Raw genomic sequence first — 288,358 nt, 5'->3', positions numbered from 1 at the left:
GAGTTTAGCTTCTGCTTTCCCTAGAAGCAAGGTCTATGTGTATACCTTGTAGGTGTAGTACAAAACTGAAACAATATTAGATAAATTCTCATTGCCATCTTGCTTATAGACTAATACACTTCTGTTACCCCAAAGAGATTAGATGGAGTAGTGACCTGTAAAGCTCTTGTTGTTTTCCTGAACATTCAACTTGCTTTTCTGAATTTCTGAATTATTTTTTTTCATTATTCAAAAAGGCTGTTTATTCATGTTTTACCAGTAAGGGAAGTTTCCATGATGAAGTACTCTGTTCATATGCATTCATCATCTGTATGGCCAGAGTAACTCCAGACGAAAGGATACTGTGGAGGAATAGTTCTTGAAAATGTGCAACTGAAGTAATCCACACTGAAGTGTTGTGGTTAGAGGTATCCTTGCAAACATCCACAGCACAACTAGGAGATGCTCACTAGGCTTCCAAAATCCTGTCTGGGCCTTTAGTGGGCTGAATATAAATCCTAAGTGAGTTCTCTAGAAGAGTCTCTTGTGACTGTTCCAGAGTCCCATCCAGGATACAGTAGAAGAAAAAAATATAGCCAAAGCCATAGCAAATGCTGCTATATCTGCCCAGTGCCGGCCTGGCCTGCTGTTTGAGTGGCAGCAGAGGGGAAAAGAAGATATATGGAGTATATTTGTTTTGTAGTGGCTGCTAACAAACAACTCTCCCATCAACCTTGCTGTGGCTCTGGTTCTGTAAGGCTGATGAGAAAATCCTTGGACTGTCATGAGAAAACAGAGAATTGCAGGGTTCCTTCCTTGTAGTTCAGGAGAATCCCCAAAGTTTTTGCACAGCTGGGTGTACATGCTGATCCTCTTTATCAACCTACTTGCTACACTACTGACGATGTTTTTAATGCTGTTAAATGTATAATGACGCACAAGCTATTGCAATCTAATTGCAAAACCCCCAAGCCACCAGAGTAAAACTCACATAATGCCTTATTTTACTTTCCAGGAGGCAAAAGTAACACCTGCATTACTTCCCTACTTTTTGTAAAGACAAGTTTTCTGCAAGCTTTTTTCAACAATGGCTGACAAACACTTATGCAAATAAGACCCATTTTGGGCTTGCTTTCTAGAAGCTTCCATTGTGTTTTCATTGATAATTGCTCTTGCAACAGTCCTGAAGGTTTTCCCTGGAAGGGAAGTTGGTAACTTCAAAACAGGAGGTGAGAGGGTTATGTTCAAGCAATGTTGTGTTTGATTTCAGTGAGTTTTTTTTCATAGTGTGATAAAAGCAGATATTGGAGACCACTCAGGGATGGACTCAACCCATGTGCCTGACTTGAGTGCTGGTGGCAGTAGTTAGGTCATCTGTGTTTCTTCCTTGACACAGCTGCAGTTCCTGCACTCCCTGTAATACTGCTTCTCATCTGTGTGTTACAAGCCTTGTCAAGAGGAGTGGGGAAACAGATGGGTCAGAAGTTGGCTCCCTTTAAGAAGTTGTTACCTGTGTCCATGGAGAGGGATTGGCAACACTACCAGTTATCTTCTGTCCTCACCACTTTGGTATTTAGGGTTCAGCTGTAATTTGAAGCTCAGCATGCACATATGAACATATGAGAACACGTACAGAAATTCCCATCACAGGCGTGTCCCTCATATGCCCCTCATATTCTGGTGGCGCTGTCATTTGACTTACAAAAGAGGGGGCCAGGAACAGCCCTTACCAGTAGAAGCTAAATTTTTCCTAGTGGGAACGACAACCTGAAAGAGATTATTTTGTAAACCATCTCTTCTCCAGTTAGAAGTTGTTCAGATCACTTCTCCCTCAAGGATTGTGCAATATTGAGAGTCCCTGTTGAACCAACAACTTGCCTGTGAGTGCCAGAAATGAGGGTAAACCTGTAAGTGAAATTTTTTGCAATGAGCCTTTGAGCATTCCCCTTGTGGGATTAAAAGACCAACACTTTAAACCCCTGGAATACCTTAGAGTGTTGTCTGTTGTGAACACCCTCAATCCTCCCATCCCAGTGGTTTCCAAAGACATTATAGGAAAGGGATCACAACCTCCCTTCAGTTCCTTCTGCTCATAAAATCCCTAAAATTCTGAAGTAAGTAGAGCTTGGATGTGGATTGTCTCATCTTGAGCCATTTTAATTATAGGTATCTTTCATTTCTTCTTGAGATGTTCCCTGTATTTTCCGTAGCAGAAGAGTTTAGCACACAGCAAAATCCTTTGGAAAGGGAGCTGCGTGCTGTATGTGAACAGTGCTATGAGTATTTCTAGGCAACTGGTGAAAAACAACTCAGTGAGACTAATAGTGACTAAAAGCACAGTTATTACTTCATGCAGCATTGGTGTAACAGGATAGGAGGAAGGCAGGCTTAAAGCATGTAGTGCATCTTCTGAGGCTTGAAAGAAGCAAGGCAAATCTGTGACCACCACATGTTTAAGAGAGTGGACATTGCAGGCATTACATTAGTAACTGTTGGAAGTGCAGCATGTGGGTGCTTGGTATTAACTTTAGTAGGAGAGAATGCAAATTTCCTATCTTTACCCTGATACAGGCAGTAAAGTCATGATATTATCAGAGGCAAACATAGTAAGAAATGTGTGCAAGAGTGCCTGGGAGAGGTTCCACAAAGGAAAACTATTTATGGATCTTTTTAGGTTTAAAAATTGGTACTGAAAGGGATTTATTTATTTATTTCCTGCTTGACTTTTACACCAAAAATAGATCTTCCCTATACCATAATGGTGTTGAAAACTAATTCATTTACTTGTCGTAGGAGGCAAGACGATAAAAACAGCCACATGGTCAGCAATGCAATATTTACTTGGAACTTTTACTATTCATTGGTGTTTGTTTTTGCAAATAACATTTAACTAGTGTGGCTCTTTGGAGAAAGAAATGCTTTGTTAAAGTACCAGTGCTGCATTCAAGTACATACCATTTCAAACCTGAAAAACATTCTCCAGGGAAAAAAAAAAAAAGATGATTAAATTTAATGATGACATTTATAACGTAAAAACCATGCAATTAAAAAATTCTTACCAAAAGCAAACATATCTGTCCTTAGACTTATTGGTTCACATATCTGAAGAAAGTAACAGTAACAAACTCTAGATTCAGTGTTTAAATAGTCCTTTGCAGGTGCAGAGAGACATATAGGGAGCTTTGTCAAACATAGCAATGCCTTCAGAACTGTTGGGTGAGGTGAGGGGCCTAACAACACACTAGCTGTGAGGAGCAATTCTCTGCTGAACTTACTATTCAGATTCCTAGTTGTGTAATGTGGTACTTGCTCATTTTGCTGGTTGGGTCAGGAGTCACTTGGAGCCGAGGAGCCTGATAAACATCTGCTTTTTCCAGGTTTGTGCTGGAAACAGATTGTCACCCTGAAGCCCCAACACCTGCTCTGCGCAGAGGAACAGTTGTGGCGCTTGCATGGTGCTAGAGCCTCTTAAAGGCATATTTCCCTAAGAAACAGTGGAGCCTGGCAGCCCGTGTGGTAGTAGAAGTATTTGGGTCAGGTTTGGAAAGGGAAGGTTGACTTCCAGTGATTTAATAGTAAACCTACTTCTCAGCTTTTTCTGTGCTTCCTAAAAAACTGAAGTATGCCTATAGTAAGATTGAATTGACTTGGCTTCTCTCCCCCCGCCTCCCCCCCCCATGTTTTTCAACAGAAAAAACTATTTTTTCTACAGAAAGAGCTCATGCAATCTGCTGGAAATGTGTCTTTCATCACAGATTCATAAAATTATTTAGGTTGGAAAGAGACTTGGGAGGGCATCTGGTCCATCTCCTCACTCAGAGCAGGGACAGCTTTGAACTTGGGTTCAAAGACCTGAGAAGGGAAATCAAGTGTTCTGGGGAGGAAAAACCTTAAATATGAGAGCTGCACCTGCAACAGTTTTTTTCTGTGTCTTGCCTAACTCTCAGCCCAGAGCGACTGAGCTGCTAGAGCATATCTGTTCTGACAAAACCTACCAGTAAGTTAATTGCAAAGGTCTGCTGTTGTAACTCTCTTTGCTAGTCCTCAAACAATTTCAAATTTATTATCTTGGCCTACTCTGGGTAATACAGAAAAATAGGTCCAAATATAATTTGAGGCTTCATTACAAACTGGAGTACTAATGACAGTCATGCAGGTATGGGACACATTACATATTTTACCTTTATTAAATGGTAATATTATTTTACATTGTGTGCTAAAACTTCGGGGGAACACACATCCACACCCACACACACCCCCGTAATTGCAGAGTAATATATCCAAATAAAAGAACAGATTATAACGCTACTAAAAATGACTCTCATTAATATTCGGATAATGTCCTGGGAAAAAATTGTTTATACCCTCCTTTAATTGAAAACGTCCATATGAAATACCCTAGAGCCTGAAATATCAGATTATTAATGATTGTCACAGGAGGATTTAAGCACATAATCGCCGCCTTTAATTTAATTTTAATGGGGAAAAGAAGAGCGTGCTGCAGATGCTGTCCGGCGGGAGAGACAGAGACCCGTCTTTCTGAGGGGAGCGTCCGAGGCACTCGTGATGTGCGAGGGGCTGAACCGCTCACTCAGGAGCGAAAGCCCTGAAGCAGTAGCACAGGGATTACTCCCCTGGCCGGCGCCGCCGAGGTAAGCCCGCCCGGCTCCCCGGCTCGGCGGGCGGTGTTCCCGCCGCGCTGAGGCGAGGAGGGCCGCCGGGGGTCCCGCCCGCCCCGCCGGGGACCGGCTCCGCGCGGGGAGGGGGCGGTTGGCGGCGAGGCGGCGACCGTTGGGGCGGTGACCGTTAGGCGGGAACCCCGGCCCGCCCGCTGAGGGGCCCCGCACGCCGCCCTTGCCGCGGGACGGGACAGGACGGGGCGGGGCGGGACGGGGCGGGGGAGACGGGACGGGGCGGGAGGGGACGGTGCCTCTCCTCCGCACCGCCGGGACAGCGACACCGAATCTCCCTGCTTGCTGCCGCCCCCGCCATGGCTCCCAGCTCCGAGAGGCTCTTCGACTCCCTGGGACACTTCGGCAGGTACCGGGGCAGCCCCGTCCCGTCCCGCTCCCGTGGGCTGCGGCCCGCTGCCCCCCGTGCTCGCGCACGGGGACGGACAGAGGGACTGCCACGCTCGCACTTACGCACCCCTACGCAGGGACTGGGGGACACCCACGCAGGCAGGGTATCACAGCTACCCCCACAGGGACTCGGGCGCACAGTGGGGCTGACACAGGGAGGCATCACTGTGCATCGCGTGTGCTCACGGCATTGCACGGATGTGGGGGGATTCACGCACACACACGCCTGCACAGACAGACACGCACACACAGGCACAGAGGAACTGAGACACACTCACAGACACTGCACTCCGGGATATAAACTCACACTACGCAGACAGGCACTGATGTGTGTACTCGTGGCACTCTCCACACCACCATATACAGTCTTCCACACCCGTGCCTATGCTTGCACACGCTATGCACACACATCTCCGTGTATGCCACGGTCACGTATGCAGCTGCACACTACCTGGTCACACATAGGCTCACACACCCGTAGGCACTGTGTGCATTCATACACTTAGGCACGCAGGCACACACGTTCATGTACGTGCACTCTTAGACACTTCGCGCATTTCTTGCACATGTGAGCGTGCACACACACGCACCCACACACACAGCCTCGCGCCCTGGGACAGCCTGGGCACTTCAGGGGTGATAGGAGGGTACAAGCAGTATGTATAGGAGTATTGCGTGACAGACAGGTGGTTTCTGCATAGGGGCACAGGCTTGTTGTGTGCGATAGATGGCGTGGTTTTACTGAGGTTGGGCTTGTTGCATGTGATTAAGTGTGTGGTAAATGGTGCGATGCATTGTGGCGAGTTTTCTTCGATGTGGTTTGTGGCTATGATGTGTGTGTATACAGCCCTACGTTTATTCAATGGGATACACAGATGTGTGCATGTATGCTTCTGTAGCTGTGGATGCAGGGCTGGTGTATGAGACTGCTTATAGCAGGTAATGGAGAAGAAACATTTGGCAAGGAAACGAAATTTTAAAAGATATGAATTAGAAGACTAAGAGGTACACATACTCATAGTGGATTCCGTCCTGTACTTTCATGATGTGCTGATCAGCGTGGATTTTGCAGGCGCATACTCCTCAGAGCAGATGTCTGGCATAGACCCATGGGTCACAATTTGGCTACAAGTTCAGGCTCTTGAATTGCAATGTTGCACTTTCTGGCTCAGTCACCAGTGGCCTAGCCCGCAATGTTGATCTCCTCTCTATCCGGGGCAGGCAGAAGCAGCATTTTGAACAAAGCCTGGGAGCTCCTTTTAATGGTGGAACTGCACACCTGAACTCTATAGCAGAATAAGCTCTTAATATCATGTGCAAGCAGTAGTGCTGGGTATCAATAGCCTCTGCAGATGGTTGGGATGGAAAGACTTTTTCTTTGCTTAATTGGGACCTATGCTTAAATTACATGTTTTGCTAAGTTGTGACTTACATGCGTAGCTATCTGAACAATATCTTGTTCGTTACCAGTTCAGGTCAGCAATGAAAATACCTTGTTCTGTGTGAACTAGGAGAGAAATCCGAGCAATGAGTTTATTTTGCTGGTGCTGTTGGTCTTCTGTCTTGTGAGCTCTTTGTGGAAAGCAGGCACTAGACACTGAATACTGAAATAACAGGAAAGCAGTTATTCCTAACTACCAAAGTATATTTCCTACTGGTGAACATTTGTCAATACTTTAGATAAAGTTTTCACAACTACTTCTAGCAATGAAAGGGAGAACAATTCTGCAGTGATAACCTCACATCTAGGGGCCAGATTATTTGAGATGCACTTCAATAGGGGTTGCTTTAGGTTTAGGACCTTTGAGATGAACTGCAGGCTACCAAAATTTGTGTAGTCGTATTAGACTCATGACTGTTAGAGAGTTCAAAGACCACATGCTAAAAACAAGTATAATAATATATATATAATAGTAGTGGTGGATGCATATATTTAAAATAGGTAGATGCACCTATTTAAAAAATGTGGTAAAAACCTCTTTTTAATCCCTTGATACTGCTAGATAAATTATCATACTTCGTATAAGAAGTTGTTCTTAACTGTAACTATGAAATTAGTTCTGATTAGTTTGTATTTATGCATCATCATGACACTGACAGATAATCGATCATTTCTTCAGTTCATGCAATTCTTATAAGGCCCCTATGACCTATGCACTACGTGTAGTTTCTATAGATTTTCCACAGTCAGATTCTGAGCAATCCAAGCATGGCTTTTGAGACAGTTTTGATTTTCTTAAAATTTGACAGATGCAGTAAAGAATGGCCAGCTGTTTTTGTGTGTATAAATATATACATGGAGAGAGTATGTATGCATTTTATGTAGATGTAATATACATAATAGATATAGCTATATAAATTATTCATATACAGATAATACAGAAACCTTTCACTTTTATTAAGATTGTGAATTTTGCAGAATTTACATTCACACAGATACTGACAATATTTTGCTTTCCATCGGACTGTCCTTCAGAAGTCTGAGTGATGCTATAGCTCTTACTGAGGTCTTGAGACATGCATGAACAGCCATAAAAATGTAATGGCTTCTGTTTCCTTTGCCATTAAAGGAAGACTTTATGCCTGTCTTTGAATTCGGGCATCTGTGGCCTATAAATTCAAGAGGGTTGTTTTAAACATTGCTCTTGAGTCTTTCCCTGCTCGCTATTGCGGAGGTGAATGAGACAAAATAGTCCTGTCCTCCTCAAGTGGCCTCACCTCTACTGAGCTGCCAGGCCTTAAAGCTCCCAATTTACTTGCATTGAGCTGCACACTTCTTCCGTGCAGCAGTTCCTGCATACTTCCTGCCAGACTGTTCCTGTGGGCTGTCCATCTCTGCCCCCTGCCCCTTCCCCAGCCCCTTCCTGCCCACCCACAGCAACTGCACAAACCTGCTCAGGGGCCCATCAGGTAAAGCGTTTATGGTCAGCCACTTGCCGTTGCTGTCAGGCCCCCATTTGGGGGAAGGGAGGCATGACTAACGGGCGTAAGGTTGGTAGCACAGCATGTGCACAGCAGGGAGGTGTGCCTTAGGAGCCAGCTGGCTGGCTCCAACTGCCCGCACATCTAGTTCCCAGGTAAACTAAAGGACTTTTAATAACTTTTGTGACATTAATCTACCAGCAGAACACAGAACTTACTTATCTGGTTGCTGGTGAGAAACACACTATGTATTTTGCAGCTCTGATCTACACCATGACAGGTGCTGAATGGAGACATGATCTAATCAGGAATAGCTGTCTAGAGAGAAATCTGGTAAGGTACCTCTTATCGTAAGTGTGCATGAGAGTAAGGATTTGATTTCCCAGCTGGGATGTCTCATAGCTATGAGATGCAATTTACATGGTACGTAGAGTTTTCCCTGTGATTTACAGTTTTCAATTCTGGGCTTATACTTTAGCTAAAAGCAGGTGGTGAAAATTGTCAGGGAGAGAGGGGAAGATTGGGTGTCACTGACACTATTTCCCAGTTTTGTAATGAAGTATTTCCAGAATCTTTTAAAAGATTGCTTACAAAGTTGAGTAAGTTATCCAGATTTTCAAATGTTGGGTTTGTAAAGAAAGTATTTGCTAGAAGTTTTACTACCTAATATGTTAACAATGACTGCTTTTTATCTTTACTGAAATGTTAGTGTATTTATTCAGTTTTTAACATCTTTACATTGTTATCTTATATGAACTTGTTGCCTGGTGAGGGGAGTTGCTACAGTTTGGACTTTGGAAGCAACGAATACAAGGATTAGCAATGGCTGCTATGAGGAGGAGAGAAGCAGGAAAGTCTGCCCATTTGTATAGGATGCTCACCTGTTGTAGCCAAACATGGATTTTAGTAGAGATTAATACACTGACCAACAGTTTCAAGATTTTCTGTTAATTTCCCTGGAACTTTTCTAGTGTTCATAAATAGACCAGAGGTTATACTTAGCTCGTAAAAAAAATGGCTTGACTTTTGTAGAGATTCTTTCAATGGAATTCTACAACTCAGAACCTGCTGGTCAGTGCCATAGTACCAATATCTGAACACTCAGTGCTAACACCATTTCTCTTCTCTGTACTTTGTAGGGCTCTTGGTTCACTTCTGAAGTACTACCCTAAATGGTCTGCCTTCTTTTCACATCTCAGAACTTTTCCAGGCTCCTATTTTCATGCTGATGCCCTTATCCTCTCCCTTGTTTCATCGCTCACAGCTCTCATGATCAGATTACATCTTCTGCAAATTGTGCGTACATGTAACTTCCAGGAATTCTTGGGTTTGTATCAAGTAACAAAGAGTCCCAAGTATCTCAAAGATCATGCTTACCACTTCTTTTCACAAAAGGAAAGTAAGAATACTTTCAAGCAATGATTTTTCAAACTCAAATATTATACAGATTTCTTGAAAGGTTCTTCCCCAACAAAAATCCATTTTTCAAGTAGAGAAGTGTACTTGCTGGACATGCAAAGAAATTGGTTTTCCTTTTCCAAGTTATTACGGAGAAACAGGCAATCATATTCAGCATTTGAACAGATGATTAGCTTTAACTTAGAAAATGGAAACATTACAAGCTTTTCTAAAATACTGGTACATCCTAGACAAATTAGGTTAAATTAGTACAACCTAGACAAAATTAATATTTTTAAACAATATAATGTGAATTTTTGTTTGAGCTTTGTTCAGCGTCTTTCCTGAAGATGAACAAAATACTGTGGTCTAGATATTGTTTTCAAAAAACTTTCCTTCTCCATATACTGGCTACCTTATACGGTGGAAAAGTTTATTACAACATATCTGTCATTCAGTTTTCAAAATGTATCAGTGGACAGCTGTATGTGTTTACTGGAATGTGCCAGACAGAAGTATCTCAAATCTAAGTCCTCTTTTGGCTCCTAGTCAGGGGTGGTGTTTGACAGAAATGCATGATAAATGTTCTTCAGCTTTATAACTATGCTATATTGCAACATCTGAATCAGCCTGTGCTCATTTTAGATGTTCATAGGATAAAATAAGTGGACTTGGCTACATTTCATTTTTTTGCCTTTTTTTGGGGGCCAGGGCATGTCTGGATATTTTGCAAGGAGTACTTGATCCCGTTGGTCGAATAGCATCATAGTATAGCCTTGGAGAAGCAAGACAGGCCGTGTGTTTTCACAGAGCAGACTCTAGCAGCTTAAACAAAGATCTCATTATCTATGGCTGACTAGGCCAAAGTAAAAATACTTTCAAGACTCAGAACCAAAGTTGTATGCTGGCAAGTGCTCCTGGATGATGGTGACAACACACTAGCAGTGTGGTCTGTAAGAGTTACTAACAGTATTTGCTGGGATCCAGGTCATCTCCGAGGCTGTCTAGTACAGGATCTGCATAAACAAAAGTGTGCTGCATGCATGCGCTGGCAACCTCACCCTGCCTGTTTCTGGATTGAAAAGTAGATTATAATAATACAAGTAGTTTAAAAAGTAGATTACAATAATAGAAGAATAACTAAATAAAAGCAGGATGAAATAGCACTTGTCCTATCCATTACTTCTCTAAGGCTAAAACCTGCAATAAAAGCAACACTGAAACTTAAAGCTAGTAAATCAATTACGATTTGTAAACCAGCTGCTGAGATTCAGACTGCACCTCTGAAATGTTGGCAACCCCCCAGGGTGGCTTTTAGACAAAGTTGTAGCACGGACATAGTTATGGCAGCATGAGGCAATTATCACACACATCAAGGAGCTGATATCATCTGTTTCATCCCCAAATATTATGGTAGGAATGAAAATTAAATACCTAAGGCACTGCACAGTGTGTTCCCTGTAATACAATGCCCGGGACTGGGATATCACTCCTATAAAAGCTTTGTCAATAATTTTCTCATAGTAGTCATGATTTTCAGCAGTACTAAGATATCTCAAAGTTGGGAAGGAAAGTTTTATAAAAGGGCTTAGTCATGGAACGTTTAGACAGTTTACTTCAGGAAGTTAAATGCTACAAGTAGAAAACAATGTTAAATTTAAAGACTTTTTCTAAGGCCCCAGAAGCCTTCAGCACATGCTATGAAAATTTCTGTGCTACCATTTTTCTATATACAACAAGAATGGAACTGAGATACATACACAGCTGACATTTCATTTAAGGCAGCTCGAAGCATGAAGCTATAGCAGCTGAGCAAGAACATGGGATTAGCAACTTCTCAGAAATATGGAAAAAGGAGCAAGACAGAGAAAATATCGGCTGAGGCAGCTATGACTCAGCTGCAAGGCCAAGACTGGGAAAAGTGTGATGATAACCTGTACAAGACAGAGATTTACAGGTACTAATAATGATGGTTGATCTGTCAGATTGTCTATATACTTGGAGAGAAATCTCAGCTGTCTCTGAAAAATACTGAAATTACCTAGAGACCTAATGTACCTTAATATCATGACAGCCAAACTATAATGCTCACCTCACTTGGAGCAAATGTTCTCTGAAAATCACACACAATGAAAATGTGGTTTGAGGAACCTAGAAGTACCATCCATTGGATCACAGACTGAATCTTTTCCTCAATAAAATGTTTTCATTAAGAGGTGAAGTTGGGTTTCCTCTTCCTATTATTTGGAGGCATTACTATTAGGCAGCAGCATCAGATGTGTAGGGTGCACGGGACTGCTTCCAGGCAGGTTTTGAATGTCTCCAGGGAAGGAGACTCCACAGCCTCAGGGGGCAACCAGTTCCATTGGTCTGTCACCCTCACAGTAAAGAAGTTTTTCCTCATGTTCAGGTGGAACTTCCTGTGTTCCAGCTTGCGACCATTGCCCCTTGTCCTGTCATTGGGCACCTCTGAAAAGAGTCAGTCCCATCCTCTTGACACCCACCCTTCAGATATTTATAAGTATTGGTGAAATCCCCCTTCAGTCTTCTCTTCTCCAGGTTGAACAAATCCAGGTCTCTCAGCCTTTCTTCATAAGAGAGATGCTCTAGTACCCTGATCATCTTGGTAGCTTTCTTCTGGACTCTCTCCGGTAGTTCCCTGTCTTTCTCAAACTGTGGCGCCCAGAACTGGACACAGTACTCCAGACGTGGCCTCACTAGGGCAGAGTAGAGGGGGAGGATAACCTCTCTTGACCTGCTGGCCACAGTCCTTTTAATGCATCCCAGGATACCATTGGCCTTCTTGGCCACAAGGGCACATTGCTGGCTCAGGGTCAGCTTGCTGTCCCCCAGCACTCTCAGGTCCTTCTCCACAGAGCCACTTTCCAGTAGTTCAGCCCCAGCCTGTACTGGTGCCTGGGGTTGTTTCTCCCCAAGTGCAGGACCTTACACTTGCTTTTGTTGAATTTTAGGTTCAACATTAAGTTCCCCTCTGCCCAACTCTCCAGCCTGTCCAGGTCTCGCTGAACGGCAGCACAGCCTTCTGGTCTGATACAAGTCAAATACAAAAGGTGGAAAATGAGCAATAATAGATAAGCAATATCCAAAAACATTGTTTGACACAGAGCTGTTGGATATATGCTGAAATTATACTGATGAGATCGCATTTCATTTAAATAATTTGTATTCATGGCTTATACTCCAGAACACATTATTAGTTGGATTTTTTTTCTGTATATTTGGAACTGGTGCCGGTCAGCAGAGCTGGGAAATATCATAAACTTGTTACAGCTCCACCCTTCTGAGAGAGATAATTCATGTTAGTCCCAGGGTCAGAGCAACTGGGACCTCATCTCATTTACACTTGTATTTTAGGCTCTTGGGAGAACTGTCATCCTTTGCAGGTCAGCGTAGCCAAACTCAGTTCTGTCTCACTTATTCACGGGGAATAGAGGGGACAGTTGGTACAAAAATAGATTTATGTAGAAGAATTCAGGTAGGTCTGAGCAGAATCCCACTGCTTTATTTGATTCTTGTAGAGAATGGAACCCATATATTGCTTGTAAATATTTATGTAAGGTTAGAAAACAGCATTATTCCAGATCATTCCCTTGTATGAACTATCATGTGAGAAAGACTCAAGGAAAAAACCTGACAGTACTGTGGAAGTAGTAGCAGGTAAAGGAGCATTACCTAATATATTTAGTAAGAGGTCAAAGTGCACTCTTAGCCTTGGAAACAGTCAAATCTGTTGTGTTTTTTTTTTTTCATTTAAATTACTTCCAATTTTAACAGTTAAAAGAGAAAGGTAGTAGAATCAATCATCTTCCTTGAATGGCAGGAAATGAAAAGGTTACTTTCCATTAAGAAATCAAGAGCAATATAGAATAACCTACTCTGTTGGTCATGAAAGAGACAAATAACCAATAAAACTAAAGAAAATATATTTTCTTTGGAAAGATCAATAACTCTGTTAAGATTTTGACTTGCCTTCTTTAGAGAGGCTGTAAAAAAGCTCTTTGTCTATTTTGAATCAAAGGCAGTATGTCAAATAACCAAGCTCTGTTAAATCAACTTTTGGCATTTCATACTGTTTTATATATTCTACAATGTGTAAATCTCTCAGAGGAGAGAAAACAGAAATATTTTTCTTGTCCTGTGAAGACACAAGTTAGCCAAACCAATTTCCAGGACTGAAACTGGAAGGAGATACAATTCAACAAAAATTGGTCAGAAGTTCATGACCAGGCTGCTATTCAAAACAAAACAAACTGAAAAGCTTTCCTGTGGGAATTAATCATTTAATAAGGCTTATTATGGGGCAGATTCCCATGACCATTTGGGGAGATCAGGTTGAAGACCTCCAAGCAAAGAGTGGGTTACAAATTTGCAGAGAAGAGGAACAGTTTCGAGGGAATGTGAGCTACGAACCTGCAAAAGAAGCTTAAAGTCCTCTTGTGCTCAATAACCTTCACAGAATCACAGAATCACAGGTTGGAAGGGACCTCAGGGATCATCTAGTCCAACCTTTCTAGGAAGAGCGCAGTCTAGACAAGATGGCCCAGCACCCTGTCCAGATGACTCTCGAAGGTGTCCAACGTGGCCGAGTCAACCACTTCCCTGGGGAGATTATTCCAATGGCTGACTGTCCTCACTGTGAAAACTTTTCCTCTGGTGTCCAATCGGAATCTCCCCAAGAGCAACTTGTGTCCATTCCCCCCTTGTCCTCTCCATGTGACTCCTTGTAAAAAGGGAGTCTCCACCTTCTTTTATGTGGGTTTAGAGATAATCTGCCTTGCCTTGGAGAAGATAGGCCTGTCAGGCTACTAACCTGGCTGAGAAGGAACACGGGTGGGACAGACTGGCTGACTTTGCAAGATCCTCTGAACAGCCCTAGCTGAGGAACTATTGGTGAATCGTCAGTGCAGACTCCTGAAGAGAGGAAGGAAGGACCTATGTCTTCCTCCTCTTTGGTGTCCTAACTGAGCTTTAACAAAGTCTGTGGAAGATACAAGCTATTCTGTTATACAAAGAGAGAAAAGCTGTTGGTGTGGAGGCTATTTTCCTTTGGAATGTAGAACACAGCTGCCAAATAAGGATGTACTTAAACAATTCATACATAAGGAAAAACAAGTTTAACAGAAGACAACACTTTGACTATACCAAACTGAACATTATATCAACTCCCTTTCTTCAAGTTGTAGAACTGTAGAATTACAACTTGCTGTATTGTCTTTGGCAGCGAAGACAACTCAGTTTCTGGCTGAAACTGAGTTGCCTTTCCTAAAGCCATGCTTTGATGTGTATGTTGACTTTGTCTCAAATTTTCAAAGGCACAGTATCATCTGACACAATTCCCTAAATGTAACATCTTGTTAAGTGGTTCTTTTTTATTAGTGAAATATTCCTAAAAAAGCTAGTAAGACAAAGGTGTCTGCTTCAGCTCTTCTGTTTTGCTCTTGATGAAGAGTCACTGTGGTTAAAGTCAGAATTAACAAAACAATATTTTAAGACTTGCAAATGGAGCCAAGGAGAGTAAAATTGTATCACCATTATCCAGGTAATACAATGCTTTTTGTAGCCCAAAGAAATGGACCAAATCTTATTCTAGACTGCAAAATTGATGCTATGGGTAAAATTATTGCTTATATGAAGGAAGAAGGAAACAATGGAGTAACCCAAGATTCCATGACATTTCTGTCAAATATTTACAGAAATGGTTTAAACATAATTTGATCCACAGAGTTAATACTCATTATTTCTAACTGAAAACTCAGAAGATACTAGTATGTGCAGTAATGGTTACAAACGTGCTAGGAGAGTGATGTCCAGTGTGCTTAAATTAATTAATTATACAGATTTCTTACTTGTTTTAACTTTTCTCATGAGAACTTTCAAAAACCTAGAAGAATGAGAGATTTTAGAACCATTTTCCAAGCATGGAGAAATTAAATTTCCAATATAGAAATTTAAAGCCATGGGTTGTATGCTTAGCAATAAGTGTGGCATGGCATGAAGAGAATTTATGTAGAATTCAGACTGAAAATGAGCTGTTGCGTTCAATTCTTCTTAGGTGTTGCTATGAATAGGAAACAAACAAACAAAAAAAGTTCCTAAGAAGCATCATTTAATTATGACAACAGTAAGGCTTAATTATTTTGCAAAATAGTCTTTGAAGAATAGATTGCTAGTTGCTTTGGAATTGACAGTTTTCACCACTGTAAAGTAGGTATTCAATCCATGTGTTTGTACCTTCAGCTATACCAAGTTTAGAGTTTTGCAATAGAGATATGTAAGTAGAATAACGAATTAGTAAGAATACAATTCATATGAAAACAGAGGATTTTTATTTCAGGACTATAGACAGGAAAAAGAAGAGATAAAATAAATGTAAGCTTCCATAGTTTAAACACAGTGCAATATGTCATCAAGGTAAACAGCGGAAAACATCTGATTTCCTAAATGGGGAAGGAAAAACGAAATCTAACAGTTTATACATGAAGTACTGCCTATGTCTATAATTAGATGGAATCTCAATAAAAACATTTAAATTCTATTAGACACTTTAAGGATTATGATGTCAAATGATTTGCTTACATAAGCTGATGGAAACACTACAGTGTGGAAGGGAATTAAATACCTAATTTGCATTTGTCCCCAAAAAGAAAACAAGTGTTATAAAAGATACTGGAATTGAGTTTTCCCTGTGAGAAGTAATGCTACTAATATATCATGCAGACAGAGTACATGCTAATTTTCTAAATGGTAGATCTTTATAAAAAATCTGCTCCTGGAATGTGTAGAGCCTGAAGTATTACTACTGTCTGAGCATAACCACTCTGCTGTGTTCAGCACTGATCCAAATAATTCCAAAACAAACCTAAATAACTTAAAAACTGCATGATTGTGTTATTTTTAAATTAAATTACCTGGTATATACTCTTGACATTAATAAAGCAGAAAGGACAAGTGGATAACTAGAATGAAATCGACTGACTCCATCTTTGCTATTGAAAAGTGATGGAATTGCTGTTGCAATCGCAGTCCATTTGTGCTTGTCAGCCTTGTTCCCATTGTGATTGCTGCTCCACTGGTAACTGCTGTAGCCCCACTTGAGGCCACGACCTCAAGTTCAAGGACTGCTTTTCTGATACCTGTATGGGTGCAAACGTACCAGAATTACAAGAATTTATTTCATATTGATTTTGATAATCAAGAAGAAAGCTGACCAGAAGAAGGTTAGAAATTATTGCGCACCATTTAATGTTTGACCATTATTTTCAATGATAGTTTTAAATTTCCACTTTTTTCTCCCTTTTATTGCTTTATTTCTACTAGTTATAAGATAGCTACTGTAAATATGTGAAGGAGAAAAACTGCAGTTTCTCCTCACAGTAAGCAAGTGAGATGTTTGGTTGGCATTTTCTACACAGGCAGGTCTTGTAGATCTCTCTCTTCACTAGATAATCCATTCGTAGCTTGATTCCTCCATGGCAGGTTACATAGCATTTATCTTCCTTGCACTTAAGAAGCCTAGAGTATGGTGCAAGAGTGAGCAGCCAACGTATTTTTCTTCTTGACTCTGGTGGATACATGCTGGGCTTGTCTTAAAGGGAAACATGCCTAAGTTTAATGTTACAATTGCTCAGAGAATCAGTTTTAGACAATTGTAAGAATGATTTGGTAAGTGTCTGCTGTTTGGTGACTGCATGTTGAGGCACACGTTGTCACCAGTGACGATATATTATTCCTGGGGCCTTCCTGATCTGTACAGGCTTTCTTATTCCTGTTGCATCCATGTTGTTGGTATGTTTAAACTCGAAATCAAACACAGCATCTTCTGCCTCCGAAAACAAATTCTGGAAATAACCATTTTGCTCATGTGGGCTGAGACCAAGTCTTAGTGTAGTTTAAACCAGCTTTAGGAGGCAAGGAAGTTTACTCTTGACACTGTAAGTCAAATAAGGCAGTGTCTGTTATATATTTAAGGCTGCTTCCAAATCTGCATCTCTGCACCATAGCAAAAATACTGCTCCTGAGTCTTATTCAGCTCCTTTCCTCTGAAAATATAAATGTGTAAGTGCATCACAGCTTTTTGGTTTAGAATGGAAAGAATGCTGAATGGCTTCTCTCACATTAAAAAAACCCAGGATGGAATACAGAGGTGAAAGTGGTTACTGAACACACATTCTTTCGGAAATAGTAAATATCTGGAAATTCCTTTCCACTGAAGCCATCCTATTGAGTGTACACTGCACAACAAAAACATTCTATGTTTTCTGATTACACAATTTGTTAACAAGGTGGTTGAAAAGGCAAACAGTAAAAATAGTTTTTGTAAAACCTGTGGAGTAGTACAAATCTTTTGCTAATCACAGTACAACCTCGTGACTCTATCCAACACTGAAAGGATTTTTAATGTTTTGTATTGGCTTTGGAGGAGTATAGTAATTTACCCTCTCCTCTCTTTGGTGGACAGACAAGGAAACAAATATTACGAAAAACATATTTTACTTAACATAAAATTAGTGTCTAACTAATGAGTTTTGTCCCATCTCTACAGTGCAATAACTGACAATGGTAGAAGTACTCCAAGGCTGGGGATTTATTCTCTAACATATGCAGCAATGACCACTTCAGATATTTTTGCCTGCCAGATGTACCACCTTTCAAATAGACCAGTGCAGACTGTTTGTATGAATGCAATACAACTTGAATCAAACTGCTCATCTGGCTTGGTTTAATCTTTTAAAATCATAATCTATTTTGAATTTTTTTTTTTAGTTAAATCAGTTTCCCAGATAAAATTCATAGCCGGTCCACATAAAAAGTACCAGTGCAGCTGAGGGTAGAGTGTACTATGTCTCAGGGGATGAACAAACTCTGGGAAAGGAGAAGGGAGGAAATACCTCACAGTGACAGTGTCACAGAGTATGTTGTGCCATGAGACTACAGCTAGAGCAACAGTGGTCTGAGACCTAGTTCATTATCTTTATGGAAGAATGTTTCTTCAATTCAGGTACTGGCATTATGATATTATCAGTTGCTTTTCTTCCTGGTGAAATCTTAAAACTTGTGTGGAAGAGTCTGAAAATGTAAAAGTCTTTTTTACTGTAAGCTGTAAATTGACAAAAAATAATAACTGGGGAGAAGTTTCACAGAAATATGTTAAGACTGAAACATTTTCATGTTGTGTCTTGCTCAAGCTTTTGTGGAGACAGTTTTATGCTCATTTGACTTCTGGCACTCATTAAGAGTCTCTATACTGGAGCAGTAACCTACAAAGTCTTCTTGACTTCTATATTTGACACCCCTGGCAAGAGTGACAAAATGTACTTGCCAAATAATTATCTCCCATGGCAAATCACTGAAGAGATGGAAAAACACTGCAAGAGACTATCATACCTTTCAGGACAGTCATCATGTTCACAGTTATTAAAAAAGCATGCTTTTCAAAAAGAAAAAAAATCTGTAAAAGATGCATTGAAAACTACTACTTGCAACAATTTGTGGTACATAATCTGATGTGTGTATGTGAAGATAACTGGCATATAAAATACCTTTGCCAAAAACTGCCTTTTTTTCAGATCAGTCCAGGAAAATAGGTCACAGACTTTGCTGAAAGAAGCCTTGCTTTCTTTCATGACTTTCAATAGCATTTATTGATACTGCAATGCTTTTTTCTTAGCGTTTTGATGCATGAACAGCAGTATCTCTTTATTCAGGGAAATCTAACTTTTAAAATGGAGTTTGGTGAGTTTACTAAAAAGATTATATTACATGTTTGCCTGCAATAGAGAGATTGAAGCTTAGTAATAAAAAGAGTTTCTTACCAGTCTGGTGTTCTTAAATTAAGAATTTGTGAAAAATGCTAATAATTTACAGTAGGCAGGAGGGACAGTATAGACTTTAACCTGTGCCTCAGGGTCACTGAAGTGTATGACCTGTATACATTCTGCCATGACCTCCTGCCCCAGCACAGCGTGCCGCAGGGGCTGCTCCAGGCTCCCCGAGCAGGAGCAGCTGTGTTCCCCCAGCACCAAGTCCTCCCACAAAGGCAGGAGAAGCTGCTCAGCTGTCTCGTGAGCACGGGCCAAGAAGCAGCCCCAGGGTTTTAAGATTGAGGAAGAGCATTGATACGGTCACAGCAAGAGAGCTGAGATAAAACTCATGCACCCAAATGTCCAAAGGGAGGGATCCCAGGCTAGAAATAGAGCAGGCAGCAGCTTCATGCTCCTTCTTGCTCAGCACTGTCTGCTGCCCCAACCTCTGTTCTAGCAAACCTGTGTCTACCATGATGCTGGGACTGGGTCTTTCTTTGTCCCTTTTCAATCTTCAGCTCTTCTGGCAAGTGAAGTTCAATGCATCTATAGTAGTCTCCCATCTCATGTATCATCCTCCCTACATACTTTTCATGCTTTCTAGATATTGTCATTAATGGCCTAATCATCTCCTTTTGATAACTATGCAAGTTAATCAATCTCCTGACTGCTGCGCAATTGGTCTTTCTAGAAGAAATGCGCTTCCTACCCACAGGAGATTCTTGGCCACTTTGTTGGGCTAGGTTGGAAAGTCCTAGGTTGGGCTTTTCAGTATAGCTGAAAAGTCATCAGTGGGGATGCTATTACAACACTAGTGTAGTCAGCAATGAATTTTGCCTTCACGGCAAAAGAGAGCTTTCAGGTTGGGATTTTTTTTGTGTGTGTTACATAAATACATATATACACACACAGAGGGAGGTTTAGCCAGCCCATTGTGGAATTTTACTGGAGAGAGCAGTACGTAGTTTTTACAGGCAGGGGAGCAGCCCATTAGTGTGCTGGCAAGGATGTGGGATTCCTTCAGCTACTGGTGCTGCCAAACACTTTCCTAGCTTCACACCATGCCTTATTCTTCCCTATTCCTGCTTCCCCTGCCTGCGCCACGGCTTTTTTTATTGAACAGTTAGAGGTTAAAAACTGTAGTGCAATCCATCCTGCAGGATTCTGCAACAACATGGCCATTTTGCTGTCAAAACATTTTTCTTATTTTTAAATTAATTTGTAAACAGCATAAATTATGTCTATTAATGTAAACATGGCATTCTGTTTCACTTGTGTTTGCTTAGCATAGGTGCTGCAAATTAGGTAAGAAAAGTGATGTTACAGAGTAGATTTCTTCCATCTTATTAAGTAGAACTGAATAAGATTTTCATAACATTGAAAATGGAAGAATATTTTTACAAGAATCAGTTATATCTAGTTCTAAGTTAAACCCTCGAAAGATGGGTGAAATATGGCATGACACAGATATTTCAAATAAATCCTTTATTGCTTTTTATACAGTGGAAACTGTTCAATAGGACACAAAGGAAAAATGATGAAAGAGTGACTGTAAGTTATATAGTTTTAGAAAGTAACTAGAGGGGGATAACTGATAATTCTGTACAACAAAGTGATAAAAGACAAGGAAGATTTATTCAAGGTTGCACAAGAATGTTTTATAAGCTGCTAATAGTCTTACACTGAAAAAGGGGACATTGAGATTAGACTAAGGAGAAACTTTCCATAAGAAAGATTTGACAGTGGAGTAGTCTGTCAAAATGGTTATTGAAGTACGATCACAAGAAGCATTCATGAAGAGATAAGATAAAACTCTCAAGGGAGCAGTTAGCACAGAGATGAGCTAGACCTGATCAAAATCATAAGCCGGGGTAGTGCTCTTGAACCTGATATTTGTTGTACTCTGAGAGCTAATTAAGAAACTCAAGGTGAATGGATGGGAGTTTGAAATTATTTAATTCTTCCTCTGTCTGGGAAATACCAACTGGGCTATCTGACACTGCAATTTCCTGATGCATAATGACAGACATTGCAGATCCTGGGGATTGTGGTTCCAGGTATGTGGCTTTTTATTAGATAGTAGAAGATGTAACTGCACAGCTTCTCAGGATTAAATTTGCTGATTTGCTAGAGGTCTTCTAATCCTGATTTCAGGCGTTCTGCATACTGCAACAATAGCCCAAGTTGTTAAATTTGGTCTTGCTTTGCTATTTTTAAAACGAGTTGTGTCTTTTGATGGAAACAGTTAAAATGAAACTAGAGAAGAGGAATTAAAAAATGTTGCTGACCATATTTGTCTGCATTAATAGGGGGACAAAGGTTACATTTCAGAATAATCTTTTCTTTTTTGTGGTCCAAGATAGTCCAAAGGCCTTTTCAGAGCTGTTTTAGTCTTGCTTTAGTTTATGGTTAGCTACTTCGTCCTCAAGAAGCTGTTCTCTTGAGAGGGGATTGATAGGCTTAAGGGATCCTGTGGTTGTGTTCCGTTTCTCTTGACCGTATGTCTCACAAGGTTTGTTGGGAAAGAGCAGCACAGCAGCTCTGTGAGTATTGCCTTGCTGAGCCTTCAAGAGGAAAGTGGAGCTAGCTTTTGAGCTACCATGGTGGGTTTAGCAATTTAGCCCTCTCCTCCGACTCCTGTGGAAAAGTCAGTAGAGCTGTTGTCAAGAGAAATAGGGATAAAAAGTCCTCCATGTGAACAGCAGTGATGCCATTGGAAAGATAGGATAGGCAACGGGGTTTACATTTACCAAGGAAAGAAACAAGAATCACAAGATAAAAGGCAGAGGAGAATGAGGTTGGTGAATGGAGTTGGGTTACACAAGAGAACTGTTTAACTGGAAAGGTTAATTGGACATTCAGACAATGCATCCAGCAAATTCTATTTAAATACTTTGGCTATAGATAGGTTAGAAATTCATTAGAAATTGGGATTATAGATGATTTAAAAGTCCTAGGCTAGGTACTGTTGCAACCTTTATTATGGGAATTCAAGGCTAGGTTAGATACATTTCAGAGAGGAGTGTTCGAGAGGTCGCATTTGTAATGGGGATTGCAATTGCTCTGACTTTTCCCACAAGACAGTTCAAGGCAATTGTTTTTTAGGCATCATTTCCTATAACTTCAGCAGAGATAGCCTCTGATCATTTTAAAAAAAGCTGCTTTTTGTTTCATGCTACCAAGGCCCAGCGCGTACTGCAGTAAGGTCGTATATATGGAAGCTCATCAAATGCTTCTTCAAATTTGTGCAATTGATTTGCCTTCAGGAAGTAAAAAGTGGAAGAGAAACTAAAGCTATTTTGTTTTTTTCTGAACAGATGTTGTACTGATTATGTGCATAATTTTAACATTTAGTTGAGGAAAAGACTCCTTATGCTTAGATTAACAGAAACTGCCTAGAATTTGCAGTCAGTGGTACCAGAATTCACTGCAAGTCTTTTGAAATTCAGAATACATGTGCAATTTATATACTAACATTTACTTGCATCTCAAGCATATTTTAAAAGCTGTTAAAATGCCAAAATTCAGGCTATGCATAAAACATTCTTTTACCATGTTTGCTTTATGATACAATCTTTAATGCATAACTGCACACCCTGTTTAAGCCAAAACCCAACCCCGTTTACAGCTATGTTTTTGTACAAAATATTTCACGCTGTTCAGATTGTATCTTCCTTTACATGTGTCTACATGTAATCTCTCTTTGTCTTTTGGAGGCAATAAAGAGAGATGGAATATAGATGGAATACAGTTACATAGATACAATTAGGTGAAATGAAGGGCGTAATGCCTTTGGTTTGTTTTATTTGATGTGCATATCTCTCTCCCTCAGAACCTGAGGTTGCAACATTTTAGTTTTTCTGACCAGTCCAGTAATCTAAGGTCTTATTTTGAGGGGATGTACTACACAGAAATCGAGAGTGGAATGTTGTTTCAAACTAAGTGCTTAAGTTTAGAATTGTTTCTTTTTAAATGGTCTTCTCTATGTACAGCTAAACACATGACTTAAAGCAGCATTTATTTCCTGACAATAGGTTACTTCTGCTGTGGATCTTTTCTCATCTTTGGTCTGTTGAAGGGCTTAGCTAATACTGAAGCAGCACGATATAACAAAACACTAGACACTCTAATGATGTCTCCATTTACTGATCCCAGCAAAATAATTATGTTGATTTTTTTCATGTGTAGAGATCTTTTCTTCAGTAAACTTTTTTGTTTCCCTTTACAGATTTCAAGCATGTGTTTATTTTGCATCTGCCTTTCAAGCTATGTCATGTGGTATCCATTACTTAGCATCTGTGTTCATGGCTGTTACTCCTAACTTTGTATGTGGGATCCCTGGAAATGTGAGTAGTGTTCTTTTCTACAACTCCTCTGAATCAAGTATAGAGAACATCTGGACACTATGGACATCAACAGAAAATTACATTGTAGTCCAGCTGGAAAATGGAGAAATTTGGGAACTTAACCAGTGCAGCAGGTCCAAACGAGAAGTCAGTTTGAATCTGGCATATGAATACAAAGGCAACAAGTCCATGTTTTCTTGTTCCGATGGATTTCTCTATGATGATACGAAGTGGAAGAGCACTGTCGTTACACAGTGGGATCTGGTCTGTAACCGAGAATGGCTTGCAAAATTAATCCAGCCTACATTCATGCTTGGAGTCTTGATTGGAGCAGTGATTTTTGGTGACATTGCTGACAGGTAAAGTGCCATCCTCTGAAAATTGGAGCTTCAGACTGCAGTAACACCATGCATATCTACCTGTTTTGTTGTTTTCATTCATTGTGTATTCATAGTTGTGTATTCATAGTTATGTATTCACAATTCAGGAGGTTTGGATATTGTTTTATTCACAGAGGTGTTTAACTCAATTTCTTTTGCTGATAGCAAGTATTAATTTTAAAATGTATTTGCAAATCATTTTCTTTTAGAATATTTTTCTACTTTATATCAGCCATTGTTCTAGGCCTTGATCCCTCAAATTTCCCTGTGCACGTAGTATTTGCTGCTAGATAATTTTTTTTTTAACAGGAATAGCAATAGTTAGTAGTAACAGCAACAGTAAAACCTGGGAGTAGGTTTTCACTTCGTTTTCTATGAGGAGAGGTTCCTCATAGAAACATAGATTTTTATTTCTGGATATGATAAACAGCTGAAGGGCTACTGGAAGGTTAAAAATAATGTATTTTAAAATCACATTTCCTAAGCTCTGTCATGAATACAGCTCTCTGGGGCTGAATCAAAGGCTCTGAGGACTTGGTGAGGCCCCACGTTCTTAAAGTAAGCACCCATACACTATTTTTACTTACTGTCCAATTGTAGTTTTTCCCTGAATGGATAGCTTAAATTTCAGTCTCTTGAAGGTTAGTCCAGATAGGAGGAATAATGGTTTTCAGTGACCTGTGCTGTAGTTTCACTCATTTACCAGCAGGTACAAAGTTCTGTTTGAGCACGAGGAGAGTAATTCTGTGGAGGGAGTTGACCCAAGCAGTCCCTTGCTCACGGCACCAAGGCTGTCTTTCAGCCTGCTCCCCTCTCACAGTTCCTCCTTGCATGGTATCTCAGATCATGCACTGAGATCCAGCAACAGAGCTCTGGACTCAGAAGCAATAGTGAGATCCAGGATGTACATCTGTATCCTCCTGCTTCTCTTGGTTTTCTCTCTCGATACAAATACACATATTCACACCTCAGGAGAATGCCCAGCCATGCCCCTCTATGCATATGGCAGTCAAATGCCTAAGCTGCATCGTACTTGGTTTTGTCTCAGGCAGTTTATGTGCCTATGCTTTGCTTTGAAGGCTGGTTTAGTGTTATTTATCTCCTTCTATAAAGGAGCTTGTTGACTAACACCTCTGTTAGGTGGAGGGTGACGTTTTATCCCACAGCTAACAGTATAAGCAGAAAAAGAAAACCAGGTGTGTTGTCATATGATTTTCCTTTATTAGCACAATGCTACAATGTGACAGTTACAACATGGGAATGCAAAAGTAAAGATGATCTTTTTTAATTTGGCTTTTAGAACACATGGAATCAATACTGTCTCCCAATGCAAGGCTTTTTAAAACCATATTTAACACAAAACCAGAATATAATGCCAACATTTGTTCTGAGTCCCTTTAAATCATTCATAGCTTTATTAATTAATATTCAGGAATGATTTATAAGGTTATGATCACATTGTTCTTATTTCCATTAATTCAAGCCACGGACAGCCAGTTAGGATAATACACACATTCTGAGTTATAGATTTACAACTGTAGATTTTACAGCTGAAAGTTATTATTTTCTGACACATCCTGGCTGGTGGGAAATAAGTTTGTTGGTTTCTCCCATTCCTAATTAGCAGATTTCCCAACAGAAGACCTCTGACAGCTAGGACTCGCTGGGATCTCTTCTGGCAGGGGTCAGAGACAATGCATGACTCCAGGTCAAGGTTTGAGAAAAATAAGAGTTATTTTAATGTAGTACCAAATACAGAGAAAAACTGACAAACGAGCCTGCACCCCTGAAAGTCCACAAACTCTCTGTCTAAATGTAATATCCACATATGAGAAAAGCTGTTTGCAGAGGAGTAGATAATAAGAGTCCAAGAGAATATTACCAGGGAAGAAAAATTATTCCATGCATTTAGTATTACAGAACATTTGTAGATAGACTGTAATGAATCCTCAGTAAGGTCTTGTATATCTACTGCAGAATTTTAGGTTTTCTCCTCAGATGAGCTTCTTATTGATAGCATCTGCTCACTTGTTTAGAGACAACTGGCTTTACTTGGTATATTTGCTCCCTGAGATATGGGAAGAAGATAAACAAATAGAAGTTCCTTTTTGCTAAATGCCATTCTTTTACACTGGAAATTACTATGTTGTTAATGGGAAGCTAGTATTTGACTTTTTTTTTTGCTGTTAGTGTACTAGCTTCCTGGATTTCTTTGTTTGTATATGCAAGCATGTGTGCTGTGATGCAATCAGAAAATTCAGGGGAATTATGTAATTGTCAGTATTAGAGAATTCAGCTTCAAATACTGGACAGAAATATCTTTTAGAAGTCTTTCATTACTATCTAAATTGGTTGTTAATTTGGCAAGAGATGGCATGTGTTATCACAGTTAACCTGTTAGAAATTATTAACTAGACAGTACTTACTATAAAATATCTGAAAAAGCAAGTCTTACCTGCTGTCCTCATAAATAAGACAGCGTAAATGTGCAGATTAGTTATGTAGATGTTAAACTTGAAACTGGAGGTGAGCATATGTAATCCCCACTTCTGCACATTGCTGCCAGCCAAGAATTGTGGAATGGAAGTTCTGTCCATAGGAGCTTCCTTTTTCTTGGAAGTTGGAATTACTGAAAAATTAATACAAGTAACTAAACCAGAGTTTCTGTGGTAAGTGGAAGTATTAAGTACAGTATTTTCAAAGTCCCTGCCAGATAGGCTTTCTGGAGTTGCAGGTGTATTTTAATAGAATGTTTGTGGTAATTCATAATTTTATTACTGCTGTGATTTTCAGACTGGGAAGACAGTGTGTTATATGGTTCACAAGTGCTGGTCAGTTTGTATTTGGCATCGCAGTGGCCTTCACGTTTGACTACTACAGTTTCATGATTGTGCGCTTTCTCCTTGCTATGGTAAGAAAGGATGTTCACCCTGGCTTTTTCTATGTGCCATTTCCTACCCCTTCTCAAGAAAACCTCCCTGTGGTTATTATTTCCTCCCCTATTTCATTATTCTAAAGCCCCCTCTGTTGCACTTATTTCAGCAGAGCAGGGAGAGTCTGAATGTTCTTGGACCACAGCACTTTTCCTCTTTGAATTAATAGAAAGCATCCGTATGAAGCAGTGTTTGGTACTTCCTCCATCCCAACCTCTGCTGGACTGGTAATTAAATACCAAGTGTGAGCAGCAAACTCTGGATTCTGTATTGCAGCTGCCATTGCATTTCTCCTTATTGTTATAAATTGAGTACATTTTTCTTAAAATAGTAGATCTATAATAAGTATGATTTTTATCTCAACCATTTTGAGTGATGGAGGAGAGGTGCACATTTTCTCTTTCATGCATCTCCTTGGTCTTTTAAGCTACATCTGGAATACTAAATACATAGGTACACATGTTTAGCACTTAGATGTTTATACTGTACTTAAGGGTATTCCAGTATATGTGTTTATGTGCATCTATACACATACTTTTATATATATGTGTATGATATATTAAAATATTTATACATAGTAACCAATTGTAAATTACTATTTTACATCCAAAAGTATATTTGTAGCCTTTCACTATATAATGCATAAAGAAATTAGACTGCTATCACAAGAAAAATTATATAACTTATTTAAGTAGGTTAGAAATTTGAAAATAAGCACATAATGTATTTTATTCCTGCTGACAGTGCATTAGTCAAGACAGGACCTCACACCTGGAGCTCCCTTTGCCTGATTAGAGCTCAAAAGGATTTCCTAGCAGGAAAAACTGCATGGGTGTTTCAGCCTTGAACAGTGAGGTCAACAGAACTCCCTTGGCTATTGATGCTAGGGGTAGTTTAGAAAAGCAAAAACCTCTGACCAGACCAATGCTGTAGGTTTTAACTGCCCACTGGGACTGAGTTGCGAGATGGAGGTCTAAAGCTGTAGCCCCGTGCCACTGAGATCAATGCAGCCTCCCTGCCGGGTTCAGTGGGTTCAGAATCAGAGATTATTAACTGGAATATCTTTAATCAGAAAATTGATTAATCCAAACAATATACTGGAATATTTTCTGGTCTAGATTTTCTAGCTGTGTTTTGAAAAGTTTTGAGATACCAGGAGTTTGACTGTTGCTAGAGAAATTCAAATATATCTATAGATATATATATTCAGTGAAGAAATACTATAATGCAGAACATACTAGTAGTTGCATCCACAAGGTAATGTATGAGAACCTATAATCATATATATGAGATTCTCTTCCAACATTGTAAAAATTTTATTTTATGAGATAATTTACAAGGGTGTGGAAGGTAATTCTCAGTAAATTTACAGGTCCCTGACATAAAGCCAAGGTCAAGATTTTCAGAAGTGGCAATTACTTCAGGGGACCTCATTTTTCTGAGCATCCAGTTTGCAATGTCATTAGGGGACCTGATTTTTGGACATGAAGGGCTTAGTGGCATCAGAAATTAGGCTTTTTCAGGTGTCTCTTGCTGGCTCATACCCACTATAGAGAAGCATCCAAAATCACTTCACCTTTTTAAATACAGTGTTTGGGCAGTCTGAAGGTTTGAGTGAACTTTGTCTCCAGATTATTTGTTTTCAGGGTTGCCTTCTTTTCTGTCAGTGTGGGACGTGCCAGTGTGTTGGGTATTAAGCGTACACAAATGTGGAACACTGATGGCTGTTTGTTTTTACTGCTGTTGCACAAGGAGAGGAGATACAAACCTTACTATTTTCTTTTTCTCTCTCCCACCCCCCCCAGGTTTCAAGTGGCTATCTGGTTGTGGCTTTTGTTTATGTGACTGAATTTGTTGGCATTAAAGCACGAACCTGGGCTTCTATGCATGTCCATGCTTTTTTTGCTATGGGAATTATGGTTGTGGCACTCGTGGGATTTTTGGTTCGGACCTGGTGGGTCTATCAGGTATTTCTCTCCATAGCGACTCTTCCCTTTGTCTTGTGCTGCTGGATGCTCCCAGAAACACCTTTTTGGCTCCTGTCAGAGGAAAGATATGAAGATGCACAAAAAGTAGTTAATATAATGGCAAGATGGAATAAAGTAAGCACTCCCTGCAAAGTTTCTGAACTGTGCTCTGTCCAACAAGATGATCTAGTCAGTGGCAGAACGGGTGACAATGACACATCCTCAACAAAGAAGCACAACATCTTAGACCTGTTTTGTAACTGGCACATTGCAAGAAGGACCATCACAGTCTGGCTGATCTGGTTCACTGGGAGCTTGGGGTACTACGTCTTTTCCCTAAGTTCTGTCAATCTAGGAGGCAATGAATATTTAAATCTCTTTCTCATAGGTAAATTTTTTTGTACTTTATTCTGTTTATGACATAAGTAGAACATAGCATTTAGAAATGTCTGTATATTGCACAGCAAATTTTTTTAACTTTGATCATTCAATTATGAACCTCGTTCAAAAAGTGTCTTGCTAACTCTTCATAAAGTTGACTAACACAGGAGTATCATTCACTCCAAATCTCACTGTTTTTGAAAAAAAAAATTTAAAATATTTTGGTGTACAAAATTCTTCTCCCTCTGTCTTCGTGATTGTAAAACCATATTCTGCTTGTCTCCTCTTTGCCCAACAAGCATATAGCAGAGCCACAAAAACACCAAGGGAAACAGGCCAGCAACACAAAATTTACATGGCTCTGTTAAAGACTCAAACTAGGAAAATGAGAGAAAAAAATATTCCTTTAATCACTTACAGTCATTATATATTTAGTCTGCTTGTTTAGAAAATAGTTTCATAATTCTTAGAAGCAAGAGTAATTTTCATTTTCTTGAAAGTATATTTTTAATCTAGTTGTATTACTCGATTTTGTCAGTCTGACTGTAATCTTCCTCTGGTATGTAAGTTGTTTATAAAGGCAGCTCAGTGCATTCAAGGTCTGATCCAAAGTTTGTTAAGATCAGTGGAAATATTCCATTGACTTCAGAAGACTCTAGGTCAGGCACACAGCGCTGAGCCAGCAAAAAATTAAATCATGCGCTTTGCTTTATGCAACTGAGTGCTTTCAGTAAAGTGAATGTGACTGTTCATGTACATAAGCATGAGAAGGAGCGGGGCACTCATGAATTCACTCTGTGTTGTCACATATTATAGCATATCAGTGGACTGACAGGTTGAAGAGTGGATGCTAGTATTGCACAGAAATGAAAATATTATGGTGGAGTACAGTGCATAAATCGCTGTATCCACTTCCTTCAAAAATATTTTAGCAGGCACTGAATAATTGCAAACTGCTTTTACCAACACAGGCCCAGAAGGTGGTTTCCTGATATTATAAGTGTGTTGACATACTAAAAGTGCTTAGTAAAGGAATGCAGCATATTTGTTCAGGACTGTATCTTATGTTCTTCCTTGATTTTATGTTGGACATAGTAGCATTCTTCTTGAGCAAGCTGGTTTAAAATATGCCTGAACTGGCTTTGGCTCAGTATAATTTGTCTAGGGGCAAATCATGTTTACACGGGGCTTGTGGACAGTCCTAGCCAAACACCAGTTCCTTTAGAGCTGCAGAAGTTTTTCTCTGGAAAGAGACATTAAGAAGAGATGATCTGAGTAAGAGCAGGATATCATAGGCAGCTGTCCTCTTTTTAATGGAGAAGAGAGAAAGCTGGAACTGTGCCCTCTGTATCTGTGGAGCTGACTCAGAAAACCAGTCCTGGAGAGACCTTGCTTGCCTTCTACATTGGGATGATTTGGGGCTGAAGCGGGGGGAGGTGCCTGTGGCTTTGGTTTTGTGTTCAGGTGGAAGCTGGCAATTCCTGAGAGGTGTATCGGTGTGACACCGGCAACATTCCTTGTGGGCGTATTTAAGCTGTTGATGTGAAAATACGTGAAGCAAAAAAGCAGCAAATGGAGAGTCATAAGTGCCAGTGTCATAAAAGCAGGACTGTGGCCTTGCTGTTTGCTGCACTTATCCACCCCAAAGAGAACTGGAGCTGCTCTGTGCTGTGAAACCCATTTCCCTTGTCCTTCTCCCTCCCCCACTACGATATTTTAGGCCATGCTTTCTGCCTTCTGTTGTCATTTCTGTTACCAAATGAACTAGCTCAATGCACTGGTTATCTCTAGATTTCGCTTACTTATTACCTCCTAGATTAAGTGAATCCCCATAAAGTTATAACATAGTTATAACATGAATATGTGTAATCATGACTTAAAATAATTTCATACTGACAGGTGCTGTGGAGTTGCCTTGCTATGTCATTGCTTGCATTGGGATGGAAAAACTCGGAAGGAGAAACACACTCATTCCGTTCCTTATTTTAAGTGCAGTGATCTGTGTTTTAATTATGTTCATCCCTCAGGTTAGTCACGCACCATTGAAAGTGTTCCTATAGTAGAAATTGATTTTAAAGGCCCTTAAGCCTGTAGATGCAGCTGATTTCTAAATCATATGGTTGATTAAAGGTTGTTTTTAAAATACGACTGCCAGTCTAAGTTAGATTTCTGTCTTTTCAGTACAGGTTTCACAGTTTCATTGCTGGAGTCACATGTAAAATATTCCCAAGGCTTCAGTGAACCAGGACTGGTAAAAAGTTATATGGACACTAGTTGCTTATTGAGACTGATTTTAAAAAAGCAAGCAATAAGTATTGCTTCTTGTTTAAAGAAGGGTCACAACTTTTGAGGGATTCAAATTAAGTCTGGAACAGTGTTGTTTTCTGGCGATTTATTTATTTGTGCTCTCTTTCAATAGGATTTCAATATATTAATTATCTTAGCAAATATGGCTGGAAAATTTTCAATAGGTGTGGCATTTGGCCTTATATATCTCTACACAGCAGAACTGTACCCAACAATTGTAAGGTAAGAACTTTCACCACTCACATATTTTTCATTATTTTGCTGTTATTTCCTTTTCATTATTATGCTCCTGGGCCAGATCCAGCAGCTCTTGACATTAGCAGCAGTGGTCTGAAAGACTTGGGGTGGGATGAGTTCCTTCGCTGCTTCAGAGTTGTCTAGTATTTGGCTGTATAATAAATTTTTATTTATTTTTTGTTTCCATGTGCATTCTTTTGTGTCACTGAGAACCTAGAAGAACAGTCAATACTTTCTTAAATGTTATTTATGCCTTTCTTGAAAGTCCTGGTTGTTCATCCTGTGGTCTCTGCTGAACGGTTGTTGTATTTTTAATCTTAATTATAGAAGCAGCTGAATTTCATTACAATATAAATTTACACTGGTGTAGCAATAGCTTCCTAGTACCATTGCATAAAGACACATATCATCCTACTAATGTTTTGAGTGTCTGTGCATTTGTGATTGTTTCCTTTCTCTGCCAGAATTCTTATCAAAATCCTTGTTTTATGTGTAGATCTCTTGCTGTTGGAAGTGGAAGCATGATGTGCCGTGCAGGAAGTGTGGTTGCTCCTTTCTGCGTATATCTGAGAAGCGTTTGGATTTTCATGCCACTTGTAAGTATTTATTTCAATGGTGAATGTTTCTGGTTTGAAAAGGCATATGTGTCACTTGTTTTCTCAGGAAACAAAAGCTGAACTTTTATTCTGAAAAGGAAATTGGATGAACCATTCTTGTTCTAAATCTTAAGACTCTCAGTAGCTTCATGTTGTTAAAAATATGCAGCTAAAGCAAAAGGGAGTCGCTCTGAGATGGTAACAGATTTGAGTCACTGAAATCTTCTGAAAAATTTTTATGATGGAAGAACTGCAAGGCTAGCAGTTCTTGACCATGGTCATGATTTACTCTTACCTTTTTCTGAAGGGCATAGCTCTTCCATTCTTGGAATTCACCACAGGTGGTGGTTTTTTTCTTTATAGTATTCCTTAATCTTTTCCATGGCTTCCCTGGGACATTGCATCTTTGGAATAGCTTTCCAAAAGATCAAGAATATCTTATGCTTACTGTACTGGGTCTTCACAGCTGTCCCGAAGTTCCTTTTTTTCATTTTTCAGTTACATGAACCGAACAAAACAACTCCTGAAATAGAAAAAGAGAAGCAAATGGTATATGAGGTTCATGGTGACTTTGACAAGCAACAGGACCTTGGATTCATTAAGCACATCCTCCTTTAGGTGACTCCAGGTCATGCTACCATTAGGTTTTGTCTTCTACCTCTGGTTGCCTCAAGAAAACAGAGGTGGAACCATTCCTTTGTGGACTTTGGGCATTTTGTCTGTATTATGTAACTTCAAATCGGTATTGGACAAAATATTTTACATATTTCCTGCTCACAAATGAATCACATTTCTTCATTAAATTTATGTTATGAGGCATTTGCTGCTTAGAAATCCTGCAGCCATTCAATCACTTTTTTACTCCTGAAGGATAATTTTTGCCCATATATGTAAAAACAGAAGGAATTACAAAGTTTATATTAAAGCTTTAATTAAAGAAGAGTTTATTTATTATTTTAAAATAGTTTGAGTTCTTTCAAAAACCCTTAGAATTCACTGTGACTAGCACACCAATGTTGTATGTAGATTACACGTGTAAGAAGGTGAAAAATGTAATGGGATGTGTCATTCGTCTAGATTCTGACTCTAATTTTGGTTACCACACTGGAATTCCCTGAAAAAGTGGCATTGTGTCTTTTGATTTTGCAACTATAAAATCTTCAATTATAGGTGCTGGAGATTGGTTTCAGAGAATTCTTGGGAACTTGTTTCATTATTTAAATTTATTACTTTCAGTTGTTTTGGATGAAAGTTAAGAGGATGAAGCAGACCACAAATTAATTTATTCCCTCAGGCTCCTAAAAATGTTTTCTTCCTTAATAATGGTCCCATACAAACCAAGATATCATCCCAGAAAAGATGAAGAAACATTTGCACAACAGAGTGGTCATGGGACAATATTCTTTTTCTGTTGTCAGTGTTTTGCCTTTAGTGGCTGAGATAAGCTTTATCTGTGTAGAAGTGCTGCAGTTAAACTACAGATGGGGAATGCTCAAACATGCTAGAAAGCAGTGCAAATGGCAATAAAAACAGAGGAATTATTTCAGCTATGAGTAACTGCCAGTGTACAAAAAGTGTCCAGAGTATTTGTAGAGTTGTGTAGTAGTTCACAATTAATGTGTTTTCATTATTAGCTCCTATTATAAAACATTTGTCAGTTTATTAAATAGGCTTGTCTTGAGTTGCAGCATAGCGTGCCAAGTCTCAGGTAACGTAAATGTTTTGGAATGGAAATGCAATGAAATGGATTACCTTTGTAAATAAGCTGTTACACACCATGTTGATCTGTTGTATACACCATACATTGTCAAGCAGTTACTATTGCTGTTTGCTTGACAGTCTGCCTCCCATACAGTTATGCCACCTGTAAGTAATGCAAGCATCTCATTTGAATGTCTATAAATCTTGAATAACTTGCCAAGTACGTTTTCATGCGACAACTTTCTAAAAAGCTTACAGTAAAGTGACTGCTCCATGTCTAACCTATTTCTGGTTCTCAGCTGTTAAGATTTATGTTACAGTATCCCTGTAACAGACTTGATTTTTCTCTCAGATAAACCATAAATTATAATTGAAAAAAAACAACCTCCACTGAGGTCAGTAAAGTTAAATGAATGCAAATCCTGTGTCTAACACTAGTGGATTTTCAGGACAAAATTTAACCTTTTTTTTTTTTGAAGTAGGAATTTTATAAATAAGATCACATTTTAGATTGGTTCAGCACCATCAGATGCAGATATAAATTTAAATAGCAGACTAGAATAATCATTTGTTCTCAGAAGTAAAAGTATTATTTTGTAGGGATATTTAATTCAAATTGTCTTTGTTCTAGAATAAATATATTAAGTCCTGGTCTTAGACCACTGTGAAATTAAAATTGTTGCACAAGGTAGGGAGGAAGGCATATGAAAAATGGTCATGAATCCTTTTTTGAAGTCAGTTACGGTAGCTGTTAGAAGCTGCTGCCTGTACTGAAGTGTTGGGAATACCCTGAGAGCTTGACTAAGCAGCAAGTCAGATTTGAAATTAAGGCCCTGAAAATGAATTTAAGCAGGTACTCCTGTGAAATTAACTTCAGTGGAGCTTAAACATACTTAAATACTTTGTACAACAGCACATTGTAATCCATAAGCATTTAACTCATTGACTATATCAGAAGAACTTTTTCTGATGCTGAATGATATATGGAAAATAATACATACATACAAAATGTACACATTTGTTATGAGCAAGCAAAGAGCTAAATTACATCAGGTGCCTCACAAAGAAGTGTGCCAAGATAAGACTGCAAATGACTTGCTTTGACTAAATGTAACTTCATTGGTAAGTGTGGTAGATGACATTTGAGAAGGCCTTTCGTTAATACACTGTGACTTAATTGTTTCCTATTGTGTCTTTCATAGGAAATAATGGAAAATGCTTGGTAGGGCCAGGGAGAAGGGAAACACACTGAGTTAGGCAGTGTGCAGCAGCTCTCACTTTGAAAAAAGAAAACTAACACGTGATGGAATAGAGTTAAGAGACCTGAGATGAAAAGGCAGGAGAGATGGTGGTGTGTACACTTACAGAATCATGAGAGTTTGCAGGGGAATACGAGGTAGGTTCAGTAGGAAGGAAAACATGAGAAGAATGCAAAGTATCTAAAAGACTAACCGAAACAGAGAAGATGCACGCTCAAAGCACACAGTGTTGCTTTAACCTTGATCTGCTGGGCATCAGTAGTGACCCTGCTCTCATAAACTCCAAATATATGGGTATCCTTAAGCTTCAATATCCTTAACAGCCCTCAATAGCCTCAGAAATAAACTTAGGACAGCCTAAAGAACGTGCATAAGAGAGGTTACCATGGAATAGCTGCCATGTGTCAATTCATCCTGTCTTACCATGGCAGAAAATCATGTTTTAATAGTGGAGAAGAGTTCTAACACTCAGAGGTGAGACTTTAATATTTTGGAATATATTTTTAAATATCACCCATGACACATATATGTATATATGCCTGCAATTATTTCCCTCAGTTTGTCACCTAGTGCCATTTCCTCTGGTCGCATTACTGCTAAGATATTTTTTTAATTTCTCATGGTAAGAGCGTTACTATTTTATTTTCACTGTAATTTGTATTCAGCAGTATTTTGCTTAATGTTTTATTTTGTCAGCCTCTATATTTAATGCAAGCACAAAAAGAGGAGTGTATGCAAAGGAGTGAATTCTGCTTCTCAGAAGAGTGCTTGAGACAAGCTGCCCTGTTCTTTTGGAGGTGGGGAGAAGGAAAAGCAGCAGGGTGCATTTTCACAAAAATAGCTCTGTTCAAGGTTAGGATGAAGAATTCCAATTTTAAAGCACCTTTCTGACTTGCAAGAAAGTCTGGCTTAGCTGCAGATGGTAGCTGGCCAGTTCTTATCTCAAGCTCTGTGTGAGAGACATAGGCATAGTAATTCCAAAGGCACTCTCTCACACTTGGAAAGAAAGTATGAACCAAACAGGACAGACCTGAGAATCAGCATAGGGTAAGATAAGGATAATACAGTATCAAAGCACACAGTCATAAAATGGAAAAACACCGAGGCCAGGCATGATGTATGCTCTGGAAGCATTTCTATCAAGAGAAATTTTGGTCATTTATAACCTGACATTGGAAGAATATCAGGGCTTTAATGCTGTTCTGTACTTCAAAGGAGTAAAGCGTGAATTGTCCTCACTAAACAAGGCACAGAAATGAAGGGAAAGAAAAGATACTCCTGGAGCATGTGTGTGCTTCTGGATCTACCCCACGTGATCCTGATCCTTGCACCACTCGTGCTGAAGTAAGCGGTTGTTACAGAACTGTGTACCCCATGGAGAAGTCCAAGATGTGATCCCAGGGCAAATGTCAGTGCAAATGCCTGCACCCCTAACAGATCTTTGAAACTGCAGTTTAGGAAAGAATTCCTGTTTAGGGCTAGCTCATTATCTGCTGAAGTGCTCTCCTGAGCAGGGATGTGCACTTCTATGGCTCCAGGCCAACAATCCATACTGAGAAATTCTGATCTGGCTGTGTGCAGGAGGAACAGGCACACAGGTACAGGGGGAATAGGTTCAGGAGCTGGAGTGCAAATTGAGATCACAGGTTGCAGGGTAATTGTAGCTCTATGAACATGCATGTAAAAATAAATGTATGCAAACCTAGAATCCGTTCTTAAATACATACCTGATAGTAGAAATATGAAATGAAGGATATGTATTGTTTTCTCAAACAGAATTATTCCTGCTTGCGCTGTATTGATCCCTTATGGAACAAAACACTTCACTTGCTCTTCATTAATTCTGCTGCATAATCTTTCATTTAAGCAACAAAAAGGCAGATCTTTTATACAGTCATTATTTAAGACTTATGGTCTTTGCTGTACATTACAGTTCCTTGTGCTTTGTTTTAAACGTACACTCAAGCAAGATCAGAGTTGCATAACTTAAAAGACATTTCTACCTTTACAGCTACTGTTTATTTCTTCTAGTTGCTTGTTGGAATCATGGCTCTTCTGAGTGCAATATTAACAATAATGCTTCCAGAAACACTGGGAAAACCATTGACTAATACTTTGATGGAAGCTACAGAAATGGGAAGAAACAAGAAAAGCTGTTCAGGAAAGATTCCTCCAGCACACAGTGGTGCGGCATTAGAAAAGATAGAGATGTTTGGTCAAGAAACAGTCAGCACTGAGAAATAAAGCACCAGCAAAATGGCTGTTCCCAGTTTCAATCATTATCTAATTTATAAGATATTTTTATTCAAGAAATGTGACTGTTCTATAATATTTGTGCCTTTTAATTTGTATCCAGTCTTGCCTTTTCAACAGAGCAAGTATATAAAACCGTTTCCACATGACTGAGGTACTGCAGAAAATTTGTTAAGATTTCTAGACCCTTTGTCAAACTTACACAGGCTTCAGAAAACCTATCTGAATTGCTGTGACCAGTTGGAATGATTACTCTAAATGTTGGAACCTACCTGAATACACATATGTAAAAACTATGCGAATTCTTTTCTTCACATTTTCTGCAGTTAGATTTGTAAACCCACCACAAAGTGCCCTGCTCTGTTGCAGCTGACAGTTACAGGCCTGAGACTTCAAAACATGGTAAATTCAAACAGTTATAATTCAGGAGAAAGCCTTAACATTGCATCAAGTCATATCAATAATTTCAAAGTCTAACTGATTATTTTTTCCAAATTTTTACTAGAAAAGGTACCATTGCTAACAAAGGAAAGTATTCTGTGGAACAGCTTTTGACTGAAAAAATAATACTAAGGTTGCAAAATGTGCAAATAGTTTGTATACTATTCATTCTGTTGAATGGTAAATGTATTTTCATTAGTGGTTTAGAAAAAATTGTTCACTGGATCTACTGCTGTCTTAGTAAGTTCTTCTTATTTTAGGTGAAACTAAAATGCCTGATGCCTTTGAAAGTCATATTCATTCCAGACCATTATTTCCATGCTCCCCTTCTCACTTCAGCTCAGATCTAGCATCAGATTCCACGTAACTTTCAAGTGCTACACCAGCAACTTTGCCAAATGCCTCCATCAAGGCCTTCACAGTCCTCAGTGGAGCAGAAGAAGTGGCAAATCAGTCTTATTGAGACTCTCTGCACAGAGGTAGGCTTAGTTATTAAGGAACATTTAGTAGACATGGTATCTACGCACCATTTTTCTTGTAAACCTGCTGTCTGTAGCTCATTTTTTTCCTTATACCACACAAAATCAGTTAGAAAAATATAATTTTAAAAATGGTTGCTGGACAGCACTGATCAATAGGAGAATTAACAGTTACTCTAGTAGTTTTAGTGAAAGTGTCAGTAAATGTCCCACTGTTGTCACACCTCATGTGTGCATCAACAATTTCTTGCTGGGGCAGTGATCATGCCTTATGACTGTGGACCACAGACAACTGATAGATAGGAATCCATCATCCTGGCTGCTATTTTTATGGATTTCTGTGCCACCTCCCCTTTTCAGTCTACCTACAGACCTGGGGGTTTCTTCCTTGCCAGAGGATCTGTATCCTCTTCTCTCGGTCACCCTTGCTTTGAGGGGCGTGGCACATGTCGAGGTTCAGACAGCCCTTTCTTGCCTGGGCTGCGTGAACCCTGTCATCCCTGGTTTGAAATCAGAGTTCTTCTCATCTTAGGCACCTACTCTCAAGCTAGCTGGTATGACCTCATCAAGACAAGTCTTCCCTTGTTTACTACTATGCCATGTACCCCAACATAAGACAGCTAGATTACTGTAGATAAATATTCTTTATACTGTAGAGTTTAATGGTCATATTTTTCAATTATATCTGCAGAGTCATATTAGTTTCAATGACTTCTGAAACCAGAATAATCATTTCTATCCCCTTATAAGAGGTTGTTTTGTTCACTGCACTGTCCTAGAGTGTCAAGTAGCATTTTGGTCCTGGCATTTGGACAAAATCATATCCTGTATGAGGACTAGCATGCTTCAAACCAAGCAAAAATCTGTAAGTTTTAAGTTCAAGGCGTTTCTGTGTGATAATTACATGGAAACCAGGAAGGGGTCTTTATGCTCCCTTCAGTTATGTGGGTGTCCCAGTATTTGCAGAGAAAACCTCAGAACAGAACTGCATATGGCTTCTGTTCAGATATATTAGTTCAGCAAAAGCATGTGCTTAACCTTACTCACGTGAGTAATCCCATCAGTATTTATAGAACGACTTGAATACATACTTCGATGACTGAAGATAGGATTACTCACATGCTGTGGCTTTTTATTTTGCTGAAGAGCAGACCTGGTATTCTTCCACTGCTTTCAGATCCCTCTCCACTTCCCAGAGGAGAACAACTCTCCTTAGCTGCAAGATCTGTTGCCAAACCATGCGTGCCCTGCCTTAAACAGTGTTTAACCATGCTAAAAAAGAAAATATCATGCAATAAACTGGTACTGTCTGACATTGCAGCCACCTCCCTGCCCCACAGAGCTCCAAGTAGTCGCCTTATTTTGGGGTTCTTTCTCAGTGATACTCCCTCTTTTATTAGGACAAGGTCCTATCTTAAAATTCTCAGTCTTGAGTGCTGGGAACAGTACAGTCTGTTTCTAACAAGATACTAAAGAACAATTAAAATGATTTTTTCTACTTCCTTACTTGCCTAATGACTGATTTGGGGGTTACCCTGCTACGACCAGTCCATTCACATTCTGTGTTCCTTTGACTGGATGGATCAGGACCTGGTCATCTGTAATCAGTATACATAAGGTAAAGAATGAAAAATAAAAAAGCAAAAACTTAAACAATCCTTAAGCTAAAACTTAATGATGATTCTAAAACACAATGTAGCTTGATGGCTTTTATCCCAAAAGCCAGCTGCTCCTGAAACTGAAGTCATTATTTGGTCTTTGATTCAAATGAGACCTAAATTTCCCTGAACTAATGATGTTACTTTTTCCCCCTGGAAATAAAAGGTTTATTGATCTATAGGTACTCCTTTTGTGATTTTATGCATGAATAGCTTAAAGGATGCCCTGAAGTATCCTGTTCTTTAACCTGAGGAAGCATATTACTGTAAAAAAGAAAATAGCATGTGCCTATATGTCTCTAGCATTTCTGTTTGCTTGTTTTTTCCACATGGGCAAAATATGTTTAACACTAGTCATACATTATAAATGTAGCACAGACAGGGTGAGTTGATTTCTTTCTCTTAAATATACATAGGTTATCTAAATCCTCTTGCAAAAGAGCACTGAGTTTGAGAACAAATGCTTCTGTTCCTGTGGGGCATATTTTCCTCTCATTGCTCAGAAAAAAATTCCTTTTCATAGTTTCTTATCTGAGTCGTTAAGTTCTTTTATGTTTGTATTTATCTTCTCTATCTTAATGCAAATTTATTGTGCTGATCAATGTCTCTGGAGTTACACAATGGTTTTGTGAGATACTGGATTAGAATTCTTATCTGTCTTAATTGCTGGTCACTATTGCACAATTACAAATGTCTTTGTCCTAAGTTTGGTATAATATTTTATTACACAGTCTTGCAGTTTGTTTAGGACATACTTTCTGGGTTAAATACTGGAATAAGAGCAATTATAATTAGTTTAATAATAACTAAAGAAAAATAGTAAGTAAATGTGTCTGATATTTTGAATCTGTATTTTAAAATAGATGTATTTTCTACTTTAATAACACACTTCAATTTCTTTGTGCAAGTTTCTATAGTTTAAACATCTATGTAGAAAAAAAGCTACCCAATCTACGTGCAGTCTGTGTCAAATGCTTTGGGTGATACCCTGCACGTCTGAACAAAGGAATTAATCCTGCCTGAAGGCTGAGGGGTTTTGTGTAACGGCTCTGTGGAAACAGAAAATGGTCTGACATCCCAGCTCTGGGATGGAGGAATCTGGCATTCTCCTGTATCTTTCACATCTTATTTTTACCAACTCCTTACGTGCAGTCACTTAGGAGGCCCCCATAGCGTTGGACTCAGCAGTATTCAAGGCCTGTGAGTGCCTTTAGCAAGGGCTTGCAAAACGCAAGGTCACTTGCACCATAGAGGCATGATGCCAGAAAGGCATTTGTGGCTGAACAAAGGAGTGCCCAGATTCACCCTATATACCCTTGTACAAACATATCTTAAAGATGCTTGTCTGAATCCCACACCAGATTCATTGGGGAGTAATTAAGCTCAAAAAAAAAAAAAAAGACAAGAAAAAAGGAAAAGATGAGTGTTGACAAAAGTAGTTTATTTGATGAGGAAAAATTGTAGTAAATGCAGTCAAACAGTATCTGCATTGTTACATCTCTCATGAAGAAAGGGTAGAGCACATCTAAGTACTGGTATCCTAATAATTTTGTACAAGATTCTATACCAGGTGGAGTGTGCATTTTCGTAACAGAGGAGAAGTATGTACTTATGGGAAGGAGTTTGCCTGGAATATGTGGGTTTAGTACAATGTATGTTAATGTTTTTTTACATGTGCATTTAATATCTGCAATTATGTGCAAGAATAAAGTAAAACACGTTATTTAACCTTTACACCTTTATGTAATTTAATGAACTCCTAACAATCACCAGCACTTCATTTGGTACATGCTCACTTGTACCAAACACCAGGCTGCCACTTCAGTGTTCCACGGAGATCCCTCCTGCAGGGAAACCCATGGGATTCCTTCTGCATGGCTTAGGCGGACACCTATCACCTGCGTGTCTTTTTCCCATTTGTGCCTGCAGGTGTAAACCAAGGTTTGGGTAATGTGTTAGCTGGTGACTATGACAAGATGTGCGTTAAAAATGTGACATGTTTTCCATTTCAGTTGCAGGAAGAATATGATTCTTTTTTGCCTTTTTTGTGTAAGCTGGCTGGGGCAGTAGTCCCTTGGACAAATGACAAAAATAACTGCAGATATTGTAGATTGGGTATGAGTTGATTAAAAAAGAGAGTAGTTTACTGTGGGAATGACAAAGCAATACAACTTGTAACCACTTGGTGTTCAGTGGATGTGAAAACTTATTGTAACTTCCTCATGCAGGAACTGGAGTGAGCAGACAGTGCAAGGAAAATGAGAACTGCAGCAATCTGTAGCCCTATTCTGTATGATTTGTCCTCTTAGGCCTTCTCAGGAACCTATTTATTTTCTTCTTCCCTTAAATCTCAAATTAGTGCACATTACTCAATTTTCCATCATGTTTTATTAATGTTGTGTTTTCTGATCAAGTTACACCCATCACTTGGCTTCATCATTTGTGTTTTAATGGCTTTTATGTCCTTGCCAGGTGATTCAGGTTCCTCCCTGAAAGTAACTATAGCGAACGGCTCAAATATTTATTTGCTAAATTTGAGAAATTTGAACCATCCCTGATATACTGATTTCAAAAGCACTGAGTTCAATCAAGCTCAGAAAAATCAAACCTAAAAAGTATATATCTCAAATGGGGAATTATCCTTTTTTTAATATGACTGATATACAAAAATGATTGCAGAGCAGTTTGTACACAAAAACAGCTCTTTCAAAGAAATTACTATCCTATGTTCATGAATTATCAGAAGTAATGGGGAATATCTCATTTAGTGACAAACCAACTCTTGTCTCTCTGCATTCCTGTCTAACACACAGACTTGGATACTGCTCGGGTGTTTGCTGCAGATGAGTAGAATCCAGCCATGGAGTGCTCAAAGGCATCCAGTTATTAACGTTGCCTCATAACCTTCCGTGTGGAGATGAACTGACTTACATAGGAAAAAAAACAGCACCAAGGGGTGATCCTTGTGAAGATTCTCTCAACAGTCTCATTGCCAGTGATGAGAATGAAAAGAGGTTTTGATTGAGGTGGTCAGAAACATAGCAAAAGAACCAGGGATAAATGTGCAACCTCTCAGTAAATATTTTCACAAAGCTTTTCAACAGGAATGTCAGTACTGCCGGTATCTTTCTCAAATTGAGAGAATTCCCCCAGGAGTAAGTAAATAACATGGGAAAACAGCAAAATGAGGAGCAGCTTAACCTCTTTGCTGAAGTGGTAACTTGCCATGGACATTGATGCTTGGCTTGATCTTTGAACTGGTTAAAGAAGTGGCAGAGAAGTGATCCATGCCATTCAAAAGATAAGAAACAGGTCAGCACTGCCGTGTTCACAGAGTTCATTTCTACTTATCGTTACTGCTCTGTTCAAGAGAGTACACAAAGCAAAGGACAAGCTGAGGTAAAGGGAAACACTTCTTAAGCACTGCTCGAGCTGGGCTGGTGGTGCGCTGGGATGCCACTGCCAGTCATTGTTCAGAAGCAGCTCTGAGTACCATCAGGGCTGTGTTTGTTTTACACCAGAAGCCTGGTGCTCTCTTCTTGAGTGACCACATCATGACTTGCACTCAGTCAGAGGATACAATAGCCACTATCACAGAGTTTGTCAGGAGTGTTGCCAAAATACAAATAGGTGAATGTTGCACTTGAAATGCTATTTAGCCAATTTTTTATATATATACACAAGCATCCAGGGCGTCTTTAGCAGTTGAGCTGTTATGCAGAACTTCTTGTCTGTCCTTGTGCTTCTTTGCCATCTTTCACAAGAGAGCATCAACATCTGTAGCAAAAAACTTGTATCTTGAAGGCCTCAATACAGAATGGAAGATCTTCAGTTACTCAGGGCTCTGAGGGTTAGACCAAAGAGGGTCTATTTTGTGCTGTTCATTTTAGGGAGGAGCAGAGGTAAGAAAAACAATGGTGGCACTAAGGAGTTGAAATTTCTTTCCCTTATAGCTGCCTGCATGGATGAACAAGCATTTGTGGTGGGACATCACACATCTAGATTAGACAGATGACAACGCAAGCTCTTTCTTCATCCTAAAATATGGCAAAGCATAGTGTGTTCACCCTTCCAAAATACTTTAGCCCATGGAAGAGTAAGAGTGTCTCAATGAAATTACTGTAAGTGTTGGTATCCCACACCGGCATGCATTTCCTGAGTCTCATTCTCAGGAAAGGACACACCTGGACTTCCCTGAAACATTCAGCCTTGCATAAACATCTGACACACAAAAGTTCGATCCAAATAATTGAAATTTGGCAAAGTTATAAGCAATGAGAAGTAGACTCTCCAGAGGAGAAATAGCATTTTAATCTTAGCTGGCATTGCAACCTCCGTTTATGTTCGAAGGAGATTTCCGTATCTGAAAGGCTCCTCTCCAAAGCTATTACAGATATCCTGCAATGACTTAAAATAGCATACATTTTACAATCAATACACTGAGCCCACCAACAATTTCATTTCCAAACAAGCAAATCTTCTCCGTTCCTCTGCCTCTTTCCCTGTCTTATTCAAACCACTCAGAAAAATCAAGCAATACTATAATTTTGCCAGAATTGTTCCTTGTTCCTTCACTGTTAAAGGAAGAAAACCCTAAAAATTATGCATCTAAAAAGGTCAGTGATTACATATGTGTAATATATCATGGCTTTAGTTTTACGTTTAAGAACACAGCTAGATGGGAAGGCAAGAACAGCTGTTTGCGTGCATGCTGTTGCTGTATGTCCAGGTGCCCTTTGGGTGGCTGCTGCCTGGTCTGTATTTAAACAGCTACAAAGGAAAGGCACCTATTTGCAAGATCCATGGCAAATGTTGTTCGACAGGACTGGAGGGGAACAGTCTGCAAACACTGTCCTGCTGAGCCTCTTCGGGGACAAATGCTCAAGCAGTCAAATATTAGCCAAAATGGCCTGCCAATGGCAAATGCCCTGGAGCCAAGAATCCCTGGTATACAGTTTCATCCTAGGGATCCTGCAGACAGGTCTGGTTTTGACAAACTTGTGTGTTTCTGCTGAAAAAGGTTAAATCAGACAGTCCCGCCTGGCTGTGCTTGTCAGGCATTTGTGGTTTAGCAGGGACTGGTTCTTCATTGACCTGTGATGACTGAAATGACGAGGCTCACAGACGTGCTGTGTTACTGCCATCCTGACTGCTAGCACGATTGCTCAAGCACTATGGCAATCTTAAGGCAGCTTCAGAAACATTCAGAACATAACTAATTGCTTGTAAGAGAAGAAAAAAGACAACATATTCTGCTCAGGACAGTGGGGCCCCATAAGCCTTCTCTCGAGCACACCAGGGAAATCTTCAAGGAAAAAAGTTATCATCAGGCGGTGAAGGGCACGGCTCCAGCAGCGCCAATGCCCGGCTGCCAGGCTGTCCTGGGAGACGTGCCAGCACTGGAGGCGGCCTTTGCCCAAGCACAAACAGCTTCTTCATTAGCAGAGGGACACTGAGCCAGGCACTCTGGGAGCAGCCTTGGGGAAGGGGAGCTGCCTGCAGCCCCTGCGCCCCCCCCCCCAGGCAACACGCTCCATCCTCTCCTCCTCTGCTTCCTGGGAGGGCGACTCTTCCAGGCAGGACCGGGGGCCTCCTCCTCCTCACCAGGTATTGCCTTCTCTCCCTGCTTGTTTTTTTTTTCAGACCGTACTTCTAGTCAAAGAGGGAAGTGTTAGAAGATGGAGCACTTTTGCTGCTGAGGGCTGGGGAAGGCACCCACAGGGGCTCTGTGGGGACCTAGCACTGCCCCAGGGGCTTTCCACGGGCCACAAACCAGGTCCTTAAGCTCAGGCAGGGAAGGGCAAGACCACACATAGAGGCGTCCGCGCAGTAAAATCGTGATGGGTGCCACAGCTGGTCCTGGCTTGAGCAGTGAGCCGCAGGGTTTGGCCGGTGGTGTGAGATCCCTGCTGTTGGGGGCGTGCTAAACCTCAGCTTCTCCCTGCTTTCCCCCTCGCCCCACACAGAGAGGGAACAAGCTCAACTACCCGTGCTCTGCGGGAAACGGGCAACGCGGACATCTCCAGTTTTGGAGAAAAGCAAGAGCATCACTCAGCATGTAGGTGCTGCTGGTGAAGGTTAACATTGTTGGTACATTACAGCACAGGTATAACTTGCCTGCCTTTAGGAGGTATTTCCTGTGCATGCATATGCAAACATCTATCTGAACAAGGAGCTGAGGCCTCCCTGGTAGCCTCAGGTCTCTGATGGTGGTTTAGAGACACCTGCTTTCAGGCAGTAATGCTGTATGTGCGTCCAGCAGAGAGGCTGGGGGGGTCCCAGGAGCCTCCAGCATCCCTTGTTCGGTGAAGAGAGCATCCTCACCTTCCTCCTGTGGCAGGCCCTGAATGTACATCTCACAGAGCAGCCCAAATGACTGAAAAGGGATCAGGCCAGAGTCAAAAGGTGAAAATCAGGGCTCCCTCCTCAGCAGACCCCCAGGAACAGATCAAGCTTCATCAGTGTCTGTAACTGCCTATAGCAAAAAGTCTGGCAAAACCCCGCTCTGGGGTCAGATGAAGGGAAGCAACACCAAGGTAACTTGTGAACTCGGGAAGCGAATAAACAGAAGAGTGGTCTGCAAAAAAAATGAAAGGAGAAAGCACTCCATGTCAGGCATGGATGGGGACAGTGGGTGAAGCCGCCCCGGTGGTAGGGGAGTCCCTCCAGGAGTCCAGAAAAGCCTTTGCTCCCTGTTACTGCAGGCTTCAGGCAATCAAAACAAAATACTCAGCACTTAGATATGGTGAAAGTTAGTTTTAAAAAAAAACCCACAGGATTTCAAATGTAACAGGTTTTGGTTTTCTTTAGTTACTTCCTGCTGATCCATTTTCTGGTCAACAGTTCAGCTGGACTTTTTGAACTGTTCATTTGGGCATGTAAATATGCTTAGTTTGGTAGGTCAGCCAGGTTGCAACACAAGCTAAGAGTGGCCAGCCTGCCAGGGAAGCGTGCTCATGGAGTTGGGCCATAAGGGGAAAAGGGTAGGGCGAGGGGCCATGCCTGTAACACGAAGATGCCGAAGCAATAGCGTTCATGCAGCTTTTCCAGCTGAGGGATGCCAGTTTCCCCAGGTCCATCGGCAGCCTGAGGGGTAGCCTGGAGGGACCACAGGCCAAGAGGCTATGGCTGCAGATGGCAGTGGGGGGGGGGTGGTGTTCCTGTGCATGTGTGTGCTGGGGACCAGTGTACTTATCTGTACTGATCACTTTATCCACTGCCAGGATGATGTTAAGACTGAGGGTTAGTGGTGATACACAACTATGCGAGGCAAGGAAGAATAAGGAATGGATCTAATTAAACTTGCCGTTTAGAGCCCTCTGCATCACATGAGGCTGACATTGTCTCCTCAGCTGTGGGAGTTGGGAGATTAAGTCATGTCACATCACAAAATATCTCAGTATCTTTAAAAATAATTTGTTCTGGTCTGGGAGGAGCAGGAGCATGGCAGGGGCATGAAGCCCACGTCAGGCAGCCCGTGTCCTCTTTGCTGGGAAATTACAGCTTCAGGTGGCTCTGTCTGGCTTCTGTCCCATTCTTCTGACACTAAGAAAGGACAGAGAGCTAAATGGTACCTGACACCCTTTGCCTCCTCCCCAACAGTTACTGCAACTGATTTGCCTTTTAAATGCTGATTTTTGCAAAAGCCTCAGCACAAGCCAGTCTGAGGAGACAGAAGTATTCCCCCGCTGGCACTAAGCTGGCCTGCCACATCAGCTAAGAATAGTTTCTCCTCCTATGCCCTCCCAGCAAGGTACAGGGCTCCCAGCAGAGGCAGGCTCACCCCCACTGGCCTGCCACGTCAGCTAAGAATAGTTTCTCCTCCTGTGCCCTCCCGGCAAGGCGCAGGCTCCCAGCTGAGGCAGGCTGTGCTCCAGCGCAGAGCCACAGGTGAGACTTGCACTCATAGCAGGGTCAGTGGATCTGCAAAGCCCAAGCTGTGCTTGCTCATATAAGCTGAGTGTAGCCTCTGCTTTGCACCCAGTTAATTTTTGGCACATTAGCACATTAAAGCTTGATGTGCTCCTCAATTGCAGCAGTAAGTGCTAGAAAAGCACCACGGTCGATGGGTGCCCATCATGGTCTCCCAAGCCATTCCTGCAGGCTCCAGCACTGCCAGCATCCCCTTTCCACCCTCACTGGCTTTTGCAACATTGGGATCAGTTGATATCAGACTGGCTTGTCTGCAAAAATCCCAACTGAATTGGGAAGACTTTTGAAACCTGAACCTCCACTGAGCCGCAGCTCCTCTTTCTTCCCCAGTGGCAGGGAGGTCAGTCACGAAATTCAATCTCCATCATGGTCCAAGGGCTCCAGCAAAAGAGCAGTGAGGGGCAACTGAGAGCACACCTCTGGCAGATGCATAATGTACCCGGCACATATGATCCAGCAGGACTGTGGTCATCTGGGGACTGCTGGGAGGCTCGCTGGCTGCACTGACAGCCACATGCAATGTCCACAGCTGCCAGAAGGTTTGGTAATAAAAATGTGTTTAGAGACCTTTCTCAGAATCAATTTTCATAACAAAAGTAATTTCAGCATTATTAAAGCTCCGCTCCCCTAATTCCTTGTTACTCTTTTTTAGTTTTCTTTTCTGTGTTTTCTTTTTTAATAACAATTACCAGTACAAAATACCCTGGAGACTATGGTAGAGAAGCATATGCTGTCCATGCTCTGACCCTCCACAGGCGTTCCCAGTGCAGGTGGCTGAGGCAGCCTGGGGTGATGGCAGAGCCAAAGACTGCAGGTCTCGTTCAAATCAGCATTGATTCAGATTGGGTTTGTGGGTGGCAGTGAGGCAGGCCAGCAGTTCTGGTTCAGGGTTCATCTTTACCCCTGTACTGGGTCCTCTTTCCCTGCTGTGCAAGCACTTTTATAGTCAGCTTGTGAAAGAAGATGTAATAATTAACAGGAAGAAACTTAAGTATCGCACTGAGAGGAATAAGAGGCATTGTACCAACCCTTGGCTGCAAGGCAGAAGGAATGCAATGATATGCAACAGTGTGTCTGGTCCTCTCTCCCTTCCTACACAGTAGGGATATCAAATTTTAAGTAGTAAAACCCCAGGGGTAAATGAGAAGCTGTGTGAAGAGTTAAAAGCAAGGATCTCATAAATAAACCTGACCTATCATAATCCCACACAGTCTGTCTTGCCTAAACTTACATCAAAGATGTCAAAAGCCACAGGAAGGTGGGAAATCAGCCCATCCTTACAACTGCAGGCACTGGTTTCCAGAAAAGGTTCTTGGAAAGAAATTAGTGAGACTGGATTTCACCAGTCAAGGAAGAATGAGTCCTGTAGGAGAAAGCAAGACCGTAAGGGAGCAAGACTAAATCAAGAGTGAATATTGGTAGATACTCCAGGAAAATGTAAGAGCCACAGGCAGAGTTGATTCTCGCCCTACACCCCCACTCAGCCTTCGGCAGTAACCCCCAGACAAGAGCCCGAGCCAGCAGGTGCACCCCAACTCACCTGTTTCAAAGCCACTGAAGGATTTATCACCTCTGAGGTTGTTCAGTTTCTTTCAGGCCCATTTAGATCCTGGCTTCAGGGACTTTGCACGGCGCTCCGAGAGGCATGGTTCAGTTGTGTGTCATGCCTCTGCCAGTGTGAAACCTGTTAGCTGGCCGTGGCCAGGCACACAGGCTGGCACCTCGCTGGGATGAGCAGCTGGGTGATAATCAAGCAGGAGCCATGTGCCACTCACCAGGGCAGGTGCCAAGCTCCGAAATTTGGCCAGGACAAGGCCAAAGATGCTGCACGTCCTGGATTAGCAACCAGCAGTTGAAGATGCTGAGGAGTGAAATGGAGATGCTCCAGGACATAAAGCAGGTTATGAAATGAGGCAGAATGAGGGAAATATACAGGCTTTGGGGGCAGTGAAGCTGGCTAGCTCCTGGGGACCACCGTGTGCTGCTGGGAGAGCATGGCACCCTCGGATGCCCATGAATCTGTTCAAGGTAGTGGGTCATGCTGGTGGGTACAGGAGCCACAGATAGGTTGGAGACCTCAGGTCACTAGGGACACAAAATCCCCCAGGGTACAGGTAGTTTCTCTTCCTATACTTCTCCTGCCAAGGCATCATGACGTAAACAATTTTTGGATGTGTGAGTGTAAACAGTGAGGCTGTACCCTGTGAAGCTATGCATTGTGTTTAATAGCTAAAATTCTTGTTTCCTAGGACAGAGCTAAGCAGGTAACCCAGTCGTGAGGGTCAGAGGGGGACCCCTGCACAGCAGGGGAACTAAGGTGCATGTTAAGATAAACATCTTCTGCAATGGACTGGACCCTTTGCTCTGTGTAACCAATTTGCCTCCTGTGTGATTCAATTCTGCTGCCCAGGCAGTGACAGACCTCATTGCTAGAGATGCTGGTCTTCAAACAGCCTTTTTGCTCATGGTGCCTAAAAGCTAATTTCACCGGAGCTCCAAAGGCTCTTTTGCCCCCAACGTGATAAAAAACCTGACGGGTGCCTCACTCTTTTAGGTTTTATTGAAAAAAATCTTCACTCCAGATTGCTACAGCGTGAACGCCAGTGCTGTATGAACAGATTGCTCTCTTGCCCTTCGATTCTGCGCTGAGGATGGGGTAGTGGCTGTTGAAACACTTATCAAAGCATATACCAAAGGCTACAAGGAATTTTTTAATTCTCACCCCAGTCTTGGTTCTCTGTGTGCAGCAGTTAGCCTTTGATTAGCTGCCCCAGGGGGCTTACGTTACATCTTGTGTGGGTATTTCATAGACCAACGAGGGTGTCCAGCAGATATATTGGTGACATGGGATATGTTATTTTCAAATGCATGTAGGTGTCTCTCTCCTCTGGCTCTGCACCGCAGACATGGCAGCACCCAAGGTTGCAGTGGTTGGTGCAGGAGTTATCGGCCTGTCCACAGCACTGTGCATCACAGAGACTTGCCCCAGCTGCTCCGTGACAGTCCTTTCAGACCAGTTCAGCCCCAACACAACGAGTGACATCGCAGCCGGGATGCTGATCCCTCACACCTACCCAGGTGCGTGCAACCCAGTGTGGTGTTGCCCATGGCACCACATGCAGCTGCGTGCCCGGGTGTGCAGTGATGCACAGAGGTTCAGGAAGAAAAGTGCCATGTTCTGCATTCCCCATCTGTTCTGTCTCCTTGGCACTGGCTTGTACGCTTCTCTTTGCATCTTCCCTCTCCACATGTTTGGTTGTGTTTACATGCAGGCACACCAATCCACATGCAGAAGCAGTGGTTCAAAGAGACCTTCACTTACCTTTTTGCTATCAGCAACTCAGCTGAGGCATCAGAGGCTGGCATTCACCTGGTCTCCGGGTAAGAACAGCCCCCCAGGGCAGCCTTTCGTATGCGTATGCAGTGTGCTGGAGCAGAGGGAGAGGTTTTCCTTGCTGGAGTTCAGGCATATTCCCTTCATGGAGTAGCTCTTATGACCATATTCCCAAGAATATGCATTGCAGCTGCTCAGATACTATGTATTTTCAAGCAAAATTCATTCATAGAGGGAGAAACCACTTAAAACTGGCCAGCACCAAATGTCTTTTAATAACTGATGTTTTCCATACTGTTATCCACCAGTTGCTTGCAGCAGGGGTAGTCTTCATAGGGATGGGACTGCAGGATCTTCCGGTTTCAGCCACTAGGTATAGGGATGCAACTGGCGTGTGTGTGCGTGTTGGGGGTGGTTTATGTTGCCCATTAGCTACACAGAAATTCACCTCTTGGGAGTGGTGAGGCTACGCACTCTGTAGCTTTTATGGGTGCCCAAAAAACGTGACCATGTGTGCAAGTGGCCCTACATGAAGATCCAGTCAGAGTGGCCACGGCCATGGTGGGGACACTGTGTGAGGGGACTTTGTACTTCTACAGCTGGAAGTTCATACAGTACAGCTGGAAGAACTCTCTCCAATTTAGTTGCCCCAGTGTGTCACCTGCAAGCTCGGCGGTGGCAGCCCCTCTGCCTGTCTGCCATGGTGGGTATTGCAGTGGCAGACAGCAATGCTTCCCTGTTGCTGTTAACCTTGCAGAGCTGTACTGATGGGCAGGAACAGATTCCTGGGTTCCTGGGTTTGTGCTAAGATTGCCATGACACATATCATGATAGAAAAATAGTGACTAAGTTTTGCAGCTTTTTCTCTATGTCCTTTTAGGTGGCAGGTCTTTAAAAACGCTCCCAAGGAAGAGTTACCTTTCTGGTCAGATGTCGTCCTGGGGTTTCGACCGATGTCTGAAGCAGAACTCCAAAAGTTTCCGCAGTACCGATTTGGTCAGGCCTTTACGACACTGAAATGTGACTGTCCACCCTACCTGCTGTGGCTGGAGAAAAGGTTGATTTTGCTGCAGGCTGGGCATGCAGAGACAAACCCAGGCAGAGGGACAGGGGGCAAGCTGGGGACTCCTTGAGAGCCTTAGGTTTGAACAAAACTGGAAAAGGGCTGTTTCTCACTGGGGAAAATGCAGCAAGCTCTTCCGTGGGGAGAAGCAGAAGAAATAAATACCCAATTTTTCCAAAATGTGAAAGTCCCCATTTATGCAATGTCCACCTTCTACCACTGTGGCTGTACAGTGAGGCTTAGAGTGGGAGTGCCTCTGGGCATAGCACCAACATAGCCACAGGGGCCACGTTTAGCCAGCCAGACCTTGAAGGTGCATCGGGAACATGCCGTGTCCTAAGAAAACGTGTGGGTAGCCCTCATTTGTCAAACTTCCCAAATAAATCCTTCTGTTCTTCAAGATACATCCAGCCCCTGGGAGAATAGGCATGTCTGGGAAGATGTCTAATCTGTGAAGACTTTGCACTTAAGAAGTAGCTGGACCAATTAATCTCAAATTTGGTCAACAATTGGAGTAATTTCTTAATCCAGGCAGGTGATAAAAGGTCAAATAGCATCATCTTGTAACAAACCTTTTGGAAATGTTTGCCTGCATAAGGTGGGTGATGCACTCACTCCAAGGAGTTGTGACTTCAGAGTTCAGGCCTGGATTGCCATGGAAGTTAGACAATTTGCCCATTTTCAAATTTCCAAGTTTCCCCAATATACATGGTTTTTGGAGAACCATAGGAGAGTCAGGATCTAAAAAGGTTCTGACACCTGGGATGTGCATTTAATCTATTTAAGTACCCCTCAAGTTGAGCTGTCTCAACTTGAGAGACTGCCAGCTGATTTGAGGTTACATAAAGAGACATGTACCGACACCATAGTACAAATTGCCAGCTCAGCCAGTTGCTTGGATGCATTTCATCTCACTGCAAAATGTGAAAAAACATTTCTTCTAGCAGCCAGCCAGGCTGGGAGTACTCCAGTGGCACCAGTGCCACGTGAGGTCTGTGCCGCCTCCTCAGTGCACATGCTCTGTCATGTTTCATTGCTTAACTGAATCGGAAATTTCTGCTGAAGCACAACTAAGTTGTTCAACCCATTTAATATCTGCCACGTGATTCTTGTCTCTCCTTATTCCTGTTATAGCCTTCTCATTTCTCAAAGGATGTAGTTGAGTGAGATGATCAAGCTCCTTTTCTTTCTCTTCTCTCTGGTGATGAGAAATGAGAACATATTAAACATGTAACTAATTCTCAAACCCCTAGTGACCTGAGCAGTATTTATAGACCATTCTCTTGGCAATCCATAAGGAAAATTGGTTTTGTGCCTACCTTACTGGTCCAAAAATGGACTTCAGAAATTTTTTCCTGCTTGCTTGCCTGAATTCAGGAGATTTCAGCAGGTTTTTTTACTGGTGTATTTTTATGCCATCATGGCAGAGTCCCAATAACAATGCTGATGAGCCCTCCCAGCAATTTGCCCAGCCAGACCTGCTGCACGAGACCTCCCCTCTTCTTCCCAGCTTGCCTCAATGTCCTGCTGCTTCCAAACCCCAGTCCCCAGAGCACCAGCTGTGCCCTGGATCCTCGGCTCACTCACCACTTTGTGGGGAACCACTGCCTTTATAGTGGGGCTGATCACTTTGCCAGCTGCCAGAATATTGTGAAGGATTTCCCACTTAGTACATTGTCACCACAGACCTCTCCTCACTTGCTCATGCTAAAGCCCCTACTCAGGACCCCCAGGAACTGGATCCAGCTGACAGCATAGAGTGACTCCATCTCAAGCCAATATTTTCCCATGGGGAAGGTCTTAAAGCTTCAGGCATGTTCAGGGTGAAATTTGGCTTGAAACTGAACACAAAGATGAACCTCAAGAAGGGGTGAATTTTGCTGAAGAGCAGACGGATGTATAGAGCTTTGAGCTGTCCTGGGTGACCCTTGGCTGCTGCTTTAGAAGGGTATGGGTCTCCTGGAGTTCCCATGCCACCTCTGCCCAGCCTGCAGGGACATCTTGGGTACCCCAGGGGTTCACATATGGCACTAGATGTCTAAGTGGCTCCTGGTATCAAGGAGGTGAGTTGGGAATCAATGTGATGGTGTTTAATAGGCACATTAAAAGGGATGCAGTACGATAGTGCTGTCACTAGCAGAAGTAAGTTGCGAATAAATGACATTTTCCAGCTTGCTTGAGCTGTTAAAGCTTGGTACCATTATAGAAATGAATCAGTGAGACCATGAGGACGTGACTAGGGTCTTACGGCCTAGGGTCTTATGCCAGACCCTTCTCTAATATTGATCAACTTGCTCTATCTTTTCCAGCCCAAACAAGCTAAAAAATAGCTTTGATCAGACCTAATCAGACAAATTGCAACAGAAACGCCATGGCATGTTCTTTGCTTTTTTTTGGTCCCATCTATGGTTTCGATCGGTATGTCAAAGGCCATCTATCTCAATTACTTAATGTGCATAATAATTACATGAGGGTTCAAGGGTTTCTTTTCTGCCTCACTTCTGGAGTCTTTCTGCAGGTTGAAAGCAACTGGCGTCCAGATGTACACCAGAAAAGTTGCAGACTTGTGGGAGCTGCACAGCGAATATAACATCGTTGTCAACTGCGCGGGCATTGGAGCCCACCGGCTGGTCGGGGACAAGAAGCTCTTCCCCATCAGGGGACAAGTACTCAAGGTTCATGCTCCTTGGGTGAAAAACTTCATCCGGGATGGGGATGGCTTAACTTACATCTATCCGGGGATACACAGGGTAACCCTAGGGGGAACCAGGGAAAAGGAGAGCTGGAGTCTCGCCCCTGACCCTGGCACTACCAAAGACATCTTTGACAGATGCTGCTCCCTTGAGCCCTCACTGTGGGGAGCTCAGGATATCAAGGTGAAGGTGGGCCTGAGGCCATCCAGGCAGTCTGTGAGATTGCAGAGAGAGGTCTTGAACCAAGGAGGACTTAAGCTCCTGGTGGTCCACAACTATGGGCACGGGGCAGGTGGCTTTTCAGTGCACAGGGGCACAGCCAAAGAGGCTGCTCACTTGGTGGGAGAGTGCATTGCTTCCCTGCAAGGCTCTTCATCTAGGGCCAAGCTTTGAATCCCAGAGGCTCCTTTTCCATTTACAACAGGCTAGTGTTGCACCTCCTAGTAGCAGCTTTGGACTTTTATTCCATTACTGGTTAGAGGGAACCATCCTGGAAAGGCATGATGTGTTGATCCAAGTATTAGTCCAGCTGTTCTTCTTCTCCATCTGGCATTGTTTCTGCCCTGGGCATTTCTCCTAGCCTCATGTTAAAGAGAATGCAAGATATGTAAATATTCTTCACATAACAGGGATCAGCTTGCTGCAGTATAATATAAATAACATCAATTTAGCATTTCTTCATCTGCGTCTAAAAGGTATTGCATGCGCTAGGTTCAGATTCAGTAAAAACTAGTTCTCTCCTCCTATACCAAATCTAATCTAGGATTGCCCTTGCTCCTGACATCTTGCTAACAAACTTCACCATTTTCCATACAATTTACAAGGAAAAGAAAACCCCACACAGTGCTGCATTACAGTGTTCCAGGTCAGCTCTTACAGAAAGTGATGTCAGGTCACTGCCATGCACAGTGACCAGGCAAGTGTGATTTTAAGAGCAGGCCTGTGATACTGATCACTGCATTTCTCATATTACACCTCAGGGAACTTAACACAAAGCTTCTGCAAGAGGAGGTTACCCCATATGAGCTACAGTTTTATGCATCTTTTCTCACACTTGTTTGCAAATCTCTTTTTTTTTTCTCTGAGCCCCCAGATTTTGCTCTCAGACACAGATAATTTTTTCCCCTCAATAGCAGCACTGACATGGCCCATGTTCTACAGAAGAGTATTTTTCAGGGTGAGCTTGAGAGTGCAAGCATCGCTCTTCTACTTTGCATCAGCACTGGCTTCTCTCCTTGCAACAGCTGATACAGTGGCAAACCAACAAGGATCTTAACACCAGCTCCAGTTTCATAAAAGGGAGAAGAGCCATTTAAGACTAGATAAACACTCTGAAGACAAATTTCTCTGTAGCTGGACATGAGTGAGCTCCTCTGCCATAAGGAAGCTGAGCCACCACAGCCCAGACCCTCACTCCATGGCAGAGATTGAGCTAGGCTTTACACTCCCCTCAGCAAGTCAAGCCCTTTGATGTAGCTGAGGATAGTCACTCCCCAAAATTGGAGCTTACTATCAAAGTACAGGTCTCACTGTTAGTGATTAAACAGCTCATTAGATCTTAAGTGGCTCATTAAAGAACATTAGCATCCACTTTTGTCTAGGTTTTTTGTCCTTACAGTTACAAAACAAATCAAAACCCTTCAAGAATTCATGATTAAAATGAACTGATAAATAAAGTTCTAATAATGGAGCAAAGATCATTTCTGTAGTATTTTCTTTCATAAACAAGGGGTTTTCTTTAATTTGGGATGACCTGATAGGACCAAGAAAGGCCACATTCAGACACGTCTGCCAACTCCTTTTGTTCTCAGGGGGGATGAGGACAGTTATCCTTCACAAGGGACAGCTGTCAGAAGAAGCATCACCAAATTAAATTGTAGGCCAATAAGTACCTAGGATCAGCCCAACCCAGCCCTGCCTTCAGCAGCCTTGCCCCCTTCTCCTCAGCTCTGAAGGCTAATTTTGCATTCCCCCCCAATCATTTGTCCTTTCCGGTGATACAAGAGGGCAGAGCTGCTGCTTTGGGCAGCAGTGTTGGCGTAGGGCTTGTCAAACTGCAGCTTTGCCCTCAGCTAACACAGAACATAAAAATACATGGAAAAAGAACATGAGAATGGGTTATTTTTTCTTAATATGGATTTTAATCTCAAAAAGTAACGATCAGTATAGTTTACGCTGCAGCAAGAAATGCTGCTAATGCTAATGGGTTATTCATAGCCCCATGAGAAACCAGAGCTCTGGTTGTGCACTTCTGCTGTGCAGGGTGGTGGGGTTTCTTCTAATTTACTTCTAAAAGTTTTCTGCTTGATAAAAATGTCAAAATAGGTTCAGCTGCAAGGCCCATCAGTCTGGTGTCCTAGCTCTGGCCACTGCCAGCAGTGGAGAGGGCCATTTCTAAGCCATTCCTGGCCCAGAGGCTTCCTCAGCTGAGGGGCAGCTTAGTATTTCATGGCCCCCAGATGACTTATCTTCCACACATTTGTCAACTTGCTTCTGAAACCATGTATGGTGTTTTTGTAGTCCCCAACATCTTGTGACAACAGGTCTGTAAAGGGAGACACTTCTTTGTCCAGGAGCAGAGGTCCTGGCTTTCATCTTTGTCTTCAACCTGGAAAAATCATTTGATGTCCCCTTCTTGCATCTTATGAGAAGTGGTGACTATTCTCCATGATCCTCTTGAATTTATAAAGCTGCACCATACTCCTTCTCGGTCTCTTCTTTCCCACCTCAAAGAATCTTGGTGTATGTAGCTGCTACCCACATCAAGTCATCCCATATCTTTGGTCTCCCTTGTTGTTCTTTATGCCTTTTCTGGGTTTAACATACCCTTTTCGAGATGGAGGGACCAGAACGGCACACAGTGCTTATGACAGGGGATGAATCTTGTATTTAATTGATTACACCTCTCTACCCTTCCTAATAATTTCTTGTATTAAATTGCTTTACAGTCACTAATAAACTTTAAACCAACATCTGAATAGAACTACCTAATTCCAAGATACCTGTCTGAATGGTACTAGCCGGTTCAGAGGCCATTGCTGAGGCTGGGTGGTGAGGGGTCTTCCTCCCAACTCAGCCATGTGTTTTTCTCTGCTGTTATCCACACTGAATTTCACATGCCATTACTTTGCCCAGGCTCATGAGATGTTTTTTGCAGCTCCTTGCAGGCAGTTTGCATTTTACCCCCTTGAATAACCTGGTACCACCAGCAGACCAAGCCACTTCACAATCTACTGCCTAACTGATGGGTATGTGGATTAGCACTGGCCCTACCACGGACCCCTCTAAGATGTCATTGGTGACTTCTCTCCACTGTGAAAAACAGATGATTTATTGTTACCTTGTGTCTCTATCCTACATGCAGCTGATGACTCATGAGAGGGTCCTCCCATGCCAGATTAGCTTCTTTATGAGCCCTTGGTAATAGACGTTACTAAAGGCTTTCCAGAAGCTGAGCAGATCATGCTGAGTGGATCACTCTAGCCTGCAGCCTCACTGTTTCTTCTGAAGCCATAAGAGGGTGGTGAAGCACAGCTTCATAGTGTCTCATTGCAAAGCTCTGGGGATTCTTCCCTCTTTGGCCATATCTGTTCTTGCAACTATTCCATTACTATGGCTTTTACTGTTTGCCTGCTACGGGTGTCAGATTTAGTGGTTTGCATTTCTCTAGATCCCTCACAGCACTTAAAAGCAAAGTGTCACGTGCCATCCTCTTTTTTTCTTTGGCTGTTTTAAGTAAAAGGTTATACACCAGCCCTAATAGTGCAACAATTTCCCATTAGCGCTCCTTAAAAACCCACAAGTGAGTAACATCTGCTTCTCATAAATTTGTTACTATCCCTTGTATCTATTTGTTCTAAAATCTCATCTAATGGCCCTTCAATCTGACGCAGCTTCTCTGCATTATCCCCTTAACAAATGGCTCTGCCGTGGGAATTCCACTAAGCTTTTCTGGACCAAATGCAGACACAAGTAATCTGTTTAGCTGTTGTGTTAGGGCTTGTTTTCTCTGAAACTCCTTTGCCACCCTGATTGCCTGCTCGCTGCATACCCCCGTCACCTGCAGACCCTCCAGCAGGTTCCTTGCTCCAGCTGGGGTAGAGGAAGCTTTTCGTCTTTAACAAGTTATTTCCTCAGAATCTTTTTTAGTCTGCCTTGCTGCTCCTGTTTTTAATTTGACAGAGGTCATGTCCTTTCCCATTTCCTCATTTGGATGGGAACTAATTCGGTTCTTTCCCATGTAATTTTAACCATGCTATTATAATGAATCAGTAATGATCTTTCTTCTGGAATGTCTCTGATATTTCAATACCCTTACGTAAAAATCAAGCATTTTAGTCCCATGTCTTATTTTTAGACTTATAGCAAATAGAAACAGGCACACATTTAGCCTGATTGCTCCAGCTCCTGTGCCCTGTTGAAACGGGCTTTATTTGTCTGGATTGTGCCTTGCCATTTCCTGCTCACTTGTAGTTATAATGATATCAGAATGGCACCTTTAAGGAGATGCCATCATGAACACCTGCTCCTCCCTGCCTGCTTGCTTCCCGCCCAGTCTCTAGCTTGAAATTCCTTTTTAAGTCTTACTCTTTCTCACAGAGTCTGTCTTCCCCACTAAGGTCAGGCCATACAAGGGCTAAGCATCCTACTCAGGAGCCTCAGCTTTTTGTTCCAGAAACTTTCAATTGCCAAGAATATGTCCAAATATTTTGTGAGTAATTGCACATCCTTCCCTCATTCTTCTCTCTAAGCATGGAAAATTTAAATATTCTAAAATATATCCATAGATACATAGTGATGCTGCCCTGTGCCAACTATACACCTACCCATAAAGGGGAGTCACAACGTTTTGATGCCTGCAAGCCCTCTTCCTGACACTGACCACTTGGCTTTTAGGCAGCAAAGATGTGGCCTGTGTTAACTCTCCAGCTCCAGCTGAAGCTGAGCTTGCAGCAGAGGAGTTTGCAAAACTCCATTTTCATTCTAAATCTGTCTGTGCTGTTGCGTTGGCTCCATAGTCTTCATCTGGAAATGCAGAGTAAGTATCAGGGAAACATTCACAAGAGGGAGAGGGTTAACTGGAAGTTCATTAAATATCCATGGCTTTCCGTGCTGATGAAAGCAGCCCTTAAAGAAAGACATAGCTGTCACCTGTGCAAAGCATTTTATCTTTGTGCTGTTCTTTAAGCCCATGTGTGTCCAGACAAAAGTTAACTGGACCATACTTGGGTATTTCCTCATTACCTGCACCTTCTGATCGATGTTGAATAGGCACTCCTGGCAGATGGCAACCGATCTGTCACACTCACAGGGAACTTCAAAGGCATAATTATGGCATAGAAAGGGAACGATTATATTTTGAGACATTTCTATCAATCCTTGCAACTGCAGACAGCACATGGGCTGTATGATGGATTTTAGAGCTTGAGCACAAAATAATAGTTTTCGGCAACAGGGAATTTTGTTGATTTTCTCCGCAGAAACAATGCCACAAAGACATATTGTCTTGCTATAGGCTTTTGCCTATATTTAAAACAAATTTGCCGAATTTCTGAAAAATACAGGAAAATTGGCATTCATAATTCATTGCAATTCTTTTCCAGTCGAATACTATTTGAGATAAACGTCAGTGTGATAGATTAAAATTCATTAGGAATAAATGTAGTAATTAGAGAGAACATCATGGCTGGGACAGAGATTTGTATTGTTTTCGTAGCTATCAAATAATTGTGTATGCTGTACGATGCTTTATTTTTATGCTGCTTTATTCCATATTCTTCCACCAGAGGGAGATGTTGGATAAAGCAGTTGCTGAAAGGAACCCACACACTCCACCTCATAGAGCAAATGCAGTGATGCTGAACTCAGTGGAAATGTGGGTGCCTGTCGGGCTCCCACATACCTATAGGGCTTGGAGGATTTGGGTGCTGCAACAGGGATTAAGAAAAAAACGTGAATCAGTTAGGGCCGTAAAATGTCATGGGGAGAGCTTAAAAAAAGTACATTGAGGAAACAGAAATGTGAAGGTAGCAGCATATCAGAAGCTGTTGTTAATAAAACTAAGGGATTATAATCCTAGCCAAAGGTTATATATGCTATAGCAGCATGTCCCAGAGCTTTTCCCCCACCAAACGGCTGGATGGAGGGGAAACCACTGTCTTGGGTAGCTAAGTGTCCCTGGTGCCTCATGTTCCGGGGACTTAGGGTCCCCCAGCCCCTTGAGCTGTGCCTGGGCTAGACATCCATGGCAGGGGGAGGTGTCCCTGCAGGGCTGCAGCCTGGTCCACGTGCCTGCTGCCTGGCCTGGCTCCCGGTGAGCCCACACACCACTCTGGGTGCGCAGGCGTTAGAAACTATCGCTGGTCTAAGGCTGATACAAAATGGTCTGTTTTCTTTTTGGAATTTCCCCCCACGTGTCTTTTTTTTTCATTGAAGAAGTCAAAGTTACATCTTTTGGAGAAGGAGAAGCAGACATGAGTCAAAAGTCAGCCTTATGAAGGAAGAGAGGGGCTAGGGAGAAAAGAAAGCAGAAACTTTAATGAAAGTGAACAACTTCATAGAAATCATTTTTCCGAATGTAAAAGAAGTTTTAAGGGAAAGTTTTTCCTTTTTTATTCCTCCTTTGAGACTGCCTTACACCACTGGCAGCAGTCAGCACCAGGAGAGCATTGTCCCACATTGCTTTCCTCCATTCCTATTCATGCCCATTACCTACCACGGGGACAATATATTTCTCACATTGTAAGAGGCATGTACCATGTGCACCATGTGCATCATGTGCATCATGTACATCATGTGCTGTGGTCCTGTCACTAACACCTCCTACCTTTTTATTCAAATTCTGCAAAGGCTCAGTTGACCAGCTGATATCCAAGCCTTAAATTAGCCTTTCCTTACATTTATGAACCAACAAGAGGAGGGGAGGCTTCTTTATTTTCTGTCTCACCAGAGGATCAAGCAACTAAGCCAGTTGTCGGGGTTTCTGAAGCACCTGCATGTGCACCTCCAGTCGGCATTTTGGCTGAAGTGAAGGTCTGGAAAACAACCTTTCCCTCAGGGAATGCACTAGAGTCACAGAGGGAGCCTCGTGCTTGCTTTCCTCCTCTACAAACTAGTGCAGGGTTGGGTGTCAAGGAGGTGAAGCCTCCGCATGCCTTGCAGCCTGGTGAGCTGAGTGGTGTCCTGGTACGTGGGACAGCTGGTCTCGAAGCATTCAAGGAACTGGACTTGGGATTCCCACATCCCGTATCGCTGAGACAGTGGCTACAAGAGCAAACCCACTTTTACGTGTGCTTTGAACAAAAAAGCTCCTTTCCATTTTTGAAAGAAAGGGGCTAAGGCACCTGAAGTCCAGGCAAAGACTCCAAGAAACAACCTGCTTCTCCACAGAGGTAAACTGCAAGTTAAAGACCTTGAGAAGCGCTGGCTACTCTGCTTCTGAAAACCCCTCAGTAAGCCTGGGTGGGCAAGGTCCGTGCCTTTTTTCCCATGCAGTGAGGGTATCTGCACAGTGTCAGCACCCCAGGAATAATCACAGGGTGAATTGCCACAGAGATCTGCAGCAGGATAACTGCCTGAAACAGAAGGATAAATAGCTTTTTCTGGCATTTAATGGACCTCTTAAGTGAACAGCGATAAACTCTATGAGAACAGATGTTTTCCCTCTTTTTGTCCTTTTACATCTCATCCATAATTATGCACTAAAATGTTCTTGTCTGGGTTGCTGAGAGCAATCTTGCTGCTGCTTGTCTTCACAGTGTTTGTCTTCAGCACAAAGATTGAGCAAAATACCCTTAATTCCTAAAGGCTCCCGTTGCTGTACATCAGTGATCATCTTTCCTTCACATTAAGCCTGAGGGAGGAGAGAGAAGTGGGAAAATTTGCCTCTTCCGGCTGCTGCTCTGCAGGTCCGAGGGCTGGAGCCTCTCCCTGCCTGTGCCGGTGCCCTGGGCTGCAGCCAGGAGGTTCCTCCACTCGCCTGGCTTCAGGCATTGACCCAGCTATGACTCAGAGCAGTTGCTTCTCCTTTGTTGTGTGTGGGAGGTAAGTGGCCTCTGAGACAGTCCTCCCTGCTCTATGCCATCCCTGCTACACTGCCCAGACTGCGGAGAGACGGCAGGGCAAGCTTTTCTTTGTAGCCACTGGCTTTGCCAGCTTTGCCACCAGGACAGTAGCAGGCATCACGCAGGCTCTGAAAAGATCCTTTATGCTTTGGGAAGCATGTACTTTACCTCCTGACAGAGTACAGAGAAATGACCTCGTTCCTGAAGAAATTCAATGCATTCTGGCAAAGGGATCTCCCCCTAACCAGGAGCCTGTAAGCGAGACAGGAACTGGAGCACAGCCACATGCATTAGCCTGGCCGAGCGTTCATCACCTGGAGTGATGCCTGGAGAGATGCCTGCATCTTCACCCACCCACTTCATCCTTCCCAGTGCATCTTTGAAGCATCTGGCTTGCCTCTGCTTTCCACGTCCACAGCTGAGGATGGAGGCAGGCATGCTGTGGGAAGACACATGCCAAAATGATGATCCCTGTGGTAACGCCTAACCTATATACAAACTCTCAGCTAAGGAGGTTATTCCACTTCGCATCGATATGAATATCTCTGTGTCACTGATGCTGCTCAACATGGCACTGAGGGCAAATTGCCTTGAAAGGAGCCCACGGAAAGAGCACTGAGTTTTATCCTCACCGTCTGGTCCCGGCCAGGCTGCTCAGCTGCAGGGGAGCTGTGGAATGTTTTTTGCTGTGGGCAAAGCCATTTCTTTCCTCCTCTTTAGGATTTTGTTTAAGACATTTAAAATGCAACCAGCTGGAGGAGAGGATTGGCTGACCGCATCGTACTGGTTCAGGAAAGCAACCTTTTTGTTACAGGTAAAGACAGTGATCCTGAATTCCGTGTCCTGCAAAAATGGGATGTTTTACAGACATGTGGGTGAGACCTTTACTAAAAGTGGATGCATATTATTAAATTGGCTTGCATACTGGTCCAGGACATTTTTGCACACCTCCTATCCTATGAAAGCTACTTTTCACCCATCAGGTCCGTCAAGGATGCTGCCAGACACTCCCAGCTTCTATTTTATCCTATTGCCTTTAATGAGGCACAAGCTGTACAGACACATGCCAGTATATCAAACAACATTGCAAGACAGACTGTAGAAAAAGTGCACAGCGCATTAATTCTGGGTCTTATTTTGGTTGTGAAACTGCTATCTGGAACATGTTGCTGCTGTTCTTCTCCCTAGCAGCTCTGGCATTCTGGCTTGCATCTCTTCTCCCCTTGGAGAGACCTTTTCCCCTGAGCACTTGCAGATGAAAGTCTCTCTTAGTGATCCAATTGTGACATCTGCTTGATGACTCCAGTGCTGTTGCCATCCCCTGTATAAATACTTTGGCATTTGTACTGTACTATGTAAACCCATTAAAAACATGTAATAAAAAGGCTTATGTAACTTCTTAAAGCCATCATTACTACTCCAGCTGTGGTGTTTCATAGCATTCTGAGCATTATAGATTAATCCCTTTGCCAAATTACATTTTTTAATGAAAGATATTAATCTTCAAGCTTAGAAGCATAAAAATGCCAGTAAAATTGATTGCGTCCAAAAAAAAGGGAGAAAGCTGAGTCCAGAGTAACAGCACGGTAATCTTTAAAACATACAGAAAATAGGATTTTGTAATAAAAACTCAGGGTAATTTTTAAGCAAAGCTGGACATCTGTCTGGGACTACAATATAGGTACAGGGGAAATACAGACAACAAGCTCTTATTGCAAAAATTTTTGTGCAATAGTACCTGAGCTGCATATAAGCTATCACTGCTTAATTCCCATAAACTGGAACATCTCTTTTAAAAAAATGGTGATCCATGTTTTCAGTTTTTATACCAGCATCTGTTCAATAAAATAGCCAGCCCTTACTTTAAACAAGGAGGCAGAACTTTACTTGTTCAGAACGATTAGACAACTTTGTAAAAGGCAGACCATAAAACCACTGTTGCTGGAGGCAATAATTGCATTTGTAGATACCACAAAGATTAGGGTTAAATAAATAAAGGCAAGGCCCAAAGATAGCAGAGAGCTGCAGAGCGTCTTCTGCTAAAGGGCCGTCTCATCCCTCTTCTCATTCCTGCAGTGAATGTGTGCGCACAGGTACAGGTATGTACGGGTGCAAATGCACAAGAGCATGACTCAGAGGTAAATCTTGATCTATAATCCCCTCTTCAGGACATTAATTATTGACTATCTCCTTCATCAAATACAGAGCACATGGCTAGGCTGTGGTGCTGGAATCTCTCCGTAGCTGGAGGGAAAAGAGAGCTTCTGCCCATGCCTCACATTGAGCTGCCAAACAGCAAGATTGATCTTGTGTTAAGCTGCCTAAATCGCCCACGAGCTTGAGGAGTGCTAATGGGAGACTGCCTGAACACTTTTTTTAGCTGTTATCTTCAAACCTACCAATGGCGAGTGGAGAAGTAGTTTTAATGATCCACACAGCTGAGCTTTTAGCCTTGACAGCTGTTCAGACACATATTTCTCAGCAGCGGCAAGTGAGTAATAGACCAATGCAACCAATTTACTTCTCCGTAGCTAACATCTAAGAGATAACAGAAAGAGCTTCTTTCTCTGAGTTTTCAGTGGGATTTAAGGCATGGGAAGGAGTAAGGGCTGTGCCTCCCTCGCGGAGCTGCTGGCTGCATGCAGGCTCCAGGGAGGCCTGTCACTTATGTGTAGAGAATTACTTCCAGGATTTCCAGCTGCAGTTTTAGGGAACTGAGGTGAGACCGGGCTTGCACTGAAGCCGTCACTGAGAAGTCACCCTGGGAGCTATAAACATTTCAACCCACGTTCCTCAGGGCTATGGCAGAACCTTGGCCCGTAAATGTGCAAGGCAATAAAACAGACCTGGACCAAAGCTCTGACTCCCATAGACTCAGGATCAGCAGCACACACACCTTTTGTGGGGAATGACACACCATGCTTCTCTTTATGGAGCCACTTCTCAAATGACCTTGTGGAAGTTTCTACACAAAACCTCTTTGTTTTGATGCGCACGGACCAACATCACTCCGGCTATTAAAGCATTAGCCAGGAGCATAGGAGGGAGGAGAGGGGAAAAAAGTCTTCCTTCTCAAGTGGCTTATACCAAATCCAGTGGGGTTGTTAAGCAGAGGTGAAAACAGCATTTTTATTCATTTACTCATTTTATAGGAGGAATCTTTGGCTTCCATTAATAGCCCTTGGAGAATCCAGGGAATTCCCAGTGGCGTTTTTCCTGCCTGCAGTTTAATTTTGCACGGAGATCTGGGCAGACATTTTGACTAACCGGAAGATAAACAGAAGCCTTGACAGTGGGTGGAGGCAGAAGTTGGGTGGTGGTAGGCAAGATGTTTGAACTGAAAATGGCCATAAGAGAGATCAGCATTAAAGAGCTGTTTCAAAAGAGAGATTTTGCTACCAACAACATCCCAGGCAAGATGTAATTTACAGGCAGCAGACAGCACCAAAGCAATGAACTTCAATGGATGTTAACTTTTTTCTTCCAGAGGTTTAGCACTGTGCTCTCACCATAGACAAATCTGTAAATGCAGGAGGAATTTACATTTTTAAAGACCTTTCCTGGAAAAATGAAGGGAAATGTAGAAATCTGTGGCACCTACATAAAAAGTAGATACAGTAGGACCAATGCCTGATTTTGGTTATTGGGGCATAAAGTTCACAGCTGTCAGTAGAATTTGGATGCTCAGAGTTGCTGTTTCGGTTACTCTTGTGTTACATGGCAGTACTTTGTGCTCTGTTGGATCCAACAAGATATATTTTCCTCTAACACTGTCTAACTAACTGGTTTGAGGAGAACAGGGAGGGGAGGTTATTTGCTACCTGATTCAAAGAGCGAGCATGTTTAGCAGAAGCTGTGAAACTTTGCAGAAGCTGTTTTTTCCAGCAATCTCCTCAAAAAGGTCCATCCTCGAGTTAAACTGGAGCTGCATGCATTACACTGCAATTTTGATTTGCTTTTCTTATTAACAGGCATTGCTCACATACCAGCGTCTTTGCAGCAAATTCCTGGGGGAAGAAATTAGTTTATAATTCACTTGTTTAAATGGAGAAGATGCTGGAGACATGAGAATGTGTCATAGTTTAACCCAGCCAGCAACTAAGCACCACACAGGTGCTTGCTCACCCTCCCTTACCCCGGTGGGATGGGGGAGAGAATTGGAAGGGTGAAAGTAAGGAAACTCAGTTGAGATAAGAACAGTTTAATAATTGAAATAAAATACAATAACAACAACAACAACAAGGGTAGTAAAAAGGAAAACAACAAAAAAGAGAGAGAAACAAATCCCAGCAAAAACAAATGATGCAACCACCCCCCAACCAACACCCAGCCTGTCCCTGAGCAGCAATCACTGCCCCACAGCCAACTCCCCCCAGTTAATATACCGATCATGCCATCATATGGTATGGGTGACCCAGTTTGGGTCAGCTGTCCTGGCTGTGCCCCCTCCCAGCTTCTCGCTGGAAAGGCATGAGAAGCTGAAAAGTCCTTGACTTAGTGTAAGCACTACTTGGCAACAACTAAAACATCAGTGTGTTCTCAACATTATTCTCATCCTAAATCCAAAACAGCACTATGCTAGCTACTAGGAAGAAAATTAACTCTATCCCAGCTGAAAGCAGGACAAAATGTTTAAGGTACTATCTTAATTCCAATTGGTTTTCATGCTAATCCAGATAAGATTTCTCATTGTTCCTGAGATTTTCTGAGATCCTTCTCTACCGCTGTTCCCTTTTTCTTTAGATTTAGAAACCCTCTGTTGTGTTTTAAACAAGCAGACTTACATTCAAAAGAGATGGGGAAGAAGCATGAGAAATTCAATCATTTGTTAAAATATAAAAGCAAAATGAAAACATTGAGTTAAATTCATGAACTCTTCTTTATTAAGATCACTCTTAGCATGCTCGCAAATTGGGGCTGATTGGCTTTCTACGAAAGGGAATGTCTCGTACAAGGTCAGCACTTACGGCTCAGCAATGACACGAAGAATGGCTGGATACAAGTATTTGAGCTTTCTGCTGAAGCTATATAATGAGAGAAGAATAACAAATGAACCTGCGATGCTAAAACCAAGAAAGAGGTTGTGGTTTTTATTCTGCTCAGTTAGACTTTTTTTTTATTTGAATATGCACTGTCCGAGCTTTTAGAAAAGCTTTGATTTCTCAAGTATTAAACTTCAAGAGAGAGTTTTAAAATGTATTTGGGCACTTTATACTTTTTGAGTCTTGCCCTTTATGCTCCTGCCTTCAAGATTTTCTCCATAACCATACCAACACAAACTTTTATTTTAATAGGACCTCCACAGGCCATTATTTGTTGACCAGATGCTGAGAGTTTAAAACAACTTTGGTGCTAAGAATTTTATGATATAATGATTTTGGCTAGCGGTATTGCAAGTCTTGTGTCTTGTCACATTTATCCCTGTATCTAGTGTACTTGATGTATGTCTAAACCTCTCTTCCCTGAGCAGTGGCGTTATTTCTGTCCTCCAGATGAACAACACCATTTCACATGGAGGAGCAAAGTGATGCACATGCAGCCCCGTGCCTGCTCAAGTGACACCATGCTGATGGACTCCAGGTGATGCCCACAGATGGAGCCAGGTGCCCGTCTCTTAAGCTGATGTTAGTTGTGGTTGTTGCAGTCACGGTCTCCCTCTGCCCTCATAAATGTGTTCTTCCCTTGCACTAGCACCAGCGCTTGTCTGATCTGCCCATGAGCCATCTAAGTAGGGTGGAAACAGAGGAAAAGCATGTGGTTGTCAGACAGGTCAGCTGCCAGAGCGAACTTGCTTCCCTGTGGCAAGCACCAGAGCCTGCCCAAGGAGGGACAGGGACCCCTGAGCAGGGGCAGGGACAGAAGTGCACAACTGTACTTCACCGGAGACATAAACCATGCAGAGGCTGTCCTGCCTTGGCTGTAGGCTGACCAAAAGACAGGGTGGTTCTGAAAAGGGTGTCCAGGTCTGTTAGGAAACTGCTCCAGACAGAATTTTCTTGAGTTAGTTTTCATCTGGGTCGTTGCCTTGGTTTGGCTTAGCTTAGAACAAAGGAGCTCCCCTCCTGCTACAGGAATGGCAGGCAGGACTGCCACTTACCCCCTTCCATGAGAAGCCTGCATTTAGGGTGGTTTAAAACAACAATGAAATTACTTTAACCTAATTTAGAAGAACAGTTTACCTAAAAAAAGAGGACAGCAATGTTTAAATGGCAGGGAGCATGCACCTGGCCTGCCAGTGCATCTGTGCTTGGAGCTACGCTCAAAATCCCACTTCTGCAGACAGATCACTGCTTCCTCCCTTATCTTCCTGCGTGCAGCTCCTCTCTTCTGCTGCCAGCGGGCCTGGTTGCTCAGCTGCTGGCAGGCTCTGCTTCTCACAGTGTTCCTCTGTGACCTGCTTCTCCCAGCAGCAGCCAGCTCCGGCTCTGCCCCAGGCTGTGAACAGACAGGAGAGGTCAGAGAGGAGCGGAGCAGGCTGCTGCTGGGGAGGGGACGGCAGGAAGGAGGAAGAAGCGGCTCAGTGCAGAAAGCCTCTCCCTTGCCAGCAGAAAAGCAGGGGCTCTGGAAGCACCGTACTGCATGTACATGCACTGTACTACACAACCTCTCTCCCCTACTCAGCAAAGAAACTGGGAGTAGCTGTGCATCCGTGTCCTGCACATCCCACCTGGGAACATATTTATTACTCATTGAGCTGCATGTGCTGCAAACTGGCTGCTATTGCCTTCCTCCCCATTCCCGCAGAGCTTGCCTCCAGCCACCGACACGTCTCCCCACCTGCAGTTCCTGCTTCAGAAAAATCCCACCAACGACGACCACCTACCTGCTCATCACTCAGCAATGGTTTAGTGTTATGGCTTAAGACCAAAGCTGGCCTGTGCACTTTATATTTCTGTGTAGCACGTCCCCATTGTGAGACAAAAGGCTCCATGTGCTCCCGCAGTGGTGAGTGGGATGCCTGTGCCCTGTGCTGCCTCTTGGCCCTGCTCAGCTCTCCCAGAGCCTTTCCTTCACGGGTGAAGCCAAGATGTGTCATGAAAATTCATAGCTGGCCTGTGCGGACCGAGGAGAGAGGCTAGGATGCAATGTATAGACTTAGAAGAGTTATTCATGTGCATGAGGTGTCCCAGCCAAATCAGGGCCCCCCAACTGTGATTTTACACAGGGTTCTCATACCCTTCAAACGTTCATGTCTAACACAATTTGACTAATCACTAACACCTACACTACTAATAATTAATCATAGTAAAACTTTGCAAAGCACCTCTATTTTTGCAGCATTCTTGCGGCTCGCCTATTGATCTAGACGCCCCTGGGGTCAGCCTTGCTAGAGTTGCTTCAGAGGGGCTGGGATGCTGGTGTTATCTTGGCTGTCCAGGGGTATCCTTTATCCTTCATGGACAGCTCTAAACTTTCAGGAAGCAAAGTCCTTATTTCCAGGGGTGGGCTGGGCTGTCCTTTAATATGTTTTACTTACGCATGAACAACTCCCAAGTCTCTGGTAAGATTCCTCTACCTTGTGACATTACAGTTCATAATGTCAACTAAAACATGTATATTGCCAAGCTAATTTGCTTCCACACTCTCACTTTTCCCACTCAGTGTGGGGCTGGGTGGGCACACAAGTGGCAGGCACACGTGGGACACTACACAGCCAGGACACTTGCAAGTACAAGGTCGCGCACCTGGGGAGGAACAACCCCAGGCACCAGTACAGGCTGGGGCTGAACTGCTGGAAAGTGGCTCTGTGGAGAAGGACCTGAGAGTGCTGGGGGACAGCAAGCTGACCCTGAGCCAGCAATGTGCCCTTGTGGCCAAGAAGGCCAACGGTATCCTGGGATTCATTAAAAGGAGAGTGGCCAGCAGGTCGAGAGAGGTTATCCTCCCCCTCTACTCTGCCCTAGTGAGGCCACGTCTGGAGTACTGTGTCCAGTTCTGGGCCCCACAGTTTGAGAAAGACAGGGAACTACTGGAGAGAGTCCAGAAGAAAGCTACCAAGATGATCAGGGTACTAGAGCATCTCTCTTATGAAGAAAGGCTGAGAGACCTGGATTTGTTCAACCTGGAGAAGAGAAGACTGAAGGGGGATTTCACCAATACTTATAAATATCTGAAGGGTGGGTGTCAAGAGGATGGACTGACTCTTTTCAGAGGTGCCCAATGACAGGACAAGGGGCAATGGTCGCAAGCTGGAACACAGGAAGTTCCACCTGAACATGAGGAAAAACTTCTTTCCTGTGAGGGTGGCAGGGCACTGGAGCAGGCTGCGCAGGGAGGTTGCAGAGTCTCTTTCCCTACAGACATTCAAAACCCGCCTGGACGCGTTCCAGTGCCCCCTGCTCTGGGTGTCCCTGCTCAAGCAGGGGGGTTGGACGAGATGATCTCCTGAGGTCCCTTCCAACTCCTGCCATTCTGTGACTGTGTGACACGCTCCGGCCCGGGCGCTGACCCAGTCCCCCCGGGCCGGCCGCAGGCAGACACCCTCGGCGCCCCGCAGCCCGCCGGGCCGGGGCCGGGGCCGGGGCCGGGGCCGGGGCCGGGGCCGGGGCCGGGGCCGGGGCCGGGGCACCCCGGCCCCTCCCCGGCCGGCCCCGCCCGGGGCGGGGTCTCCCAACTTTCGGCGGCGGCCGCGGGGCCCGGCCCGCCGGCAGCATGAGCCCTGCGGCGGGGCGGGGGGGCGGCAGCGGCGGGCAGGGCGAGCCCCCGCCGCCATGCCCAAGGAGCGGCCGCTCTGGCGGGGCCCGGCCTTTCGCCTCTGCCTGCTCTCGGCCGCGCTCTTCCTCTGCCTGCAGCTGGGCATGAGGCGATCCTGGTGCCCGGAGGAGAAGCCCCGGGCGCCGCCGGCGGCGGGGCGGGCGCTCCCCCCGGCCCGCGGCACGGAGCAGCAGCTCGGCGCGGTGGCGGCGGGGAGGCGGCGGGTCACCTACGTGCGGAGCGGCCGGCGGGGGAGCGCCGCGCCCGGCTGCTGCCCCCTGCAGCCCCCGGGTGGCCGCCGCAGGAAGGTAGGGCGGGCTGGGGGTGTGTGTGGGTGTGGTGGAAAGCGCCCGCCGTGCCGCGACAGGCGCGCCGGTGCGTCGCGACAGGCGCGGCGCCACGGCGTGCCCTCTCCCTCTGAGGTGGAGGTGAGGGTGACCGGGCTCCTGCGGCCCCCGCACCGCGCCGACCCGCTCGGGGCAGCTGGGGGACATCGGGCTGCAGGAGCCCTGCCCCGCAAGCGTGGCCTCCTCCCGTTGCCGAGGTGGGCCGGTGCCTTAGGTGACTGGAGGGCGTTGGTGTGATGAGGTGAGGGGGTGTGATGGTGCCTTCACAGTAAGACATCTCGTGGTCAAGAGGTCTTTTGGGCGATGCTGCTCAGCCGCAGTACAGGTGGGGTGTGCTGGTGGGGGGGCTGGACGAGCTCCAAGCTCCGGCTGGAAAGGTAACCTCGGCCCGGAGACACCGGACTTGCTCAGCAAGTTGAAACACCCCCAGCACGCCTGCGGAGGGTCCTTGGCCATTGGCATGCTTGGCGTCCCAGTGCCATTTCATTCGCTGAAGGCCAGGGAGAAATGCTTCTGAGACATTCTGCATGAGAATTAATGAGTTAGTTAATGAGTTGGTAAATGGACCTGTAATTAGGTTTAGATGTGGTAATGACTGTGAAGCCTTTCAGAGACATGAGGACCACCATTAGCATCTGGAGTTCAGCAAGAGTGGAGAGTGCCAGTGCTAACCTCTTCCCCCAGTTAGACCCATGCGCGACCAGTATCGGGATGCTGCCACCTTCAACAAGCTCCCTGCCGTCTTTGGTTTTGGCAGGTGCCGGTCTCTCGGAAACCGCTTTTAGATTCAACTGTTTATTCTGTTGAGTTTTCTTTGCAGGACAGAGTAGTTTGTCACCTATTTTGAGGCCCCGCTGTTGGGGTGCAGTGGTAATGGTCTGTACAGAGATGTGCAGATACTTAAAGAAGCTGGAATGACCGTGAAGAGGTGCAAATGGTAAAAGTAAATAACTATTTCTGATGTTTGCCTTGACAAGAATAAAACCACAGTTTTCTGTGGAATGGCTGAACCTTTTACTGTTCTTAAACTGAAGCTTTATCTGCTTTTGCTTGGACCTTCTCGATGAAGAGACCATTTGCTAACATCCAGACCACCATCTAAGCAGATGTCCTGGGATTACAGGGTCTCATTTGCAAATCTGCTTTCTTTTCTTTGCCTGTGCACACCTAGTAATTTATTTTTCACTTAAAGAGAAGATGGACAGTAAACTTCTGTATAGTTTCAATTTTAGATTCACCTCATCTTCCGTGGGGAGCTGAGATGGAAAAATAACACTGCTATTTTTGTCCCTGGTTTCCCAAAAGGTTTATAAAGAGAAATGAGATAATCTCTTAGTTCCTTCACCACTGCGGCAATAGTGAGGACAACATTGTCACATATTTCTTCAGCATAATGACTGTGCTGTGGTATTGATACTGTCTTGAGGCATCTAGATCTTGCTGTGCCAGTTTTTGTGATTTTTGGTGCCAGTGCCATATTACTTGGTATTCTCCTAAAGCCCAACATTTAAGTGATTGTAATTATGGAAGAATTTCACCATTCACAGGGCAAATAAAAATTGTAATCATGTGGATTCAGATAGTTTCTTGAAAACGTGCTAAGCATGGCCTCAAAAAACAGGAGGCAAAGTAAAGAATATCCTAATTTATTTCACAATTTTTGAGGAAATCCTAGTGGAGAAGTAGCATCAGGAGAGGCTGCTTTACGTGCTGGGGAACTGGCAGCACCTTGCGGTGTTGGTGAGCTCGAGGCTCTGGAAAGCCCACGGTATGTTTTGGTGCGTTTCCAGGTGAAGTGTGTGGAACATCACTGCTGTGGTTCGTGGTGTTGGGCACGTTGCTGCTGAGGTCTCATTTGAATCCCACTAATTAAGTCAAGCGAAAAATACTAGTAAATGTACGGGGTGGAGTTGTCAGGTTAAGTTTGAAGCCGTTAAGTGTCTGCCTTGTTCAGCTATTTGACTTGAACATGTTGCTTCAGGCTAAGAAAAATCTACCTAAAGTGAAGACAAGGCTTTGCGGATAGTGGGACTGAAATTCTGGGAATTACTAGTTTTGAAATAGAGTTGTTAAATAAAAATGTAGGGGGAAAAAGTGATGGGAAAATGCAAGTAGAAGTGGTCTGAGTACTGCCATGTTTCTTGTATAAGCGGTGATCATGCATGATGGCTACAATAAAAAAATGGGTGATTTAATTTTTTTTTTTTCAGGAAACATTGTATTTCACTTCAGGCTGCTTTAAGGCAAGATGGGGGCTCTTATAAGAAGAGGCTGCTTAAACTGGTGGTCTGTTGCTTCCACCAGCAGCTCTGGAGAGAGGCGGCAGTGTGCAACTGCTGACAGCATGGTGTGCTGGCGTGTGTGAATGCTGCCTGGGGAGAGGGACAGGCTCCTGGTGCAGATGATCTGTGCTGCTCCGGATCGGAGTGGCTTTTTGCTCTGGGTTTTATATGTTTTCATGTCTTCTGTCTGTCTGTAAACCATTGTCAGTCCATTTCTGAAGCCTGCAGAGGCTTTCAGGGCTGGGGTTTTTTTTCCCCCCTACTGCTGATTGTGGTGGTGGTGTTGGAGTATGTTGCAATATGTGAGCCATGGAGTATGCTGCGATATGTGAGCAGCAGGATGGCAGTAATGAAAAATCAGCGAGGCCAAACCTTGCTCTGTTTTTCCCTAGTGCCACTTGGTTATAACTCTGCTCATGCTTAAATCACTGAATTAATGCAGAAGACTGATGAACAGAGTGTTTCCATAGATCAAGTTGAATATCCTACTTTGTGGCCATATAAAAAATACCAAAATTGCAAAAAACATACAAGGAAATTATTTGAATCACTTTAAAGTTTCCTGCAGCAGAGTTGTGTTTTTCATTTCCCAAGCACAACTGCAGTCAGACAACCAACAGCACCAAAAGGGGAAAAAAAAAGACCCAGACAGGATGGGAGAGACGGAGACTTGCCCATAATGTCCCCGCCGTCTGCAGGAAACTGCCTGTGCTGTTGTGCGCTTTTCTTGACCGCTGGTAAATATCCGTCAGTGGAGAGAGTGACTGTGCGGCAGATGGGAGGGTTTGACCACCAAGGTTACAAGTGTCCGTTTGTGCCTTAAGCTGCATGCATAAAAAATGCTGACTGAAAGCAGCAGGGAATAAAGTAATTTAGCAATGTGACAGCTCTGGGAGCTGCCGGAGCTGCCAGAGCTGCCTGTTCTGGTGCCTTTGGGAGCTGTGTTGCTCCCGGTTGTTTTGCTCCCGGTGGAGCCTACCAAAGAGCAGATGCTGCCACTCTTGCTGGCAAATAACAAAAAAAATTAGGCATTGAGAACACATGACGGTCATCTGAAGAATGGGAAGAGTTACATGTTGTGCTGCAAATGCAAAGCAAATGGAAGTTTGCAATCCCATTTGTATTTCGGTGGGAGTGCTTACAACTGTGTTGCTGCTAATAAAATGCCCAACTATGTTTATAAACTGTGATTCTAAGCTGTCATTGTGTTAAGCGCTGGTCTGGTAACATGCAGCAGATAAAAACTCCAGCTACATGGAAACACACAAATTCTGCCACGTGTACCTGCTCTTGCAATAGCTGTTAGCGAGGTCTGTACCCACATAGCACTGCAGACACATCAGACGAGTTTGAGAATGTTATTGCGGGGTGTGATGGTAAAAAAATGATTTTGTTGTATCTGGAATTTGAAATAACAGCAAATTCTTATCACAAGGGTTGCAATAACAAGGTTATGTTGGCTCTTGTCCTCTGAAATGGGGAAGGAACCCTTTCCAAGAGTCTGGTTAAGAAAAGCTGGAGTCCTTTGCCTTCAGGGCAGATTTATTTCCGGGGGCGGGGGGGGGAGCTTTATATGGTTATGCATGAAAGAAAAAAGACTGATGTTAGTCTGGACGGGTGTTTTGAGTTCCTGCAGTTCCGCTTGCGGATGCAGCAAGCCCTGTGACTATGTCTCTCCTAAAAACCGAGGTTCAGGGTCTTGCTTTCTGCATGGGTGTAGCTGGGCTGTGCAGTGGGGGACTCCTGGAAGGCAGGCCTGGAGAAATGCTTGCGGCTGCTAGGCTGCAGTCACAGGTGTCTCTTCTGAAAGCATGCCTGCCAGGAGACAAGCAAATTACTAAATTTAGTTTGAATATTATAATATCAGCTGGAAAACACTTCACCTGTTGTGGCTGTCCAAAGGTGGGGAGTGCGGTACACTGGTGAAGTTAACCTGGCATTATTCTGCATGCTCTTTTATCCCCTACCTAGGGATATAAAAATGCTTGCCTTTAGTGGTTAAAACCTAAGAGTTAGATTTTGCTGCTGGGCCCATTTGTATTTTGTCTGGAATTATGACATATTTTGAAACATGAAGTATCATTGCCTAAAACAGAAAAATCTTGTGAGATTGTAGTTTTATAGGTGTATACATTTGTGTTTTGTTTCTTTGTAAATACAGACTAATTGTCTTTTGCTGTTGCTTGTTGAATTGGAGGTTTTGTTTTTCTTTGACTAGGAACTATTTCCAAGAGGTTACTGCTTCTCTGCAGCAATGGCTGATAACAGTCTTATCTTTGATGTAATTGAAAGCTGCAAATTATTTTGGAGTGATATGTTCAAAGTTATGTGGAATAACTGTTTGGCAGTTAATAATATGGCAGGTTCAAAATAATCTCTTGCAGTTTAGCATTACGTTATTGCTAAGATTTTACTTAAATTTGGTTTTTATTTTAAAAATGACAATGCTACGTACATTTATGTCAGTGATATGTAGGGCTTATGCAAAGAGTCCTTTTTAATTCTTCTACACCTCTGGTGGAAAAAAGTATCAGACATTTTCATTTCCTTTTTGTATGTATAGTGCTTTCAAGCTGACTTCACATCTTTAAAAATCTGGTAAACTTTGGGTGCTACTTGAATAGGAAGTTACTCTGCCTCTCGATGAGCGGGAGCCAAAATTGTTGGAGAAAACTTGGTTATTCTTAAGTCAAATGCATCTGTCTGTCTTTCCATATCCCGTTGTGTAATAGCTGGTCTGTTTTGGATTGAGACTTAACTTTTATAACAGTTTATTCATTATGTATGCCTGGAGCAATGTTTTAACATTACAGCAAAGTTTAACATGACAGGGCTTTGGAAGCTGTGAAGCAAGTCACATCAGGCTGCGTTTAAAGGAGCAGATTTGTCCAGGCTGAGCCAAAACAAGGGAGCTGCTGGGGCAGGAGCATGGGTCAAGGCAGCCTTTTGGATCTCCTGGTGAATTTAAATCCAGAGCTTGTTTCAGTCACCTCACCTGTGTACCAGACAGAACAAGCTTCACAGCATGCAGCACTGTTCTGTAAATGCTGCGTTGAGCAATAAATAGCATCCTAGCTTCAGTGAATGTGAGTTGCAGCTGTGGTTCTGTTGCAGAGGAGTGCAGTGCTGAAGAGCTGGATATCGGTTAGTCCTTTGAGTGTGCCTACTTCTGGGCACCTCCTTTAATAACAAGTAAGCAAACTGGAGAGAGTCTCAATGGGAGGGAAAAGGTGTTAAAAGGTGCAGGAGGGCAGGCCTGCAGGGACAGCTTGGCAGAACTGGTACTTGTTTTGAATTAGGGAACAGTAGGTTTTGAGAGGAATGTGCCAAGGCTCTTCAAACTAAAAAAAAATAATTTTTTTTAAGGGCATAAAGACCTATTGTTCCCTAGGTCCACTGCAAGAAGGACAAAAAGTAACTGGCTTAATTTTCAGGTGAGATATTAGGAAAATCTTTCAACTCTGTGGTTGAGTAAGCAGTGGAAAGACTCTGTAGAAAAATACGAACTTTGAGTATCCACACGGGGAAGGTCAGGTATCCTTACTTGTGCTTCAGAGCAGGGAGGTAGAGTCAGTCAACAACCTCCTGAGGTCCCTCTGTATTCATTTACCTGCTCTGCAATTACAGAAGCAGTCTGGCAGGTACCATGTGACTAGCCAAACTGGAATTTAGCCTGAACAATGATCTAAGGACAAGGTAATGAAAAGAGGTAATGGGATCTTTGAAGACTATAAGCAATCCTTGCCCTGGCTCAGTACCTCACTTGAGAGACCAGACCCCACTGTAATTGTCCTGTGATGATTTAGTGGACCCAGAGGAAGGAACGCTACTTGACAACTTTTTTCCCTCCAGCACTTGGAGGTCTCTTACCAAAGATAAACTGATCCGAAATTGCTTAGCTTGTAAGATTAGCACAGTGCAGGAGTTTATGCCTTCAGGCCATTAGTACCTGGGGAACAGCTGCGAGAGCCTTGGTTGGGTTTTGTTCAAATATTCAGGCTAATAGCACAGACTGAGAGAGGTTATTGTCTTTGGAAGAAAAGAATAAACTCCTATTCATAGAAGTTTTCAACAGCGGACAACCAAATCTGGGGAGCATCAGCCAGCTTTGCCAGTAAATGGTGGCAGCTGAGGCACCGAAGGTACCCAAGCATGGGAATCCTTCTCCAAGTAGCCAAGCAAGGGCAATACTGGGCTTTCAGTGTATTTTAACTGCAGGTGAAATGTGTTTATGGTAGACCGTAAGGAGGAGATGGTAATGTTTTTTCTAACAATGATGACACTTGTGAGTTTGTGAGGTAGATGATCACTCAGAATAACCTTGACTCTTACACACTTTTTATTACCTAAAGTAAGTTCTTCAAGAATTTTTGAGAAGCAGCTGGGGAATATTATCCTTCAGAAAGTCATTACAGCTTTATGAGACTTAATTATATCCAATAATATAAATTTCTTTCAAATACCTACTCAAGGCTTGCTTTCAGCATATAAAGATAGGGGAGTAATTTTTTCTAGATAGCTGTGCCACAGACAAAATGTTTTTCAGGGTATGCAAGCTTTCCTGTTTGACGATGTAACCCGGGGACTGAGGTGGTGGTTTCTTCTGCAGATGCCTTGCTCCATGAAGGCTGTTAGAGTTGTGCTACCTTTTTCTTGAACCAGGCTGGATGGTCCACGGGCATTGTACAAAACTTGAATCCTTTATGACTGTGGTAGCAGGTGCAGAAAAACCCATACCGATCCAGTCCCGTTTGCTGTCTTCAGCTCAAACTGTTGAACGGGACTGCTGCATGGGAAAGCGACTGATGCTGCCATCCTTCCCCACGTGGTGATGCTCAGAGAGTGGCTGAGCAGCTCTGGTCATGGCTCTATGTCCCACTAAAGGGCAGCAATTCAGTAAACACATCCTCTGCTGTAACCTCTTTCTTCACCCCTCCACGGTTCACTGTGTTTGGGGTAATGGATTATGTTGTCTCTTGGTGTACTGCTGGTTAGCAGCAGCAAACAAGCAGGGCTCCCCTTCACATGCTCTGTGTGTGCTCGGAGGAGGAAGGATGTCTTCTGCATGAAAGCAGCTGTCGAGCAGAAGGTGGGAGGAGGTGAGCACTGGTGTGAAAATCAGTTGTACAGCAAGTCACAGTCTTGTCATGGGAGAAGAGCAAGAGTCCCTGAAAGCTACAAATTTGACAGCCTTGAAGTCAATGAACACAGTTAGTACCAGAAATTCTTCTGTCACATTTCATGTTTTATATTAGAAATAATAGAAGTAAGGACAGTTTTGAACATGCAGCTCTTCTTGCTTAATCAGTTCTCAAGGCAGCCAAGCTTGCTTCATTTTTTTTCTAAAACTTCCTTCTTTGGAGAGGCCAGAGAGGCATTTGGGACAAGTAAAATTCTCCCAGAAAGCCTTTGGATTTTTCCTTTACATCTCTGACCTTTAGCTGCCTTCTTATGAGACAAATATTTAACTTCGTCACTAGTAAGGTTTTCATCCCACTTTGTTCAGTTAATTCACATCAACATTTACCCATCCAGCCAGGCAGTTAACAGAGGTGTGTATCTGCTTGAAGGCTGCACGGTAGGTGCTTGCATGCCAGACAATTCTCTCATGCCACTTTTACTGAGCCGTGGGCATAGGTCAGACTGAGGTGCAGCTGGTGGATCTTTGGTGTGAACCCAGAGCAAAACTCCAGGGGCCCATGACAAGGGATGTGGTACTGAAATCCAGCAGTGAAGAACAAAACTGTTCAACAGCTGCCTTGCAGACATATGGAGACAATGTGACAAGTGCATCATGTCTCTTGCAAAACAGGTGTAGAATTTGGAGGTTTAGACAGAGTTAGTGAGGGACCTCTGGTTCTCACACCAGAATTTTGGCTGGGTTGTGGTAGACTACGCTGTCCTCCTCCTGCAGCCTGGCAGTGATGGCTGTCACTCATAGCACAGCTTAGATAAAAGACTTAACGCATAGGTGAGTAAGTCCCTGTGAACCACTGCTAATCTTTGATGGCATCCGCAGCAGCCCCCTCTTATCGCTTGTTCTAATATTAACTTTGAGCTGTGTTTGTCTTGGACGGCCATTCAGCACTCCAGAGCTGTGTGTGGTGGATGCAAGTCACTTAAATCAACTCGAGTGTTTTCATAGCTAGCAGATGCACACCAAGATACTTTTGTGTATGATGAAATGTTGTCCAGAGCCCTTCTGCGCTGTGGAAGTCTAAGATCAAATGGCATTCAGTTCAGTGGAACAAGTAAAAGGGGCGGGGAATAGATTTGATTTCATTTTCTTTTGATTTGTGGTATAGCATGTTTATCCTGGAATCCGTAAGGTACATTACTTACCTCAATGTTGTTTATGTTAGTGTTACTGTATACAAAAGTGACAGAGTGACACGCTGTCCCATTTTGAGTTAGCAAATCTCTAAGGGTAGTAGAAACCATGTGCACAAATGGACTGATGTCTTGGGGAACTGATAGGTGAAAGCGATGATTTTGAACTCACTTTTATGGCAACAACTCGGTCACTTTAAGCAGGAGATGGTGGAAACAGTCCCAGCTGTTTATGCAGTACTAAGAGGAAGAGTTTGGATCTTCAATTGCGTGTGTTTTTCCCTGCCTGATCTGTCCTGTATTCAGTAGTCTTGCTTTTAAATGTGCTATCAGGCTCAGGTGCCATCAAGAAAGGTGCTGCCTGTGAGTTGCTCATGATTGAACTGCTATGGGAATGGGTAGATGGGGTGTCCTTGGGTGACTGCTGACTCCTTGAAGAGCACAAGTCCTGGGTCTGGCTCTAGGGGAACATCTTGGTGTGATTATTTTACTTTCTTTTTCATTTTTGCAACATTTAAAAACTAGCCCTACAGTTCATGTCCTCCTTGACACATGTATAAATACGATAAATAAACCTTTCCTTATGTCTTTGTGTAATGATAATCAAATGTAATAGTTTCAGCAGCTGTTGCCACATACACAAAAATCTTGCTTCTCACTGAAGTCTTCTCCATATGCTCTGCAGACAGGAACAAAACGGCTTTGCAGTGTTCTTTGAAAGTCGGTACCACAGAACCATTCTGGCTTTGCAAATCCCATCTGGGGGATTCTTGTGAGGAATGTCCCTCCTGCTGCCACCTCTCCCCATCGTGTGATGGGTGCTTCTCTTGTCTCTGGGATTATAGGACCAGGAGGACTTTTCAGTGAGCTGTTGGCTTCTGAAGTCTCTTAGGACTTTCAGGTCAAACCAACTGCTTCAGACTTTAGAGGGAAAACCTCTGGATTTACATGCTTGTTGCAGGAAGAGCTAACCAAGAGCTCATTTAACAAGTGACCCACTGAAGTTTACTTCGGGTTCCACTTTGATAGATTTCAGGTGCAGCTTCAGGTACATTGCTGTAGGTTTTTCTGGAAGTGACAAAATTCTGGGTTGTTTCCAGGACTGACCTTGTGCCTCCTGCAGACTGAAGGAATTGAGCCCTCTGCCCTTCTTGGGGCGTGGAAGACAAACTTTGTGAACTTAGCAAGGGCAGGCCTGCAAAGAGCCAGTTATGCAACTTGTCTCTTGGGGGTACTGATAAAATAGTGAATGCTCTGCATCCTTGCTATTGGTTTTGATGAGGGTATAAGTCGCTATTTTCAAATTTTTTTTGTGTGTTTGTGACAGGATGGTCTGCTGGGGAAAATTAACCTAGACAAAAAGTAAGCAAAGAAGCAAATATTGGTGAAGTGCCAGGGGTTGGACTTGGTTGGGAAATCCATACAGTTGAAAATGATGTTAGAACCTGCGAATATTAACATCGTAGAGTTGCTGTTGCTGCTTTAACGCCCCCTGCTTTGCCCCATCCATCCCCACCCCTCTTCCTCGTTCCTCTCCTAGCTGTTAGTATAGTCAGATAAGTAACTGGGAGCCTCAAAGTCAAGTGCCCTTTATTTAGCGCCCTCTTTCATATTTTACAAAGAGACAGTGTTTGAAATGCTAGGGGGAAGAGATGGTAATGTGTGTGGATATAGCATGTAATGTTAAATAATACTTGCCACTAAGAAGTCTAAAAATTCTAAGAATCAGTTTGAAATCCTTCCTGCTCCCTGCAGAGTTGACGGCACCAGTGGAGGGTTGAGATATATCCCAGAGATGAATGCTTCAGGGTAGGAGCTGCCTGAAAAAAACCCAAAGGAACAATAAAATTTGTTAATACTGATGTTGTGTCTCTTTTTGGGCTTTCCTCATGGTTGATCTGTGGCACTGAAACTTTCAAAGGAGTGACCTTTGTTTCATCTCAAATAGAGCAAAGCAAAGGCATCTTGTTCCTTTTCCCTCGCTCTTTTGAGAAAATAAACCAAGAACCAATTATGTGTCAGCTGGCTGCTGCTGAGCTGATATGTTTATTCTTAGATGTCTTGATTAATGGTTTGATCTTACAATTATTATTCATTATGAAATCTGTGGGAATTATGGGTACATCAGGAGCTCAGGATCAAACCAAGTAGCTGGTCAGTGCTGTATTCTGTAAAATGCTCAGAATTAATAATAAAACATTGGAAAATGTCCTTAACTAAAGAGGATGGTGCATATTTGCCCAAGCCCATCCTCCATGGGCTTATACTTGAGTCTGTACTTGTCTTGAATAAAATATACTTCAAAATCATGTGCTTTGAAATAAGCTTGATTTTCTTCTTTATAAATTGGAAAATAAATGTATCATCTTGTACTCAAAATCCTAACAATTTGTAAGCCAGCTCGTTTCCTTTCTAGACGTGGGGAACTAATTGCCCAACACACTGTTTTATTTTGCTTGGAAGAGTTTTACATAGCTCTAGACTGAGGACAGTAATCCATAACCATTTTAGAAATAAGAAAGAGGGTATGTTTGTAGACATTTAAAGCTAGTATACATTTAATTCTTTGGAGCTCCATTACCTTGTTTTATTAACTAGTGCTTGTAAGAAATAAGGAGTTGAAGAAGAAAAAAGTGAAATTTGGCTTTTTAAGTCTTTTGCTGTGCAGTAAAACCAGTATGATCAAGTGAACTGATGGTGGGTTGGAGGGACAGAAGCCCCTAGGTACCTGTTGTGAATATTTTCTAGCTTACCTCAGGTTTTATGCTATGGAATTTAAATACCTGTAGAAGTCACTCAGCCTTTTGGTTTACCCGTGGATAAGAATTAATGTTTACTTGCTTTATGATGGTATAGATGCCTAGTGACCAATACTGGCCTCTCCTGTTCCCTGGACACAGAATGTCCTCCTGGCCCTTGCCCAGGAGGGGCAGGGGAAGGGGTTTGCTCATGCTTCAGATCTCACTTTAGGTGGGAGGGTGTGGTGGGCCATTTCTGTTTAGACATGTGCACTCCACGTGGATGAGGGAGAAAGCTGCACAAGTGTGAAATGCTCTTATTTGTGTGGAAGCATTAAGTTTTACTTTAAAGCACCTTCTTTTTCCCCAGTTATTAGCCTCAGGCAGAGGCTGCTGAAGTCAGTGGATAGGCTGCCAGAGGCATCCCTATCTGTAAATCACAGAGTGCTGGAATATGCACAAAATAAACTCGGCTTATCTGGCTATCTGAGTATTTACTGATGAATTCTGTTTGTTGTATGCTGTGGTTTGAATAATGCAATGAAATCCATCTAGAGGAAAATAGCTTCCCCCCCCTATTGTGTGTATTATGACATCTCCCATATTTTCTCAACCAAAGCACTTTGTTTAAAGCAGTTTTGAATACAGGTTGAAACCATGGTCTTGCCTCTGCTTATCTAAAGTCGGAATTTGACAAGCAGTGACCAGTAGTTGCTGTATCTGTTTTTTGCTGTTAGCCTTAAGTGTTGGCAAAGGCATGCAGGCACTGGAAATAATTCAGCTGATTGAGTATTACACTGCTTAAGCAGTTTTGAGAATTTGCTTCCATGAATTTCAATCTGTTCTGGCTCCTGGTTTTATCTCCATCACGTATAAATTATCACGCTGTCAGCCTCTGGATAGCGCTGGAATGCTGCTGCCTGATTTATTTATTTTATTTTATTACCATAGCAAAGAAATCCCTCTTGCCTGTTTTTGAAGTCGTGTCTCTCTTAGCAGAGTAAAATCAAACTCTCTTTTAATAAATGTATATTTCTCCCTGATGTTGCTGGCATTTCCAACGGCAGAGCTGTCATTATTTAGTGATCTTTGAAGGTCTGGGGAGGGGTTTGTTCCCCGGTGCAACACTGCCCTTTCCTACCTCTGCAGCTCCCAGCTCCTTCGGTTGCAGTGGATTTATTCATCAGAGGTAGCAAGGGGTGGTAGTTATGCTATGTTAGTAATAAATCAGATGCAATGCTTTCCAAATTTTTAAGTACCTACAGATTAATATTTTGGCAAGTGTTCTGAAACAGATGCTTCCTGTAAGTCACAAACCTGCACCCAGGATGATGTACATTAGTTGCTGAAGCCCAGGTCTACTGGTGAATTTATGGGGGGTGGGGGGGTGTGTCCACAATGACTAATTTAAACCTGGTATGCTGTTTCCCAATACCCCTTTCCTATGGAAGTCGGGGTTTCGATTTTAATTCAATGGAGCATTAGTCACCTAAATTCCTGTACAGATCTGGCTGTGTCATGTTAGTTTTGGAAGGCAGTCTTTATTTTCCAAAGCCATTTCTTAGTGATACAAATTCTGTCACTTAAAGTCAGTGCCAAGCATCCTTTTTTTCTGTGTATGCTTTTCTTATGAGGCACTTGTTTGGGGGAAAAGATACAAAACTAAAAGTAAGGTTGGAGAGAGTTTGAGCATGGTGGGCTTTGCGTGTGAAATGCTGAACCTCCCAAGGCAGCAAAGTTGTTGGTGTTTTGCATTGAGGTTGCTGGTGTGGCTTGCCTTCAGGTTAAGCCAGCAGTTCCCCTGCAAGCGCTGTAATTTGTATGCATGTGGCTCCATTTCATACCATCAGATGGGAAATCAGAAGCAAAAGGAGCAGAAAATAAAACATGAATATTAACAAAAGGAGAGCAGAGGTGAAACTCATGCTGATTGCTGCCTTTCCAGGGGTTGTTATGTATGCATGTTCAGACTGATTTGCTCTACAATGGTAAAGACTCTTGATTTCAATTACCATGCAGTGCTCAAAGCTTTTCTAATGAGAATTGAAGTCAGAAAATTGTTTTCTTCATTTCAGTGTAAAACTTTGCATTCAAGATGTATTGCTTTTTTCCTTTACCCTGCTAAGCATAAGAGCTTTACTTACGGTGCAAACTGCAGCCTTGGGAAGCAACTGCTGATAAACTGCTCTCAAGCGAAGCCCTCTGGGTGATGCTCAGAGCTGCGTAAGTTGGTTCTCGCAGCAATTGCATTCTGCTCACAGATGGACAAATGTGTGCTGCACTGCAGAGGCTTGGAGGAGGTGATACACAGAGAGCAGGGAGCTAGGGGAGAGTTAAGTGCATCCTAGAAGTTCCCTCTTCAATAAAATAAAACACACATGTCCAGACATAGAAACATGTCTAGTTATTAAAATTCTTCATACATAAGTCATGTCAAACTCATTTAAATTGAAGGCACCCACTTATTAATGCAGAAAACACTCTCATCCCAGGACTGGTTTCCATAAGCAGGGTTTGGTCTGGTAGGTAGCCTTACTGCATGGAAGAGCCTGACTGTACGTTATGTTGCTTGCTCATCTTGGCACAAAGCTTTTGTTCCTCAGCCTAATGTTCCACCATCAGATCTTTGGATAAGATTATGGAGCAGCTCCTCCTGAAAGATATGTCAAAACCAACTGAAGACTGGGAGGTGGTTAGGGACAGCCAACGTGGCTTCACCAAGGGCAAGTTATGCCTGACTAATCTAGTGGCCCTGTACGACAGAGTGACTCCATCAGTGGACAAGGGAAAAGCTATGGGTGTCATCTATCTGGACTTCTATAAGGCCATTGATATTACTCCCCAGAACATTCTTACCTCTGAATTGGAGAGATATGTGTTTGATGGATAGACTGCTAGATGGATGAGGAATTGGGTGGATGGCTGCATCCAAAGAGTTATAGTCAATGGCTCAATGTCTAAGTGGAAACCAGTAACGAGTCGTGTCCCTCAAGGGTCTGTACTGGGACCAGCACTATTCACTTTGAGCAACCTGATCTAGTGGAAGATGTTCCCCATGGCAAGGGATTGGACTAGGTGATCTTTAAAGGTCCCTTTCAGCCCAAACCGTTCTGTGATTCTGTAGAACACTAGAGTTTTATAGTGCTGGAGTTTATGTGCAATGTTACAGGCTTGGGGAAGAGTGGCTGGAAAGCTGCCTGGTGGAGGAGAAGGACCTGGGGTGCTGGTTGACAGCCAGTTGAACATGAGCCAGCAGTGTGCCCAGGTGGCCAAGAAGGCCAACATCAACCTGGCTTGTATCAGGAACAGTGTGCCCACCAGGAACAAGGAAGTGATAGTGCCCCTGTACTTGGCACTGGTGAGGCCGCACCTCAAATACTGTGTTCAGTTTTGAGCCCTTCAGTGTAAGAAGGACATTGAGGTGCTGGAGCGTGTCCAGAGAAGGGCAACGAAGCTGGTGAAGGGCCTAGAGAGCAAGTCTTACGAGGAGTGGCTGATGGAACTGGTGGTGTTTAACCTGGAGAAGAGGAGGCTGAGGGGACACCTCATCGCTCTCTACAACTACCTGAAATGAAGTTGTGGTGAGGTGGGTGTTGGTTTCTTCTCCCAAGTTACTAGTGATAGGACGAGAGGAAGTGGCCTCAAGCTGCATCAGGGGAAGTTTATCTTGGATATTAGGAAAAATGTTTTTACTGAAAGAGTGGTCAGGCATTGGAACAGGCTGCCCAGAGAGGTGGTGGAGTCACCATCCCTGGAGGTGTTCAAAAAACATGTAGACGTGGCACTTGGGGACATGGTTTAGGAGGCATGGTGGTGTGGGGTTGACAGTTGAACTTGATGATCTTTAAGGTCTTTTCCAAGCTAAATGATTCTATGACTCTACGCTCTATGGGAGGGACTCCCTATACGGCCTGCTTGTTCCACTGCGCCAACCCAATGCATACAGAGGATGGAGCAATCTTGTGGTGGCTGGGTACAAAGAAGGCTCTGTGCTTGCCTGTGGTGTTGTCAGAGATGCCTCTGGTTTAGATAAACTTGGAAAAGTAAAAAAATGGGGAAACAGAAAGACATCCTGTATTAATATATTTTTTTAAAGTTCATTATGGATTTTGTGCCACATGTGAAAGTTTCACTGTCGGACTGGAAATTTTCAGTTTAGGTGGCTGCAAGACTAGGTGTCAGCAAGACTAGGTGTCAGCTATGTTTCTCTGTGGTACTCCCAGTGCCCGATGCCTCACAGGGAACCCAGTGCTTTTCTCTTAATACAGGCATGCACATGCAGAGCAGGAATGTATATAGTGATTTCTGCAATATGGTTTCTTAAGCAAAAACCTCACGTGTTTAAGAAAGCCAAACTACAAAGAAAAAATATAAAATAATAGTAATATAAAAGAAAAAAATGGAAACAAACAGTTCAGACATGTAGGGATGGGATAGCTATAAAAACAGCCACATTAGAAAGTAATTCACTTGGAGCTTTATATATGAGTCATAGTCTCTTTGTAAGCCTGTACTTTAAATTACAGCATACTGAGCCTGTGTGTGTCCCTGCTACTTCTAAATTAACAGTGTAGCATAGCATGTTGTTGTGAGTGTACCTCTTGTGAGCCTGCTGTATGATGCTGATTACATTTAGCTAAAGGGGACCATATGAATTGGCCTTTCTCAAGGAGATCTTTGCCAAGGCTGAGGCGTACTTGTTCTTTCCTATTGACACCTCCACTTTGAGGTGGAGTTTGTTTTACTTGTGCCATGTATTGCTGCTCCAAACATAAAACATTTGGAGTTACTCAACCTTGCTGAAGAATAGAGTGCAGTTATTGTTGCTCGAGGCTCACAACTAAAGAGTAGGCTCAGCCCTCTAAAATACAAGTTTTTCTGCAGCGTGGCATGCATGGTAGTCTGGTCTGGGGTTCCTCCTCTGTGATGTTGAATGTCTACAGTGTAGATGTTTCTGAGCCTATCCTCCGGGCTTCCTTTGCAGGTCATGGAGAGAAATGGGTGTTTCTAGTGCATGACTCATCTTACTTATTTTAGATGCCTACTCTATAGTGGGATGAATCATTTCCTTAAAGAGCCTGTCTGCCTCATCTGTCCTGCCAAATAACTTAGCTCCCCAGCCCACTGTGGGAGCTTGGTCCCTGGTTGTCCACACTGCAGGAATGTTTCTTCCCTCCTGGCTCTCCTGTGGAGTTGACCAGCTAATTGCTTCTGAAACTAAATGTGGGCGTTCATGAGAGATCCTTCGTTGCTGGAGCCACTCCGTGTCATCAGCGAGAGGAGCAGCGTGCCAGGTTTGGCTGCCTCCACACTCAGCAGCCCTCTCACCCGTCTCAGCAGGCTTTGCACTTGTGTGCCCCTTGTGAGGCATGCTGGCATGTCCCGTAAAGCCAGTACTTGGGTGGGCTACAACGCACTGCTTTCACTATTTAAGGTACATTTGAATTGGGGGAAGAAACAAAATTACAAGACCACTACAAAATAATATGATTAAGGCCACAGGTGCTCTAGAAGGAGCCCAAATAAAATGACATTCAAGCCCTGTAAATCATATCTAGGGACAATCTACTCTCACAAGGGTGAGCCTTCAGGAATGCAATCCAGTAAATACGTGTTTGCCTTGTAGATGTCTGCAATTTTGCAGTTTGAATCCCACCCATTGCATTTTAAGCCAATAAAGCCCCTGCAAAACTTCACCCATGAGCAAGCTGTGTTCCACTGTACCCTTCTACAAGGGGTTAGCGTAGTGATACACAGTACAGCCAGAATGGTTGGAGGTGAAGATGTGTACGTAATTTATTTCTATGGCTAGCAAATACTTATGTTTATGGATAGAGTTTATCGCCACAAGTGCTTTCCACTCACATTTGATCCTGCCTCAAATGTAAAAAATTATTGTTGCACAATTTCATCAGAGGATTTTATATTTTTCCCTTGATTAAGAAATCCGTGTATGTATTGACAAGTCTTTTGTTTCTTCGTTGGAAGCAACAGACTGCTTGGCGGGGCAATGGGATTCCCAATTTTTTGTTTATAAACATGGCTAATATGTGTCTGTATTTTAATAGACTGCTGAAAAGGAAGGAGACTGAAAGGAGGGAAAAAAACCATTTACAGAGTTAAAAAAGATAGAAGTATGGAAAAGTTACTAATTCCCTTTCAAATGTAAGCAGAAGGGAGGGGAGGGTTTGGGCTGTTTGAATTACTGCACTGAAACTAGGATTGATCTGGAAAGAATTTAATGATTTAGGTATTCAAGTTTATGCTAGGAAAGCCAGGAATTTTGCAAACCTACGATTTTACACCTGCTGGTTTGTGATCCCTTTACACATATTGATTTAAACTTAATATTATGATTTAAGATTTTTAGGACAAATTATACCCTGTGTATACTACAGATTATTAAGGGATTATTGGATGGATGACTGTCATAGATGGCTGATGAGGGAGAAATATCTAGAAAGAAATGGTCTCCAGAGGAAAGTCACTGCGGATGACTCTGGTCTGAAGGAAACATAGAATGGTTTGGGTTGGAAGGGACCTTAAAGATCATCTAGTTCCAACCCCCCTACCATGGGCAGGGACATCTTCCACTAGACAAGGTTGCTCAAAGCCCCATCTGACTTGGCCTTGAACACTTCCAGGGATTGGGGCATCCACAGCTTCTCTGAGCAACCTGTTCCAGTGCCTCATCACCCTGAGAGTGCAGAATTTCTTCCTTATATCTAATCTACCTCTACCCTCTTTCAGTTTAAAGCCATTACCCCTTGTCCTGTCATTACAGGGCCTTGTAAAAAGTACCTCTCCAGCTTTCCTGTAGCATTGCTGTCAAACAGGAGATGAGGTCTGATCTCAGTCACAAAAGTAGTATTTGTGTAGCACTTACAAATTTAAAGAACTATATAAAAGGTTGATCTCTTTTTTTTTTTTTTTTTTTAAGTGAAACTGCGTTATTAAGTCACTGGGCTTTTTATCTTCATAGTCATGTGTTTATTGATACATTTTGGAGACAGTGGAAAGGCAGTTTGTCATCTTTAAGATTTTAAGAACCTGAGAGAAAGCCACAGTAGCTCTTTGATATAGCACTCTGCTGAAGAACCACCTCATTCACGTGATTAATTATAGGGATCTTTTTTTTCCTTTCTCTTCCCTGTCAGCTCTCTGCAGAGGGAATTCTTGCTGAATGGTGCCACAATGGCCACTCTGCAATTCCCCTACTTAATGAGCTAGTTCTCACGCAAATAGATTTCAGAATAACAGCGTGGATGTTCAGGTGTCTGGGGGGTTTTTTGCCTGAAAATGATTGTCAGTCTTCATTTTCATTTCAGCTTTCAAGTGTGTTGAAACTGCAGCATTCCTGTCAATGCAAACGTTATTCAGCCATGTGAATTGTGACTCATTCTGAAAGATTACATGCATTTCCCTCCCTGGCGTGCACCTATCCTCCTGCTGTTAGCTGTTTGCAGGCTGCCTTCTGCCGTCAGCAGGTTAGGGGTATGTCCTGTTGCAGAGCTTGCTTGCTAGCTTGCTTCCAGCCTTCTGCTGTGCAGGGTATAGGACCCTAAGTCTGCTGTGGGCAGCAAGTTGCAGGGTGGGAAATGCCACTTATGTCTGCTTCTGGGTGGGGGGGAAATCTCAAATGTCCTTTTCAGCATCTCTTTACAGTAAAAAAGGAAAAAACCAAAACAAAAACCCAAAGAGCAAACCCTAAAGGAACAATGAACTTTATACAGATCTCCTGGCTCTCATTCACTCCAGACTATGTTTACTTAGGCTGCAAAAATATCAATTCATGATACCAGCTCAAGGCGTACTCCATCTGGTCTGGTGGTCCCCTTTAATCATCTTTCATTTCTAGCATTGCTGTGTCTTTTTCCTTCCTGTGTTCCTTTCTGGCATCAGAGGATCCCTGCTGTCACTGCACTGGCTCTTCTGGCGCTGCAGACCAGCCCGATGGTGGGGCTGTCCTCCCCGGTGGGGCTCAGCACCTTGTCTCTGATATGCCCCCATCCTCTCTGGTTAATTGCTAATCCTATATGCTTTCCAAGGCTTCGTTTGAAATAAGGTCCCGTGGGAATACTGAATGGGGCTTCTGTTTGTTTTGTTATTTTATTGAATGTCAACATGAACCTATGGAGGCGGGGGAAAAACGATCCTGTTCATTATGGAAGCTCAGTTAATTGGGGATGATTAAAGAGAAGCTTGATACTACCTGCCTAGCCATAGAAGTGAGTTGTGGCGCCTGAAGATAAAAAGCCATGAGGAATCAATCTTAATTCAGTACAACTTAACACCGTGCTTATATTTTTATCTTCTTGAGAGCAAGAGATAACACGTCTAAACTTCCCAGTGTTACAAAAACTGGCAGAATTTGGAGAAGGTGGCGCAGATGGGAGAGCAGAACCCCATTGCTCTGCAAGCACGTGTCTGAAAGACCTTTTCCTGTCCTGCTCTGTGTGGGAAGTGTTGCTGGAAAAGCTGACAGGATCCCTGGGGTTCAGAGCTGAGAGGCCTCACAGGGAGTGCAGAAAGCACCCACTAAAGCTACTTACCTGGGGCTATGAAAATGAGGAGTGGTGGGGCTACTGACAGCCACACAGATGTTTTTTTTCAGGAAAACAAAGAATTCAGGTGTATCTTGTCAGGCAGTTATGGGAGAGGAAGAGGAAGAGGACTTTTTACTCAAAGACTGCAAGAAGCGTGCTTTTCTATTAAATCTGGATTTTTAAAAAGGAAAGACATTGTTTGAAGAGGTTTCCTTTGATGATTAGTGCTTGCAATCCAAGTTCTTGTTTCAGTGGACATTCAAGTGGAGATATGTGACAAATAATTATTTCACTGTTTTCAGATGTTTTACTAGAGGATTTTGTTATTCAGATCTTGATTTTCTTCATGTGTTTCTGCAAGCCAGGGCTTACTTAGGTGACCTAGAATAACTGTTGACACGTGTCCTGGATGAAGTGCCGTTTGCTTCTGAATTACCTACATCTGCTTTCAAAGCTGATAATGATAAACCATAGTTAAATGTTCTTTCACTGTAGTTCAAACCCTACTTCATTCTGAAATGACTTTCATGTGCAGACAAGCCCATAGGAAACTCTTTGTTTGAAGTGAAATCTTAATTTATTAGCCCTTGCATTTTATGCTTGTACCAAGAAATGAATCCCATTCCTTTTAAGGTGTTTTTCTGTTTGCTTTGCAGACTGTAAGATGGCACATTGAACTTCAACCATGGGCAAGTCCAACTCCTTCCCTGAACTACGAGGCCTTGAGATTCCTGAAGTACATTAGCACTTCTCAGGTAGGTTTTTAATTTCAGTCTGCATTTAGAAAACAGTTGGCCTAGCACAGGCTGTTTCCTCTCAGATGAGGAATTAGCCTCACACCAAACTAGTTTCGAAACTGCTCTGTTTCTAAGGTTGGTTAGCCTAGCAGTGATGGTCAACATGAATGTAAAGGTCAAAGCACAGGGTAGAAAGAATGCGTTATTTCCTTTGTTTTTATTTCCAGATGGTTTCGTGTCCTGACAGGAGTACGATAGGACTGAAATTCCAGACATGGTTCCTTTCCCACTCTCTCTCTTTCTCACTCTGTTTCAGACACAGAAAAATACAGAGCAGTTTGGAGTGAGAGAACTGTGTATTCAACCACTCCACCTCTCAATAATAATGGGATAACCAGACCCATTTTAGCTAAAAAGGATGCACTTGAGGAGGTTCCCAGTAAAATGAGAACAAGGCATCAGTCCCTAACTTGGACAAGTTGTTCCAATGGTACCAGCAGAATCCTGATATTTTGAGGACAAAAATGATGACCTGGAAAATTAGTGTTTTTATATGCTTTTTCAAAGGTGACATTTCCAAGTCCAGATTGCATTGAGAAATACTTCCAGGGCTCAGCATATATGGAAGTTGGGCTGTCATGTCTTAATGGAGGCATCACTTTTACACAACAGCATTTATGCATGCATTTGCCGTAATAAAAAATGGAAAAGGTGCTGGATGCCCTCAGTTCTGAGAGGGCAGCTGCTTTTGGTACCCAGATCTATCAGCAATTGACCCCTAAATACAGATTTAATTGCACCATCTCCTACACTGGAGAACAGCAAAAAGCCTCAGGTGCTAAAGTTACTGAAATGTCATTCACATATGAAATTCTTTGTTAATGCAATGCTTTCAAGGCTGAGATGAGATTCATTTGAAACACATCTAAAAATATGCTGCTGTGCTGATGGTATGGTAACTGGGAGGGTAGCAGGGTGTTCACTTATCCTTCAGCTTGTGGGTACCCCTGGCTAAACGCTCATGAAAATGACTTCTCTGCCTGCACTCACGGCAGCACTGAGAGGGCAGGAGGCAAGATGATGCATGTGGAGACAGCAGGAGATGTGTGTAGAGCTGCTTGTTTTGTTGTGTGGAAGTTTAGGCTGTGGCAGGCATATTAAGCTGAAAATATCCTTTATCTTGGTGACTTAATAAACAGTGGCAGATGCTGCTAAACTCCACTAGTTGGGTCAAAGACTACAAGGACATCAATTAGCAGAGAGTTTATTGCTTCTGACACACTAATCAAGAAGTTTTATTCCCAGAGTAACAGACCCTGTGAGGGGGACAAGCATAAGTGAAAACAAAAAAAGGAGAGAAATCCTTGTTCCTGACCTGACAGATGTTACAGGATTAATAACTGACAGGATAACACCATGGTACCAGCACTTCTGGAAATGGGATCCTGCTTACGTAGATGAGGATGGGATCTGATTTTCCTTGTTTGCTGAGCAAGTGTCTACTAATTACTGTGCCTGAGTTCACCCTGCTGCCATTGGTGTCAAATGGCTCAAACTACTGGAGGAGGAAGATGCCATGTCAGCAGGGTCAAGGTGTGGCCAGAAAATGCTTTTCCAATGCTGGTATCTAATGATCAGAAAAACCATTTTACATGTGCTGTTGTTTGTGTGATCGTAGTGAACAGAAGCCCAAAACAGGACGTGAGCTCAGTGCATCAGGGTCTGTAAGTCTTGCAACAGACTGGTGATGGTGCTAAAGCTAGAGTTCAGGGTTTTGTATTTTTGATAGCAAGAGCTGTTAAGTAGCAAGAGCTATTAAAATTGCTCCAAATTCTGAGTGTTGTAATTGCTCATAATGCCATGAGTGAAGGAAGTGGCAGCATTGCAGAATCTTAGTTTTCTGTAGAGAACACATTATTCTTCTGTGTCTTAAAATTAGTGCTTGTTATTGCAATGCCATTTATTCCTTCGCTGTTACGTGACTGAAGAGAAATAGGTAATGGGGTGCAGTGCAAATCATTGCTTAAAACTTAGTGAATCCTGAAAGCAGCATGAAGAGATGCTATATTAGCTTTTATAATTTTTCATGGGAATTATGAGCTGAGAAGGAACAGGGAGGTGGTGATACCGCATGCAGCTCTTCAGATGCAATGCTCCAGGTAATGATACTTCAGAGCTTAAGCTTCTTAAAGAATGAGAGTTTTATTTGCTTGCTATAAGGCACATGGTGGAGAGTGCCTACCACAGCAAAGGCTGGGTTCCAGTTTTTACTCTTGTCCCTGTGTAAAATTGTTCCATTTCTGTGGTTATAGGTAGGGCCAGACCTGTGCTTTTTAGTTTGGCTACAGCCAAGAGCTGAGCTTGGGCAGTCTGCTGCAGAGGAGGGAAGGAGCAAGATAAGAACAGTCAGATTAAGACTGATACTTAACCTGGTTTTGCCTCTACTACTGTCCTTTCCACTTTTTTTATTGTTGCCTTTCTGGCAGTGCCAGCTTCCATCCCTGCACCCAGGGTTGATACTGGGTCCAAAGAACAACTTTTTGTCATGATGGCTCAGCTGAGTTCCTGGGCTCTTCTCAGTCTTTGCTTTCCTTTCTGCATGTTAGCAGCCTGTGCCCTGCAACCCCTGAATTTGGTGGCTGGGCTGCACATGGTTTGAAAAGCCTTTCAGCAACCAGCTGTAAGCTGATGGTGGTGCAGCATGGCACAGCCTCTCTTGGGCAGAAGTAGCCACAGCTTTGGTGCTTACTTCTGCTGTTACCTCCTTACCACTGCTACGGTGACAATCATACAAATTGCATTGGTTTCCATCGCCTGCTGTGCCCTGGATCCCAAATGCTGGAGAGGCTGCAGCACCCCCCTTCTCCATGCTTGCCTTTTCCAGAATTGGTCTGGAGGAAAAGGATAGTGCTGAATGGTGTGGCAGAGCATCACTCCAAGGTTTGAAAAACAAAACAAAACAAAACCAACACAACCAACCAAACAAAAAAAACTCCCAAAACTCCCCAAACCCAAACAAACCAAAAAAAGAAAAAAAACCCAAACCCATTTTAATGCTGAAGTAACTTGTTCTCAGGAAAATTGATTTTTGGCTATAGTACTAATGCTTAATTATTTGCTTTTCAAACTGCATTGCTCTCTGCGGGATTATGTAAGCCTTAAATTTCACCAAGCAGAACAGACAAACAAGGGAAAAAAATCATCACATCTCCATAGCTGTGTATCAGATCGACAATCAGATTTAATTGAAACCAATTAACATTTTTCTTCTTTCCACTCTTTCCCCAGAAGGCAAATTAAAAACAAATTAAAAGTCATGTCTTAAAATGAAACATCCTTTGATTTCAACAGATTTCATGTGAACACACGAACCTGAACAGCCTGAGAGGGTACTCTGAAACCGCAAAGAAGCCCTGGTCGATCTGTCTTGATGAGAGGTTCAGCCTCATTCATCGAATTAGAAGCAAGCAATGCCGTCTCTATTCCCTTGGGTAAGCGCTCTCTTTAAAAGACAGCAAATTGTTTCATGACACCTAGCTTCGAAAAGCCCTATAAAAGCAACACAGGCTGCAGCAAGGTTGTCTTTTAAGATACAGACTTTGTTCAGGTGTATTTGCTACATGTTGATGTGCTTCTGTAAACTCTGTTTTTAGGGAAAAACCTTTCACCATGAGGGTCTTTGTTTTCCTTTTGCTTTTCTAATATCAGTATGAAAACAAATTGTTTAATGGTGAGTAGTGAGTGGTAGTTCACATAGAGGAAGATGGGAATTAATGAGGTAAACTGAGAAGCCTACAGCATCTTCCCTGAGCAGAAATGACTTGCGTAATTGCCAGGTACTTCAGCAGGATTACTTATAAAACTTCATTAACTACTCCTGGGACAACATAGTACGTTTCCACATGAGAGTGTGTTTGCTAAACACTTCAGGGGTGACATGTGCCAAAGTGATGATAATAAAGGCAGTTGTGGCTTTATTTTAAAATGTTTGTAGTGTTTATGATGTTTATAGCACTTGAGATTGAAGTTTTCACTCTTCACAGAACAAGTGGTTTCACAGAGAGTAAAACCACAAGTGCAGCCTGCTTCCCTGCTAGTAAAACACTCTGCTTCCCAGGAGGACAAGGGAGATCAGTCTTCAGAGTTTGTCAGGCCACTGGCCTTTTGCATTACTCATCGGCACATAGGTGCATTAGGAGAATGATTGCTGTGATCTGGAGCTCGTTTCACAGAGATCGCCACATGGCTGCAGCCTAATAAAACAGTCTTTGCTGTCCTGGGAGCCAGCTTTAGGTTAGAGGTGTGCTGAAAGACTTCATCCTCATTGAACAAGCATAGTTTATTTCTGTGATTTTGCTGCTGTGGGTGGATAGCAAGGAACTGCATCTGGGTGGCATTTCTCAGTGATTAGCACATGGGAGTTAACACCAGCGATTAACATGAAGTGGATGCAGAGCGTACTGCAGCCAAAAGGGAATGTTTTCTATTAATTTGGGTGGGCTTATATTTGGATTGAGCTTATATTGAGCTGTAAAGACCAAAGTCCTCAGAAGGTGAGGAGCTCTCAGGTTTTGTTCAGCTGCATTGCTCTGTGGCAGAACAATAACATGCCCCTTAGAGACAGATCACACATATGGAGAGCAAACTCCTCTTGACTACTGTTGCTTCTGATTTTCTGAATGTTACTTGCAATTTATTTCAAATTATACCTGCCTGGTTTTAGTGCAAAATATAGGTTTATGTGGGTTGTGGTTTAACCCCAGCCAGCAATCAAGCACCGCACAGCTGCTTGCTCACTACCCCCTGGTGAGATGAGGGGCAGAGAATCAGAAGAGTAAAAGTGAGAAAACTCCTGGGTTGAGATAAAGACAGTTTAATAGGTAAAGCCAAAGCAATGCACGCAAGCAAAGCAAAACAAGGAATTCATTCACTACTGCCCATCTGCAGGCAGGTGTTCAGCCATCTCCAGGAATGCAGGGCTCCATCATGCGTAATGGTTACTTGGGAAGACAAAATGCCATCACCGTGAACATCCCCCCCCCTTCCTCCTTCTTCCCCCAGCTCTATATGCTGAGCATGACACCGTATGGTGTGGGATATCCCTTTGGTCAGCTGGGGGGGCCCAGCTGTGTCCCCTCCCAGCTAAAAAGTTCCCAGCAGACCATGGGAGGGTGAAAAAGTCCTTAACTAGTGTAAGCACTACTTAGCAACCACTAAAACATCTCTGCATTATCAACAGTTTTCAGCACAATCCAAACCAGAGCCCCATACTAGCTACTACAAAGAAAATTAACTCTATCCCAGCTGAAACCAGGACAACGTGCTTTTATTTTTTCTCAGTTTTTTATGTTCCTATGCAAGATAGGACAGATGCTGTGTTATCCCATGTGCTCAGGTCCAATCTTTACCTGCTTGACTGCAGTACTGGCTCATTGCCTGAGGCAGCTTCTAGTAGACAGTAGGGAGAGGCAGGCACATTCAGGCAGAAAATCAGCTAAGCTAAATAACATTCTGGAAATAGGTATAGCTTTCCTTTGATTAAAGAGGAAGTCTGCAATAATGTGGCTGCTGACTTTAGATGTCTTGGCAAAGTACTCTAAGTTCAGTGGAATTAATCTTGCCCTTCAGTTTACATGATCATTAATATTAGACTCGAGCTCTATATTAATAATGTTCCTCCTCCCTTTTGCTATGGACAAAGTGTGGGTTTAGAATGGTATTTTTATTGAATTGGCCAGTAGAAACAAATGCAGAGTTGATTTCATCTGTTCTAGGAAATGCAGATTTGGCACGAAGCTGACCAGCACGAAGATAACTTGCTAATGGTTTTGAACAAATCTGAGCTAGTGCATGTATACCACTGCTTTAGATGTTGGTGCTGTTCTGGGTGTGGTACAGGAAGCCCAAATGCCAGATTTTCTGTACTGATGGAACAGTAGGGCTTAGCAAAGGTTGAAGTTGATGTTGGCTCTCCCATCAATCATCAGATACACATGTGTAGTAAATACCCAACCATCACATGAAACAGCTGAAAAATAAAAGGGAAATATTTGAGGTTAAGGAGGAGCAGTCTTCAATCCTCCAGTTGGCTTTTGTAGCCCTTGGAGCTTGTTACTGCATAATTCTTCTATCAGACTCACTTCCTTTTAGCTTATGACAGGCAGAAAAGTAATTTTGTTCTAAGACAAAAATCCTCTCTAAACATTTTTGTTATCTCATACAGTTCATAAAGAACAAAGGGGGAGCAGCTGCTTGCAGTGAAGAACATTCTCTGTGGAGAGGATGGATGGAGGACAAATGTGAAAGTTCAGTGCGAGTGTTACTGGGAATCCTGAATTAAATCCATATATCATTAAAAATGGAAGAAAACATGCTGCTTAGGCTTTGCCTTCTTGAATGCTACAGAAGAGGTTATTTCTGAATGGGAGCGAGCAGTGTCTTAAACATCTGGAGATCTTTTTAGATTAGTATTAGTTGCTTCCACTACTGGGAGGCAGCAATGTTTTTGCTTGGGGGACAGAATTTCCCAGTATGATACATAATTGCAATATGCATTAGTGAGCTCTAGTTATTAGTGCTAAATCTGCTTAGATTAAGCTAAATCTGTTACAGACTCCACAGGCAGGCACTCAAGATGGGATAATATAAATGAATAGGATTACAGAAACTTACCAGTTGAAGTTTAGAGTGTCTTGCTGCAATACTGTATAAAAGCCCTTTCAGGTGGATCTTAAAGGGGCTTCAGGATCCAGGCAGGGGATGCTTCTCTTTTCTCAAGCTGTAGAGCTCGGTTATCTTCCTCTGAGAAGAAGGGGAGGAGGGGGAACACAGAAAAGAAAAGCTGGGCCTTGACATGCATGTTTTTACAGCTCTGTCCTGTGGTCCCTGTGGGAGCTGGAGTACCTGCAGTTATCAGGCTGGATCAGCTACAGGTGTCCACTAGAGCTGTGCTGGAGGAGACAAAGCAGCTTTTGTGCCACCTGCACGCTTGCTGCGCTTCAGGATGACGTGGGGGCCAGTGTGTTGGTTTGTTCCGTGCAAGCTGCAGCCCAGTGTTTATTCTGAGTGTGAGGCTCTGTGTACTGTGGCCCTCTGCGAACCCTGGGAACAGGGGACAGCCAAGGGACACTGCTCCCTGCTGTGCTGCGCTCTGTCCTGGGTCAGCATCCCTGCCCTGCTGCCAGCGGGGAGCAGTGCCAGCAAGCCCTTCCTTTCGACTTGCACGCAGGGCCTGTCTGCGGGGTGCTGTTCTGCTCCTTGAAAAGCCCGCCTCTACCCCTGCTGCAAGGGGCTGCTGACTCTGTAACCAAGCTGTCTTCACTTATACCGTAAAAATAAGTCTGTCTTTTTAGCTTTTTTTTTTTTATTTGCTGTTGCTGGAGGCAGCAGCTGCTCTCGCCTGATGGCGGGGAAGGGCCTCTCTAGTCTTCAGTGACCTCCACACCTTTCTTTTAAAATCATGGTCCCTTTTTAAGAAATGCAAAATCTTTCTTAGGAGCCCTCATTTGTTTACCTTTTTCATGCTGTGTTACTCTTTAGCATGATCACATGTGAGCCAGGAATTTTTCAAACCAGTTCTTTTGGAGATGACCTTATTTTCTCTCCTAAACATTTGTGATTGGTTAGATCTCTCTTCAGACATAAATTTGAGCTGTTAGCTAGAGTGCCAGAAGATGTATCAGCACCTTCTTCACCCTCATCTATTTTTAATTTTTTCTGTTTTGCACCACTGAACCTCCCTTTGCAGTCCAAATGAGTAGCAATCTGTTTGGAGGCAGCCTGAGGTTTGTCTACATCAAAAGCATCTGGCCCTGTGCATTGTACCAGCTGGTATTGTTAGAAGTGTGTCATGGACGCATGTGTTCATCCGTCTCTGGTAGGCTCGTCATTCTAAAGCTGTAACTGTCCCCAGCAATTCGCATGTTGTTAATTTTTAGCCAGCTTCTCATTCCTAAGGGATTACACTGATCTTTGTTCATCAGTGACCCTTCTGTAGAAAGCTACATGCAAACAAATATGTCGATTCACTTGGTTAACTTCTGAACTTTTTTCCTAATGTGTGTTGAATGTATTAAAAGAAAACTCCTCTCTTTTCCTCCTACGTGGCTGTATGGGCTGGAATCCTGTGAAACAGAGCTGTTCTTAAAAGCATGCTGGGCTGTGTTTGCAAACCCTGGCTTCTCCTACTTTCCCAGGATGCCCAAAGGGAAAGGTGGTTGAGGAGAAGACCTTCTAATGGGGCATAGTTACACTGTGCTTAGCCAGTACTGCAGCAAGTGTCATACTGTGTTAGTAACTTCCAAAACATACGCTCTTCCAGACATTGTTTCCCGAGTTGGATTCATTTTAGTTTACCAGTATGTCAGCCAGTATGAGAAGCAGGTGCTCTGACAGTACATCTAAGAGTACTGCCCTTTAATGGTTTATGTATGATAGATAGATGCCATGCTGTTAGTACACAGTGGATATTCTCAATTAGTAAGACTGGTTGAAGCGCTGATTTAAAAATCTTGGTTCTCTTCCCAGCACTACATGTGTGTATATCCAACAGCATAATTTTGATTAAGGTCTAGTGCATGATTTCAACAACATTTGGAAGAAGCACAGCTCTGCTACTGTTGTGAAGAGGTTATTTTTAAATTTGCTTTTTAAAATCCGTATCTTCCTGTGCACAGAGAAGGAGAGGCATTTGGTTTTTGTGTCTTGTCCGTTTTGGTGGCCATTGTGGTTCACCTTTGTAACACCAGATTATAGACACAGTGGGAAATATGCCCAATTTTTACAAAACAGTATTTTATAAACTTTGAATATATGTGCTTTTCTGCATATGGCTTGGTTATTGGAAGTTTGTGCAGTGGGGACTAAGGAAAGTATTGTAATCTTGTCAAGAAAAAGCAAATTGGAATATATAAATATTACATATAAAAATTTTTATAAATATAAATAAATACAAAATACAAACAGAGGAATAATGACAGCACAAAGGTTCTAGCATTTAATCTACTTTCTTATAAACGATGTCAACTTCTGAATTAAGAAAAAGCTCTTTGGGAAGGTTATCAGCCTGGCTGAAAGTGGTTTAGTTCTTGCCTTGAAAGGAGCCCTTCATTCTAATCATATGCAGTATATTGCACTGAGCTTGAATTTTCTGGTGAGGTTAGTTCATCCAATCCACTCCAGTAGTTTCATTCTATAAATGAAAAAATGCATTAAAAGTTTCCTAAGGACAATTATGAATGTGACATAGGGAAAAAACACATGTTCCTTTCAATTTCCTTTATCTAAGTACTTCAAATGTTCATCAGGTATTGTTGTAGACCCTCAGCTTTATTTCTGGGTATCTCATCAGAATTAGGGTTAGATTGTGCTCAGTGCTGTGGATGTATCCCAAGAAGGAGCACAACAGCTCTTCCGCTTTGCTTCAGAAACCAATAGGTTGGATTTTACTGTGAATCCTCAGTATGTCCTACTCACTAATAGTTCTTTTTGCAGCATTAATAAGTGTTTTTTTGTTTCGTAGGCTAGGCAATGATGACAACCAGTTTGAGATCAGCATGGCCAACAGTGGATGTGAGGTGCATCGCTTTGACCCCAGCATCAAGTCAGCACACATTCAGGAGGGTCGGCACCTCTGGTATCATCGCCTGTCTATTGACTGGAGGGATCCCAATCCGGCCATTGCTGCTCATAAACTACACAGCAACACGAAGAAGCTGGGCACCATATTGAACGAATTTGGACACCAGAAGGTAAGGACTTGGAGGTCAGGTTTCTGACTGCAGGACTGGGTGTTGGGAAAGCTGCAGAACTTCCTCCTTGCTGTCTCAGGAGTTCAGGCACTTTCCAAGTTAATGTCCTGACAATGGGTCTGTCTTCAGCAGTACTTGTAATGCATTTGTTGTAGGGCTGCCTTTTCTGTCTTGCTTTTTCTGTGTGCCGATAACAGTCACTTTGATTTTAAATCACTAGCCCTATACTAAATACTTTCCTCCTCCTTTTTCCTTCAACTAGCTGGTGACATTGGGTGTATTTTCAGTCCTGTGGAATTTCTGGTCTTCGCCTGAGTATGAGTGCTAAACCACTCATACAGCCAAGTTTATAAAGAGAAGAAAATATTTGCAACAATATTTAGAAGAGGTAATGGATGGCTTGTTTACATTTTCAAGGTCACTGGTCCTAATTACAGTCATCAACAACAAAAACATCCTGTTCTGAAATTGGCAGCAACCTTTGGTGGTGTTTTTTTTTTTTTCCTAACGTTTCCCAGTTTGTTTTTAAGGAGCTGTGAAGACATCAGAAATCTTCAAGTCTCAAATAACTTGCCAGAATACATTTGAGGAAGTTCCTTAGGTTGCTTTTAAGAGAGTTTTCCCTCAGAGGATATACAAGCATGAATTCAAATGCTAATATTCTTCATTGCCTGCAGCTAGTTCTGTTTGTCTTTGTTTTTTAAGAAGTAGGCAGCCTGAGCTAAGGAGGAGCTTTTCTGTAAGATTTACAAAGCAAGTAGTGTAATGTTTGTTCAGTTTGTTACAAAATGCAAGATGTCCTTTTCAGTTCACTTCTTGGTTTTCTTAGTATTTTCTTTTGGTTCAGCTCTACTGATTGGACCATTTTGAAGATAAGAGCAGAAAAAAGAAGCTTTTTCCTACTTCTTTGTCATACTGTAACTATACTAGGCTGTGCATTAGTAAAACATCTGGGGGAAAGAGAGATGGCTTTCCTTTGATGTGTGCCTTGCATTGATTGGTTTGATTTTAGAAGAATTAAGTCACAGAGCAAATGATTAATGACCTGTTCCAGAAGTGGTGTATGAGTCTTGTGATATACCAGACCTGCTGAGAACAGTCAGTTCTCAGGTTATCGTGGTAATACAGAGTGATTGTAAGACCTTCTGTGAATGGGAAGGGTATAGGTATGAATTCTGAGTATATAACTTTCTGGGCAGAAGTTATCTGACATGAAAGCAGCTGGCTGGCGGGCAGCCAAGGAACATAATGAACATGTAACACATGCAGTCAGGCTTTCTTCTAGCTGTGTACACATAGCATAGGATTTGGTTAAGTGTATTGGTGCATCATGAACAGTGTATACAGCCTCTTGTTCTATTAGCATTCAGGTAGCTTGCCTGTGCAAAACTATGGCATTGGTGAAGTCAGGAGCTGACTGGCAGTGAGGATAAAGCTGTTACACAATCTGCAATCTTCTGTTACTTCCTATTTGTGAAACACCTGAATGGGCTGACTCTCCTCACATTGTTCTGTTTAGTTTTCCTTTAATTTGGAAGGCAGCCTGAGAAGTTGTGTATTGCATAAAGACATGGATAAGCTCCAATTTGTGAAGAGGACATCAAAGTAAATACCATGACGCTCAGGTTTTCATTCTTCCAGTGAATGTAAGCGGAATGTTCCCTTGATTGAATAAATAAGTTAATACAAAACAGTTTCACAGAATATTTTTCCAAAGCACTTTTTTTCAATTAGAAAGTTAAAACACACTTTTCGTTCCATTCTTTTTAATTTTAAAAATCCTTCTGCCTACCCTCAAAGTATTTCCGTTCCCACTTCAAGGCAGGAATTCCAGGCAGCTGTATCCGAAGTTAATGTCTGGTTTTTTCCTTGCTTTTATTCTTTAAGATCTGGGACCTGATCAAAGACCCTCCAAGTGATTGAGACTATTTCCACTGATGAAGTCAGAGACTTTGGATTGGGCTGATGAAGAGAGGGCACACAAGGCTGATGTAGCCTTGGAAAGAAGACATGCAGTTTGCAGGTTTTGTGTGCAAGGGAATCAAAGAAGTTGGATGGGCTTGTTTACACTCTGGCTCGGATGAGAGCACACCTGCTATTCTGCAGTCAGTACTGGGACCTCACCCACAGAAAGGGGAAACCCATCCTGATATTATGGCAAGAAACACAAACAGGTTTTTCGTTTTAGAGTGGATTTGAGGAAGGATTAAAAGAACTTGATCTTTCTAATTTGCTATGTGGCGTAACAGTCCTCAGGTCTCTGGGGAGTGTAAATAGCCTGGAGGTAGAAGACTTATTTAGTACTATATTAGGATGAGACTGACAAAAGAAACATATAGTCAGAGTATTTTGGGGAACTGTTAGAGTGTGAAATCTTTTAAGCCCTGGAATAATCTCCAAAGGATGTAATGAGAGTCCTATTTTCTGGTACGAAAATATAAACTGAAAATCTACTGGTGTCTCCTCTAAGAGCAGCAGTGTTTTATCAGCCACAGGAAAAGATAAAGATGTAAAAATTGATCTTGCTTATCTTCCTTCCCCCCTGCCCCACTTCCAGGCTTTTTGCTGAATATGCACACTCTATGCACTGCTGCCGAACAGTGGAAAAAAGGGAGAAAGCCACTGATGAATGTACAAGATTTTCTTTCTTATTGCAGTGGAGTTCAACTTTGTGAAAGCTTTCACTTTCCTATTCTCTAACTACCTACTGGGGTGAGGATTCTACAGTGCTGGTGTTCCCAATGGATTAGGGATAGCTGGATGGGGAACTTCCTTCACACAGAGTTGCTGGGTAATTCAAGTCAGAAGGGATTTTGAGAAGCCTGTAGTTCAATCCCCTGCTCAAAGCAAGGCCAGCTGTGAAGTCAGACAAGGTTGTTCAAGGCTTTATCCACTCTGGTTTTGAAAACCAATGGGTTTTCTCCAAAATGGAGACTGCACAGATCCTCTGGGCCAGCTGTTCTCCTGCTTGACTGTCATCATGAAAAAGTTTCTCCTTATATCCAGTCTGAAAGCACCCAATTTCAGTTTATGCCTGTTGTCTCTTGTCCTGCTTCTATGCACTGCTGAAGAGCCTGTCTCCACTGTCTGGATGACCTCTTCATAGGCTCCACAGCCGATGTTAGTCCCCTGCACAAAGCCATCTCCTGCCTAGGTTGAACAGGCCCCATTCCCCTGCCTCTCCTTGCAGGGCAGGTGTTCCAGTCCCCAACCACCTTGGTGGCCCCCAGCTGAACTCACTTCAGTTTATCATTGTCTGTCTTGTGTTGTGGGGATCAAAACTGGTTGTAGGTACACTCTTACAAGTGCTGAGTACAGGGAGATAATCACATCCCTTGGTCTACAGGCCATGCTCCTGCTAATGCCTCCTGGGATGCTGTTGGCCGCCTTTGCACCATGGCCCCCAGGACCTTTCTGCAGAGCTGCTCCCCAGCCAGGCAGGCAGTCCCCAGCTTGTATTATTGCAGGGGGTCCTTTCTCCCCAGGTGCAGGACTTGGCATTTGTCCCTGTTGAATTTCATCAGGTTTCTGTCAGCCCATCCCTCCAGCCTGACTGGGTCCCTCTGGATGGCAGCTCTGCCCTTGAGTGTGTGTATGGACTGGTCCCACCAATTTGGTATCATCCACAAACATGGCAAGAGCATCATCTAACACCTCCTTTACATCAGGTAACTGATGCAGGGTACCTCTGCTTTATCAGGTGACTGATAAAGATGTTAAACAGGATGAATCCTGGTATAGGTGCTGTGGCACTCTACTTGTAACTGACCTCCCGGTAGAGTACAACTTGTTAACCTCTGCCCTCTGAGCCCAACCATCCAACTGGTTTCTTAATTATGTGATTGTCTGTTCACCCAGACTGTAATGTCCTGACTTAGATAAAAGGCTACTGTGGGAGACAGTGTCACATATATATCCCAGTGCTTTTCTAGACTAGTCACAACTGGTTCCATGGTCTTGCAAGGGGGTCATCCATCTGAATTTCAGTTACAAGGGGGCTAATTCAGCTGTCTAAATAAACCATTCACCTATTCCCAGCCTAGGTTAACATTGTCTATGGTATCAGCATCCTCCTCAGAAGGTTGCTATGTTCCATGTAGCCCAGATTTTAGTATGCAATAAAACTATAAGGGGAAGACCATATTGAAATGAAACTCCCTCCCACCACTCCAACATTACTCCCTCTACAAAAAGTTCTAACTCTTAACCAGAAATTCAAACCAAGCTACTACATATATTCTGTATTCCAAAGGTTATTCTATAAAGCAAAATTAAAAACCTTTGACAGAAAGGCCTGGAGCAGCAGAAGCAAGCAAGAGTTTGTTCGGTCCTGAATGGGCATGCATGAGTAAATTGTATATTTTTACAGACACAAACTCTTACTTAAGTAGTAGTTTTTCTCTTTCTGGAGCTCTGTAGGACAAATCTTGTGTGATGCCATCAGTAAATGCTGTGAATTTGCATTCCTTGGCAGTATAGCTCAGCAGTGGATGAGATGGTCTTTTTAAAAACAAAATAAGCTGGAAAGGAGCATCTGAGAATGCAAAGTAAAACCTTCATTTAATCGGGAAGTGCTCATAGGTGTAACTTTCAGGGGAAAGTAGAGTTGGGTTCAACTCCTCCCATTCAAGTCATCTTGAACAAATTGTGTAAGAGACCGAACTGTGTCATTGTTATGAAAAGAAATGCAAAGCAATCATTATGTCCTGATTTTGATTTGAAGGCTTTAATTTACACTGGCTCTTCTGAAGAGTTTTTTCTGTGACAACCTGACGAACAAGTGTCTGCTTCATTTTATTGAACAGGCTTAGATTTAGGGTTTCAAAAAGAAAAACCTCCTCCCTTTCACCTGTTGTTTAATATTCAACGCAACTTCAAAAACACTACACCCTGAAGCCGTTTTGATTAATAACCTCATCTCCTTCTAGGCAAGTAATTTATCACTTGCTCCTCTCCTAAAGCAGATACTGGAGAGTCTATTTTGTGCTGCACTTTCAGCTTTGTGAAGACTGGTGTGGAAGAGCAAAGATTAAAGAAAATTGATTTACCATTTTCATTTAAAATGAACTCTGGTGGTGGTACACAAATAAATATAAAATAAAAGCCCTGGGAAAACGGTATAACAACTTAGTTGTGCATGGAGATTTGAATAACAAACCAAAAAGTTAACTCTCCAGGTTGGGAAATGTTCATGTTCAAGGTTTGGAGCAACCAAATCCATGCCATTACTATTTACTATGCACAATGCAGGACTGCAGGGGCCAGAATAGTCTTTTGAATTCTTGATGCTGCCTAGACAAAATCATTTAACTTTGAATTATCCCTTGTAAGGGTAGACTTAGGTATTGCACAGGGGGCCTGGGGGTTAGTGGGAGTTATGTTTGCTGAGGGGCTGCTGTACCCAGGTTCAACATGTGGATGCTGCTGGTGTTTATAGACTCAGCTGCCATCTTAACTCACAGAGGTCCTCAGTACTGGCTGATGAGTGCCTGCAGACTGGTCTATGTCCTGATGTGGAAGCCTGAGCTCAGGATAAGAAGCCGGGAGCTCAGAAGACCTGGAGCTCTTGCAGGGAGATGAGTCCTTGTCACCATTCTGCTGCAGCCAGGTAACAGCCCCCTTCACCTTGCTGGAGGGGGAGGCACAAGTTCAGATCTGCACTCTGCTACATTTGGCTTAGCGTCAGAAAGCCCAAATGAGACCAGATCTCTTGAATTGCTGCATCATACAAATCATTAAGTTAATGTTTGGAGTTCTGTCTTGAAAAGGCTTAATTCTTTCTTTGCTTTATTATGCTTATTTGGGGCTTTTCCAGAATCTCAATTCTACAAGGAAAGAAACTGATTTTTAGCCTCATTATTTTCACATCCAAGTTTTCTTGTGCAATCAATGGTCTTTAGGCTTAAGTGGCCCTTTTCCTGGAGCTGTTATTTACCATCCAGATATATCTGTGAAGAACAGCCTTTGCTTTGGTAGCGTTATCATACCAGCCTCTCCTGGTCTCCAGCTCCTCCGACATGACAGATCTTGTATTTCCTATAACATCATATTAGTGTTTCGCTGTCCCGTCTGCATCTGGAGCATCAGCAATCAGTACTATACAGAAGTCCCAATGAGGTCTCTGGTAAGGCTCAGTCTGTGACTGCCTTATTCCCCTCCCTCCCCTAGAAATGTCTGCAGTGCCACCACTTGTCATCTCATTTGTGTTTATGTGGGCAAATCAGACTGTCTCTTGTTATATCAATATCTGCATGGCACAATAGAAAGAGTTTTGTCCCAGAGCACTCTTTTTTTTTTTTTTTTTCTAAGTGTAAGCGGCTGGTCCTGGCCAATTTGTAGTAGGAGTATCTCTGCACAGTGAAGTCCCACGTTAGCACTGGACCCTTTTGCACCAGGCAGATGTAATACCATAGCTGTAAGAGCTTATAGTCTACATAGATGACCTGCCAGGGGATGAAGGAGCATGGAACTCACCTCCATTAACTTATATTTCTATATTTGAGATAGCTGTTGAGGTCCTCATAAACTCGAGGCAAAAGGTTAAGGTGTGATTCATGTCATTCAAGGGTAGGTGTTCAAAACAGGCTGGATGGTGTGACCTGTACATCTCAAATTGCCCGTCAGAACTTACAGTTCTTCTCTGTGGTCTGTAAAGGGAGATTGGGCAACTGGTTTGTGTTTAGATGTCTAAGGCTGGATGAGGTGCATCCCATCTTGAGCGACTTGCCCACAAACTCAGCTCTGTGTGCAGCATCTTTCTGTTTCTGCTGAGTTGCTGTCTGTGCTCAGCATCTGTCTGACAAGTCCTGAGATAAGGACTTCAAAGTTCAGCAAACCTGCCTCACATGCCTGATTTCCATGCTGGTTGTGATGAAAAGGAGAGTGCCAGAGATGATAACGTTGGGCAAACTAGCCAGAAAATGTGAAGTAATTTTTTTTTAAGTCATCCCATTAAAGCAAAAGCTCAGAGTGCTGGAGAACATGTTATTCTGCAATAAGGATCTGCCTTTAGCTCTGTAATTTGATTTATGAGTTCTTATGAGATGTATTGCCCGTAACACATACATTCAGTCCCTCTGAGGTTATGTTTGTACATACTGGGTCAAATTCATTCTCTGTGTAGCACGACTGATTTCCTTGAAGTTATAGCAGAGCTGCAGTTTAACCACTAACCGTTGCTCTGTGTGAACCTTTTGTTTGGGGGTGCATCAGTGAGTTGGCAAATTTTACTCCATTTGTTGAAAAGGGGCAAACTGGTGCAGATGTTTCCCACTGCAGTTGGAAATGCTGCCTTTTGTGCCCTTGCAATGGTTGCCCCTGAGTAACCTACAAGCTCCTGACAGACAGTGTCTCTTTCCTGGATTGTATATATCTTTTAATTTTAGTGACAATGAAATCAAGTTGGTAATTGCTCTGTATTTGCTTAGTCAGCTGAGGCTGCTGCTGCATAAAGTATTTTAAATGTAACTAGATTGAAGAGCTTGGCTGCAAGGAGAAATGGGCTTGACAACCTCGTGTTTCTGGAAGCAAAGATCTTTGGACAGTGATTTACTGCTCACCACCTCTCCCACTCGCTGCGTCGTATGCAAGGAATGCCTCATACACATTCCATTACGGGGTTTTCTCCTGGTCTCTTACATCTCCTTTCACCTCATTTAAATTCCTTCTGCCAGGAGCAGTTCTCAAGATACTGTTAAGAATAGTGGTGTTTCTAGGGAGCGATCTGAAGGTGCTGTTTAGTATGCATTTGTCAGGCATGGAGTGTAGATCTTTTTAATGATACCGTTGGCTGAATGTGGTGCGATCCATAGCCTTTTCTTCCCCTAGGAAAAGGGCTAGTGCAATGCCTGAATTGTAATGAAAACATTTCACTGTTGAAACAGAACTTATGCAGGTAATCTTCAAAAAAAAAAAAAAAAAAAAAAGGCACTTTCAGAGCTGAATTATCTGCTGAAAATTAGAAAAGGAGGATTTTTTTTTTTAAGGTTTTATTTAATTTTTTTGTTGCCTTCGTTGTGGTTAAGACCCTTCAGAAAAAAGTCAGGTATTAAAAATCTGCTTTACCAGAGGGCTGCACAAGCTGCGTTTAATTCTCAGCACAGTTTGATGCACTGATATGCCATTCTACCTTCTTTTCGACAGCAGCAGCAGCATAACCACTATTTCAGTGTCAAACAGTTGCATTCAGGAGAGTCACAGCACTCGCTCCAGGCACGGTGGAGTCGTCATTGGTATGCTGCTGCTGTAAGAAGCCAGTCACTCCTGGTTCCCTCCTCCCACTGAAACGGGAGTTGGCCTGCGGAACCTGCCCTGCTTCACAAGGTGGTACCGGATGCAGGGCACCTGCTGAGCTCAGGCCTGTATTTGTGCTCCCCAGCTCCTGCTTAAGCCATTAACACTGGCTTAAGCACAGTAATTTGAGTCTGCACAGTTTTAATTTGGCCAAGGTGCTGAATATCTGTCTGCTCAGTGTGGTGGTCCATGACATGACACTGTTTTTACGAGAATTGAGAGCAACGTCCTCTCCATAAGCAACCTGGTCTTTCTCCACTACCGATCTTTCTCACAGTTTCCAGGGAGTAATTGACATTAACAAGCTCTTTAGATAAATGCCCTGTCCAGAGTGCTTAGGAGCTCTCTGAAAAAAATGTAATTTTCCCCCATGTTTGTCCCTAGTAGTTCATCCCTCCTCCTGTCACTGTTTACAAATTCATGTCATTGGAACTAGCTATCTCTTGTTTGAATGCTTTCACCTTAGTGTCTAGATCCTTTCTGGTCTCATTTTTGATCTGACAGCAGTTTAAGGTATCCCTCCATTCTCAAAAATTTGAAATTCAGAGGTCAAAGCCACAGCAGCTCTTCTTTCCCCACCTCGCTGCCCATCCCAAAGGGAATCTTATAGTTGTGCAAGCAGTTCAGGGTGTTCCTTATTCACGTTTTCAGGAACATGCAGTGAACGCACAGTTTTCTTCCTGCAAGCAATCAGCAGGGTAGACAGAGTTGAAGCAGAAGAGAGGCAGTTTGGCACCTTGGACCAGAAATGGAGTGAAACAAATAGATTCCCATGAAGGGGTGTAGTCTTAAAGGACGTTATTGCACTGCCTATTGCAGGTGGGAACCAGGTCCTCCACCAGATTTAATTGGAGCTACTCTGTTATACCAAGGCTGCATATTCTTACCCTGCAAGAGGTGTTCTTTAAGGTGTGGTGAACATTTTTTGAAGATGGGACTCTTAGCCCTTTCTTCAATTACTTACATATTGAATATTCCCATGGGCACTGTATTAATAAACAATAGCAGGTCTTGCAGCCAAAATGCTGTTTACTGTGTACAACCATTTTACAGTAGCCTAAGCCCCCTGTCCCGTGCACATGTGCTCACGCTCACAGGTCTTGCTCCTCAGGGCTCTGGGATCAATTGTGGCTTAACAATTTGCCCTCTAATGCAAACCTCCTGCACCCACTGCTCCTTCGTCCCCTTATGATGCTTTTGTTGTATTGCTGCTGGCTTTCACCTTTAGCGAGACCAGGATAATGTAGCTTAATGTGAGTGCGGAGTGGGTCCCGTTGTCCTTTCTTGGTGCTGGGGCAACACAAACAGACTGCAAATGTTTGTTCCCCTTTAATGAAGAGACTTGAGGGTCCCACGTACGGCTTTTATTCTTTTGAGTAAACATCCGTTCCCACAGGCATCCAGCAGCGTCTGGCAGAGAAGATCAAAAGAACAGAAATGAAAGGATTTTCCCCCACTTTGCGGGGGGAGCAGGCAGCAGGACATCTCCTGTGAGATTAGATGGCTGAATGCGCTCTTTGCAAAGCAACTCATGCGCTCGGCCAGGGCTGCGTGTGGAGCAGCTGCGCTTCCAGCCTGGGCTGTTGGCCACTCGTGGAATAAATGCAATATTTAAAATGTCTGTTTGCAGCACGGGCTTTGGTGAGCAGAGCTCTTGCTGATGATCAGACTGATAAATAATTTAAGATCAGGGTTTCTGCAGCTCCCTTGTGGGATTTTTCCCACTTGGGTTATCTAGCCATCAGATTGAGGGACATGGCGAGGGGATGCTGTTTTTATCTTTTTCTGTACAACAGAAGAGCCATTCAAACTGAAAGAGGTAATACAGTGCAAATGGGAGCTGGGGCACAGTATTTCTGAGCAGGTATGCATGCTTATGAGCTGCTGCCACTCTGAGCAGATGAGGAGGTCACTGTTTGGGGGCTCATGTCCTCATGGTGGCTCTTCACCTGGTTTCGTCTTAGGAAGCATAACTTTGAGTCCTCTGCTAGTGGTGAGGTCCCCATTGCCTGCTCTGGAGACTGGTGTCAGTTTAAAGAGATGGGGAACCAAGATCTTTGATGCCCAGGATTTTTGTATGGGGAAGGTCCTCTCCCTCAGCATTGCCTATGTGTAGTGCCGGCCTGTTCCTCGCTGAGGGCTTGTAGATCTTGTTCTCAGGGTCACTGTACAGGAACCTTGGTCTTGGTTGGGTAGCAAGCTACACAAGATGTTAAGCACAATACCTCTAGGTTTTAGGTCATTATAGTCTAATGCTAGCTAAACCCATCAAACCTGTCTGAAAGTCAATTCAGGCTTTGGGACATGTATTATTTTATGACCAGAAGGTAATTAATGAGTGAGCTGCCATCTCTGGCTGGTCCAGTGCCCAGCATGAGTTAAGATGGGAAGATGTCAAGAACTAATCCTACAGCGAAGAAAGATGTTCATGATGACAAGAAGGCCACAGGTGAAACCCTGCAGCCTCCTGGCCTAATGTGGCCAGGGAGAAAGGCTTTCAGGCCGTGCTGATCTCCTAAGTCAGGTGGTGGTTGTTTCTCCAGAGATTTTGTCCTCTGGTAAGGTGGCATTGAAGAATACCTCCTGTCACCTAAAAGGCCTCATCTTCTCTGCCTCTGCAGTTAAGCAAGTGGCATTGCTTAACTGGGCTGGACTGGAGGGGCAGGGGTGGGGGGCAGATGTCGCTCTTTCTGTAATGAGTCTTCAGAGAGAAATTGCTTCCAGATGTAGAGTGTGAGGGAAATGTCTCAGCATCAGAGACCAAGGGAAGAAGTGAGGAATAGAAGTGGCAGGTCGCCCCCACGCCTGGGCTCTGCAGCTGTGGGAGGGAGTCACGTGGTTTGTCCATGTGGGTCCTTGCTGGGAGCATGGGGCAGTATGGGTGAAGTGCCGTAGTGTTCCTGAGCACTCAGCTGAGATTGATGCCTCCTGCATGCACCGGGTGGGCTTTCTGGATGGGTATGTTTGTCTCTCTGGGGCTATTACTGCTTCTGGCAAGCTGTTGCTATACTGACAGTTGGCCGTGAGAGAAAGTTAATAAGTTTTCTTAATATGATTTTGAAACATTTTCTCCAGTTTAAGTGGTAAAAATAAAATGACTTAATATCCTGCCCCTGCTGTGTAACGCTTTCATGGAAGCACATCACCGAAACTGGGAGAAAAAAGGCTTCTCTGTCACTTGCAAGGCTGCAGAGGATCAGCAGTGAGAGCAGAGGAATGAAGCTTGTCTGCACCCACTGCTGGTTTTCTGCTTCTTTGATGTGTGTATTGGATGAGTGACTTCAACTGGCAGTTGCCCTTTACTGTAAAAAAAGACCAAAGACCATGTAAGCACCCAACCGCACCAATCTGGCTTTGTGGCTTTGATGCCTTAAGCAGATACTTGAAGATGTGCCTGATCTGTCACGTTGGGAGAAAATAATCTCAAATGACACATTTGTCCCAGAGTAATTTTGAAGCTGGCCGTACAGACCATCACAGAGGGAGGTGTAAATGTGAGTAGGAGGGAAGAGAGGTAATTTGAAGGAGAATTGCTGGTATTTGGAGCTGTACATCACTGACCAGTAGTGATTGACTTTTCCCTTGATTTTGGTATCCGTGTTTCTCAGACCGTGGCCACAGCAGTCCCAATCTCCTCACCGGGTGGCTCAGAGAGACCCAGGATTGTTCCTCTTCCCACTGATCATCGCAGGGAGCATAGGGAGAGGCAGTCACAAGCTGCTGGGAGTGTGATTTGCTGTTAGGCTATGTGGCATCCTGTCTGCCATCAATTACAGCCTCAGCTCAGAACAAAAGGGGATGAAAGGGACTCAACATCCAAGCCATCGCCTGCTGGTGAGGAGGGGCTGGATGCATTTTGAAAGGAAAGAAAGTAAGGGAAGTATCATGCTGAAAGGTTGCACGTGGGAAAAGAGGGAAGCTACATTTTAAAAAAGCACACTCAAGAAACCTGTTTGTTACCTGCAAAGTCATGTGCTACCAAATCTGAATTAAACAGCTTTTCCTAGAGTTTTGTCTGTTGAAAACAGAAAATTGTACTTGGGTGGAGAGGGGAAAAACTGACGCGTAAGCAAGCAGAGTTTGTCTTGCTGTACAGCTGATGTCAAAATAGTAACCCAGTATCAGGGAGCCAGAGCAGAGGGTTATTTCTCACAGCCTCAAATCCTGAGTGCAGCACTGTGGTTCAGGAGGACAGGCTGGTTCTGAGCTCTGCTCCTCTGCTTGAAAGCTGTAACCAGCTCTCCCTCCTTCCAGCTTACTAAAAGAGTAAGAGCTGCTCCCACAGAAATGCAGGGATCCTCCTTACCTGACCTGTACCGTGTTTGCTGTTTTTGCCTCTCCTGGCTGCAGCTTCCACATGCTGAGTTGGTGCTGGAAGTAATAAGCTAAATTGCTTCCTCCAGCTACTCACTCTCAATTGACTCTTCTCCACGGGGAGCTTTAAATGGTGCCCACGGGGCAGCGCAGAGCCTGAAATCCCCGTTAACCCTGGTAGTTCAAGGCAAACAGCTCTGATCTCTGCTTTAGGAAATTATGCAATTGTTGTAACAAGTCATTACCCTAAAAAGAAGAAATGAACCTTCATACAGTATGTGTTAACCTGCACTAACTAAACCACATTCTTTTTCAGCTGGTTTATATGCTTGGTTGCACATGAGGAAAGGCCTTTTTTTGTCTCCAAGTATAACTGGTACAATGCTGCAGTGCTTTTTCAAGGGAGCTAAACACTGATAAAATATTTTAAAAATTGCAGGTTTTTTACTTCTCTGTGATAACCTAGTTAGCTTGTGAAAGATAAGAGGATTTGTGGAAGATAAGAGGAACTTGCCTTGGTCTCTGGGTGCTCGAAACCAATGGGCAATCATCATCCATCCTTTACCTTCAGGCACTGTAGATCTTTGTCCTCCAGGGTTTACTCTCAGCAGCACACTCCAGCTGGGCTCCCAGGTGATTTAGAGCTCTGAGTTTATAGATTTGTCCACTAATCTGTTCACTGGCACTTTGAATCAAGGCATTTGGAAGGTGGTTGTGCATTTCTTACCGGTAGTGTGCAGCTTATCACTGAGGGTAAATATCTCCTGAGTGGTTTAATCATCACAAAACTTGTGTTCAGGGTTAGCAGGACAGTTGTTATTCCCTCAGATACTCTAACAGAAAGCTGTTTTGCTGTTCATATTTTACCCTATCTGTTGCATAAAATGGAGACTCTGGGGTGAGATGGATCCCTTGCCTGGAAGGCTGTCACAACAGTTGGTGGGTAGAGACAGGTACCTTCCTCCCTCTGGGTCTCTGAGCAGCACGGGGCACTACAGGTAACAAAGAGCCTCTGGTTTCTGTATGCAGCACACCCCCACTAGTGTTGTGTTTCTTTCCTGGTCATTTCAGCATGTGTTTAAGCAGTTATTGCAGTAACTCATTTTATCCTACCAAAACGTTGGTTAGCAGCCACTTTTCAGATAATTTTTGCAAATACAGCGCAGAGTGTGCGGAGTACCTGCTGAGCAGCCAGAGCAGCAGTTAGTGTTATGAGAGAAAAACAAACCAGCCTAGATGATGACTGGAGACATTACTATGGGAAAAAGATGTCCTACTGTTGCCATAAAGCAAAATCATGGGAAAACAAAAGCAAACACTTAGAAACATTCCCATCCTCCCCATCCCCCCCCTCCCCCCGCAAAAAAAGAAAAAAAAGGCTTTTGAATAATGTGTCTCCTTTCGAGGTTACAAAAGTCTCCCAAAGATAAAAATCTGTGATTTCTGAAGTGCAGCAGCACAGTCCTATGGCAAATGCACCCATGCGGAATCAAAACTACCTACAAAATTGCATTACAGGTAGAGCTGCAAGTCACTGTCTGAAAAATAAGTAACCTATTTAAATGTATAAAGGGAAACAAGTGAGCTCAGCCATGAAGTAGTTCTCAGCTGAAATGTCATGAGTAGCAGCATTTGCATTCAGCCTCCCCATGAACCCAAAGGAGCGCTATGCTAAACTGTTTCACTGACCCACGTATGGACAGGCTGACAGGCTCTTTGTTGCAGAGTCAAGTTAGGAAATACCAGAGCTAAGGTTGTCCGTGCAACCTTCCTCTCCACCCCCCATGCGGACATGCCACAATACGGAGTTTAATTCCATAATCCCTTGGTCATTTTCCACTGGCTCCCTGCCTCCCTCTGTGCGGAGGAGGCACAATGCTGCCTTAATGAGCAGACAGGCAGTGGCTTGGCTTGTCATTATTTGGTTTGTGACTGTGGACCTCATTCAAGTGCCACTCTCCAAGTCCTGCTCTGAAAATGTGGTGTTTTACAGCTTCTCCCATAAAAGTCTTGCAGTCCTTCACAGACACAACCCTTGTACCCTGCAGTGGGAGTTCAGTGGTTAATACCCTCGTTTTGCAGATGGAGACCAGAAACAGCAAACGTTTTAACATCTACTGGTTCTTGCCATCCCATGCCCGTCCATAGTGCTGGAGCACAGTCCCTGAGGAGGGCTGATGTGGTTGTGAGCACTTTGTACCTCAGCAGATCAGACCTCCAGTCAGAGAACAAGGGAAGGTAGATGTGGCCACCCCATTGGAAATGAGGATGTCACCAAGCTGCCTTGCACAGGGTCCTCAGATCTCAGTTCTACTCTCCAGGCTGGTCCACTTCTGATGCTTCACCATGTTTGCCTCTAATGACCTCTGTTTTCTCACTAGTAGCAGCATTATCCAGCCCAGGTCATAGTAAGACAGGTGCAAGTAACCATTACTCCCCTAGCCTTTATCCCATTCGGAGCAAGAACAGCCCAGGACCTGTTGCTCCTCTTGTCTCCCTTCTCTGGGTAATACAATTGCAGTTAGGAAGCACCGAGCCCTTCACCTTCCATTGGTTTCTGCCCTCTTTCAAAGACCCTTCTCAAAGCCGAGGAAGGAGAACACTCTCTATTGCTGGTGCTGTGCTCTGTGTGTACCTCATTACTAGAATTTCCTCCACCGCTACCTTCAGCCCTGCCTCTTAAATCTCTGCCCAAGCTCTCCATCATACTCCTTTTTCCAAATGTCTTTCACCCAAACTTCCAGTCTGAAGGTAACTTCTCCATCAGTCCCTGGTCCCAGCCTCTTCAACCTCTGTGCTTTTTGTCTTAATGTTTCTTCCCTCTGCTACCAGCCCTACCTGCCTCTGTCTGACCCTTAGGCAACCAGGGGCCACAGACTGCAGAGCTTTGGGCATCCAGGTGTGATCAGTGCTGGTCCTACAGGTCCAGGTAGGCTGAACAGACCTTTGCCGTGAAGCAAGAGCCCCTCTGTAGGAAGCCCACACAGTTACTGTCATTTATTTTTGACATATGGGGTTAACATTTGAAATTAATTAATTAACTCTTAAAACTTCATGTCCAGTGTCTTTTGACATTGTGGTTTTGATCCCTAACCTCAGGTTAGGGATGAGGAAGAATGTGGCAAGACAGCTGTATGAGGCATCCTTCCTCCTCTCAACTGCACCTACCTATGAAAGTGGACGCCCAAGTTATTTACAGCCCTGGCCCTGCTCTCTAGGCTTTAGATTGGTGAAGGGTCTTTATGCACATTTGTGGGTGAAGCTGAGGAACCAACAGCATTTCCCTTATCCAAGGCACAGTTGAAGAAGCAGCCATGCAAGATCCCCACACGGTCGTGGCAGCTCACCTCACCCAAACCTTGCCATGGCCCTGTGGTTTCTGGCTACGGCCCCTGCAAAGCAGAGTTCTGTTGTACAGGCAGGGTGCTCCCAGCACAACCCCTCCCCTGTGCCCCTGGGCAGAGGGGTCCACAAGCCAGGACCCCAGCCTGCATGGACAGGGCATGGCCTGACACCAGCAAGGCGTCCTGGGATGGCGCAGCTTAGGGAAGCAGTTGCCTTGGCGATCCTTTTACATCACCTGCCCAAATTTCTCTCCTGTACCTGCACAGGTGCCTTTTCTGACACTGCCTCAAGGATTAGGGTAGGCTGCTGAGAGAGCCTGGGGTTTTGGTTTGGGTTTTTTTTGTTTATTTTTTGTTTGTTTGGTTGGTGTTTTTTTTTGTACTATTCTTGACTCTATTTAGAGTCTTCAGTTTTCACTTCAAGTGCATCTTGAGCATGAGCAGACGGGCAGCAGCAGCAGCTCAGGTGGAACCAGCACAGGCAAACCCCACTTTCATGTGTGGGGAGTTTCCCCTGTTCAGCTCTGGGAAACATGGGCCCTTGAGCTCTGCAGCTAGTGAGCACTACTGCAGTCATCGTTTTCTATCAGGTGTGAAATTTTGATGAAATGCTCTTTTTTTAATTAAAGTATACAACTCCCTCCAGCTAATAACCAAGCAAAATCAGCAGTTGTGTTGGGCTGCGAGAAGTTGGTTTTCTGAATATCTGGTAACAAAATTAAATAATGGTCTAAAATTAAAACAGGTGCTTGTTTGTTAGTCGTATTTTTCCCTTCAAGCAACTTCATGGCTTCTTTCCTGCTATCCCTTTTTCTTTGGAGGAGCTGCCCTTAAAACCCTGCATAATTTTTCTTTGAACTGGTCCTCCTCACTCAGTGTCTATAGTGATGCCTGCAAAAGCTTCAGAGAGCAGCTTGGCTGTGGCTAGCTCGTGGCCTGAGCTGCTCATAGTATTCATTTCACTTTGGCCTTCTCTTGCGCTTGTGTGGGGCATGTAGCATCTGGCACGTAAGGCCCCTGCTCTACTGTGGTGCAAGTAATCACTGTTAGTCTGTTTTGTTCTCTTACAGGATTTTGTGATGGAGAAATAAGGAACAGTAATGCCTTAGTGTCTTTGCTTAGTGAGGTGGGTTTCTTTTTTCTGTAGCTTTGATGCCACCACAAGATTTGTGAAGGAACAATAACATGCTTTGATTGTAGGATCAGCTGCATTGGACACCTTGGGGTACAAAGCTTTTCAGTCCAGGAGTCAGAGGCAGGAGAGGGGCTGTGAACAGGCAAGCACGAAACTTCACCTACTGTCCATATTAGCCCTAGGATGTTCTGAGATTTTAAATCTTTTTTCTTAAAACACTACAGGAACTGTACATAAAAGCAATTACGTATATTATAAAATGGACAAGCCTGGCCTCAGGTGTTACAATAATTGCAAAGCCTCTCATTTTCATGTTTTCGTTGCAGATTGATGTCCTCAAAGCAGATGTGGAAAGCGCTGAGTGGAAAATTTTGGAAAACCTGATCCTAGAGGATGTTGTGGAGCAGATAGGACAGCTGGTTTTTGAGGTGCATATCCACTGGCCTGGGTTTGAGGTCAGTGGCAATGACAGCACCGTGGTCCGGTACTGGTACAGTCTGCTCCGAGAACTGGAGCTGAAGGACTTCAGGCTTTTCCATACCTACAAAGACTTATCAAAACCACAGATGTTTCTGAAAAAGGAAGCCTTCAATGCCAGTAGCTGTTACACACTGAGCTGGGTAAATACAAGGTGGAGATAGCAGAAAGGAATTTATGATGTGTGACTGTGAGCCATCTGGCCCCGTAGCGTTATTGAAGAGGACTTTGGCGTCACTGGCTAAAGTTGCTAAATATGCACACAGTGATTGCTAACAAAATGGACTGGCTTTTATTTTTATATGTTGTCAAAAGAACCGCACTAGAAGATACTTGGTGCAGGTCTGTGTAGCAATTTATTTGCCAGCAGGTACACTGTCTCAGAGAACAGAGGTTTCTGTAAAGGTTTGTCTGGGGTGGCTAACAGCGCAGCTTCCCAGGCTGCCCCGTGCCTGAGTGTGCCAGCACAGAGGGCATCCCTCTGGGGCTGCCCCAGGATGTTCTGCTCGCTGAGCTGCACCGGCCCCTGGGCAGCAGAGTGCTCGTGAGGAGGTGCCTTTCTCAAAATGGTCAAGTGTTACTTCTCTGTAAAGCGATTGTCTTTGATTTACACCTTCTTTACTTTTGCCTTGTTTCCTATGGAACAAATTTTAGGCAAGAACAGTATGTTCTCCAACCCACTGGCAAGTTTCAGCTAAATTCGTCAGAGGCAGAAATCACCACCAAATGAAGTTCTTAACCTGTTTCATTCAACAGCTTCTGCGTGCTCTGACTTTAGTTCTATTGAGTTCAGTGCTTATCACACAGGTGATGGTGGGACAGAGGGTCTCAGCTGTAGGAAAAGCTGCTGCCAGCACTCCTCCTCCTCACCCTCCAGAGGCTTCAGCCACAGAAGACAGAGCTTCCCTAGTTCCTCTGCTCAAAGAATGGCTTTGTTTAAATGACTCTTGCAATGGCTGTAGCAAATGGTTTTTTATCTAGCGAGATACTTATTTAAAAGAGCTGAAAGTGAAACCTGGTCTTTTTTGTTCATTTGTTCGGGGTTTTAGTTGAATGTTTTGCTGTGTGCCTTCTCCAGCACTGCGCCTGGACACCTGCTACCTCCTCAGCACCTCCCTGGCCCGGCTGCCTCTCCCCAGCATGAGCAGGCCAGACCCCAGGTCTGCACTGATGCTGGCAGATGTTGTGGCAGAGGCAGGTGCCGTGGTCTGCTGGGGCTCTGCTGGCTGGTGTGTCTGCAGTGCACTCCCAGGAGCCAGCCTTGGCCGTTCCCTGAGGACCTAAGGACCTGAAAAATATATAGCAGATTGGGTTTTTTTCTTCTCTTTCAAAGAATTTTGACATTAAACTTTGCATTAAAGTACAAGATGTTACCACTTCCATGTCTTTCGTGTATGGCTTTTGTAACTGCATTTGGTTTCTGACTTCTGCAGCGCTCAGTGTTCCTCCCTTTAGTGTGCTTCAGCCCAGTGTTGTGTTTCTAACCAGTCTCTTTCTGCCCCCGTGTTGTTCCTTCTCTTGTAATCCTGGCATTCCCCTCTCTCCTTTCACACCCTCCTTTCCTTTTTCACCCTCTCTGCTGCCTCAGCTCCCTCATCCCCTCCTTCCCAGAGCAGGGCCCTGCACTGGACCCAACATGCCCACAGGATCTCAGCAACCAGTCAGAGGGGAAAAAAAAAGGGTAGGAGGTCTTCCTTCCAGCCAGGCGAGTCAGCTTTCTCCGAGAGGCACTGCTTTGCCTCACCAGTGGATCAAGCCATTCCCCTCACCTTCCAGAGGCTTCTTCCCCAAGGAAGCATCTGCTTTTCTCCTCTCCTACCTCTCTGAGGGCTCCTGCTGCCCCAGGGTGGGCAGGGACTGCTCTCCCCAGCAGAAACTGCTTCAGCCCTTCAGGTCAGCTCCCATTCTTCCAGAAGAGGCCAGCAGGTGGGTGACCCTGCTGGGGTGACAGTCTTCCTCCCACTGCCCTTGCTCTGGGGCTGCGAGGGGTCACCTGCCCTGACCCTGGCGCCCACCTCCCTACCAGGACGTGCAAGGCCCCTCGTGGGGCTTGAAACCGCGGCAGCGAATCCAACTTTGAACATCCATGTTGGCCACAGAGGCCACAGACCTCGGCTGCTGTGGAAGAGGCAGAAAAAAAAAGGTCTGCCTGCTTCAGTGGTGAGGGACTAGGGTGGTGAGGGGCTGGTGGAAACGGGGGCAGGATTTAATCTCTTGAGGAAGCCAGCTCTGTGCCCTTTTGCGTTCAGGTTTGTATCAGTCTTCCAAATCACATCTGAAATTTTAACTTGTGGCTAAATGTCAAACCCTTTCTTTTTTAACAAGCGCATGCTGGTTTTTCAATCTACTGCCTCTCAGTCACGCTGACAGTGCCTTGCATTGTATGGGGTCTGCTTCACCATTTTATTTTCCTTTTAAAAACAAATCCATCTACTTCTTTAGTTACAGTTTAAGAGGACTTGACATGGGTTTCTGCACATCAAACACCCCATTTGGGGAAGAAAGTGGACGGTGCAGCGGGACCAGGACTACTGACCAGGTGATGATCCCAGGTGTGCCTGCGTTGGTAAATTAAGCAGTGGCAGGCAGCGCGCACAGGCGCTGGAAATGGCTATCTGGTTAATGAGATCCCTGGTACAATTTTGGCTCAGGCTATCTAGGACTCTCTGAGACAATTCCTAGGCACAGCTAGGGAGTTTAGCCCAAGCCAAGGACAGCTTGGATGCAGCCACCTTGTTTGGGAAGCTGAAAGAGCTTAGTAAATGAGCACGGTCGGGCTATCCTTGCCAGTTTGCCCCGAGGCTGGGGAATACCTCCTGGCACCGTTTGATTTCCTGGTATAAACATAGCTTCTGTTGCTGCTCCTGCACCTTTCGCCTGGGCCGGGGGGCAAGAGGATTTGCAGTCACCCAGAGCAGGGTGCTGTGGGGCCCACCACATCCTCAGCTCTGCGGCGCTCAAAATCAAGATGACATAGTGCTGCTGTGTTGGATTCCCCATGTCCAAGATGTTAGGCAAGGCACTTTGCACAGGGCCGAGCTACATGTTGCCGTCCCTGAGCCAGGTAATACACAACGCAAGGGAACCGTGACCTCTGAAAATGGGTGGGAAATGCGTTCTCTGTGACAGCCATGCTTGCTGCAAACCTTCCTACATTAAATACCGAGGTGGTTTGATGATGCAGGGCCATGAGGAGATTCTTGAAAATGCAGACGGTGCCAGGATTTCCTAAACCAGTATCCAGCTGGTTGGAATGATCCCGCCTACTGCACCGCAGAATGGCTCAGCTCCCGTTTTTCAAATAAGGGGGTGGCAAAAGCCCAGTTGTGAGTTCTCATTTATTAAAAAAGCATAAAAATATGGACTCTAGCACTGCACAGGTTTTTCCTCCTGATTAGTCTTACAGTAAGTAGCCTAGTGGCTTATTATCGTTTGTTTAAGAAACCAACAGATAGCGGTTAAAAAACAAATTGCAGGATTGCTTTCTGATGTTTAAATTCCAAGGGGATGTAGATCTTCCATCATTTATTGCCCTGAAGAAAAAATGGTGATGTATATGTAAATTATAGAAAAGGAGTGGAGGTCAATCCTGGTTCCTCTTTGCTTAAGTTATAGAGTTTAGTAAACCTCAGCTAATATCTTGCTCGGGATTGCCAGGAATAATTCAGGCTGTAGCAAATACATCTTCTGCAAGAAAAGGTTTCCAATAACTATGGTAATTTTTAAGGAAACCTTATCTCAGATACAGGATAGATAAAAGCCCTTTATCATTCTGGAGGCAGTTATGTGATATTATGGGAGAAAAATGAACAGCTCTTATTTTATGCAATCTCGGTGCCTTTCTACTTAGCATCTCTTAAAGCAGAGCTACAGCCTTCCTTTCTGAGGTCTTGCTTTCGTGCCGTTACCCCTTCTCTTTTATTGATCGCTTTTACCTAAAGGAGAGACTCAAATGAAGTCAGTTCCCATCTCCTAACGACTGCGCTGCCAGGTAGGCACGCAGGGGCACAAGCCAGCGCTGGCTGACCCTGCCGCAGCGGACAGGCTGGCACTGAGGGACGCCGGGTGGGCAAGTGTGTGTCCACCCACTGCCATGCCCAGGCACGACTGGCCCCTGCCTGCTGCAGGGTCCCAGCCGTACACCCTGCTCAGGCGGTATCACCAGCCTGTTACGGACAGTGCTGAGAGAAGGGCAGGGATCCAGGACTGCTGGTGTCCACAGGCTCTTGCTGCTTCAGCGCTGAAGAGCCACCAGCCATCCACCTGGCCCAGGTTTACTGCTACGTGCTGGCTCTCAACCACACCAGCTACTCAGGGGACATCCGCACACATCTGGCACTCGTGGCCGAGCCTGCCTTGCTCCTGTGGGATGGCTCCTTGCAGGGAGCATTGCAGTGCCCAGGAGCAGCCCGGGAGGAGCTGTTGGAGAGGCTGTGAAGCAGGTAAGGAACTTGCTGAGAGGATCTCCCTGCAGCGAGCCCCACAGTAACCGTGTGCCAGCATTGTACTCCACATCTCTTCCCAGATCAGCCCTGCACAGAAACTGCAGTAGCTGCTCCCTTCTTCAAGTGCACCATTAAAACCAGTGTGGCCAGGGCATTCTCCCATTATAGCCACAGCCTGGAGACTGATAACTACATGGCCATGCCAGGCAGGAAGAAAGGGCTGCTGACCTGTCCTGGCATTGCTAAAATATTCCTGAGTGAGCGTCTGACAGCGTCCAGCATCTCCTGCAGACAATGCAGTAAAGCTTTTTCCTTCTGGTTGGTCTGAGAGATGACTCACCAGAGACCTGCTGCGGGGCCCTGCCCTTGACAGCATCTGAGGAAGAAAGTGAGACTCATCCTTCAAACTCCTACTGCCAGGAGCAGCACAGCAAGGTGCCCAGACCAAATCAGGGCAGGGAGGGCGCACAGGGGCCAAATCATCCCATGTCATCAGGTGGCAGCTGGCAAATGTGCGTCTGTGGACTGACCTTCCAGCAACCTGCTCAGCAATGCGCTTGCACCAGAGTTCATTGCAGAAGAGTGGCCTGTCCCCTTTCCTAAGCTGTGTATCTATACTAAGCCATTGACCATGTGCTCCTGGCACCTTCTGCCACCCTGGATCTGCTCAGTGTCACTGTTACGGGTATTGGCCAGCTCCGCTCTCCCCCAAGGCTTCTGGCCCTCGGTCCCAAGGTGCATTGGGCATCTGCCCGCACTCCCTGCAGGCATCCGCATCAGCTCTCCAGAGCAGCCAGCCCATTGCCTCCAGCCTGGCACCGGGTGAAACCCAGCCCAGGAGCCTCCTTACCGCCCCACACCTCCGGTCATTCATGGTGGCCGCAACAGTGCCAACCCCAGCTTACGTGGACATAATGACCAGGTCTTGTTCCCAAAGTGGAGTTGTTATGGCATTAGTTTGCCACCCCCACCAGGAGATGTTTCAGCTGGGGCTAAAGTGGATCTTTGCAGAGATGACCTGTGTGTAGTGGCAGTGTTTCTCTTTCAGAGAATCACACAGTGATTTATAAATCACTCACATTTGTGAATCAGAATTTACAGGTGCTGCCTGTGACCTGGTAAAGATGAAGAGCAGTGACAGATTTGAATGCCCCAGACTCTCACAGTTAATACTGCAACATGGACTTTCCATAGAGAGCCCACGGCAGCACAGAAGGGGATGTGTTAGGACACTAATGCTCCTCCAGGGCAACCAGTCCGTTTCTGAATGCCACGCTGGCTTCCTTGGAGGTTCCAAAATTTGACCAAAGAAAGGTCTGATCTCCTACCCCACTCCAAAACCTGATGTTTATTGCATGCATGTCTGGCCCCAGGCTCTGAGCCCATCGGTGACTTGTGAAGGGTTGTTCTTCACGGGTGCCTCTCAACTGCGAAAGATCAAAGAAAACAAAGGGAACATATGTCTGGCCTTTCTTGGCAGATGCCAAGAAGACATATTATCCAGTAGCACACCTGAAGAAATAGCACTCGTTCTCTCTGGTGAATTATTCAACAGCTGAGACCATCTGGTTCATTCAAAAACTTTGATTTCATGAGCTTCATTAGCCGCTCCTTTGCCCTTGAAAAAATCCTCAGGGTTATTCAGTAGGAAATGACTCTTGATTCCTTTCTGCTTGTTAACACAATGTGACATTTAATTGCAGTCAGTAGAGACCTGGTTTAGTGCCGGTGGAAGTTCAGAGCTGACCTACATTCAGAGACATATTCACACTTGCCTCCCTCTGCTGGCTTTCAGGGGCAGCATCTGCAGAGCAAGCCCAGCACTTGAAGGGAACCACCAGTGATAACGAATGGCTCTCTTCCCTTAAATAGAAGTCCCTGGCCATGGTGTAGTTTGACCTGCCTGTTGTAAAGTGTTTCAGCTGGTTCAGAAAGAGACCTTTGCAGAGACAGCCCCGTGCTACACCCCTTATCCTGTTGGGCAGGGCCTCACACAAGGAGAAAAATGGGAGCCTGCTTTGCACTGCCTAGAAACAATGACTCGGTGAATACCAATGCAATGTCCCTTCACTTTCTGGTGGATTATCACCATGTATGTGCTTATTTTTCAGCAATTTCCTGAAAGAAAGTTCAGTGGTGTACAAAAACTTCTGTAAGTAATTAAAATGCTCCTGTGCCTCAGCCGGTATGTCCCCCACTATATTTGAAATTCCATTTCTGACTCAGAACCAAACGATGTGAATCCCACCTGTGCATCCACCTTCAGATATCTAGAGTGGAGCCACCACCCTGGGCACCACCACCCTCGCAGGGAGGTGAGGACAGGCACCTGACTGCTGGCAGACCTCTAACGCAGCAGCAGCAGGATCCTGGCAGTATCTGCACCTCTCTGCTGACACCAGCCAGGAGCAGCCATGATGCAGGGGCTGGGAATTCATCAAACCCCGTGCTGACCTCCCAAACTGACTTGCCAGGCAGGAGAGGCCTTCAATCACCTTCTTAATTTGTCTTCTTCTTTGCGAAGGGAAGGAAAACTGCCCCAAGACATAGGAGAATTCAGCATCTGAACACATATTATTCCATAATGTTATTCCACCTTTTTAATATTGGAGGAATTACAACAAAAAGAAAGAAAACCTGACTTGCCCCCGCCCCCCGTCCCAAGGTAATCCTAAGAGATCAGCACCATGGGAGGGAAAGAGAGGAGCTTGCTGCAGAGAAGCTGTTCTGACCAAACTCAACAAGGTTTTGAAAACTCTGGGGAATGGGGCTTACTTCTCTCCCCCGTAGATGTCTGGCCTGACAACTGACTTCATTCGGAGGCCGATTTCCCTCCTCATCTCCTGAGCAAGGAATATTGGAAGGGATCACATTTTACAGAGTATATATGGAGGACCTGAAGGAGCAAGGTCGTACATGGATGCGGATGCAAAATAAAACCAACTAGCCTGGGCGACCAAAGTCACAGCTGCCTGGGGAAATTAACCTGGTGCAAGCTAAGGTATGAAGTTAGAGCGTTACAGCTCTTCTAGCACAGGCCATTTTTGCATTTTTTTCTTTTTAAATGTTGCTTTGCAAGAGTTTAAACTCCACTGAAAAACCACTTATTCCGCAATTGAGGTGTTTAGCTGGTGAGTTAGAGCAAGACACCAGCTGTGGGGTAATTATGCTGGGAGAACTGGAAAGATTTGCAGCTCCCAGAACCATGTCCAGGTAACTGCCTGTGGTCTTGAAGCTCCATAAAGTTCCTATTACTGAAATGACTCCCTAGAGGCTTTCTTTTCGTGTCTTCCTTTCCCAAATCAGAGAAGGAGGCTCAGTCAGTCTTGACATCTTTCAGACTAACCAAAAATACCCAAGGCCTAAGGAGAACCTCTTCTTCTGAAGGACAAACCCAACCCATCTGCAATAAGGTTTCATTTTAGCAGCCTCCCAGTGGCATGAAGCCCCAGCAGGCTAAAAGGAGCCTCCGAAATGCTCAGTGCTTCAGCATTTAACACATTTTAAATGTTCTATCATACCACAAGACAACAAACAGGTCTGAGGTCAAACTTCCAGAGTACCTGGTGAGTTTAGCGGTCCATGCCCCACCGAAAGTCATTGCAACTTGTTTGTAAAAGCCTTAAATTCTGCAAGGAGCTCCTGTAAACATAACCCTGCCACAAGCAGTTTTCTCCGAGTGCTGCAAGACAGCTGTGGTGTATCTGGGTTTTTTTTAATCAGCAAGCCTGACAGAAAAGACATATTTTTCTGCAAGATATGAGACTTAAATTTTGAGCGTATGCTAGCGAAGTCAACCTACGGTAGCAAGTCTTAAGTAGTCTCCAGAGGAACAACCTCCCTGGAAACTGATTTTTCTGGTGTATAGGTTCGACTGTTTAAAGTCTTCCAAGCAAAACTCCCCTCCCTCCTCCGCTCTCCACATGTTCTCCCTCATGCAGGCTGCTTGTCATATGGAGTCTTCCCAGCAAATGGGAGCAGGATTTTGTAATGGCCAGCTGGTAGAAAGTACATTGTGTTACTGGGCTGCCAGATCCGCAAAGCTCACTGTTTAAATCAGCCTTTAAAGACCATGGTGCTGAATGATATATTGAACGTCTGCCTGTTGCTAAAAACTGGCTTTTTTATGAGACAATCTTGGACATTTCTGGATGTACAGTGACTTAGATATTTGTTCCTCGTAATGAGGGCAAAGACCGAGCAGCTCCATCTTACTGGGGACAGTTATATACTCTGTGCAAGACAGATGCCAAGACCATCTGCTGCAAGAACGACAGCCTTCTTACCAGCGCGTTGCATGAGGATGTGGGATATTTTCCCCTCCCGCATATGAAAAAAGTCCAAGAAAAAGATGGCACAAGGCCAAAGGAACTATCAAGTTTCCCAGGCAGAACTCCAAGAATGATGGAGATAGTTCACTTATCTGAACAAGCACCACTGTAAAAGTAATTGGTATTAATAAAAGTGGTAACATATTGGCACATCATTTCTGAAAATTACAGATGCATGATCAAGGGGAACAAAATTATGATGCTGTGACAGCAACCTGGAACTCCAGCTTGCACGTATTCCTTCCCGGCAGCGTGACACGCTTGCCTCCAGCCCTCCCAAGAAGCTCCTTTTGACTTGAATCACTTTGTTGCATTCTCTGACTAATGTTAGAGGAGAATAAATTGGGGGAACTTGAAACATGCTCTTCCCTTTTCTCCCAGTGCTGCCTTTTCCCTGGCTCCGTCTGCTCACACACCAAGTTCAGCCTAGGGGTCTCAGTCTAGACTTGTTCTGACCAACACTTGTAGCAGACTAATTTCTGGTGAAACATGAAATTGGGAAGATAAGAGAAGGACATGATTTGAGTTAATTAGCTGAGCAAGAAATCTTTTCCCAGGTGGCTTCTGGAAAGACAAGTCTAGACTCGCACGACAAACACACAGTCTATCCTCGTGCACAGCAAACTAGCTGACAATGTGAGCTTTGGAGTTTGCAACTCTCAAGCCGACGAGAGGGAATTATCCTCATAAAAATTTCCCCTGCAGGCTTCAATGCAGATGTGATAAATGCCACAAAAGATTAACACAGTGACCAGCTGTGAGGGGCAAAGGATTTTATCTGAAAGTTTCTAGGGGAATTTTGACTCTGGGCTTGTTGCAAATGCTTAATCCCAGTTCATCAACTCCAGCATAATTTATTGAGTCAACACTTATTTTTGTTCCCAAAGGCAACACTCAGTATATTACTACTAAAGTTTATACACTTATTTTTGTAGTTATATATACACTTGTGTGTGTAGATCTATATAGATATATATAAAGGTCTACCTGGTAGGTGACACATGGAAAAATGCAGTACCAATTACAGAGCCAAACATTCAGTGTATTATGATTTAAAGGCTTTTAAGCATTTGGGAAAGATGTTTCTGATATGGAAGCTCATATACAAATACTTCTCACAGGACTGTATCTGCTCTATTCCTCCTCTCCTCCCTAGTTCCCTGTACTTATAAGCTGTTAACAGTCAGGGCACTCTGCCACATATCCATTTAGGAAATGTATTTGAGGGAAAAAACCTGTTCTAAATCATTTCAGCCCACGTTCTCCTGAAGCGGCACCCGGGGCAGAGCACACACCAGAGCTCAACTCCCTGCTCAGAAGTCAAGTCTTCCCTGTGAAAAGAACCATGTCGGAAATTCACCCGCTGCGACATGGCAGCAGCTCACTCCCACCCGCACCCTGAAGAGCTGAGAAACAGGAACAGCCTCTTCTCTCCCTGCAGAGGGGACCATCCTCAGGACACACCGGACCACCGGCTCTCTCCTCTCCACTCCAGGCTCCACCGTTTCCTGCCCCAGTACTTGCATGGCAACAGCCAGTCACCACCAGTACGCTGTTTGTGAAAAGAGGGTGTGGAGTTTTTCAGGTACGCCAAGGCTACCGAGATGGGAAAGTAAACACAAACACGTAACCTCGGTGCAGCCACCTGACAGCATGAATGGACAGTGGAAAGACTCTCAAGCTCAGCTTTACAGAGTTGGTCTAAAACTGTGTTAACCTCCGTGTTCACTCCCAGAGGCCTGTCTTCAGCAAGCACTCTTCGGAAGAGCAGAACTGTCCTGTTAATCAAACAAAAAAACCCCAAACCAACAAAAACCCCACAAAACAACCAACCCATTTCCTTCTGTCTACACAAATTGAGATTCTTTGCATCTCATCTACAGAAGTGCCTCAGCTCCTATCCTGCTGTCAATTAAGGCAATTATTCCTTTGCTATTGTTTATAATTGATGAGGAGTGATTGGATTTATAGTAAGCAATATAGTGTAACTCAAAACTGTAATTAAAGACTGATCAATGGGATAAATTCCTTACACATTTTTATTTCCCTTATGTGCTCCAAAAAGAGAGTGGAGAGGGAGTTGAAAGGGTTTTTTTCTCCTTGGTTTCAGCGTGCACTAGTTTTGTATGAACAGTGCAAGAGAATGGGTTTATCTGAACACTGGTACAACTGCAAAATTAAAATAGCAAATGGTAAGAAATATTTTAAATGGACACTGCTCGGCAGAAGAATTAATGAAGCTAAGCAGATTTCTTATAAAAAGATTTATTAAAAATAAGTTCTTTAAAGAGAAAAAAGAGATGTGTATATACATTAAATTGTCAAAAAGTTTAGGGGGCTTATAATACAATGTATTCCAAACTGAATAAGAGACATTCACTTTTTTTTAATAATGTGTCATGCTTACTGGAACTTAACATCATCATATGGGAAGAGAAAAAAACAACACTTAACACAGTCGTTACAAGCAAAGTATTGAAATTGAGGAGTACTTGCAAAGATGAAACTCGCTGATCAGCATGATGCTATTGTTAAATAAAGACAGAAACCCAGAGTTTATTAATACAGCCTTCAGTTGATTCAGTTGATCTGATGACTGCTAGCTTCTGATTAGCTCTTCACTTCTGCTGTGAATTAACAGATCTTCACAAGTGGCTTTTTGTTCTATAAAAGTAGAAGTATTTTGGGAACAACCAAATACCACCCCAAACCAGGTATACAAACGCATCCTTTCCAGCTCTACCGTAGTAGATATCAAAGATTTCTTCTTAGGAAGAGAGTTACACAATTGCTGGTTTTCTCCTTTAACTCCCCACACCTCCGACAGCCAGAACCACAAAAATAGTTTTTCTTAAAATTGTTTTATTTTACAAGAGTGTTTTGCACAAACAGTGACGTGACAAACTAACACTTGATTCTGCATGCTTCAGACGACCTCAGCCTCTCATACCCAGAGGTCATATTTAGAACTACATCCTTTCAGTTGTGTCTTCTGAAGATTTCCCGTTTGTTAGTGCGTATATACAGCTAGCTGAGAACTGCAGTATTACAAATGTCTACCCATCCTTACAGCAGAATTCATTCTAATCTCAGATGTATGCAGGACTTACACCTTTGGATCTTCGTGGCTTCCTCTTTAGTCCCATAGTTTAATAAGACCATCCCAGCCGCATGTAATGACTTTAGATGTTTCGTGTGGATGCCACACTGCACCGATACAGACTTTATCATGTGCTTTTAATCTGCTGTAGAGTTTTGTGGTCTTCCAGTCCCAGATGTTAAGTTTTCCATCTGCATCTCCAGATATCACATAGCTATATTAACAGGATTAAAATAAAAGCTGTATCATGTGTGAAGACTGCTTCTATTACAATACTTCTACACTGAGCAATGGAAAAGAGCTTCACCTGTCTGACAGTCTGCAAACATACCTACCAAAGAATTAGCATTCATGCTGTGCTCTAAAGCGCACAAGTCCTGCAAGAAGGTGATTCATCAGCTGCGAAGTAAATGCGCTAAGCAATGGGATTATACCATACACTGTGTTCCTGGAACTGAAGAGAATGCATCAGCAAAAGAGAAAGTGCCAGAAGTTTTTTCTAAAATTTATAGACACTTCTCTCCACTTTTTCCTCCAGTTTTGCTGATGTTATTCTCCAGTTTTTACAGTAATGCATATCTTATGTACATAAAGTAGTAAATGTATCGGCGTATTACTAAGCAAATAGGATGAAAAGGATGGTTCTCTGAATAGTAAATGAGGATACCCACACCAGGCCTGCAAACTGGGCAAGTCCGAATCCCCGGGATTCCAGACAAGTACACAGTGTGGCAATAAACCCTGTGCTGTGGACCACGCACAAGAAGAGCCAGATGCAAGTCAGAAGTGGAAGTCTCCTGTGCTGCACCAGAGCTAGGGAAAACAAGGGGAGTCTCTAGATGGTTTACCAGCCGTGTATATCATCTTTGCAGAATAGGGAATCTGGACTACATGGACTGTCTTCTAAATGTTGCTCAGAGCAGCTGCTGAGTATAACTTTGTCCTGTCGAGTGACAAGAGCAAACCTTCCATTCTGCTGCTTGGCTAGAGAACTCTGTCTGGGGCTGAGTTAATAAGATGGCTGTGCAGCAATGAGTGCTGCAGAGGGTTCAAAAAGAAATGCAATGTCTGTGCCAGCAAGTTTTAAGATGAAGTTCATTCCCACAAAAACTTACCTCATGTCAGGTGAAAAATCCACTTGACAAGCATAGCCCGCTACCATGTGACCTTTGAAAATTTTCTTTTTGTTTAATCTGAATCTGTTCTGAGCTCCAAAAATCAGAATTTGGTTATCCATCGACTGGCAAGCCAACCACTTCCCTACAAATGCAATAAACAAAGGTGGCATCAGAGCACTGCATCTGAAGAAACAGACTTAACTGGAAAGTTTTAACAGATTTTTGTAACTTTTCTTGCACTGTCCTGACCCAGATTTTCATTCTCTATCAGGGTTCTAGGTAGCTGATATTGCTTCTGTCTGGTACAACTGTCAAGAGGCAAAACCTTATGTTTGACAGGCTTCAGGACACCTATTCCTACAAAATGCACTCAGGACTCTAGAAAAGCTCTGGCTGTTATAACAATGAGCTGCAATAACCCCACTGACTTACTGATAAATTCTTAAGCTACTGAGTAAGCTTGCTGGTGCACGTAATCAGTTAATCCAGATGAGGTGAAAACCCCCATCTAGCTGCAATATATTTGATTACCTGTTTTGTGGGTACTTTAAGATGGTCGCCTTTCGTTTTCTTTATGGGAAAAAACAGGTCTAAGGCAGACTCAGGAGTCTGAAAATCTTTATGAATTTTTGCAAATATTTAGTATTCTCTGTCCTAATGGAGTACAATTTAATAAAGATATTTTAGTGAAAGAAAAAAACCCAGGCTTTGTTAATCTTAACTCTATCTCATTTTGCGTCTTCACAGTGCATTAACTCCTGCCTGAGAATCCAGTGATGATGTGCTTCAGAACTCCACAGAACAGACACTTCTGTCCTGAACTCTGCATTTGGTCGCTGCCTTTCCAATGTTTTATGCAAACAATGATAACATAAAATGCGCTGACTTGACTGTAAATCTGACCATGCTTCCAGCTACTGGCTTGGAATCGGAGGATTTTCTTCAGCCTCCCAAAGAAACAAATCAAGTGTGTACCCCAAGCATGTTAATCTTCTCTTCTACTTTTTAAAAGGTCTGTTTCCTGCATTGCTCAAGAGGAAGATTTTAATTGATGAGATTCATAAATCAGTACCCCTAAGCAGAAAAGCTTCACATCTGTAAAATCTTCAATTTACTTTTCTTTAAAGGACTCATTTAACTCCAAAATGATGCATGATGTCTGGCTCTATCTGTATTCTGAAGGAACTTGTTTTGTGTGATATTGGGCTACTGTAGATCAAGATAATGTTAGTTAATGTGACAGGTGATGTCTTGAGCTGAAAAGATGATTACTTCATCCCTAACATCATTTACTATCTCATCTCAGAATTCAAATACTCAAATGCTGGCCAGCCAGAACTGGAAAAAGAATGAGAAACCCAGTATTTCAATGTGGAAGAATGAGATGAACTGAAAAACTGGGTCAGAATACAGCAAATTGTTCAATTTCAGAAACGGGCTGAAACAGGCCAGCTTGGGAAGCTAACATTTTTAAATGTAGCTACCTTTTTCTCTACGATCTTCCTTTTTATATTAGAAATACACTTCTGTAAGAATAAAATATTTACACTGCAAAGCAAATACAATTTGATGCTGATAGCTGGCTGAAAGCGTTAGCTGCCCAACAAGATGATCAGCCTCTACTCGGCATAATGGGACTGTTAACTGTAAATCTGGCAACACTTCAATGTTGACACTAAAGCCGTTTAATTTTGGCCAAAACAGATAACAGAGATTTTGTCCTGTTAGAAGGATTTTCACTGATTACCAGAAGCACTAAACCTTTATCTTCCTTCAACTTGATTCTAACTGAAGAACATAAACACCAGTAAAACATTAACATACAGAAACACTGAGATACTTTGGGATTTCTCTTATGCAAGGATTATTTGGGCTATATTCAGAACAGAAAGGAACAACATTAACAGGATCATGTACAACATCAGTTTCTGCTTTAACAGTGGCACCACAAGGACTGCTGAACTTGCTTAGTACTTTGCAGCCATCGTCAGTTCCCACCATTGTTTCTCTTAATATTTTAAATACAGCAAAGAGCACATTGTAGATCTATGAAAAGAAGAAGTCCTTCTGCCCTGTCTGGATGAAGGTCTAAATTTAAATTGATACAGTCATCCTGATATAACCCCCAATTTTGACATACTTGTTCTTCTTAAGACTTTTAAATCAAAACCAGATCCAATCCAATCTTGGAATAAATGCACACAACTGACTTGGCGGGGGGTGGGGTGGGGGTGTAGTGTGCGGTGGCACATGGCAATGTTACAGAGATATAAACGGCGAGACATGCTTACATAAACTAGGCCCAAGAAGGCAGTAAAGCGTTAACCTACCATTTGGGGACAAAGTCACGGCTGGCATCGAATGCATACTTGGCTCAGCTATGTACTTGAAGTCTACAGGAATGTCCCTGCAAAAGGAAGAAGTATGTGTTTTATGAAGACATGGAGATTTTCCAAAGGGCTGCCCCCAGTCAGCTGATTTACTCAGCCACTGAGTCACGGGGAGTGTATGGCGGTGTCCAAAGGAAGAAGGTGCAAAAGCTCAAAAATATTATGAATGCCCACCTAGACAGCTCCAGCTGTAGAGCTGTCTACATGATAAACTCTGGTAAAGTGAGTTTACCCCAAATGACCCAGAGTCTAAAGCAGAATCATAATATCGTAATTCCAATTGTTAAAAGTGTAACACAAAGTTACTCTATTTTCTCCAGTTTAGCTGCAGCTCTTACAAAAGTCTTATATATGTACCAGGAATAGACTGATATATGCTTGTGTCTTACTGGAATGCCTTACTGACTTGAATTTTGTTTTAACTAGAATATTTCCACCTTTTTTCCTTTTTTTTTAATGGAAAAGAAAACAGGATTGTCTGTCTCTCATCTCTCTGACAACGTCCTTGTCCTCCTGATCTCCCCAAATGGGATGCCAACCAATTCCAAATGTTTACAGCTGAACTGAACTGTGAACTCCTTGGTCTCGATTCCATACAGGACTGTGATCAGCGTATGTTAATAACACACACTGCCCTGTACAAAGGCATGTGGACCTAAGGAAATCACCAGTACAGTCTAATCCTTACTCTGCAGAACCGTCATTTGGTTTTGACTGTATAAATTGAATTACTAATGGACTGTGTATATTCACAGTATTCCTCATACCCTACACTAGAAGGCTGGTAAAGAGGGAAGTCATACATGTCTTTCTCATTAAGCAAAAGAAATATCCAGCAGAGAATAGATTTGATTAATGTATTCAGCAGAAAACACATGCAAAATGTTCTGTAGCAACATTAATTAATACAAAGCAGATGATTATGACTTCATTGTCTAATTCACCCAGGAGAAGAGCTGATGGGGCACTATCGGAGCAGAAAGCGTGGGTGGCTGCCTTGTACTCACTGACCAAGCCTTGCTGGATGGCGATACAGCTCACATTGGCAAGGTAATTACAATTCTATTTTATTGTAGAGTAAGTTATTTCCCATCATCTTGTGTTAAGCAACATGCACATGGGCAGCTCTGTTGTCAGGAAGCAACACAAACACTCCTGTGAGTTCAATGTTAAAATCATTTGCCCCTCTGCATAAGAAGGGCAACGCATTTAATACACTCTGTGGATAAGAGCACACGCAGGGATAACTGGCTTCCAAACGGGCAGACCTAAGACCACCGTTGGACAGTAGATCTCTAAAGGAATAACAAAAAGTCCACATAATCTCTGGGGCTGACCAACACGACAGCACAGGAAGCACAGCCCCCCAGGTGGCATCCTGCCCCAGCAGCTTCAAACGCAACCTGCAACAGGACCTGCAATAGGTCATCACTGCAGTAAGGCCAGACCCCAGTCATCCCCCAACATCCAGCACTTCCTCAGCCCGCTGGTCATCCGGAAGCCTCAATGCCAGGTAAAAGCAATCCCATTGGAAGCCCCATTAAAACAATTCTCATCACAAAAGATGCACTTCCAATGCTGAGTTGTACTGCAGTGAGAAATCTAAATGCAGCACAGGTTGTCCTGCCTTCTCTCCCTTTACAAATGAAGGCAGGCTCATTCATCTACTGGAATTTATTCAAGACAGCTCTGCTTTACGTTGAAACCTCTCAGACACACTTAGGAGCTGCAGGATATGCTGCATTAAACTATTAGGCAGAATAAACAGATACATTTATGTTTCTCATTTGCTTCCAGTCAGATTGCTAAATAAGTAATATCAGCCTGCTCCCTTAAGAAAATCTTTACAAAAAAATACCAAGAAAAATGCTGTCATGGTCGCCTGACCTCAGAACTCCTGTGATATTGTTTGTTCAAATTTTTAAATTTAAAGATCTTGAAGTCCTTTCCCCACTTCATAGCATTTTGGAGGCTGAAAAATTTTAAATATCAAAAGTAGTATCTGCTAACCAAGATTTAGAAACATGATACTCTGGGGTTCTAATACAGCTTCTGCCCCAGGCAGGGGAGATAAAAATCCTTTTAAAGAAAGAAGAAAAAACCCCAAACCTAACCCAGTCCAATTTTGGGATCTGCACATCACGAAGAGCTCTCTCAGGAGACTACCATACATCTCTACCAGGAACGATGGAGAGAAAAAGCCTGCTGAGGGGTACGGCTTTACAGAGATGACAAGCCTCCTAACCCTGTCAGGATAATAACTAAGCTACCAATATGCAGTTCTTGCTTTGCTAGCTGACTTGAAAGTAAAAGGAAATAAAGCCTCCAAGGTCAATTGCCCAAATCATTTCACTGTTTATTCAAGTAGGATCAGGCACATATGAAGCAAAGACAAAATAACATTTTGAATTTCTAGAAGAAAGAACACAGAATATGATACCCATGTCAACTTTAATATCACTGCTGTAATGATACATTCACATGAAATGCAAAAGCAGACCAAAATTTTAGAGTACTCCCATTAAGACTCCTAAAAAACCCATTTAATCAGCGAGAGCCTGTCCTCTACTTGCAGTCTGAACTTTGAGCAACCAACCAACTGCGATTCAGTGTACAGCACCGTGAAATCTATGCATGGGATGAACTCCTGGGGAAAGGAGATTTAAATTCTCGAGGGAGAACTTCCTCACTGTGATGAAGCCTAACATGGCATCCCATTACCAGCTCTGGCCAAGTCAAAGTGTTTACAAAACATACTACAAAATTCTTCTAGACAATTGAAACTAAGCAATTAGACCGGCTTTAATTACTGGCTTTTATGGCTCAGGTCATAATTACTTCTGCTTTGTTTCTGTAGGATACTGAGGAAATATTGTGCTGAAGAACATATGAAGAAACATGCCAAAAGGTGCAGTAACCAAATCACCCTAAGTTCCAAATAATTTTCGTTATGAACTTAGGAAAAAAGGATTTGAGGTGGAGAACAGAATAACTTGCCATGGAACTTTTCAAGCTCCAAAAGCTTCTGTACTGAATACATTAACTTAGTTTTAATACATTGTAAAAATCTGGATCCTGAAATTATAGAAAAAGGCCTACAGACTGATTAACATATATCATGGCAGGTTGTGAAGAAAGGTTTTCGAGTCATGCCTAGGAAAACAGCACTACAGTTGCTTTTTATAAAACCAGAAACAATCCCCGACAAATGTAGTATAGAATATGGCCTACAGTCGAGTTCCCTATTAACTGAACAAGAGAGCTCTTTCTTCAGCGTACAGCAAGCTCAGTACATTTTTCTTCAGAAGGAAAAAAAATTCTGCTACTGGAACAATCAGGTTGTGATGTTCCCATGCCAGAACCTTTTTGCCTTTCGTGTTCTTCCCTACAGAGTGACTAAATCCGCCCACTTTGTTATTTATTTCAGCCATCAACACAAAGCTCACAAAACAAGGGCAATCCGGTCTCAAGGAAATAACACTTTTGCGCAAGTGAGATCCTCCTCCCACTCGCCAGAGAGAAGACACTCCTTAGCAGATACAATATTGTAAAGATTTTTCTTTAAGGAGCTCAGTAAATACATGGATCTAATTACGAAATACTGAACAGAGGCTCTCCTGGCGTGACATATGGTGACAGCATTACATGTCTAGCCTAAGCCTGGGTTCCCAGACTTTGGTCATTACCACTGCTGCTACTGGCAGTGATAGCAGCCGATCACAGACATGCTGAGGGTTTTGCTGGCTGCTTGGGTAACGTTCAAATACCACAGATTGGAGCCTCTTGTCTAGGTTTTAAAAAAAACAACAACAACAACAAAAAAAAACCAACCCAAAAAGGCTAGGAAGGAACTGAGGAACTGATTAGTCACAGAGCTGTCGAACTAGCGTCCATATTGTGCAACAGCTTTGCATGTGTGAACAGCAAAATGAAATGGATACCTAAAGATTATTTCAAAAAGAAATTTGAAATCCTAGAGAAATCTTAAACATCCTAAGCTGAAAATCTTAGTACCTAGAACCCTGTGGAAAACATTTCAGATAGGAGAGATTTGGTTTCTGCCCAGATATGTTAAAAATTGGAAGCCATTTAAAATGTTTTTATGAGTTTTTCTTAGACAGACTTTCACTTTTCTATCATCTATTGTATTCATACTGTTGGTATCAATGATTGCCAAAAAGTCCAGACTACCAGAAAACCAGAGATGTTTTAGCTACACTAATCTAGCTATTTTATAATTGGGCCAAATATTATATAATACTATGCACATCCAAGTTCAAAGCTTTTCAAAACCAACACATACTAACGTAACAGAGCAGACAATTCTTTAAAAGGTTAATGTAAGGGCTCATACACTCTTGGGGAAAGGAGAGAGAACAGAGATCACTAATAGAGTGCAGTGTGCTTCAGGCTGACAGGGCTGTTTTATGCTTTCTTTGGGGGAGAAGGAAATCTGTGAAGTGTCTTGAGCATTAAGGCAGGATGGGTTGGTTAGTATTTAGCAACGCGACAGCAAGCAACTGCTTTTGAAGATTAAAATCTCTAGAGAAATTATTCTAAAAGATACAATATTAAGATAAATTATTAATAATTAATGCTAAAAATAAATACGGCCCAATGCCCATATAAAATCTGCACCAATAAAACAGAGGCTACTTAAGACATTTTACTTTGCATATAGAGATTTAGGTTTTGTAAGCTTTAAAAACAGTTTCAGATATTGCAGTATAGTAGGGCAGTAAGCTAGGGAGAGTAGTTCACTCTTAGACATTAAGCATGATTTCAAAGACACTGAAAGTATTATACTAAGATTTTGGAAGGGATATTTCCTTTCAGTGAACAAAAATGTTTAAGTACTATGACCCATACTAGACTGAGTGGCAGTATATGCAGGAGTTTGCAGAGCTGAGGTTTGCACAACTTCAACACTTTTCAGAAATTAGCAACAATAATAGCTGAGATTGTTCTGATTCTACTTTCTTGTGAAATGTTTTAGCTACTGCATATATAATTACATAACAATTGTTAGAAATTTAAATTCAGCTCTTCCTCAGCTAGCTAGAACTCACTACACTACAGTGTCCTATGTGCTACGTATACTTTTAAAAATAAACTCTTTTCTCAGTTTGCTTATAATATACTTCAAGTTAAAATTCAAATTTTTAAACTTACCATTCCCAGACTCTTAAACTCTTGTCATCAGATGTACTCACAAACCTTCTATTTTCATCCACAAACACAATGGTGTTGACAGCTCCCAAATGCCTATCATACTCCTGCACAATCTCACCACTTCGAATATCCCACTACAAATAAAAAAAGTCAGAATAAGACCTTGTTTTTTATTAAATATCTCGATTTTTAGAAGAAGAGATATTAAGCAGACATACCTGCACAATTTTCTTATCGGACATTCCTGCAACAAAGAGATTTTGTTTATCTTCGTCAGGATTGAACTTGACACAATAAGGAACCTTCCTGTTTGTGAATCTTGAAATGCATTGCCCTGCAACAGATAAGCCATTCACAGTGCATCAGTGGAAGTTCTATGGGCTGATTAGTTCTTTGCAGATATTGATAAGAAACACTTGTTTTAAAGCTCTTGATGGGATTAGAGGGTAGAATTTACCCTGCTCTTTGATTACACTTTCTTTCACATTTGCATGCACTCACCTGTATAAACATGTACACACACAAACTGTTCTGTACATTTACTACAGCTTTCCAAACAATATAACTGCTCAGTACCCTGTATATCATCAGGATATATCAAAGACATCAGGACTGGTCAGGATATCACAAGCTGACCACTACCTTTGCATAGCATCACCTCCTTCAGATCAGAGATCTTCTTGAAAAGAGACTTTAACTCCGGCAACAATTCCTCAATCCTAAGGCTAGGAAAGGATAACAGCAATTCAACTGCAAAACAAGCCACTGGCCTCTTCTCATAGCCTCAGCCATAAATACCCTGATTACATGCTATCCGTAACTTACAGGACCCTGTTTTAACCTGAAAGCTCAATACATTTTTCAGGTGTATTAATAGGTCTGGAGAATTTGACTTACACTTCTCTGGCTGTCACCTGTATGAGACTAGTGGCACTGCTAACCAAGAAAACTAGTGTGTTTTTCAAACAAGGAAATTTCCTGTCTTAGGAACAGACGAAAGTTTAAAAGAATATTGACAAAATGTATCCTGTATCTTTTTTAGCTTAATAAACTATTTGGAGCAGAATGTTACAGAGTGTCTCCCATGCAGTTCTGTGAGAGCATCAGACCTACCCTCCACCCCCCTATACCAGCAGCTCAATTTCCACCACCTTTTTTCATTTGGAATGCTCTTCAAGTTCAGGTTAACTGAAAGATCCAGTGAAGTCACTGTTCTAAATTAAGCATATTTAGGTCTAAAGTATGATTTCATTGCTTATTTTTTTATGCCTGTAAACATAAATGTGCAATTAACTGATTTGGTAAAATGTTGTCTTTTTGCTGAAAATTTTTCTAGCATTTCAAATAACTATCAAACTTCTCAAACAAGAAGGTATATAGGCAGTGTCAATTGCACCATTACAGATAACAACAAAACATTTAGGAAAAAAAGACTGTTTATCCTGTAATGAAAGCCTAAACACTGAACGACAAGAGGATGTTAAGAATAGTTGAAACAACCTGGCTGACTGATAACATGTCTTGATATTTACTATTAATTAAATGTAGTGCCAAAAACCAGCTTCTACAAATACAAGCCTACCTGTTTCAGTGTCCCAGAGTTTAAGATAGCGGTCATATGCAGCACTAAGAAACTGAGTGCCAGCATTATTAAAACAGATGTCTCGAACAGCTTTACTATGTCCTACAAGATAGAAAAAATGCAATAATAAACTTTCATCCATTCATGCTTGGAATGTTTTATTTTAAAAGATTATTCAAGTTAAATATTCCAGTCTTTAACAATGCAAAGAGAACAAGGAAATCACTTATTGAAGCTCTTCATGAGCACTAGTAAAGAATGATTCAAGTGTGAATGAAAAATTAGCTCCTAAAGAACAATCAGAATAAAACCCCAAAATCCCCACACCTCTAAAGCACTGGAGAGAGAAACAATAGCATTGCATCTGCCTACTGTGCATCTTTCATAAATTGATATACAAGCAGAACTTTAAGTACTGTTGGCTTCAAAGATTGTTCTGGTCACAGTTAAGAGCTGCAAGAGAAGGTTAAAACACTATAATAAAAGTCAACATCTAATGAAAATGAGACACAAACACTACAGGAGATACATTTGAAGGAGAAACATTTAAAATTAGAAATCAGGTACAAAATATGGGGAATATGAGATCAGAAAATTAAGAATGCTTTCATCTGGCGTTAACTTTGCTACCCCTCAAGCCTCAATACTTTTAGCTGATCACTGCATCAGATTGGTAGGAGACCTCTTTAGTTAAAATGCTGGCACAGTAACTTAAATTATAGCAAAATAGCAAGAGAATCTGGTTGATAATAAGGATCTTTTGACAAAAACAGTCAAACTGTTCAGAAAGAGCAGCCTATTGAGAGAGAACCTTTTCTAAGCCATCATCTTTGCCACACTGCTGTCACCAGAAATATTAGGTGAAAAAAAGACTTCTTTGTTGTTACTCAACATATTTCACTCAGCGTTCTAGAAATGTTCCCATTTCAAAAGGAAAATCAGCTGCCTTTGTTCTGCATTCAAGGCTGCTAAGAAGATTGTATTTCTGTCTCCCTCAGCTATCTGCTTTAAAAAGCACCTGTTACATGAACAAAGACAACACCTGAACCCCGCCCCCCCAAATTCCCATGCTTCTGCACTAGAAACTCAGCACAGAAGAGACCACGTATTTAAGGTGGGATGGATCATCAGACCATGAGATGCCCTCAGAGCATAAATACAGAGGGCTGCTGTTTTCAACATGAAGGCAGGGCAATTTAATGTCACAAGTTTGCCTTTGGAAAGGAGACTTGCATAAATTATTGATGGCTGCAGTACACTAATGTTTTGTTTCAAGGGTTGTAAGGTTATACATCAACATTAAATTGTTCGGAATAACAACAAAGGTTCACTAAAAACTTGCACCTTTTTCAATTCTTATGGCCAAGGTCATACTGAATACTATTTGCCTTGGATGCCCACAAGTCCTCTCTATGATAAATTACTAAGCTAACCTAAATCATATCCTTCCATGAAGGTGTTTTCAATATACATCAGTTAAAAAAAATAAAAGAGAGACTATTACCAATAAATGTTCGTAGACATCTTCGATCACCATATACTTCCCATAGCTGGGAAACAGAAAAGGGATGGGGAGAAAATATGTCAATTGTTAAACAGTAACGATGCTGAAATTAAGTGCAAACATACATGGCAACATCTTTTAAGCAATTAATTACAAACATATGACATCTACTGATTAATCACAACTATGTACCCAGGAATTCACAAGCAGGCTCTGTCACCTTTTTGTTAGCAAAACCCCCTTAAAAATAACTAAAAACCCCAAACCATAGTCCAACTTTAAAGCCCTGAGGATTTGCTAATAAAAGAAAAAAAAAAGCAAAACTAACACCTTTCTAATATGATGTTTGCTGGACAATCTCAAACTAATCTCAAATGAAATTAGTTCAAGACCACAAATGCTTCAGTAAAACTCTTCAGCAGAAACATATTGCTAGTTGTAAAATCTCTTCAGCAGAAACCTATTGTTAGTTGTAAAACTAGGCTTCACAGAAAACCAATTATTATAATAATAAAGGCAATAACCAGAGGAACTTGTGACTTTCTAAATGCTATTACTAAATGATTAACACTGTTCTAACACCCACAGTCTTGTGTATTATGCCTATCTTCATTCCAACTAATTTGTAATCTAAAAATCAAGTGAGCAAAATAAAACAACACAGCCAAAAGGTATTTGGTGGAACTACCAAATGTTTAGGTATTCTAAAATTCATTGTCTGTATTCAATGATGATATAAAATATATACATGAAAACAGAAGAATAACTCACCTTAATTTTGCAATCCATAGAGCAAGATAACAGTATATGCCCAGAGAGAGGAAACAATCTAACTGCACTGACACCCTGTAAATAAGGACAGAATTAAAGAGTAAGTGGAGCATCTAGATTTCCTCAGTTGATTTGCCCTCTTTTCTAAGGAAAAAGCTAAAGCTTATCTTCATAATCTTAAAATGAAATAACCTACTAACATTCCATTTTAGAAACAGCAATGCATTTTGAACAACTGTTACTGGCAACGAATTGATTCACCTCAGCAGCTGTATATACACCCTCCTTCAACACTCACATCATTACTGTGGTAAACACAGTAAAGAAATACAAATTGTGAGTTTGGGTGACTGTTTCTGTATAACAAGCATTTTCAGGAGCAGTAGGTGAAGTTTTGCACAAAAAAAATTTCTGGCCAGCTCCATTTCTTACTTGCACTACCAGTGACTTCGACCAAATGAACTTGGATTCCCTGGGCACAGCATCTTCCCATCTATCTGTATTTCAGGTACTCCTTGCAGAGGAAGTCCAAAGAACCACCAAGTACTCTTGGTTTGATACCCCTTCTTTCATTTCATGTCAATTACTCTATTCATATTGCATCCAGTTCGTCCCACCCCTGGTTGGAGTTGGGTGCTTCATCCTCCCTATTATTGTCTACTTATAGCCCCCAGCTTTTCTAGATTTGTCAGCCCATCTTTCTTTTGCTTCTCTCATTGATATCATTGTTCATCTCTCGTTTGAAGGAAAAAGCTATTTTATGCATCAGTCTGTTCTAATAGGGTAATAGGCAGAGGAGTGACTGGAGCTTTGGGAGGAGATGTTTTTCTGGAAAGCATTGATAGTTACAGCTACAAGCTCGTTGATGCAGCAATCATTGAAGAACAATTCAGAGCTGTGACTCAGCTAAAAAAGGGTAAAAGCTAAAAATGTCCTCTGTGTCCTCCTTTCTTCCATCTTTCAGATATCATTAAGGTGCTGTCCATTGCAGCACAGCATATTCCCTGAAGCAATACTGAAAATTAGAGACAAAAGAAGCAGCAAATGGAGTACAGGCTTCACAATCTTATCAGTGAAACACTTTTTTAATACCAAAATTATGTATATAGTTACAGGTGCTGGCACAAGAAGAAACTGTAAATATTAAGTAGCATCATCAAAGAAAACTCTTAAGAAGGCAGATGTCTCAAAAGGTAATAGCTGTATTTGGGAATCCTGTAATGCTGATGCATCGTAATCACAAAACCTATGTAACTTTTCATAAGTTTTATATGAAATAGCCCTTAATTACTTTTACTATTAAAAAAAAGCACATTTTCAGGGATCTCTAGAATTAGCCTTACTCTTATTCACATGGTAGTTTAGGAAATAACTTCAAATCCCACAGAAGCCACTGAATAATATTTATCCCTTTAAAGGAGATCAGGAAGTCACTACATTCATGAAAAAGTATATGCAGGTAAACAAGTGCATTTGAGCAGGCAAACACCTTGTGCAAACATGTAACGCAACAATTATATGCAAAATGTGGTAAAGACAAAAATACTCCTTTCTTCTACTGATACTTTAGTTTTATAAAGTTACTAGCTTCAGACACAAAGTGAAGTGGGTTTTTATGATGCACGCTCACAAACATGAACTCCTACCTTTGTATGTCCAGACCACACGTGGATTTGTTTCTTTGGAAGATAGCACTTCTCAGGTGGCACTGTAGAACGGAGATTAACTCCAACATCTTGAGGGACATGAAGATAAGATCTCCCCTGATAGTCATACATTTCCTTAACTGAAAAGGTAAACACAGAATTCTGAGAATCCAAGAGCCTGTATTTCGAGAGGTTATAATCTTTGAAAGGCTCAACCAGCCAGACACAATTCAGGTTTTTCTCAAGACAGCTGCTCTGCTGTGAAGTGTGTGTGTGTCGGATTAAAACTCACTTCATAGGACACAGATGTGGAATCTTATTTGACATCAGTCAAGCTTAAATTAAGTCATTTCAGCAAAGTCTGCTTGGAAACTGATAATCTGAACATTAAGACAATCTCCCCCCTACGCAACTTCAAACAGCAAGAAAGTTCCTCCGGCCAACAAGGGTTTGCTTACACTAATTCTACACTGATTATAATGTGCAACTCTAACCCTGGCATTTGCTTTCAAACCACATTCCAGCCAGCTCTGTTCTGTGTCAGTCACATCAACAGAATTACAAACCAGAGAAAAAAGGATCCATTTGGCCAGTGTGAACCAACAGTGGTCAGCAGTAGCCAACAGCTGGTCTTTAACTAGATTTAGGAAGTGACTGGACAGTCAGACATGCAGGGATGCGTTGTGCTTGGAAATGGGTATTTCAGCGTAGACACATGTTGGATAGCCATGACATGAAGCTGTGCACTGATTAAATTAATTTCTCAGTGTCTGGGATATTGTTATGGCAGTTTTGGTTGCACAAGTGACAAGCTGCACAGTATTGATGCTTACACGTCTACAAAATGGCATATTTCTGTGATGTTTGTGTTTGAGAAGATTAAAGTCATCTTGTATGGTCTTTCAATGCGAAACTTCAGGTAGAGACCACGAAAAGCTGGATACAAAGTAATTATTCTATAGGAGGTTCAATGGCTAAAATTTCAGGTTTGTTATGCTCGTCACTATTCAGTAAATATTGTCATGATCTACTACATATGAAGAGAATGAAGTAGTAATGTCAGCAAGGCATCTCTCCTAGCCACTCTTCTTTAATGCATATAAGAAAGGATGCTCCAGTTTGTGCGTCTGAGTCTGGCTGTAGAAAGTGGTAAACAAAGAGAGACTTGGTTTACCTAACTATCTGTGCCAAGCAATATAAAGCAGGACTGTTTTGCATGCAGAGTTGAAATAAGAGTTTCCAAAATTCACTTAATTTTACTCACCTACCAAATAATTTTATTTGAAGGTACCACATGCTATAGGCTTCCATAGGGTAATTATTTGATACACAATTATTCATAGTATGACAGAAAGAACATTTACATTAAGAACTGAGGAAGTATAAAGTCCAAGTGATTTTCTAAATTGTATGTAAGCCATAACTCAAAGCACTACCTGCTGATGAAAGTACTGACACATAAAACTGCAGTAATTCTGAAGCTGAAACTAAGCCAAACTCATAACTTTAAAATGTTTGTTCTGGAAAATAAGAAAGGCATATGTGCGTCCAGTACAATTAAAAAATAAATAAGTAAAACCAGTACCCTGAAAGATGACATTTCCACGCTGCTCTTCACAGTATGAAGTGGAAATAGTCCAAGTTTCTCTCTTTCCCTGTCCTTTATGCTTATGCATGTGAGTGCTATTATCTCCAATACAAAAACATCAAGGTGCCTCAGCAAAACTGCTGAGGCTGTCTGCCATCCTTACTAATTAACACAGCAGGCAAGAAAACACAGTGAGCAAGAAAATGAGAACAGAGGAAGATGCCATTACCATGTAATATAGTCTTCTCCTCTCCAGGTTTATCATCTTCCAGTTTTCCTCTCTTCTGCCTCTTAGCTGTTATTTCATCCAACTCCTTCTGTTCTTCCTGGAAAAATAAAACAAGACCTTGACTTTTAAAAATTCAGCATTCAGAATCACGTAACAAAACCCAGAACTGCGCTACTGTTTACTGACTATTAAGAACACATTTATTTGCTAAATGAGATTAGAAATATTTCTAAGCATCAGTAAAGATAATACCTTTATCAAAACCAGAATAATTTAAGAAGCTATGTAACACTAAAAAGAATTAAATACTATCTTTATATTCATAGACTACAGCTAAGCATCACTGACTGAACAAGAAGGATGTTTGTTGGTTGGAGAGTAGTTTTTGGGGCAGGGAGGTAATTGTTTTTCTGTTTGTTTTTTTCTTTTCTGTTTTAAACAAGTTTTACTTTTTCTTTTCAAGCTCCTTCTGTTTGTAAACATATTTTTACCAGACTCTACGCACTATACACAGATACCATTAATTTTATGTCCAAACAGTCTTGCAAATAACTGAATGCAAAATATTTGGAACACCTTATTTGGATATATCACCTGAAATGTTTCTATAACTCTAACGCATACCAGGGATCTTCTGCTTGGAAAAACTACTAGTGCAGCTGGATCTCTGTTAAAACTACTGCAATGTAATAATGGTATGTATCCGTTGTGTTAAAGTAGTACTTACTTCTGATGGTTTGGCTACTTCTTTTTCATCAATATACTTTGCCCATGGTCCCAGAAAACCATCAATATTAGATGCATCATTCTCCTTGAATTTCTTCCTTTTTTCAATTTTCCTTTGTCCTGTTTCAAATACTGTTAAACCTGCAGAAAGAAACAATGCACTGCCTAGCTGCTTACACAGAATACACCATCATAGATTACATCGTAGTCAGTTTAAAGGAAAAGAAACCACCACCACTCCTTCCAATACACACAACAAAATGGAAAAAGCATTCGAACAAAACTGGCCAAAGCATTGCTAACATTGTTAACTTTGGGCACTGCTAACTATGTACAGTAACAGAGGAACCAATTAAACTGTGTGTTATGGTTTGTTACAGTATTTAACCATGCATGTACCCATGCATTTTTAACAATAAGTCTGCAGACTGTATGAATACATCAATTTTCATACTTTAATTAGTGCAGTGTTTGAAAGAGTAGAGTCCTAACAATTGGCTTCTGATCTCCCTCACCTCTCTCAATTTCTTAAAAAAACCCCCCAAACCCCAAACCAAAATAAGACAAGTCTCCCAACACTCCAACCACAACTGGGTATTTTAATTTAGTAAAAAGTCTCATAGAATAGTTTGGGTTGGAAGGGACCTTTAGAGGTCATCCAGTCTGACCCCCCTGCAGTGAGCAGGGACATCTTCAACTAGGTGAGGTTGCTCAGAGCCCCATCCAGCCTGACCTCGAATGTTTCCAAGCATGGGGCACCCACAACCTCTCTGGCAAACCTGTTCCAATCTTTTACCACCCTCATTGTAAAAAATTGCTTCCTTCTATCTATTTTGAATCTACCCTTTTTTAGTTTAAAACCATTACCCCTTGTACTATTGCTACAAGCCCTATTAAAAAGTCTGTCCCCACTGACAACAGTCATCTACCTCCAACCACTATCTTGGTCTTTCACGTAGTGCTAGCTTTTCACAAATGCTGTGCCCTCAGAATTCCATTTGTCAAAACATTAAACAATATAGGTATAAGAGCAAAAAAATTTCAAAGATGTTGAAGTAATGGCTTAGGAGTTTTTCAAAAGGTTGTATATACAATTACATTCAGTTTTCAAACATTGTTCTCCCACAACATGAGTATTACTCATATAGTGCAAAGGAGCCAAAAAGAGTTTTGTAGAAGCAAGGGGAAACAGGCAACATAAAAATTGAAGTAATGCTCATATGAAGGAGTTGTACATTAATGACAGTTTTCTTAAAATAAATTACTAAAATTCCATAATGAAAAGGTTATTTTTTTGTTTTTGAAATTATTTAATCTTAGCCATTTCTGTGACATGTCTATAGCTGCTATACCAAAATAAGTCTATTTTCTTTATCTTACTTTGGAAGGAAAGAGTGAAATAACCTTTGATATATTCCATGGAAGAGGACACAGAAATAAAGAGCCTTTGTATACACAGATGAATAAGATGCTGGAAAATGACACGCAATGGAAAGCATTACTGTAAAGTTGACAAAGGTACAATTTTCCAATGCAAATATGTCACTTTGATACAAGATATTTAACACTCAAAGCATTAATTACAAACCCATGCCTCTGGTAGCCAATCCTCCCAGTGGCATGCTATGCCTTTACCATTTAGCAACCTTCCAACGGTTTTTCTTTTCCAAATAACCCAAATAGCTTAACTCTGCTAAGCAGAGATAACATGCAATTCCCAACAGAATGCTAGAGGTTGCGTACATAGTGATCAGTTTGCTACTGAGTAGCACAGTTAAGGTGATTAGCCCAACATAAAAGTATCCTAACGCAGACATACGATAATTTTAGCCAAGACAGAATTTAAGAGGACCAAAACCCTCTGTTTCAGATACACAGATCAATTCTGCTCATGTAATGGCACATGCTAGGTTCCAATTACAAATCCTAATTTGAAATTTGACATAATGATAGCCTGAAATATTTGCTACTTCAGGAAAACAAAGCCCCTCAGTATCTCTTCCCTCTCAAATTACAACTGCAAAACATCTTCATTTTTTGTGTCTTTGGACATGGGTAAGTCTTTCATAATTCCTTCCTTTGACAATACCTATTGCATTTCTTAGTGAAGAAGAAACAGAAAGTCATCAGTTGCAAGTAATTTATATGAGATTCAGAATTATTTACCTTGATTTTTTTCAGCTTCCTCTACAGAACCAATATATTTGGTAGCAACTTCAGGGCTATCTATAGAGGGATCTAATGCATAACCTAGAACAAGAGGAGGAATGAAATACTGTTATTTCAAGCCTTTTAGTTTTGTACAACTTTTATTACTCCCCCTCACCCCCACTCCATGACTTTTTTTTTTCCCCTTGGCTCTCGAGAAGCTAGAGATGAGGAAGGGTGGATACTTTGAAATCCTACACAGTTTTCACTTGACTTAAGTATTAAGATTACTATGAATTATTACCATGAGTATGCACTGCTGCCAGAATGCTTAATTTTGCACAGGATAGAGAAGCAAATAAATAGGCAGCAGTTAACATAGGACACAAAGGGAGAGTAGTCATAGGAAGCAAAGTCACAGAATCTTTCTGGTGGGAAGGGACCTCAGGGGGCCCCTGGCCTAACACTCTGCTCCAAGCGAGGTCAGCACTGAATTCACATGAGTTTGCTGAAATGCAAAAATTAGATTTTGAAATGCTATAGTAACCTCTTCTTGTTGTAACGTGGCATAAGGAAAAGACTAGCTTAAAATCTTATGTTAGTGACACGTCATTTTAAACAGATGCTGCTTTAGTTCAGGGCACTGTTCCTTGGCTTGCAAAGCCAGCAAGTCACACTGAAACCAGCCCAATCTGCTGTGCACAGACAGCCTTCTGGCTTCAGCAGCAGCCTGTGGCCCAGCAGCCCCCTGCCCACTACCTCCGCTGGGTCAGTTAGAGTGCTACTCATCTCTGGCAGTCCTGGGAATGACAGCAGCTGGAAGGAAGAGGACAGAGATGGGGAAAAATGAAAGCAAATGAAGTTTTTCTAGGACTTTGTGCATATTCTGTCTCCTCCAGCAGAAATTACTTCATGCTCCTCCTGCCAGAGTTGGGAAAGCTTGTTCCTTCAACTTGAAAGCAGTTGCTTTAACTAACGTAGATGGTATCAGAAGCAGCAGCAATGGCCTTTAATTTTTAAAAGAATTACGTATCTACATCTTCATTTCCTGATTATAGCTATTGAGTCTCATTTATAAAAACAAACCCCAAACCTGCTGCATTTACTCTAATAAATAATTTATGAAATGTCCCGGCATTTCATAGATATTCAGGATATTTACAATTTTTGATACTGAGGTTCTCATTTTAATATGTGTATCTTACAGTTTTTTTCTGTTTCTCCTGAAGTGGATACCATGATCTTACAAGAATAAGACAGACAAATAAATTCATCTAGTTTCCAAGGAACAGGTGCACTGAACAATTACTGACCACCATGGCTTTTTTTTTTTGGGAAAGACTGCACCCTGGTGGACATATCACCAATTTTTATTAAATATTATTCAAGTGACAAAATGTCCCTTGAAGACCCAAGGAGAATTTCTCCGTATCAGGAAGGAAAATAAAATAAAATAAAAAATAAATAAAACAATGAAGATATAAAACCATTGATAAAACTAATCACACATGCAAAATCAAAGAAAACCTAGAGCATACAATCTAATTCTTGTATTTTTGTTGATTCACAGAGACAATCATGAGCAGTGGGAGATTATCCAGTCCACCCCAGAGGCCAATGGCCCATAAAAGCACATAGGTGCATACAAGTTGAGAACCTATCAACATCATCCCAATAGATCATGTACCCAGCTATTTCTCAGAAAGCATACTGTCCTAGAAGATGGTCCAGCTCATTTCCTTTTAGATGCCAGGAAAAAAAAAAATATCTTGACATTAGTAGAACAACCATTCCAAGAACACAGCAAGTGTTCCCATACAAATGGAGCAATCCACCTGCACACCAACTCTTGGGCTTCAAACCTGGTAAGACCCAGTTGTGGAACAACATATGCCCAGATGCTCCACGAGTGCAATGTAAGGACAGAAATATATACCAGTGCCCTCTTATGAAATATGAAGTCCCACTATACCTAAACCAAACAACAACAACAAAAATTGTTCTAGCCTATTATTAGGATTTACTTCCATGGATAACCAAACTGAGCAGACACTGCAACTAGACTTTTGCTAATTTAACTGCCTGCTTTTATTAAGCCACTATTTCAGTGAGTTCTTTTCCATGCTATAAGGTTTCTGTTAACAGCAGAGAGATATTACTTTGGATTTACATCAAAATCAATACAGTGGTTTACTTGTCCTCCAACTGTATTGACAAAGTCTCTGGGACTCTATTTGCTCTGTGCTTGTAAAAGAGGGACAGTATTCTAATGAATAGGGCCCCTGGGCCAAGCACAGCTTCCCGTGGAAGCAGAGACTTCTTATAGCTGGGTTGAATTTGGTCCAGCATCATTCTCACAGAAAAGCTCTGAACAATTTCTACTTTCTAATGGATATGTGAAAGAGAATCTTTTCTTTCCGGCTGGGACTGCTAAACACAGCTGCAAAAGACAGCTTGCTTTTATCCTACTCAGCTGGTATGCCATATAATGTGCCCTGACTTCTACGTCTCCTTCGGTTTTTTTTAGGAGGTAGATATTTCATGCAACATTTTAGCAAGGAAAGGTACAACTCCACCTACATCCATAATTTCAGTGCACCTGAAAATGGTTAGTTAAATAATCAGACTTTGATGTGCATTCCAGAAAGACAGCTAATTAAAGTATGTTTACACCATACTGTGCAATGCAGCATACAGAGACCCAAGGTAGCTCCGGTATGCGGAAAAATACAGCTGGACTAACCCATTCTGACTGCACTGGCCTCTCTGCAGAATCAAAGTAATCAGAGAATAAAGTGCCTACAATTGTAAGGGATAATGGTGACTGTAGGTGTTGCATGTAACAGAGTAGATAAAAAAAAAATCAGAAGTGTTATTTTCAAGTCAGAGTCATTTTAAGCTCTTACTGATTAAGTAATCCTGTTATAACCAAGTTACTGAATACTCATAAGAACGTTGAGATTTATGGACAGAAGACTGTTTCTTATTAAAAAGGAGAAGGAGATTTTAAAATACTAAATGCTGCATGAATGAAGCAGTCCACTTCTAGGATGAGTACTGATGCTGAAATAGCTACAAAATTATTTTTCTACCATATTCATGAACAGTTTGTGTGCAGCATGTAAAAAATAATCTGTAAATCTACTTCACATGGAAAATTTATATCTGCCCACATAATTAAGGAAAGTATATTGCCTTTTTTTTTATTAACCAGTGCTCAAAAGGGAATTTTCCAGAAAAGAGACTGCTTCTGCTGAGGATACAGATAGAGAAGAATAAACAAGTGCTTGTATTTTAGGACTTCCTAATCTTTTCAGCCATGCTCCAAGGACTGCAACAAGGGTAGCGGCGTTGATACACTTAGCAACTCTATCTGATACTAATGAGGAGAAAAAAAAAAAAAAAAGAAAAAAGAAATCTGAGATTTGCTGCAAAGTTAAAACTATCTAAAACATGGAACAGCACTGGGAAGGCCTAATCTAGATTGGTGCGTTCAGTCTTAAGCAATGTATTTTAAAGAAAAATTTAGATAAATATTGAGAGTAACAAGAATGATAAAACATTGGGGGTGGGGGGAGGGCCTAGAAAAGACCGAAGGAGCATAATTGTCAGTCTGAAGAGAGACGAAGGACAGAAGGCAAAAAACTGATGAACCCAAAGGTAGTTTCAATATGTCAAACATTAGAGACAACAATGTCCCACGGCTAGATAGGGCTGCTGAAGGGAATATGAGAAATAGTTTAAATTTGCAGCACAGGAAGTTCAGGGTGGTATCAATAAAATCTCAACTATTACGCTCATTAAAAAAACCCTACAACTACAATATTTATGTAGATTTTAAAACCATGCAAAATAGCATAAAAATTGATGTGACCTCACAGCAATTCTGACTCAAGAGATCTGACTAGATCACTGGTTTCAAGCTGTTGTCTGTAGATATAGGACCTGCATATCCACTGACTCCTTCCTGGGGAGCCTGAAAGACATGAGAAGCAGGTTTGCCTTCACAATAACAAAGGTTCACAACCTATTGGGGGTCAGGAACAAAATGAAAGCTTAAGAATCCAGTGCGGGGGCGGGGAAGGGGGGCACAAGGATCATGGCTAGAGCAGTCTAAGATTTGGCTTTTCCTTTTGTGTATTATATGCCTGAACCACAATGATTTGTATCATAAAGAGTAAAGACAGCAGCAGATATCAGACTACTTCAGCATGCTGGTATCACAGAGACATTCTTGATAAAGAAGCTGAGGTCTGGTTATCTGTCAGAGATCAGAGGCTTGCATTTGGCATGCTCATCCTCAGTTTTCATGGACTAAGGGACAGTACAAAAGTGACTCAATTAAGCTATGGTATTTTTGAATTTGTATAAAATACATTCTAGAAGGGCAGCTTGTTCTCACGAGGTTGTTTACTGCAAAGAAGAGCTGCAGATCTTAACCCTATTGTGGAAAACATCTCCAGTGCCTGTGCCAACTTCACCTCTCAGAACTCCTGGAGTGAAGGGAACCTTACTGAGATGGGTAGGTATCATCTAGATTTAAAAGGCTGTTGGTACTGAGTAGAGCTTTTTGATGACCTCGGCACCAGGAAAGGTCATGGAGCAGATCATCTTGAATGCCATTACGCAGCACATGTGGGACAATCAGGGGATCAGGCTCAGCCAGCATGGGTTTATGAAAGGGAGGTCCTGCCTCACTAACCCGATCTCCTTCTATGATAAGGTGACCCACTTAGTGGATGACGCGAAGGCTGTGGACGTTGCCTACTTGGACTTTAGTAAGGCCTTTGACACTGTCTCCCACAGCATTCTCCTGGAGAAGCTGGCTGCTCAGGGCTTGGACAAGCGCACTCTGTGCTGGCTTAAAAACTGGCTGGACGGCCAAGCCCAGAGAGTGGTGGTGAATGGAGTCAAATCCAGTTGGTGGCCAGCCACTAGTGGTGTTCCCCAGGGCTCAGTGCTGGGACTGGTCCTGTTCAATATCTTCACTGATGATCTGGATGAGGGGATTGAGTGCATCCTCAGTAAGTTTGCAGATGACACCAAGCTGGGTGGAAGTGTTGATCTGCTGGAGGGCAGGAAGGCCCTACAGAGGGACCCGGACAGGCTGGATCGTTGGGCCAGAGCCAACGGTATGAGATTCAACAAGGCCAAGTGTCGACACTTGCACTTGGCTCACAACGACCCCATGCAATGCTACAGGCTTGGGGAGGAGTGGCTGGAAAGCTGCCTGGAGGAAAAGGACCTGGGGGTGTTGGTTGGCAGCTGACTGAACATGAGCCAGCAGTGTGCTCAGGTGGCCAAGAAGGCCAACGGCATCCTGGCTTGTATCAGGAATAGTGTGGCCAGCAGGAGCAGGGAGGTGATAGTGCCCCTGTACTCAGCACTGGTGAGGCCGCACCTCAAGTACTATGTTCAGTTTTGGGCCCCTCACTACAAGACATTGAGGTGCTGGAGCATGTCCAGAGAAGGGCAACGAAATTGGTGAAGGGTCTAGAGAACAAGTCTTATGAGGAGCAGCTGAGGGAGCTGGGGTTGTTTAGTCTGGAGAAGAGTAGGCTGAGGGGACACCTCATCGCTCTCTACAACTACCTGAAAGGAGGTTGTAGCGAGGCGGGGGTCGGTCTGTTCTCCCTAGTAACAAGCGATAGGATGAGAGGAAATGGCCTCAAGCTGCGCCAGGGGAAGTTTAGGTTGGACATTAGAAAAAGCTTCTTCACTGGAAGGGTTGTCAAACATTGGAACAGGCTGCCCAGGTAGGTGGTTGAGTCTCCATCCCCGGAGGTATTTAAAAGAAGGGTAGACGTGGTGCTTGAGGATATGGTTTAGTGGTGGACTTGGCAGTGTTAGGTTAGCGGTTGGACTCAATGATCTTAAGGGTCCTTTCCAACCTTAACGATTCTATGGTTCTATAATTCTATGATTTGGGGATAGTCAATAGTTAAAGTAAATAAAGAATTTGGAATGACATACAGTCTTAAAAAAGCTGTATCCTTAAGCAAAAGGTAGCACAGAAATCTGAAACCTCAGATAACAGGGATAGTAATAAGCACAGAATCCTATTTAAACTGAAGGCAGGGAAATATAAAACCCAAGCATGCATACAAAATGGCAGAGGCTAAAAATAATACACAGTGAAATTGGAATATCTTGTTTTAAATTAGTAAACTAATGAAATTGGTAGGACAATACTGACATAATTGGATAGAATACACTCTTTACTAGATAGGAAGAATACAGATATAAGATAGCCATACCAGTGGGGAAAGCCATGCTATTTGCTACAGAAAGCTTAAAGACAAATCAGATTAACAAGTTAATGGTGTTAACAAGCATTAAAGGATCCTTTGGATTGAAATTCCAGGTTTAAGTAGTGGTGAGTACAGTTGCCAGGACTCCCTTACTGACTGTTCAGCCAGAAGATGCAATAACCATGGAATGGTAACAGAGATTAAACAGGTGCTAAGGAAAGCAGTACAGTAATAATGACATACTATAGTCACCTCCTTGTAGCAGACTGTGCAAATCTTACACCAAGATGTGATGAAAACAGCGTTTTTACACAATGTACTTGTACCATGAAGCAGTCATGTTAGAGGCTCACATGAAAAAAAAGCCAATTGAGCAGTGCAAGATTATTTTAAGACATTTTTTCTAAGGATACACATTTTAACAATGACCATAATGCAGTAAAAGTAAACATTGTTGAGGAAGCAAAGAAAGCCATAAAATACTTTTACTATAATGTTCTCAATCTCAAAACAAGAGGGCTATATTAGGTAAAGAAGATTTTGAAAAGGAACAGAAAGTGAGCACCAAAGGGTAAAAGCCTTTTCCAAATGCAGGGACACTTCAAAGACACCATGTAAGAGAAAAAGAACTAATGCCTGCCAGCTATTAAAAGAAGACTTTAAAGAAACCAGAAGGAAGTGAGCACAGCTGAACAGTATGTAAAGAGAAACTATTAGAAATAAGGAGCTATTCTTCAAAGAGCCGAAGTTGCATCCAAATGTGGAAAATACAAAGAACCAAACTCTAGGAGACAAAGCAAACACTACAGTAAGGCAGCCTGCCGCCCAAGAAAACGAGGACCAAATCACATAATGTATAAAAACTAACACTTGTCCTTTGTCAAAATCTGCAGGGGCAGAAAGCATATGAGACAGCACGTAGGCCAACAGATGATCAAGGAATGAAAAGAGACCATCAGTGAGGTTTTTTTAAACACATGTTCATTATGGAGGAGCTTGGGTAGGCTCCTGTGCCAGCATCTTTCTTTATGGGAAATGTGACAAAATATCTACCTGAAAGTCAAATGTCAGGGGATTAAAGAGTCAAATAAATGTTACAAAACACCAGGGACCAGATGGTAGTCATCCAAGAGATCTAAAGCCGAACCACAGTGGAAAAACTCTTGCCTAATATTGCCTCAATATGATAGAAATGGAACCTATCAAATATGATGCCGACTTTCAAAAGATGCTTCAGAGATCTGGGGAACTACAGGTCAACCAGACAGACATCTGTATTGTTAGGAGCTTCAAGCAGTAGAAACTACAGTAAAGAAAACAACGAGTAGGCACTTGGATGAGCATTATAGCAGGCAACACAGCTTTCTGTACAGGTAAATTACACAATGACAAAACCTCCAGAATATTTCTGAGGTGACAATCATGTGACTCAGCAAAGCTTGGTTGATTATGGATACCTTTATGAAACTGAGACTATATGGTGCCTCAAAGACACTGTAAAAAACCCACAGGTCTTTACACAGGTAATTGATTAGAAGTTATTTAAACGCTGGTCAGTTTCCACAGCGCAGGAAAGTTGCTGGCAGATTCACGCTCAGGCCCATGTTGTTCAACATATTGATAAACGATCTGGGAAAAGGGCATAAGTAGCTTTTACAAAGTTACTCAAAGTCATAGAGAAAAATGCAATGTTAATAATTTTTAGAAACTGGAGGGAAAAAGCCTCTCACTTTATTAAGCTACAGAACAAATTCATGGTGAGATTACATGTTAAACGTTGTGTACAGCTTTGCTGTTCATCTTGGGAATGATATAGTGGAACTAGCAGAGACACGGAAGAGAAACAAGCAGAACTGTAGGCATGGATAGGCTGCAACAGAGGAACAAGAAGGTTGACCAGACCTTTTCAGGTGGGGAAAAAAGCAGACTGAACTGAAGTATGGCCAAGATCTATAAAATAAGGAATGACACAGAAATGGTGAATAAGAAATGACTGCTCATCGTGTCTTCCAGCACAAAAGACTAGGGGACATCAATTCAAAATAGAAGGCTGTTAAGTTTCACAAGTTCAAAACAGAGGTATCTCCTCACATGGTAAGCTCCAGAACTTCCTGCAATAGGTTACTCTGTACACAGAAAAATTATATGGGATCAAGAAGCAGCTGGACAAACTTATTAAAAACAAAACCCAGACAAAACCAACAAATTAACTGAAAATTAATTAATATAGGGACAATTCCCCTGGTTCAGAAAACGCATATTGATAAGAAGTATTCAGGTGTATCACAATTCATTTGCTTCTTTCTTCTGCTCCTCACTAGGTACCCATTGCTGCCCACCTACCTAAGAGGATAAAGGGCTGGAAGGACCCTCTGTCAGTGACAGCATGAATGTTCTGAGCTACCCAAGCATCACAAGGAAAAAGTACTTTCAACAGTAAATAATTACTGCAAGAGAAGTACATGACAAAGATTGTTTGCCAAAAAATACTTGGGTTTTGTTTATGATTAATGTATAGGCTTCTCACTGAATATGTATTAACTTTCAAGATGATATTTACAGCTGCCTTTTTTTTTTTTTTTTTGGTGGGGGGGGAAGACTCTGCAGCAGTTGAGCTGTTTTGGATACATGATCTCATTTACCACCCTCTCTGTCCTGCACCACACTTGTCCTTCATTTATAGTCACTGCTTACCCTACATGCTAGCCATTGCATATTTTTGACACCTCCTGCCTTAGCACAATGGTGCTAAACAGCCTAACAGAGGCCAGAGGTGTCAAGATCTGCAGCTTTTAATTTAGAGTTTTACTCTCTGTTCTTCCAATATGTTATAACTTAGTCATTAAAAACATTGTGACTTAGATTTACACCTAGCAATTATGCTTGCGTTTTTATACTTGGTCTTTTCTGAGAAGATGTTTATTACCTCCTTCCAAATGGAAAAGAGAATATTGACTTTTTTAATAGACAACTTTTTGACAACTTAAAGGAGTGCTGTTTTTAACAGACCTTCTAGTGAGCCAGGATATCTTGTTCATTTATTGCATTTTCCAGCTTGAACATCAGCTTCTCAGTGCTTGTGTTCTTGCAGTTTAAATTGCCTATCTCAGTCTTTTCATAGCTCCATTTTCACCGTACCCAGATCATTATCTATTGAACATTTCTAGAAAGCTGAATATGAGAGTTGCACAGTTGCCAATGTTATCAGTCTTAAAAACATATTCTTCTACTCTCTTGCAATACAGCTTTCAAGGCAGTTGCTGTACACTGATGATATAAACCAGTAGCAGGAGCTTTGAGTAGACTTACTAGTTCCATCTTCCCCCAAACTAAACTTCACAAACAAAAACCCCAAAAACTATATGACTACAGACCCTTTTTTTAAAATATCTATTTTACACACACAAAAAGGCACAACCCACACAATGCAACATTTAATTTCACAGAACAAAATCTAATCTGTCTATTCAGATCCTGAATAGGCTCCGACCTGCAGAATTCACGTGTGCATAAAGTCCTAATGAACTGGAGGGGACTCGTGCGTAGGGAGGTGATTTTGAGGTGTGACAGTTTTCAGGGAGTAGTATTTTGAATGTAAATACAAATAAAGAAAGATTCAAGTCTGTTGTGTAAAAAGTTGAATGTTGTGACACTAAGTTTACACAGTATCAGAACTTGCCTAATAGGCTGAACTTAAGGGATATAAAGTGATACTTCATCTGAAAACAAAGATTCATATTTGCAAGATAAGCACTTGCAGTCAAGTTTAAAACAGCAATGAAAGCTCACAATGAAACACAGAAGAAAAATTAACCACTGATATATAAATACACGGCAGTTTTGGTCTTTCAAATGTGTCCAAAAGAATGCTTAGAATTCATAGTCTTTCCATGTCCTCCCTATTAAAAAAACATACATAAAAAGCCTATTTGAAACTCAAGCCTCGCTAAAACTCAAATGTTTCATTTTTCAAATGCAACTATGTGCAAGTGAAAACGTTCTTCCAAGATAAGAAAGCAGCAACTATAAAGAGCACAGTATAGAGTTCTTTGGGTCTATCTTTACTAAGAATATTTTAGTAATGTATTCCCACTTTCTTCAAATCCTGTTCATTCAGCTTGTATCTAGAGGCAACCGCTGAAGAACCTGACAACTCAGTAAGGCTTCCTTTTGGTTTTGAGAGCGCTACTTTTGCTTAGAATCACATGAAAGAATCTATTTGCATAACAGATCTACAGTTATTTGTCTTACTAAAAGTGTGAAATTTTGATTTGTGTTTTCCACACAGATGCAACTAATGGCAGGATTAATTAAGAGGGGTTTGGTAGGAGGTCATACACTTCATTACAGTTTCAAAGGGAATTACAAAATGAGCTTTCCCAAATAAATACGCTCTCCAGCCATACAGATTCTCAAAAACCCTTTCCCATTTTAGTATGTCTGTTAAAAAGCAATTTACAAAACATGCAGTCCTATTAACTGTTCTATAGAGAACAACGTACTTTGTCCAACTTGTGCATAACAAAGGTGGAGATTAATTCCACTGTTAAGGACTTACCATAGGTTGCAAATGTTCTTCTTTGTTGTTCAAACATGAAATCATTGATGTGAGCTGGTTCTGCATATCCAGAAAGCATATTTCTAGGTGCAGCCATTTGTTGAGTCCTAAATGGGTTTTCTGGTCCAAACTACATCAACAAGGTTAAAAGAAAGTATATCAGAATTACTAATGTCTTATTTGTGTGTGTGTACTTTTTCAGGAAAAAACACCGCGGGGGGAAAAAAAGACTTGTCTTTCAAAAAAACTGTAATGCAAAAATCACTTCAACTTTATATTTCTTTATGACTACTGAATAATCTTCTTAGTCTAAGTACTATCTTAGTAGTTATTTTACACAGTAATCGCTTACACAGTTGCTCTGAACAGCTCATTTCATGATTGAACCTTCTAGCCTGTATTACTGGTACAGAGGAAAAATCAATATCAACCACTTGACACAAAACAGTGCCATTCAGTACGTGATCAGGACAAGCATTCAGAAGACAAAGCAACAGCATACTGTCCCTTGTAAGGGGAAAATATCAAGAAAGAGATAGCAGGTCCTACTAAACCTGTGTAGTTAATACAGAAATTACACAGCCAACAATACATTTGTGCATTTAAAAAGCAGCTGGGGACTTGATGTATTATTCCAGGAAATACACTTATGAAACCCTGCCTTGCTTTTCTTCTTGCAAGATGACAAATGCCAGTCTTCCCGACCATACCATGGTTAGGAAAAAGAACAGTGAATACAAACACATGCAATACAGTGAGACTAATATCAAACTAAATTTAATTGTAATCCCTACGCTTGTCAGCCATATTTGCAGACATCTGAGACTGTCCCACATTAGGCCTCCCTAACTAAAACACTTATATGAACTAACACTGTAGTAAGTTTAAATCAGTATTTTTGCTCACACACTTCATGGCTTTGGGATGATGCAAAATGCAAGCTTGCTATGAAAAGGCCAATTTATGTGGTTCCACAAAAGGTTTTTTAAACATAAAGCATAAGTAATGTAAAAATTTCAGATTGATGCAGCTGTTGTATACCTACAATGCTAACCCCTGGTCTAACAGGAGACAAACTGTACAAAGAAGTTAAATACTGAAAAAAGTTAAATGCCTGAACAGCTATTTTTATCTTTCAGATAGTTTGTCAGTTACAATAAAATAGGAAGTGGCACCAGGCAGGCCAAGTTCAGCCTAAAATGATTTTTCACTATACAAATTTAGCATAGCTTAAGTTACTAAAATACTTAACACTGATGTGAATAGCTATACTGAAAGTACTTGGTTTTAATTATAAATCCTCCTCTTAGAAGCCATACATCCACAAGACTCACTACCATTCATTTTGTTCTAAGTACAATCAGTAGCAAAAAAGTGAAAATAGTGAGAGACTACTTTAATGCAGTTCATGTTTTACGCAACACTTTTATAATGCTATTTTCCTAGCTTGATTTTTAATTTCCGTAGCTATAATTCTGATAAACACTTTAAGATTCTTCTTAGAACAGCTTTATGCAGAATATTAAAATTCAGGTGTTAAAAATACCAACACACCTGTGTAGAATGTTTTTTCAATTTGCCCAAACTAGATTCCAAAACACAGCAAGCATCCAAAGAAGGTATGTCTTATAAGAATTTCATACGAGATTTATAGAACATCTGCCCTTAAAGCCAAAGGCATTTCTGCTCTAGAGATCAATATTTTTTCTTACCTCAGGTGCAAACATGGTATCATAAGTGGGATTGTACTGAACTTCCTTGATAGCAGGATCAAGGTGGACTCCTGTTTCCACATCTTCCTGAAATAAAACAGACATATTAATACAGCATTCATTACATACAGACTTTTAAAACCATGACATTGCCCCATTTCAGACCAAATTAGTGCTGTAGTTCAAGTTGACACTGTGAGCACAATGAAAGGAGAAGAGTAGCTCAGCAGAAGTTTCTATTTTTAAAAAATATTGATTGCAAACCCAACATCTGGCCCTCACTGAGAAATTTGTCTAAGATACATGCGGAATTTTGTATGTGTACTACTACTTTTTTTTTTTTAAAGACTTCATGCACACACTTTAAAAACAGTAGCATGATTGGAGGCAAGCTGCTTTTTTTTTTAATCTTTGAGGATGTTTGAATACCAGACCTTGTAAAGAAGAGCCAATTAACATTGTCACCAATTGAATATAAAAGTGTGAAAACCAGAGTTATACAAAAGGTAGAAGGCAGAAGTGACAAGTAACTCTTTTGAGAGATGGGAAAATATATTAGACATCCACAAAAACCTATGTATAGCAATGAGTTTCAGAGAATCCAACGATCCCCTATCTCCAAGTTTTTACCAAAAGGTATAAACAGAATTCAGCCTCAGTATATAAACACATTTCCAAGCCTGTTGTGACAAAAATTTAACTTGATAGATGAAGGGACAAGAAAGAGGGGCTAACCAAAAGAATAACTTCTCTAGCAACTCAAAGGGAAAAACTCTGAAGGGCACATGCAGCTGAAGTAGAAGACAGATAAGATAGGAAAGAAAAAGGATGATTAGGTGGCAGTGCTCAAAAAGATCTGGTTTCAGAGAGCTCTACAAAGGCCCAATTACATTGATCCTAAATTGACACTACCTCCCCACACCCTTCAAGGGCTCATTTAATGGAGAACTTTATTTTGTGGTATTATTACTGGTATTGCTTCCTGCATCTTTATTCTAGTATAAATGCATTTGAAAGGGATTTACAATGAGCTAGTATATTGATAATATCCCTAGTAATTACACTGAAAAAGCTATCTTAGCATCAGTGTTTAATCAGCGCTCTTCTACCACAGGATCCAAAAGCATTTGCAACTCACAGAAGGAAGTGACACAATAGAGGATTGAATTTTAGCAGTCACTTCATTAATAGAAAATTACCTCAAACAAACTCAATCTTGCTTTGTATTATAGTATCTTGAAAGAGCAAAACGGCCTGTTCTTTACTTATTTAATATTGTTAGCTATTCTCTGACGTGCTGTGCCCAGAAGCTTTTTTTCTCCCCAATACAACAGCAGGTCAATTACAAACAAATTTGCTTAGGCATGCAAGACTTAGGTTTTAAAACCTGGCTTTCTAGAACACAGAAAAGCAAAACAGTACCTAAAGATCTTTGGCTTGTAACCTGACTATATTTGGTTTAAACTGCTCAGAAATAAAAAGTATCGTGATTTTTTTTTTTAAGAAAGAGAATGACATCAGCAATCCCTCAATTGTTCTACTAAGACCACTGTCTTAGCAGAATTGTTAAGTCCAACTAGAAAGTTTTACTCTCACTGTGTATCAATTATTTTAACAGGCAGGTCCAGCCGTTGCACTGCTCTTGCTTGAGCCCTCAGCGCTGCCAATTCTCAGCCTGACCTCATTTCTCTCATCACACGACCTTTCCAATTCACTGGGCTTGGATGACAACGGCTACCGGGACATTCACAGCCCTGACTTTCATACACTATGAACTTGCCTGGGAACAGCACAGCAGGCCTAATCCAGTCATTGAGCAACAACAACAGACCCCTGCCCCATCCCCTTCTAGAACAGGAGCACATCAAAACCGTTCCTAACCTGTACTACCTACAGACTTAGATTTCCCTTCATAGCTCCATGGCCTGAGGACATTTTCCATAGCCAATTTTTTCAAGTCACATCATACAGCTTGCTCTGCCAGCTAGACTTCGCATCTTATCCACCAACCTTATAATTTGAGAAAATAAAAATTAGTATCATTGATAATATGGCAAAATTTATCTGATCAAATGTCAGTGACATTTAACAGTGATCAGCTTACTTGAAGTTAAGACACAGGGTTTTTTTTCCTGCTCTTTAAACTGAAAAAGTGAGAAAAACCCAGTTTTGCAAAAATGCCAACAATTTTTCAGTCCTGCTGTTTTTCCTCCTCTTTTCTCCCTGATAAGTCCTATTACATGATGCTCAGTAATTGAGAAAAGAAACAGATTGTGCCATGAGAGCCGATCCTCTGCTGGACGATTATAGCAATTCTGGTTCTACTTCGCTGTTGATGGAACAGCGCTGAGTCACTTGGAAACCACACAATATGTTCACTCCTAGACCACCACAGGCATAGTCTTTCTGTGTGAAAACCACCGAGCCTTGAAATTGAAGCACATGTTATATTCCAGGAGCTACACTCCTCAAGACCTCCAGCCTTATTCATGCTTTCATATATTTGGGCATCAAATGATGATCTGTTAATATGCTGCGGAAGCACATAATGGTTATCTTTTCACTATGCCATCTCACTTTAAACTATGTAATAATTCGAGCATGTCTCAACTCCCCTCTTTACCTGCTCAGTATTTTAAAGAATCAAAATCTTGATACGAAAATATGTACTGACACAACATATTCTGAAACGTTAGTCTACAGCAAGAGTTTGACTTGCAGCAGACGAATTAATGTCTGGTCAACATCCAATGAATGCCATTTTGTACAGTATTACAAGCCTCTGGTAGGTTGCAGAAACACTAAAAACATTAACCTAGCCCATCAATCATTTCACAAATTGGTAAGCTATCTGCATTGGGGCATTTTGGCTTGGGGTTTTGGGTTTATTTTTGTGGTTTTTCTTTTTTTTTTTCTCTTTAATGAAAGAACTCATCAGCAACCTCTGCACATGGTGAAGATCACTGGGTACGACTGCACGCATCACCAGAAGACCATTTGAGCAGAACTCATCTTTCTAAAACCCAAAAAGCGAAAAAAGTAAACATACAGGTCTTACAACTCTTGCCCCCTTACGCTGGTAACAGCTGACAGAACTTAGCTGCATGCATTCTAGAGGCATTTCCTGTAGCTATGGCAAACAGGGAAGGGATCACAAGAGAAGCAGTCTGGTAGCCATGACTGAGATAAGGTAATCTAAGGGATCACATCCCTCTGCTGTGCTGTAGTTTTTCCTTTGGTCACACACGATGTGCCTTAATTTATCTAAAAGCATAAGGTGAGCAATTTATCATGCAGCTTATGTCCCAAGTGTTACACAAGTGGCTCTGCAGGATGGAAGACTATGAGTAGCTAGGCTGAAAGAAGAGGGCATCTGTGAATTTAACAGTTGGCTAAGTATTACTCTATGTCACTTCCCATTCAGAAAGGCATAGGAATCATAAAAAGTGGGGGTGTCAAGATGCTGTCAATTTAAACAGATGTAGTGCTCCTCTGCAGAGAGCTAAAAGTTCAGCTGTAGGACTGGCAGAGAAGCAGCTTGTGTTTGCTGCAACTCAGAATTAATATAAATATGGGCTTTATGGCATGCTGCAATATCATTAAAGGTGGTACACCCCATATAACGTGGAAAAGAAGAACTAGGGTTTTAGAAAGTTATGTTTTACTGAATATGCTTTCTTGGAAGACAGAATACAATGGAGCTACAAACTTCAGCTCTACATGTCACCTCTGCTTTTCTCAGCGCTGCTAACAAGAGCCCAACTAAAATACAGTGGCCACACTGGGCACCACAGGTAAGACTCGTGCTACTGAAAGGGGTCCAAAAGAGAAAATCAAGAATGATCAAAGGTCTAAGAAAATATGACCTGTATAGAAAAATTGAACAACCTAATTCAGCCTAAAAGAGATTCAGATTATATGACTTAGCAGAAATAAGGCCAGTCTAGCACTGAAATTACTCAGTCTATAGATCCACTGAAGTTTGGCAGACAGGTCAAATGAGTTTCTGTCCAGGCAGACACGGGTATCACTCTTGATGCAAGGCAAAAAAGCAGATGATATCTTATCACGGAACTACTTGGTGTGTTGGTTGGGGTTTTTTGTCTATTTATTTTTAAACTAGATGTGCTGTCTACTTACTTGCCATATCAGGTTGATTTACAGTTCAGGTATGATTTGATAAGGTAAAAAATACTTTGACACTTAGATACTATCCTTTTGCCTTTTTCATCCTACAACACAGCATCACACTATCATCAGAGAATGGTACTCAGGGTTGTACTCTGGGATATTAGCATTTCCTAAGGAATCTACCTTGAGACAGAAAGAAGCTTTTGGCACGAAGTGTAGGCAAGCAGGTGCTTCATTATAACTCCCTAGAGACCACAGAATGTCTAGCTCGTACCAAGGCTTGCTCCTTTAGTCCTACCATAAAGGCCCTCTGGCCAGGAAAGAGCACAGGAAACAGAAGGGATTTTATGCTATAAATACAGTAAATTAGATTAGCTTTCCTTCTTACGGATTCCTTAAACATACCACAGACCTGTTTTTCTTTGGAAAACCCCTACCTGAATGCCATAAACCAAAACTGTTACCATCTACAAAAAGTACTTGACTTACAGAATGCAAAATAGTTCAATAATTTAAAAAAAAAAAATCCAAAAAAAGGCTTGCTAGAAGTTTTATATGTATGCAAGACAAAAACATTTTTTAATTGAACACAGACAAAATCCCTGTAATAGGCATCAAAGCAAAACCTTAAATAAAAGAAACAAGCTGCAGCATGGACTGCAACACTGAGTGCTAATTCTGTTCCTTAGAAAAAATATAATGTTGCTTATGTTAAGGCAACTCACAAACCTTTTAATCCACAATATTTTTAGATTTCAGCCACATTCTGTAATCCCCACTGTGCCAATATGTGACTATCTGTAAGTTTAATGAGAACCATTTATCCATTCAGAAGCAGAATTTGACACTTAAATCTCAAGTGTTTGTCTAAACATGAAGTTTGTTAGAATAAAGCAAAGTTCAGAGTTTTCAAAGTTTCCTATTATGCAAGCAATGAGTTGTGATGTCTATGTGTTTTTTTTTCTGGACATTTTAGATAATAAACCTACAGTGTTCTATCCTCCCAGGTGAATTCATTACTAATTAGCTAACTAGCTAAAAAAGGGCAGGCTGCTTTGCATATGATTTATGTAGTTTTAATTATCCATTAAATTAAAATGGGGTAAATTAAGACCCTATCCCATGAGCCACAGAGGCTTAAGCAGTTTGTCACTTACCGATTCTTGCATAAACCTCTTGGGCTGTCAAATACTGAGTACTATCTCATTCTAAAGATTTTCAGATTTACTACCAAGAGATGAATGGCATTTACAGTGAAGTCCCAACATTAAGATTTTGTTCTTATCAGCTCTTAGTCATTCTACTCATTCATACACTCTTAACAGTAAATGTCCATCCCACTAACTTCAATAGAATAAAAATAAACCAGCAAGAAAAGCATGTGGTAAATGGTTTTGTTGAACTAGGTTAGATTCCCAGCATCCTGCAGGGTGACAAGTTCTAAATATCTATTCTCTACAAGGCATTTTGTGTCAAAAAAATCAGGAAAACTCACCATATAAAAGAAGCCAAAACATTCCTAACAAATAATACCTCACAAATCACTGATATTCATCACTGCTACAGAATGATCACACGCTGACTTTGCATCTCTTTCTCCATAGATGGGTAGGGATTAGGTTTTAAAAAACATTAAGAAATGTGACTGAAGTCTGTTTCTTCCCTTGACGTAGTATTTTTCTGGACACCTGCATAGTACTAAGGTAAACTAGATTCAACAGAGAAACAGACCTGAGACTTCCAATCCCTTCCCACGTTAAAGCCAACACAAAACCTCCAGCCCCTGCACTGGGCCAGGACAGCCTAGCTGACTGCAACCCAGTTGAGTCACCTCTCCTCAAAACCAGTGAACGAGATACTGTAGGTAAATATTGTAAAATCTGCTCCCATCCAAGTCTCACCATGAACTGATGATCAAACAGTACATGCTCTCACCAAAAGCAAAGCTTATAGCTACATTTCCTGTCAAATTGATTTCTTCACAGAATGTGCAATTTCCTGATTTTCTTCCAGTGAATTCAACAGTGAAGGCAGATACTTTGTGAGCAATCTTAGGGTGATTTTCTCATATCAGCAGAAGCTGTAAGAAAACTAATTATAATTGGTTTAGCAATGTCTAGCAAAATATAACTTAGAAAGAATCCTAAAATAAGAGGTTTAGAGCAAAAAAAAAAAACCGGAAACTGCTATATTATAGGACTTGAAACACATGCTGACACCTACTTTCAAATCAAAGCCAGCATTATTAAAGCACTGAACAAACATTCATAATGCTGTTAAGGACTTAATGCTGTGTTAAGGACCAAGTAAATGAGCATCTGTATTTGACTTTTTCAGTTTATGTTCTTAATTAGCCTAATTCACTCCACACATAAAAGCCACCACTAACAAACACACCTTACTTAGCCAGTTTCTGGATACCTAACAGCACAGGAGCTCTGGATCATTAGACTTCCATTACTTAAACATATTCTGGGTTTCTTCTCACTGTGTTAACCACAGTTAATCAGTTCACAATCGTAGTCAACTAATCAATTGCTTTAAGAGCCTAGGACACGAAGAGCCAGCCTAGCCCAGTATCATGGGCACTGCCGTCCTGGGGAAGAGATCTCTATGACCAATTAATAACTGGTGCCTCAAATTCTTCACAGGTTCTTATCTCAGAATAACCAGAGTCAATGCAACTGTCCTGGAGCTACCCATCCTGCAGTAAGATGCTCTTACAGAGCAGAAAGGCCTAAGGCATTACTTCAGGTGGGCTCTGGTTCTCCTTGAAGTAGGCTGGACCAACAGACAAGTGCCGCTGCCTGTGTGAGGCCTGACTAGGAGCCGAAAGCATGGGTGTTCCTGTATGGGAGCCTCCCTTCCTCTGGAAGCCACATATGTGGCTCATAGAAAACACCACAGAGGCAAAAAGGTCATACCTACTATTGGTTTTAACTGCCTTAAATATAACCATGAAGCTGATTAAGGCAAAAAAAAATCCATAGAAAACCAGTAGCAAAGCACCAGGGTGGCACGTGCTTAGCCAGTGCAGCTACTAGAGTCAGATGGAACAGATGAGCTATGCTTCATGAAGATATGCTCCTACCGTGACTGGAGGCACCTACTATATCTTAGAGACAAAAATGAGAACAGCACTTTATTTTTCCCAAACAGAAAACACAATCACCAGCAGGAAGCTGAGAAGAGCTGCATCTATATCAATAAATCAATGATTCCACAAATCCTTGCAGAAGTCACAGGACCTGACTTTCCTCTGAATGAAAGTCCACTCACGGTGGAATGAATGAGTAGAAGTACTGAACCCGCACTCTGACGGTGCAAGTGCCGAGGACACCACAAAACTATTCTATATGTCCTGCCCCTTGCGATGGACCACTGCTCCTAATAGTAAGCTATAAGTTAGCTTATAGCTGCTGTACTGGAAAAGGCAGTGAGTATTTAACCCCCTCTCCATGCTGTTTAATGATCTGGTAGGTCTCTGTCATACTTTTCACCTCAGTCGTCTTCATTTTTGGCCTCCTCAGTGATTCCTCATACAGAAGTAGGACCCTTCTTCAGCCCTGCTGCCCTTCTCTGAACTTTTTGCAGTTATAAGGTATCCTTTTCTGGATGAAGGGACCAGAAGTGCACACTTTCTTCCCTTGGTGTCTTCTCTCAGGTACTGTAATGTTATCGGCACTTCAGTGGTGCTGAAAATAGTAGTAGAAACACGCACTTTCATCTAGTCAGCTTTCCAACTTAAAATTAAAGTAGAAGTGTTACTGGATTGAAGTAACCAATAACTATAACTCAATGATACTTATAATAAGTAATTTAAGAACAAGATCAGCAATACCCTGAACTTTAGAAGGGCAGATTTTGGATTGTTAAGGAGTCTGATTAACAGAGTCCCTTGGGAGGCAGTCCTGAAGGGCAAAGGAGTCCAGGAAGGCTGGATGTTATTAAAGAAGGAAATCTCAAAGGTGCAGGAGCAGGCTGTCCCCATAAGCTGTAAGCTGAGCAGGCGGGGCAGAAGACCAGCTTGGCTGAACAGGGAGCTTTGGCTGGAACTCAAGAAAAAAGGAGAACTTACTGCCTTTGGAAGAAGGGGCAGGTGACTCAGGAGGACTACAAGGATGTTGCGAGGTTATGCAGGGAAAAAATTACAAAGTTGAAGGCCCAGTTGGAACTTAAACTGGCCACCACCATTAAAGACAACAAAAAATGTTTTTCATAAATGTTTCAGTGACAAAAAGAGGGCCAGGGAGAATCTCCCTCCTTTGTTGGATGCGGAAGGTAACCTTGCCACGAAAGATGAGAAGGCTGAGGTACTTAATGCTTTCTTTGCCTCAGTCTTTAACAGTCAGACTGGTCATCCTTGGGGTTGTCAGGCCCCTGTGCTGGGAGACAGAGATAGTATGCAGAATGAACTCCCAGTTGTTGAAGAGGTGGCAGTCACCAACCTGCTCCTTCACCTGGATGTTCACAAGTCCATGGGGCCGGCTGGGATCCACCCAACCAGAGGAGCTCGCCAAGCTACTCTCCATCATTTATCAGCAGTCCTGGTCAACCGGGGAGGTCCCAGATGACTTGAAACTAGTGAATGAGATGCCCCTCTACAAGAAGGGTCGGAAGGACGATCCATGGAACTACAGGCCTGTCAGCATGACCTCGGTGCCAGGAAAGGTCATGGAGCAGATCATCTTGAATGCCATTACGCAGCACATGTGGGACAATCAGGGGATCAGGCTCAGCCAGCATGGGTTTATGAAAGGGAGGTCCTGCCTCACTAACCTGATCTCCTTCTATGATAAGGTGACCCGCTTAGTGGATGACGCGAAGGCTGTGGACGTTGCCTACTTGGACTTTAGTAAGGCCTTTGACACTGTCTCCCACAGCATTCTCCTGGAGAAGCTGGCTGCTCAGGGCTTGGACAAGCGCACTCTGTGCTGGCTTAAAAACTGGCTGGACGGCCAAGCCCAGAGAGTGGTGGTGAATGGAGTCAAATCCAGTTGGTGGCCAGCCACTAGTGGTGTTCCCCAGGGCTCAGTGCTGGGACTGGTCCTGTTCAATATCTTCACTGATGATCTGGATGAGGGGATTGAGTGCATCCTCAGTAAGTTTGCAGATGATACCAAGCTGGGTGGAAGTGTTGATCTGCTGGAGGGCAGGAAGGCCCTACAGAGGGACCTGGACAGGCTGGATCGTTGGGCCAGAGCCAACGGTATGAGATTCAACAAGGCCAAGTGTCGACACTTGCACTTGGCTCACAACGACCCCATGCAATGCTACAGGCTTGGGGAGGAGTGGCTGGAAAGCTGCCTGGAGGAAAAGGACCTGGGGGTGTTGGTTGGCAGCTGACTGAACATGAGCCAGCAGTGTGCTCAGGTGGCCAAGAAGGCCAACGGCATCCTGGCTTGTATCAGGAATAGTGTGGCCAGCAGGAGCAGGGAGGTCATAGTGCCCCTGTACTCAGCACTGGTGAGGCCGCACCTCAAGTACTGTGTTCAGTTTTGGGCCCCTCACTACAAGACATTGAGGTGCTGGAGCGTGTCCAGAGAAGGGCAACGAAATTGGTGAAGGGTCTAGAGAACAAGTCTTACGAGGAGCAGCTGAGGGAGCTGGGGTTGTTTAGTCTGGAGAAGAGTAGGCTGAGGGGACACCTCATCGCTCTCTACAACTACCTGAAAGGAGGTTGTAGCGAGGTGGGGGTTGGTCTGTTCTCCCTAGTAACAAGGGATAGGATGAGAGGAAATGGCCTCAAGCTGCGCCAGGGGAAGTTTAGGTTGGACATTAGAAAAAGCTTCTTCACCGGAAGGGTTGTCAAACATTGGAACAGGCTGCCCAGGGAGATGGTTGAGTCTCCATCCCTGGAGGTATTTAAAAGAAGGGTAGACGTGGTGCTTGAGGATATGGTTTAGTGGTGGACTTGGCAGTGTTAGGTTAGCGGTTGGACTCAATGATCTTAAGGGTCCTTTCCAACCTTAACGATTCTATGGTTCTAATAGGCCTATTTTAACAGGTGGACTTTAAGAGGAGGGTTTAACAGAAGCCGTCCCCTCAAACTTTTAAAAGAAAGTTACAAGTCATTAGTACAGTTTTCAGATATAGAAAAACTATTTTCAGAAAAATATGCTTTTATATGCCTATGATGTAATTTGAGGCAAGAACTCATCAGATTTCTGTAGAATAAAGAAATACATCTTGGAGTAACTGGGCTGGCTATACTTGATATGAACATTTAAGTAACAACAAAACACCCAACTATAGCTGAGTGTGCTAACAATTATGCTTTTCTATCAAAGGGAGTGAGGAACCTACTCCTCTTTAAAGTACATGTAAGTCTAACATCTGTGCAAATTAACAGGCCAAACTTCTGAACCAGAAATAGGGACAATGATTAGAACTAGGATGCAGAACACCAACCAGTTAAGATTTATATTCTCAACTGCCAAAAATGCACTTGTGTGCAGCTGTCATTTATATTTGTTTTATGACTAACCCTTCTAGCCTCCCTTCTTACCACCACCTTTTCTTATCCATTCCTGGTCCCTTGTGTAATACATATCCATGCACTTAGGAGTACTTGATTCTTACTCATGTCAAAACAACATTTGCTCAAGTGAAGTGATACTAATGAACTGTAACTCTGCTTTCCTCCTCACTCAGCTTGCTGGTTTTCCAACTCTGTACTTCAAGAATTCTTGTGACCTACACTCAAACATCATGTCTTTTATATTTGTTCAGTAAGGGCTTTCTAATCCTGAAAAATTAGGGTAAATTCCTGAGGGGGTGACTGGGAAGCTTCCACCACTGACTGGTGGGACACTATCATTTTTAGACATGGAAGGTGTTGCGAGTGTGTTGTCTGAGACCAGCACTTCTTTCTTGAACCATAAAAGACTGAATAGAAAGCCTGATGCCAGTCTACAAGGATATGATCTGTTACTCCTCAAAGAAGGTTGTGGTTCTAAAAGAAGCTCCAGTATGCTGTGTATTCAGAAAGCATCAGCTTGAAGTCATTGATCTTTTCAGTTATATGCATCTCATCTGTGATCGCAAATAAAAACGACAGACAACATTTTAATGAAACATCTTGATACTCAGAAACCTCACTTCCTTTTTATCTTGGTTAACAGAATGCCTGCTGCAGAGACAGCCCTAGATGTACCGCTGGATACCCCTTTCAGGGCACAGCCTGGCAAACAGCTTTGAATGGAACATGCTACTGACACCTAACTCTCCTCCAGCTGCTTGATTCTACTCTGGCACTGCTGTGCTGGCACAGCATTTGCGCAGATCAGGGAATGGATCAAAGGACAAATAACTCCACCAGAATTATTTTTTTAAAAATTCAGATCAGGTACTTGATGTCAGTCACCAAGTGACTGTATAAACCTTTGTGCTAGCATGGCAAAGGGAAAACAGCTACAGCTTTAAGAGTGGTGAAGAGCACAGCCAATGCTACTTGCCACTTATCATCATTCACACTCAGAAGATATTATGGATGTTACTTAGCATTCCTTTCAAAGCCTGTATGTGACAGTCTGCCAGAGGCTGCAGTTCAAGTTAGATATTTCTAAGACTCTGAGGGATGAGAATGCACATCTAGTCAGTACATACAATATAACATGCACATGCAAATATGATCAGTTGCGATAGCATGTGATTAACTAATGACACGAAAGTGAAAGACTCCATCCACCCCTTTGTCACAAAGTAGGAAACTTTTCAAAACAATTGGAAGCAACACAATGCTACAGTGACAATCATCACGGTGAGATGCCTCCTCTTCATTAGAAATTAGTTGCTTATATTTAAAATCTCAAAACCAAACCAACATCCTCCTCTCCCTCTTTCTGGAATCACAAAAGTGAACCAATATGATACCAAACTTAGAAAACTAAGTTTCCCAAGCAAGACTGGAACGAAAACAGGAGCACCGACCAGCTTTCAGGCTGCTCTTCAGAACAGGATTCAGCTGCGCTCCACCTGCCAAGTACCGATTTCGCCCCACCACCACCCGGGCAAGCCACACACAAAAACAAACACGGGGGAGCGCAAGGCAAGAGTATCTGAGGAACTCCAAGCAGGGCACGGCTTTGAGACGGAGATAGCACGCTACAGTAAGCTCAGCCGCCGCAGCGAGACCCACCGGCCGAGCTGCCCGACAGACGCCCTCCCTCCCCAGCCCGGGCCCCCGCACCGCACCGGGGGGCAGGGCAAGGCCGGTCGGTGGAAACGTTCCCGCGCCGGCCCCGCCCCCGCCCGCCCCCGTTTCGCCCCACTTCCGCGGCCCAGCGCTGCCCATGGGCCGTCCCCAGCGGCGGCGGCGGCGGGCGCGGCGGGCCACGGCCCCGAGGGTGGCGGAGGGACGCCTCTACCTTCACGGCTACTTCCGGGGCCGCGTCGACGGGCAGGGCCGGGGGGGCGGCGGGCGGGGGGCGCAGGTGCAGCACGGCGTCGCGGGTGGCGAGCACGGCGGCGCCCTGGGAGCCAGCCTCGGCCTCGGGCTCCGAGTCGGGCTCCGAGTCGGAGCCGCCGTAGGAGGCGAGCGCGGCGATAGCCGCCGACATCTTGGCGCGGGGGACGACGGGACGGGCAGGTCCTGGCAGCTCCGCGGGGCTGGCCGCCTGCCTTCCCCCGCAGAACGAGCGGGGTGGGGCTGCGCTCTGAAAGGTAGCTCATTAAAACGGAAAGTACGCTCTGAGGGATCCGCTGCGGTGTGCTGCGGGATGGACAGGCGTTTGAAGGGGGAAGTCATCTCCCTTCGCTGTTCTTGGTGCTTAACCTTTCAGGACTCCCGGGTTGGACTACAAGCTCCGGCATGCAACGGGCTCTGCGGGGCGGCCGCTGCCGTCCTGTCGCCGTGGGAGGAGTTTTATTGCGCCGGTCTTGCCGGGGGGACGAGCGGGAGGGGGAACTTCCCGCTGTCCGGTCCCGGGGAACGCGCGCCGGCCGGTGACAGGGGCTGCCTATCCGCGCCCAGCCCGTTACAGCCTGTGACGGGCGCTTGGGCCATCTCCCCCGCTCTTGCCTGCACGCCACGTAATGGCAGGGGAAAACACGCAACAGAGGCTGGGCGCGATAGCTCCCGGGCGCCCGCCACCCCCCGCACGCAAGGGGTTTTCGCCGCCTCTTCGGTAGGGAGGCGGTGGCAGCTGAGCCGGGCTGTGCCGGTCCCGCCGCTCCGCCGGCGCTCGCTCAACCCCCAGCTCCCACCGCCCCGGCCCGGGGGCGGACAGTGCCCTGGGGAGCCCTGCCCCCTCCCGCTGATTGGCCGTCAGCAGCCGGCTTTGTGTACGTCACAATGGCGGGCCCCGCCCCGCCCGTGACCGGGAAAGGGAGCCGGCGGGCCGGACCGTACCACCTGCCGCCCGCGGGGTGGGGAGGGGTGGGTTCCCTTCGCCTCCCCTCCCTCAAGTCGCGGGGTTGGGGGGCGGTGGCGGCGCATGGACCAGCCCGAGCATCGGGCGCGGGGGGGCCGGGTCCGGCCGCCGGGTAAACAGCCCTGCCTCCCGCCCGCCCGCCCGCCTCGGCGCGCCGAGAGGCCCCTCCTCCCGCACACACACGCGCTGTCCTGTCTCTATTGTGAAGCCTTCGGGGGAGCTCCGCGCCGCCGCACGCGCCCCCGCCGCCTACCCCCGGCCCGGAGCCGCCGGTCGGCTGGCGGCGGCGGCGCGCGCGCGGAATGGCCGGCGCCGTTTGAAGTTCCAGCGCCCCAACGGCTGCGGGGGCAGCGCGAGGCGGAGGCGGAGGGAGGGGCTGAGGCGAGCGGCGTGAAGGTGCGAGGCGAGGGGAGGCGGAGAACGGGAGCCGGGCCGGCAAGTAAGTGCCCCCGCACCCTTTCCTCGCGGCCCCGGGGCGGGCGGGACTGGGCACCCTCCCTTCCCCGCCGCGCCCCCGCTCCCCGTCGGTCCCTGCCCCACAAAGGGACCGGCCCCCGCCAGGTGTCGGCCCCCTCCCCTTTGTCCCTGCCCTTGCGGGGGGTGGCGGCGGCGGAGGGAGGGAAGGAAAGAGGGGGGAAGCACGTCGCGGCCGCCGAGCCCCTCTCCCCCGTCTCTCCGCCGTCCCCGCTCGCAGGGGCAGGAGGGGGGCGTGTTGTGAGGCGGAGGAGCGGAGGGGGCCGCGCGTGTGCCGGAGCGCGGCGGCTCGGCTCTGCTCTCTCTCCACCGCCCAGACCGCTCGCCCCGTGTGCCCGTAGCCGGCGGGGGCGGCGGGATCGCCCGGCGGGGAAGGTGGGGCCGTGTGGGGCTGGGGTCAGCGGGGCGGGGGGCGGTGGGGGTGACGTCAGCCGCCGCCAGGTGCGAGCGGCGGGCTGAGGTGTGAGGTGGGGTGTGAGGTGTGAGGCGCTCTCCCTTCCCCTCCCTTCCCTCCCTCCTTCCCTCCCTCCCTCCCAGCCGGTCGCCGCCGCCGCGGCGTCGGGGTGACTGGGGCTCGGGGAGGGCGGCGGTGGGGACGGGCGGCGGGTTTGCCCCTCGCAGGCCCGGGGATTCGATCCGATCCGACCCGACTGACGGCGGATCTCCCCGCGGAAACGCTGCTACCATTGTGAGGCCGGCTGGGAGCGGGAGAAGCACGTATGTTCCAACTTCTCCCGCCAGCAAAACGCCTTCTTCTGCGCCCGCTTCACCCGCCGACAGAATAAATAGAAAAAGTACAGAGCGCTGAAGGGCTAGCTTTAATGCCAGGTACATGCATGGCGCGTGCTTGCACCTGGAGCAGTACATTGCCATGACTTCCTTTCGTGCTGCATGTGCTTTCAGCATTAAAGTGAACATACAGTGACATCTAATTGTGACACAGTGGCATTTAATCTGATTAAATGCTCTAGTTGGATTTTCCACCCTTTTCAGTGGTCTCAGTTTTAATCAAATACCTTAGCAGGAGATAGAACTTGGATTCTGTTTGAAAAAATGATAGCATAAACGTAAGGGCAAATAGAAAGTGTTCACAGCACGGAGCGGAGCAAGACGCTGCATTTAGATTGGTTTTATTAGATATGGGCATGCCTCTTTGTATGCTAGAATCAGGATTTTAGGTAAAAGTCCCACATTTTCAACACTGAGACCTTTCTTTTGTTTACATCTCCAACTGCTGAGATATACTAGCTTTTCATATGGTAATGAGTTGATTTTTTTTCTCTTGAATATATGGATGATGAGTCTTTAAGTAAGGAAAGCTATATGACGTTTCACATGAATCACTGCTTACTAATATCAAAAGTGGATCTTCCACTGCAGTCAATGTGTTTATCGGCTGTAATTATTAACTGATTCCATATGACTGCATTCCTTTTTTCTCTTGGCATGCAGATGCTGGGTGTTGTCTGGAGTTGAAAGGTGTGCTCCCTGAAAAGTGAAAGATTTCAAGATCTATTTGTGCAACCAGTCTGTAATATTTTACCTGGAGAATTGTGTGGAAAATTATTAAACTAATTCTGCTTTGTTTCCTTGAATCTGAAATGTTTAATTGACAAAGCTGTGGTAGTTTACCGAAGTATGTTCAGCTACGTTGTGCCCAAGCATCCTAGATCGCTTGCCAGTAAAATTTAGTCATCTGGGATTCTAGATGTTTTCATTGTAGAACCTATGAAAACCACTTACTGGTTTAAATTAGTTGCCTTTCAGGTACTATCAGGCTAGTGTATAAGCAAGCACACAAGAAGGCATTTAGGGAAACACCATCTGAAGTTTCTCTTTGCTTAAATTGTAGCAAAGATTAATTTCTAGTGAGCATGCAGATGCCATTTTTGAATATGAAATACTGACTTTACTACGCTTTAAAACTGTAGGCAGGTAATATACATGGTTATCTAAAATCTGGTTTTATTGGAAAAGCTGAGGAATTGCTTATCATCACTCATCATTTGTGTCAAGCCAGTATATTAACACATAGTGGCTATTAACGGAATATTTGTGAATTCAAGAAGGGGTGTTTTGGTATAAAACAAATCAAGAGAGTGAAACAGCTTTCAAAAAACCTCTTCTCATTGATTATCATATGCTGTAAGTATGTTCTGTTTTAATCAGGTTCCAGAAAACTTATTATGTTATGCATTGGATGCTGCTGGTTCTGAGGGCAGACTGGAGTAGTGGGTGGAAGGTGATTTGGGTTACTTGGCTCTTTCCATCCAGCTTTTTCATCTGCTGTTTTTCCTAGCAGTCACTTTGTCTCTCTTCCTTTGATTTCTCCGAAGGATGATAAAGATGTCTAGCTTTGTACAGCACTTTTGTGTATAAAAAGGGCCTTTTGGCATCTGTTTGTTAGTACTCCCGGTGGTGGGTGAATACTATACCAAGTAATACCAGGTCTTCCTTTTTTCCCTCAGGTGAAGGAGGAAGAAGTGTTTTGAAAGAGTAGTTCCTTGAGCAGTAGAAGCCTGGCTTCTTACCCTTTTTTTCCCCTTTATTAAAAAAAAAAATCTCACAGATGATTGTAAGCTCTAAAGGATACCCCTCCCCCCCGCCTGTTTGAAACATTTACAGCCTCATCCTTTTGTGGATCATCTAATGTCTAATAAGGTCTTAATGCATACTGCAGCCTTTCCCTTGGTCAGGACACTGATAGCATCTTGATTTCATGAACTTAGCATTTTCTTAGGCAATTATCTTTGAGACCTCTACCCTTCCGTCAAACGTGATTGAATTCAGCCAGCCAGTTTCCAAGGGGGGGAATGCTCTGTCCCCCCCTTACCCCCCCCAACACTTCCTGCATGAGACTAATTTCCTTAAAAAGCTGGGGTAGATTATATTAAGTTTTAACTGAACATTTCACATTTTTTCCTTCACGTCGGGCTTTTCTTCCCCATAGTAGATAATGAAATATGTTTCCCTGTGCTTTCAGTTTGTTTTATCCTACTTTTTTCTCCCTTTACTTGCTCTTTCATAGTTCTGTTTTGTTGCTTTCCGTGATGGATGTGCTTTATCTCATACCCTGTGTTTTCTGTTGGTTTTTCTTCCCCACAGAAGATGATGCATATAGTCCCTCTTGTTCTATTTTTCTATGTATTTTTTTTAACACTCTCAAACTGCTATCAACCCACTTGCATATACACTTGCTTCTCATCCACCAAGATCTGTAAGTCTGCAGTTTGGAGGAAAGGAAAGAAAAAAAAGCCAGATACTTGTGAGACAGGATTGAACTAAAATATGAGGCTCTATTGTCTGTGGTAAATAAAGAGTTTGAAAGAAAATGAGGGGTTTTTTTTCCTTTGTTCCTATGCTTTTGGCTGCTGCGAAAAGGTATCCTGATGGAAGTCTTATCAGGTTACTGTCACTGCATTTGGATTGGGCCTTTTTATAACCTTCTGCTTGTGTGTCTGATGCGTCTTAATGTATTCTATTTAATTTAACTGTTTGGAGAAGAAGGCACCTTTTATAACTCATGCTCTGCCTTTTTTTACCACCTTGGAGCCTCTGACTGCTGCAAGGATGATAATACCTCTTTTCCAGTTTTTGTTTTTTTGGACTATGTCCCAGATTCTCAAAGATATCAAGGCGCCAGATTGCAATAGGAGTTCTGTGTTCCAGTACATCTGTGAATCGGTCTCTTAAGTTTTTTGGGAGGGATCTTGAGGTTGTCTGACACAGATTACAGGCTATATATTTCATGTTTACAAGACATGGTTTCAGAGAAGAAAAGATATCGGATAAGACCGGAGCAAATTAGACTGTCATACTTATTTCAAATGACTTCGCAAACAAAATAATTTTTTCTGTAGACCCACCTCCTCCCTAGAGGTCATAAGCTGTGTAGCCTCTTCAAACCACTCAAGTGCTTATATAGTGCTGTGACCTGCATCTTGTAACACAAGTTGAACAAAGAATGTGTCAGAGGCAGAAAAACATTAATTATAGACTTCCAGGAAACTAAACTAATTAGCATAATTAGAAATTCTCATCTTTAATATTGGGTTTCTTAATTCTCTGAAAAATGTTTTTAAATCAGTTAAAAGGCAGAAAATGTCATCAAAAGTGTATACAATTCTAAAATGTTTATCAATATGGGAGCTTATATATTTTTGGGGGGTGGGAAGCTGAATTGAATGCTAGCTTACTTATGCTAGTGTGTTGGTGTAATAAATTACCTTATACACACAAAGAACTGCAGAATAACAAAGGTAGTTATATTTAAAAAAAACACTTAATGAAGAGCAGAAATAATGGATAGTTTCAAATGAGTTTATTCCTTGCTGTTGATTGACTTTTTAGTTAGATGCTATGGTTGCAACACAGATTTAGTCTTCTGGCAGCAGACTCCATACAGAAGTAGGTTATTATGAATGCCATAACTGCCTGACACCTAAAACTGATTAGAAAACATGAATCTATTCTAAAGCCAGGTGGGTTTTTCTGGCATCTAATAAAAGGCATTAAATTCTGTTGAAGCATTTCTTATAGCTAGGGCATTTGTACTGTTTTTTTCCCCTTTTTTCCCTGCTCTGTGGTAAGCTGCATTTGTTTACTGGGAGTGTTAATAGAGTGTCTGTTCTCTATCTGGCTCTTGTTTTCATAGATTTGGAGAACTGGAGTCCAGTTTGGTAGAAATTGGTCAACAGATTTTAAGTTACTGAAGGAGAACTTCCAACAAATACTCTGCAAATGATCTCATAAACTCTGTTTGCATAGGAAATGGGTCTCAAAATTGTTGGGTGCCCTTAAAGAAAAAACATACACATGTAATTCTCATCACTTACACTCGCAAAGACTGATGGTAGACTCAGTAGTACTAACTAGTATTACTAATGTAGTTAGTACTGCTTCTGCAAAGACAGTGGTGCCTCACTAATCTACTAGGGTTTCTGATTGCAGTAATAGCATAGCAGATTAAACTTTAATATAGTTCTAATTTACATATACTTTTTAAAGGTGTAATTGAAGGTTCCACACACCAGGCTATTAAACAAAGAAGCCACAATGTGAGAGGTAAAATATTTTAATGGGATACACAAATCTCTGAGAGGAAATAACAGAAATAAATGTTAAGTTATAGGAGGCTTAATGTTTTGTCTTAAGTCAGGAGCTGTTCAGTATTTTCAGTTAGTCATCTGTAGAATTAGATTTATAAAGTAGCGGTGTTTACTGAGGATTCAAAACTGTTCAGTCAAATTCAGGAGTAGTGGAAAGGTCATCTGAGAAGTCTAAGCAAGCTGTGTGAAAGGATAGCAGGATGACAGGTAAAACTGATTGTTGGTATATGCGAAACTGCGTGTTTTGGAGGCAGAAAATAAGATACCATTTATGTCTTAGAAGTTCCTAAATTAACAGAATAGAACAAGAATGCAACTTTGCAGTTTGCTGAAGTATCGTTATCCAATTTGTATCTGTAATCAGAAGTGGGGTAAAAAGCATAGAGAAGGAAGTGTCAGTCTATACAAATTCCTTAATTCTTACCTGCTATTCAAAGTGTTATTAACTGTCAAATAGTTTAAAAAAGATAAATCACAGTGTTGTAGAGAGTTCAATATGAAGGATATAGCAGAGTCTTTTCAAGGGACTGAAGAGATTAGAATCATTTACCCAAGGAAATGAAATGCAGATCAAACAAGTGAGGAGTGGGAAGTGATAAAATAGATGTGAATTTACGCTCTCCTATAGCAGATGTAAAAAAAAAAAACAAAAAAAAAAACTGCATTCAGTAAAGGATAATTTATTGAAGCCATACTTTTTTTGCAAGGAAAGGGGAACTGAGAATTTTTCTCTGCTTCCCCCCCATGTACCTGTATTTCTCTCTATGTATATATGTATCCATCCGTCTGTCATTCAGTGTTAGATTATTTCTCTTGAATACACACAACCAGCTTAAATTCCTTGCTTTATTTGCTTCAAACCAATAATTTGAACTTTGTTCTTTCTCATCAGAGATGACTGCTCAAATAAATTAATACTTATTGGAGTGAGGTATTCTCAGTCTTCTATAGCTGAAAATAATTTTGTAATTTCTGGGCTTTGGGGTAATTTTTTGGCTGTTTGATGTAATGAATAGTTTTACACAAAATTAAACAGTCCAAATCGGGTGATAATGGGAGAAACTCTTACATCAATATGTTGAATATGGAAATGGCTTGTAGCGTGGGGATGGCCAGTTTGAACGCAAACCGTGGATGAAAATTGATGTTTGAAGAGAAGCCATCAAAGGCCAATCCAGCAAGCTTAGAGTGGAGGTATATGGCAAAGGAGCATGAGGGTCCTTTTCAGGGGTGGAATCTTCTTTCAGATTAACCCTTTTATTTAGTATCAGCACTGTATAATAGACACATACATTTTGGAAAATTGGAAGAGTTATTGACACTGAGGTACTTTATGGGTGGTACTTATGCTAAATAATGTATTCCGGTAGCTCGTCCAGCAGCACCCAGTTGCTCTGTCTAAAGTAACAGCTATGGAGTAGCCAAAATCAAAGCTGCCAGCTATATTTATACAACATGATACTCCTCATGGTTTGAGGGTCCAGAATCTTTTACCTTCAGGCACATTCAGGATGGTGACATGGGTTCAGATAGATTGTCTTGCCGGATCAGCTATACCAGATAAGCAGGGTCACTATTGAAGAGCCATTGCTGGTAGCTCAGAGCAGTTTTCCACAAAAGATTCTCATTATAATAAAACAAAACAGTACCGTCCACAGTGATTTTTGGCACAGACCTTCAAGTAAATTAAAAAAAAAAAGGAAAAGAACAAGTTGTTTATAACTTGATAATATGTGTGAACTTAAGTAGTTCAACCAGCTCTTGTAAAAATGGTGTGCAGAGTCAGCTTTTCAGTAAAAAAAACAAGAAATGCTTAACTTGTTAAATCTTGTTCAGCCACTAGCCACTGAATGTGTGTGCAGAAATGCTTAGAGAGGTCTTTTACATTCAGCTGGCTCTGCCTTTTTGTTCATATTAAAGGAGAAGGCTGTGATTGACAAACTTTTCCAAATGTGGCTCCATGTGCAGTTGTGAAACTTACCAGTCTTGAGAACACAACCAAAAACACAGGTTGAGTTTGTCTTAGGTGCACTTTCCTTGGAAGCCTCTCCACAGGAACAAGGGCTTTACAAAAATTGTGTCATTTGTGGGAGAGAACTCTCACTTCTGTGCCTCCCAGCTACCTGGTGTGGCAAATGTCAGTCTCTGCTGGTAATACAAGACAGTGATATTTATTACATCTTAATACTCTGAGCAACCTTTGCTAGTTGATCCTTTTTTGGACAGCCTTAAATGTTCTGTTATATGGTCTTCATAGCAGGAGAAAAAAAATATCTTAGAAATAATTCAGGAGAAGCTATAGGTGGCATAGGCTGCTGTAGAGGTGAGAATGAAAGTTTCTGGCATTGCAGTCTGATCTGAATTTCTGTTGAGAAGGACCAGGAGTGCTGGTGGACAGCAAGCTGGCCATGAGCCAGCAATGTGCCCTTGTGGCCAAGAAGGCCAATGATATCCTGGGGTGCACTAAAAGGAGCATGGCCAGCAGATTGGGGGAGGTTATCCTCACCCTCTACTCTGCCCTAGTGAGACCGCAGTTGGAGTACTCTGTCTAGTTTTGGGCCCCCCAGTTTAAGGACAGGGAACTGCTTGAGCAAGTCCAGAGGAGAGCTACAAATATGATCAGGGGACTGGAGCATCTCCCTTATGAGGAAAGGCTGAGAGACCTGGATTTCTTCATCCTGGAGAAGACTGAGGGGGGATCTCATCAATGCTTATAACTGTCTAAAGGGAGGGTATCAGGACAATGGGACTAGACACTTTTCAATAGTGCCCAATAACAGGACAAGGAGCAACGGGCACAAGATGGAACACAGAAGTTCCAGCTAACATGAGCAAAAACTTCTTTCCTGTCAAGGTGCCAGAGCAGTGGAACATGCTGTGCAGAGTGGTTGTGGAGCCTCCTTCCCTGGAGACATTCAAAACCCACCTGGACGCATTCCTGTGCCCCCTGCCCAAGCAGGGGGGTTGGATGAGATGATCCCCAGAGGTCCCTTCCAACCCCTGCCATTCTGTGATTCTGCGCTGTTATGAAAATACATTAAAAAATGATACGAGCAGCGTTTGGTGTTGCAGAGATCTACACTGCAGCTGAAAAATGGCATTATATGGCAGAATACATATGCATATCATATACAGAATGAACTGATGTAATTCCATAGTCTAGTGCACTCTGGAAATTTCAGATGTGGCAACTCACTTGAAACAATGCTGTCTGCATCCCCAGGCAAAAATGTATTCTGTGGCTCTAGCTAGCATGAGTGGTCTATTAAAAAAAAATGTGGGTTGCAAAGGAGTTAACAGTTTTTGTTTCCCGTGGGAATGAACTTGAAGCAAATCTACCTTCAGCAAGTTCCATGATACAGGGAAAGGTTCTGTAAAATTCAGTCCAAAAAGTATATACCTTCTACCAACTATGATGTTTCCAGTAATGGAAGTCAGATATTGGGGGTTGTCTGTGAGCTAGCCTATCTAGCTAGACTTTTATCCCTTCTGCTTCTGTTAGGAAGATTTTCTTTCCTTGTCTAGGAAATACAAAGTTTGATTAATAGGAAGAAAGATTTTTGTTTATACGATTATTTCTCTTCGGAGGAGAATTGGACTTCTCTTCCATACCCGTGGCTACTGTGCTGATAAACACCGTACTTCATTCCAGAATGACAAATGTACATGTCTTTGAGGTCTGTATAGGTTTGTATTCCTCCTGTACAGTCATCTGGCTGATCTGCAGGAAAGTTCAGAGTGGGGCTTCATTGCTCTTGAAACCCCAGGACCATCCCTTTGAGTGTCTGTTGATTTGTTTAGTACAGCATAGCATGTTATATTTGGAATGACCTTCTTGTGGTGGATCAGTGTGGCCCAATGGTGGGACATCTTGATGGATGTATATACTTTAGTGGCCTAAAATTTTTCTTAACTCTGAGCTTCTGACAGCAACTGAACATGCTCTTTGCCTAGACGTTAAGAGCGTTCCTGTGGAAAACAGCCACTTAATGACTAGTGTTGTCCTAAAGTGATACTTGGTAAGAGGTTTCATGTAGAATAATCTCTTGGTAGAGAAAAATCCCTGTTACTTTGAAAGCTTCAGACTCTTGTCCAGTCACATAAAATAGTCCCTTAATTCTATCTGGGAATACGTTGACAAGCAAAGCCATTTGTGTATAGAAACAGTCTAAATGGGTCGTCTTCTGTGCCTGAGTGTTTTCAGAAATGTAAGCACTTTCCCATAGCTCAGTGCTTGCATGTGGGGCATTGGCTGCCAAAACTGATTTTTGAGCATGAATGTAGCATCCAATCCTTTTTATGTGGTAAGAAGCAAATGTTTCAGTTTTTCAGAATCCCAAACCATATGCTTGTTGGAGATATTCTAGTCCATCCTTGATTATAATGAGCTTCTTTACTCACAGTTTAGTAATTTTTCCTTTGAAACCTTCTGTATCATTAGAAGAAAGAATCTTTTTAGAAAAAAGATTAACTTCATTAAGCAAAGAGATAAGGATACGATTTTAAAATGGAGTCAGCTGGAAAAGAAAACAGTAAGAACTGTATGATGCAGTCATAAAACATGTTGATCTCTTCTGGTTATTGGTTAGTTTTTGTTCAGAAGCATGTTAGCTAGAGAGAGCTAAGGACTCTGCTTGATGGTGACCTTCTAGAAGGCTGAGAAAGACTTTGAAGGACAGATTCTTCTCTACCTGTTTTATGCCTCATTTTTCAGGAATTCATAAGCTCGCATTGCAGTACTTTCAAACATGCACTGTAAGAGTTTTTAATCTTGGTTTCCTACCTTCCTCAGAAGTCTGACTTGCAACATAAGGCTTTCCACGTGTTGGTTTTTTTTTTCACTTGCAACTTGCCTATACATCATTTTTGCAGGTTAGCAGTTTATGTTAATTTTCAAGATATTACTGTCCATTTAGATCCCAAGACTCATCTGATAGCCTTATTTTTTGAGTACTCAGCTATGTCTCTGCTTGAGTTGCAGACAAAATGATAGATGGTTTGATTCCATGTTGGAACACGAGCAACCCTTTGGACATTGTTGTTGAAAGGCTTCTGGAGAAACCCGATTCACCTGTACTTGGGAACAGTACTTTGATTCAAAAGATATACTAAAGAAAAAATATATATTGTGTCAGGACCTTATTTCTGTAAGACTGTAGGAATGATGAAATATCTGGAGTATTATAGAAGAAAAATGCATGTTTAGTGCTCAGAATTATAGCCCTTTAAAAAGTGCAGACATTTTAGGATGCCTAGAACAGACAATGAAATATTTGAATATAATTATAATAATCCTGTTGTTGTTCAAATTGGTGGGGTGTTTTTCTAACTTTCTTAAGGAGAATTTATAACTGGTACATGGTGGTCTCATTGCAGTGCATGTATTAATTTTGGCTAGAATTATGCAAGCTTTGGAGATAAGATTTAATAAGTGATGTGCAGATCTATTTAAAAACTACAAAATTGTAACTTAATTCCTAGATTTAATCGAATAAAATGATGTTAATTACTGATATGTAATAATTTTTCTTTTGTTACAAATGGTGAGTTTTGTTCTATAGATGTAATTATAATCGAGTGCTTCAAAATCACTTGTTATTCAAAGTTAGTGACGGTTTATAGTGAAAATGAAATATATTGTCATTATTACATATTTAGAAAGTAAAAGTATTGCTAATACTGTTTGTTATTGTGCAGCTGTTAGGATTTTAAGAATATATTCTTTAATTAAGGGATACCCTAGGGAGAGAAATTTGTCTATTAAATATACTTGGCTAGTGCATGAATTGGGCAGATGGGTGAATGGCATCCAGTTTGTCTCTGGTACAAGGGCAATATGAGCCAAAATTTAATATTTTCAGTGGATGTGCTTACGCATTGTAAAACTTATGATCAGAACTAGTGTTAATACTACCACAGATAAGCAAGGAGTAAATGGATCTGAATGTGTATTAGCTTCTTCTATTATATTGTTTAACTCTTCTGTAAAGCAATCACTTGTGTTCCAAACTTTCTGTGTCAAAAGTACAAACTTGAGTCATAGTCTTGAAAAGTCTTGAGTTTAAATTTTTCTTGAACCTGCATTTGTTTGTGTATTGAGCTTATTATGGAAGTGTATTTTGAAGAATATCAACATGAAAACTTATGTAGAAAAGCATGGCCTTTAACAAGCCCCACCCCCCTACATACACTGTTATTTCTTCTTCAATTTTTGTGCGTCAATTTTATGACAAGTTGTGTTTTGATGAAGTCAGAATTAGGTCATGGTACAGGACTCATGCTTAATAATTTTAGTGTTCTGCTTCTGCTGGGATGCCACTTTCGGGCCTTCCTAAAGATTCAAAAGCTAGTGCTCCAAAATCTCAGGCAAATAGTATGTATTATATGGGGAAAATAATTCTTGGTAAGTTTGATTAGCACTGGGGAAATTAATGTACTGAATCTTTAGTACAACCAGCAATATTAAGAAGATACTTTACTTGTCATTAAAAATTAGGAAGTTGCCCGTATTGAGTATGAAAACCAACCTAAAGCTCAGTAATTTAGAATTCATACATCCCATTAAATAGCTATAATTTGTCATGTATTAGTAGAAAATAATAAGAATTTTTGTCCTGTTTAATACACAGTGTGTTTCATTCCCTCTGCTGCAGCTTGGATCTTTGTTGGAAAGTTGCGAAATGAAATGAATGCCTGTCAGCTTAGTTGTGACTTAGGTACATTCTCCTCTCTTCTGTGTAACATGCATGAACATGAAAGGAGAGAAACAGTGGTTTGGCCTTGTTTTAGTGCTAATTGAGATACAGTGTGTCCAGTGTATGAGACTTTGGGATAGAAAACAAAAACTACGGCAATCTTGTTTTTCAAGAAGAAAGTGGTGCATTGCTTGGGAACTGCAGCTGAATGTTACTGGTGGTAGACCTTTCTGTTTAACAAAGGTGTCAGCTGCTAGCTGCTTTGGACTATGGCTAAAAATTGTCAGGCAAATCATCAGTCCTTGATGTTTTGTCTGGTTTAGTATCTACCTACTTTTTTCTAACAAACAAAGTGAAAATAACAATGTCAAACTTCCCGAGAACATACATTTCTTTTGTTTGGTTTTTAAGGATGTTGTCTGTGTTCTGAGTTTGTAACATTTTTTTTTTTAATTGTAAAACTAGAGAATTTTAGAAAGTTATTAAATGAAATACAGAAAGGCTCTCTGGAGGATTGCATTGTGTGTCCTACTGCTGAGTCATAAAATAATGCTTGCTTTTTTCTGCTATTGTGAGACTTGAATTGTTTTGTGGTTAATGGAATGACTGTAAAGGGAAGGTGAATAGTTTTCTAATTTTTGTTTGTCTACAGTGTCTCTTCAATATATGTATTCTACACATGGGAAGTAGGAGATATGCTTTTGAACTCCCAGAAAGCCAAGGAAGATGTTTCTGCTTTGTAGGGGACAGACCTAATATCAAAGATGGGCACCCCCTCTCCTGGCCACTTTTGGTGAGAGAAAATAAGGACATCTGCTTCATTCTTTGAAGGATTGAATGTGCACAGCTGTGTTCATTGTTACTGGATAAAGAAGCTTGCCTATAGGTTTAAATCTGACATGAAATCTAGAAAAGGGGTGGAATATAAAATTTGCCTGTCTTTACTGTCATCCATAGATTTTTAGATTATACCCTCTCCACATCATACCATATGTGGGTAGTCTAGAAGTTTACATGAGGATTCTTCTATGAAAGGCAGTCCATACTGCCATGGGCATAGGATGGGGCTGAGGCAGCACTGGCCCATTTCCAGACACCGTAAGGGATAGCTGTCTAGGTAGACGTACCATAAATGTTTTATTAGATCTAGGCTTTAATAGTATGATCAAATTTTACCAATTGGTATGTAATGCAAAGTTGATTGACACAACTTGTAAATAAAAGCAAGTTGGGTTTTTCAAATGTGAGGATAAAGCTGTCTATGCAATACTGAAAAAATGTGTCTTTTAAATGAAAGCAGACACACTTGTACCTGTGGAACTGGAGTCATAGTGTCTCTTTCTCAGTGCATTTCTTAGAAGAATGAATGCCTGAAAACAAACACTGGTATGTGTTTTTTTGTTTGGTGTGTTTGGGTTTTTTTTGTTTTGGGGGCTTTGGGGTGGTTTTTTTTTGTTTGTTTGTTTGTTTTTTGGGGTTTGTTTTAATACCTTCCCTACTCCTGATATTTCAGTATTGAGCAAAGTTTTTAGATGCATTTTGGGTAATTTAAGTTTGTTTTACAGCATATTAGCAATCTTGAATGCTGTTTGGGGACATACAATAAAAATGAAGCTGACCAGTAATTGGTAGGGAAAAAAGAATTGTTAGAATTTGGGATCATGTTTCATGTGTGATTACAATCTTCTCCGCTCCCTCACCCAAACTCTAGTCTTAGGAAGATAATTTTTTTTCCTGGACGTGTGAAGTCTAAAGTCGCACCATTTTCCTCTCAATCTTCTAAATATGGCACCTCCATAAGTGCTGATTTACTATCAGCTTTTTTATTGCAATGGAGCATGAATTTATGAAAGTGATCTATTTCTATACACAACAGAGAAACTTCGAGCAGAAAAATCAACACCTATCAGTATTGTTCCACCATTTTCAGTGCCTGATATCCTTTATCTCTTCTCCCTGAATCTGGTGGTGTGCTGCAAACCTCTGCTGCTGTGAGGCAGCTAATAAGAATGTAAATAGAACTTTTTCTTAAGCTAACAGTTTTCAAACCTTTTTCCTAGAAGCTGCTGAGCTTCTTTTTACTGCTGTTTGGGAAGCACCAGCTTGGTTTGTCTACCCCTGCTCTGTTGTACCTCTGTACATACCCACAGAACACGTCTGAGAATGAGGAATGCAGAGAGGCAATAGGTTCACTGTCTTCCTTCAGTGGAGAAAGGAAGGTACCAAAAGCTGTTGCTTTTCTAAAGGGCAGTGGTGAGCTTCCCTTAGAGAATGCCAGCTAATGCCTTTCTCCTCACCTCAGAGATTTGCCATCCTTGCTCTGTCACACCTACCCAAAATGGCCCCAGAGAGAGCCATATCTGTAAGGGGTCACCCCTTACAGTATGCTTCCGTCCAACATTAAAAGCCCCTCAGACTGACAGCTGCTGTCATGGAGAAAGAGATCTCTGCAGGTGTTGTGTGACTGCAGCTTTTTAAGACCAGCAGAACCTTTAGTCACTTTAATGTTCTGTTGTGACATACATATAATGGATATTTCATGGAATTCATAAGCTACTCTTTGTCAGAACATTCTGAACTTCAGGTATTAGAAATTAATTGAAGTGAACATTTCACTTCAGCCTTTGCCGACCTCTGCAATCCACGCTACTGCTTGGGATAGTAGTTGTATTCACTCGGCCATTAAACAACTTCGAAAGCTCTACCCTCTGATCTCAAGAGTGTAGTTTTGTTAATGGGCTTTTTTTGAAGGTGGCCATAAAAGAAAGATGACAGTTACTGTCAGAAGTATTAAGAAGTAGTGTGCGATGTGAACAGGCTGGTTTAACTCACTCCTAAATATAATTCTTCTAGATTCTTCTAAAAGTAACTCTACTCTAAACAATAAAAATTGACATAACTTGACAGCATGTTTTAGCAGAGATTTGACAAAACATTGATTTATGCTTTTTGAGCTTTTAAGTTAAAAATATAAGGAAACAACAATTTAAACTCTTCTTTGTAGATGATGTTGCTATATTACACTGTCCTTGTCTGGTGTTTGTGTCACATGAACATTACAAATAAGCATTTCATTTGTCTTCTGATTTTTTCCCCCTCGTCTCATCATTCTCTTCTCCTCCTCTTTTCTACAAAATTGCAATGTTTTACTTGCTGAGGTAGTATATAGTTTGAGCAAGAGACAGCATGCTCAGTTTGGGAATAAGTTACTGTTCACAGTTGTTGCCTTTCTGTTTCTTCCTAAGTGAACTGGTAACTAAAACGCTTTGTTCTCTTCCTGTGGAGAGGTAAGTCTTCTCTGCATGATAACGCAAGATGATCACATGCAGGACTTGTTTTAATGTGCAGATAACATACACAAGGCTAGGCAAGTAAATGTATTACAAACTCTTACAGCAGGTGTCAAGCTCTACTTACTTACATTGGTGGGTCACTTTCATGTGAGTATGTGGAAGGCTTAATAATTTTAACAGCTTAATGAGTTATAAATTAAAGATATTGCTTGGATTTTTTTTCTAATTGTTATAAATTGTAATTCATAGTTTTCTTTCCGTCCTTATTCTAGTTGTGACGCTTATGACTTTTTCAAATATTTTAAAGGTAGGAGTTCTAATAAGATGTGTTTATTCTGTGCTTACTTTCATAAGCATGAGTTCCTTACTATGTGCCTAAGCAAAAAACTGTTTAACAGCAGTTGAATTTTAAACTGAAAGCTAGAAATTTGTAGTAAGATTAAGAGGATAGCAAAGGAATAATGTTTTGACCAGTAAACTATGGGCTGTAAAGGCTATAAACATTTTGTTTTATTTGTAATAACTGGTATAATTTAAAGATCTTGGGATATGAAGAGAAGGTAAAAATTTACTGTTAGAATTTTGAATTCCTTATGTCACATATTAAAAAATTAATGTTTTAAATGACTCACAACTCTTACACATGTGGGGGTTTGGGGGGATGTTTTTACATCATGCTATGTAAAGCTTGCTCAGGAGAGAAGTTTTTAACTAACTTGATGCATTTGTGTATACCTAGGACTTGGGAAAATGCCTTTCTAACCAAAACTTTGCAGGTACTGTTGAAAATTTTTGCTTGTGCGTTCATTGTAATTCTAGGCAGAACTCTATTTAGTGAGAACAAAATAAAGTCATAATCCTGAGGAGATTTTTTTTTTTATTGTAACACTTTATTAAAATAAAGAAACATGCACAAGTTCAGAGAAACCAGTCATCTTTAGTTGATAGTTGATGTCTGTGCAAAATTCTAAAGGATTTCTGTGTGATTGTTCACAACTGTGATAAATAAAAATTATCATGTAACAGCTCATAGCATTTGTAGTTGCTATAATGAAAGCCAAACAGAATTCTTAGAGCTTCTCTGTTCTCTTCAAAGCCTGGGCAGCAGTGTTACTAAGGAAGAAAAATGTTTTATTTCATCCTATTATTGTCTCAATACTGGAAGAAACCAATAACTAGAAATGAGGTTTAACAGGTGAAAAAGAGGATGTGGAAAAGTAGAGGAAATTACTAGCATGAACAGTGAGCAGTTCCAGGATCATGTGCAGCAGTTATGTTCTGAAACAAATTTGCTCAGGCTCTCAGCTGAGTCTTAAAAATTCTGCCACCAAATTAAAGGAAACCTCGAGCATTGTTGTTGTTTGCAATAATAGTCTCGTTTCTGGATATTGCTAAATCACCGTTACAACACATAATTTATGTGAGCATCTCAGGAAACAATTTTTATCAAAATAAAATATATTCTTGAAATCTACTAAGATGGTGTACAAAATAAGCTCTTCACTCACAATTTGTTTTACCCTTATGTGTCAGTTGTCATGTTCAAATGAAATCTTGCCTGTCTTTGGATAAACTTGTGCTTTTTACAAAGAATACCTAAATGCAGCCTAATATTTGCTTGCTTGCCAGTGTAGTTGTTTTTTTCCCTTGGTAGTTATTAGAAAATTTCAAAGTGGAAAGTCAGACCCTAAACCTTGCCATATTCCGTTTCTTTCCAATTATAGAATATGGATACAGCAGTTTTGTCATAAGATGAAAAAATTGGCTTTAAGGGCCTCTTGTGCTATCCCAACCATATAGCTTTCTAGCATAGGAGGGCTGTGGGTAGGGATGGGATGGGGATACTTTGAAGTTCTTTTCCCAGGCCTGCTATGATATGTCTTTGGGTAGAAAATGGATGACTACGAAAGAAGGAAAAAACAAAGTAAGAGGCAAGTGAAAACTTGTAGCTAAAAAACAACCACCCCCCCTCTCTTTCACCTAAAAGGCTGAAAGAACACAGACTAGTCAGTTCAATCATGCTTCAAATCCATTTATTTGACATTTGGTTTTATTTTCAAATAGTGTTTTATCTATTTAACTTCTGTGTCTCCTTAGAGAAGAGCTTAACCTGACAAATGATGAGAAGGGGAATATGACCACTCTCATACTTAGTTTGTCCTATTTACATCAAGAAGACAACAGTTTTGAAAACATTTTCAATGTTTTCAAATTTGTCAACATTAAAAACAATTCTTGAAACAAGAAACTCCTGTTGTGGTCAGTCTTCCATGTGTGCAAAACAGGAAGATTTTTAGTTCTTTTCAGCATGGGATGAGAGTGATTATTTTCATAGTTGTGTGTGATCACATCCTGGTGTGATGGAGCTGCAAGATGTATGGATGAGTGGGATCAATAAATGGCATTATCTGTGAAGGCACAGAAGTTAATCCCCACGATAAGGTGGGTAAAGCAGTGCAGCAGGACACTGTAAGGAGGAGTTAGATGGAATAGAAAAAAAAGAAGAATTTGTGATTTTATTTTTTTTCCAAATACTTGCTGAGTTTGATGGGCACTGGAGGCTTCTGTGTGATTTTTCTCCTTTAGGAAAATTCACTTTAAAAACTGCCCATTTTTCTCTTAAATTATTTAAAGCCCTGAACCTTTTGAAACAGGTAGTAATATTCTCAAGGTTTTCTTTATTGAATGTTGATAGGGAGCTTTATATATATGCATGCACACACACTATACACTGGGAAGAGTTGAAGTTAATGAGGGTGGAGAAGGATTAAAGGATATAAGATGTACTAGGAGGAGGAAGGAGGAAGTGAATCTGGGAGCTGGAAAAAGGAGAAAAGAAGATAAATCTGGTGTGTAGATAAACAATTTAGGAAAATATAAAAGGTGAAGGAGCTTTGGAAGAAAGCTCTAACGTGCTGATATGTACATTTGAGAAGAAATAGAGAGCACCAGTAAGGGAAAGGAAGACACCTTCTGGGAAACAAAATTCTGTCCACAAATATAATTGGTGGAAAATGTGACTGAAAACAGAAGGTGGAGGGAGAAAAGTAACCAGAGAAAGATAACAAAAATACTAAGGATATAGAAGATCAAAGTGCATATCCATCTTATATCAGGCTCATTTAAGAAAAGAAAACCACCTGAATTTACAGTCTTACATAAATATGAGGGAGGAGGAGGACTATGGGATACAAAACTAGGTTAAACTGCACCTTGAGATTAGAAACCCTATGCAGATCTGAAAGGTGTGTAGGTATTAGTAGAGCTTTTTTATAGGCCATATTTTTTTTTTTTTCAGAGGAACATCTAGACAGACTAATGCCTTGTTCACCATTGTCACTCATCCTATAATCTTAGAGTATCAGGTTTTCGTCTTGCCTTCTGGCAGATGCTTTGCTCAAAGCAACACAAGATTTTGTGGAGCCAGTTATTTTAAGTGTGGCTATGAGGCTTCAGTGCCTTATGTTGTGCTTGGCTGAACAAGCTAACAATCTGCACGAGGCCTCAGCAACGCCTGTTTTTCAGAACATTATACAATCTGAAACTTCATTACTAACTTAGGCTAATACCATGTTGTATAAAATCCTTGCACTGTTGACATTGAACTTCAGGCAGGAACCCTGTCTCTGTGTCTCTTCTGTGTCTGTTTTGAAAAGGTATGGATTTTATATGGGTGTAATATTTTCAGTAGGCTCAGTGAATTTCAGAAATGTGCCTGTAAGAATGTAGATTGTCAAGAAATTGTGATGGTACTGATTTTGTTAGGCAGCCCCTGCTGATGGTTCTTGCATTCATGTCACCCTGCAGTTGTAAAGTCTTGCAGTAAGTGGGATTGGGTACTCATCCAAGGTCTTTTTGGTTTTGTTTGCTGGATTATGTTTCACTTGGATTAATTTTCTGGTTTTCTCGGGCAGTTTTACCTGCATGGTGGGGGTAGAAAGGTAGGGGAAGAAACTGCAGGGATTGCTGTCTATGCTGCTTAAAAAGTGGTTATCGTATTATTACCTAAGTATTCATTGCAGATTTATGCAAAACTTTTCCAAGAATTCTCTTCAAATCTGTTTGTGCACTTGTGAAATCAAGGGTGCTTTGCAACTGATTTCAACAGAATCAGGCTCATGAAGAGCCTGAAGAAGTAGACTGGGGAAGCTGGGTGACTGGAGGGAATTAATGAGGTTTCTCTTTCAAGACATAAGTCATCTTTTCCATTTTCATCACAGTATGCTTAGTTTTAAACTAGCAGAGTAAGGAAATAAGACATCTATGTAGGTTTGGAATTGGACTTTCGGGCAGTTGGACTTTTGTCAGAGATAATTATGATGAGTATTCTACCCAGTTATAACATTCCTTCTAAAATCATAGCTGTAAACGGTCCTTATTCTTCTTATACTCAGGCTTGTTTTCAGAAGACAATAGTTCTGGCAAATATGTTAATCCAAGCTGGAGACGCCCTGTTCTGTGAATCCCTTAAATTAACTTCTTAATTGTAAGTGTGACATTATGGATGGGGAAGCTTTATTAATGAACTTGGGGATGAGGGAGTTTGGAATAAAATAGGCAATAAGGGTGACAGTTGAAATGAGATTTTTATGCTGTCAGTTCCATAAGGCAGTAGAAAGAGATTGTTCTAAAATCAAATAAGCAGTTTGCATGCATGAGTTAGTTATCAGTAATCTGACGCCATGTCAAACAGACTTCTGTAATAGTTTATTTTTCCAGAAGAATGAAATACATAGTTTATATTAAAAAGTTAAAGTAATATGCGTGTGTGAATGTGTGAAGTTTGTTTTGCATTACATTCTTCTCACAAAATGATCCTTTAACATAGCATCAGGGCTGGTTTAGTTCAGACCATTTCTTTATATGTTTATATGCTTCAGGTGAAAGGACATGTTTTATTTTAGTGGTAATTCCAAACTTCCTTTGTGTTCCATTTTTTAATTGAATACAACTACTTTAAGGGGAGCTAGTCCTACAAGCCTTAGGCAGTTATCATAACACTAAGAAAATTAGGTTTGTTTTTCTATATCTGCCTCCACCTATTCTTTTAATCCCTTAGCAGTTTTAAAGTCTGTTCATAAAATAAACCCATAGATGCGATGACTAGGGACCTCACTTTAAGTAGTCCAGACTTCCTGCTCAACTCAGAACTGTGGCCGGCACTAATCCAGGCCAAGTACCTTTGTCTGGGTGAGTCTTGAACACCTGTGAAGATGGAGCTTCCACAGCCTTCTCTATGACTAGTTCTAGGCCTGCACCACCCTCCTGTGGAGGAATTTTCTCTAGAAGTCCAGTGTGAGCCTTCTGAGTGGTAATTTACGGCCATTCACTTTTAACTGTCTGCTGCTGCCAATAAGAATTTGACTCCACTGTGTTTGTAACTCCCGTCCAGTAGTTGTCATTTGCATTTATTAAATTCTTCCTGAGTCCTTTTGGCTGAAATGGTCTAGTGTACCTGGTCTTCTTGGAGGCTGTGAGTTCTCAGACCCTTACCATATGGGGGGATGCCCTCCAGTTTCCTAATAGTCTTTTTAAAATGGGAACCCCAAAACCAGTATTCTAGGTATTGCCTTACTAGTGCTGAGTTAGAGGGGATGGTAACTTTTCTTGTTCTGTTTGTTCTTGTTTCTGACTTTTTTTCTTCCTAATATAGCCCAGTGTGCCGTTTGCTTTATTTGTGATGAAAAGCATTGTTGACTTGGCTTCAGCTTAGGGTCCATTGTAACCCTCAGGCCCTTCTCGGCAGGGCTGCCACTCGGCCAGTCAGTTGTCAGCCTGTGTGGAGCAACTTCACCTCCTTGCCCTTACTGAACTTCAGAGTTTCAGATGACTCCTCAGGTTTCTCCATGTCCCTCTTTTTACTGTTATGCAATGAATTTAAGGGGGGGTGTGGGGGTTGATTTGGTTTGGGTTTTTTACCATGTCAAAATGGGATCAGAGCTAGATATTATGTACAGCTATGCTTACAATCTGTGGTAATCTAAAGACGACTCAGGAATCAATGACAAGTCAAAGTGAAAAATGGCACTGAAAATCTTGATGGCCCAGTCCCCAAAAAAGGGCTTTTTCAGATATTTATCTTAGAGAAAAAGGCCAAATTTCCAAACTTGTAAATTGAAGTGAAAAGGAACACTTCTATTTTAATTTTTGTCTTTATAGGGATGAGAAGTTACTGCTACTGGACAGTTGTGTAGTGGCTTGCCTGAAATTTCTTAGTAGTAAGACTAGCAGTGGTTATACGGTCACTTTAACATGGTGTTGGTCTCTGTTGGTCTTCAAGGCTGTCATCGCAGTAGGCCGTCCATCCATATACTACATGTGTTTCATCTGTTTTACAGATTAAGAAATACCTCCTTTTTGGGGATGTATATGCCAGCAGCTTTCAAAGGAGGAAAAATGGACAGATATTTCAAAAATAATGGTACAGTCACATCATGAGTACCTGCAGTAAAACCTGCTGTCAAAACTTGTATTTCAAATTCAGTTATTGACATACTTTGTTTTGATTAATATAGTTAATATTGGGATTCTTTCTACATAAATTATGTGTTCAACTCTTTCTTATCACTTCTATATTTAAATATTTCTTTTGAAGGTATAATTTGAACAGGAAGTGGAGGAACGAGGTCTGATATGTTTGTGTGTGAAGGAATTCTGTTTTGTTAATCTGTTCATTAAAATTTTAGAAGAAAAAAACTTGAAAGTTTTTCTGACAACCTAATCTAGTAGTTTGTTTTTTTTAATATTGAAGCTGAAATTAAAAGCATCTGTCATAATGATGAGGACAAATAAAGAAAATATTCCTCACAGAGTTGTTATTACAGGCTAATGTTCATCTACTAATAGTATAGTTAATAGCAAATAATTTGAATAGCGAGTGCGCAGAAAGCCAATGTGACTGAGATGAATGCAAGGGTAGATACTAAGATGTGCACAGACATAACTTCCCTGTCATTCTGATGGTTTTGTTACTGTTTTACCAATTAAGACTGCAAGATTAAGACCTGAAGTGCTTATATTCAGTAGACACACGACAAACACTGGTAGTGGCAATGCAAGCCTCCTGCCCACATACCAAATGCTATTACTTGCTTTAAATTTATATTTAACATAGTTACTTTAAGGATATGGAGGGAAGCTGGGTGTTCCTTTCCTTCTCCAAACTCAAAGGTTATTTTCCACTTCATTTTATTTTTTTAAATTGAAAGTGCAGAGATATGGGTGGTCTCCAGCATTCTGAAAAACTGTCTGAATTTGTAGTGCATGTAAATTGGAAGACGGAGGCCTGTTGTGATTTCTCTGCGCTTCTACTTAAAACCCACAATCAATTTTAGGTCTCTGTGTGCTTTGGTACAGTAGTAGCATGCTTCTGATTTCTGGGCAGGGGGCATTTTTGATTGATGCTGAAGGTTGGTTTTGTTCAGTTGTTTTTCGCAGCTGGAAATGTAGCATCCATGAGTGTGAAGTCTCAGAATGGAGTGCTGAATTCCCAATATGCTAGTAGATTTCAAACAGAGAGCCCCAGGTGGAGTTACTTATCCATCTTTTGTTTGTCTTACCTATTAATTTGCCAGGAGCTGGCTAATTTGGGCAAAATTGTAATCCCTGTAGGTATCATGACAATCCAGATAATAGTGACTCTAGAAATAGGTTGTAGGACATTGTGTTCTGTGCATTTCCTCGCTTTTACTGCAAGGCAAATAAATGTGTATTCTTCTGCTTACAATTAGTACACCTGCTACGGTGCAGGACCTTTCCTCAACACTATTGGTCTGTGACAGGAGCATTATTATAACTGCATTTTTTCAGTCAGAAGAGCAGTAGGAGGAATAATGCATTTAAATATACCAAACCATATTTAATTTGTTGCTTAGCAGCCAAAGCAAATTATGGAAATCTCTGAGACAGAACAAATATTGCTATAGTAAAGGGATTTCAGATCAGTTTGTCCATTTTTGTTGTTATTTCATATGACACCAAAGTTCACAGTTTGGGAGAGGGAAGTGTCCTTTCCCAGTTATTGATGTTGTCATTAGCTGAAACCATTTTGATGAAACCTGAAAGTGCATCAGGAGAAAAGCAAAAGTGAGTATTAAAACAAAGGGCGGGGGGGCAAGAAAAGAGGCAAAAAAGAGAAATTACTCTGCCTTTTGATATCTCACCAGTTGAGCACTTTAATTAGGTACATAGATGATAAAATGTAACATATATCCCCAGATTGGATGTTTAGGGAATTCCCTGGATGCCAATCTAATTTACAAGTTTTTTCGCCATGTAAGTTCAAGTATATGGAGAATATACTAGTCTTTGCTATTTTGAAGATACAGCTGATTCAGTTTCACATTGTGCATAGGGGAAGCTATGATATGTGTGAAATTTTAATAATTTGGTCTTAATTTAGTTTTACTGTGTGTACTTGGATGCAAAGGATAGTAATTACCACAGCAGCAGCAAACAAAAGCTTTGAGCACATGCAATTCTTTCCATGTTTTTTCTGTCTCCAATATCTTGCGCAGAAAGGAATTACTATGAATTGATGTTTGGGGGTTGAGGATGTGGAACATAAAATCTATTTAAAGATGAAAGTACCTCCAGATTGATTCAACAGTAAGATACATATACAAATACACGTAGAATAAACGTGGTTTTTTTTTTTTTTAAAAAAAAGAAACTTTAATATACAGGTAGGCATTAAGGTGTATGCAAACAGAGCCAAACTGCTCCAGGTTGAGTGAGGAGCCGACTGAGCTGAGCAGAGGATGTTCATATGTGCCTAACGCAAAATTACGTGAAGGGCTGCTATAGCCATAGAAAAAACACCAGAGCTCATGCAGGAGGACAGAGATTGAGAAATACTTTTTTTTCCTTTTGGGTACAGTGCAGCCTAATGGCCTTTCCTGTGCTCTGTGATCCCAGGCAGCAGGCAGTGCTGGTAGGGCTTATCAGGCCAGCTAACAGCATCTGAATTTGAGGTCTTGGAGCATGAAGGAAGCAGCTCTGCAGTACCTGAGAGCTGGGCAATGTAATGGGAGGTGTGCATGTATGTGTGAATAGAGGAAATTCCTAAGCTGAAAGCATGAAATGGACTAATTTTGAGTCAGTGTTTTGTTGATCGTGATGCTGTTGCTGTCATGAGTTGTTCTTCATAGAAGCTTTGAAACCTTTTAGAAAGAAAAATCCTTTTGTTTGGAAGCTTGATGTATGCTCATCTCCTTGTTACCCAGCACACAGGCCACAGTTCGTTTTCTTTCATTGACAGTAAGGAAATAGAAGCTGAAGTTCTCAGGCAATAACCACAACTGTGATTTTTGACTTTTGCCTCCTCTAACTCTCTGGGCTTTTTTCTTTAAATTTCTTTTGGTATAAAGATAGTGTTCATCCTTCTTCTCAAGTTTCTCATTCTGGTTTAAATGACTAATCATTATGTGTGGGCAGCATCATTTTGAGGGTAGCTTTTGATGCATAAGCAACTCCTGCAGAGAGATGCTGGATATTTATGGAAGTTTTGGTTTTCTGTTTTTGTTTTTTTTTTTTTTTAAATGAGCAGAATCTTAACATAGAGAAGGAAATACTTTTCAAAATAAGATATAGAAAATGTTAGCAACTTTTATATCATAGTTATTTTGTAAAGCAAAACCCAAACATAGTGCAACCTGAATGTTTAGTTTCTTTACTATGAAATATTTCTGCAGTTCATATGGTCTTCCAAGAATTTATGCAGCATCATTTGTTTAAAGGTATTTATGTACTTCAAGGCTTAATTAATCTCAAAATTATTATTTTTCATTTTTTGGCATTCAGAATTTTATTTCAAAATTTAATTTTAGACAGTTGCAAAATTCCAGGTTACAGAACAGTGCTGACATAAATGTTATATTTCTCAGAAGATACTTGGATACTAAAGCTGAAATTTGGCAACCTAGTTTAGTTGTAATTGAGGGAAGGGGCTCTTACTATGTTGCGTTTATGGGTTTTCTTGGTTTGGTTTGGTTTTTCTCTAGACAGAAACAGGTTTTGTTATTATAGTCTACAGTTTCAATGGCAAGGAAGACTGAAAAGCATGCAGGGAGCATCACTTGGTGTTTCACTGATGAAATTCCAAGGTAATTTTACCAGTTAACAGTTGACATCTAACAGACTGTTTGCTTATTGATAGAAGCCTTAAGGGAGGTAGTCTACAAATTAGCAATGAGATTGTCAGAAGTGATCCCTTTCTGTGAGGTAGTACAGTTTTTAGTTTGAATTGTAAGACAAATTCCTTTAGCTGTACAGGACCTCTGTTTTTCTCAAAATTCACCATAGACAGGCTTTTCTCCTGGTCTTCCATATAAGCCATATAGCTTCAACTAAAGTCATTTAGGGGATATTTCTCACAGGCACCTTCTTGTCATATGCTTACTTTTAGGACACATGTGATCTGTATATTTCTGACAGGACCAGTGCTTATTGCACATGTGCAGTACAGCAAAAGCATCAACATAGATTCCTGCTTGCGTCTATTGGAAAAGTGGCATCCAGAAATGGCACTACAACAATTTATGTAGTGCACTCCCAACCAAATTCTTTCCTGAGGACCGTCAAAAATATGTTGATGATGAGTTAGGCAGCTGCAGTCTGTTTCTGTCTTCTTGTTCTTCTGGAGTCTCTACTCTGTTGTAGGACTGAATGTGCATCTCTCACAGGGAGGAAGTGAAAGACAGGTGTCAGTAAGGAGCAGACTGCAGCTACAGATCAGTTTGGTTCATCTGCAGCCCCCTTCCCCCTATGTGTTTGAAAGGTCCTAAGTAAAGACTCTGGACTTCATGTTAACTGAATTGGGAAGGCAGGTTGCATGTGTATCTTGAGGTATGTCATTCAGGAAATAGTGGTGCTCCAGAGAGGCTGAAAGTATTCTGGTGGTTGTGGTTTTCTCTCAGTGTTTGGATCTAACCAACCATGTACTAGATTTGTTGAGTTGAAAATGATTTGGCAATAACAGCATTGAATCTTGTTTACTAGCCTGTGAGCTTCTGGTCAGGGCAGACGCTTGGGATTTGTAGGGTTTTCGTGTGCTCGTGCTGGTAGCTGGGATATAAATTTGTGAGGAATTGTTTTATCTTGATTTGCGTTGAAACGCATTTGAGGATTACGTCATTTTGCAGGATTGGATCGTTAATCTTTATTGCTAAGTTTCTTCATTTATGAACTTGAATAGCATCTATATCCCTGATGCAGATAGAGCAAATTTGTCTGTCTGCCTACATTTATATTCTCAGAGTAATAATTTCTAAGCAAGCAGAAGATACCATGGTGGTTGATATTAGTCAGAGCTGCAAAGCTGTGGTTGTAGCAAACGTGAAATTGTGTAGTTTGTGCAGAGAGCTTTTGTGCTTATAGAAAAAAAAGTGCACGTTTTGTATGTTTTGTGAGCTGAGGTAATTTTTTTTTTCTCCCTAACGCATAGCTGAAGTTTACTTGAAATTACCAAAGATAGATCTCCTTCCTGCCACTTCTCTGGGTAAATTAATTTTAATTGCTTTTCAGGAATGTAAAAAATTTACTGAAGGCTTTCTCTGGAATTACAAAGAATGCAGTACACTTGCTTGGCCTATGCACTTTTAACAGTAGTCATTCAATGAGCATTAGGTTAGCATTATGATGCCATTAGAAGTCTCTGAACATTGTAGTAAATTAAGATGTTCATTTTCAGGTCAATAAAAGTTTCTCGAAATTTGGCAGATTTGTTTTTTCTTATATAATCATTTAGATTCCTTTTTAAAATAATTTTATTTAATACTTGGATATAAATAAGAATACTACAGTCACATTTAGTGTCTTCAAACATGAACACTTTTCCAGCATTCTTGGTACTCTGCTGTGTGAAACTGCTGTATACATTTAGATTAGGAAGACCACCATATTATGATATGATAGATCATATGATACACGGAATAGCTGAGATTGAAAGGGGGAACTCTGGAAGTCATCTGGTTGAAACCCCCTGCTCAAACAGGGCCACCTAGAGACGGTTGCCCAGGAGATGGCTTTTGAAGATCTCCAAGGATGGGGACTCAACCACCTCTCTGGGCAACCTGTGCCAGTGTTTGGTCACCATCACAGCAAAAAAATTGTTTCCTGATGTTCAGAGGGAACCTCCTGTGTTTCATTGCCTCTGGTCCTCGCACTGGGCACCACTGAGAAGAGCCTGGCTCCATCCTTGTTGCAGCCTCCCTTCAGGTATCCATATACATTGGTAAGACTGCCCCTGAGTCTTCTCTTCTCCAGGCTGACGGGACCCAGCTCTCTTGGCCTTTCGTCATACGTGAGGTGCTCTGCACTTCTCCTTGTTGAACTTCATGAGGTTCCATAATCTGTTCTTTAACCTTGTATATCTAATATAATGCTTTGTCCACAAAATCTTGTGTATTCTTCATCTGTTTTTCCATCCAAATTTTCAATGTGTAAATGGAGATGACTTTCTGAATCCATTTATGTTCTTTAATTGAGCAGTCTTAAAATTGAAGGAAGAAAAAAATTGTCCTTTCTGCATTGTGGCTATATTTCTGTTACAGTTGTGAAAAAGCTAATGCAGATGTGTTACAAGTGATTCAGAAAGCATGAGTAGCAGTTTGGACGTTATAAATACAATTATGGATACAGATGTTGAACTTTTAAATAAATGAAAAGAGAGAAATTAAGCCTAAAAAGAGCCCAGCATCTTAATGTATTGCTTTGTTGAAAGTTCTTTTCAACAAAAAGTTGAGCTCTTTAAGTTAATAATTTTATATTTATTTTAAATCTTTATTTTTTAAATGGAAGTCTTAAAAATTGGCAGTAATGGTTGACCTTCCTTTTTAGAGAGCAGACATTTAATGTTTTTTATTGTTATATGTTCTTTTAAATTTTAATGAATTTATTATTGGTGTCTGTATAAAGAACACCTACTGAAAAGGGTACTTACTAGAAAGGGGCAGTTCCTGAAATAAGAGAAACATGAAAAATTAAAACAAATACATTGGTTTATGGAAACAGTTCTGTAACGTGGTACAGTCTGCCCTTTCTCCACCCCCTAGATGTGAAGAGGTAGAGTTTGGCCCATGCTGAAAGAACAGGATTTGCAACTTTTAGTAGTTGTCTTAGGCCTGGAGGCCTAGATACAACAGCAAAAATTCTTATGAGGGAGCCCAATGCTTTCTTGTCACATGATGCCCTTAACAATCTGAAGGTATTCAGGGGAAAAAGGGAGAGCTGTCATAACATCAGGAATCTTCTGATATAATTTGAATTTACCAGCTCCGAATTTTTATCTTGGAATTTATAAAAAATATAATTCCATTGAGTCATATATTAGAACTCTATTACATCTCCTTCTTCTGCTATTTCTTCTCACCTGATCTTTTAACCTGTCATCTCAGATTTTTTTCTTGCTCTTGTTGTCAGCATCTCTTTCATCATCTCATGTCATTCTTTTCTTTGAGATATCATTATTCTCTCCAGTGAGACAACATCTACAACTTTGCATGTGTATATGTTGAAGTATCACCTCTGTGAATCTATCTATTTCTGAAGTAATTGATCAGATTTTCTTGTATTGGTACTGGGTTTATGTGGCAAGGTTTTGGTAGTGGTGGGGCTTCAGGGGTGGCTTCTGTGAGAAGGCACCAGGAGTCTTCCCCATGTCAGACAGTTTCAGCCAGCTCCAAGATGGGCTCCTTCATTTCCTGTCACATTTTAAGGTTTTTTGGAACAAGGAGTAGGCTACTTGTAAGTACCAGGTGAAAATGAAAGGATATGTAACATTGTAAGGTGAGATAGGGTAGTGAGACACTGGAACAGGTTGCCCCGAGAAGTTGTGGTTGCTTCATCCCTGGAAGTGTTCAGAGTCAGGCTGGATGGGGATTTGAGCAACCCAGTCCGGAAAAAGATGTCCCTGCCCATGGCAGGAGGTTGGACTAGATGATCTTTAAAGGTTCCTTCCATCCCAAGCCATTCTATGATTCTAAGAATCAGTGAGGTTTATGGTAGATATACACAAGAGAAGAAATGGAGAAAGTCTAAGTATGTTTGTTGACTCAAGGATCTTATTTTAATCTTACGTTAGAAAATGCAGATAAGAGTTTTTAATTTTTTGCAGTGAGAACTAATAAAAGTTATAAACTAGCCTCTGAATATATTGTACTGACTAAAATGCTGTAGTATAGTTACAAAGAAGACACTGAATTTAATAATACTGCCTGATGTTAAAATATTAAAAACATGAAACTTTTAAAAAGCATTCTTTAATAACATTCAACCAGTTGCCGTATTCCTACTGGGCATATGCATTATTGTAGGCGTATTGAGCTTTGCAAATATGAATATAAGAATCAAGTGTATATTAATTTAACACAGCACTTGGTGCTTGAATGTTTTATGTTCAGAAAGAAAATAGCTCCAAGATTACGTTAAAATAAGTCTCTATTTTTTCTAAAAATACATAAAATAAAGATATGTGTGTGTTTTATGTGTCTGTTGGGTTTTTTTGTATTTTTTTCCTGAGCAGTGAGGAGAATAGGGAGGGACAGTGAGCACTTGCAGAGAAATAAAAACCGTACTCCAAAACCAAGAAGTTCCCTAGAAGTCTCTCTACTCTTTCAGCCCCCTGCAACTGAAGAAATGTTAATTTAAGAACCTTGCCTTTTACTACCTAACAAGACCATTGAGGTATCTGGAGTCAGTAGTGCTAGAGGCTTTAAAGTCACTGCCTTTAACTGGGTCAGGGAAACAATTGGTGGATTTGTAGAGAGAACAAAAGCTATATTATGATCACCTCACAATAAAATTTATGTAGAAGTAGATGCAGTTCTGTTAGTTCCTGTCTTTTGGTCTAGTGCCAACTGTACATGTAAACAGAGAAACCACCTGATCATGTTTACACATCTGTCCAGCAGGCTGTAACAATTCATTAAAGAACAGACACTAGAAAAAAAATCCAGAGATCATGTGATTTGTTTATTACAATATATAAAACTATTTCTGTTCTGTACTCAAGCATATGATAAAGTACCTGTGACTTCTAATGATGGTTATTGTTTGCATTTTATTTAATAGATGGAAAGAAATCATAATCCTAGAGCTCAGCCAAATTCCTCAGAGTTAGTTCTTAATATTTTATTTTTGTTTCTTCACCGTGATTCAAACACACTTCAATATGTCTGCTTCAAAAGATCATGAAAAAATGTTTGATTGTCTTAACAAAATATATAAAACAAAGAGGAGTTGCTGATACACAAGGTGTTTGTGCTGCTGTTCAGACGGACCTGGACAAGCTGACAGGAACCTCATGAAGTTCCGCAAAAAGAAGTGCAAAATCCTGCGCCTGAGGAGGAACAACCCCAGGCACCAGTAGCTGCTGGGGGCAGACTGCTTAGAAAAAAGCTTGGCAGAAAAGGAGCTGGGGGCGCTGGCTGAACATGAGCCAGCAAGGTGCTGTTGCAGCAAAGGAGGACAACAGTGTCTTGGAGCTGCCTTAAGCAGAGGGTCACAAGTGAGTCAAGGGAAGTGATCATTCCCCTCTACTCAGCAATAGCAGGACCACATGTGGAGTGCTGAGTCCAGTTGTGGGTTCCCCAGTACAGAAGAGACAAGGACATACTGGACTGAAAGGCCACAAAAATGATTAAATGATTGGAGGATCTGTAACACCGGGAGAGTCTCAGTGAGCTGGGGTTGTTTAGCCTAGAGAAAAGAAGGCTCAGGGGAATCTCATCAATGTGTATAAATGCCTGACAGAAGGCAGTAAAGAAGATGGAGCCAGGCTCTTTTCAGCAGTGCCCAGTGACATGACAAGAGGTATTGGGCACAAACTGAAACACAGGGAATTCCATTTAAACATAAAAAAGTTTTTCTCTGTCGGTCTGGTCAGATACTGGAACAGGTTGTCCAGACATTGAGGACTTTCTGTCTGTGGAGGTACTCAAAACATACCTGGACAAGGCCTGGAGCAACTGTTCTAGCTGACCCTGCTTTGAGAAGGGGATTCATCTAGACGGTCTTCAGAGCCCTTTTGAATTGTATTGGTTCTGTGACTTATTGGCCAAATTTCTTCTGACTTGCTTTTCTACTGAACTGAGTTTTATGACTTCAAACGTGGACTTTTTTTAAACTTTCTGGAAACATTCTAGGAGGGTAGTGCAGCACTGGAACGGGTTGCTTTAGAGAGGTTGTAGAGTCTTCATCCTTTCAGGCTTCTAGACCATGATGAATCAAAGCCAAGGCTGACCTGGTTTAGTGCTGGCAATAATCCTCATTTGAGCAAGAAGTTGCCTAGATGACCTCCAGAGGTCCCTCCAACCAAATGTCTCTGTGATTTCTGTGTCTCCCTACGAACTTCAGATCCACGTGTTTATCAGACTTGATTTAGAAAGTGAGTAAGGATTCTTGCAAATCAGTGTGAATGGGATCAGTATGGTGAATTGATCCAAGCAGCTTAACCCCCGAAGCTGCAGTGTTTTGAGGGGCTGTCATTAGGCATGCAGTGACCTACCTTCTATCCCTGCTGTTCGGAATTTCTGCAACTGAGGGTTCCTGCCACACTGCACATGCACAAACAACTTAATCTGTTGTGCCTGCAGGTGTTGTAACACAGAGACAGGGCAGCAAAAAAAATTAAAATGTTTCTGTTTAAAAAGAAGCCCAAGTTTATCAGGGTGCTTGCAAACCAGCTGTGAAAGGTCTGTGGTCAACACCTCTGAAGTTACTATGTTTTCTTCTAGATCAGTACTGTTTTCTGTTTGTGAAACAAGTGTAAGTTTATGAAACAAAAGTATCTAAGTTCCACTGCTGTCTCATTTCCTCTGCAATAACATGGAGAGGTGGTCATTGGGGTGAGGATAGTTTGCCTCTATGCTGATCCATTTTGATGACTCTCCACAGTAAATGAACCGTATTGAATAATCAAATCCTTTCATGTTAGGTGCTAGCTAGCTTTTGCTTTAGCTAGGGTGACATTGGCATATAGCCAATAGATAATGGTAAATTTTCATGGCTTTTCATACCTGTGCTAGTTACAGCCTGTGGGCTTGTTTTGATTGTTTTTAATGCTCAGTATCAAATGGAAGACTGTCCTCACTGTTCTGTATTCTCTCCTTCTCCTCCATTAGGAAATGGGCAGGAGGTGGGGGAGGAGAGGAGGAATGAGGTAACACTGCAAACTGTGTTGCAGCATAGGCTGTTTCAGGTTGTGTGTATCCTATGAGAGATGTTTTGGACATAACACCGTGCAGCAAATGAAATTATGCTTACTTCACTGAGTGATCTAGTTGCGTAGTTGTGCAAATGCTTGCACATAGGTCTAAATTTACTTACTCTTCTGTAATAAGTGTATCATCAGTATATGTGGTTTTGAAGTAAAAGACATAAGAAATGTTTTTTATATTTACAGTTAATTATAGCTAAGTGTACTTTAGTTTCAGACTATTATTCTCAGTGGCTTGATTGGAAACTTGGAAAGCAGGGTTTGTATGTCTTAGCAGGTATTCCTCTAAATATAGTAAATCATTCTATCTGCCCATTTTCTGTATTTTATGCAATGGAGTAACAGTTGTTCAGATATATTTGAAATATCAGAAGTTTTGTAGAATTCTGACAGGTTATGTAAATTCAAGACTTACTGCCCCCCAAGTCTGTGCAAAGAATTTAGTAGTTAGTCATGTTTTTATTTCTGCAGACAAAAAAGGTATCATAAAGTATATTCAGTACAATAAAGATGGAATAAAAGTACTTTAGTAAATGTAACTTTAGGCAGTTTACATTGTACACAATGTTTGTAAAGGTTGTCAGGCTAGTTTAAACAGATACAGGGCATGGAAAAAAATTGAGTGGTTTAGAAAGTTAAGATCTATGTATATACACAGAAAATGTTGCTAGTAGGAAAGCAACAGGTGTCTTTAAAAATTGATCCCGTTTTCTTCTCCACTTTTTGTATTAGACCTAATGTTGGCTGCAGAAGCTCTGACAACAGATCACAGATCTAAGCCTCTTTTCTGTTCCTTTGGCACTCTGGGTGAGGTAATGCATTCTCTTCACCCAGCAACGTGTAGCTTTTTGGTGACTGGAAGAAGGAACAGTCAGAGATCCAAGCTGCCAAAACAGAATTGAAATGCAGAGGAGAGACAGTTACTTAACTGAAAAAAAAAAGAAAAAGGGGGGGGGGAATACATGAAGAAATAAGATGAAGAGAGAAATGCTTCCGCTCTAGTATAAGGATATGGACAAAGGACAATTAAATAGTTTTATCTCAGATAAATATTTCATTCTCAAGACAGATGAACCACAAGCTGTTGGATTAACAAAACAAAACAAACCAACCACCAGTAAATAACACCCCTTTTCTCTCATCGTTGTCTATCCCCATGAAAGGTGTCTCCAATACTTCTCATTCTAACCATGGGTTATATAACCCTTAAAAATGAAAAGAAAAAACAAACCCCAACATCCCGAACTGTTGTTTGAAAAGATTGTAAATATTTTCTCTCCCTTTTGATAATATCAAATGAAATACTTAGATACTGTTTTGACATCATCTGGGGCCATAAAGAAAGGAAACTTACCTATGTGATTGAAAACATAGGTTATGCTCTAGTAAAAGTACTGTCACTTTCATCTTCATCAAGTATAGTAACGGAGGAGTCAGGACACTAACTTTTAAATCAGTGTTGTCTGAGTTATTTTGAAAATCAGCAAATTAGTTGCATAGCTGAAGACCTGAAGTGGGCAAAATTGCATGTACAAGGAAACTATTGTTTTGAGTTGCACAAAGCACTTCAGTTGCATTTATATGCAATAGTAGGATTAGAAGGCAGAGGAAGAGTAGGACTTACATACTTCAGCACAACAAAATGTGAACGGTTGTATGTAATTTACATGCAGATATGTTCTTTTTATCAGTTTTTCAAAACAGACAAATATGGAAATAGAGAATTTTTAAATGTCCCTGTACTGACAAGGTTTAAGGTTTTTAAGGGGAGGTAACCTGCTATGAAAAAGCGGAACTCCTGAGTAGTCCAAAGGTTATAGTAGTCCTTCTGATTTTTATACTCACAAAACAGTAGAAACAATTAATGAAAGACCATTGTGCTCAGTCTGAATTAGCTATTTAATTCTAGGTGAATGTCTGGATTTTTAGTTGATTGAAAAAACTTAGAGAAGCATAATGATTTGAAATACATGGATTTTGTCTTTATTTACAGAGGCATGTTTTATTTGTGGGTCGGTTTTGTTTTTCTATCAGTTCTGATTTTCAATTTATTGTGCTCAAAGACTGGAAAAAGAAGGGAGAGATGAGCATCTGGGAGCTATGCATAGTACGCAGAAGATGGCATTGTTCCCTGTAAGAAATACCCATGATTCAGTCTGGACCACTTGTGGAAAAAATGGCATACTTCTGTTTGATCTTGCTTCTGGTGCTTTAATAAAATTATGGTTTTTGTACGGACTCACTGAGGCATAATGGCCAAGGGGCAATGGGCATAAATTGGAACACAGGAAGTTCCACCTGAATAAGAAAAAACTTACTACTTTACTGTGAGGGTGGCAGGGCACCGGAACAGGCTGCCCAGAGAGGTTGTGGAGTCTCTTTCTCTGGAAACATTCAAAACCCACCTGGACGCGTTCCTGTGCCCCCTGCTCTGGGTGTCCCTGCTCAAGCAGGGGGCTTGGATGAGATGATCTCCAGAGGTCCCTTCCAACCCCTGCCATTCTGTGGTTCTGTGAAAGAAGTGAGGATGGTCCATTAAGCACATCCCATCCTCCCAACCGTACAGTATTTTATTGGAGGAGGGAAAAAAAAAAACCCAAACCAAACCAAATTAAAAAAAAACACAAAAAATAAACCCCAATAGATTTGAGACTGAACATGTGATGTAATTACACATTCTGGCTGTTCTATGATTTTACTAGGTCCTATCACTATGCATTCAAGTAATCATTAAAATGGTCACAGTATTAATAGACTTCACAATTATGGGATTCTGTCTTTGACTTTTGATTTTTCTAAGGTAATTGTATTACAACTGAACAGCCTTTTCCTTAGTTTCTACAGAAAAGATGAAATGGACTGGGATTTTTCAGTTTGGAAAAAAGTAATTCAAATCTTGAAGACTGCAAATGAGAAGCTGCTTTTTCAAGTAGGTTATTGTACAGTGTAATGAAATTATGATGCAGATGTTTTAAAACAAGGGAGTAGGTTTTCACATAATGCTTAAGTTTTGACATTAATTGCTTTTGGATGTGTGTGCTGACAGTGTGATTTGTCCTAAGCCTCAGGAAAATTATCGGGTAAATACCCAGTTAGGAATTGCTAATGTGGATACAATTTATGATTTAGGGAATACCAAAATTGCTGGTGGTGAAAAGTTGCTAAGCTGTGTAATGGAGGTATGTTTTTACTTGCACTGTTCTTAGAGGGCTTTCTTAGACATTTGTAAGTAGCCACTCTCAGAAACAGGATCCTGAGCTGGGTATTTTGAGAGCCTATGACTGTTTTTCTTAAAATAATGGATAGAAATGTTCTGCACAACAGATAGTGATATTAAAAAGCTTGTATAAGCTTTTTTTTAAAACAAACAAACCAACCAACCAACCACCAACCAAAACCCAAACAAAAAACCTACCGCCACACAAAATTTTGAAAACCCCCAACCAACCTCCCTGTGGAGGCTTGTCATAATTGTGATAAAATACAGCAAAAATGCAAACTACTTGTCCTGCAGATAGAAGGTAAAAATTAAATAGAGACAATGAGCTCTACCTAGGAACTCTGGACCCCTGAATGTAATTTCCTTTCCCCCCCTCCCCCTTTTTTGTTAACCAGAACAAACCCCTTAGTTATTAATGCCTTGTATGTACAAAATAAGGTCTGTGTCCATCTTGACCACGGTATTCTTTTTTTTTAATTCCTTCTGTCTTTAATAAATTTATATCCGTTTGACTTTTGGTCTTATTCCTACAAATTATTTTGACTGACTAGAACTACAAAAGCATTCTTTTTTGATCAGTTTGTAGGATTGAGATTTCCACGGGCTTTGGGATAGGGAATGTGTGATCTCTTATTTCTAACTGAGAGGCTTCCTTTCAGACATTGTAGCAGAGCATGAGGTTTTATTTTAATATGACAGTTGGGATCTCATGCATTCTTTTTCTTTTATATTTAAATAATACCCGAGTTAGCTGTCTGATGTCTTCAGCTCTCCTTTGCTAAAGGAGAGCAGGAAGAAAAAGGTAAGTAATCATCTACAAAGGTGCCAAGAGCAAAATGCCAATTCAGCTTTTATTCTGTGGAATACATCTCCCATATTTTTATGTGACGTGGTAAATGTGTCTTATTTCATAGACTGGGTTTAAAAAATTGTACATTATACATTTTTATTTCATGATGATTTTCATCATTACTTTGTCTTAATAGAATTGAGCTGATAACCTTGCCGTAGACTAGTTTGAGGTCTGTATTGCAACACTGAATAATTGCATTACATAACAACTTCAAAAAAGGTACATACAGCCTTCACATCTTTTATTCTTTGCAAGGTATGTCCTGTGGTAAGCTTATTACTCTAATTGAGTTTTTTAAAGTAGTAGTTTTAACAGCAATTTTATATCTGCTAATTTAACTATGATATTTTAAACTTTTTTAAAAAACCCCTACATTTCCTTGGCTTTGTGAAAAATATGATGTAATCATTTTACATGCTTTTAATCTGGCTGCTTGGCATGATCACAGTCATCTCATAACACTAAGGACTCTATGTACATATTTATGACTACAGTTCTGGTGTGTATGCCTTTTTAAATTTTGTTTAGCAGAATTGGCATCGAGGCTATGAAACAATCTGTGAGGCTACCCTCCAAGTTATGCCAGTAAACACTGATGTCTTAGAAAAATTTTATCTAGGCATGCATATCAGTAACAAAACAGAGTAACTGGGGTGCGACATTGATGATGGTGCCTTCTACTGATGGGAATACCTTTCAAAGAGAAGGAAGCATTACTTTTCCCAAGCCTTTTCATTTCCAGGTTTAGAAAGAGTAGTGTTTCCTTTTCTTCACAAATTCTTATCTTTGTTTGTTTTCAAGATTACCTATATACAACTCAGTTATTTAGGATTGGCTTGTAATGGTGTTTTATCTTGGTAACATCACCCAAGGAAAGGATGAAATGGCCTTTTATAGTTAGATACGTTATGATCTACATGGAAGAAGAAGAATTAAACATGGATCTTTTGCTGTTAGTTCATCTGTATACAACTAATTAATGTAGGGTGACTGACCTTGATATATTGGTTTTCAGAATCCACATTTTAAGATATTGTTTCCCAAGCTGTTATTTGGGGGGTTGTTTTTTTGTTGTTGTTGTTTTGGGGTTTTTTTGTTTGTTTGCCTTTTTTTTTTTTTAATGAGTACATCATGGGCAATGGAAACCATGATCTAAAACTTCAGCTCTGTGTTGGACTGCCTACAGCTCTCAAGAACGGAAGGTACTGTAAGAGTTACATGTACCATTAACAGGGACTCCCTGTTCTTGAAGAGACTCCTTCCCCTAGAGGCAGGTTGAAGAGCACCCTGCAAAACTGAGGGTGAGAAACATTGTTTGTGTTGAAAAAAACCATTATCATCACTAGTTCACTATGTATTCTGTTTTTGGTATTAGCTGATAATCAGAGGTATATGCCTGAGTCCAGAATTTCTGTAAAACTCTGTCCAAATACATATGTCGCCCAGGGTTGTTGGAATGGTTTAATTTAGGATTCTGAATTTGTCTGAAGTAAGGATAAATTCACTTTTTGTGTTATCCATGCAGTCATGCTGTGCTCTCAGTTGTTCACAGATCTGACCAAGTGCTGCTTTCGTAGTGCTAAATTAACTATCAGTTCTTTTGCAGACTGCATCCCTTGGATCTCTCTTCTAGGGAGGTAGAACTTCATAATTTTCCCTTTATTTCTTCCTTAGAGTCAGCTGGCATTTCTTTGCCAGAACTATTCGTAAAGTTGCTCCACAAAAGGCTCCCAGGATGCTTGTGGAATGGGTAACATCACTTCCTAAACAAATGTTAACTTTATCCTTGCAAACAGCTTATCAGATGCAAATATTTATTCCTTTTTCATTGATCTAGTAGATATGCAATGAATATTTAAGAGAGGTTCATTCCACAGTGCTGCTTTCACTGCTAATGCTTATTAAAGAGAAACTGCATTTTTTAAAGCATTTGAAAAGAACTTTCAGATTTTTTTCAGGCAAGAGGATTAAGCCAGATTTACTTTCACAGGATATACCTGTGGAAGTCACAAATAAAAAATATTCTCTCCATGCCTCGATGATTTACACTTACTTGGTGGTTGGTTTTTTTTTCAAATCTACTACTATCTCCAAGAAATGGTCTTAATAGATGGAGTGACAAAAGTGAATGGTAGAGGCCATTTTTACTTCCTAATAGTAAACAGTGTTGCACTCACCTGTAGAAAACCTTCTAACCACTAACAGAGCTGCACTTTGGGAAGTAAATTGAAGAATAATTTGTGGTTTGCTTGTTTTGGAGTTTGTGGTTTTGTTCTTTTAATAATTCAAATGTAGACATAATGCTCTAGAAATTTGTGTAAGTGTAGGTGGCAAAAAATTGACCAAGACAACTTGCAAAACTATCTTGTATGTTAAGGGCTCCAATTCACAAGCATATTACCATGTTGTAACAGGAAACCTATCCTAGAGCTGGTTTTGGTTGTGTGTGTGTGTACCCTTGCACCTGTATGCTTATATGTATTCAGTGTTACAGAACTGGAAAATGCCCTACAGTTGTAATGCAACAGCTTTTATTAACCTGCAGTAATTTATTTTCATAAGCTTTAAAAATTTCTTTATGGTGTAAAGTTGCTTTTGCCTTTTGATAGTAAGCACCATTGATTTCCCTTCATGAGGAGGAAGAGGGATGGAAGAAATGTTTTTATATGCAGCTGTACATACAATACATGTACAACCTTGACGTAAGATAGAAGTAGCCACAGAAACTGTCAGAATCCTTGAAAGCATATGATTTTATTGAGATATGCCTTACAGTGGGATAATCCACTATGGCAGGGGGGGATTAGAAAATATTTTAAAATAAATGGTGCTTTAAAACTTAAGAGACTGTGCTTGATTGAGCACAGGTATATAAAAATGCGTGTGTTCATCATATGTTAAAAGAGTATTAAAGCATGGTGCTGAAGAAATTACTGACATATCCTATCATCACTGCATTGCACATATATTTAATTATCATGGCAAATGACAGCTAGTTTTTGAGGTGATAAAGAGATATGTCTTTTATACTTGAAATGTTTCCTGAACTAGAAAAATATCATCTTTCCAGGCAAAGCATTAATTTTGAGGTTGTTAATGTAGAGTAACAGTAATGTTAGGAAAAAAAAAAAATGTTAAGAAAAATACATATAAAATATCTAACTTAATTAAATTCACAGAATCAAAGGACGAATTTCCAGAAACACAGAGATGTGTGAAGTGCTGCTTAAGAGATGAAGAGCTGTGCAGAGCCAAGCCAAAATGGAGGAAACAAATCTTATACTCCATCTATGGCATTGGCAAAGAATAAGGACAGGAAAGGCATGTACACAGCTATTCTTTTCTACAATACCTTCTGAGCTTTGAGTTTGCGTGGGATTCAGATTTCTAAAGTCAAGAGAGTGATCTGAATAACTGAAAAATCTATATTACTATCACCAGTGTGAAAACTTTGAAGACTGTGCTGAGCCCAGGTTTGGAGGTGCAGCACACTTAGGTGTTCAAGTCCCAGCAAAGGCTGTTTAGAAACCATGGGTGGACATTTTTATTACTGTATTCTTCCAGTAATGCAAACCAGGAGGAATAAGCTGAGCACATTTGATGCACATAGACAGTAGGGAGTTAAGCCCAAACGACAGCTCTTTTTTCTTTGCCAGATTTCAGAAACGTAAAGGGTACCAATGCCTGTATCCCCATGCATAAGACATTCTCCTAGAAAATGAGAGGGATGGAGCTGAATAGATGGGGAATTTCTGCTTAGTGGATCAGTGTTTCCCCTTAGTGCTTTAGTTCCTGGGCTGTTGTGTGAGAAATGGGCAATAACATCAATTAATCCAGTTGTCTGGATACAGATAATATGGCTGAGAAAACTAAATGTGGGAAATGTTTAATGTAATTTGAGGTGCTTACTTCAAGTGTAGCTTAGGTATCTAAATCTATAAAAGAGGTAAAATTTCAGAAATACATTTCTCTTGCACATTTTGTTTTGGTGGTTGTAGGTATTTTCTCTACTCAGGGTACTGAATATTGCAAATACTATTTTTCTATACCTAAGGCGGTACATACAGTATATAGACAAAGAAGGTGCTTAATGGAGCCTGTGAATTCAATCCTTAGAGCCAGCTGCCTGATTTCTTATGCTCTGGCCTTTAGTGCTGAGTCTTATTTTGGCTCTGACCCTTGGATACACTTCAACAAGAGCAATTAAAACTGGTACAGTTAATTCAGTGAAATCACATTTGTTGTTTTTGATAGTTCTGTATACAGAGAATAAAAGATTCCATTTTTCAGTTGTATAAAAAATTTCATTTTAAACATTCTGAAAGCAGCCTTATCTTTGATTCCTCATGAGGGTATCTTTAATAGAAAAGAAACACAAGCAATGAAAAAAATTTAAAAGGTTTTCAGTGCACAGTATATTACAAAATGGACAGTCCGCATGTAAAGAAAACTTTCCAGGTGCAATTTGCATGCATAGTCATACAGAACTGTGCTGCTTGTCATGCTCATGTTAATGATATTCACTATTCAGTTTCTGTAAAAACACTTCATTATAGTCCATCAAAACCCTCTCTATAATTTGTTGTCAAATACCTACCTAAAAAGGCATAGGTGATACTAATCCCAGTGTTTGTGTCTATGTTCTTCTGTCTCTTATTTTCTTGTCTCCTGTTGTAAGTCTCTTGGAGATACTAGTCTTAATCAGTACACAGAAAGTGGGAAGATGTTGATGAAATCTGTAGACAAGACAGTGAAAAGCATCATTAAATAGTGAAAGATGATATTACAGAGGAAAGACTGAATAATTCTGAAGACTGAATTGATTAGGGTGAAATGTAATAGAAAGGGCAAATGTCAAAAAAAGCATTTTTACACCTACCAGTAGATGTGAATTCTGTAAAAGGCACATTTGATCTTAGGCTGTATTAGATGAAGTATTCCTGAAATAGAAATAAAATAGTGCCATTTTACAAAGCACTGGAAAGACCCAATGTAAAATTTTGTATTCAGGAATGATATATTATTATTGTAATACATGCAGCTAAGGACTAGAAGAGTGATTTATTTGATATACAGTGTTAAAGTTTAAAGGAGTTGTGACCTTCCCCTCCCCACCCCCCGTAAGAACATCAGAGGGTAAACGCTAAAGGAAGGGTTGCTTAAGATCAATGATGGTTCTCGCAAAAGAACAAACATCTGTAAGGTGGGGCATGAATACCTTAGATTGGAAATTGGAAGGAGTGTTTAACCATATAGAGTTGTGTGGTTCTGAAATAGCTTTCAATTAAAGTTTTATCTTTTATAGCCCTGCAGTAGGTATCAAATTAACTTGGTTAAAGAAAAATTGTACGACAGGAACATTCAAGGCACCTGTCTCAAGTGGACTGGACTTTCATAGCATATAACAGGAATTTTATGTAATGATGTACCTAATGGAGCAATCCAATGAAAAAATAAAGAGAAAAATACAGCCATGAGATGACCAATGAATGTGCTACAGTAATATACAGAGAGTATTTAGAAATTATCATTCTCTTGATAAAAGATGAGAATAAATATATGTTTTTTAAAAAGGAAGTAAAAAAAGGAAAATACCTAAAATCCAGAGGAAATGTTATTTCAAATAAATGATTATAGAGAAACTATTTACTGTACTAGTAATCTTACCTAACTTTCATAGGTTCAGCAAGTAAATTGCAAGAGGGGTTTGGGCTTCTAAATGCAGGAACTTCTGCATGAACATGAGTTCAAGGACAGCGGAATGCAATTTGAGTGCTTATCTTTTAAGTATTTATGTTTATGTAAGGTATTAGATACAATTGTACCCTCTTATCTCAGTCTTTATAATGTGAATTGTTTGTTAGTAGTTTGCAGAAAATGTTGCACCCAAATAGCTAACCAAATAATGAATTCTGCACCAAACTATAATTCTCACTTCAACAGTAGCCACCAGCAGATGCCTAGAGAAGAATAAGAACAACATTAGCCCCTAGGATACTTCCTAATATTCCTTCAGCTTCTGAGCATTTTCATCTTGAAGGTTTTGTAAAATTTTGGGGGTTTAGGTACTTGCAGTGAGTCTCCCTCACAAGTGCATGTCTGATTTTCCCTTGACCTCAACATATGAGCTTCTTGCGTTCAGTGTCCCCAGCACAGAGTCCAGGGGGCTGCCACTCATTGCCTGAAGTCCTGCCATATTCGCTGTGAACCTGGCTCCTCCTACCTTTATGTTTGTTTTATTGGAAGAAACCATGTATACTTAGTCTCTAAGGTGTTGCTACTCAAGATTTTATAGATCCTGTCATTGCAGCTCCCAAACTCATGTTTTTTTTGCAAACGGAAGGGTGCCAATCTATTGAGCATTCCTTGTATGGGGCAGTTCATACTGTAGGTTGTTCTTACCCTCTCAGAACCCTTTCTACTTCTACTGTGTCCTCTGTTGAGAGGAACAGGCAAAAAGCTTCATGTAATATTTAAAGTATGGAACAAACATAAGTTTATAGAATTATATAAAATGACCTTTTCCTGGTTTAATACTCTTTCCTTTCCTAATATTTCCTCATTTTCATAGTGCTTCTTGAATTTCTGATTTGTTTGTTTTTTTAGTATGGGCAAGCACTGAGCTGATGATTTCATGGAATTATCCAGCATAACCCCACTCTTCTGCTCCTTAGTGTTACTGGTCTACTGAGAGCCTTTTGTTTTATATATGAAGCTAGGATTAGTTTTCCATACATGTATCGTTTTACATGAATCTAAATTGAATTTCACCAGCCATTTTATCACCTGATCACTCATACTGATAAGGTGTTTTTGCTGTTCTCTAAGGCAGTCATCCTTACTACCTTGAATAAGTATGTGCCATCAGTACGTTTTCTCACCTCACAGACGTACTGCCATCCCTTTCTCCTTCTCTCTTGCCATGTTACTTATGCATGTGTTAAACAGGACAGTTCCCAATACAGCCCCCTGTGCAAGTCAATTTCCTCCATTGTGAGAGCTGAGTCTGAACTCTTGTCTTCTGGTTCCTCTATTTTAATCAGTTATTTTTCCCTACCACAACCTTTGCTTTTATGTCTTGGCAGCTTAGTTTCCTGGAAAGCCTTTAGTGAGGAATTTTGTTTAAAGCCTTTCTAAAAAAGTGAGTAGGCTGTGTGAGCAGGATCACCCTTGGGCACTAGGTTGTAACCCGTGCAGAGAACTTCAGCAGGTTTGTAAGGTGGGACTTGCCTCTACAGAAGCTTCGTTGGCTCTTCACTGATGGATTGTATTCAGTGAGATGTCCACTAATTCTGTCCTTTATTGTACTTTGCATTATCAAATCTCAGGCTTACCCAAATGCATTCCCCAGAATGTTTTGTTTCCTAACTCTGGCATTGCATTTGTCCGCTCCAGTGTTTAGGTACCATAGAAGTTGTAGTCACTTGACTACTTGATCCTGTGTTTCATTAGAACCATTGGGTGAATACCATGGCGCTAAGGCAATATGTTAGTTTGTCTGCTTGCACCGTAGCTTCTTCCATAGTTACTTTCATTTTAAACTGAACCTCTACTTAGTGACTTAATGACTTAGTTGTTTAGTCAGCTGATTACACTGTACCCTGTACCAGCATTTGCTTTAGCAAGTTGTGTAGTCTGGCACTGCACTTCCGATAATGATATGATACAATATCCTTCAGTAGTCCCTACTTGTGCCTGTGAGGATTCAGTTGTTTTAGGAGCCCCTTCTGGCCTGTTTAACAGTCATCCTCATCTTGATATACCTCCACTTTCTGAAGATTAGCATAACTGTGGCAATTGTGCTTGGCTTTTGTTGCTCATGCAGTGATACCAGTTTTAAGTACATTATAGTTACTGCTTCAGTGGCACTTTCACTGTGATGTCTTGGACTGGCTCTGTGCGTTCCTCAGTGTAAGCATGTCATGGGTTCTATTTCCTGGTTTGTGATGCTAACCATGAAACAACCTCTGATGTAAACAATCAGTGGGATCTAAAAAATGTCATAGTTATGGTGTTTTTCCATCTACATAATGTCTAATGCAATTTAATGTTCTGCTTTTGCTACACCTCTGATGTCTATTAGCAGGTGATGCCTCTTGTTGTGATTGGTGTCACTATCATGGTTGGGCAGGTAGCAGTATGCAGCAAAACTTTATTTCCATCTGAAATTTATATTCATGCAGCTTGTCTGCTAGTCACTGAAATGGTAGTTTGTTACTTAGATTTTACTTTAAACTCCCTTTTTAATACATAGTTCTGTTGTACGCCTAGCACAGTTTACCATTACCTGTATATTTTGTGTCCCTAGGCTTCCCTTCACAAAGTTTCCAATATACCTGGTATATTAATGCTTTTATTTAGGACAAGAAATTGATCTAAAATATTCCTTTGAATTTTCAGTTCCTATCGTAATGCTAAAGTATAAATAATGTATGCTGTGTTACTCATGCATTCCATAAATATTGAGACATAGGCGCTAATAATTTGATAAAATTAAGCATTTAAAATGTAGTTTAAAATGTAATTGTGTATAAAATGAAAGTTAGAAAAGAAGAAATGTCACGGAAAAGAACAAAGATTAAATGTTTCAAGTGCTGTGCACTGAAAGTGTGAGCTGCATAGTACATGCTGTTAATGCAGAAATGATGGTGATGTAGAAATATGCAAATGTGTACTTTTTCCAGCTCTTTTGTTGGAAGCCCAGAATAATAAAATGGAACAAATAGCTGAACAGATCAGCCAGAATAGTAACATTAGAATTATATAATTCACAGAACATTTTTGTGTTAAATGTATAACACACTCGTTTTAAGGGGAGAATAACTTGTTTTGTTAAAAAAACAAATCAAATGGCATTTGCTCTTAACTAGAAAAAAAAAAAACCCAACCAAGTCACACAATCAGCATTTCCTCCTTCTGATCTCTAGTATTAGGTGAGTCTGGTACCAGTAGGTCAGGATTCCACAGTTATTTGGGACTTGTCCTCTAAAGCTAAGTAAGATCTTCAGGGCAGGAGTAATGTCTGTATTCAGCATCTAGCACTAAATTGAGTCTCAACATGATCCCACAGTAAAAATAATAATAAGCACAAAAAGAAAACCTTTGCAATTTTCATGATCACTTCATTACCCTTTGTTCTATGTGTTCTACGAGAACCCATGCAAATCATTTGGCCTTTTTTTTGGATTAATTTTATCTAAATTTAACACCCTGAACAATTTAGAATTATCCTAGCAGGATTTGCAGAGAGTGTTCTCTACCTGCACAGATTTAGTATATGGTATTTTGAAGCAGTTAACCATGCATGAACTAAGAATGCCTGGTGAAAGTTTTTTAATCTGTGCCTCAGAAGACTTTTCAGCTGATCTGTGGAATTTACTGAATACTTAGGATTAACCATCCTTGTTTCAGTAAACAAGCTCCAGGAAGCTTGCAGTTTAAATAATGTGAGTAACGTAAGTAAGTACTGTCTGTGCTCCCCTCTTTGCCTCCGAAATTCATTGTTTGAAATTCAGCAACCCTTCAGAGCTGTGAAATGAAGTCCTTCCGTTTTCTTTATATTTCTGTATTGCCAGAAGGAATTAAAAATAGAAGTATGAATGCAGAAAATAAGCTGCTAAAATATGTAACAAACTGTTTCAAGACTTTCTAATTGTCTTATTTTATATACATGTTCCATTAATGCATGAGGAAGTCTTCCATAGCACATAGGAACAAGCAGTTACTTCATGCTTAATTTATATAGCGTCTTGAGTCTATTTTAATACTAAAAAAGTGAAACGCTCTCTTTAACACAGAAATGTGGCAAATGTATTATGCACCTAGCCAAAGATGATAGTTTAAAACATATTGAAACTGAATATAGTGTTTATATAGTTTCTGGTAACACTTTAGCTTGAATTTCTCAGAACAATTATACAGCTTTAACACTTGCCCTTAGTTTTCCTGTGAAATTTGCCATTCTTTTCTCTTCAGCAGGAAAATATAAGTGAAGAATCCAGCAGTATTACCAGTTGAAGTTAAGAATTACATTTTTGTGTGTGTACAATATTTGTAATTATTGAAATATGCTGCCCAGGTAGTGCATATGTTTATTTTAAAAATAATTTGGTTAATGCAAAATTTAATATTTTTTGTTAACGTACTGATTTCTCTGCTTTGAATTGTTTTAATTAATCCCTGAAAAATACTTGGAATGTTTCTACCACCATTTCTTATTACTTTGAATTGGCCCCATTACAATTACAAGAACTATCAGGGCCTTCGCTAGGGGAGAGAGCCTCGAGGTGGATTAGCAGACTAATACACTTCTGCTTATTTTCTCCCCTCCCTCATGAGGTTCTTTATTTGGAAATTACTAGGAATCTTTCTTCTCTCTGTGTGCATTTCAGGGGTTATTACAGACTCGTCCGAACTCCGCAGTTTAAGATGCCGTTGCAGTAATGGCAGGAGAGCTGCTGGGTGATAGGGTTGTTCATTACAATGTCAGGAGGAGAACCAAGGACCTTGCTGCTGGGACAGCAGTGCCAGACTGTGTTAGCATGTTCAGTCAGATGTAAGCACATTCCAACTTTACAGGATACTGTGTAGCGCATAATTATGCTTGGCGATAGTCTCTTTCTCTCCCCATTTCAGTTTACAGAGGTGAATAAAATGCATCTTGGTATGGAGTATGATGATTATATGCAGCTCTCTACAGTGCTGTTTTAAAAACATTCACCTTTAAAGTGATAAATCAGAGAGCATCTGATTGTTGTCTGAATGCTGGTAATTGAGGGTGGTGCACAACTAGAAACTGGTACTAACCTTGGAACCTTGCATGTAGGAAGCAGCCTCAAAAACAGAGCTTGTGTTGTTAAAAGTTCAGAAATCCTCACCACAGGAAGACAGGCTCAGTTTATTCATCCAGTTGCCTTTCTTTTCAGGCAGGTGTTCTCTTCCAGGCTAAGATTAGTATTTCCATGTAAGAGGTGTTTAAGAGGTATAGTAGTAGGTGAAGGCAAACATGTTTTCTATAAATAGTCATCCCCGCTGCCCTGAGGTTATTGCACTGACATAGAAGAGACTCAGCATAACTGAGTTTTAGTCTGTGACTAAAAACATAATTCCATTGTTTTCACTGCACACTTTCACCCCTGTGTAGCTGTTCTGATACTGGCAATTGTGGATAAAGTTGTTGGAGCGATGGAGTTTTATCATTATGCACTTGGTTAATTGTCTGTTTCTGCACAGGTCACTGAAAAGAATCACTTAGTAGTTATTGCCAGCCAGTCCCAGTCTAACCTGGATTTCAATTGAGAGGTAGAGGACTTGGGGATCGTTTACCCATTCCACAAGCCATCCAGTGATCTAACTGAGAAATGACTTTGGCTTGGGTTAACAGCAGAACTGCTCAAATTCTGTCATATTTAGCTTGGACTTACGTATATTTTTTTTCTTAAGCTGTTGAATAAAAACATAATATTTTGGTATAAACTGTATTTCTTACTTAAGAAAGGGATAAAGGACTGTAGATTTGCTATCATTTTGGCAGTTACCTGGAGTCAGTACAAGTCCTGGAGTAGCTGACATTTATGCTCCCGACATAGATGACTGAGGCTCTTGATAAACGAATTCTGTTGGAGTTTGTTGAGGAGGTTTAAGGTGCAGCTCTCTGCTGTCTGTCCCACATATCTGATGCCCCTTTGCAAGGGTGGGACATTTGTCTGCTTTTTACCTGTTCTCGGCTCAGTATATCAGCAGACACCACTGACAGCTTGAGTTAAATTTGCCAGAGCTTATGTGATTGAAGCTTTGAGACAGGCAGAAAACCAAGGTACATTTTTCTGGGGGTTCGATCGTATTCTAGATGAGCTATTTTTGCTGTGAGGACTCTCTCCCCCCCCTTCTTTTCTCCTGTGTTTGACCAGTATTTTTATTTGGGACAAATAAGATTTATTCCCAGGTATAATGAAAGATACTTGCTCTCAAATATGCAAGTGACTTATGATTTTTGTGAAACATTGCAACAACTTTCTTGGGGAGTTTGCCAGACTTTCTGAGACATCTGTGGATGTTTTTAAGGACAGGTTAACCAATCATTTGCTAGCAATAACTTGCATATAATTGATCCTTCCTTAGAATGGAAGAACGGACTGTAGAGGACATGGAACTTTCCCTGCTCTTGTACGCAGCTTTATGATTCTTAAAGCCTTTTAAAAAACTCCCACAGGAGCACTCTTGGTATTTGCTCAGTGTGGATTGCTGCAGCCTTCAGTCTCCTGAGCACTTGGATGGGTTCAACACAGAGACAGCTATTCCAGAATGACCTCTGCAGGGTGGCAGGCTGAAAAGAAGAGCACTTTGGCAGAAGGTGCCTTTGCTGCCTCCCTCCCCCTCAGAAAGCCTGCAGGGGCTAGGAAGCAAATGGAGACAGGAGAGATGCTCTGTTGAACATGGCTGGTTAAAGAGCCCAACCTTCAAGTTGGGAGCTCTCCAAAGTGTCTCAAAGCAGCAGGAAATTCTCCCAGCTGTCCCAAGGGGAGCCTCCTTTGGGAAGCCCTGGCAGAGCTTCTCGTGCTTTCTGCAGTGGTGTGTCTTTATCTTGCAGGAGGTACCAGGCCTTCCTGAAGTGGAGATGGAGCCTCTGGGTAAGAGTGCTTTCTTGCCAAGGAACTCACTCTGTGTATCTATCTTAGCAGGCTTCGTGGTCTTTGCACTCACCTTGCATCCAGGGGTGCCCAATATCATATTTTCAGTACTAATTCAGCAATCCTGACTGGAAGCTGAAAGGGGATTTTTAAAATTGTTGTTCTCATCTACAGTTATGTTTAGAAGAACAGGTGATCTTTAGGCAAGTTGGAAGTGGCAGGCAGGAAGCTGGGGCCTCTTGAAGACATGAATATATCAGTCTCATGCAAACTTCTGAGAACTGTGGAAACTTATTTTCTCCACATTCTGCTTATTCAATATTGGCTATTAGAAATCACTTTAAAAAATTACAGTGATTGAAATTTTAGACTTAAATGAAACATTCTTAGCAAAGTACCTTCAAAGTGCAGCAATCTACTTTTGTACTGAGAAAAGCCAGTTCCTAAAGCTTTTTCGTTTCAATTCAATTGCTACTGTGCTGTTGTGTTGACTGGGTCTACAAAGAACAAGAACCTCCTCTTCTTATCCTTGGTCTCAAAGTTAACAGTTGAACAGCTTTAACTGTTGTATCATCACGTGGTTATTTTTCTACTTATGTGACAAGATGCTTCTCTTTCTTCATTAAGTAGTAATATTTTTGAGTTAAAGCAATAGTAAATAATTTCTCTGTAGGAAATAATTAGGGCTTGGTAAACTTATAGTCTTCAGTATGAATGACTATGACTACAGGTGCTGGACAATCACTTTCAGCCTTTTTATTTATGGATAAGGTTGTCTAAATACTTACACAATGATAATTTAATGGTGTTACTGTAAAGTCTTGTACAAGATTGCTTTTTGATATTTTTTTCTTCCTTTCCTCTTACAATAGCATAATTTTTTCCCTGTAGTCATGCCTGATATAAACTGGGTATTGGAAGAAGATGCTTTGGACTCGTGATGTAGCTTAATAACAAAACAGGAGGGTTTTCTTTTTCCTGTTGTTTTCCTTTTAGTTAATTTCTGTCTAGTTAGTTCCCTGGAGGAAAGTGGGTTCAGTGTATGATTGGGATATAAATTTTGAAACATCTCCTTTCTTGTTGCTTTAATTCTTGGATTACTGTGCCCCTCCCTCCCCCTGACTCACATACATTGGAATGGATCATCTCAACACTAATAGGATAACTCCAAGCATGTAGGAGTTGCCATGTGAGTTAAACGTTAGTTCGTCTAAACATGTACATGGCAAGGATCATCTCAGTACTAATAGAATAACTCCAAGCACGTAGGAGTTCCCATGTGAGTTAAATATTAATTATCTAAGCTGGTACCAGTCTTCAGTTATAGCCAGGGACTTAAACTGGAAAAGAAAATATAGACATGACATAACCACAAGAGGTTTATTTATAACTGTTTGCATATGGCTTTTTTTTTCCCCGGAAAATTAGCATGTGCATGTATTCCATAATTTGAGATGCTCTGTTGTTTGTTCCACTTTTTGCATGCATGTAGTTCAAAGCAGAAGTTCTGGTATTGGTGCAAAAAATTTAGGAGCATTTCTACAACCTGTGCACTGCAGTGAGCCAGAGTTGGTAATTTTGTTAATCTTTCCAGTCATTGTTTCAGTTGTGAATGCTGGTAGTGTTTTTCCCCACATGAGAGTCTAGCCCTTTGGCAAAACTACTAAACTGAGGTTATAGATTATAAAAACACAGATGAAGTTGGCATGGTTTTTGAGAAATGTGCAGAAATCATATATGCCACACCAAGTTTTCTTTTTTAAATCTCATCTTTGGAACCTTTCACTGTTTCTCTAAATAAACATAAAAATATGCGTGTGTTTAGTGAATAAACAGCAGTATCAGTTTTGTCACCAATGTAGTATTCTCTCTTGCTTACTGTTGCAAAGTATCTCCAGACTACTAGTAGGAACTTATCTACTCTATTAAGTGCATAACCATGTCTATTTCCTTTTGTGGTATTGATCTGGAAGTAAAGCAAATGGCATTTGGTGGCTGCTTTAGCTTTTACTTGTTGCTGTCAGTAGCATTATTTTCTTTGGGATTGCACTAAAGGTAGGGGTTTTTTTGAACAAGCTTTTTACTTTCCTTCTTCGTTATTTGATAAAGCCTTTTGATAAAGGTTTTGATTGAAGATCTTGCAGAAGAGACAAGCAGTTGTTTTTTCATTGCCTCTGTCATTGTGGTACATAGGGTAAGGCAAGGATTTTATTTACAGCTTGTATTTCTTACATTTCTGTTTTCCCCAATAAATAGATCTTCAGCTTCTTTTTAGATTATTTCAAATCAGTTGCTAAGAATTTTAGTGGTATAAAATTATTCTGTGCTATCTTACTGAAATCAACAATTTACTGTAGAGGAGTATTATTTTAATTAATTTCATTTTGTTAGTTTTTACTGACAAAGAGACAGACACTTATCTGAATTTGCCTGATTAATATTCCCATTAAGCTGTGTATGAATGTGTCCAATTTACGTGAATGTTTCTGAAACTTTTCTGGAGATGCTAGTCACAGTGATGCCTTTATACTCTCATCTGCCTATGTCTCTTAAGAGACAGTTTAGGTAGGAGTTGTGTTTTAAAGAGGAATAAAACTTCTCATTTTGTTTTTAATAGTCTCCTGGAATTGATTAGTGGAATTCTCCCACCTCTGATACAATACATGAAGTAATATTTGCATAGGCATTTACCTTTCCCTTTCAAAAACAGGCTGTGGATATGCTGCAGTTCTCAAGGCTGGAGATGTGTTTATCTTCAGTAGCACGCTTGAGGGTAGTGTCAGCCCTTGTACACACAATGCAGAGACTGCTCTGCTCCTCTTCACTCCTTTCAACTGTCTGTCCAGGTCAGATCTTCAAATGCTTATCTACAGTGCCAGAATAATTTGTAGGCTTTTGGGGGATCCTGCTTACTTTTTTGCTTTTTTTTTAGTTGCATTCTCTTCTGTGGTGTAATTTTTATTGTTTGTTTGTTGGTCCCTGTATGTTTGGTTATGGACCTTCTACTCATGGTATGGTTTTCTTCAGGGTTCACCCATTTCCTTTAAGAAGTTGGATTCTTATTGTTGCGGAGTAATCTTCAGCTAAGCCTGTGAGCTTCAAAATTTGGACATTGAGTGGCTGCTACATTTCATTACATTTCCATGTCTGCACTATGTCTTTGGCAAATGCAGATGTTTTGAGCCAGGTGCAGGTGAAGGGTTCAAGGAGATGCTCTTAATGTAATCTTCTGAGAAAATCCATTGTTTTGGGCTTGGATCCTAGACCTAACTGTTCAAAGTCCTCTCACTTCAGCCAGACTTTTCATCAAGGACAAATAAGACTGCTTCTGACTGTGATACCACTGTGCATTTCAGGGACAAGTTCTGAACCAAGCTGTTTCTGTCAATACTTCAGCTATTTTCTACTAGGTATGATGGCTTTGCTTTCCTCGTTCCTTAAAAAACTGCTCTAAGACTTGTTAACTTGCAGAGAGGCAGAGAGGCATGGCAGGAAGTTTCCTCATTTCTAAAAATTTTGATTGACACCCTCATATACAAGGCAAATGGGGGAAAACTTTGGGTTACTCTTGCTCAGTGGGTATAGGTCATCCTTCTGGTAGCCCTGTTACTTAGTCTAAAGTTCTTAGTATTACATCTCGGTGCTTTACAGACCTTGATGCCATAATATACTTGCCATACCTAGAGCCACTTTCTTGGTTGCTCATACTTTTTCCAGTTCAGTAGTTACCCAGAGTTGAGAGAGTTGCTTTTCTGCTGAGACTTCAAAGCTTCTGTAGCATACTCTGAAGAATGCTGCAGGTTGGTTGTCTCAGATGTCTGTAAATCAGAGCTGTAGAGTATGTGTCATTCCCTGGTGGTACTAGAGCAAGGACACTAGAAGAACTTCTGTAGCTACCCAAATCCCTAGTCTGCTCCTGAAATGACGTTTGTTTTCAACCCTCTCGAAATCTTTGGCCTAAGCAGATGTCACGGTGTGAAGGAAATCTTACGGCATAAGACTGCAGCACCACAGGAGTGATTCCACCCAGTGAGTGAGCTCAAATGACAATGTTCTGTTCTTGCATGGGTAAGAACTGCTGTAAGCGAAGACTCACCCTTCGTAAAATTCTTTGGCTTCACATATAACTCAAAGTCAATCAGTTCTCAGCAATACTTGAATTGGGAGGTCAGGGGATTCCTTCCCAAATGCTGTTTTTGTCTGCTTGCTGTCCTTCACCTTCTTTTTCTGTCACCAAAAGCGTGATCAACACTAAGCACAAAAATTGTCTGCTGCATAATAAATTTTCTCTAACACAAGGTCTACTTTTTAGAGACATAACTCTGGAGCTACTCCCCACAATAAACATCACTTGATTTTGCCGTCAAGTTTTTGGCATTGTCATTTGTCATTCAGTTTTTTTGTATGGAAGGTATTTAGTTGGGTGCTGCTTTACCTTTCTTTTTAAGAATTCAGTGGCTACCTTGGCATCCTTTTTGGAGTCTTTCCTCTGGTTCTAAGCGGAATTTTTCTGAATGTTTTCTTCAACCTCCTAAGTTTCAAAGGCATATTAAGACTTTGCAACCCTCAGTGGAGGAGAGAGCAATTCCACTGCAGCAGATAGTTTTTGTGGCTTGGCGTTCATTGCATCTCAGACATCACCTTGTATCTTTGCTTAGGAGATGCTTCCGCTTAGTTCTAACTTCTTCCTGACACCTTTTTTTTGAGATCAGATCTGAAGCAGTTACAACTTGAAAGGAAGTACTCAACATCATTCTGTTCAGTAACCCCTACATCTAGTCTGATTCCCTAGCAGCCCTTAGCCTTACCATCTCCATCTCTTTTCAGTTACTTTTTTTTTTTTTAAACAAAAGACTGAAATAACAAGAAGCTACTTTTCTAACCAGAGGGAGATGGAATTAATTCTTCCCATCTCAAGAAAAGAATTTACTGCAATTATTTTCTCATGCCAAAGAGAAAGAGATCTTGGATCAGAGAAGAATGGATGCCTGTCTTTGCTGATTCAAGATAACTTGCAAGACATGATGATACTGTCTCTTCAGTAGAGATATTGGCCCACATCTCTTGGTTTTCAGGACACTTACTTCTATAACCTCTGTCCAGCACAGCACACCTTGCACTCTGTAGTGATCTGGCCATTATCGTTGTGTGCCGTTGAAGCTGTTATGTTCTTGCGCATGAAGTATCCCTTTAGCGGTGTAAAAAGGAGATGTTTTCTCTTTATTAGTTAAAGGCTCCGTGCAAATCACTTTAGGATATTAGTAAATATAAAAAGTCTCTACTAACCCATATGCAAACCCCTGGAGAATAGCAGAACCATTCTGGACTTGGTGTTCACCTGTGCTTACCTTCTTCAAGGTGTGATCTGTACAATGGGTTTTTCCTAGTGTTTCCCTACATCCTCTTCCCATACACTGATGAGCTCCTTAGGTATTCTGGGCCATACAGCACCCTGCCCCTATGCTGAATTCTGTGCTAAATTCCACATCTACTCCTTTTCAGACATGTCTCCGGATTATGTGGATTCCTGACCAGTATTTCATTGGCGTACTAGTTACAGTCTCCTGGACAGTCTTCTCATCTGTAAGTTAAAAAACCCCTCCTGAATCAATATCTGAAAAACACTTCTTGACTTGAACTAAATTCTGTGTGATAATCAAGGTATTCTGAACCTCCTTGACTATGCAACTTGTCCTTCCATCAGAAAGTTTTAAATATCTTAAATTTAATTATAATATATCTATATTTTTATTTATATAAATATATATTTATGTATTTATAATATATAATACATATATATTTTATTCAATTATATTTTATAATATATTTTAGGACAGAAGTCAGAAGGGCAGAGTACAGCTGGAGAGGCAGAATTTTCTAAGGAAAATGAGCAATGAAGAACACTTTTAGGATGGGAAAAAACTAATATTAATCATAAATGGAATTGGTATAAATTCCATAAATGGAATTGGCATATTGTCTCCTGCCATCTAAGGAATGAATTGTTCTTAAATTTAATATCAGGGGCAAGGATTTAACTAGATTTAAGGTGGAGCTTGATGAGTTTTGTTCATGAATAGGATTATAAAGCGTTGTCCTCTGCATTGCATAGGATTAGATTGGTGGTTTAAGGATGACATATCCTACCCAAATTGCAATTTAGCCACTCACAACATATACCTCTCAGATAGTCAAATCTATTTCTTTTCTAAGACTGCTTAACTCTATGTGTATAAATACATTAGGCTCCTCCCTGCCTAGCTGAGACATTTAACTGGAGTCACCCACGCATGCTTAGAGGTGCTTAATTTGTCTAGATGTCTGGGCAGCCTCCTAAATTCTCTGTCATTCCCAGGAGAAGCTTGAAAAAGTGAGCTGGGTACTAGTTCTATGACTGATTTAATCTCATGTGAGAGTGGTCATTGCTGTCCCTGACTGATAGAGCATTCAGCTGGTTATGCCATATTAGAGCACTGAGAAATATGGGTGCAGCACTCAAGCTAGGTAATTTAAGCCTATGTCTTCCACCTTCTAGGGGAGGAGGGGCTAGGCAGTAGAGGAAAAATGCCTTTCAAGTAACAAGAACATTAAACTAGAAGGGTGCATATCTAATTTTCTAATCAATAATTCTGGAGACCGTTTTATCTAATGACAATATATATATTTTTTTAAATGCATACTTATATTTTCTGGGATTAAGATCTGGAAATTGAGTTCTGCCACTTGCAGCTAATATCCCAGTTTCTGGATAAGTTTTGGCTTCCTTGTTTGTTTGCTCAGTTTCAAGTGCTTTCACACAAAATGTTCTGTGGCTTAATGCTTTTGATTACTACAATAAGGGAGGCATGAATTAATTTCTCTTAATCTGGCTTCCATCATTTAATCAGTCTTTCCATTTCTCAAGTGAGTTCTCCAAACAGCAGGTGGTTGTTCAGGAGGGAAGAACCATCCTTCCTTTGGTGCCTATACTTCAAAGAGAGTAGATAGAATTAATCCAAAGTACATGGAGGTTTCCATACATCCTTGGTAGGAAAAAAAAAAAGTAAATTAACTGGATGGCTCTTTACCTGTGATTTCCATGCATTCTGTGGAAACACGAATGTTTAGCTAGGTGCAGTGATTTTCCACTGCTGTCCTCAGAGACTGCTAAAGTGACTATGTTGTTGTCTTCCCAACCACGCCCATTTCCTCCCTTTTTCCACCCTTGAAACTAACATTTTGATGACAGCACCAATATTTGATAATTAGAATTTTTTACAGTTTTATTCCAATACTGTGTCCTAAATTCTCAGAATATTTATACTTAACATAGCTTAAAAGCGGAAGGAATTGCTGAAATTATTGAATTCCTTGGTTCTTACGTTACCTACCTCTGAGGCAAACAGGTATCTTTATTACTTGATAATGATATGCACTAGTTCTAAGTCTGGCAACTCCAAGCTATCTTTTCAGAGCTCCCTGTAGAGAAAGCTAAAGATAATCTATTTCTCTGTCTCTTTCAATCATTATCTCCCCTTTGCTAAATACTTGTAAGATAGCAGGAGCCAACTTCATTAACGCCCTTACTAAGTCTGCCCTTCCTCTTGGCTGGCTGGGCTAATCTTTTTGTTGTATTGTAGAGAATAAACAGATTCACCTTCTTTTCTTTTCATGTCTGCAGTCCCTCGACTCCCTCAAAGAAGCCAGCAGAGATCTGTGTTTACTCAGTGCTTCCCTATCACAGAAGTTATGATGTTTGTCACATGTAACCCTCCTGAGGGCCATGGATGTTCCCTGGAGACTGAAAACTCCTTATTTTCCCCAATAAATAAGTACTTGCAGCTTTTTTCATCATAGCTATTTAATAATGTTGATGCCGTAAGCCTTGTAGGTGTATCTTTACCTCTTTTTTTGCCTCTTTATTAAGAAGTCTGATGTAAGAGGAATGCACAACTGAAAACAATCTTTTGACCCTGTGAAGATAAGTTTCCTTGCAAAGCTTCCAAATATGAATAGTTTGTCTCCGGTTGAAACTAAGTTGGCATCTCCAGTCAGTGACTGTAGTTTTCATTTCCATTGATGTTGTATTTCCAAGCCCAAATCAGAAAGCACAAGAATGTGTGCATTTCAAAATGTTCTTATTTTGTGTTTGTGCCTCCAGTTATTTAAGCTAGTAACTTTAAATAATTTGTTGTTTGAAGCATGGCACAAAGCCAAGTTATTTTAGAAATCAAGTTTCCAAACCTGGGGTCAAGAAAAGGAAGTGAATGCAGTCATTCTGTCTGTCTGTGATTCCTATTTCATCTCAATAATTTCTAAACTGCTGTCTGATTTGAGCCAAATTTCATAGGGGAACTGATATATGAAAGGTTGCTAAACTCCTGCACATATTATGGATATCTATGTCTTTATGGATGTTATGGGCAATGGAAAGGTGACGGTATTAGTTTACATGTAAATAGATACAGGAAACCAGAGAGGAAAGGCATCTTACGGATACCCCAATTGTGGGAACAGCTTTAGTTAAAGCTGATGATCAACCATGACACAAAAGCCTTGAGAGAACTAGCTTTAATTAGTTCCAGTGTTCACAAAAAAAACAATAATTCATTTTCTCTGCAATATTTATTCCTTTCCTGGCAAGAATATTTCTCAAACTCAGACATGGACAGTGACAGTAAATGCTGGCTAGAATTAATTTTAGTATTTAAATTTAGGGAAAAAAATACATATGGAAATATGAGGTCTTTAAATGCTGCTTATGAAATTATGAGGAAGTTTAATATTGTCTGGAAAATATGTTTTTCCTTATATGTTACGGTGTTTAAACTATGGCTTGCAGAAGTTATGAAATATTAGAAATAAGTTATTAAGATATAACAGGTTTAAAAACTTTCATGCAGGTAATCTCTACTTGCTACATAAATTTGCTGAATGAATACTGATTGTTTTGTAGGCCAAAGGATGCAGCCTTATTTATTTTTCATCAGAGTGTTATAACAGAAGGGCAAGTAGAGTCACATTTCTTGTTGATAAATATTGGCATGAGTAGTTTCTTCAATTTTTCTGTAAAAGAGTATTTATTCTTTGAAAGTCATATAAATTAGGCTAATAGAAAAAGCTTCCCATCGCAACTTCTAAATGTGGTCCTACAAAGAATCTCATTTAACTTCAGAATAGCTACTTAAAGGACCAAGAGTTTGAGAGTCTGGACCTCAGACCTCAACCTTCAAAGGACATCCAAATTAGAAACTTAATCAGGGGGAAAAAAAGCCTAACTTGCAAAATTGAATTTATGCAGGTGCAAATTTAGAGTAGGTGATAGCACCAAATAACGGTATAACTGAAAGAATTCATAGAAACATAGAATTATTTGGTTTCAAAGGGACCTCTAAAGATCACCTACTCCAAGCCCCCTGCCATGGGGCACATCTTGCACTAGGTCAGGTTGCTCAGAGCCCTGTCCAACCTGACCTTGGACACTTCCAATGATGGGTCATCTTTACCTTCTCTGGGCAACCTACTCCAGTGTCTCACCACTTTCATAGTAAAGAATTTCCAAATGCTGTTTTCACTTTTGGATACCACATTGCTAGAATAATGCTGATAAATTAGATAGTACTTGATTAAGAGTAATAAACGTTACTGGAATTAGTGACGCTTCAAAATTTTTCCTCCTAAATAAAACCAAAAATGTATAACTTGGTAGAATTGCTAGCAAAGAGAGGGTATGACATCTATAAATAGCTGAAAGTTAAAAATAACAAGAAATAAGAATTAATATGTGTAATCTGAAATTGCAGGGGAACAAAATTAAGAGGGAAATAGGGACAATTAACACATTTTCCTGTGTATGAGATGTAGTTGGTTGTAAGAGTTTACCCAAGAAATTACTGAAAACCCCCTACCTAAAATGATGAAAATTGAATGGGAAAAATACTGGAAAAATTATTGTCCCAAACAGCACTGCACTGGGTAGGAAAAAGGCACATCTGAGTCCTCCAGTCTTTACTTAGCAAATCTTTTATTCACTTCAGTGGGGACTTTCACTTCACATCCTGAGTGAAAGATGAAATGATCAGTTTCTAGCCTTCAACAATATAAATCATCAGTGTTTCTGGACTGTTGAATATTTAATAACATTTCTGTTCAAAAGTAAACAACTTCTCTGTGAATGTTAATCCATTTTTCCTGCAGCATGTCTGTTCAAACATGTTAAGTAGCATAAATGGCAGTAGACAGGGCAAAATGTTGTTTATGCACATTCACATTTTTTGCAACAAATCCTCTTCTAAGGAATTTTATTGTTCACAGGAGGGAAAAATTAATCTACAAAGAAGCTCAGACACTAATAATAAGATGATTATTACACATCTGTACATCCAGCTTGATGGTATATCTTAATTCTTACTTCAGAACCGTGAAAAAGAAAATAAAACCCAACAATCTGTTGTTCATGGGTTTGGTATCAGAGCATGGAATGCATTTAGGCATTTGGTGTCATAGCATAAACGGCAATGTAAATTTCATTTTTTAAATGCATGGCTTATCTCTGGCTCCTGCAGCACTAGCAGCACTTCTTCAATTCTCTAGTAATGTTTTGAGCATGAAAAGCTTCTGATAGTCATTGTTGACACCTGCTATTTAGTTTAGTAAGTGAGTACTAGTTAGTATAGTGCGTATCACTGGTGGATTAATACATGGGAACTGCATAAGTAGCTCCTGCATGGTATGAGGTTTCTTAGTCACAGCCCTCTGTACGTTGGTCTCATTACTACTGTAGATTCCCAACATTTATTATTTCATTAGCATCCAGTTTCCTTCTCAGAATCAGCAGTAAGGTCAACATGATGAAAGGCACAGACTGTTGTATTCCCCTTCTCTCCTTTCGTCACCCGTGCACAGCTTTCATTGCTTTCATTTTTGGCATGTCATAATTTAATATTTACCAGTTGTAGCTTGGTACCAAAGGAATAATTATTTCTTAATCACTCTGCCTTCAGGGGGTTCTCCTCTTGTGTCTGGAGAAAAAGGGCAGGCTTTGGTCACCGGGGGTGAGCGCTTCTGTGTTTCCTTTGTAAGGACAGCTCTGTTGTTAAGGCAGGGCACTGTGTGTTGAATTCTAATTCCCTTGTGTGAGGGCCAGCCTGTTTCGAAGCAGCCCAGCACAGGAGGTGTTGGCTGCGATCAATAGTGCCGCAACCCAGGGGCTCCCTCGGCGTGGGGAGTTCTGGAAATTGGTGATGCACCGCTGATGGGGAGCATAGGAGTGTGGTGCTGTAGCGAGGGTGGAACACCTTATCTTCCCAGTACCCACCGGGTTACTTTTCTTAGCAGCTGGGAAGTTCAGGTACCTTTTCTTTAAATATTTATTATTTACTGCCACAAAATACCGTCCATTGAAAAGCAGGTTGTTGTATCTGTGCAATAGAAGTACATTGGCATTCATTCTACATGCGTTTGGTAAATTTTGTAACACTAAGTTGTAAAATTATCATGTGCATTTAATAGGTCTATCCTGAACTGGTAAAAGACTATGTAGCAAAGGTAATTGTTAATATATAGAATATGTATTTTCAAGAAAAATTGTAGAACATTTTCAAAGGTAGTATGTTATGATAGATATGTTAAAACCACAGAAGCTGTACCCTTAGTTCTGGTACTAAGGTTTTGATTTTAAATTAACACTGGATTAGTTATCTGTCTTTGTCAAGACTATAATAAAGAGCTTTTGTTGCAATCCATCATAGGGCTTTTGTGTTATACACCATACGTAGAAACTGTTAACAGGAAGACTAGATTAATGCTGAGAGAAAAATGTCATCAGATAAAACATAGGTCTCAAAAAACCATTTCAAATCACATAGTATGTTTTGCATTAATACATTTTTAGCCTTTGGGGAGCAGAGGAAAACTTGTAATCAAAAATTAATTTGAGCATTCTTGGCTGTACCTAAATTAGAACCCAGGATACTTCCAAAATTGTTTTTAATCAAATGACCTGACAGGAGCTGCCTAGCAGAAAACTAATGAGTACAGGGTAATCTGAATAATATTTAGTAATGCTGATAAGAAATTTTGCGCTCTTTTTTCAAATATTACATGTAATTAAAAGACTTCTATTTAGATGTAGCAGTATGTGTGTGCATGGATATAATGCAAATACATTGTGCATACGTTTTATATTTTTTAAATTAACTTCTTCAAAAAGCTTAATAGAAATACAAGTGCAAGGAGTCACTATTTTTTTTCCTTGTTTAGTATCCTAACAATAAAGTGCAGTGTGGTTCCACATAACTTAAATATTTCTCCATTAATGTATGGACACATATGAATTTCATTAATCTTTTTTTTTTTTGTAGTAAGGTATCATTAGAGTTTGTTCCTGTTTGGGGCAATGATTCTCATCTTTCCTGTGAACTATTCACTTGTAACAAAAGTTTTAGTTTAAAGATACTAAGAAGTAGAATTGTAAGGTGGGGAAAAATCCCAAACACCAATAAATTCTAATCTAACATCTGGAAATCTTTAGTGTTGTGGATTTCTTTAAACACACCTAGGGATTTTTTTTGAACCAGAAATTTTATTCTTTGTGTGTTCTGTGTTTTTTATGTTAGAGATATATATATATTGTGGAGGTAAGTTGTTATACCAAAAAAAAGTTCACTATCTTTTTTGCTTAAAATATTTAATGTAAAGGAAGTTTGTATGTCTAAATGTTTCCTGCTGTAGACATGTTAAACAGGGTCACATCTAACTTTGTTCCTTGAATTTTGCCTCTGAGCCAGCAATGCAACTGCCATAGTGCCTTCTTGCCCCCAGCAGTCCTACTGCTCAGGGTAGGTAGTGTTGACCCCGATTTTTTTTTTTTCCCCAAGAGCAATTTGTTTTAAATAGTCTCTTTGTTAAGATGAGCAGAAATGTTTTTACAGTTATTAGCAGGACACATCAAATAACTGCACTTATTGTGGCTGGATTTTTTTTTTTTTTTTGCTTTTCCTGTAGATTTGTTAAATTTTATATAAACAGTTTACATTTAAAAGTCATTTACCATAGTAAGATAGAAGCAGTAGTGGGGAAAAAATGAAGGAAGCAACATGGTTAAAAGAATCGATGCTTAACAAATGGACAAATCAGTAGGTACTTGTTTATATTCCAGGAAATGAGAGGTGAAAACAAACGAAAAAACTTCAGTTATGCGAAAGCAAGCTGAGCTTAGCCTTGTGGAAAGAAACCATCTAAAAAAGCCACAGTTTGTAAGCTGCTGTGCTCTGAATTGTTTGTGCTTGCATTCCACCTCATTAATATGAATTCTGCTTAAGAAAAAGGACAAGATTTGCAAAATCCACGTGCTGTTTATTTAATGCTATTGTATTTTGCACTTGTATTGGGAAAACAGAAACCTATATTGAGCTGAATATTCTCTGCTTGCATTCAGCATACCTTAGGTTTTTGCTCTGTACGCGTGATCAGAGTGAAATCTTTCATTAGGGCTTGAGGGGAGGAGAGGACTGTATAAATGATGGTGGCAGCCTCTGTCATCTGTGTACTGGTACAAGAGGGGCCAGTGACAGCGCAAACAAAACACAGGTGGGAGGAATTTCAGACAAGTGTGTAAGGACCCAAGTAAGCCCAAACTCGTACAACGGGTTGGAGCTGGAGTCAAGCTTGAAAGATCTTCCCCAGCAAAACTGAAAGTGGTATGAAAGCCCTGAGGGACAGACTCACTCAGTAGAAAGTGGTTGCTGCTTGCTATGACACTTACGTTTTGCTGCACGTAGCTCACTGATTCAACCCAGACTGCAGTGTCTCACTTACTGAAAATATGCTGTTGCCTCCTCTAAAACTTGAGGTAGCCACTGTAGTTATGAATTATCTGATATGTCAGCTTTCTCCCCTGAAATACTGCTGCTGTTTCTGTTCATGAAGTTGTACTTGCTGCATTAGCAGTGCTACTGTGCTGTTACTAGGGGGTCTTACTTTGCAGTGTTATCTATGTTGGGAGTTCTGTTGTTGCTGCCATCACTGGAGTTATCTCCGTGACAGTAACTAAGATTTTTGGGAAAGAACTAATTTATCATAGATAAAGCTCTTAAAAGTCAGTATACAAATAATTAATCCTTCCATTTCTGCTCACCCATAAATTTCCAAAATTGCCTTCATTTTTATTATACTGCTTCCTGATAGTCACAACCACTATAGAGCTGAAAATATGAACTTGTTTTTTTCCAGTGTAAAAAATTACCGCCACTTTTTTCATTTGTTCAGCTAGCTAAAGGTGAAACTTAGACCTTTCAGCAAGGAAGTAGGTGTAGCTGTGGTTCGTATCTGTAATCAAAGCCATAATTTTCAAATGTTTTCTCCCTGTGCTTTGAAGGTGAGTGTGCCCCTGTGTGTGTGCAGGTGTGCATGCATGCATGGGGGAGAGACTGTAGTCTTATGATACACATCTGGAAGAAAATTGGCTGGATGGTAGTAGTTGAAAAGCAATATTTTAGCACTGTCTGTAATTATGCCTTAGAGATTTAGTAGAACTCAACTCCTTCCCATTTTTGTGACTGTTTTCTGTTTTCTGCTTATCTGACATGACAGATGTACTGAGATGGTTACAGATTGTTCTATAAGAAGAAAATAATAATTGTTACAGAGAAAACAATAGAGAAGTCAGTCAATATTAAATACAGAATAAAAATTACAAATGCATTTTTAATACATTTTATAATTTTATGTGATAGAATTCTGTTCATTATTACCTTGCAAATCAAATACTTCCTTATTCAGTGTTACTGAGATAGACTTCAGTGGCCCATTGACATATTAGCCCATCCCTGCATAATCTAATCTTCAGTTGAGCAACAGAATTATTAAGACAATGTTTGAGGGACTGTTACTGGTATTACTTCAAGAACAGTATTTTTTGTATTTGTGACTACAAATAAGAAATACTTCTTAATGACTCTGTGGATTAATAAAAAAAAAAAATTTACCAGCTTCCTTTACATACCCTTTATAGTCATTACTCCTTATGCTGACCAAACGTGTAACTTTTTTGAATAGACATTCTATATAGGAAGTATTAAAATGAAAACTGTTAATTTTACACTCAAACAGCAGTGATATCGACATCACTTTCTACTAATATATTTAGTATTTATTTTCTTTGACACTGCTTTTTAGTTACAATAAGGTCATCTTTTCCTGGTCATCTGCAGTTAGAAAAATTTTTGAGCTTAAGTTGCAGAAGACTGAGATTTGAGGGAAGCATTCCAAGAAGATGATCTTTCGTTCTGTGACATGGTTCATAACAGAAGGGATTACAAAACTGTAATTTTAACAGATTTCTGTTGAATTGTCAATGTAAGATGTCAGTTGTCATCTTGTCAGTATCTTCTAAAGGATGTTAATTGCCTTTAGAGTTTTAAAATTGTTCTGTTGACTCAGCGGTAGGTGGTAGTGGCCTACTTTCTTGAAGGACACTGTACTGTTGGTGTCTGTTTTTTTCAAAGCTTTTACCTGTACCTTGATCTTGCAGTGGGAGCTGCCGAGAAACAAGCTGCATGAAGTCTTCACACACTTAACCTTTTCATAGTAGGGGTGTGTATTATAAAATCCTGATCTTTGGATTTTCTGCAAGTAGCATAACATGCTGTGTTGTAGTATAATGAGAAGAAAATTTGACAAGAGAATGAGCTTGTTTTGTTAACTGATACAATTCTGATTTTACCAGGTTCATTAATACATTCGAAGATTTTTATTAGCTACTTTCATTCTATCTCAAAGTCTGTTTAGTGTAGGTTAGTTAGTACATGATTGTATAAGGAAATATAAAAACTATTGTCTATTCTGTTTCTAAGAGTGGGTGGGTGAAGTATTAAATCGATTGTTACGTTTCAAACTGGTATGTTCTGCCAGCAGCTAGAACATGATCAATTAAACGAGGCATATGTAAGGCATTGCTGTTGTACATTGTTAAAGGAAAATTACGAGGTATATGGTAATATTAAGGCATAAAGATATGCTACAGAAGTGGTTGGAATGAAATTTAACCCTATGAAAGCAAGGACATTCAGTGCTGCGTTATTGGTTTATTATATAACAATTATAGATTAATGTCTTTCATTAATTCTAAGACAATAATGGCAAGTTTAGTAAAGACAAAGTGTAACCTAATCAGAAGTAAATTTTCATTTAAAAAGACACATGACTGTGAAATTTTATTAGTCTTCTGAAAGGAAAACTGAAGTACAGTTTAATTACCAGTTAAACTGATGGGTAGGTTAGTTAGTTTTCCCCACGTTAATGTTGTGCTTTCATTCTTACTTGTCTTACTGTGCTTCCTAGAAAACCTGTATTGTTACTGTGACAACTGACATTTCAGATTTTTCACAAGCTTCTGGTAATGTAACATTTCTCCACACCTTGCACTTCTGAGATATTGCTAAAGGAGCATGATGAAGGGAAAATGATAGCTGTTTCCTACACTGGAGGTACCCAGGGCCTTCCCTCGGCACGAGCAGCAGGGCAAAACCATCCTGGTCGGAGCTGTGGGAGCCGCGCTGCTCCTGGGGGTCTGCGCTGTGGGCACGGGGGCAGGTGCCCTGAGAGCAGGTTGCTCAGCTGCTGCCAGCAGTGTTTGTGAAGTACTCAGCAGAGATAGAAGAGTGTCACCCGTGAGGCCCCTAATAGGTGAAGAGGGCTGTGCAGCACACTAAACAACTTGCCTTTTGAAAAGAAGTGCCGTCAAATCTCGTTAAAGCTGTTCTTCTAAAAAGATTATAATTAGCTTTCATTAGTGACATTGTTCTGCAGTTCTTTAAGTAACAGGAATTAATTGAAAAGCAACTGGAACATTTTACCTAATTCCTAAAAAGTCATGTATCAAAGCATGAGAGATTGGTAAAAACATCAGATACTCAGGATGTACACACATTCATATTCTGTACTAGTACTCGCAGCATATTTGTGGGGGGTGAGGTTGTGCCAGCCATTGTGCCACTGAAGTAGCAGAGGGGTTTATAAAGAAGATTAGAGTTGGCTTCTCAAGTGGATTCAGAGTGCTTCAAAGGATGCATAGGAAGTGAGGGAGAAGAGTTTTCAATAGTGGCTCTGGAAAGAGATTGGCATCTCTTTGTAAAGAGGAGTTTCAGTTTGAGCTCACTATAGAATAAAGCGCTTCCAGTTAACTCGAGTGTAAACTAGTGCGGCTTCTTAAGAATTGCCTCAAAGATTTGTATGGGACAGTAGGGAAGAGGAAATACCCGTGTTTGAGGATTGCCTTCCCTTCCACTGAGTTTTGGGCTGAGGGGAGAGAGAACTCTGAGACCCATGGGACAGGAGGAGAACTAAGCCTCTGAAGGGGTGTCATGTAACCTACCTTTCAGCCTGGGGATGCTCTTATTCACTGACAAGCTGCTTCTCTCTTCTGCCTGGTTGGGGTTATGAACAGTTTCCAGGGCTTACTTGGGAGCAACATGGTAAGAGGATTTCATGATCTAGGAGTGAGATTTTCCTTTGCTGCCCAAGTGGCTTGGGTGATGTATGATTTGGGAGCAGTGTATGCGTGTGTGTATTTTTTTTGCTTTTAACTTAAAGGATATACCAGATTGTAACAATGCTGTTTTTGTTTTTTCCTCTTTCACAGCTCTAAAACTGAATAGTAAGTATAGTGATTACAAAAATTTTCAGCTTTCTTGATAAGAACTGTATTAGTAAAGACATCTTTTATAGGAGCGAAGAAATTCTTTGGGTACAGTAAAGTTCAGTTCACTGTTGCACATCTGTTTCATGAGTGAGAGCTCCCTGTGCTAGCATCATTAAATACAATTGGGGAAGAATCATCAAGATCTTCTAGTGGTTGCAACAAACTGCAAAGAATATGTGGTCCATGGTGGATGAATTACCAGCAGGTATTTTTGTTATATACAGCATCCTGTGGCAATGAGTTCCACAATTTATTAAACATTGTATGAAATGCCTTTTCCTTTGTTTTAAGCATGTTTGAGTTATATTTTCCTTTGTTGCCTCCTTGTCCTTGCTTCTGTGGGAAACAGAGAAATATTCTGTGTTCAGGCTTTGCATAGTTTTCAAACATGATGCATAATTTGGAAGGTGTCAGTTATATCTTTTGTTGTTCGTTTCCTTTCCAAGTTTATTCTTGTTTTAAAACTATACCTTTTACCATACTTACTGTTCCCTCTGCTACCTTTTCTTCTTACACTGTATTGTTGGGTAGGACAGCCACAACTGTGTTATTCAGGTGTTAGAAAATGGTATTTATGGGTTTTGGAGGAGAAAAAAACGTAAAAGAGTAGATTTTCTGCAAATTCTAGAGAGGTCAATGCAAGAAAATTTCTATTGTCTTAAAAGGACTCTTATTCATGTTCAGATTTGTACATTTTGAGTGAATTCAGGCTTAATCTTGGCTTGTGCAGGATCTTTTCATGCCTGTTGGGGAAAATGTTTGGGCCAATACTGCGTCTTTTCACCTATTTCATGAAGTGGTCTATCCTAGAGACAAATGAGACCCGTAAAGGGCAGTACACACGCAAATGCTGTTATGTAAAATCTAGCTAGCAATTGGCTGAAATTACTTTAAAGATTTTCTTTTTCTTTATTACTATTACAGAGAGTTTTCAAAAGAATCTGTCACTTGAGCATTGGAAGCTTTACAATCTATACATGCTATAAATTGGTCAATTTTTTTCACAAATGATATAAAATCATGGAGGGAGAGCAGTATCATCACTTACTGACATTTTTATTATATAAGATAGGAAGTGCACTAGCCTTCCACTGCTTTTATGCTTGATATTTACAGATTTATTTTTTTTACCTTTATAACCAAGATCTGTATTAGATGGATAGAAATAAGAACTATTTCAGTTTGTTTTATATGTAGGTTTTACTTTTTCTGTGAAAACATTTCTTTACATACTTGTTTGGACCTCTGTTAGGAAGACTTGCCTACTGTGCTGTTTATGTGACAGTATCATTAAAGCGGTAATCAAGAAAGGGCTTAACTCTGGAATTAATATTTAATTGCTTCTGTAGAACATTGCTCACGTATCATTTGTTGTGTTTCTTTTACAGTGACAGAACGGTTCCTTTATTTTCTGTTGGGGAACCATGATAATGAACCTGTAGTTAAGGATTTCTTCAGGGTCTTGTCCCAGGGGGAGAGGGGTTGTGCACTCCTAAGACAGCAGAAGCCTTGCTGGTGGGGCCCATTTAATCTGCCTTGTTTCATGCTATACCTGTGTCTTGTACTAGCAGGTATGAAGTCTCACTTTAACCATAACCACGTATTTAGGGACTAGAAAGATTTGGGATATTCCTAGAAAATAAAAATAACAATCCGTTCTTATAATTTACCCCTGTCCCGTGCACACTTCCATAATTTTTACTGTTAATATTGAGAAACTAAATTACAAAATTTTAAGAACTCTATAATCTTTTTCCATAAGCCAGTGACTAGAAAAATTATTTTCATTGGGCTTTGTCCCTCCAAAGCATAAAATATTTTTTATCGCTCTCTCAAGAAAATAAGGGCAGTAGACATGGTGTTAAGATGCAGTGAATGAAGTCTAATCAGATCCTGGAAACACAAAGGTGTTTCTCAGGTAGACTTAAGGATCCTGCCTGGGTCCCTCAGCTGTGAGCCCTGGCTTCAGTGAAAGAATATACTACCAGGAAAAGTGGCAAGGAGAAATCTAAGAAGTCTGCAAGAGGAAAATGCTTCATTACAGTTGTCTTTGACTCTTTAAATTCCCTATGTCATTCTATGTAAGCAAAGTTTCAGCTCTACCACCGTGGATGGTGTTACGTTATCCAAAAAAATCTCTCCATTTTGACCAAGAAAAGATAACAGTGCCTAAGTATGTGCTGTAGGGAAGATGTATGCTGTGGCACAACACAAAGCCCTAGCTGCATCCTGGGAACATTTTGGGATAAAGCTTCTAAGCAGAGGACAGATGAAGCTGTGGCAGGCTGTCCGGTTGAGGGAGTAGGACTGCAGTTGCATTATGGAAAACTTCTCTGCCTTGCTGTCTGGAGAAAGTGCAATTTCTTCCGCAAATGGAAGGCAGATTAAGTTATACTAATACCAAGTGTATCCATTCCATTCTCTGCATATCAAATGGGACTTCTGCATTGGTCATTCAGAGTTTTACATGACAGATGATGGGAAAATTACAGAATTTTAGGGAATCCATTTTTCATCAAGAGAAGTTTTAGCAGGCAGCTCTTAATAAGTGGCACTAATAAGATGAGAGGCATAACTTTGCCCCTGGGAAACTCCTTCCAATCAGTGCCGTGGGTGCAGAAAATTACAAGCCTGGGATTCACCGCCTGAGATGATTTTTATGCTGTCTGCAGAACTAGTAAAGACTCTTGATTAATTTAACATGTGGATTTGGAAATGGCTGGGGGGGTAGGATTTCTGAGTAATGGAAGACTTTGCACTACAAGTTTACCGAGGAGACTTTGTATTTGGAAGATTCATTCTTAGCTGAATTTATTGCCCATAGCAGTGTAGGTGGAAGGGGAACATCTTCTCTTTTCTTACCTCGATTAGGTATGTTTTAGAAGTGTTGTTTAGACTAGAAGGGTGACTCCTGCTAGTAACATGACATTACATAATGAATGGATCATATCTATCTTTCAGGTGGAGTAGACAACTAGTTTGACTTCGCCCTTATAATAAAGGAATTTGTTGTTGGACTTTCCCTGGCCTGCATAAGAAAGTAGTCCATCAGGAAGGAAATAATTCTTTAATGTTTTTGTGCTGCAAAGATTTTCCTGCCTTTTGGGGCGGGGGGGTGGGGGGGAGGGGCAAGGGGCATGGGGAGTGGGATCGGGGGAAAGAAAAAAGCATGAACTGTAAAAAATCATCACTTCATCGGCATCTGAGTCAGGTATAGGTTTAAAGAGAGAGAATGAAATAGTCTTTCACTGGGCAAAGAAGAAAATATTTATGTACTAACAGAGCAATGTATTCCATCAGTGCTATGGAGGTATTTTTGTCTTGTTAGGATTAGTCAATTAAATATAATCTGAATTTAAAATATAATTAAACTTATAACATTTTGTCTCCTTTCTTTACAGGTTTGCTGGTCCTCTGATACATTTCAGAATGCCGCTGGTAAAAAGAAACATAGACCCCAGGCACCTGTGCCACACAGCTCTGCCCCGAGGTATCAAGAATGAATTGGAATGTGTCACCAATATCTCCTTGGCAAATATAATCAGACAACTGAGTAGCCTAAGTAAGTACTTTGTCCTAATAGCTGTATTTAGAACTAAGGTATTCTACAATCATAGCTCCTGTGGTTGAAGTAGGAACACCTTTTCAAATTCTCTGAGCCTTGAATGTACTCCTTTTGTGGCTAGTGACTAGCATGGACTTCGGTGAAAGAAAGCCAGGAATTTTTCCATCAGCACGTCTTAAAACTGTTCAGCTATATATTTTTGTTACCAGTGGAACGTGACAGAAAAAGATATCTGGTTGTTAATAAAGTCAGTAATTGCTAACCTTAGAGCAATTCTTGAGTAGGGAATATGACATAATGAGGAATATATCACTGGTTACTTAATTCTCTTAACTTAAACCCTCAGTTATATTGTGGTCATTCAGGAAAAAAAAGTAGTTGCCTTTTAAAATAATAAACCCAGAAAGGTAGTTATTACATAGTATTTCAAACAGCTAAAGATTTGTCTTCCTTCTTCTCCCTTCTGTCAACAATTTTTCCCTCTGAAGGAGTTTTTCTGAAAAGGCTGGTTTCTGGGTTGTTTTTTCTCTAAGTTACAGCAACTTTAAAAAGTTGTCAGATGAACCAGCATGATAGCATTTTGAATTTCCAACACCACAGGTGCTTTTTAACCACTAGGACATTAGTAAGACTACCAACACAGGAAATATTAAAACATACATGTGTAACCATCTACAATGTGAAAAGCCTTTCAGCTCTGTTAGTATCTTAGGGATCATAGGTGATATAGCCTAATTTATTAATTAGATTGATTTGGTTATTGGTTTGATGCTATACTGTATGGTGATTCTGTTTTGGCAGCCTTTCAAATATGTTGGGGTGCTATTATGTTGAAGACACTGAGGATGCTGAATTATGCAGTCGAGACAGTAATGGTTATAGCACCTAAATATGAACATTATTAGTATATCTGCTGCAACAGCAAGGAAAAGAACTATTTAAATTCTTTTCAGTGAACCAAGAGCATATCAGATTAGGATGTGGTATATGATCAGCATCTGTGGTCTTGCTTCATTCTGCCCTGAGCCCTACTCACACCAGTCACTCATGTACTAGCCTCCCCTTCCAAATCACTCTTATTAGTATTGTATACATTTATTTTAGTTTGCTTGTTTTAAAAATCCTTATTTGAGTATATAGTCCATCTAGGGGAATTTCCTTTCGTAGGTGGCATACCAAATTTACATTTTAGATAGTCACTTGGCAGTTTCATTTGACCTTAAAAAAATCCCTGAATGACTTGGTTTTTCAATTTTAAAGAACACCAACTTGTAACTCAACATCGTGGTCTCAGCACTTACATATTGAGATTTGGCTGCATTTGCTGTGTTTTCTTGGTATACAGAGCGTATGCCTGACATTGTGTATGACCTCTGCTCAGGAAGAGGTCAGGATGAAGCAATACCAGAACAGGAAGAACTCAATTAATGGAGAAAAAAAAGTATTGAAGTGTATCCATTGAACGCTCCCACATTTGTTATATGGTTTGCTTAAGGTATAGCACAGTTAGAGAGACACTTTCAAGGGAGTGTAACTGTAATTATGTAAACTCCTTTTCCATAAAAGGAATGTGGTTCTGTGTGAAGCATGCATACATAGGGATAAGCCCTAAGTTAGCTGTTTTCACTGAAGAGGAGTTTTTGTCATGAACTTGTGACTCACAAGTGGTCAGAAAGGCACGCAATGTTGGAAATGACCAGGAAGGTAAAAGAGGAGGGAAAATGTTTACTTTTGTTTTACACTAGTTTACTCTGCAGCAGCAAGCTCAGAATAGGTCATTCAGAATTTTTAATAAGTAAGTTAAACAGTGACGAGTAGGACCTATTACTTCCATCTTTTGATCTTCCCTCCAAATAAAATTGTGGTGTTTGTAGGTTTTCTACAGGCAGTGTTTATACCAACTGAAGTAAGTTTTTGGGTTACACCATGTATGTTTTCAGCAAAAAACCATTTTTTTCTACAACTAAATAGAACATGTTTTGCAAAATAATCCTTACTTCTCAGCAACCTTAAGGATTGCTCTACAAAAATGGAGATCATGTTACAAAGGTATGAGTACCTGTTAAAGTATTTTGTTCCAGAATTCTTTTAGCTTTTCTGCCTGTTCTAGTAGCAATATAAATTCAAAAAGATTTGGGAGTTGTGGCATAGGAATTTTCTCTCACGTGCTTAAACACAAATAACCAGTCTTCACTTGGCATGTCGTTATTACTGGTGTACAGCGAGGCCTGCTGACATGCAGATAAATTTTAGTAGTTGCCTGTGAGTCACAGCCAGCAGGCATGGTTTCATAGCAGTCCCCTGGCAACCAGCCTCTCTACAGTCCTTCCTTTCTTGTTTTCTGTGGATAATGTGTATACTTGAGAATCAGTCTTTAAGTTGTAGGTGAAACAAGCCTTCACTCTGAGAGCAGAAACTGAGCATTCTGGTAGGGTTTCATTTCCTTTAAACTAAAGCTGCTTTTGCTTTTGACAGTAAAGTTATGCAAATTTAAATGAAGGGTCTTTGACCCGATTAGAATATAGTCATTTCTGCCTCTAAGGGTTTTCAGTTACTGGCCGTCAAATAGAGGATTAATTTCCTGCCATTATGACTCTCAAGACCAACCATTCTTAACCTTTCTTCTGATATGATATGGACAAAGAGCGCTGTGATGGAATTAAAGCCTCCAGTACTTTAAACGATACTGGAAAAACATTATTTAGACAAGCTAAGTGTAGAGTTTCGTCATGTATGTTGTTAGATATCCATTCTTGGAGATATTTGTAACTCAGTCAAGCAACTGGATCTAATTGGATCTGCTTTGAGCAGGGTGTTGGACTAGATGACTTCTGGAGATCTTTTCAACCTGAACAGGACTGTGTTTCTATAATCTTGGATACTATGTGTAAGTAGGACATGCCTGCAGAAACAATACCTGTTAAATGACAGGAATTCTGTTTTCTTGTGTTTTTATATAAAATGAAAAGAGCTTTACATTAATATGTCAGCAGTAGCTGCTACATGTGAAACGCACACGTGAAACGCAACTGATAGCACTGTGCAGCTGTGCCATTGTTAGAAGATGTTCTCTTGTAACCTCCTTATTTTGTTCACAGCTATTGAACAATCTTGTTTTTCCTTTTATTCTGCTGTTCCTGGTACACAGAATCTCAGTACCACATAAGAAACCTAACTGATGGAGTTTGTTCTTGGCCCTGGTCTCTGACACCTCCACCTGGGGAGAACATTTCTCCTTTTGAGTATGTTTCTTTAATGAATACTTATACTGCAGGCATTCAGACCAGAAGTTTTACTGGATCATAACAAGATGTAATTTCCGTTTTTTTCTTCTACCTCTGTACAGAGAAGGAGAATGCTGCATAACTCTGTTTGCTAAGCTGAAGTGCCTTATATGTTAGTGAAAACAATTTTCAATTAACATTGAACCTTCAGTAGCCTTTCCCCTTTTCTGTCTTTTCTTTGTACTATTCCCTATTTTTACCATGTTCTCCTAGTTAGTTATTTCTTTTCCTCACCCCTATTTGTTAGTTTTCAGGAGTGAAACCCTGACTTTGGAGCATATTATTTCTCTCTCCTTTTTTCCCCTCTCAAATGCTTTTAACTGTTCTTCCTTATTTTTTGCTTACCATGCCATACCCTAGAGGATTTTAAACACTGCTTGTCTTGTGAGAGACATTTTCTCACCTCAGGAAAACCTTCAGTTCAGCATGGCTTAAGGTGTTAACATTCAGTAAGTGGGAAATGTATCTCCAGAAATACTTACCAGCAAGGTGCCTGGACTGCAACTAATCTTTAGAACCAGGCCTCTTCAGCTCAAAGACCAGCCTCTCTCACTTCATCCTGACTGGACAGCATCTTCAGCATATGGTGAGGCCCCCGCATGTTGCATGATCGGAGGTAGGTCTCTGCAGATCTGCAGCTAGAGCTTCAGTCAGCATTCCAGAACCAGCAGAATCCCTGCGGCAGGTCCTGCCCTGGGAGTCCTCCTTCTCACTGTGCTCACAAGCATAGTCAGTATTCTCTGTTAAATTTCTTCATTAGTCACCCCTCTTTCGTAGTTATTACTATGATTGTGAGGGAACACCAGAGAAGGTGTTCTTATGCACACGGGGTAAGGGAGCTGATGGACTTGAAAGCTAAATGCTTACTCAGCTTTTCAGAGACACCCCCCCCATCCTCTCAGACTTCTGTCTAATTTCTTGATGTTGTCTCCCCAGCAGTGGCAATGTTGGCAATATGATGCTATTTTGTGTCCACGTTGAATGATAATGAGGGGATGAGCAAATGGTCAGTAGTTTCTCATTGAAAACAATTATGTGTTAGCAGAAAAAAGTCCTACCTGCTATTAATTCCTTGCCTACATAGAGCTGTTAATTCAGGTGATATTAAAAAAGGAAAGAAAGAGCAAGACTTCCCTGTGAAATTATCTTTAGGACTGGTGCCTTCAACATCATGTTCAGCTCTCAGCAGTCTCTTTCAAAGATTTCTAAATACCTGATGGATAATCTCAGCCAGCTTACTTGGTGGTGTCCTTACAGGGAGATAAGAAATGATATCTCAGACCTCCATGACTGGAGATTTTCAAAGGCTGACTTCTTCTTGGACGTCAACAACAAGCATCAGGCCTGCTCTGGAGATGGCATTTAACAGAGTTTATTTGATGCTTTTGATACCCTGGTAAGGTTGTCTGATAAATGCCTGGTTCAATTTTGCTGGCTAAAGGAACCAAGTTGTCTCTTCAGTACTCTGATATTCCTGTTACAATCCTTAAATCCAGTCGTCATGGACTGCCCTTACACCTAAATAATCATAGTTTCCTAATTAGCATCACTGAATTATATTTAGTACATTGTTTTTCAGAGCTCGCTCAGCCATAGCCACTAAAGTTCTCAAGGATCTACCCAAGGTCCTAAGCTTGGGAGACAGTTCAGTCTTGTAGCTTTTAGTCCATCTCCTAGCCACTGAGCTGAAGACTGAAATGATCCCGAGGAGAAACAAGCCTAGGGTTTCAAGTGAAACTCAAATATACCTTGATTTTTGCTAAAACATTCAATTAAATAAAATTAATGTAGTGAAGATCCAAAACTGAATCAACAAGCAATGGATATGTTAAATTATGTGTCAGAATTAATGGAGGAGGAAAAATGTATTAATAGGCTTAGAATTCTAACTTTCTTGTTTGGCTTTATAAAGGGACCCTCATTATATATTGTTAGCGGCTTATGTGGTAACTAGTTATCCTGAAAGAATATTTTCTAATATAAACACTATATTTTGTAGAAAGGAACTATTCAGAAGTGAATAGTGTAATTTTGCATAGTGTTAAGTATATTGGGAAGGAATTGTGCAGCAGGACATGAGACAGGTTTTACGGCTGCTTTTCTTCTATGCTTTTATTTTTTAGAAAATGTAGCGGGCAAAAATATTGTCTAGTGAGTGAATGGGATTGAATAGAAATCAAGGAATGATAGCATATAGGTGGTGACAGAATTCTTAGCTTAGTCTTTCTGATAGTTTATCAATTTGTGTCTTACCTACATTTTTAAACTGAAATAATATTTCGACATATTCACTATTTTAATATTTGACATGTTTACTATTTTAATATAAAGATAACATTTAATAATTAAATCTATTAGTAACACTTCGTTATACATTGCATTTAATGATATAATGTCATATTTAATATATTAAATATTTTAATAATTTAATTCCAATTATAAGTATGTTGGATTAGACGGTGTTATACCACCCCACCCGCCCGCCCCCTGCCGCTGAGCTCCAGATTTCTGACAGATTAGTTAAGGCTAAATTAATTAAGATTAATACTTTTGGCATCAATAAACAATCGTCTCATTTTGATTGTCCTGCTTGAGGCATCTTGCATTGGGCTGAGATTTACCAGTCATCCTTTTGAATTTCCAAAAATGGTGTTGTTTTATGACATTGAGTACTTTAAGTGCTCAATTTATTTATCCAGATAGCTCGTTAAAATTTACACCATGGTTCCTGCATGCTGCTGATGCCATAACTGATCTGCGGATGCTGTTTCAGGTTTAGATGGAGTCAAAGGGTTTGGAACAATTTTTCTTTAAAAATGCAAAAGGATAGCAAAGAAGTGGCTTCTTCCACGAGTCCTGCTCTGGGACTCATGTCCCACTCCTTGTCTGAGAGCCTGTAACTAAATCCTGTGGTAACTGATCTAGTGTTGTAAAATGATTAGTTTAAATGCCCTTACCTTAAGGTTTGCTAATGGACACAGCATAGACAATGCTGTAGTTCAGGTGAATTTAAGGACTGGAGTTTGAGGGGACTGCTAATTTATGCCCTGATCCTGCCGCATGTTAATGTCATTCTAGGAATTTGTACAACACAATATATAAGACTTACAAGAATCTTCTTGCCGTGCTTTGTTTAAGTAGCCTGAAATAAGGTTCGAAACCTTAATCTGTGATTGTAGGTGACTTCAGTTCATCTGATATATACCTAGTCCCCAGAACAAGAAGAAAATGACATTTCTTTTACTTTAGTACACCTTCATATTAGTGTATTGGATAGTTAGAAATTATTCATTTGTGCACAGAAGCCAATGCTGGGCAAATGTTTAAGAAATTATGGGAGAAAATTAGGAGATAGAACAAATTAAGAGAAACAAATGGTGAAAGAGGAAAACTGTAAAACTTACCAATCTCTTTTTCAGATTTTATAAGCCATTGTACACTTACTGCCACAGTAAGGAACAGGAGTGGATGGTACATGTTTTGGTGGTCTTAATTAAAAAAAAAAATGAGGAAGGTGGTGAGCAGTATTATTTTTATTCTGTTTTCAGCTGGCAGCTACTAGCTAGTATTCTATTTTCAGCTTATAGGTCTGTTCTAAATGTCAGGAAAATAATTGTTCAAAAAAGACTATCAAAACACACGCACATTCTTGGGGGGAGGAAGGACTACACATCACTTCCAAGACTTTTTATTTGGCTGTCACAAAAAATGACGCTGACTGACACCAGAGGGAGCTGCATTCCTGTACCCCTTTCTTACTGAAGGATTAATTGCAAATAGAGCCCTCTGACACAAGAAAATTTGTTAAAAGAATAATAAGGTGAATATTACATTCCTTAATTAAAAATAAATAATAACCACAGAATCACAGAATCATTAAGGTTCTCTAGAATCAAGTCCAACAGTCAGCCCAACACTACCATGTCTCCTAAACCATGCCCTGAAGTGCCAGGTCTACACGTTTTTTGAAGAACTCCAGGGATGGTGACTCTATGTCATGGTTTAGCCCCAGTCAGCAACCAAGCACCATGCAGCCACTTGCTCACTCCCCACTGGTGGGACGGGGGAGAGAATCGGAAGAGTAAAAGTGAGGTAACTCATGGTTTGAGATAAAGACAGTTTAATAGGTAAAGCAAAAGCTGCATGCGGAAGCAAAGCAAAACAAGGAATTCATTCACTCCTTCCCATGGGCAGGCAGGTGTTCAGCCATCTCCAGGAAAGCAGGGCTCCAACACGTGTAATGGTTACTTGGGAAGACAACCACCATCACTCCCAATGTCCCCCCTTCCTTCTTCTTCCCCCAGCTTTATATACTGAGCATGATGTCATATGGTATGGAATATCCCATTGGTCAGTTGGGGTCAGCTGTCCCAGCTGTGCCCCCTCCCAGCTTCTTGTGCACCTGGCAGAGCACGGGGAGCTGAAAAAGTCCTTGACCAGTGTAAGTGCTACTTAGCAACAACTAAAACATCTCCACATTATCACCGCTGTTTCCAGCAAAACTCCAAACCATAGTCCCATACTAGCTACTACGAAGAAATTTAACTCTGTCCCAGCTGAAACCAGGACACTCTACCATCTCTCTGAACGGCCTGTTCCATAATGTATCATTCTATTTAAATGAAAAAATCTTGTGGTCTGTTAATAAAAATAAATGCCAGTATGATGGACTGAGAAGAACAGCTAGTAATATTAGAGGGAATATGACTTGCCTTTTGAAAAATGACAAATTTTGGTATATTTCTGGTCAATTAAGCAAGTTTCACAAATAAAGTAAAATATTTTTTTTTGCCAATGTTAAAATAATTTATTTACAGAAGTCTGTATTGTCATTTAATTTAATAGGCAAACAAGATCACTAGTCTTTCTAATCTGGTATTATGTATCCAGTTGTGACCAAGATCCCAAAGGTGTTATTATTTTAATTGTCATAGTTATCTGTCATTCTCTTTATTGTACTGCATGAAACAAGAGTAGAGTTTTTCATCAAGCAGTCCCATGATGATGTAAATTTTCTGAAGTGTTAATAATACTTTGGAATATTCATTCTATATAATGGAATTATTTTTAATTCCTTCCTCTTCTAACATATTACCTATAAATTAAATAGAGTCAGATCAGGTTTGTTTACTCATGTATTTTTTTTCTTGTAAGATTTTTTTAATCTGTTTGAGTCTTTGTGACACTTTTTTCAGTGTTATCACCTGTGATTGTATCATTCATATGGAATACACATAGAGATGGCAACATAAATACTGGATTATAAATGTTGTGTATATGTATATACATTCACACATAGTATTCTTTTGAATGGAAGTTGTACATTTCACTAAAAGCAAACATTTTGCTTTGCTTGAAAAAGCATTTAGTTAGATATACTAAAAACTAATAAAAGAGAATGCCAACAGGCAAGTAGGTAGACACGTTGTGGTTGGCATACCACTTCAAAGGGACAGGTTGTTTTTAATGTATTTCCCATTTGAGGATTAGTGTTCATAAGCATAGACAAATTATTCCTTGCAATATGTTTATGGCTGTATGCAACATAATGAAAAGATTTTTGAGACAGATTATTTGCCATTGGAGCTCATTAATGAGGTAGATGAATTGTAAGCCTGATGAAATTACACAGATAAAACTGTAGCCTTAAAATACACCTGTAAAAGAGAAGTTCTTGGATTTGAGAGCCCTGAAATTTATACATGCCCTGAATTCTATACATGAGATTTTGCACTTGATTTTAATTTTAATTTAAATGTCTCTGAATATTATGTGAGTTTTCTAATTAAAATGAAAAATAAATCCAAATATATTATCTGAAGTACGTTATATTTGTAGTTAATGTATATTAAAAGTTTTGCAATCTTGCTCTTAGTAGATCACATTTTAAAGTAATTTCTCTTGCTTCAGATACAGGTTAAAGAACAGAGTTTTCAGAGTTTCAAGACATATATTAGGAAGTGTTATGTTAGGTGAGCTGCCAGCAAAGTAGACTTTACTAACTTTTCTATTTTACTGTGGACTGGTACTTAAAGACAAAGATTCCAAGAGTGGCTGCACCTTTGATCTGCTTCTCACTGTGGCTAATAGCAGATGCTCCAAGAATGAGAGCAAGGCAAGCATGTACAATATTCCTACTAATCTCCCAGTCTCCAACTCTTTCCAGCGTGGAAGCCACTTGAACCAGCTGGGGTTTCTGTTTAATTGCTAATGCTCAGTGTGTTTCTTTTCCATGACTTAGTGTTGTTGGCAAAATTTAATCTAATTCATTTCAGGCAATTTATGGATATCTTGAATAGCTTAGGTCCCAGTACAGAGACCTATGAAAACTCACGTTTCTCAACTGTGAAGACCAGTAATTTACTTCTATCCTCTATTTTGTACCTTTTAATGAGTTATTTATCTGTGCCATGTCATTTCTTTTTTATGCCCCGTTTGTTAAGTTTTCTTAAAAAGCTTTGATTAAGGACTTTCAAAACTCTCTTGGAAATCTAACTAGATCATAGCCCTCCATCCATGTTCTTATAAAACCTTCAGACATTTCACTTTGCAAAAGCTGTACTACCTCTTCTTTAACAGAAACGCCTGAGAATGGTCACGTACGAATTAGGGCTTCTCCTCCCAAAAAGGTGGTGGGATCAATAGCCCAACTGAATGGCATCTACACCGGTGCACGCAGCATGGGCAATAAACAAGAGGAGCTGGAAGCCATTGTGCAGCAGGAAAACTATGATATAGTTGCCATCACAGGAACATGGTGGGGTAGCACACATAACTTGAGTGCTGCAATAGATGACTAAAAACTCTTCAGGAGGGATGGGCAAGGGAGGAGAGATGGTGGGGGTAGCCCTGTGTGTTAGGGAGTGTTTTGACTGTCTAGAGCTTAATGATGGTGACAATAGGATTGAGTGTTTATGGGGAATAATTGGGGGGAAGGCCAACAAGGCAGATGTGGTGGAAGTCTGTTATAGACCACCCAACCAGGATGAAGAAGCAGGCAAAATATTCTGTAAGTAGCTGGGAAAAGTCTCACAATCACTAGCTCTTGTTCTCATGGTGGACTTCAACTTACCAGATGTCTGTTGGAAACACAATATATCAGGGAGAAAACAGTCTAGGAGGTTCCTGGAGTGTGTGGAAGATAACTTCCTGATGCAGTTCGTGAGGGAGCCAACTAGGGAAGGCGCCCTGCTGGACCTGTTGTTTGCGAACAAAGGTCTTGTGGGTGCTGCGATGGTTGGAGGCCATAGTGATCATGAAATGATAGAGTTTTCAAATCTTGGAGAAGTAAGGAGGGGAGTCAGCAGAACTACCACCATGGACTTCCAGAGGGCAGACTTTGGCCTGTTTAGGAGACTGGTTGACAGAGTCCCTTGGGAGGCAGCCCTGGAGGGCAAAGGAAGGCTGGACATCCTTCAAGAAGGAAATCTTAAAGGTGCAGGAGTAGGCTGACCCCACGTGCTGAAAGATGAGCCGGTGGGGAAGAGCACTGGCCTGGCTTAACAGAGTGCTTTGGCTGGAACTCAGAAAAAAATTAGAGTTTATGACCTTTGGGAGAAGGGGCAGGCAAGTCAGAGGACTGCAAGGATGTTGTGAGGTTATGCAGGGAGAAAATTAGAAGGGCCAAAACTCAGCTAGAACTTAATCTGGCTACTGCTGTCAGAGACAATAGAAAATGTTTCTATAAATACATTAGCAACAAAAGGAGAGCTAAGGAGAATCTCCATCTTTTACTGGATGGGGGGAAGCATAGTAACAAAGGATGAGGAAACGGCTGAGGTATTTAATGCCTTCTTTGCCTCAGTCTTTAATAGTAAGACCAGTTGTTCTCTGGGTACCCAGCCCCCTGAGCTGGAAGACAGGGACAGGGAGCCAAACGAAGCACCCACAATCCAAGGGGAAATGGTTAGTGATCTGCTACGCCACTCAGACACACACAAGTCTATGGGCAGGATGGGATCCACCCAAGGGTACTGAGGGAGCTGGCAGAAGTGCTCACTGGGCCGCTTTCAATCATTTATGAGCAGTCCTGGCTAACCGTGGAGGTCCTGGGTGACTGGAGATTAGGAAACGTGACATCCATCTACAAGAAGGGCCAGAGGATCCAGGGAGCTACAGGCCTGTCAGCATGACCTTGGTGCTGGGGAAGGTTATGGAGCAGATCATCTTGGGTGCCATCACATGGCATGTACAGCACAACCAGGTGATCAGGCCCAGTCAGCACAGCATGGGTTTATGAAAGGCAGGTGTGGCTTGACTACCCTGATCTCTTTCTGTGACAAGGTAACACACTTAATGGATGAGGGAAAGGCTGTGGATGTTGTCCACCTAGACTTTAGTAAAGCGTTTGACACTGTTTCCCACAGCATTCTTCTGCTGAAACTGGCTGCTCATGGCTTGGATGGGCTTACTCTTCGCTGGGTAGAATATTGGCTGCATGGCCGGGCCCAGAGAGCTGTGGTAAATGGAGTTAAATCCAGATGGTGGCCAGTCACAAGTGGTGTTCCCCATGGCTTGGTATTGGGGCAGTTTTGTTTAATATCTTTATCAATGATCTGGACGAGGGGATCAAGTTGCCCCCTCACTAAGTTTGCAGAAGACACCAAGTTGGGCAGGAGTGTTGATCTGCGTCAGGGAAGAAGGCTCTGCAGAGGGTTCTGCACAGACCGGGTTGATGGGCTGAAGCCAATTGCATGAGGTTCAACAAGGCCAAGTGTCAGGTCCTGCACTTGGGTCACAACAGCCCCATGAAACACTACAGACCTGGGGAATTGTGGCTGGAAAGCTGCCCAGTGGAGGAGAAGGACCTGTGGGTGCTGGTTGACAGCCGGCTGAACGTGAGCCAGCAGTGTGCCCCACGTAGCCAAGAAGGCCAACAGCAACCTGGCTTGTATCAGGAAGTGTGGCCTGCAGGAGCAGGGCAGTGATCGTGCCCCTGTACTCAGCACTGGTGAGGCCACACCCTGATTACTGTGTTCATTTTGAGCCCCTCACTACAAGACATTGAGGTGCTGGAGCGTGTTCAGAGAAGGCCAATAAAGCTGGTGATGGGTCTGGAGAACAGGTCTTACGAGGAGTGGCTGAGGGAACTGGGGTTATTCAGCCTGGAGAAAAGGAGGCTCAGGGGAGATCTTATCACTCTGTACAACTACCTGAAAGGAGGTTGTAGTGAGGTGAGTGTTGGTCTCTTCGCCCAAGTAACAAGCAATTGGACAAGAGGAAATGGCCTTAAGTTGTGCCAGGGGACGTTTAGATTGGGTACTAAGAAAAAAATCTCTTCACCAAAAGGGTTGTCAAGCATTGGGATGGGCTGCCCATGGAAGTGGTGGAGTCAACATCCCTGGAGGTATTTAAAAGACGTGTAGTTATGGTGCTTAGGGATGTGGTTTAGTGGTGGACTTGGTAGTGCTGTGTTTACGGTTGGACTTGATGATCCTAGAGGTCTTTTCCAACCTAAATGATTCTATGATTCTAATACTTTACTAGTAATTTTGTTGATTTTGTTTTGTAATTTTTATATTGTCCCTCCAGTTTCTTTGAGTCTCCCACAAACAAGAGTTCTGGCATCAGGGTCGCTCCAGTTCCTTTCACTGAACACCAGTGGAAAGTGTTAAATTAGCTTGTCCACAGGGGTCTTGTTTTCTCTGAAGACTCCTTTATACCTTCATTACCAGTTGGCTCTACAAATTCTATCGCAGGCTTTCTTGATCCTCACGTCTTTGACGGAATATTTATTATTAGTTTCCTAGTTGTTCCTCAGGCTAGTTTTTGGGTCTTATGTTTAATATCACAGAATTTATGACCCTTCCTATTTTCTTTGTCTGTACATTTCTTCTGATACCCCCTTTTATATTTCATTTTTTATAGTTGTGTTGGTTTTCTGTTGCCATTACCTAAGTCTTAATACATGGTATACACTGGCCTTGTGCTTACTACATAATATCTTTAAGTAGTTTCCACAGTACCTGTAGGGATTTAATTTTTGTCCTTTTGATGTCTTCATTTTAAAATGTCCTCATTTTTATATATACTTCCGGATGTGTTGTTCACCAAAGGCAAAGTTTTTATAACCATCCTTTCCTATTGGACCTGCCAGAACTTGTGTGCAAACCAGGTAGTTTGAAATTTGTGAGATCTATACTTCCATAACCAACATAAACACACAAACAGTACACAAATTACAAATTACATATACACAGTATGGTAGAAAGTTTTAAAAGCTATCATGTGGTATTTCAGAAATGTAGCTACAGATTTGTCTAGGCAGTCTGGTGGTTTTGTTCAGTGGCATTGGCACCCTACTCAAGTTGAGTCCAGAGGGGGCATTAGAAGTGCTATATGGAATACTCTGTAGAAAAGAAACTCATTACTGATCCTTTTCTCGTGATACTTGAATCTCCTGCTCTTTTGGCCTAATTGTGTGATGTCCATTGAAATGAACAAAGGAGATTCTTCTTTTATTTCCGTATAAATTGGTCAGTTACTAGAATTTGATCCTTCAGATTTATTATTTTAGTGTGTATTTTTGAATAGGCTGGTTATAATTAATGTAAATATCTGATCTGTTTATGAAAGGTCCTCTGTACAGTAGAGTGGAAGCTGTGCTTCATTTTGAGAAATGTGAAGATAAATTTCACTTGGAAAGATTAGTTATTGCTCTTAGAGAAGCAGCTTCAGATGCTGGAAATCATCCTTTTATGCATATCCAAGAAACTTATCAGTCTAGTTCCTTGTATATCAGCATAGTTAAATCAATTTATACCAACTAAATATCTGTTCTGTAATGTAATAAATAATTTCATTTCTGATAAATGAATTACAAATATTTAACATTTATTTACTTTTTTGAAACTTTCTTAATGACCTCAGTAAGTACAGGTTGTCACAAATGATACTCATGCATCTTAGATTTACTTAAACAAAACAGATATCTTTTTCAAGACAAACTCATTTGGCTGTCTTGTGGTATGCTTGAAATTTTTTTTTTTTATTTCAGGTAAATATGCTGAAGATATATTTGGTGAACTTTTCAATGAAGCACACAGTTTCTCATTTAGAGTCAACTCCTTACAAGAACGTGTAGATCGCTTATCTGTCAGTGTTACACAACTTGATCCAAAGGAAGAGGAATGTAAGTTAACTCCTGCATTGAAGATTTCTGGTTTGGTCACCGAGACACCACTGATACATGAAATGGAAATAATAATAGTTTAAATTATATTTACAAGAACACAGAGCAAAGCATCATGAGAAAGAGGTCCATTTCTATTTCTGCTACAGGTTTCTTTTATAGCCTTGGGCAGCTTTTTGAGTTCAACATTTTCATGGTTAATGAACAGTACTGTTGCTGATGAATTTACATTAAAAACTGCTACAGGAGGATGTGTCACTTCAGTAGTATTATATTAGTGTTAATAATATTGTATATTATGTGAATGCTTGGAGATAAGCCTTTATTCTTTTTTTTTTTCAAGTAGGGCTTTTGCATTTAACTTGTTACTATCTTACTTTCTGTATGAAGTTACAGTTGTATAGCTCCATTTATTGATACTATATATGCCCTTGGATTCTTCATAAATAGCTTTAAGTACTATAAGTATTGGTTAGCACTGAGAAAAAAAGTACTCCCAAAAGTGGATAGGGTATGGCTCATGCCTATGAGATAGAACTTGTATGGCATTTAAATGATGCATAGGCTTTGTGATGACTACAGGAACGTTGATCACCTAATATGTAAATGCCATGAAGCTTTTTTGCCTTCCTGGGTATCTGTTGGCTACAGGTGGAACTATGAAAGGTCTTGTAACCCCAAACGGTTTTTGGGTGTTCTAGACTATGTGGCTAAAACACATAGAAGAGCAACATCCTATAATGAAAAATAACTTCAGATAGCTTGTGGGATCCAATTTTAAAGTATAGAAAGCTGTCCGAGTTATGAATGTCTAGGTATATATGTTGATACGGCATATCTAGTATTGCAGCCATTCACATTTCAGGAAAATGGGGAGACCGTTTTAAGTCATTGAGTTAAAGCATCTAAGGATGCCACAGAAGAGCAAGATAGAAAGTTGTAGTTTCCTGTGTAAATGACCTTTGACAGTTTTGGCTGTAGGTTTCAGTACTGAATATCCATAACTGTGTTGTGCGTCATTCAGGAAAAATGAAGTGTCAAACCAGGAGCGTGGTCTTCAGACAGTGTTTAGTTACTGATATTGAAATTTGACTAATAGCAAAATTAAGCTAGGGGAGTTTTGATTCTGTATTTTGCATGGCAATTTTAGAGCAGGTTTTGAAAGACAGCTGTTCACAGCTAGTAGCAGATTTTCCATGAAATCATGACTTGCCATGGGGAATTCTTACATTAATGGGATTTTCCAGGTCTCTTGGCAACTGAGCATAAATCATACACATACACCTTTTTTCCAATAAAATGACATGTTTACTGTGATTGGATAACAACAAAAATACTTTCTGTGTACAGTAACAAATTTTCAGCAATTGTAATCTTGTAAGAGCTGTAATACTCCAAAGTGCTAATGTCATTTGTGCATTAACCCTTGACAGCCTAGTTTTTGGTTTAAATCAGAGTGGGATATATGTTGATACGGCATATCTAGTATGGCAACCATTCACATTTCAGGAGAAGAGAAACCCATTTTAAGTCATTGAGTTAAAGCATCTAAGGATGCCACAGAAGAGCAAGATGGAAAGTTGTAGTTGCCTGTGTAAATGGCCTTTGACAGTTTTGGCTGTAGATTTCAGTACTAAGTATCCATAACTATTTGATGTTAGAGAATTGAAATATATTCATTATATATATAATAATATAATTGAAATTGAAATAGAGATATTTTTAAATAGTATGTAGTCCCAAATGCACGAGATCAATAACTTTTCACAGTACGGTGTATACTGTAGCATTTGCTAAACTGTATAGCTAAAGAAAGGGACAGATACCACAACTAAAGAAAACAGGGTTGAAAAGAGTCTACTTGATGAAGTCCAGAGTGGCTAAGTATGACTCAAATCTGATACCCTGGATTTGTCTCTCATGCCACAGAATAGCAGTGACTGCTAGTACTTCGGCGGAACACGTGCAGTCCTCAGTGTCAGGAACTATTAAATGACTATTTTTATTAACCTAAGAATATCCAGTCCTTGAGCCATACCCAGTGTTCCTTATTCACAAGCATCTACCCAGAAGGAGGACAAAAGAGATGAGAAGAAATTTGATATTATATTTCCTTAAAAACTAGTCATCAGGAAACTGTTTCTCCTTCAGTATCATATTTTGGGCTTGAAATTTAGAACTTAATCACAAAGAGTTTTGTTTTAGCCCTGATCTGGGCTAAAATACCTGGAGGATGTTAACATATGAAGGTGTGGGGAAAACATTTGGATTTACCTTTCTTCACTTTCTTAACCCTCTATGCAAGAATTAAGCAAATTTCAGTACTTCCGTTCAGCTAACAGCATGTGTAAAATGGGCTATGCTTGTAAAATGAGTCGCATTTGCTAGTTCTTTGCCAGCAGGCAGTAAAAGAAGATGATTTAATATGTTCCTTTGGGCCCATGCTATTACACAAGAGGAAGAAATTAAGATTCATTTAAAGCTAAGTGGCATGAACAAAACCAACCCAAGTCAGATTCATTGAACAAGGTGCAGATACTTGACAAGATGTTTCTGATAGAGTCATAGTCATAAAAAGCTCTGATTTTTTTGAATAGTCTGTGTGTGTTCTCATTTTGAATTATTACAATATCTCTGTGAAAGAATAAAATCAAATGAAACCAAGGTTAGGATTGTATCCTGAAGGAACTAACTCCCGGTGCACAATCTTTCTGTCAGAGAAGAATTGCTATCAACTTGGTTTGGTTTGAATTATTGCACTGTTTTCAAATTCTTGATTTCACAGAATTAATAATTTCATATTTTAGTATTTTTTACATACTTTATTCTTTTTACATGCTTGTGGGTTTTTTCCCCTCAGAAGATATACTAAATTTGCATACAGACAAAAAGAAATCCTCTGCTTTCCTTCAGTGACCTGAACTTTATTTCAATTGTATGGGAAACTAGCCTATATGTATTCAAGAGTTACGGTATCTGGGGTCTTTTTAGGACTGGGAAAACTTTCTTGCTATGGAGGTGAACTGTGGTTGGTAGTTTCAGTAGCCCTGCAATGTAAGATATCCTTACAGGTCAAAAAATAAAACCTAAGAGCATAGTTTCTTTGCAACCATTTTTAATTTCAGTATGTACTTTATAAATAACATTACTAACTCTCTCCATATATATGCAAATTTTAGAAGTGTAATAATAGATTTTTGTTCATTTACCACAGTTTTGTGAATTTATTTGTGCCATTAAGCTTGAAGTACTGCTATAAGTAAACACTTTCATATTTGTAGATATCTGACAGTTTTTAAAAGAATATTCATTTTAGCTTTTATGTTCTTTTTTGAAATGCTGATACGTGGTACAGCTCTGATGTACACTGTAATGAATATTAGGAAATAGTTATATATCACTCAGAAATAAATTATATCATAGCAGAAGGAGAATTCATAAATGAGTGTGCATATTTTGATATTAATTTAGTGGTTCTTTAATATAAGCTGCCTAATTCTATTTAAATCTCAAACTGGATGGCATTTCAATCTCAAAGGCAGAGTATCAGATTCTTAATTTCTACAGCACATCTGCTACAACTGTGACAAAACAACTTAAAAAACTTAATGACAGAAGTGGTATGGGTGAGTAGCCTGGCATACTCCAGGAAAAGAATCAGTGTTGTAAATTGTATTTCAGTAGCTTTCTGGCTTTGAATACATCTGGTATGAATGATGAACCAAATGAATACATTTGGTTTTTTCTAAACATACTAGAAATACTGCCCTGTCATAGAAAGGATAGTAGTTCACAAGTTTTGCTGGATTAATGCTAAGGAGAGATTTGAGGTTTTGCTCTAGGCAAAAAAGGTGGCATCAGGTGGAGAGAAACCTAAGAAGCTTGACAGCTAATTGTGGTCTGCATACTTCTGAAAATGGGCAACTTGTTCAACTTTCAAATCTGGATACTCAGCCCATTGGGAGACTTGGAAGAAAGGGTCGTAAATCCCATTTTAAGGGGCAGCTTACCATCTCTAGCCTCTGAAGAGGAATTTGGTGGCTTGGAGTATAAATGTACTCAAAGTTAAGAACAGGGAGCACATGAAAACTGGGTCATGACCTCCACATGTAATGTTAATGTGGAGAATAATGCTATTCTCAATTCATTCATAAGAATTTTTACCACCAAAGCCAAAAAAAAGAAAAAGACTGTTAAATTAAATTCTGTAGCAGATCATTCTGCTGCCACATCTCCACTTAAGTGAATGTTGGATTTGAGTGCATCTCCCTCTCAAAGATCTGGTTAGATAGGGTGAGCTCCAACTGCTATCTGCTTTTTCTTCCAATTTTCTTAGCCCTCAATTCAATTTGTGGATTATTTAGTAAGTAAATAAGTTTTAAATTAGTGTGTCGGAGGCTTAAGTTCAGTCGTAAAGCCATGATATTGCATCATTTGTACTTTGTATATGAAAGGAGGGATCTGGACAAAATGCCATTTGAGAAATAATGTGGCGGTTTTGTTGAGACTCGCCAGCAGGTTCACTGCTCAGTGCACCTGGGTGATTCACATCTTCCCTAATGGGCCGCTCAAGGCTCCCTGGTTCTACATGCTGCATTTAAAGCAGCTTCTGAGTCCTCTTAAAATGATTGCTCTAACATGTACGTCTTCTCTTGTTTACCTCTAGTAGTTAAGCTACGTACTTTCCCTATCCAAGAGTGCTTTAGCTGTTTGGGATTTTTTTTAATCAATATTTCAGAAAATTTTAATTTTGTGTGTTGGGGACAAGCCCAAAGGAGAGTAGTTTCTGTTTTGCAGAAGTAGTCTTTCTGCTTAGCAACTATTAAACCTGTGGTGACCAGTCAGAAATATTCTGATGGCAGAGATACCTAATATGTGTGCAATTCTAGGCATTGTTGAAGTGGGTAAAAATAAAAAAAATAAAATACATAAAGTAGAAATCAGACTTCAAGATTGCAGCATCTTTAGGAACTGAATCACACAAATCTTTATCTGAAGAGAATTTTCAACACCCCCCCCCCAAATAATTACCTTTAATTGGAATCTTATGACTAAGTTGTTCATTGGTTATTGTCATTCTTTCTTCCCTGCTCTTTTCAAATCGCTGGGTAAGATTTTGAACAGAGAGAGGGAATTGTGGGCAGCTGAGTCTGTTGATTTGTGTAATGTTTCCACTGGTCATTCAGTTCTGCAAGGAGTCATAGCTGTGGCACTCAAGAGTTCATGGTCTTAAAAGTTGTCAGGATGAAATTCTGCAGAAAGTGTTGAGAGAGCAAGCTTCTAAAAGAAATATGTATTATTATTTATTTACCACCTTTAGAAGAAAGGTATTTTTTGGCCTAGAACGACTTCATAAATTGTACATTGGAGTGATTTTTTTTCTTCTGGTAAGGAAAAAATATATTATTTAATACCTTTGAAACGTAAAAGTAGTTACTCTGTCGGTACACTGATGTGCTCCATACCTAACTTTTACTACAGATTGGGGATTGGAGTTTAATGAGACTTTTAACAAGAGGTAAAACGTTACTATAGATGTATATTACTGATGTGTTCTTCTACTTAGTTTGTAGTTCAGCCCAAAAAATCCCCAGTTATTGTATCTTATTGTAGTGCAATTTAAATACCTTTTTTTTCCCAGTTTGTTGTTGATTACAAATAAAAATGGACTGGCATCTCTTCTTCAAAACCAAATGGACAAAAGATTGGTAGTTTAGCTTTCTGACAGAGATAATTTTTAATTATGTGGAAAATATTGTCGTGTACAGAAGGTTAGACTGGCTGATATAATAGGTCTTTTCATACAACCCAAACAACAGACACAGTAAAAGTAAACTGCCATTTGATCAGATTGTTGAATGAATGTTTAACTTAAGTTGTGAACATCTCAACATTCAGGAAAATTAAGACCTCATTGTTTGTTCATTACAGTAAACAGAAGTGGTGTAGCAGATAGACTTTCAGGAAAATGTATCCATATGAAATTTAGGATCTCTGGCTATATGAAGGTTCTGGTGCTAGTTAGGAATTAGGCAACTGGAAGCTTAAATTTCTCAGTATCAAGTCAAATGCCTGCAGCGTTTCCAACCCCTTCAGTGTCTCGTCTCTTCTCACACCTGAATTCGTACGTCCAATTTGTTTGACCTGTCCTCTTGCTGTGCCAGTTTGTCAATCAGCCAAAGCTAAGTGGCCCGATGATGAGCCAGGTTTTCACACATTCTCCCCCCTGAGGTGGCAAGCCATGCAGGGCTTCTCTTTCTTAGCCAGCTGGCAAGGTAAACAAATGGCTTTGTAAGCCAAACCATGCACAGCCCAGGATTACGCTGTTCTTGCAACATGGGATTTTCCTGATCCCTGTCTGTAGGTGAGTTGTATCAGTGTCGTGATTCTCAGTATTTTGTGTGCCATGTCCTTTCATTTCCTTAGTAATGTTGTCCTAATATAGTCAGTTGTTTTGAATAACAGCATGCTTTTCAGCAAATGCTGGTCATTGGATATCAGCGCAGGAAATGCTGTTAGCTGTTTGAAATTCCACAGTGTACATTTTCTGTGAAGACCTTTACTATGTAGCTTAGTTTTAGAGAGGAAGTAATCTGTGCTTATTTTGGGGGACTGATTGATTATCCTCAGTTATCCCCTTGTTCCTGTTTACAGAGAGTGGAGATTTTAACAAGAAAATTGAGATTATGAATTAGACCGTCTGTATTTGCTCACTGAAGAGATTAAGGAATGCTAAGAAAGAGTTTATAGAACAATATACATCTCAATAGTATGGTATCACATGCTCTGTGAGCATTTTAATATTAAACCAAAGAACTGTCTATTTAATGGACTAAATTAATTTGCTTCATTGCCTTCAGAATGTACACAGGTTCAAAGAGAAGTATACTAACTTTTATTTTTGTTGGCATAGTCTCCAATAAGTGACAGACAGTTTAAAGACTAGCAGGATCACCAAGCATCTTTGAACAAGCACGTTCAGTGAGGTTTGTAAAACCAACAAGCCAGAGGAAGAACAGCTGAAATATAAAAGAATCTAAGATTAGGTTTTTAGATGAGGTAAACCCCAGTTATTCTAATTGTGAACTTTTGCCAGCAAATAACAACCTGTACTTCATGACAGGTACAAAATATATATAGTTATTTATGAGTGCAAGCATACCTGCAGAAATTGGATTCCTAGCTGACATTCATACATTATAATACTTTTCACACAGTCACACACTTAAAAAGCCTTCTGAGCAGCTGATTAATGGTATTAAAATGATCAAATACACTGTAATGAAATGGAACCTAAGGGTAAAAAGGAGGAAGCTCCTCCAGGACCACACAGCCTTGCCAACTGTAATAAACTTCAAAAGCCAAACTGATAATCAAATAAATCCCATCTTTAGCCTCACAAAAGATGCTGCCAATACGGTTAGGTAAGAAGATAGAACATTCCAGGAATTGTAAGCCCTCTGGAAAAAAACTTGCCTTTTACCCTTTTGTGATTATACAATAGAAATTCAGCTCTGTACATGTGAGTACACTTGTGTGTGTGTATGTGTGTGTGTGTTACAGGAACCAGAGTGAAATGCAGCTTTCAGCTTAAGCAGATGCACTCTTTTAAGCAGTTGTTGCCAAAGACCCTAGTGATAAGGGATGGGGGTGTCCTCTCATCTTGGGTAAAGGGGCGCTCCTATCAACCTGTTTTTATAAAACAGACATAATTATTTCTAGATAATTATTAAATTATTAAATATTTCAGCATGTGCTGAAAATACTCTTTGCTATTATGTCTTAAAACTCTTTGCAGTATTGTTTGTGATTAAAAAAAAAAAACCCAAACCAATGAAAAGAGCTGCTGTTTTATCTAGTGAAAGTCTTAACGCTAGCTGCAAAGTTAGTCTTGAGACACACCTGGACTTCACAGAGGTAGTGCCTGCTTATCAGGGAGGGAGAGAAATACGAGACTGAACAGGTACACTGTTTTCAGAATTAAAAGCGCAAGCTTCATCAGTTGCGGTTGCTTTTCCATTAATCTTTTCCTAAATTTTAATGATTGCAAAAAAGAAAAAGATATATGGGATGGTAACAGCAGTAAGTCAATGTATTTCAAATCACTGTTTAATGTATTGCGTTCACCTAGTGTTATTTTCCTTTGAATCTTACATGAAAGATACTTGATTATACCTAACTACTGTGCTTAAAAACTCAAGGTGTCTCACCTGACAGAGAATTCTCATCTTGATTAAACAGTCTGATTAAAAAACAACATTTTATTAGTTTCATGTGTTGGAACATGGTATCATCTCCCATGAAAACTCACTGATATCAGTAGCATAAGCTTAACTGATTTGCTGGTTTGGTATCTCAGAGGGCCTTCAGTGGAACTGCTGCCTACATGCAAGGAATGCAAAGTTTGGCTTGCTGGTAATACAAAGGTAAAATCTATACCTCAAGACTGAGAGATATCTTTTAGTACCAAAAGGATTGTGAAATCAAGTTGGTAAATGTTATTAGGTACTTCTGACCTACAGAATAGCTACAGTAAGCAGTTTGTTGAACTACTTTGGAGATATAGAGTTCTGATATCTACCCAGGTGAGCAAAAATTTCCTGTGAAGCTAAATAGAGGATAGTTTTCTAGAACATTACAAGCAGATTTGTCACATAATCTGACAATATCTTGCTGTGGCAGGAGGGTAGATGAATTTATATTTGCTGTAAAATACATAAGATACTAGTAGTAATGCTTGATATTTATATTCTAACCAGCATTAAGAAAATCCAGATTAATCCAAATATACTATCTTTGGTGTGTTTTTTTTTAAATGGCAATATCTCCTTTCAGTGTCACTGCAGGACATTACAATGAGGAAAGCTTTCCGGAGTTCCACAATTCAAGATCAACAGCTGTTTGACCGCAAAACTCTGCCTATTCCTTTGCAAGAAACTTATGACATTTGTGAACAGCCTCCTCCACTTAACATTCTCACCCCTTACAGGTTAGTAAAATTAAATTAATCAAAACCAATTTCTAGCTTCTTTTATGTAATAGAGATGCTACATCCAGGCACCTTGCTCATGTTGAGTAGCACTTGAATATTTAAGGAGCCACACTAGAAAACTGTGAGGCTGCTGGAGGAATCCAGGCAGCAGAAGACCTTATAAGCCCTAAAACTTTATTTCACTCTACTCAAATTTTAACCCAGTGTAATAACGATATGAAAAGCCATTTTTATCATCTGTATTTATTAAACGGTGTAATGCTCTTGGATGCGAAGTGAAGAAAATAAGCAGGTAAGTACGTACAAAGAAATGTCTTGCATGGAAATTAATGTTTTTTGTTGTCTCAAAGTCAATTTGAATCAGTAGTTGAAAACGAGCAGCCACACAAATTTGCTCATTATTTTAAGAGCAAGATTTGAGTCATTGGAATGGGAGTTTTCTGATTTATGATACTCTTTTTTTTATCTAAAGCTTGCGTAAAAGTTACTTTTCTAATATCAGGACCTTGACTACAAGGAAAGATAGTAAAGAATGATGGCACCAGAGATCAATGTTAATCTTTTTAATGTTCTTCAGTAAAATATTTCAGGGTCTGAGATACTAGGTATGCCTTAATATGCCTTTTCTTTGCCTTAATGTTTGGATTCATGTGTTGTCAAATAAATAGTATGCCCTGTTTGCATCATTGTATTTTAGGGATGATGGAAAAGAGGGGTTGAAGTTTTATACCAATCCTTCATACTTCTTTGATCTGTGGAAGGAAAAAATGCTGCAAGACACTGAGGACAAAAGAAAAGAAAAGAGGAAGCAGAAGGTATATATGTTAGCTTTATACAGCTTCTGGTTGTATTTTCCTGGAAAGGGTTTACTTGCAGGTATGGTACTACTTTACCTATGCAATTAATAACAATCCAAACTTTACAGAGCCATCTTCGTTCAACTAAAACTACTTGTATTCATTCAATTCCATCAACTTTAATAAATAAATATTAATAATTTTTATAAAAAGGCCTAGAGCTTTCACTTGTAAGTCTTCTAGCAATGACTGTAAAAGGAGAAAAAACAGGAGGAATACAACAGGAATAAAGAATTGCACTGGACCACTTTTTTTAATAATACAAAATTCTGAGAATCTTATAGGTGAAAAAGCTTGAATGACATTCTAATAAATATGTGTAAACTAGGAAGAAATTAGTAGGAATAGAGCACTTTGTTTATATTTTCTTAAAATTAAACAAACACTTTTGCAAAGGTAACGCTACTTTTTGTTTCACCATTTTTCTCTATATTTCATACATAGAGACAGTAAATATAAGTGTCACATCGATAATTTCATTTCAGACTTAGAATAAAAAGCTACTTACAGTTATTTTTCTCTGTATTATTCAGCTAATTATCCACTAGACTGAAGCTTCTGCCTCTTGTAAGTTTTTTTTGTTTATGTATCATGTTTAGACTGAAAGTAAATTTTTCATGCACTTGAACTGGGATTGTTTTCCGTTATTTTGTGGCTGATGTATAAATGCAACTAATTAAAAAACACTGTCTTAGTTGTCAGTTTTGTTTGCACAACTCTCCTACAGCAGAAAAATCTGGATCGCCCTCATGAACCAGAAAAAGTGCCCAGGGCACCTCATGACAGACGGAGAGAGTGGCAGAAGTTAGCCCAAGGTCCAGAGCTCGCAGAAGATGATGCTAACCTCTTACATAAGCACATTGAAGTTGCTAATGGTCCAGCTTCACATTTTGAATCAAGGTTTCTTTTCATTTTTTCTATCCTTTATTAAGTACAGATATTCTTACTACGTAGTGAACATGCTTGAGAAAAGGTAAATTATGAGATGCTACTGCTATTCTTGGACTGCACTGGAAATCACTGATTTAGCCCAGTCAAAACTCAGTTTAAAAATACTTAGTGTGTCCTTAAAGGAGTAGATATTATCTCGTTATTTTTAAGAGTCGCGTGTATCCTTGGAATTCATTGTATCCTTGCAGATAGGTTGTTGTCTGCAGCTTGAAGAAGGTGTAGTGTCACTGTCACAAGCTTGCACCCAGGTGTGTCGCTACATTCCAGTCTTGACCTACAAAATGCCTATTATTCCAGTCTCTTGATTTTTCTTAAGCAGACACTGCCAAGACTATATGGTGGGTGTGATGTGAACAAATGTCCGCTTGGAGCTCAGATGAGAATGCTGAGCTTCTCTTTACTCTTGAGCAAATCCAAGATTTGATTGACACTTCTGGTTATAGTCCATTACAAAATCCAACCTGTTGGGTTCTCATTTCACAGCATGGATTTGCTGGTGGCTAAGAGTAGCGTTTCATATGGGCAACACTTGCTGTGTTTACACTTCTTGTGTTTGTGCAAAACCACATCCATTTTACTGGCCAGGAAACATCTGATAGGAAAGAGGGCTGACATGTAATATTAGGAGTTTTGGGACTGTTTTCTGGGTGGTGCAATTTTTAATTTAAAAGTATTCATTGTCCTCCAAAAAATTCTTATATTTTTCTGCTATCCTTCGCTGGCCAAAAGCACCATAAGGGAGTATTTTGTTTAGCTTTGTAAGGCCTTCAAACAAGCTTAACAGTGACAATGGATAATTATGACAACTCCAGGAGATAGTGTTTGCTGTTTGAAAAATTGAAAAAATCAGCTTGTCGAAACCTTAGCTCAATTCAGAAAGTAAAAATTGTCTCAGTGCATTTCATTCAGTAGGGTACTACTCAAGTTATGGTGATTAGCATTTTTCTGGCAACAGCTTTATAGTGCTTATCTTTGTAAACTGCTGTGTCAAGTGGTTGGCAGAAACATCTGCTTTCCTGCTGTCCCTTCGGTTGTGCTGTACACCAGATTCCATATTAGACACATTTGTTGCAGGACTCCTTTTATATCCAGGACTCTGGACTAAACCTTGATTATCACAGTACCAGTTATGAATAATACTGTAGTGCTTCGGAGCACTACATGTGCAGAGTATGTTGTTCAGATACACAACAGCTTTTGAATAATAGAGTAAGAATTTCACCACTGAATAATTTAATAGGCGTAGCTACCACAGTGGTGGCAGTATGTGGAAATGCAGAGTATCGCTTTACTTGTTGGAAAGTGTTCTGCAAACACATATCCTCTGAATTTAATGGAGAAGTGTTCTTAAGATCTTCAGTTGAGTAGTTAATTAAAATTTCGTAAGTGATCAGGTCCTTGAGGTATGTCTAAAGTTGTCATTAACAAGTAAATTGAATCATTTTATTAACTGCTACTACTCAATAATAGATACTTACATTCTTCCTTATATCCATTGTATAGCTACAAAGAATTAGGTCTGAAGTGGTGGGTTCTCTGTATATTGGAATATAGGTCCTCTGACAGAAGTGCAGCTAAATTATTCAGTTGTAAATTCAACCATTCTAACATCCATGGATGTTTCCTTAATGTTATAAAACAATATGGTTGCATATATATAGGGATTGAGGAGCAGAAATGATCACTGAGCGTAATGTCGGTTTCATAATAAACTCTGGTATATGTGTATTTCTGATTGTATTGCTATGTTTACTTAACTCAGAATAATCTGACTAATAAACACTAAGATCACACATATACTTTAGAATTTGTCTGATATACCTGTCAAAACCGTTAAACCCTTGAGCTGCTAGAAGCAATGGCATGGAAAGTGGGATAAATTATTAAAAAGCCATGAAGTACAATATGCAACATTGGTGCAGGGAATCATAGACTCGTAGAATCGGTTAGGTGGGAAAAGACAGATACTTGAATTCGGAAATCAAACTGAAGTATAGAACAGTAGCTGAGGGCACTAATATTACTTTGGATTGTTGGTTACGTTGGATCATGTTTCACTATTTTCCTTCAGATCTCAAGCATATGTGGACCATATGGATGGATCATATTCGCTTTCTGCATTACCCTATAGCCAGATGTCTGAACTTCTGAACAGAGCCGAGGAGCGAGTGTTGGTCAGACCAAATGAACCACCACCGCCACCTCCAATGCATGGAGCAGATGTGAAACCTGTGCCTCCTTGCGTTAGGTACGAAGTGGACAAGCCACGTGCAGATTTATTGGGGAGTTTTAGTTTTACAGCACCCCACTAATAGTCATCAGCATAATTTCCATGCAGCCCAGGCAGTACACGCATCCTAGGGGCTATGCCTGCAGCTGCAGGGCCACACAGGAGTTGGAGAGAAAGGTCGGTATCTAAACCCCATAGGATGCCATGTGGAGACAGGCCTCACCTTGCCATTAATATTGCAACTAAGTCGCTTTCTGAGTTAAATGGTAAAACAAATAACTGTATGGAAAAATGTTTCTATGAAAGATGTTGGAATCTCAGGATTTAGCTCTGGAATTTTGGAAATTTGAAAATCTGAAATTTGTACAACTGAGCTGTGTTTCAGCCTACATGAATATATCACAGTAAGGTAGCTGTCAAAACTATATATTCGTCACATTTGCTAAATTGCAACTGCTTTTTTTTATTTTTAATTCCCCCAAGTCTTTTTATTTTGTTTCTCTGTGCATTTCCAGAACTGGATACGTACTTGGAGTTTCTAGACTGAGGCTCTGGTTGTCACTCCCCTGTTGTTTTATACCCAAAATCTTACTTTATGGTCAGGTACATACAACTTGGAATACAGGACAGTTACATCAGCAAGATGTTAGTCTGTTGAAAAGAATGTCTTTTTACTGTTCAGGAGATCATACACAGAAATGCATAACTCTCTAATTTTCTACAACAGCTGAAAGAAATCCTCTAGTGGTCTTTCAGGAAAATAATTTTACTGTTCCCTTTTGTTTTCTTCAATTCACCTATCCATTGTACTGCAATGAGTACCTAGCGTATAAGTATACCTCCCTATACACAGAATTGATGACTTTGGCCTCACTCACCTTGTCATCAAGCCTTAAATATGTATTTCAAATGTAACTCATCCTCATTGCTTGTACTGCTTTGGTTTGTTTTGTTTTTAAAGTTCTGTGAATCAAAGCAGTTAATCAACCACTAGTTCCCTTACTTCAGAAAAGTAATTTGGATTTATTTAGGGGAGGGCAGAATTATACTGGTATAGGAAACCTTTGATAAAGATGCAGGTTTGTATAAGAGCATAAACTTAGTTAATAGCTGAATTTGAGTGAAGGTCTGTGGGAAGGCTGATGCGCACTCCATACTGAGAATTAGATTTTCTTCTATATGAGGTATGAATACCTTGAAATCATCATAGTACATGATGCTCTTTAATGCCCAGCGTTCAATATTCTTAAGTTGCAGAAATTAACCTATTACTATTTTTTCCACTCTTCAGCTCTAATAACTTTGTCCTGTTATTGGATGTTTCAGTTCTGCTACTGGCTTGGTAGAAAACCGTCCTCAGTCACCAGCAACAGGCAGAACACCAGTGTTTGTGAGCCCCACTCCTCCTCCTCCACCACCACCTCCTCTTCCGTCTGCTTTGTCAACTTCATCTTTAAGAGCTGCAATGACTTCCACCCCTCCACCCCCAGTCCCACCCCCACCACCCCCCCCCACAGCTGCTCTGCAGGCCCCAGCCGTCCCACCTCCACCAGCTCCTCTCCAGATAGCTCCTGGAGTCCTACATCCAGCTCCACCTCCTATTGCTCCTCCCCTAGCACAACCCTCTCCTCCTGTCACTAGAGCCGCCCAAGTGTGTGAAGCTGTACCCGTTCACCCAGTTCCTCCTCAAGCTGAAGTACAGGGACTTCCTCCACCACCCCCACCGCCTCCCTTGCCTCCTCCTGGCATTCGACCCTCCTCTCCTGTCACAGTTGCAGCCCTTTCTCACCCTCCTCCTGTTCTGCACCCTCCTCCCACAACCATCGTCCCTGGCCCTCACGCCCCCCTAATGCCTCCATCTCCACCATCCCAAGTGATTCCTGCTCCAGAACCCAAACGCCATCCTTCAACTCTTCCTGTAATCAGTGATGCTAGAAGCGTTCTGCTGGAAGCAATACGGAAAGGTAATGTTTGGCTCTTAAGGGGCAAAAAGAATGGTCTCAGAAACTTGCTAAGTACACATTAGCTTTGAGAGATGGAATATTTCACATGTGTAAGAAGTCATTTTAGGGGAATGCATCTTAAATCTGTTTCTGCTTTCTGTTCTCTACAGCGTATGTGTTGCCAAGTCAATTTTTTTTATTTTTATAATTGCACTTATCAGATGTTTAGTTTGGATGGCAAAACTGGTTCTCTGTGGAAGTTAGATTTGAAAAAAGAAAAGTACATGTGTTTCTAGATGATCCGTGGAGATTATCTCTTCGTTTCTGTTTACCTGATAATGTGGCTATTTCTGATAACCTACAGATTGTGTAGAAGACAGAAAGATTATCTTTAACAGACTGTTAGGTAAAAGCAGAACAGATTAATTGGAATTTTGATCATGTATCAGTGTATTGCCATGACATATAAATGAAGTTCAGAAATTGTTGCTTAAGACTTCAAGCTGTTCAGTATCTGATCTTGGCACGTCTCAGCACAGTAGGGAAGCAGTCTTCGTGTTGCAAGGTGCCCCGCTGGCAGAGTGCAAGTGAACGGCGGAGGTGCAGGGCAATGTTTTCCTGTTGATCTGGCGAGGAGCTGTATGTACAATCTGTACCTGTCAGCTGACGTGCCTACAGCCAGAAAAATCCCCGCTGCACTGAATGCGCTGCTGTTTGATGTGTGGTATCTCTGAATAGTTTATCTTTCTCAAATGTTTCGAGTACTACATTATTCTGTTTTTCTCCTGCACCTACAACACAGTACCAGAATCTGTATGGTACTGTAATATGAGTAGGTAGGCTATAATACTAATTAAAAATAATTTTAAAGCATCTATATGCACATGAATTGTTAACATCATTGACTCCAAAAAAGTATCAACAGCAGTTGAGTGCAACAGTGGTGCATGACTGTTAGTAGAGAATGCCAGCAAAAACTTAATGAAGGAGAGCCTGCTGGCATAATTCGGGTGATTGCTTTTGACCAAGTCTTGCACAAGGAACAAAAGCTGAAGTTCCCACAGGTTAAATTCAACTAAGGGCCTGTGCTTGGGTTGCCTGTCAATTGACAACAGAAGGTATTAAATACAAGGTGTAGGTTGTATTTAGACTGTGTCAGTCTGTGGTGTCATGAGTATAAAACCAAAATACATAATCTCTGTCATGTTTGTAACTTAAGTTACTGGATTTAACTTTCTCATACTACCGGTATGTGCTATTTCTCCTTTGTATATGATCTTTAAGCAGTACTTTATCCCAAAACAGATCATTACATCGTGAAAACTGGGTTACAAGAAATTCTGTCTCTTTAGGATACTCAAACAACTATAACTTTTAACTGAGACCGTGAAAAGGGAGTATAAAAATTGTTTGGAAATGCAAATAGTAAAACGGTTTAATCACTTACAGTGGTACTAAAAATGTGGGTGTGTTTTTAGTGGGAAGTCAGAAGCAGGATATCATAGTAGGAGGAGTGATGATCTGGTCTGCCGTTGCAATTCTGACATTCCTCTCTTTAAAAACTTGACAGAGAACTTCTGTCTGAGGAGTGACGGTGTCCTCAGCCTTCGTTTTTGCTTGCAAAGCGTTTTGTGAATCATGAGCTAAATACTTCATATAATGGTAAAGGAGGAGAGTAACACGTTTGTGATTTGATGTTCTCCAGGCATTCAGCTACGCAAAGTTGAAGAACAACGTGAACAAGAAGCTAAGCATGAGCGCATTGAGAACGATGTTGCTACTATACTTTCTCGTCGCATTGCTGTGGAGTACAGTGATTCAGAAGATGATTCAGAATTTGATGAAGTGGATTGGTTAGAGTAAAATTGTTACATTGCTGTACACGGCAAAATCGAATGCTAATGTCCATTGTGGTGCTTGTTCTTTGAAAGTTTGATGGTCATTTCTAGTGTTTTTTGTATTCTTTTCTTTACATAATTAATCCATGTTTTTCTACTTTTCAGTTTACAAAAAGCTCCTAGTGCATCTTTGAAACTAAATGTTTTACAGTGGCTTTTCTTACACATCTTTTTTGAAAGAACATACTTTGTTCCAATAGACCACTAAGTATTAAGCATGGGCAGCTGTTGGTAGAGTAGCAGTTTCAATTTTTTGGCATATCTTAACTGTGCACTTTGTGAATTTTAAGTTAATGAAGGCAACTGAGATCGACATTCCAAGGGCAGCTGTATGTACTAATGAGCCTTATTCCACTTCTGAGGGTGTTTTAAAGCATTATGCTAGCTATCAAGATATCACTGCCTCGATTACATCTGTACACTAAAAGTACATACAGTTAGCAGCACTGAACACACTGAAAGGAAAATTGATCTTTGGGGGGTTTTATTATTGTTTTATTGTTGTTTTTAAATAATTATGGCCTTATTTGAATGTTTAGAGATTCCCCTTCCCTTCTTCCCTCCCAGGTACATATTGTGTGGTACTATTTTTGCCTGCATAATAAAAGTTTAAATTTTTTTTCCTTGTGAAATCTTTTTGACTTAAACATGCTGTGTAACTTATGTAACTGTTAAAATAACAGTTTGGTTTAATAAATGGTTCATTTTAAACGGTCCTGGCTGTTGCTTTTTCGGTGAAGCCTGCTTTTCGCTGGTATGCCTAAGGGGTCCTTGGATTGCAAAGATTTAATCTGTGGTCTACAAAGTTACAATAAATATTCTGCACTTGGTCTAAGGACCTATGTGAAACAAGAAAGAAATATCTAGACGTCACCAAATGATGCCTAAATGCATATCTACAAAAAAAGAAGCTGAAATATTACTAGAATCCATTAGTTTTAAAAACTTATTTTAAAAATTGGGAGCTTGGGGCTTATGTGATTTAGGGTTGTTTTTTTAAAAAAAAAACTTTGCCATCAGCGTATCTTGAGAAGAGATGAGGAGATGCAGCAGTCAAAATCATGGTGAATGAAGGATGACAAAGAACCTGGGTGATACTGCAAAGTCATTTTTAAAGTGCTCTCTAGCAGCGTACTGCATGTTGCGCAGGGCTTTTGTGTTTCCCTTCTCTGGAATAAATCCTTCAGGTCTAACCACACAGTCAACAGCCTATTGAGAAGGGAAGAGTGAGAGAGCGCAAGAGCACTCTGCCTTGTGAACTTGCTCCTGCAAGATGGAATTGTGTAACAGAGGAAAACAAGCGTGGAAAGTCAGAACAAGATTTCTGAAGGTGGAACATGAAATGTTCCTCAGTCTGTGGAACAATTTAGAGAGGCGTGTGGTTATTAACCTACTCCTAGGACTGGGCAAAACACCAGAGGTACAGACTGGAGTAGGAATACTGTACAGCAACCCTTCCAGCTTTACTGTCACCATCTCAGCCTCCACTATAATTTTGTACCTGGCCTACTATATTCAAGACTTTTTCCACTGCAACAGCAACGCCTTTGTTGTGTTTGTGGGAGAAAAATCATTGTTGCAGTTTGTGAATCTGCATCTTTATAACCATGGATGCAGTTGTTCTCTCTATGCTATTCTCTTTGAGAGTTGTCTTCACAGTAACGCCATCTGGTTTATTCTGCTGTTCTCAGTTAGCTTTCAGCCTGCGTGTCCTTCCTAAGAGCTCCTTGTAAGTGTTAAAGAAAAGATGTTGGAAGCATCGCCGCATGAGTAGTTGGTAGTATTTAATCTAGGTGTTTCCTTGGATCTCGGTAATCCTAAATTGCCAAATCTGGCCCAATAACTACACGTGAGAGACCTCATCTACACAGCTGAAAAGGATCAATCTCTTCACGCAAAAGTGCAGTATAAATACCTCCAGCCAGCCTTCAAGCAGGGAGCCAGATCTACACCTGAGGCAGCTGAAAGAAGAGCTTATGCCTAAATCCATGTGAAGGAGGGTCTGCCATTCACAAAATTGCTTTTCAACTGATGTTTATACCCGTTCCTTGCTGAAGACTCTAAACTCCGGATTGTCCAGGTGGATATTACAGACAGCAGCCTACATTGTCACTTAAGCGGAGCAGCAGCGTGTCTGTGCCCAGGCTGTAACTGTTCAAAGCAGAGGATCTCCTCATCGCAGCGTCGTGCCTGCGCTGTAGGTGTGCTCTGAGTGCGTCCAGGCGCTGTGAGCTGGGTATGACTTGCCTAAAACAAGGAGGCAAGTTAGCAAAAGAAAAGAAAAGAAAAAAAGAAAGAAAAAAGGCCCTTGCATGACTGCAGCTATCACATATTGGACTTGAAAGTATAAAAAAAATCCTTATTGACAAATAGTTGTTATTGACCTGCTTCGCTGTTCTGGTAATTAATAATATCCCTTCCAAACTGTTACCAGGGCAGACAGAGTACTTATTTAATATGACACAGTCACACAAAGTAATGAACCTTTTCTGAGAAAAGTCAAGAGTTAAATTCAGTTAACATTTCAAAGGCAGGATTCTTGGCCTTCTGCCATCGCTACAGCTTTCTGCCATAGCAACTAGTCTCCAGATAGCAATAGCGTGATTCACTAGTACCAAGAGGTGATTGTTGAATTTGAATATTTGCATTTATAGATCTACTCCAAGTGAGGCGTTTGCAGTCTTCGTGATTTATGTCCTTACTCCTGTGGTCTCCAACTGCCCTTCTCATTTGGTGGAATGCTGTGCAGAGGGCTGCTGGGCTCCTCGTGCTGGTGATTAGATGCGTAATAGATTATTGATTGCTTTGTCTTGTACTAAATCAAGTCTCCTCTATTGAACTGTTTATGGATTCTGTTGTTTACTTCTGTACATTTACAGCAGCTGGTTAAAATCAAAGGCTCAAAGTCTGCCACAAAAATAACGTGTCAGTAATGTTCAATGTAAGTGAAGAGAAACCTTTGTTCAACTTCATGCCTTTCTTGAAGTGTAATCTGGGACAGTTAAAATGATCTACCTCTCCTACTGCAAAGCGGGGGAAAAAAGAACAAAAAGCGTAGAAAGAAGAAACAAAAGGTACGCGGTAACAGAACTGGAGCAGAAGGCTAGGTGCAAAACTGGTCACTTGAGGTTTTTATCAGAAGAAAAACTAGTAATGATATTGCAGCTATCATGGAGAGAGAAAAAAAAATTCGCTAAATGGCAGAGAACAAGTACTAAAGAAACAAAACTGACAGAGAGACATAATTCTGGTTCTTTTTTTAGTGTTGCGTTGTGAACAGCAACCACTGAATATTAGATATCATTAAGGGATTATGTAATCTGCTATTAAATTGGGATTAAATGAGCAGGAGTCATTTTAAAAAGACAGTCGATAGCATCATCCTTCCCTGTGTGTGGCACGGGTGCGCTCCTCAGCATTCAGGTGGACACTGACATACCATCGTCACCCGTCTGATGAACGCACAGACTAACGCAGAGTTGGCTTCAAAAGGTGCTGTGGGACCTAAGCGTGCAAACAGCTGCCGACTGCCCCAGTTTCATTACGATGGGCGTTCCCTATGGTGCTGGGACCATCTCAGTTTGGAAGCAGCTGCCGCCCCTGAAGTGCATCCCCATTCGTTTTACCTGGTGGCCATGAGCCCTCGGCCTGCTCTGAGGATGCAGATAGAAATGGGGGGTCCGTAGTGGGCTGCCACACTTCAGTCTCCCCAGCCCATGATCACCACGGGGAGCGGGGAGTCAACACCAGCTCCGGAGCATGGTGCAGAAACCCCAGCAGCCACGTACAGCTCTCTGCAAAGTTGCTAGCTCGAAGCAGCGTACCCATAGCAGTACAGTACCACGTCAGCAGTCTGAGCCCTGAAACCCAGCATTTGCAAACTAGAGCAGTTCCAAGAGGAGATGCCGAGGCAAAGCCTCGCCACAGCCTCTGCAGCCGAAGTCTGCATCAGCAAAAGCTCTGACGGAAATTCGACTCGAGCTCCATCAAGTGTCTGCTTTGTCTCCTCAGCTACAGGCTAGAAAGAATTTTACTCTCATTCTCTTTTTGCCTGTGGCAACATTAAACACTAGGAGAGGACTCACAACTGGAGGCCAGGGGCAGCAATAGCGGTCTACTTTTTGGGGGCCACTCAGCTGCTTTTTCCCCCTCCTTTCCACTCCCAACTGCTTTTCCCACTTGACTGAATCTCAGGGGTGGTAGCCTGCCCATAGGAGACTTCACACACCCTTTGTGGCTGCAGCTGGGACGGACCTTATTGAATCTCAGCTGCTTCTCAGGTACATCAACAGCCCTTGGTAGATGTTAGTGCCCTCCCCCCCCACATCTGCCCTTTAAGCTGCTTGGGATAGCGCTCCCTCACCCAATCCAACCATAATGAGCTGGAGTAGGTTTAAGTACTTGAAAAGCAGGTTCCTGGCAGCCCAGCTCACTTTGACAGCACACATCCAGGGAGCGCTCCCTTGAGCGACTTGGCTGTCAGCTCTGAGGGCTTAATGAAGGTCTGGCAGCACACCACCAGGCAGCTGCGGAGGAGCAGGCAGGGGACGGGAACCCCATCCCAGCTGCTGCTAGAAGAGGACCCATGGACAAGTCCTGGGAAACGGGTGCTGGGGTACAGAGCAGACCCTGCGAGGCTGGAGCTGCGTACTCCATCCTGTTCCCATTGGAGCAACAGAAAAAAACATAAAAAGTCTGTGTTTTTCCTTTGATCTCTGCCGCGCTGCGAGCAGATGTATTTCTGCCCCCTTTCCCCGCTAACCCTTTGCCTGGAGAATGGGTTCTTCTGCCTTAGTCATCGCTTGCATTCCCCGACTGCCAGCAGCACCTGAAGCAGCAGCCTCTAAAGAAAATCACATCTGTCCCATTTCTTCAAAATCCTTATTTTTAGAGTATTTGCAAGCTCTGGGCAGTTGCTCCAACTACCTTCCTTTTAGCATTTGGAAACATCTGAGTACGATCAAAGCAGATATCAAGCATCTCTCACCAAACAGGGCTGAATATTCCCCTCCTTATGTTTCTTTCTCTGATGGTTCAATAGCTTTGCTTTCAGACAGAAGATAGCTGAGCCCACACCCCTACAGACGGGTTGTTTCCATTTTCCATCCCCTGCTTTTTAATGCCTTTAATGACAGCATTTGTTATTGCAAAATCTGTGTCATTTTTAACACAGTTTCATGGCAGTATCACTCCAAGAAAAGCTTCAGAAGTTATCTCCCTTCAGTACGATTTTATACTGCATTTTAGCCGCTTCCACTCCTCCATGAGGCATTTTCTTCACCATAATTTTTAAATCTCAGAACAGGAGTCCTTGGGGCCTGCCCAGTCACTCCTGTGGAGCAAGCGCCCACACTTGGTGTCGTACTATCACAGCTTGATTTTGCACTTCACTACTAGCCAGAAATAACTCTAGCAACTGCCCAAGACTTCTAACCTTATGAGAAAGCTTTGCACAGCCCGGGTGTTGGCATGCCGGTGTAGCTTTAGCACTGCCCCTTCATGCCAAGCAAATGGCATAGGCTGCATTTTTCCCGGCTGCGTTTTGGCAAAGCCAAAACCAGTTTGTAAGTGTCGCCAGCAGGACACGTGGCCAACGCATGCAGGGATGTGGGGGGGGGTCGGGCCATCAAACAGCCCAGTCCAGGGCTGCCCTCCCTCACTGTACCCCAGAGAGGGATGTGTCTTCTGGGTTTTAAAAGTGCAAAGAAGTTACTGATGCTCCCAAATGGGACAGGTGTTGCTCATGAGCCTGCATCGTTTGCTGGCCAGTGGGATTCCTGGCAGTCATTCAGCGGTGATTAATTAGAAGAAAACTCTAAGATAGCTCCTTTGCTTCTGTATACTTTGTTCTCTGCATGGCTGCTGTGCCCCAGCACCTGCCGGGGGGTTTCTGTGCCAATGGTTCATCTTCAGATGAATCAGAGATAGAAAGCAGGAACTCAGCCCTTGTTCCCTCTGCAGGGAGAGAGCGCAGCCCTGGAAGAAACTGAATATACCTGGGCTTCCCAGGCAGCTCCTGCAGGTCATGCTCTGTAGATCTCTCTGATGGTAATCGCCAAAGTCCCACAGAAAAGTTACAACCCTAAATCCAGGGTTTTTTTAGGCCAGGCTTGGATCCCTCTTCGGTTTTTGAAACCCTCCACTGATTTGCCATCTCTCTGGGGCTTGTAAAATCCTGGGTGTGAGGGTCTCCAGAGGACCCTGCAAGTGTGTGGTACAGCCAGCCCGGCTCCCACAGCCACAGCAATGCTGACTCCATGCTCCCTGCAACCAGGCGGCGTTTTTGGGAGCATCGGGGCCAGGGCCCTGCCCCAGTGGTGGCCACAGTGCCCTCTGCCACAAGGCCTGAGCAGGTCCCACAGGGGCAAACCGAAGGGGTTTGTGTGGCTGCAGCCGCATGTGGCTGTCACCCCCCCTTCAAGCTAACCAAAAATCCTGCCAGAGCACCCTGCTGTCATCCACGCGAACTCCCAGTGTTGGCACAGTCAGTGACACGTATAAAGAGGTGTTTAAGAGAAGTCTGTTTGCAAAAGAGCCTCCCAACACACATGGGAGCGATTACTTTTGCTTTCCCCCCCCCCCCCCGATTTTAATAGTCCTTATACTCCTGATAAATTTCATTAGCTGGATTTATGTGGTCACTAAACTGCTTGATACAGTATTATATTCACAGCAGGAAACTATTTGCCATTCTGGTGAAAATGAGCATTTCCTAGTTTTGTCAGCACAGAAAATTACATTATCAGGGAAATAATAACCAGCTGAACTGAAGGAGGGTTTGATTCATGGCAATTACTGATTATATGCAGATTACTTTATGGATTTAATTCTTTGGTCTCCCACTGTTTGCTTGCTAAACCTGTTAAAAAAAAAAAAAGGGAGTGAGCATGCGAGCATCTTGTTTGTAAGGTAAATTACAGAACCTAATTTGTTGATTACATGAAAGGAAGCAGAGCTCTGCACAAATGGGACGGTGGCAGGCAGGAGCTGGCAGCGAGACACGCTTGCATCCATTGCTGGCTGCGGCCACTTCTGTGCTGCTCTTCAGCACCCAGTTCATTCACATCCCCACAACTGCAGCCCTCACCTGCGCTTGTGGCTGCTTTTTCTGGGGCCATGGTGGGGACTGACCCCAACAAAACACCCGTAAGCACAAGTGAGGACATGTGAAGGTGAGTCTTTGCTTCTCCAGCCCGCAGCCCGCCCAGTCTGTCCCTTTTCTGCTTCCACCCCCATTCATCAGGTGGAGGTGAGGGAATATAACAATTCATCTGTGCTCAAAATGTCCCTAAAAACACTTCTTCCAATTAGGTGCAACAAAAAGGCTTTTGCAAACCTCACTTTTAACTAGCACCATGCTATAAAACATCAGAAGCTGATTAGCAAACTACGGGCTGTCTTTGACAGAAAGCTATCCAAAAATAGAGCGGTACATCGCTGCCGTTTCTCAGCCACTCAAGCTTTTCCAAAACAGCGCTTCTCCTCCTATTTCCTACAGCAAATTTTCAGCAGATTCACAATCCCCAGAGATGAAACAGGCCTTTTGATCCTATATATTATTCTTATAAATGCTGGAAGGAAATTTCAGACCCTGCTCTCTCTACAATGGAGAGCCCTGTGTGGCTGGGGAGTGCGGCCATCCCCGTTGTGCCTGAGCAGTGCGCCAACTGCTCGCTGCATTTATTCTTAAAATACATATCTACACACTCTTAAGTGAAAAGTGGGTTGCTGTGGTTTGAATCCAAAAATATTGCCCTGTGTCAGAGCAGGCTCAGAAGTGTGGCCGGTGGCTCGGTGCTCTGAGGGGCTTGGTGTGCTTGTCTGCACCCGCTCCTGTGTGCGCTGGCTGGGATCTTTCAGCTGCGGAGAGCTTTATCTAATAGATGAAAGGAAGAGAGTGGGAAAGCGCTGTAATTACCAGCACAAACGACAGCCCTCTGTGCCAGCCCTGCCTGCCCGCACCCCCAGGGAAGGCAGCGCAGAGGAGCAGGGACGAGCAACACCCACCAAACCCATCAGTGATGGTCCGGAGCAGCACTTGCAGCCCGTGTGAGCACTGTCCCCATCATGGCACGGTGCAGGGCCAGACCCAGGCTCTGGGAATGAGGGTTGGCACCATCAGCACCCCCATGGGAGTCTCCAGAAAAGCACCCTGTCCCCTTGGTTGGTATCAGTCATAAAGGCTTCTCCAGCCTGACCATGGGATGATGCTGTTCCCTCAGTCCACATTATCGCCCTCGCTAGTACAGATCCCCTTTCCTGGATGCAAAATCGGATGCTCAGCTCCTCCCGAGTGCCCCAGCAGGTGAAACACCCTGATGCTGTGCCCCATTCACTGCAATGAGCAGCCCTGCTCGTGGGACAGTGTCTTTAGAAGTGGTCCCGATTCCTGCCATGATGTCATCAGGGTTGTTTTAGCCTTTCTGTTCTGCACAGGGAGAGCAGAAGGCAGGCAGGTGGAGCCGCCGGCGGAATTTATCTGTCTGTGCAGGACGGCCACCCTTTGGATTTCTGAACTTTTCCTTCTCCCTTTTCAGGTCATAAGCCTTTAGAAGAATGCTATACGCTACTTCGCGCTGACCATTAAGAGCTATTCATCCCTGTACTTACCACCTCACTTCTCTGCTTTCCTTCAGTGCAAGAATAATAATTAAAATGTAATCATAATGAAACAAATATAATTAAAGGAGAGCCGCTTTCCTCTTGGCTGTTTGCTACGGAAAGGCTGCTTCTTCCCTGTCTACGCCTGTTGTTTCACTCACACCCACCATCAGATAACGTTTGATCAAGCACCACAAATTAGCAGAATGCAGATGAGGTATAATTTCTGTGCCATCGGTGCCTGGAGACGGCGTGCGCCGTTTTCCTTTATCGCTTTGCTGGCTGCCCCCCAGGGCTAACCATAAACCACTTCAGGCCGTGCTGAAAACCGTCTGGGTGCTGGTGTTTCACATGCACCAAACAAAGCCCCAAACCTCAAGCGCTCCCGCAGAGTGTGGCCGGGAGGCGGCCGCGGGCCGGACCCTGCGCCCAGCCGCAGACGCGCATCAGGAGGTGGCAGCATTTCCCCGCCGTGCAGAGCCCGGAGCGGGGACAGGCCGGGCCCAGCCGCTCCCCGGCAGCCCCCTCGGGCAGCCGAAGCCCTCTTTGCAAGAGAAAAGAAGCAATTTTTGTTACTTTTGCTTTCAAGGCTCACTTTTGGCATCTCATACTTTCCATTTACCGCTTACTCCTATTTTTAGCTCTCCCCTTCTTTTCTTGTCTTTCCCCTTTCTTATTTTCTTTTTTTTTTTTCTTTTTAAAGAGACGGGAAAGGAGTTAAAAGAGGTAGCAAAAAGGCAGCAAACTGCCTGCA

At 41.2% G+C, this 288,358-nt stretch overlaps 5 protein-coding genes and 2 long non-coding RNA genes across 18 annotated transcripts; 4 read left to right on the top strand and 3 right to left on the bottom strand.

Moving 5' to 3' along the window:
* The first annotated feature begins 4,856 nt into the window (after positions 1-4,856).
* SLC22A16 (solute carrier family 22 member 16) lies at positions 4,857-38,576 on the top strand. Of its 2 annotated transcripts, none has more exons than XM_075087445.1 (8): positions 4,857-5,019; positions 23,430-23,906; positions 26,721-26,838; positions 28,666-29,215; positions 31,108-31,235; positions 31,628-31,737; positions 32,249-32,348; positions 37,340-38,576. In XM_075087445.1, exons 1-8 carry the CDS (start codon positions 4,970-4,972, stop codon positions 37,550-37,552), a joined length of 1,746 nt encoding a protein of 581 aa, XP_074943546.1. In that variant the 5' UTR covers positions 4,857-4,969; the 3' UTR covers positions 37,553-38,576. The 2 variants fall into 2 exon arrangements, with proteins under 2 accessions (XP_074943546.1, XP_074943548.1); XM_075087447.1 differs by having other exon boundaries at positions 37,320-37,709.
* Positions 38,577-45,483: 6,907 nt separating this feature from the next.
* Positions 45,484-56,856, top strand: DDO (D-aspartate oxidase). Of its 2 annotated transcripts, none has more exons than XM_075087444.1 (5): positions 45,484-45,746; positions 50,976-51,149; positions 51,344-51,452; positions 52,286-52,462; positions 54,987-56,856. In XM_075087444.1, exons 2-5 carry the CDS (start codon positions 50,978-50,980, stop codon positions 55,552-55,554), a joined length of 1,026 nt encoding a protein of 341 aa, XP_074943545.1. In that variant the 5' UTR covers positions 45,484-45,746; positions 50,976-50,977; the 3' UTR covers positions 55,555-56,856. The 2 variants fall into 2 exon arrangements, with proteins under 2 accessions (XP_074943545.1, XP_074943544.1); XM_075087443.1 differs by having other exon boundaries at positions 45,486-45,746; positions 50,946-51,149.
* A 14,953-nt stretch (positions 56,857-71,809) lies between these two features.
* Positions 71,810-133,995, top strand: METTL24 (methyltransferase like 24). Of its 3 annotated transcripts, none has more exons than XM_075087442.1 (6): positions 71,810-72,226; positions 92,818-92,916; positions 96,250-96,389; positions 102,419-102,647; positions 120,059-120,187; positions 133,951-133,995. In XM_075087442.1, the coding sequence occupies exons 1-6, from the start codon at positions 71,936-71,938 to the stop codon at positions 133,978-133,980; spliced, it is 918 nt and encodes a 305-aa protein (XP_074943543.1). In that variant the 5' UTR covers positions 71,810-71,935; the 3' UTR covers positions 133,981-133,995. The 3 variants fall into 3 exon arrangements, with proteins under 3 accessions (XP_074943543.1, XP_074943540.1, XP_074943542.1); XM_075087441.1 differs by lacking the exon at positions 133,951-133,995 and adding an exon at positions 121,017-121,591 and having other exon boundaries at positions 71,811-72,226; XM_075087439.1 differs by lacking the exon at positions 133,951-133,995 and having other exon boundaries at positions 120,059-121,591.
* On the bottom strand, positions 78,869-100,067 carry LOC142054638 (uncharacterized). 4 transcript variants are annotated; one of them, XR_012659630.1, is made up of 5 exons: positions 99,802-100,067; positions 99,571-99,699; positions 85,760-85,972; positions 82,576-82,697; positions 78,869-82,228 (listed from the first exon to the last, which is right to left on the bottom strand). It is a non-coding gene; the product is annotated as an uncharacterized LOC142054638 (long non-coding RNA). The 4 variants fall into 4 exon arrangements; XR_012659632.1 differs by having other exon boundaries at positions 85,760-85,905; positions 99,802-100,065; XR_012659629.1 differs by having other exon boundaries at positions 85,760-85,937; positions 99,802-100,063.
* On the bottom strand, positions 111,951-116,608 carry LOC142054639 (uncharacterized). Its single transcript, XR_012659633.1, has 2 exons — positions 115,246-116,608; positions 111,951-112,349 (listed from the first exon to the last, which is right to left on the bottom strand). It is a non-coding gene; the product is annotated as an uncharacterized LOC142054639 (long non-coding RNA).
* CDC40 (cell division cycle 40) lies at positions 131,231-176,204 on the bottom strand. Its single transcript, XM_075087433.1, has 15 exons — positions 175,981-176,204; positions 163,481-163,567; positions 161,769-161,898; positions 150,978-151,061; positions 148,813-148,952; positions 148,086-148,182; positions 146,269-146,408; positions 144,623-144,697; positions 143,852-143,897; positions 142,348-142,449; positions 140,984-141,099; positions 140,766-140,899; positions 135,534-135,610; positions 133,201-133,345; positions 131,231-132,299 (listed from the first exon to the last, which is right to left on the bottom strand). Exons 1-15 carry the CDS (start codon positions 176,170-176,172, stop codon positions 132,122-132,124), a joined length of 1,743 nt encoding a protein of 580 aa, XP_074943534.1. The 5' UTR covers positions 176,173-176,204; the 3' UTR covers positions 131,231-132,121.
* Positions 176,205-176,997: 793 nt separating this feature from the next.
* Positions 176,998-279,718, top strand: WASF1 (WASP family member 1). Of its 5 annotated transcripts, none has more exons than XM_075087438.1 (10): positions 176,998-177,424; positions 231,975-232,055; positions 247,554-247,714; positions 261,998-262,132; positions 270,968-271,121; positions 271,822-271,939; positions 272,712-272,881; positions 275,004-275,180; positions 276,489-277,126; positions 278,811-279,718. In XM_075087438.1, exons 3-10 carry the CDS (start codon positions 247,582-247,584, stop codon positions 278,966-278,968), a joined length of 1,683 nt encoding a protein of 560 aa, XP_074943539.1. In that variant the 5' UTR covers positions 176,998-177,424; positions 231,975-232,055; positions 247,554-247,581; the 3' UTR covers positions 278,969-279,718. The 5 variants fall into 5 exon arrangements, with proteins under 5 accessions (XP_074943539.1, XP_074943537.1, XP_074943535.1 ...); XM_075087436.1 differs by having other exon boundaries at positions 177,000-177,381; positions 272,709-272,881; XM_075087434.1 differs by having other exon boundaries at positions 177,000-177,424; positions 272,709-272,881.
* The last annotated feature ends 8,640 nt before the right edge of the window (positions 279,719-288,358 follow it).

The sequence above is a fragment of the Phalacrocorax aristotelis genome, chromosome 3 (assembly GCF_949628215.1).
Source record: "Phalacrocorax aristotelis chromosome 3, bGulAri2.1, whole genome shotgun sequence".
NCBI lineage: Eukaryota > Metazoa > Chordata > Aves > Suliformes > Phalacrocoracidae > Phalacrocorax > Phalacrocorax aristotelis.
This window is presented reverse-complemented; position numbering and strand designations above follow the sequence as displayed.

Excerpts from the sequence above, each read along its gene's own strand:
- WASF1 (XM_075087437.1), top strand. The coding sequence starts at position 247,582 with ATGCCGCTGGTAAAAAGAAACATAGACCCCAGGCACCTGTGCCACACA. Across the intron at positions 247,715-261,997 it reads CAGACAACTGAGTAGCCTAA|GTAAATATGCTGAAGATATA; the intron begins GTAAGTACTTTG and ends TTTTTATTTCAG. Across the intron at positions 271,122-271,821 it reads AACATTCTCACCCCTTACAG|GGATGATGGAAAAGAGGGGT; the intron begins GTTAGTAAAATT and ends ATTGTATTTTAG.
- METTL24 (XM_075087439.1), top strand. The coding sequence starts at position 71,936 with ATGCCCAAGGAGCGGCCGCTCTGGCGGGGCCCGGCCTTTCGCCTCTGC. Across the intron at positions 96,390-102,418 it reads TGCCGTCTCTATTCCCTTGG|GCTAGGCAATGATGACAACC; the intron begins GTAAGCGCTCTC and ends TTTGTTTCGTAG. Across the intron at positions 102,648-120,058 it reads ACGAATTTGGACACCAGAAG|ATTGATGTCCTCAAAGCAGA; the intron begins GTAAGGACTTGG and ends TTTTCGTTGCAG.
- DDO (XM_075087444.1), top strand. The coding sequence starts at position 50,978 with ATGGCAGCACCCAAGGTTGCAGTGGTTGGTGCAGGAGTTATCGGCCTG. Across the intron at positions 51,453-52,285 it reads GGCATTCACCTGGTCTCCGG|GTGGCAGGTCTTTAAAAACG; the intron begins GTAAGAACAGCC and ends ATGTCCTTTTAG. Across the intron at positions 52,463-54,986 it reads CTGCTGTGGCTGGAGAAAAG|GTTGAAAGCAACTGGCGTCC; the intron begins GTTGATTTTGCT and ends GTCTTTCTGCAG.
- CDC40 (XM_075087433.1), bottom strand. The coding sequence starts at position 176,172 with ATGTCGGCGGCTATCGCCGCGCTCGCCTCCTACGGCGGCTCCGACTCG. Across the intron at positions 143,898-144,622 it reads CTATGGATTGCAAAATTAAG|CTATGGGAAGTATATGGTGA; the intron begins GTGAGTTATTCT and ends TCTGTTTCCCAG. Across the intron at positions 132,300-133,200 it reads GATTTTTCACCTGACATGAG|CTATGTGATATCTGGAGATG; the intron begins GTAAGTTTTTGT and ends CTGTTAATATAG.
- SLC22A16 (XM_075087445.1), top strand. The coding sequence starts at position 4,970 with ATGGCTCCCAGCTCCGAGAGGCTCTTCGACTCCCTGGGACACTTCGGC. Across the intron at positions 29,216-31,107 it reads TTTAAATCTCTTTCTCATAG|GTGCTGTGGAGTTGCCTTGC; the intron begins GTAAATTTTTTT and ends TCATACTGACAG. Across the intron at positions 31,738-32,248 it reads CTGTACCCAACAATTGTAAG|ATCTCTTGCTGTTGGAAGTG; the intron begins GTAAGAACTTTC and ends TTTTATGTGTAG.